This window comes from Botrytis byssoidea (assembly GCF_014898295.1).
Source record: "Botrytis byssoidea strain MUCL 94 chromosome Unknown BBYS_036, whole genome shotgun sequence".
NCBI classification, from domain to species: Eukaryota; Fungi; Ascomycota; class Leotiomycetes; order Helotiales; family Sclerotiniaceae; genus Botrytis; species Botrytis byssoidea.
This window is the reverse complement of record NW_024065877.1, coordinates 121-274,365: the sequence shown is the minus strand read 5'-3', so window position 1 is coordinate 274,365 and position 274,245 is coordinate 121. Positions and strand designations below refer to the sequence as shown.

The 274,245-nt window shown below is 43.1% G+C and overlaps 88 protein-coding genes across 88 annotated transcripts in view; 45 read left to right on the top strand and 43 right to left on the bottom strand.

Annotated features, from left to right (window-relative positions):
- Window positions 1-1,226, top strand: part of EAE97_011400 (uncharacterized protein) — a gene marked incomplete at both ends in the record, with an annotated part of 1,338 nt that extends 112 nt beyond the window's left edge. The window contains 2 exons of the mRNA XM_038881915.1: window positions 1-39; window positions 106-1,226. The exon at window positions 1-39 is cut by the window's left edge and continues 112 nt beyond it. Coding sequence (XP_038727324.1) covers window positions 1-39; window positions 106-1,226 — 1,160 coding nt within the window. The remainder of the gene's footprint in view (window positions 40-105) is intronic.
- A 922-nt stretch (window positions 1,227-2,148) lies between these two features.
- EAE97_011399 (uncharacterized protein) lies at window positions 2,149-3,740 on the bottom strand (the record flags this gene model as incomplete). The annotated part of the gene is made up of 2 exons (XM_038881914.1): window positions 2,149-3,149; window positions 3,203-3,740. The coding sequence occupies 2 exons, from the start codon at window positions 3,738-3,740 to the stop codon at window positions 2,149-2,151; spliced, it is 1,539 nt and encodes a 512-aa protein (XP_038727323.1).
- Window positions 3,741-6,270: 2,530 nt separating this feature from the next.
- EAE97_011398 (uncharacterized protein) lies at window positions 6,271-6,729 on the bottom strand (the record flags this gene model as incomplete). Its single annotated transcript, XM_038881913.1, has 1 exon — window positions 6,271-6,729. The coding sequence occupies one exon, from the start codon at window positions 6,727-6,729 to the stop codon at window positions 6,271-6,273; it is 459 nt and encodes a 152-aa protein (XP_038727322.1).
- A 363-nt stretch (window positions 6,730-7,092) lies between these two features.
- Window positions 7,093-8,682, bottom strand: EAE97_011397 (uncharacterized protein; the record flags this gene model as incomplete). The annotated part of the gene is made up of 6 exons (XM_038881912.1): window positions 7,093-7,271; window positions 7,333-7,417; window positions 7,475-8,112; window positions 8,166-8,250; window positions 8,301-8,471; window positions 8,524-8,682. The coding sequence occupies 6 exons, from the start codon at window positions 8,680-8,682 to the stop codon at window positions 7,093-7,095; spliced, it is 1,317 nt and encodes a 438-aa protein (XP_038727321.1).
- Window positions 8,683-9,688: 1,006 nt separating this feature from the next.
- EAE97_011396 (uncharacterized protein) lies at window positions 9,689-11,486 on the bottom strand (the record flags this gene model as incomplete). The annotated part of the gene is made up of 4 exons (XM_038881911.1): window positions 9,689-9,706; window positions 9,756-9,929; window positions 9,980-11,372; window positions 11,428-11,486. The coding sequence occupies 4 exons, from the start codon at window positions 11,484-11,486 to the stop codon at window positions 9,689-9,691; spliced, it is 1,644 nt and encodes a 547-aa protein (XP_038727320.1).
- A 639-nt stretch (window positions 11,487-12,125) lies between these two features.
- On the top strand, window positions 12,126-13,093 carry EAE97_011395 (uncharacterized protein; the record flags this gene model as incomplete). The annotated part of the gene is made up of 2 exons (XM_038881910.1): window positions 12,126-12,386; window positions 12,464-13,093. The coding sequence occupies 2 exons, from the start codon at window positions 12,126-12,128 to the stop codon at window positions 13,091-13,093; spliced, it is 891 nt and encodes a 296-aa protein (XP_038727319.1).
- Window positions 13,094-14,151: 1,058 nt separating this feature from the next.
- Window positions 14,152-15,797, bottom strand: EAE97_011394 (uncharacterized protein; the record flags this gene model as incomplete). Its single annotated transcript, XM_038881909.1, has 2 exons — window positions 14,152-14,577; window positions 14,634-15,797. 2 exons carry the CDS (start codon window positions 15,795-15,797, stop codon window positions 14,152-14,154), a joined length of 1,590 nt encoding a protein of 529 aa, XP_038727318.1.
- Window positions 15,798-16,573: 776 nt separating this feature from the next.
- On the top strand, window positions 16,574-19,823 carry EAE97_011393 (uncharacterized protein; the record flags this gene model as incomplete). The annotated part of the gene is made up of 2 exons (XM_038881908.1): window positions 16,574-18,127; window positions 18,177-19,823. 2 exons carry the CDS (start codon window positions 16,574-16,576, stop codon window positions 19,821-19,823), a joined length of 3,201 nt encoding a protein of 1,066 aa, XP_038727317.1.
- A 2,615-nt stretch (window positions 19,824-22,438) lies between these two features.
- Window positions 22,439-22,942, top strand: EAE97_011392 (uncharacterized protein; the record flags this gene model as incomplete). Its single annotated transcript, XM_038881907.1, has 1 exon — window positions 22,439-22,942. One exon carries the CDS (start codon window positions 22,439-22,441, stop codon window positions 22,940-22,942), a length of 504 nt encoding a protein of 167 aa, XP_038727316.1.
- Window positions 22,943-24,090: 1,148 nt separating this feature from the next.
- On the bottom strand, window positions 24,091-25,777 carry EAE97_011391 (uncharacterized protein). Its single transcript, XM_038881906.1, is given in 4 exon segments — window positions 24,091-24,133; window positions 24,196-24,573; window positions 24,607-24,684; window positions 24,698-25,777. The coding sequence occupies 3 exon segments, from the start codon at window positions 24,736-24,738 to the stop codon at window positions 24,513-24,515; spliced, it is 180 nt and encodes a 59-aa protein (XP_038727315.1). The 5' UTR covers window positions 24,739-25,777; the 3' UTR covers window positions 24,091-24,133; window positions 24,196-24,512.
- A 1,421-nt stretch (window positions 25,778-27,198) lies between these two features.
- Window positions 27,199-27,600, top strand: EAE97_011390 (uncharacterized protein; the record flags this gene model as incomplete). Its single annotated transcript, XM_038881905.1, has 1 exon — window positions 27,199-27,600. One exon carries the CDS (start codon window positions 27,199-27,201, stop codon window positions 27,598-27,600), a length of 402 nt encoding a protein of 133 aa, XP_038727314.1.
- Window positions 27,601-30,667: 3,067 nt separating this feature from the next.
- On the top strand, window positions 30,668-31,512 carry EAE97_011389 (uncharacterized protein; the record flags this gene model as incomplete). Its single annotated transcript, XM_038881904.1, has 3 exons — window positions 30,668-30,872; window positions 30,934-31,032; window positions 31,094-31,512. The coding sequence occupies 3 exons, from the start codon at window positions 30,668-30,670 to the stop codon at window positions 31,510-31,512; spliced, it is 723 nt and encodes a 240-aa protein (XP_038727313.1).
- Window positions 31,513-36,637: 5,125 nt separating this feature from the next.
- On the bottom strand, window positions 36,638-39,867 carry EAE97_011388 (uncharacterized protein; the record flags this gene model as incomplete). The annotated part of the gene is made up of 5 exons (XM_038881903.1): window positions 36,638-38,844; window positions 38,897-39,170; window positions 39,227-39,615; window positions 39,667-39,776; window positions 39,830-39,867. The coding sequence occupies 5 exons, from the start codon at window positions 39,865-39,867 to the stop codon at window positions 36,638-36,640; spliced, it is 3,018 nt and encodes a 1,005-aa protein (XP_038727312.1).
- A 726-nt stretch (window positions 39,868-40,593) lies between these two features.
- Window positions 40,594-41,966, top strand: EAE97_011387 (uncharacterized protein; the record flags this gene model as incomplete). The annotated part of the gene is made up of 4 exons (XM_038881902.1): window positions 40,594-40,720; window positions 40,777-41,027; window positions 41,083-41,155; window positions 41,206-41,966. 4 exons carry the CDS (start codon window positions 40,594-40,596, stop codon window positions 41,964-41,966), a joined length of 1,212 nt encoding a protein of 403 aa, XP_038727311.1.
- A 1,652-nt stretch (window positions 41,967-43,618) lies between these two features.
- Window positions 43,619-44,617, top strand: EAE97_011386 (uncharacterized protein; the record flags this gene model as incomplete). The annotated part of the gene is made up of 1 exon (XM_038881901.1): window positions 43,619-44,617. The coding sequence occupies one exon, from the start codon at window positions 43,619-43,621 to the stop codon at window positions 44,615-44,617; it is 999 nt and encodes a 332-aa protein (XP_038727310.1).
- Window positions 44,618-45,503: 886 nt separating this feature from the next.
- Window positions 45,504-46,675, bottom strand: EAE97_011385 (uncharacterized protein; the record flags this gene model as incomplete). Its single annotated transcript, XM_038881900.1, has 4 exons — window positions 45,504-45,793; window positions 45,842-46,109; window positions 46,164-46,562; window positions 46,619-46,675. The coding sequence occupies 4 exons, from the start codon at window positions 46,673-46,675 to the stop codon at window positions 45,504-45,506; spliced, it is 1,014 nt and encodes a 337-aa protein (XP_038727309.1).
- A 1,352-nt stretch (window positions 46,676-48,027) lies between these two features.
- On the top strand, window positions 48,028-49,404 carry EAE97_011384 (uncharacterized protein). The gene is made up of 2 exons (XM_038881899.1): window positions 48,028-48,566; window positions 48,657-49,404. The coding sequence occupies exons 1-2, from the start codon at window positions 48,190-48,192 to the stop codon at window positions 49,258-49,260; spliced, it is 981 nt and encodes a 326-aa protein (XP_038727308.1). The 5' UTR covers window positions 48,028-48,189; the 3' UTR covers window positions 49,261-49,404.
- A 1,733-nt stretch (window positions 49,405-51,137) lies between these two features.
- On the bottom strand, window positions 51,138-54,954 carry EAE97_011383 (uncharacterized protein). The gene is made up of 9 exons (XM_038881898.1): window positions 54,181-54,954; window positions 53,995-54,131; window positions 53,869-53,948; window positions 53,706-53,818; window positions 53,469-53,661; window positions 53,074-53,423; window positions 52,882-53,026; window positions 52,105-52,830; window positions 51,138-52,024 (listed from the first exon to the last, which is right to left on the bottom strand). The coding sequence occupies exons 1-9, from the start codon at window positions 54,792-54,794 to the stop codon at window positions 51,971-51,973; spliced, it is 2,412 nt and encodes an 803-aa protein (XP_038727307.1). The 5' UTR covers window positions 54,795-54,954; the 3' UTR covers window positions 51,138-51,970.
- A 4,295-nt stretch (window positions 54,955-59,249) lies between these two features.
- On the bottom strand, window positions 59,250-64,311 carry EAE97_011382 (uncharacterized protein). Its single transcript, XM_038881897.1, has 5 exons — window positions 63,284-64,311; window positions 62,787-63,176; window positions 62,038-62,740; window positions 60,993-61,985; window positions 59,250-60,931 (listed from the first exon to the last, which is right to left on the bottom strand). Exons 1-5 carry the CDS (start codon window positions 63,504-63,506, stop codon window positions 59,695-59,697), a joined length of 3,546 nt encoding a protein of 1,181 aa, XP_038727306.1. The 5' UTR covers window positions 63,507-64,311; the 3' UTR covers window positions 59,250-59,694.
- A 137-nt stretch (window positions 64,312-64,448) lies between these two features.
- EAE97_011381 (uncharacterized protein) lies at window positions 64,449-65,164 on the bottom strand (the record flags this gene model as incomplete). The annotated part of the gene is made up of 3 exons (XM_038881896.1): window positions 64,449-64,736; window positions 64,979-65,113; window positions 65,144-65,164. The coding sequence occupies 3 exons, from the start codon at window positions 65,162-65,164 to the stop codon at window positions 64,449-64,451; spliced, it is 444 nt and encodes a 147-aa protein (XP_038727305.1).
- A 7,600-nt stretch (window positions 65,165-72,764) lies between these two features.
- Window positions 72,765-75,714, top strand: EAE97_011380 (uncharacterized protein; the record flags this gene model as incomplete). Its single annotated transcript, XM_038881895.1, has 7 exons — window positions 72,765-73,152; window positions 73,203-73,517; window positions 73,573-73,746; window positions 73,796-73,885; window positions 74,012-74,408; window positions 74,461-74,816; window positions 74,933-75,714. The coding sequence occupies 7 exons, from the start codon at window positions 72,765-72,767 to the stop codon at window positions 75,712-75,714; spliced, it is 2,502 nt and encodes an 833-aa protein (XP_038727304.1).
- Window positions 75,715-75,782: 68 nt separating this feature from the next.
- EAE97_011379 (uncharacterized protein) lies at window positions 75,783-76,937 on the top strand (the record flags this gene model as incomplete). The annotated part of the gene is made up of 2 exons (XM_038881894.1): window positions 75,783-76,528; window positions 76,604-76,937. The coding sequence occupies 2 exons, from the start codon at window positions 75,783-75,785 to the stop codon at window positions 76,935-76,937; spliced, it is 1,080 nt and encodes a 359-aa protein (XP_038727303.1).
- A 469-nt stretch (window positions 76,938-77,406) lies between these two features.
- On the bottom strand, window positions 77,407-78,427 carry EAE97_011378 (uncharacterized protein; the record flags this gene model as incomplete). The annotated part of the gene is made up of 4 exons (XM_038881893.1): window positions 77,407-77,682; window positions 77,739-77,863; window positions 77,918-78,028; window positions 78,082-78,427. 4 exons carry the CDS (start codon window positions 78,425-78,427, stop codon window positions 77,407-77,409), a joined length of 858 nt encoding a protein of 285 aa, XP_038727302.1.
- Window positions 78,428-79,332: 905 nt separating this feature from the next.
- EAE97_011377 (uncharacterized protein) lies at window positions 79,333-80,353 on the bottom strand (the record flags this gene model as incomplete). The annotated part of the gene is made up of 4 exons (XM_038881892.1): window positions 79,333-79,553; window positions 79,615-79,842; window positions 79,897-80,019; window positions 80,074-80,353. 4 exons carry the CDS (start codon window positions 80,351-80,353, stop codon window positions 79,333-79,335), a joined length of 852 nt encoding a protein of 283 aa, XP_038727301.1.
- A 1,252-nt stretch (window positions 80,354-81,605) lies between these two features.
- EAE97_011376 (uncharacterized protein) lies at window positions 81,606-82,384 on the top strand. The gene is made up of 2 exons (XM_038881891.1): window positions 81,606-81,827; window positions 81,875-82,384. Exons 1-2 carry the CDS (start codon window positions 81,726-81,728, stop codon window positions 82,232-82,234), a joined length of 462 nt encoding a protein of 153 aa, XP_038727300.1. The 5' UTR covers window positions 81,606-81,725; the 3' UTR covers window positions 82,235-82,384.
- A 567-nt stretch (window positions 82,385-82,951) lies between these two features.
- Window positions 82,952-88,447, bottom strand: EAE97_011375 (uncharacterized protein; the record flags this gene model as incomplete). Its single annotated transcript, XM_038881890.1, has 5 exons — window positions 82,952-84,190; window positions 84,247-87,651; window positions 87,706-87,780; window positions 87,842-88,070; window positions 88,128-88,447. The coding sequence occupies 5 exons, from the start codon at window positions 88,445-88,447 to the stop codon at window positions 82,952-82,954; spliced, it is 5,268 nt and encodes a 1,755-aa protein (XP_038727299.1).
- Window positions 88,448-89,050: 603 nt separating this feature from the next.
- EAE97_011374 (uncharacterized protein) lies at window positions 89,051-90,491 on the top strand (the record flags this gene model as incomplete). Its single annotated transcript, XM_038881889.1, has 6 exons — window positions 89,051-89,181; window positions 89,241-89,250; window positions 89,305-89,428; window positions 89,487-89,610; window positions 89,666-90,111; window positions 90,178-90,491. The coding sequence occupies 6 exons, from the start codon at window positions 89,051-89,053 to the stop codon at window positions 90,489-90,491; spliced, it is 1,149 nt and encodes a 382-aa protein (XP_038727298.1).
- A 2,464-nt stretch (window positions 90,492-92,955) lies between these two features.
- On the top strand, window positions 92,956-94,292 carry EAE97_011373 (uncharacterized protein; the record flags this gene model as incomplete). Its single annotated transcript, XM_038881888.1, has 2 exons — window positions 92,956-93,934; window positions 94,015-94,292. The coding sequence occupies 2 exons, from the start codon at window positions 92,956-92,958 to the stop codon at window positions 94,290-94,292; spliced, it is 1,257 nt and encodes a 418-aa protein (XP_038727297.1).
- Window positions 94,293-94,904: 612 nt separating this feature from the next.
- EAE97_011372 (uncharacterized protein) lies at window positions 94,905-96,594 on the top strand (the record flags this gene model as incomplete). Its single annotated transcript, XM_038881887.1, has 3 exons — window positions 94,905-95,063; window positions 95,123-95,944; window positions 96,013-96,594. The coding sequence occupies 3 exons, from the start codon at window positions 94,905-94,907 to the stop codon at window positions 96,592-96,594; spliced, it is 1,563 nt and encodes a 520-aa protein (XP_038727296.1).
- Window positions 96,595-97,466: 872 nt separating this feature from the next.
- Window positions 97,467-99,245, top strand: EAE97_011371 (uncharacterized protein; the record flags this gene model as incomplete). Its single annotated transcript, XM_038881886.1, has 1 exon — window positions 97,467-99,245. The coding sequence occupies one exon, from the start codon at window positions 97,467-97,469 to the stop codon at window positions 99,243-99,245; it is 1,779 nt and encodes a 592-aa protein (XP_038727295.1).
- Window positions 99,246-99,446: 201 nt separating this feature from the next.
- EAE97_011370 (uncharacterized protein) lies at window positions 99,447-100,697 on the bottom strand (the record flags this gene model as incomplete). The annotated part of the gene is made up of 3 exons (XM_038881885.1): window positions 99,447-99,851; window positions 99,948-100,186; window positions 100,335-100,697. The coding sequence occupies 3 exons, from the start codon at window positions 100,695-100,697 to the stop codon at window positions 99,689-99,691; spliced, it is 765 nt and encodes a 254-aa protein (XP_038727294.1). The 3' UTR covers window positions 99,447-99,688.
- Window positions 100,698-101,153: 456 nt separating this feature from the next.
- Window positions 101,154-101,723, top strand: EAE97_011369 (uncharacterized protein; the record flags this gene model as incomplete). Its single annotated transcript, XM_038881884.1, has 2 exons — window positions 101,154-101,414; window positions 101,484-101,723. The coding sequence occupies 2 exons, from the start codon at window positions 101,154-101,156 to the stop codon at window positions 101,721-101,723; spliced, it is 501 nt and encodes a 166-aa protein (XP_038727293.1).
- A 346-nt stretch (window positions 101,724-102,069) lies between these two features.
- Window positions 102,070-103,837, bottom strand: EAE97_011368 (uncharacterized protein; the record flags this gene model as incomplete). Its single annotated transcript, XM_038881883.1, has 5 exons — window positions 102,070-102,381; window positions 102,464-102,575; window positions 102,625-102,977; window positions 103,035-103,547; window positions 103,601-103,837. The coding sequence occupies 5 exons, from the start codon at window positions 103,835-103,837 to the stop codon at window positions 102,328-102,330; spliced, it is 1,269 nt and encodes a 422-aa protein (XP_038727292.1). The 3' UTR covers window positions 102,070-102,327.
- Window positions 103,838-104,310: 473 nt separating this feature from the next.
- EAE97_011367 (uncharacterized protein) lies at window positions 104,311-106,819 on the bottom strand (the record flags this gene model as incomplete). Its single annotated transcript, XM_038881882.1, has 4 exons — window positions 104,311-105,708; window positions 105,771-106,515; window positions 106,569-106,738; window positions 106,799-106,819. 4 exons carry the CDS (start codon window positions 106,817-106,819, stop codon window positions 104,311-104,313), a joined length of 2,334 nt encoding a protein of 777 aa, XP_038727291.1.
- A 2,943-nt stretch (window positions 106,820-109,762) lies between these two features.
- On the bottom strand, window positions 109,763-110,068 carry EAE97_011366 (uncharacterized protein; the record flags this gene model as incomplete). Its single annotated transcript, XM_038881881.1, has 2 exons — window positions 109,763-110,020; window positions 110,048-110,068. The coding sequence occupies 2 exons, from the start codon at window positions 110,066-110,068 to the stop codon at window positions 109,763-109,765; spliced, it is 279 nt and encodes a 92-aa protein (XP_038727290.1).
- A 2,009-nt stretch (window positions 110,069-112,077) lies between these two features.
- On the top strand, window positions 112,078-112,725 carry EAE97_011365 (uncharacterized protein; the record flags this gene model as incomplete). The annotated part of the gene is made up of 1 exon (XM_038881880.1): window positions 112,078-112,725. One exon carries the CDS (start codon window positions 112,078-112,080, stop codon window positions 112,723-112,725), a length of 648 nt encoding a protein of 215 aa, XP_038727289.1.
- A 789-nt stretch (window positions 112,726-113,514) lies between these two features.
- Window positions 113,515-115,266, top strand: EAE97_011364 (uncharacterized protein). Its single transcript, XM_038881879.1, has 2 exons — window positions 113,515-113,731; window positions 113,783-115,266. Exons 1-2 carry the CDS (start codon window positions 113,536-113,538, stop codon window positions 115,051-115,053), a joined length of 1,467 nt encoding a protein of 488 aa, XP_038727288.1. The 5' UTR covers window positions 113,515-113,535; the 3' UTR covers window positions 115,054-115,266.
- An 874-nt stretch (window positions 115,267-116,140) lies between these two features.
- EAE97_011363 (uncharacterized protein) lies at window positions 116,141-120,533 on the bottom strand (the record flags this gene model as incomplete). Its single annotated transcript, XM_038881878.1, has 2 exons — window positions 116,141-120,318; window positions 120,371-120,533. 2 exons carry the CDS (start codon window positions 120,531-120,533, stop codon window positions 116,141-116,143), a joined length of 4,341 nt encoding a protein of 1,446 aa, XP_038727287.1.
- A 782-nt stretch (window positions 120,534-121,315) lies between these two features.
- Window positions 121,316-122,233, bottom strand: EAE97_011362 (uncharacterized protein; the record flags this gene model as incomplete). Its single annotated transcript, XM_038881877.1, has 2 exons — window positions 121,316-121,357; window positions 121,412-122,233. 2 exons carry the CDS (start codon window positions 122,231-122,233, stop codon window positions 121,316-121,318), a joined length of 864 nt encoding a protein of 287 aa, XP_038727286.1.
- Window positions 122,234-125,355: 3,122 nt separating this feature from the next.
- On the top strand, window positions 125,356-126,741 carry EAE97_011361 (uncharacterized protein; the record flags this gene model as incomplete). The annotated part of the gene is made up of 5 exons (XM_038881876.1): window positions 125,356-125,479; window positions 125,530-125,668; window positions 125,804-125,880; window positions 125,937-126,280; window positions 126,337-126,741. 5 exons carry the CDS (start codon window positions 125,356-125,358, stop codon window positions 126,739-126,741), a joined length of 1,089 nt encoding a protein of 362 aa, XP_038727285.1.
- Window positions 126,742-128,889: 2,148 nt separating this feature from the next.
- Window positions 128,890-130,275, top strand: EAE97_011360 (uncharacterized protein; the record flags this gene model as incomplete). Its single annotated transcript, XM_038881875.1, has 2 exons — window positions 128,890-128,904; window positions 128,965-130,275. The coding sequence occupies 2 exons, from the start codon at window positions 128,890-128,892 to the stop codon at window positions 130,273-130,275; spliced, it is 1,326 nt and encodes a 441-aa protein (XP_038727284.1).
- A 1,034-nt stretch (window positions 130,276-131,309) lies between these two features.
- On the bottom strand, window positions 131,310-133,966 carry EAE97_011359 (uncharacterized protein; the record flags this gene model as incomplete). The annotated part of the gene is made up of 3 exons (XM_038881874.1): window positions 131,310-131,576; window positions 131,631-133,594; window positions 133,714-133,966. 3 exons carry the CDS (start codon window positions 133,964-133,966, stop codon window positions 131,310-131,312), a joined length of 2,484 nt encoding a protein of 827 aa, XP_038727283.1.
- A 527-nt stretch (window positions 133,967-134,493) lies between these two features.
- Window positions 134,494-135,522, bottom strand: EAE97_011358 (uncharacterized protein; the record flags this gene model as incomplete). Its single annotated transcript, XM_038881873.1, has 3 exons — window positions 134,494-134,969; window positions 135,045-135,095; window positions 135,165-135,522. The coding sequence occupies 3 exons, from the start codon at window positions 135,520-135,522 to the stop codon at window positions 134,494-134,496; spliced, it is 885 nt and encodes a 294-aa protein (XP_038727282.1).
- Window positions 135,523-136,883: 1,361 nt separating this feature from the next.
- Window positions 136,884-140,200, bottom strand: EAE97_011357 (uncharacterized protein; the record flags this gene model as incomplete). The annotated part of the gene is made up of 2 exons (XM_038881872.1): window positions 136,884-139,878; window positions 139,938-140,200. The coding sequence occupies 2 exons, from the start codon at window positions 140,198-140,200 to the stop codon at window positions 136,884-136,886; spliced, it is 3,258 nt and encodes a 1,085-aa protein (XP_038727281.1).
- A 732-nt stretch (window positions 140,201-140,932) lies between these two features.
- EAE97_011356 (uncharacterized protein) lies at window positions 140,933-141,650 on the bottom strand (the record flags this gene model as incomplete). The annotated part of the gene is made up of 3 exons (XM_038881871.1): window positions 140,933-140,996; window positions 141,077-141,441; window positions 141,558-141,650. The coding sequence occupies 3 exons, from the start codon at window positions 141,648-141,650 to the stop codon at window positions 140,933-140,935; spliced, it is 522 nt and encodes a 173-aa protein (XP_038727280.1).
- Window positions 141,651-145,134: 3,484 nt separating this feature from the next.
- EAE97_011355 (uncharacterized protein) lies at window positions 145,135-146,937 on the top strand (the record flags this gene model as incomplete). Its single annotated transcript, XM_038881870.1, has 3 exons — window positions 145,135-145,145; window positions 145,267-145,322; window positions 145,391-146,937. 3 exons carry the CDS (start codon window positions 145,135-145,137, stop codon window positions 146,935-146,937), a joined length of 1,614 nt encoding a protein of 537 aa, XP_038727279.1.
- A 3,116-nt stretch (window positions 146,938-150,053) lies between these two features.
- Window positions 150,054-150,701, top strand: EAE97_011354 (uncharacterized protein; the record flags this gene model as incomplete). Its single annotated transcript, XM_038881869.1, has 1 exon — window positions 150,054-150,701. One exon carries the CDS (start codon window positions 150,054-150,056, stop codon window positions 150,699-150,701), a length of 648 nt encoding a protein of 215 aa, XP_038727278.1.
- Window positions 150,702-152,662: 1,961 nt separating this feature from the next.
- Window positions 152,663-154,291, top strand: EAE97_011353 (uncharacterized protein; the record flags this gene model as incomplete). The annotated part of the gene is made up of 6 exons (XM_038881868.1): window positions 152,663-152,669; window positions 152,766-152,796; window positions 152,949-152,997; window positions 153,120-153,150; window positions 153,212-154,005; window positions 154,061-154,291. 6 exons carry the CDS (start codon window positions 152,663-152,665, stop codon window positions 154,289-154,291), a joined length of 1,143 nt encoding a protein of 380 aa, XP_038727277.1.
- Window positions 154,292-155,010: 719 nt separating this feature from the next.
- On the bottom strand, window positions 155,011-155,979 carry EAE97_011352 (uncharacterized protein; the record flags this gene model as incomplete). Its single annotated transcript, XM_038881867.1, has 2 exons — window positions 155,011-155,726; window positions 155,793-155,979. 2 exons carry the CDS (start codon window positions 155,977-155,979, stop codon window positions 155,011-155,013), a joined length of 903 nt encoding a protein of 300 aa, XP_038727276.1.
- A 273-nt stretch (window positions 155,980-156,252) lies between these two features.
- Window positions 156,253-159,659, top strand: EAE97_011351 (uncharacterized protein; the record flags this gene model as incomplete). Its single annotated transcript, XM_038881866.1, has 2 exons — window positions 156,253-158,921; window positions 158,975-159,659. 2 exons carry the CDS (start codon window positions 156,253-156,255, stop codon window positions 159,657-159,659), a joined length of 3,354 nt encoding a protein of 1,117 aa, XP_038727275.1.
- Window positions 159,660-161,098: 1,439 nt separating this feature from the next.
- Window positions 161,099-162,524, top strand: EAE97_011350 (uncharacterized protein; the record flags this gene model as incomplete). Its single annotated transcript, XM_038881865.1, has 3 exons — window positions 161,099-161,257; window positions 161,561-161,729; window positions 161,791-162,524. 3 exons carry the CDS (start codon window positions 161,099-161,101, stop codon window positions 162,522-162,524), a joined length of 1,062 nt encoding a protein of 353 aa, XP_038727274.1.
- A 2,798-nt stretch (window positions 162,525-165,322) lies between these two features.
- Window positions 165,323-166,390, top strand: EAE97_011349 (uncharacterized protein; the record flags this gene model as incomplete). Its single annotated transcript, XM_038881864.1, has 1 exon — window positions 165,323-166,390. The coding sequence occupies one exon, from the start codon at window positions 165,323-165,325 to the stop codon at window positions 166,388-166,390; it is 1,068 nt and encodes a 355-aa protein (XP_038727273.1).
- A 4,457-nt stretch (window positions 166,391-170,847) lies between these two features.
- Window positions 170,848-171,273, top strand: EAE97_011348 (uncharacterized protein; the record flags this gene model as incomplete). The annotated part of the gene is made up of 1 exon (XM_038881863.1): window positions 170,848-171,273. The coding sequence occupies one exon, from the start codon at window positions 170,848-170,850 to the stop codon at window positions 171,271-171,273; it is 426 nt and encodes a 141-aa protein (XP_038727272.1).
- Window positions 171,274-174,257: 2,984 nt separating this feature from the next.
- Window positions 174,258-176,052, top strand: EAE97_011347 (uncharacterized protein; the record flags this gene model as incomplete). Its single annotated transcript, XM_038881862.1, has 4 exons — window positions 174,258-175,121; window positions 175,185-175,238; window positions 175,297-175,470; window positions 175,555-176,052. The coding sequence occupies 4 exons, from the start codon at window positions 174,258-174,260 to the stop codon at window positions 176,050-176,052; spliced, it is 1,590 nt and encodes a 529-aa protein (XP_038727271.1).
- Window positions 176,053-179,340: 3,288 nt separating this feature from the next.
- Window positions 179,341-180,025, bottom strand: EAE97_011346 (uncharacterized protein; the record flags this gene model as incomplete). The annotated part of the gene is made up of 3 exons (XM_038881861.1): window positions 179,341-179,458; window positions 179,763-179,927; window positions 179,988-180,025. The coding sequence occupies 3 exons, from the start codon at window positions 180,023-180,025 to the stop codon at window positions 179,341-179,343; spliced, it is 321 nt and encodes a 106-aa protein (XP_038727270.1).
- Window positions 180,026-180,544: 519 nt separating this feature from the next.
- Window positions 180,545-183,199, top strand: EAE97_011345 (uncharacterized protein; the record flags this gene model as incomplete). Its single annotated transcript, XM_038881860.1, has 3 exons — window positions 180,545-180,673; window positions 180,769-182,945; window positions 183,058-183,199. The coding sequence occupies 3 exons, from the start codon at window positions 180,545-180,547 to the stop codon at window positions 183,197-183,199; spliced, it is 2,448 nt and encodes an 815-aa protein (XP_038727269.1).
- Window positions 183,200-183,505: 306 nt separating this feature from the next.
- On the bottom strand, window positions 183,506-184,486 carry EAE97_011344 (uncharacterized protein; the record flags this gene model as incomplete). The annotated part of the gene is made up of 2 exons (XM_038881859.1): window positions 183,506-184,223; window positions 184,356-184,486. 2 exons carry the CDS (start codon window positions 184,484-184,486, stop codon window positions 183,506-183,508), a joined length of 849 nt encoding a protein of 282 aa, XP_038727268.1.
- A 657-nt stretch (window positions 184,487-185,143) lies between these two features.
- On the bottom strand, window positions 185,144-187,213 carry EAE97_011343 (uncharacterized protein; the record flags this gene model as incomplete). Its single annotated transcript, XM_038881858.1, has 5 exons — window positions 185,144-185,935; window positions 185,994-186,619; window positions 186,682-186,791; window positions 186,842-186,973; window positions 187,029-187,213. The coding sequence occupies 5 exons, from the start codon at window positions 187,211-187,213 to the stop codon at window positions 185,144-185,146; spliced, it is 1,845 nt and encodes a 614-aa protein (XP_038727267.1).
- Window positions 187,214-188,452: 1,239 nt separating this feature from the next.
- On the bottom strand, window positions 188,453-189,768 carry EAE97_011342 (uncharacterized protein; the record flags this gene model as incomplete). The annotated part of the gene is made up of 2 exons (XM_038881857.1): window positions 188,453-189,437; window positions 189,506-189,768. The coding sequence occupies 2 exons, from the start codon at window positions 189,766-189,768 to the stop codon at window positions 188,453-188,455; spliced, it is 1,248 nt and encodes a 415-aa protein (XP_038727266.1).
- Window positions 189,769-193,074: 3,306 nt separating this feature from the next.
- EAE97_011341 (uncharacterized protein) lies at window positions 193,075-193,725 on the top strand (the record flags this gene model as incomplete). Its single annotated transcript, XM_038881856.1, has 2 exons — window positions 193,075-193,122; window positions 193,186-193,725. The coding sequence occupies 2 exons, from the start codon at window positions 193,075-193,077 to the stop codon at window positions 193,723-193,725; spliced, it is 588 nt and encodes a 195-aa protein (XP_038727265.1).
- Window positions 193,726-194,706: 981 nt separating this feature from the next.
- EAE97_011340 (uncharacterized protein) lies at window positions 194,707-195,867 on the top strand (the record flags this gene model as incomplete). The annotated part of the gene is made up of 1 exon (XM_038881855.1): window positions 194,707-195,867. The coding sequence occupies one exon, from the start codon at window positions 194,707-194,709 to the stop codon at window positions 195,865-195,867; it is 1,161 nt and encodes a 386-aa protein (XP_038727264.1).
- An 867-nt stretch (window positions 195,868-196,734) lies between these two features.
- On the bottom strand, window positions 196,735-197,669 carry EAE97_011339 (uncharacterized protein; the record flags this gene model as incomplete). Its single annotated transcript, XM_038881854.1, has 2 exons — window positions 196,735-197,231; window positions 197,300-197,669. 2 exons carry the CDS (start codon window positions 197,667-197,669, stop codon window positions 196,735-196,737), a joined length of 867 nt encoding a protein of 288 aa, XP_038727263.1.
- Window positions 197,670-198,553: 884 nt separating this feature from the next.
- EAE97_011338 (uncharacterized protein) lies at window positions 198,554-199,863 on the bottom strand. The gene is made up of 4 exons (XM_038881853.1): window positions 199,742-199,863; window positions 199,187-199,668; window positions 198,992-199,113; window positions 198,554-198,927 (listed from the first exon to the last, which is right to left on the bottom strand). Exons 2-4 carry the CDS (start codon window positions 199,227-199,229, stop codon window positions 198,865-198,867), a joined length of 228 nt encoding a protein of 75 aa, XP_038727262.1. The 5' UTR covers window positions 199,230-199,668; window positions 199,742-199,863; the 3' UTR covers window positions 198,554-198,864.
- A 1,042-nt stretch (window positions 199,864-200,905) lies between these two features.
- On the bottom strand, window positions 200,906-203,076 carry EAE97_011337 (uncharacterized protein; the record flags this gene model as incomplete). The annotated part of the gene is made up of 4 exons (XM_038881852.1): window positions 200,906-201,645; window positions 201,700-202,321; window positions 202,373-202,963; window positions 203,017-203,076. 4 exons carry the CDS (start codon window positions 203,074-203,076, stop codon window positions 200,906-200,908), a joined length of 2,013 nt encoding a protein of 670 aa, XP_038727261.1.
- Window positions 203,077-203,458: 382 nt separating this feature from the next.
- EAE97_011336 (uncharacterized protein) lies at window positions 203,459-204,762 on the bottom strand (the record flags this gene model as incomplete). The annotated part of the gene is made up of 4 exons (XM_038881851.1): window positions 203,459-203,858; window positions 203,924-204,216; window positions 204,268-204,662; window positions 204,720-204,762. The coding sequence occupies 4 exons, from the start codon at window positions 204,760-204,762 to the stop codon at window positions 203,459-203,461; spliced, it is 1,131 nt and encodes a 376-aa protein (XP_038727260.1).
- A 2,013-nt stretch (window positions 204,763-206,775) lies between these two features.
- Window positions 206,776-209,424, top strand: EAE97_011335 (uncharacterized protein; the record flags this gene model as incomplete). Its single annotated transcript, XM_038881850.1, has 1 exon — window positions 206,776-209,424. The coding sequence occupies one exon, from the start codon at window positions 206,776-206,778 to the stop codon at window positions 209,422-209,424; it is 2,649 nt and encodes an 882-aa protein (XP_038727259.1).
- A 966-nt stretch (window positions 209,425-210,390) lies between these two features.
- On the bottom strand, window positions 210,391-210,836 carry EAE97_011334 (uncharacterized protein; the record flags this gene model as incomplete). Its single annotated transcript, XM_038881849.1, has 2 exons — window positions 210,391-210,738; window positions 210,798-210,836. The coding sequence occupies 2 exons, from the start codon at window positions 210,834-210,836 to the stop codon at window positions 210,391-210,393; spliced, it is 387 nt and encodes a 128-aa protein (XP_038727258.1).
- Window positions 210,837-211,425: 589 nt separating this feature from the next.
- EAE97_011333 (uncharacterized protein) lies at window positions 211,426-212,425 on the top strand (the record flags this gene model as incomplete). The annotated part of the gene is made up of 3 exons (XM_038881848.1): window positions 211,426-211,463; window positions 211,528-211,639; window positions 211,775-212,425. 3 exons carry the CDS (start codon window positions 211,426-211,428, stop codon window positions 212,423-212,425), a joined length of 801 nt encoding a protein of 266 aa, XP_038727257.1.
- A 1,102-nt stretch (window positions 212,426-213,527) lies between these two features.
- On the bottom strand, window positions 213,528-214,337 carry EAE97_011332 (uncharacterized protein; the record flags this gene model as incomplete). The annotated part of the gene is made up of 1 exon (XM_038881847.1): window positions 213,528-214,337. One exon carries the CDS (start codon window positions 214,335-214,337, stop codon window positions 213,528-213,530), a length of 810 nt encoding a protein of 269 aa, XP_038727256.1.
- A 4,395-nt stretch (window positions 214,338-218,732) lies between these two features.
- On the top strand, window positions 218,733-219,856 carry EAE97_011331 (uncharacterized protein; the record flags this gene model as incomplete). The annotated part of the gene is made up of 5 exons (XM_038881846.1): window positions 218,733-218,786; window positions 218,820-218,897; window positions 219,153-219,230; window positions 219,295-219,420; window positions 219,680-219,856. 5 exons carry the CDS (start codon window positions 218,733-218,735, stop codon window positions 219,854-219,856), a joined length of 513 nt encoding a protein of 170 aa, XP_038727255.1.
- A 214-nt stretch (window positions 219,857-220,070) lies between these two features.
- Window positions 220,071-221,048, top strand: EAE97_011330 (uncharacterized protein; the record flags this gene model as incomplete). The annotated part of the gene is made up of 2 exons (XM_038881845.1): window positions 220,071-220,420; window positions 220,607-221,048. The coding sequence occupies 2 exons, from the start codon at window positions 220,071-220,073 to the stop codon at window positions 221,046-221,048; spliced, it is 792 nt and encodes a 263-aa protein (XP_038727254.1).
- A 1,515-nt stretch (window positions 221,049-222,563) lies between these two features.
- Window positions 222,564-224,093, bottom strand: EAE97_011329 (uncharacterized protein). The gene is made up of 4 exons (XM_038881844.1): window positions 223,855-224,093; window positions 223,768-223,802; window positions 223,603-223,712; window positions 222,564-223,182 (listed from the first exon to the last, which is right to left on the bottom strand). Exons 1-4 carry the CDS (start codon window positions 223,886-223,888, stop codon window positions 222,714-222,716), a joined length of 648 nt encoding a protein of 215 aa, XP_038727253.1. The 5' UTR covers window positions 223,889-224,093; the 3' UTR covers window positions 222,564-222,713.
- Window positions 224,094-224,526: 433 nt separating this feature from the next.
- Window positions 224,527-225,593, top strand: EAE97_011328 (uncharacterized protein; the record flags this gene model as incomplete). The annotated part of the gene is made up of 3 exons (XM_038881843.1): window positions 224,527-224,730; window positions 224,793-225,194; window positions 225,246-225,593. The coding sequence occupies 3 exons, from the start codon at window positions 224,527-224,529 to the stop codon at window positions 225,591-225,593; spliced, it is 954 nt and encodes a 317-aa protein (XP_038727252.1).
- Window positions 225,594-226,610: 1,017 nt separating this feature from the next.
- On the bottom strand, window positions 226,611-226,997 carry EAE97_011327 (uncharacterized protein; the record flags this gene model as incomplete). The annotated part of the gene is made up of 1 exon (XM_038881842.1): window positions 226,611-226,997. One exon carries the CDS (start codon window positions 226,995-226,997, stop codon window positions 226,611-226,613), a length of 387 nt encoding a protein of 128 aa, XP_038727251.1.
- Window positions 226,998-228,046: 1,049 nt separating this feature from the next.
- On the top strand, window positions 228,047-229,097 carry EAE97_011326 (uncharacterized protein; the record flags this gene model as incomplete). The annotated part of the gene is made up of 5 exons (XM_038881841.1): window positions 228,047-228,109; window positions 228,162-228,312; window positions 228,371-228,451; window positions 228,500-229,012; window positions 229,066-229,097. The coding sequence occupies 5 exons, from the start codon at window positions 228,047-228,049 to the stop codon at window positions 229,095-229,097; spliced, it is 840 nt and encodes a 279-aa protein (XP_038727250.1).
- On the bottom strand, window positions 229,086-229,362 carry EAE97_011325 (uncharacterized protein; the record flags this gene model as incomplete). Its single annotated transcript, XM_038881840.1, has 2 exons — window positions 229,086-229,155; window positions 229,205-229,362. 2 exons carry the CDS (start codon window positions 229,360-229,362, stop codon window positions 229,086-229,088), a joined length of 228 nt encoding a protein of 75 aa, XP_038727249.1.
- A 196-nt stretch (window positions 229,363-229,558) lies between these two features.
- Window positions 229,559-231,133, top strand: EAE97_011324 (uncharacterized protein; the record flags this gene model as incomplete). Its single annotated transcript, XM_038881839.1, has 2 exons — window positions 229,559-229,640; window positions 229,821-231,133. 2 exons carry the CDS (start codon window positions 229,559-229,561, stop codon window positions 231,131-231,133), a joined length of 1,395 nt encoding a protein of 464 aa, XP_038727248.1.
- Window positions 231,134-233,140: 2,007 nt separating this feature from the next.
- EAE97_011323 (uncharacterized protein) lies at window positions 233,141-234,367 on the bottom strand (the record flags this gene model as incomplete). The annotated part of the gene is made up of 4 exons (XM_038881838.1): window positions 233,141-233,524; window positions 233,580-234,059; window positions 234,114-234,253; window positions 234,319-234,367. 4 exons carry the CDS (start codon window positions 234,365-234,367, stop codon window positions 233,141-233,143), a joined length of 1,053 nt encoding a protein of 350 aa, XP_038727247.1.
- Window positions 234,368-235,203: 836 nt separating this feature from the next.
- On the top strand, window positions 235,204-239,677 carry EAE97_011322 (uncharacterized protein; the record flags this gene model as incomplete). Its single annotated transcript, XM_038881837.1, has 5 exons — window positions 235,204-235,588; window positions 235,642-235,947; window positions 236,011-236,076; window positions 236,134-236,416; window positions 236,464-239,677. The coding sequence occupies exons 1-5, from the start codon at window positions 235,267-235,269 to the stop codon at window positions 239,675-239,677; spliced, it is 4,191 nt and encodes a 1,396-aa protein (XP_038727246.1). The 5' UTR covers window positions 235,204-235,266.
- A 364-nt stretch (window positions 239,678-240,041) lies between these two features.
- On the bottom strand, window positions 240,042-242,455 carry EAE97_011321 (uncharacterized protein). Its single transcript, XM_038881836.1, has 2 exons — window positions 241,935-242,455; window positions 240,042-241,881 (listed from the first exon to the last, which is right to left on the bottom strand). The coding sequence occupies exons 1-2, from the start codon at window positions 242,430-242,432 to the stop codon at window positions 240,169-240,171; spliced, it is 2,211 nt and encodes a 736-aa protein (XP_038727245.1). The 5' UTR covers window positions 242,433-242,455; the 3' UTR covers window positions 240,042-240,168.
- Window positions 242,456-242,835: 380 nt separating this feature from the next.
- Window positions 242,836-247,462, top strand: EAE97_011320 (uncharacterized protein; the record flags this gene model as incomplete). The annotated part of the gene is made up of 6 exons (XM_038881835.1): window positions 242,836-243,136; window positions 243,186-243,289; window positions 243,337-244,312; window positions 244,358-245,649; window positions 245,700-247,254; window positions 247,320-247,462. 6 exons carry the CDS (start codon window positions 242,836-242,838, stop codon window positions 247,460-247,462), a joined length of 4,371 nt encoding a protein of 1,456 aa, XP_038727244.1.
- A 2,111-nt stretch (window positions 247,463-249,573) lies between these two features.
- Window positions 249,574-250,266, bottom strand: EAE97_011319 (uncharacterized protein; the record flags this gene model as incomplete). The annotated part of the gene is made up of 1 exon (XM_038881834.1): window positions 249,574-250,266. The coding sequence occupies one exon, from the start codon at window positions 250,264-250,266 to the stop codon at window positions 249,574-249,576; it is 693 nt and encodes a 230-aa protein (XP_038727243.1).
- Window positions 250,267-250,808: 542 nt separating this feature from the next.
- On the bottom strand, window positions 250,809-251,837 carry EAE97_011318 (uncharacterized protein; the record flags this gene model as incomplete). The annotated part of the gene is made up of 2 exons (XM_038881833.1): window positions 250,809-251,724; window positions 251,776-251,837. The coding sequence occupies 2 exons, from the start codon at window positions 251,835-251,837 to the stop codon at window positions 250,809-250,811; spliced, it is 978 nt and encodes a 325-aa protein (XP_038727242.1).
- Window positions 251,838-252,300: 463 nt separating this feature from the next.
- Window positions 252,301-253,316, top strand: EAE97_011317 (uncharacterized protein). The gene is made up of 2 exons (XM_038881832.1): window positions 252,301-252,672; window positions 252,769-253,316. The coding sequence occupies exons 1-2, from the start codon at window positions 252,506-252,508 to the stop codon at window positions 253,028-253,030; spliced, it is 429 nt and encodes a 142-aa protein (XP_038727241.1). The 5' UTR covers window positions 252,301-252,505; the 3' UTR covers window positions 253,031-253,316.
- Window positions 253,317-253,789: 473 nt separating this feature from the next.
- On the top strand, window positions 253,790-255,410 carry EAE97_011316 (uncharacterized protein; the record flags this gene model as incomplete). The annotated part of the gene is made up of 2 exons (XM_038881831.1): window positions 253,790-254,325; window positions 254,432-255,410. The coding sequence occupies 2 exons, from the start codon at window positions 253,790-253,792 to the stop codon at window positions 255,408-255,410; spliced, it is 1,515 nt and encodes a 504-aa protein (XP_038727240.1).
- A 1,731-nt stretch (window positions 255,411-257,141) lies between these two features.
- Window positions 257,142-262,995, bottom strand: EAE97_011315 (uncharacterized protein). Its single transcript, XM_038881830.1, has 5 exons — window positions 262,653-262,995; window positions 262,410-262,544; window positions 258,928-262,312; window positions 258,139-258,878; window positions 257,142-258,088 (listed from the first exon to the last, which is right to left on the bottom strand). The coding sequence occupies exons 1-5, from the start codon at window positions 262,674-262,676 to the stop codon at window positions 257,639-257,641; spliced, it is 4,734 nt and encodes a 1,577-aa protein (XP_038727239.1). The 5' UTR covers window positions 262,677-262,995; the 3' UTR covers window positions 257,142-257,638.
- A 4,685-nt stretch (window positions 262,996-267,680) lies between these two features.
- Window positions 267,681-269,150, top strand: EAE97_011314 (uncharacterized protein; the record flags this gene model as incomplete). The annotated part of the gene is made up of 2 exons (XM_038881829.1): window positions 267,681-267,765; window positions 267,814-269,150. 2 exons carry the CDS (start codon window positions 267,681-267,683, stop codon window positions 269,148-269,150), a joined length of 1,422 nt encoding a protein of 473 aa, XP_038727238.1.
- Window positions 269,151-269,672: 522 nt separating this feature from the next.
- EAE97_011313 (uncharacterized protein) lies at window positions 269,673-272,894 on the top strand (the record flags this gene model as incomplete). Its single annotated transcript, XM_038881828.1, has 4 exons — window positions 269,673-269,681; window positions 269,822-269,932; window positions 270,004-270,944; window positions 270,995-272,894. 4 exons carry the CDS (start codon window positions 269,673-269,675, stop codon window positions 272,892-272,894), a joined length of 2,961 nt encoding a protein of 986 aa, XP_038727237.1.
- Window positions 272,895-274,245: the final 1,351 nt, after the last annotated feature.

Sequence of the window (274,245 nt, the reverse complement as noted above, 5' to 3'; positions counted from 1 at the left end):
AAGGTCCTAACCAAGGGACACTCGTATCATACTGCTCAAGTAAGACTTTACAATCATTCGTCCTCTTGAAAAAACATAAGACAAAATGCTGACAAACCATTACAGATGCTGGCTTTGACATCATCCCCATTGCTTTCTTGATCTCTCTCAACAAGTTGACTGTCAATGTCGGAAACGCAGATCCTGCCCAAGTTGCAAAGGACATCGTTACTTGCCAGGGTATGGGTAAGACAATTCTCCTCTCTATTGGAGGAGCAACTTACACCGAGAATGAGCTCGCAAGTGCTGATGCCGCGACTACTGCCGCCAAGAATGTCTGGGCTGCCTTTGGTCCCAAAACCTCATCCTCCACAACTCGACCGTTTGGTGACGCTGTCGTTGATGGTTTCGATTTTGATATAGAAACCCAAGGTCTTACCAACTTGGACGTCTTTGCTCAAGAACTCCGCACTCTTTCAGATGCTGAGACTAGCAAGAAATACTACTTGACTGCCGCCCCACAATGTCCTTACCCAGATCAAGCCGATAAATCTTTCCTTCAAGGCGCAGTCTCTTTCGATGCTGTCTTCGTCCAATTCTACAACAACAACTGTGGTCTTAACAAGTTTGTCAAGGGAAGCACTACTCAATCCGAATTCAACATGGCAACATGGGATACATGGGCTTCAACCACCTCCAAGAACAAGAACGTCAAGGTTTTCGTCGGTATCCCAGGTAGCACCAGCGCCGCCACCACAGGTTACATTGACCAAGCCACTCTTACTGATGTCATCACTTACTCCAAGACTTTCAAGAGCTTCGGTGGTATCATGTCTTGGGATATGGTCACTATCATTGGAAACAGTGGTTACCTTGCCAACATCAACAAAGCACTTGGAGGCGCCCCTGCTTCAGGATCTGCTGGCTCCGCCAATACCTCTGCTGCAGTAACTACTGCCAAGGCTTCTGTCGCCCCTGCCCCAACCACTCTTACCACTAAAGTCAAGTCTACCGTTATCTCCTCCAACGCTGTTGCTACCACTACCGCTAAGGCCGCTGCTACTACCACCGCCAAGGCTGGCGATGAAAAAACTACCGTTGCATCTGCCGGTGCAAGCGCCACTGCCGCTTCCGGAGCTGTTCCTCAATGGAGCCAATGCGGAGGTGAAGGATACACCGGATCCACCGTGTGTGCAAGTGGCTTCAAGTGTGTTAAGACTGACGACTGGTGGTCTGCTTGCGAGTAAATTCTCTTTTCACATCTGGAGTAGAATCCACTCGAAGAGTATGACGATTGGAAATGTATTGGTACATGCATATGGATATACATTTCCATTCTCCTTATTAATCTTTGACGGAATGACCTGGCAATGATGGTACAATAAAAGGACTGGATATATCTGGACACGTTTGGCATTTTGACGCGCGGGATGTGGTACTTGCATTGTTTGTTTAGCATTTGGGATTTTTTGTTGAGTTTGTGTGGAATCTATTTTTGGGATTTTTTTGCGCGAGGAAAGATGATGAGCGGTTGGTTGTTTGGATTTGTATTATTATTCTACCTATACTATAGCATGATCGCATTTCAGACGATCAGGTGACTGCAATATATATGATGAATTTCACTTTGTTTCGAGTATTACTTTGAGTATATTTGACTGTTGTGATTAATATTATGATTTTTAAAAGCATTGGTTAGCACTGCAGGCTAGTTGTCACTACCACTCCTGCCATATCTCCAGAAAGTGAATTGCGACACAAGAAATCGGAGGCTTAGCAGGTTGATGAGTTATCCCATGATAGTCTAGTGCAATGAAAATCAACATGTTATCTAACCCGCTGGGCATGATTGGTCATCACTTGACCGAGGCTCTAAAGCAGAGTAGCTAATATTCTAGACCAGTAGACTAGATTTAAGCTTCCAACACCCAAGAATTATATAATATCTATAGTGCATAAAATAGTTTAAGCGATTTGAATGTTTTGATTGGACTAAAGGCTCAAAGTTTTTTATTTAAGGACTGAGGTTTGGGCTATTGCAAATCCCAACACGGATGAGAATGAACTTTATCCAAAAAGATTGGCATATGTTGTGATATATAAATACACGCCTGTAGTCTATCTGAAGCTCTGGATCAAATGAAGCATTCTTCAGGACTGATAATCCCTCTATTCACTATCAACGGGAAGGCCAAGCTTAAACCCTCCCACACAAGCTCTCTGAAACAACCCCTCATTATCATATGCTCGGCTGACATCCCTCAAAAAGCTTAAATTCTCCTCTCCGTATCCTTCAAATGGTCTCTGCCACTCCGCACAGTAATTTAGATATTTCCATTTATGATTCATTCCATTCTTCTCCGCAATTTGTTCAATTTCTTCGATTGCACGCCGTGTGGTTTGCTTCACCACTTCGTCATCTTGGCCGTTAGGCCAGTTTACTGTAAAACTCACGATCACGAGAGGTTCATTGATACCATGTAATCCCAATGGGTTTGAATCACCCTTGCGTACCCAATCTGGTAATAATGGTTGCATGACCAGTGTCCAGACTAAACCTTTTACACTTCGCAGTGAAGAAATAGCGTCCTGATATACAGCATGCGTAGCGGCGAGTGTAGTGATATCATTCTTGATAGTTGTCGTAGCGAGCACTTGGCGTTTTCCAGGTGGATTAAGAGTATTCATTTCATCGGTTGCACTTGTTAATGTGCGCAGTTTACAGGTGCTCCAAAAACGCCACATTGATGAAAAGGGTGATCTTCTCCAATATTCTGGCCATTTCTTCTCGGAGGGCTTCGTGTATACCAGATTGACGGAGATAGCTTGGACGCCTAATGGCTGTATATATGTAAAACATGCCAAAGGACCAGCAGTATGGTGATCCCAATCAACTCTGTTCACAACCCCATGGAAGGCGGAAATGACTTTGCTCGTTTGAGAACTAGGCATATAAAGAAAGCCGCTCCAGATTTTGGTGCTGGGAAAACTGCGAGCCGTGAAGCGAGTAACGATGCCGAAATTGTTAGAGCCTCCTTTGAGGGCACGCCAGAGATCAGGATTCTGGGTTGCGGAGGCCGTGGTGAGAGTTCCTGATGCGAGGACGATATCGTAGCTGATTATGTTGGAACATACTAGACCAAATTGAGGACAGAAAAATGAGAGACCGCCTATTTTCAGATATTAAAGAACCGCTCCATGTATCAAATAATCACCAACTCACCTCCTAAAGTCAGCCCGCCAACTCCCACAGCAGAATTTCTGCCACCAACAACAGCCAGCCCCCTCTCATCCAAAACTTTTGAAACATCCATCCACCTACAACCTGCTCCAATAATCACACTCGATTCATTATTCACCTCAGAAGGTACGACCTCGTTGAAACAACTAAGATCAATAAGAACACCCCCTTCAATACTTGCAGCCCCAGCAACACAGGAATGGCCGCCACTGCGGATAGCGAACAATCCGTCGGATCTATGTTCTTCACCAAGTCTTTTCTTTCTCCGTTCATTATACTCGTGTTTGATTATAGTGACAGCTATGCAAAGCTCCTCATCATTGCGAGGTCGAACAATACATGATGGCTTTACTTCACATTCCTGTTTTGCCCAGTAGCCATTCACTGCCTTGTCGAAATTAGTGATACTTTGTGGTAGAATAACACTTTCAGGCAGAGCGGCTGCGAGAGTCTTGCTGATTCTCGTGGTCTCTGGGATGACTGGACTGTCTGCCCGCCCTAAGAACAGAAGGCGACGCATTAGGAAAATAGATATAAGTATCAAAAAAGCGGTCAAAGATACGGTAAATATTTGAGAAACCATGGTTTTAGATCTGATAGAAATGAATCGTCGACTCTATTATCTGACATGTAGGAGGCCAACATTTGTCAGAGGAAAGACGTGAATAGATGCATGTGGCGCAGCACGGCAATTGCCAGCCAATGAGTATTCACCAACATTTACGTATAACTTTCCACTACCAGTCAAGTAAGTGTATGTAAGGGAGGTGAATACACAAGATTAAGTTGTGGCGTGTTCAAATTCTCCGCCCCCTGCGAAACCTCGCAAACATATCCTTGAGTCTGGAGCTTGTGTGGCCGTCCTTAAGTGGACTGTCCTGGGAACTGGAATTGGACCATGCAAGAGACTCATCCTCAGCTTCCCTACTGGCTCTTTTTGTAGAAGAGCCACGTCTAAAGATTTTCCTGATTAAATAGATAGGTATCCACCATTCCGTGGGAATCTTGCTTTCGCTTGTTGGTTTGAAAACTTCGAATCTCTTTCCGATTTCTTGCCACCATTCGCTATTGTCTTTTTGCATGTGGCCCACCAATTTTTGTCGTTGAGGGTTGTAATTGGCGTCAATCTTTTGCGATATGAAGTCCATGTTAAGGACAATTGCATACGTTATTGCACCCACGATGCACGCCGTGATGATAAATGGCACTTTCGTAGAGCTTTCCCGAATGTTTGGAATGACCTAGAGCGCCTAAGATATGTGAGAATGACGGAGAAGATCAATGTGAATGATGCACTTACCGCACAGAAAGCGAGAAACAAATAAAGTATGCTGACATACGTCAAAAGTTTGACGTTTCCTCCCAACCTCGTGGACGCCTGCTCTCCACCAGTGCGCTGGCATTGAATAGCTATTTCAGAGAGTAAAGCATTAGAGACTATTCTGGATCTATAATTAATGAGTTTGGTGGAACAACTATCAACTTACCCCATCTCGCAAAGCCTTTGTTGTTTCCGCGTTTCTACTGAAATCGTTGCGCAGTTCTTTGAGGGTGTTTACATGTGTTTGCGCTTGTTGGATCATTTTCTTGAGCTGCTCGAGCATATAATCACCTCTAAATGTTTTCCGCTCTGTTGATGGATACAGACACGCGGCGTCTAATAGTTGTTTTGTATCTTCGTGATCCGGTAATGGCTGCAGGTGTTCCTTATAGTATAAGCCCCATTGCTTGATATTATCAGATAAGTCATTATCGATTTCGGTCAAACAACCAATGGCCCAGAAATACTTTCGAGAGCGAGTGAATCTCTCGTCGTCAAAAAGCAAGTTGGAATATTGCTCAATGTCTAGAGAATTTTCTTCCAAAAGTTCGCGGAAGGGACCGTTTAGCCCCTTCCATTTCGCTATAATAAAAGAAGCGCCAGTTCAACGCATTCCAGCTCAGCATGAATTGCCGTATCATGTGTGAGGATGTACTTTGATTTTCTTTTAATAAAATATTCATCTGCCCCTAGTATAAGAATCGGGTAGAACGGATCGAAATGCCCATCAACAAAACTAGAGGTGTTTGTATGATTATCAGTGGTGAAAATTGAGACCTGAAAATTCAATCAGCAACGAATGTTGACTTGAGACGAAAGAATATAGAAAGGAATATGGACTGAATACAGTGAGGGTAAAAAGCCTCAGATGACGATGAGAGGATTTTAGGTTATCACCAAAAAAACAGTATGGATTTGTGTGGAACCCTGTAATCATTGAATAGTTCGAAGAAAGTGAGAGTGTATTGAGAGTGATTGCGATATACACCAGGATTAAACTTTGAAAATTGACTCGCAAGGTGTTTATTGAGCAGTCCTTGTGCATAGTAATTCGATAAAAAATTGTCAGCATGCACCTGTGCTGCTCCTACCACGGGATGACCATTAGTTTGTTTGTTGTTATAGTTCCAATGACCTGAATACGCCAATTCATTGAGAAATCTGCATATTACAAGCTGTTGATTCCACCGAACATCACTTTCAAAGCAAGAATTTCAAAGCTGTTACTGACATCAAACGTCGTTAAGAAGCAGGTGTTCTGAAGGACCTGCGTTGCGGCAGTATCAGAGGATTGAATGTTTCTTCGGATCTGGATACGTTAGCAGTAATTGATTAATTGAGCCCAAGACTTACTTACGTAGAGAAAAGCAATTCTTTGTCTAACATCAAAGGTTCTCTTGCTTTATGAAAATAAAAATCTAGCTTACACCATTGTATAGAAAGAGAAGATTCAATAGAGCTGGTATCTTTGTTGGCCTCCGATAAAAATCCTAAGACATCAAAGCTATAGGTCTCCTGCATCCATGGATCATAATCTTCAACAAAAAATCGGACACTTGTCCGTGTCATATCACACGGTGATAGTTTTGTAGCGTCCTGAAGTGATGGAAACAAATTCATTCTGTCCAGTCCGGCTGCTCGAAATGATATTTCTTTCTTTCAAAATGTCCATGTATTCCCTCAATGGTGAAAGGAAGCCCTATGCGGTCATCGGATGGAATGTGTAAAGCTAACCAAGACAGTCTGTCAGAACTTCTGTGCAGAATTTCAAGGCATCAGAATCGTCGAGTGGAGTAGCTGAGTATGGATGACACCAAGATCTCAACCCCTCTGACAATTTATCTAGACACTCGTAAAAATTAAGGTCATTTTTAACAGATTCAATTTTATTATGTTGGGAAGTTTTGCCCCTTATTGGCGAAGCTGGTCTGGACGGTGGTAGTTCGATAGAAACCGCCATTTTTGGCCCAGAGTAGGTGTCTTCATACCATCGCCAGATGTCAGTTCGAACAGCATCAGGTCGAGTAGCACTAGGTTGATTGGGCGTGGAGCCGTTGACAGGTAATTGGATATCAAGATCCCGGGAAAGCTTTTCGTTGATCCCGCGAAGCAATCTGAGTAATTCATTATGCTCGGCGGATTCTGAGCTGAGTGAACTGATTCCTGATGCTGTCTCCCAATCGGACATTCTTAGTCGCCAAAAAGAATTGTACAGGTTAAAGGTTTTGAAAATTGAGATTCAAGAAGTCATTGCTGCAGACCAAGAAGAGTAGCAATTATATAATTCTTATAATAGTTGTTCATGGGATATAACAGAGCCGCGTAATTGACAGGCTGACTAATCAACAAAAATAATCACATAGTTGCCAGCAGTACGCGTATAACCGCCGACTTTTTCAAGGATCTGACACTCTGTCTACACGATACATTCATTTGCTTCCAATTGAATAAATATTCAACAAAGGCCTGAAACTTTCTCCCGAGAACTGTCTGGCAATACTCCAAATGCGGAAAAAGACCCCAATATAACCATACCAAAAGTGCATTGCTTCTAAATTGTCAAAATGGTGAACGATTGGCTTGTAGCGTCACCAGCACAACTAGTCGAGTCTAGCTTTCCATCCTCACTTGCCACAAGGCAGGTTGCATTATTTCCATTTTCAGGGGCAAGTAAGATTTCTGTTGGGCCTTCTATGAATGGGAACAATTGCGAGTTTGTTACCAAACCATCTATGAAAAAGGTCAGCTGGCGTTTCTCTTAGTAATGTAAACCAATTTCGAAAATAAATACCTCCATCAGCTCTTCCACCGCAAGAGAACATGATAACTTTATCGCCATTAGCTCTTCTCGGGTCAAAGTTAAGACATCCTTGAGTCTGTCCAGAATTATTAGCATCATTCGACAACTTCCAATAGAGAAAATAACTACTGACCAAGCTACTGACTACAAGCACCGAGCCGGGTACATTATTATGCTTTCCACTTGTAACAATATCCCAAGCTTGATTTTGACTTCCATCACATGCTTGTAGAGTGATTGGAATCAAATTCTGTCTAAAGTCGCCCGCAGTTGGATCAACGAATAGACATTGACCAGATGCATCTTTCAAAGCGACGGATGAAAAAGCCTTTACGGCGGTATTATCCATTTCATTGGCTTCAGCTGCGGCAGAAGGATCTAGTACACCTCCAGCACGGGAAACGGGAAGAGGGGTCGTTGGATCGCTTGTCGGTACTACAGAAGCAGCTGTAGTCGCAGCCACTGACGATGGTGAAGCAGGGGAAGGCAATGAAGACGTGGCTGCTGAAGATGTAAGAACGGCTGATGATGAAACGTCTGCTACGCCTGAGACCGATGGTGCAACAGAGCTAGCGATTGCTGGATCGGCGGAGACACTTGAGGCATCAAATGTAAATGTTTGGCTAGAATCAGATTCATCGCAGGGAGCCTGATCGAGAACGTTCGCAGTGGTAACAGACAAACAGGTGCCTGGGGCGTTTTCGGGAGAAAGAGTAAGTGGGCCGGAAGTCACATTGAATGGAAAGAGCTGGGATTTTGTGACAAGCCCATCTAATTCAGGTCAATAAGAACCTGGCGAATAAAAGCCAATAAACAATAAATACCTCCGTCGGCCCGACCACCGCAGGAAAACATGATGACAGTATTACCCGCCGCACGGCGAGGATCAAAGTTCAAGCAAGCTTGGGTCTAAACTCATTAGTCCTTGAAAGAGACGGTAAAAGGGTAATTGTGCCCACCAAAGTATTGACAACCAGCATACTACCTGCTACGTTGTTGTGTTTTCCACTGGTGAGAACGTCCCAAAGCTGTCCCGTACTGCCATCACAGGCAGCTATTTGAATTGGTGTCAAGTTCGCTCTGAAGTCACCGGAAAGCTCATCCACGAAGAGACACTGCCCTGATGAAGTCTACATCTTGATTAGCACCTAAGAAACTAAGCCAAGCAGAAGAACACCATACTGTGATTGGAACCGATGTGAAAGCTCTTGTTGCGGTATCGTCCCGTTGTTGTGCTTCCTCAAAGGCAGTCTGGTCAAGAGAAGCGACGACTCTTTTACGAAAGGCAGGGGAAGCAAAACCCTGTGTTGCTAAGAGTAACAATGAATTGGAGAGATACATGATTAAGGGTTGATATGTAATAGGGTAAAAATGATTGATGGCAAGGAGTATAAAATATCTCGTACACTTGTTGAAAAGATTGGAAGACTGCCCAGCAGTTTAAGGAAGGTAAATTCAAAATAGAGAAACGAAAGAAGAAGAAGAAGAAATAGTAATGAGAGAAGGAAAATAGAAATAACTGCAATGGAAATTTGTGATGCTCAATGAAGCAGGAAACTTACGATGGTATATATCAACTTCACATACTTGAGTAACATTGTACCAGCGGTCCTCGAAACACTTCTTGTCAAAGGTCACACAGCATATGAATTTTAAAAGCAAAGATACTTGGTAATTAGGACTTTACCAAAAAGCCTTCTTCGGGCTATCCTCAACACAAAATAAGCAAAATATCAACTTCACTTGAGCAAACATGCAAGTGTTGAAACCACACGCGTCGCAAATCTTGTTCGCGTGTAGCCGTTTTATTTGGCGGTTAAGAGGTCAAGTCTCCGGTCAGGTCTCGGGAGAATCCGTTTGATCTGCACTGATTGATCCTATCATTCGTCAAATGATGAGGGTTCATCTGATCTTTGTTTTGAGTTTAATTTTCAGATGGTTTATGATTTTTGAAAGAAGGAGGATTTGTTCTTGTTAGTTCCCGAAAAAGATTTTGACACACGCCCTCAATTTCAGATGTCCGTCGAAACGAGCTTGGCGGCCCTGGCATCAGCTCCTGCACGTCAAATCAGACGACTAGGATGTCTAATCGCAAGGGCGATTCATTCGTTCTCCAGGCCAGGGATCAAATTGGGATGCAGTTCTAATTCATGTTATAGCGCTCGAAGCTTTGGTTAGCATTGAAATGAATTAGTACTGCAGCATAGGTTTAGACGGCACAGAATTCAAAAGCTTGGAATAGTAAATCAGAGACAAATTAGAAGATTCGTTGGACATCGTAAATTGTCTTTCATAATTCATGACGACTTGGTATTTTACATTCCCACGCGCTTTTAATGCATTATATCTAATCTTCATCCCAGTTCTATCACAATCAGTAAGGATCATCGTCAATGGAAAGGTTATGAACTTACAGGATTTGGTCCTGGAGGCTTTGGTCCACCAGCTTGTCTAGCAACAATAATTTGATCAACAGAGAGCACAGTTCTTGCGGCCTCGGTAGCAAGCTTGATGGCCCAACTCTTTGAGATCATGAGATCTAAAATACCCTCTTGCTTCGCATCGAGAGTTCCGGTATCATCCTCATTCTGTTGGAAAATTAGTACAAGTCTAAAAAAATGGTACCAATAGAGCTTACCTCAATATCAACACCGGTGTTCCAGTTGTCGTGCTTGTGGTGAGCAGTATAAAGTCTGCTTAAAGTCTCTGTAGCATCAAGACCAGCACTTTCCGCAATTGTTCTTGGAATAACTTCGAAAGCCTCACCAAACTTGCGAATGGAGTATTGAGCCAAACCAGGAGTCTTGTCACCAAATGCTTGTATCCTCTCAACCAATTGAATCTCTGTAGCTCCGGCACCCGGTACGAGTCTTGGATCTCTTGTGATTGCCTTAACGACGTTGACACCATCATCAACAGCACGCTCGACATCATCAAGATGATTCATTGTTGCTCCTCGAAGGACTAAAGTGGCAGTTTTTGTGGTTTCGTTCTCTTGTCTGAAAACTGTAACTCTATCTCCACCAATCTCGAGGGTCTCCACAATATCAACACTTCCCATCTCATCAGGCATTGGTGCTCCAAGTCGAGCTAGTGGAGTGGCACCTACGACTCTACATAATCTTCTGAGTTCGAATTTGCTGAGAATGCGGATGACCAAAATACCAAAGCGATTAAGGTAGTGCATGGCAAGTTCACCTACAGTAGAACCAGCAACGACGACTCGTAGACCGGAATCATAAAGCTCCTTGATGGCAGTTTCCAACTGGTTCTCTTCTCCCTTTGTGAAATCTAACATCTCCTTGGCGTTATGTAATAAAACGGTACCCTTGGTTTCTGTTTGACTAATGTCGATTGGGCATGAGAATACACCGACCTTTGCCCTGGAGGCCTTCTTGACTGATCCATCTGGTTCACGGCCGAAAACCATACCCTTGACAACCCTGCTTTGTTCTAAGCTTCCTCCCATAATCTTAACGACTCTGATGTTATCGACGTTGAAGTTGATTGGGTTCTTTGGGAGGACGGCCAAAACAGCTTCGGCGACCATGTTTGCCAAGAAATCCTCGTTGCCGTTTTGTTTGCTTGCAATAACAGTTCGAATAGCTTTGCTGAGTTCGGCCTGCGATCGCATATCCTCTACTTTGTCCACCACCAAGTTCTCTAACTCTTCCAAAGCAAACTTCTGTGCTCGCTCGTAACCTATAACTATATCACTAGTTTTTAATCCCATTCTTAACAGATCTTCAGCTTTCTTTAAAAGCTCTCCTGCAAGAACAATGACTAAGTTTGTAGCATCTCCCATCTCGGCTTCCTGTTGCTGACTGGCCATGACAATAAGCTTTGCTGCGGGGTGGACAACATCGAGTTCTCGAAGGATGGTAGCGGCATCTGATGTGAGGATCATCTTTTGCAGATGGTTAATGACAATCTTGTTTCGTCCATAAGGTCCTAAAGAAGTTTGAACTGTTGAAGCAATAGTCCGGCATGCATCGATGTTACGAATAACTGCTCCATCTTCAGAATCATAGCTTTGGAGGGGGTTAGCTTTTGTATTTTGTATGGAATTTAGGGAGAAACTCCTACTTTTGGTAACCTTGTTTGAAAAGGTTAGAGTTTGGGGCATTTGGGATATTGAGAGACATCTTGAAATGTGTTCAGTAGAAAGATCTCTTGCGTTGATATTATCCTTCCCTTCCTGCTCAGGGAAAAAAGTCGCGTCTATCTGCCTTTTTTGGTGGAGGAAGCGTGGATGTTGGCCGTAATTATGAGGCATCAATAATTTTTGATGCATGCCCAGGAGCTGTCATGCCATAGTTTACCCGACTTGAATAGCTTCATAGACCAAAGAATGAAATGCGATGTGAAGCTTAAATTTGAGACAATCAACGCGAATACCACAAAACCGTACAGACATTCTCATCATACAAAAGTTATCAGAACAATCATTGAATTTGCGCAAAATCCAAAGGTTTAATTTCAGCACATTCAATTTATTAGCTTCAGTAGTACGTACGTTGTATTAATCCATTCATAAGGCTTCACAGCTATTGAAAGGACCCCAAATCCAGGTAGTGGAACGAATCTAGTGCTAATACCAACGTTCAAGATTGCGCTCCGCAACCAACATATCTCCTCCAACCACGTTTTATCAGATCAATCGCCTTTACCCTATCGATTCGAGAACTTCCGGTGTCGCATTATTGTGAAGCTCAGGATAGTGGTTGATCCCCTTCGAAGCATAACTTCGACGTGATCTGTTGGACAACCACCACAAAATCAAAATGGCGTCCAACGGAATATCAAAAAACCCACCAACACTTCCCCCATCGGTTGAAGAATCATACAAACGCAAATGTATTCAACTCAAGACTCGAATGAATGAAGTCGAAGAAGCAAATGATGCCGCGCGCCTCAGATTGTCACGAATGCGTCGAGCAATCAATAAGATGCGTCTAGAGCGAGCCTTCTTGTTGGAACAAATGTCGAAACGAACGAGTACAAATGTGGAAGACTCAGAGGGTTCCCCAAGTCCACCTCCAACAGTAGGTTCATCTATATCTGCTTTTCTGCGTCCCTTTCTATATGATTGCAAACAGACATCTAACATAGGAATCCGTAGCCTCAAGAAAAGCCATTGCGCACAAAGCGTGGTCATCGCAAACCCTCTTTCCTGAATACCCTCGGTGATCCAACCGTTCCACTGCCCAACAGCTTGAATGCCAATCTCGCCATCTCACCTTCCTCCTCCTCCTTCTCTCACACACATCTCGATATGCCGAGTAACCCTAGCCAAGGAACATTTAATAGTTTCAATACCTCCCTTGCCCATCCACAACCAATATCTCCTCGCCGCGCACTCTCCAATTCTACTCCTATGGGTGGGCGAACGCCGCACTCAGCCTCCCATTCTCCATCTATCCCCCCTTCTGGACCACCCAAAACACCTGCTTCAGGCTTTGAATTATACTGTCAGGAACTACGTGGGCCCATGATGGTACAACATAGACGTGGTATCAAAGAAGGAAACCTTGACATCGACCGTCTTTTGGCAACCGGATGGAGAGAAGCAGATGCTGCAACCACAGAACGATACGAGAATCTATTCAAAGCAATGCAAAATTCAAAGAAACTCGAGAACAGCACCCCCCTAGATGACGATGTAGAAATGGGAGACAGTGGACGTGAAGAGACACCCAATGGTAACGGAGCCAATGGAGCTGCCGGCTTTACATCCGTGAACAGAGGCTAGATACAATCTACGGAGTTTACTTGGCAGTTGAGGAATGGAAAGGATCTGGATCAATACGATATGCGAATGGGATAATGGAAGGACGAAAATACTCCAAACTTGGCGTTATGGGGGCGTGAAGATGAACCAAGCTGCTTGCTTGCAATATTAGAATTACTCTTTGATTTTTCTGAGATGGAATCCTTCGTGCAGATATCCATCTGCGTGTGTATTTTGTAGTCCACTTCTTTCGGTGTAATATTAGCTTCATACGATCTTGCTATTTCTTGATCATGCGTAACTGGCCCCTTTGATATATCCGAGAATAGACCGGAAAGTGTTCAGCTCATCAAACATGTGTAAGCTTCAAAGGTGTAAAGACGGTACCTTCATAAACTTTCCTTCTTGAAAAATGCAGTAGACTGCCAATCAACATCTTTAACTTCACATTACCTACACATCACATCACATCACATCACATCACGCCACAACAGACAATCCAAATGTATTCACTCAACCCTTTCCATTCTTACACCTCATTCTATCTACATATACAAGTCTCCCCCAAGCTATCCTTTCTCGCGAAATACAAATTCCACATCTATCCAAATATCAGAACGCCCGTTTCCCTCCACGCCATGCACGCACGCACACAGTCTTTCAAGTACTATGTGATGTAATTATTATGTACAAGCCTGCAAGTTGCACCCCAAAGAAGCAAATAGAAAGGAAAGAAAGATTAACGCCCGCGTTTCCGTATGATCAGATCTTGTGTACAAATATTTCGGATGTCATTCCAATGGTAGAAGAAATTTGGAATGATGGGCGATGATTATGTTAGTGTTCTAGTAGGATGTTTTGTGTGGTGATTGGGTATGCCATGACAATTTTCTCTACTCCCTTTCTAGCTCGAACTGTTGGTTGAATGACAGCTTCATTGCAATTCAACAATGAAGGATTCTGGTAATTCAAATGTTCTGAAACGTAGAGATAACTTTGGACGACTTGAATAATTCAAACACCAAATGAAATCTCTTCCTAGCCAAGTAGTCGAGAAGGCGAGTTCGTAGTTCTGTACGTTATTCGCCGACTGATAAATCGACGACAATATTAAGAACCGCAACTAGAATTTCCACAGCAATTAGAACGATGACAACCCATTCTAGCTTCTCTCCGTGTCTGTGACTGAGTTGATCCTTAAGAACTGCCAACAAGTCCGCGATGACGTCCAATCTCTCATTCAGCAGCTTCACTCTCTGATCCATTTCTAAGTAACTTCTCACAGCTTGGTATATTGGTTCCAATTGCGGTTCTGACCAAAATAACTCAGGGGTATCTAGAATTGAACCATTAAGATGAATATTTATGCGAAGGATGAAGAGCTCGCCGATTTGCATGTTGATTCTTTTTCGTGGGAGGTCAATAGCTCCTGTCAGCGCGATTTGGGTTGGAATATCTTTGTTCTCGTCGATGGTGCTGTCTACTAAAGATTCAAAAAGTGAGGTCTGAATTAGATAGTTAGTACCTTAACGAAGATCGGATTCAAAGATCAAAGAAATACCTTGACACTCTGCGCCAAGCCGTGTGAAATCGCTAGTTTGGTCATATAATTTCTCTTGTCCTTCAAGGTGATAAAATCGTTGTAAATCCTAGCTTGATACTCTACGGTGTAATAGAAGTTGAAAGACTCCATTTCCACATCGTTGGCTGCGAATTTGCCGCTCTCGAACCTCGCTATGTCCTTGAGGAACCGCTGCTCATCCTCTTTAGACATACCCCATATTACCACAACACCATAGCCAAATAGGAACACTTCGGGTGTATGAATTCGAGTGTCAAAGTCGGGGTTGCTTTCTGAAATAAGAGCTTCGGTCTCGTTCTCCATTTGTCGCTCCATGATTTCTGGGAGGATGTGGTTAGCGGGGGAGTGGTCGCCATTACTGATGGCAACATCGCCGCCATTGGTATGCAGGTCTATGAGGTCGTCTCGACGTTGCTTATTGTTGTCTTCCACCTCAATAACACTATCCGAGTGTCTTCGCTCCGTCAACTTTACCGGCGCACTATGTACCTCCATGTCCCGATCCGAAGGGGTCTTTCCATGGTCTTTACCGTATCTAAATGGTGTGTATATACATTCATCAAACAATTTTGGGTTTGCTCCCTTCGTCTTCTTGCCCCGACCGTTTAGAAAGCGCATCACATTTTCCAATTGATATTTGTTAGCAGTACAGTACGCAGTCACTCGAGGCAATCGAGCGCGATCGGCCTTCCCCAGCCTTGCAGCATCTCTACGCGCCGTTGGATCTTTGATTCTTGTAAATTGAGAATAAACGTCTCGTCCGCTCTCTTCGTCGGGTCCATCTGCGCCAACCTCCAAATCCGGTAGATACTTAAGCTTCTGTGTGATCTTACTAGCTCTTTGGGGGCCTATCTTTGATGCTGGGTGCATTGGCACTTGAGGGGATCCATGACTGTTTCGACGTCGAAGTTTGCTATTGAGAGAAGGTGGTGATGGCGCTATTGTTCTAGGCGATTGTGCATATTCGTTGGAATCAGTTGTCCTAAGTGATTGCGAAGGTTCGTTCAAGCCAATTGTCCTAACAGTTGGATTGTCATTGAAGGTAACATTCCTTGGTGCTTTCTTGGAGGTATTCGTAGGACTGAGGGCTTGTTGGTCAAGAAGAGGTGTATGCTCTGAGGGGCTGGCGCTGGTGAAAGCCATAGGAGCGTCAGTCGTGTGTATTAATTCTATCCCTACCGAGAAGAAGTTGAAAAGAATGATTTCAAAGTAGAAAGTTATATGTGCATAGAAGTGATTGATGTATTAATGTATCTAGTAGTAATTCATGAAGTTAAAAATTTACATCTCTGAAATGACGTTTATTTTCTATAAGAGGAAGTAATATTTGGGCAAGCTTTCATCAACAAATCGTGAGATCCGTGCGGGCGCGTTAAACCTCATTCGGAACAGCTAGCATATCCATAATTCAGAACCAACATACCGAATTTTGATATCAACAGTACGGTTTATTACTTTCCGAGCAAATTTTGACAAGCCAGGTAGTATCTGCCGTCGTTGTTCACTTTGTATTCGAAGACCACGAGCTCATTCTGTCATTATGAGATAGATTCCAACCTCGAAGCGACGGTTTCAACAACCCTGTAACACTATGGGCCTCTCTCGAATACTCTCTCTTCAAGAGGTAAGATCTTACAGGTGGCATAGATCAGAGAGGTAATTGCGCATGCCCAAGGTTTATATCGGGATTCGGTTGAGAGTTATGGGAGCAATCATCACAGGTTTATGGGCCCATTATAAGAGTGATAAGGTCATGATTACTTTATCTTATTGGTAGCTTTTATCCCTATGGCTGAGGCTGTGTTTCAACTTGCATATCTCAGCCCCATACAGTATTACCAGCTCGTCGGAGTCTTTGAGATATTTCACAGATTCCTGCCCCTTCAGATTCCAAGTAGATCCATTCTCAAATAATCACTATGTCTGGAGTTGAATTTATCGCTGTCCTTGGAATTGCTTCCAATGTCATAGCAGTTGTGGATGCCTGCACTAAGATACAGAATCGTATACAGTCATATCGCCAAAACACTGCTTTTCGCGACTTATCTCTCCAACTGCCTTTACTTATCTCAGCCATCGAGTCTTTGAGATCTCCTCAATATCGTGGTCTTCTAGATCCTTCGACCGAAAAGGCATTGGTTCGTGTCCTGGAGGGATGTCTTCGTCAATTGCAAACTCTGGAGGGCTTGATTCAAGACTTGACACCTAGTGACACAGCATCTAAACTCCAGAAGACTTGGAAAGGAATCAGAAGTTTTGGCAAAGATACTAAAGTGCGGGAGATAGTCGGTATTCTGGCAGAATATAAGTCGACTATTGCATTGCACCTTTCTACCGTGCATGTTCACATAACTCCAAAATCTGGAGCATCATTGTCTAACAAAAGATCATACTTTGATGTTCCCCAGTCAAGAGTTGCACAGTTTGTTGGCCGAAAAGATGTCTTGAATCGAATTCAAACGGCATTAAAAGCTAGCCACAACGACCCTTCAATTGTCGTTCTTACTGGTGTGGGAGGCCAAGGGAAAACTCAGATTGCTCTAGAATATAGTCACCAGCACAAGAAATTCTATAAAGGTGTGTTTTGGATTGATGCGTCATCGCAGAAGTCTGCGTCTCGTGGATTCGAGAGAATCTTGAAGACAATCGACAGTTCTGCAGTTCTCGTTGGCGGTGAGGAAAGCAAGTCAGCTGTGATAAATATCTTGGGTGATTGGAAGGAATCATGGCTGTTGGTCTTTGATAATTACGACGATCCAAACGCTTTCGGTGATTTGCCATCCTATTTTCCAAACTCCAATTCTAACGAGAACGCCATCATTGTGACAAGCCGTCACATATCAAGCGGTAGACTTGGCAGTCACCTGAAGCTGGATGGACTGACCGAGGAAGAAAGTGTACAGTTATTGACATCCAGATGCACTTCAGTCTCAAATTCTGAGGATGATCTAAATCATGGAAGAGAAATAGTAAAGAAATTAGGATACCTCCCGCTTGCGATTGATCAAGCAGCAAGCTACATTTCAATTCGCCATCTTCCGCTTCATATATTCTCAGACCACTTCCAGCGGCGAAGGGAATTCATACTCAAAGACACCCCGCAGTCTTTGTGGGAATATCAAAAACGTAGCTCGGCCGGTTCACAAGAAACTTCCGAGCATTTATCAGTTCTTACCACTTGGGAGCTGTCTTTCGACCAGATCTCTGGCAATGATGAGGAGAGGAATCGAATTGGCGAATTCTTGACCCAAGCTGCATACTTCAGCCCAATGAGTATCAGTGAATCACTGTTCAAAAATTCCGTTATCTACAATGAAAAGTCTCCAGGATGGAAGTCTCTTTTCTCCCCTCAGGGGTCTTGGGATTCTTTCAAGTTTCAAGATGTTATTGTTGGCCTTGTAAATCTTTCAATTATTCAAAATATGGAAATCACGAGCGATGAGGTTCGATTCTCTTTGCACCCATTAGTAAAGGTATTCTTGTTTTCGAAAATACGTTTAAGAAAGAGCTGATAAATCTCAGGATTGGTTGCAACTTAGAGAATCTATAGAGAGACGCCAGGTGCGTGTGAGTTTTGCGATCGCATTAACAGCATCTGTTATACAGGACACGGACACAGAACTACTTTCCCTGCAAAACCGACAAACGCTGCTATCACATATCGATGCCTGTATCGAGAACGAATCCTCTTTTTTGACTGATCAGCAGAGCATTATAGAATTCGGAGGCGTCATAGAAGGATTTCAAACCACTTTCGCTACATTTTATGGGCAACATGATAGAAAAAATGATGCAGAACGTCTGTTCATGCATTCTCTTGACATGCAAGTTTCACTGTTGGGAACAAACAACGTTGCGACTCTTAGTACTATGAATAACCTCGCGGCTATGTATCTCGATTCAAGGAGGTTGGAAGAAGCTCGGCCTCTGCTTAATCAAGCATTAGAAATCAAGCATACCATGCTTGGACCGCAACATCCACGGACGCTGAACACAGCCAACAACCTTGCAAATCTCCTTGTACTACAATTGCATTTTGATGCTGCGACTGAAATCTACGAAAGAACCTTGATAGGGTATCAAAAACTTAACGGCCCCGTTCATAAGACTGTAATAGAGTCACTGAATAATTTGGGCGAGGTTGCTATGAAGAGAGGGAACTTCTTGGAAGCGGAAGAACTGTTTCAAGAAGGACTCAAAAAACTAGAAATACTGGGCGGTGGAGTAGACCATGGTTTAGCGCTATATCTCAAGGCAAATATAGCTTTAGTCTACAAGCTTCAGCATCGCTACAAAGAAGCGGAATACTGCTATCATACCATAATTCAGAAGCGAAAAGCCCTTCTTGGGCCCAAGCATTCCTCCACATTGCAATCTATGTGCGAGTTGGGGGATGTGTACTTCGCAATGGGTCAACTGAAACTTGCCGGCGAATGGTATATTCACGGTTGTGCTAGCAAAGAGCGCGTTATTGCGGGGACAACTTCTTACCGCAATCCCGAAGAAGAAGTCGAGAACTTACGTTTAGGGTTTGAGCTGTTGAAAACTCTGAACGATCAAGGAATACCAGACACTTCGCTTGATACTGAAGTCGCTTGTATCGATCGTCGAGGACCTAGCATTTTCGATGACTTTATGGAGAGTTTGGAACCGAACATGCCAAATGATCCTGGGATAAATGTGCCGCAAGAAAAAACTTCGTATCACCCCAGACTAAGAATCCCAGAACCTAGGACTCAGTTCCTCGCTCCATTGGATCGTGGCGGGATCCATATCATGCAACAGGCACCTTCGAATAACGCTCCCTCTGCCCTCACTCCATTGGATCGTGGCGGGATCCATATCATGCAACAGGCACCATCGAATAACATCCTCTCTGCATCCGTTAAAGAGATGAAAACTCCTTCAAGTTGCAGTTCACTCGCAACGCCTAATGATGCCGTGAACAAAGAAGCTTTCAATTCTATTACCGCTCCAGAATCGGCTGACCATCTGAGTTCAAAGGTGGATCGTACAGGAAGGGCATTGAGAAACAAGCAGCTTGCTACACAACGTCTAAGCTCGGTTTCCTCGATCTTGGGAGCGCATCCGTCTCCAATAAGAAAAACAATCCCGGATAGAGATCGAAGAGGAAGGCAAAATCAGTACCGTGCTTGGCCTGAAGAATAGTGTCTTTCAAATGTAAGTCAATTCAATGCAGAGAATCACGGTATAGTTCTAAAGGGTCTGCCGTCAATCACTAGCGCGTAGACCGATTTTCAAAGAGACATCATTCTCAATTGAGACGCTAAAGATAGGACTGACGGATGGATCGAGTCTTGGGATCTGTCGGGACTCCTCATATTTTACCGGAGATACCACCAACAGGCGGGACTGGAGTCCGATATCTTTGCCGTCTCAATTATTCGAATTCAGCGACTTTCTTGTTAAAAAGCATCAGCCGCAGGCAACAAATTCAAACAACCTTTTATAGCAGTGAGCATGTGTTCCTGCCCGGCAGCCTGAACCTCCTCTGAAAAAGTATATCATTTTCACAATATATTGGGCGAGATTATTATTAAGCTACATACTGGACCTAGGCTGTTAGTAGAGTCCTGAGCGTATCTCAAAATTGGAATTAGCGGACTAGGCAAAACTTTTATCAATGTAACTATTTTCATATATGCGATTAGTTTAGTCGAGGGCCCTTATTGCCATACCGTAATAATATCATGCGCGTATGTGTGGCAAGAGCAAAAAATATCATCTTATCAACGAGTTTTAATAGTTCTATTCTTTAGTATGAGCCGGAAACATCCCACTCCTTACACCAAGGGGTTTACCAGATATTTTGTTACTATTTCTATTGTAGGGGACTGTTGATATTGAAATGAAGACATGTCTGTGCCACAGTTGGAGGACAACATTCACTCATAAAAGATGTGAAAGAAGTCCTTTTTTCTAAAACCTCACGAGTGCTTCAACAAGCAAAGTTTATTCAAGATCAGAGCTTCTTTGTAATGAGATACAAGATCATACACGTGTTGATAAGATTGCAAGAAGATAGACAAAGGAGGGCTCTTGAATTTTCTCATTCTCTATTATTCGCTCCCGTTCGAGATGAACTTTATTGTACCATACCAGCTATTCCAGATTGATTTTACCCCTTATAGAACTCACTACTCCCGTGTGCTCGTTGTCGCAATTAAGATGTTCCGATTCTAGCAAGCTTCTCAAATCCTCATTTTCCTTTCTCGATCTTTCGATTGCAGTCGTCGTTTGTTGAGTCAAAATCCAACGGTCGTATAGTTTTGACAATCCTATCTCATCTATCAAATAACCTTTTTGGTGCTCGTCATCTCGAGCCATAATGTAGTGAAAGATGAAATGTTTGGACACCGAGTCTTGGGGTAAAGAGACAAACAAAACGTCAGATACCGAGGGGTTTTCCGTGTATGTTTTGAAGTATAGCCGAAAATCATATATGATGTCATTCTGGGAAGCGGGGGTTTTGAGACCTGCGCCTAGCAGCTAAAAGTCAAAAAGAACAGAGGTTGGACGCAAAGAGCCCACCACGATACTGCTATAGTACCAGGATGCTAATACTTGGAGTGAAGCTGCATTCGCTCATAGAAGATGGATAGTTTGACTATTAACGATGATGTCGTTTTCAAAAACTTAGTCCAAGAATGATGGACGGTGATGATCAAAGAGATCCTGGTGGATGTAATTTTTTGGTCGGCCCACAGCTATCGATTCGATCATTCTATGACCAAAGAGAAGCCTTCACACAGATTTAAGAGGTAGATTTTGTAAGCGAGATGGGATTGAATTGAGATTCACCTCGCAGTCAAGGCAACATGCGCTTCTTCAGCTATGGTGTCCTTGTTAGACCCTTGATATTCAGATACCTGCAATGCAGCCAGCCAGCTGTCACCGCGGTATTAGCGTGATAGAACATGCGGAAGTAATCGAGCAAAGATCAAACGAAGGCAGTGCCGTAGAAAAGTATGGGAGTATGAGATAATGGTATTTATAAATGATGAATTCTGTTGAATGTATATTTCAAGAGGTTTTGATAGTTTTGTTACCATTTCTATTCGAGAAGAACCGAGGACGAATGGTTATATTCATAGCTCAATTTAAGACCGTGTTGTTCTGAAACCTCCAGACGAGCTCAGATGAAAGGTCCCACGCACATACACATAGCCAAGTCCTGCTGGCCTGATTTGTCTTAACTTTATATACATTTCTGATCGTCATATTGACATCATTGTCTATCGTGTTGATGAAAACATCTGTTTAGTAATCGTCTCGCATGTTATGTAATCGATCCTTCATGCTTACAATCACCCCCACAAGAGAAAATCATCACGATCTCACACTGACCTTGGGAACTGGATTGGTGAATACTCTGTAGATAGCCTCAATTAGTTCTATGTGAAGTGTCCAGTTAGTATTCCGATCAATAACTAGTAGTGAACCAAAAATGGTGATAGGTTATTGCTATACGAGATTCTACTAAGATCTGGAATCGGATGATGTCAGATGATCCTTCTTGAAAGTATATAACAGTTGGAATATTGATAGTCTTGGCTATAGTTTCCCAGTTATTTAAATCATCTGAGTCGTCGTACTTTCTTGAAGGACTCATATCACTTTCACGGTCTTTCATCTCTTTTGCTATCACTTGAACTGGGTACCTACACATACCACACCCACCACGGACAACATTCAGAACAAGCAAGCAAAGCGCGCATATTAGACAGAAAGAAATCTAGACTTTGTGAAATCACCTATCTATCATGTCTGAGTCCAAAAACAAGGTTCGCGTTGGTGTTGGAGTTTTCATCCTGCACCCCTCTTCTACCCCCTCAAACCCCCTATTCCTAATGGGCAAACGGCTTGTTCCCCACGGTCACGACCAATGGGCGAATCCAGGGGGACACCTCGAGTTCGGCGAAACACTTGAGGAATGTGCTGTCCGGGAAGTGCTTGAGGAAACAGGACTCGTACTTAAGAAGGAGAAGATGAAATTTCTTACCGCGACGAATAGTCTTATGGAAGCGGGGCCCAGGAGGGATGGGAAGGAAGGGCTGGAGGGGAAACACTATGTAGCTGTTTGGATGGTGGGGACTTGGGATGGAAAGGGAGAGGGCCCGAGAAATTTGGAGGGCGAGAAGAATGGTGAGTGGGAGTGGGTGGGGCTGGAGGAGACTAGGAGGTGGGCGGGAGTAGAAGGTATGCTTTTCCAGCCGGTGCTAGATTTGTTAAGAGAGAGAGGTGAGGTGCTCGAAAGTCTTGTATAGGTGGCTCACTTTCCAGGCTGGGTGGTACATTTGGTGTTGGAGTTTGAGTCTTTTGTAGGAGTTGCTGGGAGTTGAGATGATGGATTGATTTAGTATGCGAGATTTGTATAACGTAGACTATACTGTATAGGCATGCAAATACGAGTATATAATGTTTGAACTGTCATTACATTATGAATAGAAGATATACCACCAATTGAACTTATGATCATGGTTATCATCGCGAGAAGGTCAAGCGTTCTTCATAGCATCAAATCCTTCAGAAATTTTGGACAGAGGCCCGAAACAGACTGACGTATTCGACTTAAAACAGTCATAGAACCATACAAGATAAAACTCTATACTTCGCCTAGATCTTACAGCCTTACAAAATTATGTGAGCCAGGTCTAGCTACTCCGAGTAACATGCAGCAAGGGGTTTAAGCCCGCTTGATACAGCGATAGCCAAAAGCATGCTGTTAATGCAAGCATCGCACCAGGTTGCGAATAAATCACTTTGGGCCTTGTTTTTTTCCAAGGCGGAATAAACAGCCATATTTCCCACTACTCAACTGGTGATCAATACTTTAAGGTGAATTGCAAAACAAATTTGTAGTTATATTGAGAAGTGAAGGGGGGGGAGGGATTGTCGACGACCTAGGTATACCTTATCAATAAACCTAGTTATTATTCCCTGAATTAATGGACATGAGAACTAGCCTCCACCATCCAGGAACCTTGACAGCGCTTCGATTGTAACGCTCACTACATTTGTCGGTATTTAATAGTATGGCCAATGAGAAGGTCTGTAATGCGGAGATGGACGTCGTATTCCGAGTCGCTTTTCGATAGTAGAAATTAAAGCGACAAAGATGTCATCCTGATGGTTGCAGCTTTTTTGTTACCAAAGGGAAGAAAATCTATCGGTAATCGGGGCTCAATCCATTGTAGGAGGTCGAGTGAGGGGTCCAAATTCTGTCGGGTCACCGCAGAACGTGTGATTCGTGGAGAGAATGAGAGCGGGTAAAAATACTCATCCTGGAAATACTACGCCATAAAATTTATAGAGAACACCAAGAGAAGAAAGCGAGATACGAGGGCCTTATTTACTTTTTGTAAAGCGATATGCATAGCATATTCACAAAACTAGCCAGTGGATAATAGGTTGAGTAGATACGCAAGCTCTCTAGAACTCTAAAAATGCCACGCTATCTTGCACGATTTGAAACATGACTATTAGCACAAATACAGAGATAAGTTGAAGTATAACTAACTGTACAATCTATTGGAGCAAAAGTGTGTATATGTGATGCAACGCATACTATAGCTGCATGAAGCACGCGGGGATATTCCTTCTTTGGAAAAGACTGCATATCCAGCCGCGACCTGCAGCTCTTGTAAATGAAGCCGATTTCGCACTTTCAGTATTGTTGCCTGCAGTTGCGGAAATATCTAGTGAATCACGAGTCTTCCTTACATCATCATGATTAGAGGGCCAATCAATCAACTATTCAACACACCTTCACGTGTACTTACCCGCTGCTATGATGTTATGGAAGTTCCTGTCTATCTCTGATTGGGCTGCAAGCTACTATTTTTCAGCAGAATGAACTTCTGAGAATCTCCAGCGCTTGATAGTCGCTCGTAACTCGCTAATAAAGGTTAATCAAGATGCCAATATGCACAATGAAGTAGCAATGTCACCTTCTCTATTTGAATTACCTTGCCGCACTTCTGTAAGCCACCGGTTCAACATCCGAAATCTGCTTAACTTACACCGAGTAAAGCTCAAAAAAAGGATCATCTTCTTGAGCCATTTTATTACCGAAGAGAGGCTGGGCCGGTTTGGTACTGCAATCTACTGCAGGACTTGCTGTTAAAGGTCAAGACAAAGAGCGATCTCGGGAAGAAACGACATGAAGTCTGCGTTTACGCTAGACCTTAGCACTCATAAACGCTAGTTGACGGTTTGATAATACCCTTGATGCCGATAGTAATCACTTCCCAACAGCTTGGGACGAGGTAGTCGTACCTATTGCAGCTATCTGGCCGTTGTGAGCTTTCAAGGACATGCTCCGGGTAGAAAAAATATCGAATTGGCGTGTTGGTGGCGTTTATTGAAGTTGGAAAATAGGGTGTAAATTGATTGAAATTGGTTTCTTCTTCAGTCCAATAACTGCATAGATCCAGGAAGCATTGCGGCACAGCTCTGGACAATATTAACTTCACTCACCTCAGAAGTTTCCGAGAACGAGATTCTGGGACTCCACAAGGTGAACCTATTTGGAGATTCTGCAACCAACGATGGGTGTCAAAGGGCGTGAAAACATATAACTCGGGCGAGCGAGAGCTGAGGAAAGTGATTTATCACCTGTAATCCAGTCATCAGGTTGCAAGGTCTGATATAACCACCAAAGTCTTACTGCTGTCAATGAAGTTTGAGCAGGGAAAAGGGTTGTGGCTTCATTTAATCTCCGGGTATCGATGACTCATGCCTATCGAGTCTGTGCCACAGTTATGAAAACATTTACAAATCCGTGCCTTTAATACTATAGCTTCGTATGTGATTGATGAATTCCCAATATTCCATATCTCTGGAACGAAGGAATATAACTTCGTCAATATGCCTGTGCTTGATGATGCTAGCCTCCTTTTTCATGGATTCTCAAGTGCTTTCAGGATCTAGGACCGAAGTTTGGTGTCTGTTCCTTGCAATTGCATCTCAGTCAGATGTCATTCAAATTTGATATCTAATTATATTAAAGCTTTAGGATTCGGTCGTTGTCAGCAATTTTGCGGTAGTTGACTGTCTTTAGACTATTCATAGAAATGTTAATTTCAATCGTCTGAGGAAGGATTTCCGTCGGTCGTTTCATGATCGCTTTCATGATTCTGAACCTTCCATATTCAGTACTTATTTGAAATTTGTTTGACGTCCTATTTGTCTTAGTTATTTTGATCAAATACCAACCAAGTCTCACGCAAATATAACTAAATCCCTTCTGCTTGGAAATCTGACCACGTCATCACGAGAATTTGGATTAGGTGTCACGTTATTCGGAGGAGTGGCTAAATTTAGATAGCGTAAACTTTCGGAGGATTGATACCCCCACAGGTTCTATGCATGTCATGATATTTAGTGAAATTAGTTCCATCCCCGGACACACTAAATCTATCGTGCAAATGTCAAAAAGACGCAATATATCCGATCGGTGCCGTACAGTAAGTTTCAAGACACGCAATTTGGTTCTCAAGTGCGATGTATTCGACTTAAACCATCGAAATAGGAAATAAATACTTGATTTTGCTAATTATCTCGCTAGATCTGTGCTTAGTTTCTCCATTCTGGGTTTAGCATTTGGAAATTCAAGACTGTCAGTTCATGAACTCACCCTGCGTGTTTTTCCCCAACATTATTTCACGCTGATATTGCTACATATTATGCTACTTCAAGCTGCACATAATTCTTGTAAAATAAGATACAGGAGTTGCGAATACGCAGAAACGGGCTGACAGAGGATGTCATTTACTCATTAATGTCTGAAAATCAGACAAATCACACTGGTCTTTAGTGACTACAAATCAATTAGTCTTTTTTTATATCGATATTGAGGATTTGAATAGTAAGAAATGGTTTAGAGACTCATATAAAGGATCCGAATTCCTAGATATGGACATGAAGCACGCTCAGAAGATCTAGAATTCTTTATGCCAACATAGAAAGGATTAATACTTCGAGGTTCAAGATAATTGATGTATTGAAAGATTATGATAAATCGTTGTCATACGACTTGTCATGAAAAGATGTAATTAATCTCCTGAAAAGAACCGCCTCAGGAATCCGGAAATCTGCTTAGAATTTCATGCCTTCATTTTGTCCATAACGGTGAATACTGTCTTGAAAATTTACGTTGCACTCAGTACGAAAGAAATCTGACCATTAAATATGAACCCTAAGATAATTTTGTTTTATACTCTTACACTCCTTTCGGTGCTACGTTGAGTAAAGGAACAAAGTCAATCCTTCGCTGAAGAAAGCCTCAATCCCAAAGCAACGTCAAGAAACGGGTTTGAACACCGGAATACAAGAAACAACAAAAGAAAAAACATATATAAACCCATCACATATCTTCGGAAACACAACATTCTCATCATCACATCACAGTCAACTTTCAAGTACATACTTCTCAAAACACACTCACAGCACACGGCTCCTCGTTGTCTTCACACTTTCATTAAACTCAAATTTTTAAAACAAAACACCTTCGTCAGTCAGAATGAAGTTCACAATCACTGCTATCGCCGCCATCATGGCATTGGCTCCCCTCATCTCCGCTGCTCCAGCTCCAGTATCGGCAAACGAGCCCGAGCTCGTCCGTCGCTCAAACTCAGGTGACTTGACCTACTATGATGTAGGTCTTGGTGCCTGTGGCACCACCAATTCTGACTCCGAATTGGTCGTTGCCATGTCAGCAGGACTTATGGGAACCCAGTCCAACGGCAACCCCAACTGCGGAAAAAAGATCAAGATCAACTATGGCGGAAAGTCAGTCACTGTCAAGGTTGTTGATAAGTGCATGGGCTGCGCTAGATACGACTTAGATTTGAGCCCTGCCGCTTTCAAGGCACTTGCTCCAGAGTCTGCTGGACGCATCAAGGGAACCTGGTCCTTCGTTTAGATTGACAGACATTCAGAAATCGGCAGAGCCGGCCAAACGATTGATTCGCCGTAGAATTCATCCCTATCTCTGCATGGCCAGCAGTGGAATGGTGGTTTCCGTGCGTGGATGGTGAAAATTGTGGTAGATCGTTCTATTTTCGTTGGATTTTTGAGGGGTCTTGCACTCTGGGGTTCGAATATTGGGAGGAGAGATGGTAATCCAATGTTGTATTTATAAAGTTACTGGGGGAAAAACAATATTTCGTAGAAGTAAATTGAATTTGCACTGCGGCATGACATTAAGGGTCTGATTCCACTCATTTCGCAATGGTGACTTTGAATTTTTCCATTGTGGCGTGACTGTCTAGGCTCTAGCGACGCATAAGAAATCCAAACAGGGAACTTCAACGGCACAGCGATGTCTATAACCTAGGAACTTATCACCGACATTGAACGAAGTGACAAGAACATGCAATAACTTTATCGATGCAGGAACAGAAAATCCGTGTTCCAAAATTGAGATATACAGGCTGACGTTTTGGAATCTCGGTTATTAAGCTGATGAAGGGGCTTGATTGGTGAACCAGTATTTCGGGCCCGGAAAGCCTGAATACACTTCCGGGGTTGGACAAAATGCAAGTAAATACAATTTCGGGGCTGGCTGAAAAACTATGGCAAATCCTCGCTATAGATATAAAATCATACATATTTTTCTCTCGACCTCTTCAATTGCATAATTTGGACATACTACCAAAACGATTACACCTAATTGAATTCCCGACTACATCCGAGCCAAATCCTGAGCTTACCGTCCTGATTTCTGCAAAATAAGGATAATTTGAAGAAAAAATTTTGTTTGGAAATTAAATATCTTCAAGATGAGCCTTATAAGCGATCTTTAATGCGGGGTTTTGCTTTATGGAGTGCAACCTATGCACCTATAATATAATCTCACAAGGCCTGGTGGGCCCTTAATTTTGAGACATGTTTTTCTAGCGAGACATAATACAATGATCCCGAAAATTCATTGGCACATAGAACCAAGGATATAAGATCGTGATAAGTATGGAGACACTCGGGGCAACTCTAACCTTGATCGGCAAAACTCAACCTATCTTGGAAATTCCGCTACGTTCTTGGAATTCTGAGCAGATAACCTTCAAGCATTTTCACAGATCTACCGAATGAATTTCCGATTGTGGGTATCCATGCAGTACCACATATCACTATCGCTGCAGCTCTCATGTCGAAATAATCATGGTTAGGGCTCACACCGAGTTCTATTACTTGTAGCCTTTTGCAACTTCAAAGCTGGTGTTGTCATCGGTTTGTTTTCAGATGACGTGATAGATAGACTTCCGAGACCCTGGAATGCGCCTTCCACCAAGTCGTTTGAACTTCTCGAGACAATCTAACCTCTAAAATCTTCCATCGATTTCGGTGTGGTCCCCAGTCCCCAGTCACCATCGCATTCCGATCTTTGACTAGAATCACAATTAGTTCGCACGATCGGGACCCGAGAAGCACTACAACACTTGACTAAAAGCCGCTCGTGCTTACGAACCCATCACTCAGACTTGAAGATTTTAGTGGCCGTCATTAGTTGCATATTCCAACAGGGCTCCCTCTGAATAAACTGATTCGCGAGACACTCCACCACAAATCTGAATCCTAGTTGTGGACTCGGCTGGGTTTCCTCTCAATGCAACGCTATCATATCGATGATCTTCAACATCTGAAAGCTAAACCTTGCAGAGGCCCTTTAATTGATACCCTTATCAAGTATCTATACTAAATAGATCACTCGATTTGGCGACTGGCGTCTGTTGAAATACAATTTCGAGCATTTCTTTCTCCCATAGTGCTCTGGCGACGCTTTTTGCTATCGCTTTACGCTCAAAGATGCGGGCTTCACACTATCGTTTGATGAACAGAGTCATGTCTGAAAGATTTCTTTCAAAGTCGAAGTTTGTGTGAGATTTTCTGCGCGTGTTAGCAAACAAAAGTCGCGTGTTACTTTTGACAGACCTTTTCTCTCCGAAAGATATACTGGTAAAACCTCATTTTCTAGGAATGAAGCAATTAATTCCAAGGGACCGGGACTTGGACTGCATAAGTGAGCTAGCTGAATCATACAGGTTTCTATAGCGGGCAAACTCAAAAAGTAAAACTTACTCTTTCCCACTTCACGCTGCATGTATTCGAGGCGCGAACCGGCCCGCAGTCTAAGGTTACACTGACAACAATGAGTATCCATCAACATCGTTAATAGCATTCCGCCCAGCCTTAACATTAAAACTTCCATAATACTTAATAACGACTATAATCAAAGCGCCAGACTATGAATAGTCTTATGTCTAGAAGCGGTGAGTCTTGATTGATGTATACAGATTTGCCTGGGTTGCCTCGTTCCAACATTGACCTGCGACGAAACCTGCTTCTCTGGACCGAGATTGTCTTTTTACTTAACTATAGATAACAATAAATATTGTCAGATCAGTACAAGACTACAGGCAGGGTTAATCCCGCAGAATTCACAGATTTTTAGCAGGGCTTACGCCCAGGATTCGAGGCTCTTTACCGCATCTGAATGTCACAACGCGTAAATCGATCTGATTCTGCCAAAGACTATGGATATTATGGGAACTATTGGCTTGCTTGGTTTTTATCTCCGAGAACAATTACTTCAAAAATTCTTACCAACCGCATTGCCAAGAAATTGTTATTCGGGACGTTGCAGCAGGTCAAAGGCTTTGAAAATGCTTGATCCGATCAGTCTTGTAACACATGTTATGGGTTTGTCAGTTTCGTGACGTGGCAGCCTGAAGTTTTATTAATTCTCAAGTCGGTTCATTTCTTTACTGGTTTGAGCCTTGCATTGCAGTTCATCCAACTATGGACGCCTGGAGTTATTAGACGAAACGATTGGGATTAGCAAATTGCTATATCCGGCCAGAGACATCGGTAGCTAGCCGATGTCTAACTACTTACTTCATGAGCAGTCCGCCTTAACTTACATATTTCCGGCAATGCTCTGTTTCCCTATACTTTCTTCATCCAAAGCATTGGATTTTCTGCCATAAATTATGGCTCAAAACCGTCCACAGTTTCAATGCGGATACTTTGGTTGCAACAAAACCTTTACGCGTCGTACAGGTGCTCGCCGTCACGAAACGACTGTCCATGGGGATAAAAAGTACTGTTGCAGTGAGCCAGACTGCAATTATCGTGGTGGAAAACGACGCCACGATTTTAAAAAACACATGCAAAACAAGCATCCTGGATATGATGGTATGTAGCCACGAATCGAGGATGGAAATAATGGACATCTTAGCTTATAACTCTTGCAAAGATCGCTTGTTTGTTCCAGAAGACTTCAGCAACCTGCAAGGCAGTCATTCTCTAGTTGCAGATCACTCTCGGAGCCCAGAGGTCGAGCATTCTACCCAAAGTGGGTTACCTCCCACTAGAATTGAACCTTTATAATGACAATCCTAATCAACTGTGTCAAGTTTCTGGAGATTTCTCCTCGATGCCTCTACCGTCAAATACCAAATCGAACTCAAGGTACATTCCTGTCGATGCCCACGAAGTCCCCTCAGCCCCTTCGATAGCCCCATTAGCTTCAGCTGGCGTATCACAGTCTCATGACAATACGATTAGCCCGACTATCATTTCTCTACGACCTCCCGATACGTGTGAGTTTCAGGTTTTTGGCCTGCCACATTCCGAATTCGAGCCAGTACCAACGACAACTACGGCGATTGGAAGCATTTGGAGTCATGTTGATCCATCAACAATGTGTGATCTACACTCGAACCTCCACGATATGACGGGCACAGGTGTCGAGAACGAGTATGCGACTTTTGAAGATGAATATGATCTGAGTCGATATGAACAGCCTGGAAACGACCCTTATCACAGATGGTGACATTCGAATGTCTACTGCTATCACAAATGCTTCAGGTATCTATGGGAGAGCAGGCTGCAATGAATGCGTGGCTATGCTTGGAGACAGTCGCTATTGAAGACGGATGTTCTCTCGCAACTATTTCGTTAGTGCCACTTTAAATGGCATCAATACCATCGCTTCATTCTTCTCGGTATGCATGTTGTAAATCTCACAATCATTGGATTTCAAATAGAAAGAGCTGTGGGATTTGCTCATTGTGCTAGAGAAGCTATAACACTTGAGATTATAATCCAAATCGTCTTCATCTGAACTGGATGATAGAGACTACATTATTCTTTGTCGTTAGTCTCTAGTCTCAATACCCCGCAGCTGCTGCTTTGACCGCTGCGTATTTAGTAGAATCGGCTTTGCATAATGCATAGCACATAAATTATACATCCGCACGGATCACACCGTCGTAGAACATTATACTGCCTACAATGCCCTGATCAATCTCTTCAGGAAAGTTACCAACATGAAGGTATGAGAGAAATCATTTCGTTAGTTGTGGCCCCAATCGGAAAGCATGCACACATCATAGCGCCATGCCATGCGACGTGATAAGAGCTAAAGGAAACTCAAGTTAGTATGCAAACACTTTTCAACGCGTTATCACAGGATTGCATAGAATGATAAAAAGCACGGGGAAAATCTTCAGAAAAACATAATTAGCATTAAAACCAGGCTCTTTCTTCACCGACTGTTATGCAGGGGTAATGAAGCTTACCCAACGAATGATACGCATTGATTCAAACATCCTAGCGAATATATAATCGATAGCATGAAATAATTTGAATATTGAACTCACCGCTATTACTCCTTAGAGTCTATACTAGGGTTGCAAATATCATCTGATGGTTAAGTTATGACTGTCGAATGGACACCTGTGGCCGGAATAGATCAACACTACTATACCATCGCATTAACATTATACAATCAAGGATATACACAATCCAGTCTTCAGAATTCAAGCTTGGTCGTTCATATAATTCGAAATGTTGCAACTGCACTCAGCGCTATATCATGTATTAATGCTGGTATGACAGGCGGACAACCAAAATAGCGCTTGACAGACATGATCTGATAGTACAAATTTATCCGATCGTTATTCCACAACCCTAGTCTACACAGAATCCTTGCTGAATTTCAACAGTAACCGATACCAGAGACTCCATATTCGGTCCGCTCTAGACTCTCGGCCAATTCCATGACCGAATTCGGAACGAGCCCTGTATTCATTCGGCACCCAAAACATAAGCATGAATTCCCATGAGGGTCAAAGTCTGTTCTAAGATCATGTATTTCTTATCTATTACTGTAGGTGTATCGTACCAACACCGAACCGGAATGCCCAGGAGTCCTAGCCATCCCAAACTTCCATGCCGGCAGATTTTCATACTGTCAAATCTGCAGAATCGGATAGACGGTCTCTAACCAGTTGTTTTCATTGAGAAGCTAGTGTTACAGCCAAAAAGCAGGCCAATTCGTCCTATCTTCCGAGGTGCACAAGCTTCGAGGCGCTCCAGCCCCTCCCCCTTTCAGCAGCTCGCTTAGTAGCCCCGTAAATGAGCCGTAACCTGTGCCAAGGTAGGAAAACGCCTCGTATGTACCATTGAGTTGGACCCGATAAGGGCGAGGAGGATTACTAGAAACTAGACTGTTTCCTTGGTATAACGTACTGCGGACTTTTAATGCAGGGTGGATTCCCGGAATAATTCAACAGTAATAGTTGGTTATCTTTAATAACGTGCATGCAGATCCCCAAAGATCTTTCATGCCCGGGAGTCCGACTGCTAACTTCATGGGATTAAAATGAGACATAGTGATGGTCTGAAGCCGAATTCATCTTATGCGCCAGTACCGAGACATTAAGTCAAACTACCTACCTAGCAAATTGGTGACAAATGCACCAACAGTACCATAATCGGCACAATATCATCCGATATTTTGATTCTAGACTTCTATCTTCTCTGATTATAACTCTCTTGATCTAGATAAGCGGAAATTTGACACTGTGGGACGCGCACGGTATGAACACGTGGTTAGCTTGCTGGTAAGGAGAAGTGAGGTCAGAACTCGAGGACCCTCACGAATTGGCCCCCACTATAAAATCATAAGACTGGGGAATTTCCATACCAAGATAATATGCTGTCATAGGTTATCATTGTTCAATTCAAGGAGTGAAGGGGTGTTTCATCGGGTGCAGGAATTTGACTCCTGAGGCAAGACTGAGGTTGGCGATTCTTCAGATTGGTTCATCGAAGATATGGCATTTGACCAGGAGTCTTTAGCACCACTTCGAGAACTTAATTCATCTCAAACTCTCACAATTCCAGTAATCTCCGCATATCAGCATCTGATTCTTACGACATACATATAGCATGAGACCTAAGAATGGTGCGTGCGATACCTCGTATATGCCAGTCCCCACAAGGAGGGACCTTCAGGGAAATATTTAGACTATAAAAAGACTATCAGAGCTTCTTCATAGAAATTATACCAAGCTATTTTGAACGCTAGATCAGTAAACCACCATCATAAGTCCTCATAAACTTACAATCACTTCATCTTCATATTGATAGGAAATCAATAGCTTCACTTGAACAACCCATAATCTAAGAATCAGGATACCAAACAGCCTCCCCTGCGTCTTCAAAGAGAATCTAGGTCCAGCAAAACAACAAAACTCATCAATCAACTTCCCACTTTTCTATACAGTCAGCCATCTAGACCACTCCACCCAGTGACAACAACATAAGCCGGCAGTGGAAACCCAACACCAAAATACAATACTACGATATCACATCAGGACATTCTCCGAACTAAGTATAACTTCTTAAGAGACTCGGCAGATAAAGTGTCTTTAGTAATCAATCCACCTCGGTAAGTATCCGACGCCACCATCAGAACAATGCCCAGGTGGGACTCTACCGCATAAATATATGGGGCCTCAAAGGAGTCTCATATAACAGATCGGCGATTCAGTATAGTTGTGATAATTCCCAGCAAGCATGAACAGGGTATTAAACTCTAATTACAAGAGATACCCACCCGCATGACTTCCCATCCCATCACGCACCCTGTCATATTACCATTTCACCCGACCACCTCGCACCGGAATGGTACCTCGCACCAGACTAGTGCTGCGGAAATTCCCAATCTAGGTCTATAAAATTCGAGCAGAGGCCTGCACATACTTGTTGCCACCAATGATATTAATGATATGGCAGCTTGAGCTGACCATAACCTCAATCATTCAGAAAGTCAATTGCCTAATTTGTTAAGAGATATGGTGCTTATGGTGCTAGTGCAAAGGGAGCAAGCACTAATTAGTATTAGTAGCTCTGATATATGTAGACATCAGAGCTCTTAACCTTTTGGTAAGCTAGTACAATTAATCTCCGAATGCTTTCATATTCAGCCTATGTCTCCCGGTGTATCCTGTGGACAGCCTTTGAAGTATAATTGAGAGATGTAAATTTCGCGCCGAAGCCTGAACATACTTGTCGTTACTAATGAGATCGTTCATATAGCAACTTGAGCTAATCACAACCCCTCAACTATAGAGGGAGGTAATTGTCTGATTCAATCGAGAGTGTTGAAGTCACAATGTTATTCTTTGTCCTATTTGAATTGTTTCTATTGTAACAAATTGCTCCTATGCTCTTGTATTGTATAATAGATCCTAACCACTTTAGTCTAGGTTCTCTGATAGGAGGCCAGGATTCTAGATTCTATGATGAGAAGGAATATTCTATGAACATACGTTGGAATTCATAATGATTGGACAGACTTTAAAATAAATAGACAGATTTTGTGATAGTGGAGAAAATGTTTTAGTCTGAATTTGACTAGAATCTATCTGTGTGAGTATGAGACCTATTACAGAATCTGCGGTAAATTACATATATAGCCTGAAGATCACATTTGCTCTACTTTCATCCTCTTCAACTTCTATATGGATTCGCATCTATATGGAATCTATGATAGAATCTAGCCTATAGTAGTTAAAACCCAGAGAAGAAGAAAAACGACAAAATACTCTTATATCCAAAATAGACTACTCTCATGCTCTTATTATAGACCTTAAATTGAGGGATTCTGGACACCTCCGACTAGATTCTATGATGGACGGGAAGATGGGTCCTCTAAAAGAAGGTAATTTCTATAGTACGAGGATAGATTTTTAGTGAGAGATTAAATTCTATAGATACACCACAACTTTCCTTCCAAACTACCTGCATCCCTCAAAGAAACAAAATTGTATTCTAACTACCAGAGACTCGATTCTACACCTTTGACACATATTCCATCATAGGATTCATGAAACAAGAGAGTAGAACAGGTGTATTCCTCACAGTACACAGGTAATCAAATAACTTTTGGAGAATATGAGAGCAGTTTATCACAGAATTTAACTAAAGATATTATATAGCTAGATGATCTCTTCCATCTCTTCCACCTCTTCCACCTCTTCCACCTCTTCCATCTCTTCCATCTATCCTCCCCTTCACTCCTCTCCTTCACCCCTCCAACCCAATCAAACCACAACAATACAACCCCCACTCTCATAAAAAACCCCTAACATATACACATACACAAAAGCCCTGATAACCAACAACTCACATGCAGAAATCTCCATATAACTTGAAAAGACGCCCAACTCACTCATAATAAACTCATAAACTCATACACTCGTATCACACATCACGCACCCAACACAAATTCATCAAAGATTCATTAAGATCATTTTATTTCCACTGCTTAATTGCCGACTGTCTCGATGCGATTAATCAATCCACTCCCTCCCTTCATTTTATCATCCATTTCACGAACCCTAAAGTGGAGTGCGGGGTATAACATAACTCAAGCTAACCATTTCATAATGTAATCCTTACTTGCGACTTTAAAATGCAGACAAACTAGCCCTATTTAAATTGCCGTTTGTATTATTCATTGATAAAGTTACGATTCGATGTTATTTCTGGGCGAGAAATCACTATGCGCAAATCATATTCATGCCGAGTACGTGTAGAGTCTCAGACTTCTGGTCAAATGTGGTACGACAGATTTAGGTATTAAGCTACGCCACGAAGAGCATCAATTAGGCCCATCTCGAACTCTCCCTTTCTGCCTCTAATCTAGCAATTCTGGCCTCGTCAGTGTCATCTCCGCCGTCCCTATTTGCTACACCGCCTCGCTTGCCCCTCTTCCTTCCTTTCTTCCCACTACTGTCATCAATGTCATCACGACTCCTCTTTCTACCGGTGCCAAAAGCACTTGTGAGACCTGCAATACGTTGTGCTTCTTTCAGTAATCTTTCTCTATTACGTGCTTCTCGCTCTAGGGTATGTGGATCAACATCTTCTTTTTTCTTCTCGGGGCGTTCTTTTTCTTGATCGCGCGAGGAGGTAGTATTTCGCTCAGAATCTCTACGAGAGCTGCGAGATTCAGTGTGATGACTTGAGCGATCCTTCTCGCGTTTACGATCACGATCCCGCTGACCACCTTTCGGTCCGGTAGGGATGTTTAGGGGCATATCGATGTCTTTAGATGATCTGTTGCGAGAGCTTGCGCCTTTAATTTCAATGCCATTGAGTCCATTCGAGATGAGTGACAACTTTCTAGGCGCATGACTTGGTTCAGTAGGAGTTTGAAGGGGAGTGTCGCCTTTTACCCTCTCCTCAACGTCACGAGATGCATGACGACTTTGTCTATGACGATGCTCCCTTTCACGGTCACGTTCGCTACGTTCGCGTTCTCGACTTCTGGAACGTTCATCACGGTGAGAACGATGGCTAGAACGATGCTTATGAGACGAAGACCTATGTTTGTCGTCATCTCTTTCTCTATCACGATATTTGTCGCGATCACGACGGCTGCTTCGATGACTTGATCTCTTTGACTCCTGTGGTGAGGCTGACCTCGATCTATCTTCGTCATCTCTTCTCCTATCATCTTCATTCTTTTTCTCAGGCTTAGCATCTTTTGCACTACGTGAGAGATCTGCTTCAGTCTCGAGTTGACGACGTCTACGCTCCTCTCGCCTCTTTTCTCGTCGTCGCTCACTTTCTTCCTCGTCTTCAGAGCGAGATCGAGAAGCGGATCTATGTCTGCGTCTATGACGTCGTTCTCTACTCCTGTCTCTCTTGTGATCTTTAGACTTGGACCTTGATCTTGATCTTGCTTTCTCCTTCTGTTGTGAGGGAGACCTAGTTCGTCCTCTATCTTGTGTGGCAGATTCTGGTGCTACACTAACACCACTAACACTACCTCGCGCACTAGCGCCAGCTTTACCCGCGATGGAAAAACTGTGAGTTCTAATCTGGGGAAGGGCTGCTTTTGGTCCCTCGCGCATAGCTTTTGGTCCAGTGGGTGCGTTGATAGGTACGTCAACAGGCTTCACAAATGAAGGTTGCATGGCAGAGAAACTCCCACCACGACCACCACGTGATTGTGAAAATCCACCTCTCGGGTGGCCAAAAAAGCGCATGTCTGGATCTACAGGGGACATAGTATTGAAACCATCTCCAATCATGGGCATCGGTGCAAAAGCGGCAGATTCATTTGCCTCCAGTGATTGTATGGGTTGTGGGGTGAAGTCATTATTCCCAAATCCCGAAGAGACATCTTGTGAGGCATCTTCTGGGTCTACTTGATGTGCTTTGTCGTCCTTAATCGCAGAAGATTCGGCATTTTGAGTGTTAATGCTGTCAGCGCCACCTTCTGCTTCGTTCTTAGGGGTTTCTTGGCGTAATTCTCTGCCAAACTCATCGACTTTAGGCGCGCTTCCAGATTCATCATCTTCCTTCGGATTTGCAGAGTTTGGATCATTTTCATTATATGATTCAGAAGATTGCTGACCTTGGCCAAATAGCTGCTGTGAGTTATGGGAGTGATCATTAAAACCATGTCCATAACCACCCCGACTTTGTTGCCAGCCACCTCTGCCTCTACCTCGTCCACGGCCTTGGAATTGTGAATAACTGTTTTGATGGTCATTGTACTGATTTGCGCGTCCATAATTACCTTGGTTAAATCCTGCAGCATTTTGTGGAAAACCAGAATTATTTGCTCCATAATCACCAGGGCCCATGCCAGCAGCATTTGGATGATTGAAATTATCTGGTCCGACATTCCATGATTGTTGGGGATTCCACCCATTATTGAAACCAGAATTTACACCACCATCGAAGTTTCCCATACCCATACCCATGTTCATGCCATTCATGCCCATGCCTGCCCCACCAAAGCCACCATTCATCATCATATTTTGCATCGTCATTGGATCCATATTCATTCCCGGCATTCCTACAATAGTAGTTAGTGTTCCATTCGCTACATAGTTTGTCATCAAACATACCCATCATGGGGAAATTCCCGAAACTTCCTGGAGCCATTCCATTCTGCATTGCCATCATCATCTGCATTGGGTTGAAATCGCCAGAAAAGCCCATGCCGGGAAAGCCACCAGAAGAAGATTGATCAAATCCGAAACCACTTCCAAAAGCCGCATTTTGAGCTGTGCCATCTTGGCCCTCTTTCTCTGCAGTGTCATTTTCGTCACCCTTGTCATCGTCAACTGGTGCGTCTACCTGCTTGGCGCCCTCTTCAGACTCTTGTCCAGGTGCAATCTCCTATTCAATGTTAGTTTCTCTAAGGTCCATTCATAGTTGTAATCCTGTGATCATACCTCAATCGAGGGCTGTGGAACATCGTGCGCTTCAGATTGTGCTTCTTCCGATGCGCCGGCTTCTGCCGATGCGATATTATTCTCCGCAGGTTTAGCAGACTCGGTATCTGTCCATACTTGGTTTGAAGATGCAGTGTCTTCCTGTATATTTGGAGTGCCATCAACAGGTCCGGCTAAACTGTTCGACTCTGTTGGAGTTGGTAGAGCATCTGCAGGTGTAGCTGGTGGCGTTTCTTTACTTTGCTTAGCTGCGGCATCAACGCGCTTCTTCTCCTCTGTTCTCAAAAAGACCTTGATCGTGGTTCGTAATGATTTGTGAGGTTTGCAATCCTCCGAAGCCACCGGTGTGTGTTCGCAGACCGGACAGGAAGAAGGAAGAGTAGAATGACCTTTGACAAGTTAACACCTGACACTGTTCAATGCGCAAGTGGTGAGCTTACAAGTCTCGCAGATAGCCTGATCGCAACAAGGCATACGAAAAGCATTGACTGCTAATTTGCTACATATGGCGCATCGCAACTTGATTGGAATCTCATCTTGAGATAGAGAGCTGGAGCAGTGTGAGCCATTGTCAAATGGTACTGAAACTTTTGGAAAACATACCTGATGAGTTCAGCTTGAGCTGCAGTGGGCGCAGACATATTGAGCTTCCTAACCCGAAATTCAAAGATCGAAAGATATGTATGTACTGATTAAGGCTGGTTTGTCATAAACCTGAGATTGAGGTAGGAAAGAAAGGGTAAAAGAATGGACGGCTCTCTATTTGCATGGGTGCAAAAAAGTCATACAAAGAGGCTCATGATATTAATGAAGACGTTATAAGTTTGACAATGGTCGTGTTTGCATTTGCGACGAGGCAGATGTCAAGTTTTTAGCTTGCTGCCCATACATAAATTGATTGCAAGGTGGTCGGCAATTAAACTTTTTAGTTCCGAGAAGTGATATACCACACACGTGATCTTGCCATATCTGTACTGTAGAGTAATAATAAGATGATATTGTATCTTGTTATAGAAACATTGCCTGCTCAGTTGCGTGAGTAGATTCTGTATGTTTTCTCACCGTTTTTGATAGCAGTACAGCGGCCTTTCAGCAAACTACTGATTCTCTTCAATGCTGATTCGACAATTCACCTCCAGCTGGAATTGAAGGAACCTTCACCTGAGTAGTTGTTGTGGCTAATGATGCTGACTAACATGGAGTGGCTTGAGAAATGAATGAACTTTGCCTCTAGCTGCCCAGCTGTCGTATAGTACCTTATTAGACTTATTAGAAACTTCCCCTTCTACCCTTCTCTCTCATTGTTACTTTCTTTTTTACATTTACATCCTCTCAATAATGTCATATTGATCAATTTACTTTTCATCATGTTTCTAGGTCAAGTTTCGTGGCTAGATATTGTCGTCTTTCTATTCTTCCTTACACCTCAATTGATCATCCATGTCGGCTTCATTCAGACTGCTAGTTGTGGTCTACAAGCATTGCCATTTTTGTGTAGATGATATCCAAGTCCAAGGCACATTATAAATATAATACTAACAGCCACGCAGTAATCAATCTTCCTCTATCATTCGTCAAGGAACGTTTTCTTACACCTTGTGAACAACGATCACCTTTTGTTCAACAGGCCTCATGGTTTGAAGATATAGTCGTCCGTTGTGTTCGTTATGCCTTTGCCTACATCCCAGCAAATATTGGTCGAGTCTTCTTCTCAAAAGGTGTTGCATTGCCATTTTTCAAGTTTCGCATGTTTCGTCATGGGTATACTGAATCTCCAATTCATTGGAATGAGGTCAACCAGGTAATTTTTACATGCTCTCCATCGCTAATAACCTGAAAGTAATTGAAGTTTATAGGACAACGTGAAAGGGATTTGGATCATTGCGGACAAAACGAAGGAACCAGACATTGTGATCTATTATGCTCATGGTAGGTGTACATGTTTTATGATTTAACCTCGAGTCACTAAATTTTTTTAGGTGGCGGATTTGCAATGGGATCAAGCTATTTCTATCTCGAATTTCTTCTTGCGTGGTTGAATCTTCTCAAAGACTCTAGAAAATTTCGAAATCCTGCCATCTTCGCATTAGAGTATAGCTTGGTACCCGATGAATCATATCCAACGCAGCTTCACGAAACCTTTGCCGGTTACAAGTTTGTCTTGTCAATGACCGACGACCCCTCAAAAATTTGTGTCAGTGGCGATTCAGCTGGAGCAACATTGATTCTCAGCCTGCTTCTTCACATAGCTAGGCCAGATATTGCAAACTCGGATCCAAGCATTGAAAGGGTACATACCGAAACTCCTGCAATGGCTGTTTTAATATCTCCATGGACGACCCTGGAATCGCCACAACATAAGAATACTTCAAGCGACTATCTAGATGCAGATAGCTTACATCTTTATGCTCATCAATATGCTGGATCTCGAGCTTCTGTCTTGGATCCATCAATCTCACCAGGAGCATGTAAAGATTTAGACTGGTGGAGAATGGCCAGTCCTACCAGAGGTTTCTTCATCACTTATGGCTCGGAAGAGGTATTTGCGCCAGAGACTCGTGATCTCATCATGCTTCTCAAAAAATCAGGCAAGGTGGAAATTCGAGGACAAGAACAAATAGGTGGTATTCACGCATGGCCTGTTGCCGCTTTATTCTTAAGTAGTACATCAGCGGCGAGGCGAAAGGGGTTACGCATGCTTGTGAGTGAGATAGGCGAACGAATGGGAAAGGCACATTGAGGTTCATGTTTCACAGGGATTTTGTGGCCCCTTCAGAATTGAGGAACAATGTTAATAAAAATTGCTTGGATAGAAAGGGCGCGATACAACCATAACTCTCTACTAGATGTGGATGTGGAAATCATATCGCGAAGAGCGAAAAATTTCCTCGATACTACAAATCCAAACACAAGATAATGGGTTAGCTACAACGACAATCAAAGTGTTTCAGATAAATAATATTACGGCAGGACCGGCGAGATAAGTCACCCCCTTGGAAGCTTCAAATCATTCCCAACTTGGGAGGTCAAATACGGATCTTGAACCAACGTCAATAGAAAGAACCCAAAGATCAACAGAAACTACGCAAATCTCATCGATGGGGATGAATTTACGGAATGCGAAAAAAAAAATCATAGCACTTGTAATAATATTAGGTATCGGATTAGTGGAGTGTGCAAGGAGATACTAGGATTTACTTGTGGAAAAAAAGTATAATTGCGTCTCTGATTCATGAAATTTATAGCTATCTGGCTAGTGCATATAAGAATTTCCAATTGTATATAGTTTGAAGTGTCATCTATCCAAGTACATGTACTAGCAATACTGAACCTCCATTATTAGCAGAGTTTTATTTATTTATAATAAACCTTGCAACGGTCAATCCTCGGTACACTGGATAATCCTGCTTTACTTGAAGAAAATTATACTATCATATACATATATTGAAGCAAAAATTCTATATAGTAAAGAAGAAAACTAGCATGTAAAAAAGGAATCCAAGTGTATGTATGTATACAAATACATATTTAAATTTGAAAATGTTCCCTATCATGTAGTTATTACCTAGTTACTTTGATACGAAAGTGTGCATTCAGCCCTACGGATAAATGATCCTAGGTAGGAAGGATATGGATATCCGAATCTCGATGTCTAGCTAGCACGTGCGTAGTATTCGCAAGCTCGGATTCGGTGTGCTATAGACTAATTCGATATGCCGTAGAGGAAGTAGCGTGAATTTAGGATAACTAATTAAGCGTCGTAGAAGTCCCTCTCCTGATCCTCAGCATCTGATAAAATTTGAACAGTGTTGATTTTCCACGCATGATATCTACTAGGTAGGTAGCGATGGGTATACATTCTCTAGAGATGACGGGATAGTCTACTCTGTATAGCGACAGAAAAGAAAAAGACAAGAAGAAGAACGATCGTCGATCACTCACTCACTCAGAAGCGTACCCACCAATCACACATGCCCCCGAAATCTTACATCATATATCCACGCTTCACGGCCCACGCATGAGTTTCCACCTCCTCGACAATTTTACCCAAAAGGGAAAAACCTCAAACTTTAGTAGCGCATAGGTAAAACTAAGAGGGGGGAGAAAAAAAGATTTTATCTCATCATGCTTGTCGGGAGTTTTGACACGTACCTAGCCTTAGATAGAATTTTGCTTTCGCTTTTGCTCTTGACAGTTTTTATATATCGGATCTCGTTTTCTCTCCCCTCCTCTCCTCTCATCATCTTACCCACGTTTGCGCACACAAACTCTGCTCGGCAGACTCCTGACCGAGAAACTTTTGTATAGAAATATAAACGTATCGTGGAATCCCTGTATTTATGATTCGTATCGTATCATATCACATCACATCACATCATATCACATCACATCATGTCTCCCAGTCAAGATACTCCTCCATCGGAGTACACCTCCAATAATACCTCCACTCCACTCTGGGAAATCAAGCTCATCCCCGGAAAAGGCCAAGGCGTTCTCGCAACACAGCTCATCGCACCAGGAACCCTCCTCTTCGCCGAAAAGCCGCTCCTCACAACCGAAACCCTCACTTCACCCTCTACCGTCGAAAAACAGCTCGCGAAACTCCTCCGGGGCCTCCCAAAAGAATCTCAACGCGCCTATCTCTCTCTCCACAACAATTACCCCGGCCAAGGTTCCCCCCTCACAAACATCATCCGCTCCAACGCGTACCCCCTCGGCCCCAACTCGCCCATCGGCGGCATCTTTAAAGACATCTCCCGCATCAACCACTCCTGTCTCCCCACCACCCAACACTCCTGGAACCCCAAACGTCAGGAATTCCTCGTGCACGCGGTGCGGGAAATCCAACCTGGAGAAGAAATTACTACTTCCTATCACGTGGGCGGTCCCTCTTCAGAACGCAAAGCCGAATTAAAAGAATTCTTCAAATTCGACTGCACATGTTCTCTCTGCACGCTTCCACCCGCTGAACTTAAAAAATCAGACGCCCGACTCATTCGTGCAGCCGCTCTGGACCAAGCAATCGGTCATGCGGAAACAGTTATGAAGAACCCGGAAAAAGTGCTCAAGACGTGTAAATCTCTCGAGACAATTTATCGGGAGGAGGGAATCAAAGATCAGAGAACCGGGAGAGTGTACTGGGATGCGTTCCAGATTTGTAATCGTCATGGGGATCTAGCGCGTGCAAGCGCGTTTGCGAAAAAGTATAGAGAGAGTAAGGTATTGGGAGAGGGAGAGGATAGTGAAGGCGCGGTGGAAGCGTTGGTTTTTATAAAAGACCCGAAGAAGGATGATAGTTATGGGGGGTCGCAGAGGTGGAAGAGTAAGGTGGAGGATATCCCGAAGGGATTGAGTGATGAGGAGTTTGAGAAGTGGTTGTGGAGAGAGTAGATCTTTGGTCCGGATTGTAGTTCTTTGTGGCGGGTTGGGTAGGAGTTGTATTGGTGTTATGGATGCTTATGGGTAACGATAGATCAGAGATCATAGATCTATCATGGTTTGGATTCGCATCAAAGATGTCGCGTTTTCTTATCCGGATGGTATATTCGATATATCGTCCATCATATAGACATCGGAAGTCGCGATATATAGATGAAAATGTTCCATAGTCGCAGCAAGTCCAACAACATCTTTATATTGTATTTAAAGCAAAGAACAAAAATGTCAAAATTCGTATATTATAAAATCCACTGTGGACAAAAAATAAATTACCAGGTATCATCGAAAACAAGCGACAATAGCCTCAGTACCGTGTAGTCATCCATATCCATATTCGTGAAAGAGCGCCTCGAACAATCTCCCCGCCTATTAGTTGCCCGTCAGCTGACCCCACCAATGATAATTCTCTCCAGGAATTACTTGCAGGTAGGTATGTTGTGTACGTACCTGAAAAAATATCTTTTTGCGAGGATTTATTTATTTTTTGTAGAAGGGATGATATTGTCAATCTAAGGAGAATGGAATTATGAGGATTGATATTCTTGAATGCTAAGATTCGGGTGAGGTATTTTAAGTAAGATGTGAGATCTGCTTTGCCGGATTTTGTAGAACGAGATTGGGATTGAGAGATTGTATTGTGATATCTAAATCATCACTCGATCATGGAACAGGACGAGATTTGATTTGCGATCTGCAATAGGATTCGTTGTTATGAGCTCAAGATATCATCATGCCCGTACGCGCAAGGTATATGAATTAAGTCAAGATTCTGGAAGTACCTAGTATATTTACAGTATTTCTGCGATTTATCAGCAGATGTCCAATCATCTTATTCTAACTATTTCGACGATTTTTCCAATAACCAAGACATCCCATTTTTACAATCCTCTATAAATTTCTTCGTGAACTCCGCTTCGGGAAACCAGGACCAAAAACCATGCGGTAGGCCTGGGTATATATCTGTCTTGGTTTCAACTCCATTCTCTTTCAATATATCTTCGTATATAAATCCTTCATCGCGAAGAGGATCCAGACCACAAATTTGGAAATATGTCGGGGGTAAGTCCTTATGAGATTCGAATAATATTGGGGTGAGTAAGTGTGTTGGTTCGCCTGCCGCATAGAGTCCTAATTTGTTAGGAATGGTGGATCGGAGTAAGATGTGGGATGACTTACTGTCAAATGTTGCTGCAACTTCCTTGTTCAATGATGGAGCATCTTTGTTCTGTTCGAGACTCAAGTATGTATTCTTGTACTTTTCTGGTACCACTTTACGGGAAACAACAGGGGGAATCGAGAGATAGACGCCAGTCAATGGTGGAGATAATTTCTCATCTCGATATAAATGTGAGACTATAGATGCAAAGTTGGCACCGGCTGAGATTCCTCCAACCAAAAAGCCCTTTGTTGGGTTGACTCCAAGCTCTTCCAAATTTGAAGCAGTCTGCCGCATTCATTAGTATATGTCCAGAAGCGTCATATGCGACACAACACTTACCAATTTCAAGGCATCATAAGCATCATTCACACCTGTAGGGAATGGGTGTTCAGGTGCAAGTCTATAGTCAACATTTACCACCACTCCTCCCAACTCCGTCCACTGTCTACACAGAACAGTTTCATTATCTAAACCACCTAAACTAAATCCACCACCATGGTAAACCACAAAGACAGGGCTACCTCCACTGGGAGGATTCTTCGGTTTGTGAATTCTGATCCCAATGGAGAAACCATCTCGAGCTGGTATTTGACGATCTTCTTCGATGAATGAAGCTTCATTTAATGATGCTGTGCTGGTTGCAACGAGTTCTTTCTCCGTCGCCAGGAGTCGTTTTCTTAGCTCTGGAAAATCGGTATCGGCGTTAATCCTTCGCTGCACTGGTGAAACCTTCAAGATCTATTTGTTTTAGTATGAAAGCACAAGTAACAAATAGAGTACATGTTACTATGTACCTCTTCTAATTCCGGATTGATATTGGCAAGACCGAGCAGGTAATCTGGAGAATGCATCTTGACGGTGTTGGATATGGTTGTATATAGGATGTGAAAATAGCAACACAAACAAGAGATATAAAGCTTTACGAAACCAAGGACATGAAAATCCCGACTTTGTTTCTTAGCTTCATGCCACTCCTTTGGTATGAAATACTCTCCGAGCACTGACGATCTGACTAGGACTAGTTGGGGCGCATCCCCACAACTTCGTGAGCATTACTACTTTGAGAAAGGTTACTTTGGACGGTACCACAGATATGATGATAATATTTTGATCCATTGGAGCAGAAACGTAGCAATGATGAGAGTTGATTCGTTCATTTGAATGGAGGATGTTCATTTCGATCGAGTGGAGAGATGATGTAAGACATGGAGGGAAAATCTCTTCCGATGACCATCCTTCTTTTGCCATGAGAATATTACCATTGCCACTCCATGTAAGTTGAAGAAACCATATAAAACCAGTAGAATGGATTCCATGGATACACTCCATATCGAGCTTCCCGATTGGGGCCAAAGACCAAAGTCTATCCTTGTAACTCATGCTCGGGACAAGATTTTAGATTTCCGAGGCATCGTCCGACCGTACAATTCCCAAACTATGGAAGTCTCGTTCCCGATTAGTACCATCAACTAAACAGATGCTCCGCAAACGCGTAAGATAATCATTGTGACACTTAATCGGAACCATTCTCGACCCTTAAAAGGGAACAAGGTTACATCAGATGAAAGTTACATCATCTCTTGGCTCGCATATGGTAGCTCGAATCGAAAGGCTGTGAACACAATGATTTCTCATTGGCTACTCGAGTACTCTGAAACAACCCTTCAAAGTATCAATTCCTATCGATCTGCAATCTTCATAACGGTGGATGTGATGACAGCTACATCCCGCAGGCTATTCGGGAAACTCAACGGCGATGCTTGCAAGGGTGGTGAGAATATTTTCTCGGTTTGCAGATCGAAAAAGGGGGTTTAAGGGTTAAAGTCGCGAGTGACTTGCAAGAGATGGACGCGTTTGGTGACCCAGTAGTTGGACAAATGCTCCCTTACCGAGGAAAGAGACGATAGTTATCTCTCATGCTGGGTCCGTTGGGCAGCAAAGCTCTCTGTCGCTACCATAATACACCTCAATCGATATATGATTTTCGTAGTTTTACAAATACGAGGTAAATGGAGATTTTGCGTCGAAATACCTCCCACCTACCTATCCATGGATCTCCAGGGCTCTATATAACCTCAAGCCACATGTGGCTGGTGAGCACGTCTTTTTGGTCCCACTTTGAACAATCAACTCACTGTTGGTCATATTATTGGTATGCATCTACTCGGTCAGTTTGCTCCCATCATCAAAATGGTTAAACCACAGGTACTTATCTATAGATAATCCGATCCGACGTATGCAAAAGGTTATGAGTCCTGACTCATACGGCGAAGTTTGCTGTACATATACATACCTGTATAACCGGTAAGTATAGGTAATAGGCTCCTTCTCTGGTAAAGATACAAACAACTTTACACCCTTCAAAATGACTTCTGCATACTCCTCTGAGCAAATCAACCTGTACGAAGAGTACATTTCTCTCCCCTCCAAATATCGACGGAGAAACAATCCTGCACTTACCCTCGACTATCTAACATCTCTACACATCCGTCACATCTCCACTATTCCTTATGAAAATCTACTGCTACACTACTCACCCGATCACTCGGTATCACTAGACCCCCAAGCACTCTTCATAAAAATCATAACCAATGCTCGAGGAAGAGGTGGATATTGTTTAGAAGGTAGCACATTTTTCAATCACGTGTTAAGAGCACTGGGATTCCAAGTATATACCGCCGGCGTCAGAATAAGACGTAGATCCGCATACGACGGTGTTCCACGGGGAAACTATATCGGCTGGTAAGACGACAACCCCTTACTTACCTACAATACCCCTCGCTTACAACACAAACCCAACCTCAATCCCCCTCAGACTTAACAGCGTCCCAGGTTCCATATCGTAAATATAGTCACACTTCCCAACACCGACAAATACATGATCGACGTAGCATTTGGCGGTGACGGAGCCACCAAACCCCTCCCTCTCATTTCCGGCCACTCGATTCACAATCTCGGAACCCAGGAAATCCGTCTCGTGTACGAACCCATCCCGCAACAAATCGATCAATCGAAACCGCTCTGGATATTTCAATATCGCAACGGACCTGACAAGGAATGGAATTCTTGGTACACGTTCAATGAACATGAATTCCTGCCGGAGGATTTCGAAATCATGAATTATTTTGTGAGCACGAATATGAGCGACAGAAATTTTCAGACGAAGAATGTTTTGATTGTGGCTTTTGTGGTGGGGGAGGATGAGGAGGGGAAGGAAACGATTGTGGGGAAGAGAATGTTGTTTAATGAGATGGTGAAGGAGAATATGGGTGGGAAGACGCGGCTGGTTAAGGTCTGTGAGAGCGAAAGTGAGAGGGTGGAGATGATTAGGGAGTTTTTTGGAATCACTTTGACGGATGAGGAGAAGGACGCTATTAGAGGGAGGATTGTGGAATTGAGAGACTCTCATGCGTCAGTGGATATTTTAGGAGTATGAAAATCGCACTGTATAGGTATGAACTGATATGGCGAGCAGTGAGGGAGAATACGATAACTCTCTAGAATTCTCTTTAGAATCCTCTGCCAGAAATGAAGACATAATTGTTCAGTGGTAAAACACTGACTGCGATCTCATCTTGCATTTATTGACTATTTGGTCCTCACCCTTTATCACTCGTGCTATGGGCTGCTTTTGGAGTGTGATAGCACATTATTGAATCCTTCCAAAAGATCCCATTTTTATAACTTTTAGCATCAGCTTGCAGCAAACCCATCACACATCTCTACAAAATATAGCTGACCCACCCACAGTTTGCACAAGCACTATAGAAGCGCACCCCGAGAAGAAAATCCGCCATGAAGACTCACGCGAGTTTCTCACCCGGGCCCTCCATCTCCAAGTCTCGAATTCCACAAACCTAGTTCTCCCCTGAAAGAAACAGAATATAATGTCACGAATAATCAATTTCTGATTCTCTTCCTCTCCTTTCACTTTTTCGGTATCATCTATGATTGAAGAATACTGGAGCGAGACATACGAATAATACCTGCATGCAAGTTATTTATCGACTACCCGACATGTGACTTACGATCTCTCTATCCTGTTCTCGTGGCGGATCTTATGATTGATCATTTATCGATAGATGGGATTATGATACCTGAGGTAGGAATTCGAGAAAGAATGATGATTGAGTTGAAGAAGTGGAGATTCAGTATTGTGATGGGATGATTATATTGTTGACGAATGTGAGATGGTGTGGATTTTGTGAGAGGGGCTTGTAAAGAACTACCTATGCCGAGGTATGATCCGAAAGAGTGTTGAGTGAATGGTCGGGAGAGTAGATGGTTGATGCTAAAGAATGGGGAAGAGTGGTGCAGTGATGGGATGGAAGATGGAAAGACTACGAGTGAGGTTGAGGATATAGAGTATAATGAAATAGGGTATAACGAAGAGAGCGCGCAAGAGATAGTCAACGGGCTCGGGTGAAGAGATATATCGCGCGAGATTCTCGAATGAAGATATTAAAGTATTCAAACTTAATAAACCCAGTAAGATTGCTCATTGTTAGAAAATGATAATATACCTACCCCCTGAGACGAGAACTCTTCATTTCCCTAAAGAAATCTGAGCGATGAAAAGCTCTCAACATCACGATTTGGAATCATCAGATGAGTACTTGTATTGTAATATCTATCACTATCACTGTATTACGTGTATTACGCTACTCGAGACTCCTTTCGATGTTGCAGATTCATGTTATGATGCTCTGAACTAGACGGGTATATAAGAACAACCAGCCAGCCGGGGATTGAAGACGCTGATTTTGTCTTATACCATCTCTCTTAAAACAATAAGATATTGCGAACTAGAATAACCACCAAAATATAGAATATTTATTATTCCAAACAGCTAGTCGAAAAGTATATAGGACCACTATAGCGGAGATAGAACCTACCTACCTACCTACCCAGATACTTGAGAATATATAATTCACTCATACCCACCGCGATATATCTCATAAATAGATATAGATGTAACAGAAAACCCACCAAACGCTTATGAAATTCCCATTCTCAACTGTGATATCTCAACACTAACTAATCTAAAACATCACATCACATCATATCTCAGCACTCGCAACAACTCCTTCATATATGTAATGAACGGAGTTTTGAATGCACGCTTCTATCGATGATATAACGATACAATGGCACATGCACAACATCCGAATCCTCCTCTCCCAAAACACAAACTCAAATATGTATTCTCCAAAAAAAAAAAACTACCCACAACAAAACAGACAAACAAGCCAATCAACCCCCTTCATTAATTCACTCCATATACCCAAACAACACCCCCATAACCGCAATCCACAATCCACAATCCACAATCCACAATCCACAATCCACAATCCACAATCCATAATCCACAATCCACAATCCACAATCCACAATCCACAATCCACAATCCACAATCCACAATCCACAATCCACAATCCACAATCCACAACCCACAATCCACACTACACAACTTCACTCCCCACAATCATAACCACCCCATAAAACATACATATCTACTCAACATATCTACCCAACATATAACTTCCAACCTCCAACTTCCAACATCCAACTTCCAACCTCCAACATCCAACATCCAACTTCCAATATCCAACTTCCAACATCCAACCACCTACTCAATCCAAACCCCTTGATTCACACCTAATGAATCGATCTCCTCAACAATATCAATCGTAGAATTCGTCCAAGCGAGGAGATCCACAATGCAGATTCTCGTCAATTTATACGGGCGCTACCGCTTCCAATGCTTTGGGTTTTGGAATAAGAACAGGATCCTCGAGTTGAGTGCCTCGATATGATGGCTTCCAAGGGTGAGATAGAATCGTTGGCCGATTTCCCAGCCGTAGAGATCGGTCTGTCTGTCTTGAGAAGGGGTGGTTAGATGAGAATCGATACTTAGGTATCACGCCAAAAATTGAATTACCATTATGAGCAAACACCATACACACAAAAATATCAAAAGCGAGCAAGACAACCAAGTTCGACTAATTCCGTGAAAAAATCTAGGAGACCAGGTTGAAGGAGTAGAAATCTTGTCTAATATTCCGAGATTGTTAGGTATCCATATATGTGTATATAATATTGTACAAGTTTCTTTCCCATTCCACCAAAAAAAAGGCACCCTCCCCCTATCCACTAGGATGCCGTGAATCCAGACCAACTTGTTGATAATTATTATCCCACTAAATCATGTATTCGTCAGTAGATGTCTATTACCAGAGTCCTCATGCCCTAAATCACACAAATCACAAAAAAAACTCACAGGTGCACCATTAAGCAAATCATTCAATAACACATTATCCTGCAATTCATTCCCCATATCTCTATTCGAGCCATTCAAAGACAGTGGATCTACCATATATCGCGTTGCCTCTGGATCAAAAGTCCAATTCGAATTCGAGTCTGTAGATTTTGAATTGCGATACGGATATGTTGTATTAGAAGTCGTAGATTCTGAAGAAGGTGTATTTCCAGTTGGAGGCCAACTGAAGTCAGTATCAATTGTTTCACTTCCTGAATCTCCTTGCTGATTCAGTTGTGGAGGGAAGTTTGTCGTAGAGGGCCAAGCAGGTGCTATTTTAGAGATGGCCTCGTACGGTGTTTGTTGTGTGGCTTCAGGGGGTGTATTGGCGGACATGCTTCTTGTTTGACCTGTATCAATTGAGCTACGAGAAGATTGATCCTTTGGACCTCTTCTTCGGTAGGTATGAGGGAAGACGCAAACATCCGGGTCGTCTACTTCTGGAGAGTTATGCAAATCATAAAGACTGTTTGCTATATCGTTGCGATCGACTCTCTGTGTCTTCATCTCGAGTTCAAGTTGAGCATTAAAGTGTCTCGCGATGAGGTGCTTTTTCCCAACAGCCTTCATAGCTGATATCATAAACTCTAAATTACTCGAACTTTGTGGGTTGGGTCTATCTCTCCTTGTATCTTGGAGGATAACACCAGAAGCAACATAAAGACAAAAGCCTATCCATGAACTCATCTATTTGACATTAAAATCTCTCACACGGAAGTTTTTCCCTCAAGAACATACCTTGCATGCATCTAAATGACTAATCATGCGCATCAAATTCGTTATTTCCTCGGCTGCCATCAAGCTTCTCGCTTCGCTTTGGCTTATAAATGATTGACTGATATTTTCCCGCTCAGCAGTCAAGACTGCCCCTTGATGTAAACAGCTGATTCATTGTCAGAAAGTAACATCGTCATCTAGCATTATACTTACATTGTTGCACAATGTATGTTCATATGGAAAAAGACAATGTTTGGATCCCTCAGTCCAGCAGGCAATCTGAGGTGATCAGGTAAAAACATGAATGTACTAGACAATGTATTGTCCATTTTCCTGTGGTTCTTCCAGAATGCACCATTGGCGAGATCGTTGGCACCATCCTCTCGACCACTCTTAAGCGTGTGCTGTGCATTGCGCCCGAACAGACACGCTGACAGGATAACTCCGGCAAAAGATGATATCGTGGAAGCACCTTCAGGAGTTAATGCCGCAGCCAACGAGCATGTGCTTTCCTTTACACCCAAGTCCCATGCATCATTGTTACATGGTAGATTGGTATCAATCTGCAAGTATTAGTTTTATGCTCTTTCAACGAAAGCCATTCGTACCTTGTCCTCATCAAACATCATTGGCCATCCCGTAGCACAGCTAGACCATCTGTCACCATAGTAGGCTGCCCAGAATGTTCTTCGTCGCTCCTCCTGTTCGATCCAATCCTTCGATGGAGGTAGTAACTTTTTTCCTCCAAAAGGTCCCTCTGCATCAAGCCTTTGCAGTGAAAGCATATGGCATAATCGTGAACTGGATTGTAAGTATGTAATTTTGAGATGCAACGTGAAACTTACCATCTTCCCGTACTCATCCATGCTCGACCAAAATAGGCATTTGTGGCCTCATAATTACTAATGAGTGACCAAGCTTGAACAGCAGGTATACACATTAAACCCTCTCCTTGTCCCTAAATCACATCAATATCAAGGAGGTGGAGTCAATCCTTAAAAGACGAACCTTCATCTCCGTAATCTCAGCGTATCTTCTAGCTCTCTCGTAGAAGATTTCAGCATAACTCTGGTAGTTGTCCGAAAGTGCTAGTCCTGTTAGCTTTCGTGGTAAAAAAGGGTGGTACATTCATACATGCTGCTATCGTCATCATAGCATATCGCAAAGTAACTGGCGGTCTATGGTTTGTGGGCATATTTAGAGCGGCGTAGAACCGGCCCTTGTGTATCATGGGTAAAGTTGGATGAAATCTCTCGAAATATATTCGGAACCTGTTCCATCAGTATGTGTGTATTTCTTGCACTAAGGATCCAAACTTACAATTCATCCATCAGATTATCAGGAGGCAGAGGTTCTTGTAGTCCTAAACTTATGACATCTTGAGAAAAGTAGTCTCCAATTGGTACTGAAGGTTCAGCGCCGACATTTCCACTCAAGATATTATATCCTATATTTTGTATTCCCTCATCTGTAAAATTCATATCCATATCCATGTTCATAGCAGTCCAGTGCGGATCGGCATTTGCATTTGTATCTATATTCCCAGTCAAATCCGCGTTTGTATTTACGTTCATCTCAGTCGCATTGTTCGCATTCTTCGCATTATTCGCAGCGAGTTGTTGCGCCTCTGCCACGAGCTGGGTTTCCACTTGTGCCAATCTGGCTTCCAATTCTTTCATATTTCTCCTCTTTGTGCCTATATTTCTCCTCCTCTCGGGATATTCGCACTCGTGTCTTAGTCTGCCACATGTCCCGCATTTGGGTTTTACTCGATCGCATTTCAATTTCCTACGCCTGCACGATACACATGATATTGTTTTCTCTGCGCCCTTCTCTTTGACCTCTCCTGATGTAGTGGTGGTGGGATTATTTTGCGGTGCAGTCGCATCGTTTGTAGATGAGACTGATGCCTTCTGCTCCGGGGAAGTCGACATGGCAAAGCTTTGCTTATTGGTATGGAGAGAGAAGGAAAGAAAGAAAGGAAGAAAGAAAGAAAGACGGTGTGGGAGACAGATTACATGCAGCTTGGTATCAAAATAAGAAGAAAAGATTCATTAAACATAGGTAACAACAACAGCATTGAGGATCAAAGTCCTTTGCCGTAAACCTTAAAACGAGTCGTTTGGCTAGCCAGATTTGATAAGTTGATAAGTAAGCCCTTTCTCGGCCTTCTCGCATTTTCACGTCAATGACCGAATCAAGGTTTCTCTGATCTGGAATATCCTTGTTCGATTCATGCAATCCTTGTTTGACTACGCATTTCGATTGACGCCTTACTATTATAAATGCTTGAACGACTTGGCTTGGTACTTATTAATACCTTTGATACCTTGTGGCCTTAAGAAATCCATTCGAATCATTGGATCCCTCGTGCATCGTTGTTATTATTATCCCTCGATCCTAGAATATTTTACGTTCATCACGTGATTTTGTTGCATATCTGACTTGAGATGAATAGGCTGTTTGAGGGAAGGTCTGTAGATTTCCCATCTTATCGTCTGTCCGGGCTATAAATGCTGAAATGTGATTGGGAACGTTTACTTGACCTCCACTGATACCCACAGTATACCTCGCAGCTAATGTAGGATTATGATACTTATCCTGTATTGGGTTCGACCGCCAGGACATCTACGATAGGATACGTATGAGATAAAGCCAGTTCAATTTCCACACAATCGCTTTCGCATTCGTGGATATCATGCAAGTTTGCTTGGCTTGGCTTGGCTTATTTGTTTATACTTTGGGCGTTGGTTTTGATTGATTGATCTTAACACGAGGAGGGATATTCGAGTGATAGCAGAGATTACATAGCCCTCTTATATAGGTACCTAGGTAAGTATGTAAATGTATCAACATGTCAATGTGTCAATATGCCAATATATAAATATATAAATATAACGGAAGAAGATATAATTCTACCCAAGGGTAGGTATATTTCTTCTGGTCTTAAGACATTACTTATATCACTGTAGTCAGAGTCTAGAATTACCCCTCCATGTCTAATCTAATCTAATCTAATCTAATCTAATCTAATCTGACAATCAATCACCTTCTATCCACCTCTCTCCCTGTATCGCTCATGATAGAAACCAACACGACATCGGATTCTCAACATTGCGATGTTTATCCAAAGCACAATCTTGGCATCATGATGTCACTAGCTCCAAAGTGTGAACAATTTGAAGCTGCGTATCCAGTCGATCTCTTCATGGTAACAGAGTTGGTTTGGTCATCATCCCAAATAATTCCTCGACCCCATAAAGAGAACATCAGATTATGGATCATTCCAAGTTCACCCACTACATGCTGATTGGTCATCGTCAGAGTCAGGAAGCTCGAACAAGCTGATATGATATACCTTGATCGATACATAATGCAAGTAAGACAATGCAAGTCAGACCAAAAGATAGTGGGAGAGGTTCAAATACACGCTGAAGCCAATGATCTAGAACTCTCGTCTCTAGAATAAATGGGTTTTGTTTATCCCAAGGAAGTGGAAGTCTCTTGGGAAGCATATCAGCTCATTTACAAGAATGAACACGAACAGAATTCTACGAAAGTTCAACCCCTTCTCAATTGCTCCATTTACGTTCAATTGATAAACACATCAAAGCCATGATATTCTAGTACGTGACAATCAAGAAAATGCAATTTTACGAACATCACTCACAAAACCCGTAAACAATGAATATTTCATCAAAAGGAATGTGCATCATCTCACCAAGAGCTCCCTTACAGTTGAAGCTCATCAGAACCAATAAAAAAACGCAGCTTCTCCGGCGAGCTTGGGTATCGACCAAGCATACAACCAACACGTGCGATTTCATGAGGTCATCGAAAAATACAACCAAACAGGAAATACGATGTCTTACATTAATTTGCAAAGAAGAACAGGTAATAAAGCAATCTGCGAGAGGCAAAGATAAAAAGCAATGGAGAGGGTTTCGCATAGTGGTGGGGGAAATTGCGAAGACATACACTCCCTTAAGGTGATTTCAATGCAAATCGTAAGTTCAAGTCAAAAATTGTCGAAAGAGAGCTGTGTATAACCCATTCAAACCATTCAAACAAATCATTCAAAGAGAATTAAAAAGCAAAATGCTTCAAAAACGCCGTGCAAAAACATATCGAACGTATCCAACACCATAGGACATGGCGGAAAGGACATCAATTGAAGAATGATATAAACCAGCAATCCTATTCTGATCTCCGCAAATCTCAACAAAGGGTAGAGAACCCTCTGAAAGGTAATCCAGATAATTCTTATTCAAAATAGGGCGCGAATACATGTCCAAAGGATGTGATATCAGAACTCCTGATGAACTCATTCTTCACATACCCGAGAACAAAGTGCGAGATCATAGAAAGTCGACGAGATCTCGAATAGCAATCTTCGAGATGAAAAATTGATAACACTAAATAGCAGCGAGAAAAATCATTAAAATCAAGCAATCGATCTACCACACTTGGATCTCTCACCTCTCGACTTCCCATTCTCATCCAGCACCACACAAGAGAGAAGATAATTTACAAGTACTTACACCCACACCTTCAACCACAGAAACCTATACGAAAAGCTTACTCGAGGAAAGCAAAAGAAAAAGAAGTATTACTTCCTCTGATTTAAACTTGAAGAGGTTTTTACTAGGGAAGAGTACCACCAGGATTGTCATCTAGATCATATTATCACCCCCCTTACATAATTTATCAACTTGACTCATTACTCTACCATACCGTACCGGCAATTTTCCTTAAAGCTTTATATATTTATGTATTCTACCTTCCCAATTTTCCTAACCATTCAAGCTATTCAAGCCATCCAACTCAATCCCATCCAGTCCAATCCAATCCAATCCAATCCCCTATCACCACATCACCAACCCATCACACCCACATATCTCCCTCATCAAACTTCACATCCACATCCACGTCCACATTCCGCTCCGCTCCGCTCCGCTCATCATCTCATCTCATCGCGACTAGCTAGCCCTCTTCCTTTCCATTCCCCACTCCCCTCCCCCAGTCCTTCCACTCTTCCTCCCAACCCCTATCTCCTACCCCCAATCCCTTATTTATCCATTCATCCCATATCACAAGATCACCTTACCCCTACTCTCACTTACTCTAACCTATTCTAGCCCAAACTCCTCTTCTCAAAATCACCACTTAAAGTTACCCCGCCCCCGCCCCAAACTTCCAAACCCAACCATCTAATTCTAATTTCTAACAATCAAATCCCATCAGCCTACCCTCAGCAATCTATATAGAATTTCCAGTTTCTTTCTATTTCCTAATGTTCAATGTCTACCTACCAAGCTATAGAACATCATTGTACTCACTCTCACCCACTCACCCACTCACTTGCTCACTCACTCCATCCCTCCATCACTCCATCCTTCCATCCCTCCATCCCTCCATCACTCCATCCTTCCATCCCTCCCTCCATCCCTCCATCCCTCCATCCCTCCCTCCCTCCCTCCCTCCCTCCCTCCCTCCCTCCCTCCCTCCCTCCCTCCCTCCCTCCATCCCCCCTTACCCCTCACCAACAATCACCCCAACTAACCCAACAAAACCCCAACCCCTAACCCCTAACCCCTAACCCCTAACCACCTAACCAACCAACCAACCAACCAACCACCCCTCCAAACTAAGCATAAATAAACCTAAATAAACATAAAATACTCCACAAGATTCTCAATCAAGACCCTTGAATCTCACAACATGTATACATATATACATACTCACCTACTCACTCACCTACCCACTCACAAAAAGCCCCACTCATCATTCTACCATCCACCAGTACACCTTCCCACTCACCCACCTACCTACCTACCTAGTTTCAGAAACCAAACCAAACCAAACCGAGCCGAATCGAGCCACTCTCTAGTCTAGACGCAAAAACAGAAACAGAAAATGAAACAGAAACACTCCACAAAATTCAGAAACCCGTGGACATTTCTCACTCACTCACGTAAAGCCACAATTTCTCATCAGATAGAAAAGCCATCACTATAAGCCCCAAATCAAAATCAAAATCAAAATCAAATGAACGAAAAAAACATCTCTCTCCATTGATTCATTATCTACCTGCTACCCCATCCATCCATCCATCTCATCACATCCACACACCACCCACAGCTTCCCTCAAAATCTCTCTTCACTCACTCACTCACTCACTCCCAAACAATCCATCTCATCCACCCGAATCCCCACCCCAAACCCAACAATAAACCAAACCCTCTCCACCACCGATCCACCCATCCATCCATCATCATCACATCATATCAAAAAAGCGAATAATCTGGATCTTAATCTTAATCTCCATCCCAGATCCCAGATCCCGCCCTCCTCCCTCCCTCCCTCCAAAAATCCAAATGTTTTTCCCATCCCATCCCATCCCATTGCATAATATCCAAACACCACCAACTACCTCCCCCAACGACGTGGGAGAGTGGGACCATCAACGACCTCGAGACCAAAGTACACACGTACCGAGCATTCATTCGAGCCGTGAAGAAATGAAATAGTGAGAAGAAAAACAACAACAAAGAAATCCATAGATAACAAAAGGGGGTATGTGTATGATAGTAACCAGAACCAGAACCAGAGACAAATTCTGCCGTGCTCAAAGTGCGCTAAACCTCGCGCTGAAATATATGGTACAGTTAAAATAATGAAATGTCCATCTCCGGAAGAAATGCTCATAAAATGTGAAAAATAAGTTGTTGCCGGAAAAACAACTATGAGGTATCATCTAAACGAAAAGAGAGAGGCAGAGAGAGAGAGAGAAGAAGAGCGCAGATAAACTCCAATGCAAAGCAAGACGCAGTCTCAACTCTCTTCCATAATCCCCACCTCACCCCCTCCTTCCTCTCTCCATTCCCGACTGCGGTCCGTCATTCTCTTAATCCCGCTCACGCGACCCGCCCAAAGACTTTCTACCGTGGTGCGGAAGGTGTAACCACGCTGACTGCTAATCACGCCAATCGCTTGCAGTACGGCTTTTCTACTATCCCGGCCAAAGACAGCAGGATGATTAATCCATTCGAGACTGGCCTCCAACTCCGCATCCAGAGCCGCAACAGTGTTGGGATCGATACCCGAGGCTGTGACAACTGCCGAAAACGCATCGTTTGATCGGTGTCGAGGAATCGCACCGAGGGTATGATTCGAGGTCATTGTCGTCGCAGATGTGGGGGAAGGCGTGCGACGTCCATCGGGAGTACTGTTCGTAGGTGATGAAGAACCCGTGCGGGATGAGAGATTGTGATTGGGGGATTTGGAAGGTGGGGGTGGGATGGGTGGAAGACCACCTTTTCCTAATCCTTTCAGAATCGATCGTGTCTCGCTCAAAAGATGTTGTGCGCGGTCGTGCTGACCGCGAGAAACCAGTGTGAGGGCGCGTGTAAGCATATCCGAGGTGAGAAGTTCCATACGTCGTTGCACGACGCTTGGATGGGGTGGAATGGGTGGTGCGCTATTCCAAGTCATGTGTTTCTTTTGATTGGTTGGTGCAGGAAGCATGGTGATTGCTAAGAGTGAAGGGCGGGGTAAATGAGCAAGTGTTCCATCTCTGAGGATGTCTCCCCAGGTGAGGTCAGCCTGGATCAGAGGAACTTCCTCTATTGATACGACTCGTTGATCTTCTTGATCAAGTGACCCACCAAGAGCCTCCAGACCAGAAACGATAGAGTCCCATGGATCTTGAGCGAGTTGTTCTTGCGAAGCATTATCGGGAGCAATGACTAGCTGCACTAAAATATCCCTCTTATCGCCGAATCTCAAATCTCCCAGAGAAGCCTCGGCGTCTTTACCCGTGGCACGCTTAGTGATCTGTAAGGCCCCGCTAATCTTAACAAATTTGGCTGGCGATCCCTCAGGAAGCCTAAGCTTTAATTTCACATTTTGATGTGACATTGTTTGCAGAGATCCAAGACAACCTGCAAGACATTCTCGCAACATCATCCAATCTTTGACGTATGTGTAAGAAGCTTTGGTTCGCGTGGATAATTCAATCATGGTGTCTGGCTTGTGGGTCATACCAAGTCCGAAAGAGTGGACAGCAATCCTAAGTGAAATTTGTTAGCCATGATTTTCCCCGCAAAATACCAATGTTCAACACTACTTACTTAGCCGCCTCCGCTCTTGATACCACAAAATCCACGCTCTCCGCATCGGATGTAGAGGAGTCACTAATCAAAAGAATCGTAGCAATTGGATTATTCGACCTCCGTTGCATGAGAAGATCCATCGCCACATTTGCACCCTCCACAACATCTGCTCGATGACTCTTTTGTCCAACCGGTCTGATCGAAGCTAAAATTTGCTGCCATCCATTCCATGTTCTACTAGTCATTCCCACAAGTGGTGCTGCACCGCCACTGGACCCAAATGTGACCAAACCCATACGATCACGATCTCCCAGGTTGGAGACCATAAATTTCAATGCATCTCTTACAAGAGTAATCTTGACACCTTGCATCGAAGAAGATATTGGAATCACAACCACAATATCAACAGGGACGTGAATTGCAGCGGGGAGTCGTAGACCACTAGGGGCACTTGCGTATTCTGCCGGTGCGGTCGTCGCGGATCTAGGTCCATAGGCCGAGGAAGTAACCGACACTTGCTGGAGTCCCGTAGAATCGCGACTCCATTCTTCTTCTTCTGGCTCCGAGAGATCATAATCTGGACTTCGTGCTGGAGATCCCTCGATAGCGTTCAAATCCAACAAAGCCTGCTGCCACAACTTGAGCTGATTGCGATTTTCAAACTTGAGATGAAATGAGGGGAGTTCGGCCACTGACAGACTCAAGGTCAATATGTTGTTATCTTCAGTAGGGCGTAAGTTAGCTGCGGTGATTTTTTCGGTTTGTCCAAGAGAATTACCAGATCCTGATTCAGTCACCTCGTTCAAGTGCTTTTTGATTAATATGGAACCTTTGAGTGTGCAGCGAGTACTTTTGCGAACGCCATTCGATTCATCCCATGGTTGTGACGATGAAATCTTCTTTTCCTTTACGCAGATAAGCATTTCTGCGAACAAGAAACATTCCAGTTCCTGCCAAGACTGCCTGTCTTTTCCGACTCGAATAGTTCCATATAATCGTAATTTTCCAAATCTGCCTATCATTAGTATTTTATTTATGTTCTACAATGCATGATGATATATACCTATTAAAATCAAGACCATGCCAATTTTCCACCCGAGTCCGTAAATTTTCAGTGATTTCGTCCAATACCTCTGGAGATTCATAGGGGTAGAAACGTGGTGCGCTCTGGGCTGGAGATGGGGGTCGAGCATAGGTATCTTCAGGTCGAATGTTGGGTAGTGGAGGGGCACCTCGAATATCATCTGGGTCGGGTCGCCATTTATTATCAGGAACCTCGATTGTGATAAGACAGGTTAAAGTTTGTTGCTGTCTGGACCTGTTCAAGGTAGGGAACTCTGAACGAATGCTGACGACTGGAGCTGGAATGGGGTTTCTTGTAACACTTGCTCGAGGGCTTATAAGATTCGATTCCATCGCTTGCACATCGCAGTCATGGCGGCGAGGTGGGCCGCTGGTTGCAGTCTCTGGGTACCCAACGGACGATGGAGCGTTTTCGCTATCGTTTCTCTGGTGCGAGATTCTCGATGGTTGTGCGTATCTATCCATGCGCTCTCGACTATCCCTACTATCTCTGTTGCTGCCATTATCTCTGCTATTGTCTCTAATGTGGGTATCCTGGCTGTTCGCTCTCGCTCTCGTAGTTCGAGCATTGGATTCGCGACTGGGTGGTCGTACGGTCTGGGATTCCCAATTTGAGAGTGTGGGCGTTGATCTCGCGGACTGGTCGCTGGCGGAAACTGAACGCACAATGCTACTTAGCTTCTCTGGAGGGGCAGCGGGAATCAGCTTTAGTTTTCAGGGAAGACGAACCACTACTTTTGAAAGTCTTACCAATGTCAAGAACATTGCCTCCTCGACTCGTATCCAGACCTAAGGGCGCATTGCAAGTTGGGCAATATTGAGCGTCGCTTTCCTTGATGTATTCGTAGAAACATGCCTCGTGGGAGACATGGCCGCAGGAAAACTGTAATATTCGTTCGCCTCGAAGAGTATGTTCCAATGGCTCTTCACACACAGAACATTCGCTGCCAACAAACGTCCTCTCCCTCCTGTTACGAGTTCTATCCGTGTCCAACATTCCTGACATTCCACCACCAGCTCGTTGTTTAAAATCACGATTCGCCTTACTGGCTAGAGGGGAGACCGAAGAGAACAACGTATCTGAAATTCCACGAGTATGTTCAAGAACTTTTCGATTATCTGATGAAGAAGAAGTATACAAGTTAGTCAATATAAAAGTAATTTTCACGCATTAGTATGAGCGGAGGGGTGGAGTAATGGCAATTTGGAGTTTGGCTACTGCGTACCCTTTTTGGGATGGGATCCTGCAACGCGGGCTCCACTAGACAAATCCTTGACCTTGTCTCTCTCTCGTCTCCTGGATCTTTTATCCGAGTCGCTGAGTAGTCCAAGCTCATACAACCTTGAAACCTGGTCTTTTTGCTCCTCCGCTCTGCGGCTAAAGCTAGTGAGATTCCTACCAGTATCGGAAGTGGAAGGGGTGTTAAGTCCCAAGAACCTTTTCGACATGAACCGCTGTTCCAGAGGGTCTTTTTTTCAAAAGCTCTGTCCGTCTCCGTCAATATTAAGTTTGGTCGACCACTTTTTTTCTGAATATAATCCGCTGCTAAGAAACCCAATCGACCCAAGATTTATGAACAGTAACGCAATAAATCTCAGCACATAAAATGTTCGCTTGTGAAAGTTGAGATCCGGCCGAATCCTGAAAGTCCGAACCAAGGAAGATTTGGGGTGGCGATGCTAAGAATTGCGCGCTGTGAGATTTCGATCTCTATCTTTCAGGACTCTAAATTTGGGTATGGGAATGAGGACAGGACTACCGGGAATGGGTACAGGAGCTAATTGTAATCCAAAGGGTGTGACGCTGTGGGGAATTTTTGCAAAAGGCTTTCCACCCTTCAGTGTGCTGATTCACGGCTTAGGTCAGAGTAATTGAATAGGATTTGAGGTAGGAATGACCACTATTCGATGTAATTCGAGATCCCGTGTTTGGTTACTGGGCTGCAGTTATGAAAAGACGAGCTGAAGTGTTAGGCCAATAATGCAAATGCAATTCAATCGAGTGGGCGTCCGAGAGCTTTGCGAATTACTACTAGAAGGGAGGGGCGAGACTTGCGAACTTGCGAATCATGAAATTGTGCGAATCGCGACTACGGGGTAATTGAGTTCATTCGTGGGGAGCCTAGTGAAATATGATGAAAGTTTGAGAGAGAGTATGAAGTGAGTGAAGAGAAGAAGTTGACGAACAGCGAGATGTGGAAAGACAAATGTGAACGCCGCCCACTTACAGTAGGTAGTAAGTGATGGTGCCACCATATCTAGGCAGTAAAGATAGCAAGCAGTTATCTGTAAGAAAAATTGAATAATGTTATGCCGGAACTCCATTACCTATACCCAACAGCTCAGATACATGGATTCAGGCACGTAAACGATGGGCGCTGTCCAGGATACCTACAGGACTGAATGATTTTCAGGACTTCGGAGTCTGGCTTCACAAGGAAGAGCATGACGGGATTGGTTCAAAGGAGGGGTTGGTGAAGATTTGGTAAAAGTGGTGGTGCAGGAAAAATTAATGGCAGTAACGACTTCTGGTAATAATCTTGATAATGATGTCGCAAAATGCTCAGACTGACTGAAGTAGACAGACCTCGGGTATTTAGTAAGCTTCTTCCAGTTTAGCACACCTCCGGAAAACATGGATCTACGTATTGAACCACATGCTATAGTTTGCATAAGAAACTTATAACGCGAAAGTTAGAATAATGAATTTCCCTTCCAAGCTTGGAAATTAATACTCGTCAGTTACTAGTACACGATAATTTGAGCAGCTTTTGCAAGGTAGCTTAGCGATTATCATACGACAAGTCCGATATCAAAATGAAGGGGCTATAAGGTTAAATAAATTACCAATAGGCATTTTCGCACCCTTTGAGATAATTCGAAAGTTCCAGTTTATTAGCAATCATTGTAGACATGTTGACATAATAATGACAGCTTGATAAATTGACGGGACAAGTTTTGTTTCTACTTTGACACAGGCCGAAACAAGGTAGATCAACAGGAACTGTGGCTTTAGGCTGTACAGTAGCTGCATATCTAATATAGGCCATAGGGTCCTAGTATAAGATGAACGTCGGAAATTTTACCAGAAAAGAAACAATCTCCATATCGGTAACTTTCTACTTGCAGCATGCAGTTGATTGAACTTGCATGTTGGTAAAAGTACACTTGGGTTCTACACTGTCTACGACGCAATATTCTTGATCGATCTCATCACCTTCTAAACTCGGTTCCTCGTGGATTTATCTTCAATCTTCAATCCCACTATGATAAAGGAACGATATTGCTATCCCAGCTTTCTGCAGTTCTCGACTGCACATTTTGGCATTCGAACCATCGTGCCAATCAAACGATTGTATCATAGTGCTGTTATCCCTGGTCCGCGCCCGTTACCCGCCTATTCTCTCGGATATCCCTGGTCTGTGAAAAAGGCCACCAAGGTCTATCTCCATCATGCATGCAAAAATAATTACAGGGTACATAAAACAAGGAAGATCTTGCGTGTGAAAGTAGCCAGTCACAGCAAAAATCACGAAGTATTATTATCTTTTAGTTCTGCAGGATAAGTTTCTGTCTATCCGATCATTTCTTCTTATGGTCATTAACGGCTGAAAGAAACATATTTATATGATACTCGCAACATTTCTTCGGGCTATTAGGTTTTCAGGAGAGAAAATATTCCCAAAAAAGAATGAAGTCCCCCATTCTTCCCAGTATTCCCTTCCAATTGCTTGTTAGTAATCCGATTGGGGAAGGAAAGTAGACGGTTCGTTTCTTCGTTCCGTAAACAGTAAAAAGAAATGATTCGAATACGAAGGAAGTCTTTAACGTCTTTGACTATCGACTATCTGAGGACGAATCCGACGATGTCCTAGAAAACTGGAACTAGACTTATTATTGCGCACTATCCCGAACTATTTGATTCTGGCATCTGTCATATTGATTCAGACCCCATTCTTAACACTTCAATCGATCCTGAGGTTAGAACCGGTGGTCCGGTGGGTAAGATTCTTATTAACAGCCCCAATATAGAAATATTTCAAAGCTTTCAACCCCACAACACGAAGCATGAAATAAGTACAAATAATGATCTGCCCTATAAGAATCGGATCGACCTCTGCTACATGCGTAATCAAAAGTGATTAGGGAGAAAAAAGCCGGAATTTTGGGTCCTTCCAAGTTCCAACTCCTATTTTTCGCTGCAGACATCGTGGTTCCCACGCGGTTTATATCAATGTCTCATCCCCATATCCACTTTGGATCGTCGAAACTACGGGAATGCCGCCACTGAAATCAGGAACAGAAATAGTGATATCCGCTGTCATTACCTTTCGATAGACATTATTGTAATATGACAGGAGTCAAGGGACAAGAAATGTAAATGACATCTTGTTAGTCTGCAATAACTACATGTCGTATATGTTGTACGCCAAAGGCCTAGACGACCTGAAGAATATTCAAGCCACAACCACTAGACTTAAATAATTACTCCGAGACTGCTCAGACGTCTTCTAGAAACCTTCGAATCGTGTGGTCAGAGCTTTAATATTTGGATTCATATCAGAATTGTATTTTTCGTCCTGAACGTCCTCTCTGGCATAGGTTCAAGAATAGGTTTTCGTGTAATTCTCTCGAGCCTCTCTAATTATGGAAGGTTACACGATCGATCTAATCTTAAGCTACTTACTCTCAAGGAGGATTCCAGAGGATTGAATTACTTGTGCGGCACCTCCGTTCTGTACTCAATTAGGTGCACCCTCAAATATGTGCTTATTAAAAGCAACTTCGGCAGCTAAAATAACGATCTATCCGTCTGTGTTGTAGAAATTCCTCAGTCGCTACATGCGCATCAGCTGAAACTATTGTATTGTCATTCTTAACAAAGACCAAGAGATATAATAATGCAATATGCTTACAGCATCAAAACTAAACGATGACATGTTTAAACTATCGCCGCATGTATCAAGCTCGAAGCGTACAATTCAACCGGCTTTCATCTCATCTGATTCGTTTAAACTGTACAGATGTTAGACAGCGTGGCTTGATGTTACCCGAACTACTCCCAGAACTTTCATCAGTATCTGATGTCAGCTTCACGTAGCTGCGCCGCGGGTAGTCATTGCAGCTTGTAAAGTGGCGCTCGCATACATATAAAAAGAATCTTCGCAGAAAAATCAAATGCTGTCGGAGCGCAAAAGAGTTGTGACTGGTCGCCTAATTTACCTAATGACAAAGATATCATCATTCAGACTTTCAACCCACTATCGTGCAGAATACATGCTGCGATGTTACCCTCCGAGTACATCACCATCCCGAACAAGAAACATCTGACAACATTACCACCATTTTCGGAAGTTGCTTTACGAGCAGTGTAACAGTCCTACAAGAAATCCTTCGCAAACCTCACCTTTGAAACACATTCAACCAGTAACATAACAAATTCACATCGATCTTTTGTCCAAAGGTAATCCTCTTCAAGCATTTTCTAATGCACCCCAAGCGCTTTTGACAACGATCGATTTTTTGTGGCTTGCATGTTCAGGTCGATGTCCAGAGATCGTCGCGTGCTAAGCATGGACTCTGATTACTGTGGTATCCGCAAGCATCAATATCATAGTTGATAATTCAAGAGGAGAGTTTTGCTAGATTGGCGTTTCTTGTATAGTATGAACTTTTCGAGCTGAACAAAATTCGGTCGTGTTTTGTATGGTATACGTCGCTACGAACGATGTCAATTCAGACTGTGGTCGCCCAACTTTCATAGGTGATCTAAATCTCTAAGAACGCCTCCAAGATCTATCTGCTTCAGATTCTTGTTACATTTCTCGATCAGTTCCATGGAATTATTACGGGTGTCAATGCGAATGCTGCCCGCTATCTCATTATATGAAACGTGTGCTTTCCAGAGGCGGTTCACAATAGGGTTCCAAAGACATCTGGCCCACATAACTGGATTTACCCCCTTGTTAGTTTGTCAAGATCGACCTACTCTGCACTTTATCTTTCTTTACTATTTGAAATGCGATCTCTATCCACTATATGTGCATCGATGCATTCGAGATTTCGAGCCTCGTCGCTTGTTAATTTAGCCTCGCATTCTTAGCCTAGCATTTGGCGTATTTTATAATAGCATTGTCAAAGAACGGAGTTTTCTCTACATCCGCATCGCTGATCAGTTTCTGCCCTATAAGGTTCGTCCTGTCAGTGCTTACTGCTTGGCCAATTCCAGCTTCCGCTTCTATTCAAGCCTGTCAATTCACTAATGAAAATGCCAAAACGGTAAGGTTGGTTTGATACCTTCTAAACAACAATTTGGGCATCTATATTTCCTTCTGTCTTGTTCTTGTTCGACCAAACTATTTCAAAACTTGATGAATTGAGAATCGCCTTGACCAAAATAAAGTGTGAGGACTAAGGACAGTGTGGACAGTTGAACTCGTCAGCGAGCTAATTACCATGATCATGAACGAGTCCACTTTCCTGATTATCTTCCAATATTAATTGCCATGCTCGCGTTGATATCGTCACATGAATCCTATAGCTTCCTAAACTCAATATACACGATACCTCTATCCAAGCTCACCCAACACCTCACCAGTCCACTTCCTCCCGGGTGCGCGCCATTTACCCCGCAGAGCTAAGACTTTTTTAAATGCAGATTGTCAGCACAATATAGACACAATCGACATGAAGATCAATGTTTAAGATAGTTATACTTTTTCAATCCACCTCAACCGGTACGCTTTGATCAATATTACATACTACTGTTAATAAATTTCACCTTGTGCTCACGCTCTTGGCTACAGTCTGGCTTGGCTCATCACTAAGCCGAGTCATCAAGACAGCATGAATGTGGACTGAGGAGTCGTGAAAACTCAAAATATCCTCATTATTCCCGCATGTGCAAGGAGAAAACCCACACTCTTTGCTCAAGCTACAGGAACCCTTCTTTGCTGCAATGAATGCAGCACACTAAGATTTAGACTAGAACTTTCTTGAGTAGTCAAAACGCGAGGCCGCGGTTCAACCGATGAAGATCCAGCTATCTGATAAAAGTGCATGCGGTATCCATCTACATATCATAGGTCGAATAATGCCCCCCCCCCACCAGTCGCCTAGCCACATGCCATCTGAGCGCCACGAAAGCACAATACACATAACTTCCCCGTTGTATATTGCGCCTCACAGTGTCTTTCAGCTTCTCACGATGAGTATACCAATAACATCACATTCCTATCACTTGCTAACACACACATAGTCCGGACACTTACAACACTCTTGTCTAAGCATGCAGGTAAACAGCACTGAGCAATGATTCGCTACGTCGTATGTACACCTGCCACCATCAGCGTTAGCGTCTACCTTGTCCACATACAACAGGCACTTAAATATCCCTATAATATACCCGAGCCCAAGGCAAATCCTGCGAAAGCCAGTACGTACACACGGACAACTTTAATTTGTGGCGGCAAAGAAAAGACGTAATCTTCAGCCCTAGCTACGGGCCTTTTATATACCAAATTCATGCAAACCCTTGAAAATCGCAGTGTACAAAATCACCTGGATTTTAAAGAGGTGGAGGCTCGAGCTCTTTTTGGCGGGGTACATCCACCAACATTCACAACTAAGCCACCGACACAAATTTTGTAGGTTCTACAAGGTGCCTGGATGTGAAGTTGATGGTTTTTCATGCCGTTCGTCGAGTGTAACGAATCATTGATAACCTATCTAGATGCCTGCACTAAATTGAAATCATTGACACACTGGGACGAGGAGCGTAGAGAACGTAGAATTTTTAGTCCGAAAGTTGTAATAGCCTACAAACATTCGAATCGTGGGTTTAGGTTGTTTATCCAAGATTAGATACGTATTGGTGAGATTTGCAAAGCTCAAATAGTAGACTAGTTCTGGGTAGACTACGATCTATCAGATCCAGTCAGGGTCCAGGCACCGTAACCATACTGTTGGTAAATGATGCTACAAACCTCCTTCCCATCGTGGAAAATATCAGTAAACTAGATAAGCTACCCATCTACTTGGTAATGCAGGAAAATGTTACGGAGTGGTGCCGAAATTATATCAAATTAATATCAGACTATTTCATACCTCTGGCCATTCCAGTTCTCGTATTTGCTTTTTAGTTTCTAAATGCCGGCGGTGCACTGATGATAGATACCGTGCGCGGGGGTGGCGTGAAAATAATCATCTTCTTTGCTTTTGGGGACCAGTAGATCAGTGCTTGTGGTAGGTCGTGTTCATTCGATTTCTTGCTTGAGATTGAAATTTGTATGTATGCGTGATGTGATGGCTCACATCACATAATTTGACTCCGACATGATGTCTCAGTGTATGAGACAGCGAGCGCTTTCTCCGCCTCAATCAATGGGAAGAGTGGAACTGCCTGGTAAATCTGACAGGAGATTTCCAAAGGTGGACCAGGAAACCTGAGTACGGTAGAAGTATCTTCAGAACATCAGTTGTTTGCGTTGGAAGTCAGTGAATGTCGATCATTGCCGAGGTGCCTCGCTGAATTCATATCCCCAAAGTCATACTAACAATCTGAAATGGCGCTTATTAGCCCTGAAGATGAGGGGTTGAAGACTCTCAGTCTGGATGAACTGCTAAGAGTTCACCAACAGTTTAAGCCTCGGAAGTCCAGGCGACTCGTCTCCTCAAGAGATGTTTTGATGCTCTGAGTCAAGGGTCAAGCCATCAGAACCATCGATCATTCTGGGCAATCTTTTGGGCAGTAGTCTCGCTCGAGTCTCGCTCATCACTCGGAATTGATTATTCCCGCAATGACTATTCATGCCCCAGCTGAATAGCCTCATTGCCGCCGTTCTCAATTATTATCACGCCACGAATCGCGATAGGATTGTGATAACACAATTATTGTGCTATACGGAGAGCCGAGGTTACCGGACAGTGACGGGCCACACTGTGATACCGAATCCATCTCGGATCCAGATTGACCGATTTTCACAATTCTCCACTTTCAACAGTGGGTAAAGAACCCTTTCCCCCAGCCTATTTTTACACGGCTTTCGGACTGCCCATATCGTTTCACCTCTCTGATTCATCTCATGGATAGTGTCCTTTTGAGAGTTTGCACTAAGCCATCTTGATATCCGTCACTTCCGTCAGGTAAATTAATGGCCTGTTTTTCGCACTCGCAAATTACTGCGGCTAAATTAATGACATCTCTGTCTGAGCTTCGACATGAGTAAACGATATAAAATGATAATATGTGATATGTGGTCCTCAGAATTTCATTTTCGTTAATGCGTCTTGCGTGTCTCATCACAGACAGTCTTAATTTCCTGCACCTTTTGCTCATGACCACCGAACAAATCCACAATCACTCCCGAAAAACGGGGCCACATCTTAAGTTTTTCCAAGTATGGCATTAAGATATGGGGCGAGCTTCTCGGTACCAAACAAAGCCTTTGGAAGCTTCTTCACGCGGATGTGGAGCTGGTACCGGTCTCCGGTATAGCGTTGTTACAAGGACCAGACGGAGCCGTCATGCAGTTTCGTGGTGAAATTGGCGATGTAAGTTTCAGGTCTGCGGTGATGAACTTTGTGTTCCAAGCGAGACTCGAAAATGGGGGTATCCTCCACGTGTGCTCCGAACACATATCCGACTGTAGGCAAAAGCCGGGGGTTAGGTATGGATGGTAGTGAATGAAATCTAGTATCGATATATGCCACATGTTGAGATGATACGTTATGATTTCGAATGCATGCAATGTGGTTGAGGAAACTTTCCACGGGTGGGCCTGTCGTGCAATGATGGTTAGGGGCCAAGAACATCGTAGTAGATCAAAGTGCTCCAATGATTGTCTTATCGTGATAGAAAACCAAGCTGCCAGAATTCTTCTAATAGAGAAAAAGATGCAGCTGTGATTGTGGACCGAAAGTAGCCATTCCACATTTTGCAGCCACTATAGAAGTAAATAGCTTTCATCAGGGCTGGCTGTCATCTTGCGCGACGCAAAACGGTGGTCTGGATAGTCACCAAGTGGTCACTTTTAAATAGAATTTGTCTTCTCTTATTGGAAGGTTCCTTCCGTCGTATCAGCGACGATGAACACCGAAGATGCCATTACCCGTTATGTGTTAATCATGCATTTGTTACACTAGGACGCGTTTCGCGCAAAGTCTTGCTTTCGAGTATGCAGTGTCGACTGAACGACTGGCTTTGTCTCTCACTGGATGTTTAAGATGGGTGTCTTGCCGCATCTGAAAAAATCAAACTGTAACTATAAAAATCGTAAAAATTGTCAGGATATTCACTATAGTGGCTTCGAGGATTGAAATGATTAAGACCTGGATCAAAGGAGAGATTGCGATTCATAAATTCGAGAAGTTTTTGGCGGAAGAGCCCAATAGGTAAGGAAAGGTTCTCATGCAAGAAAATCATATTGGTTCATTCGGTTGCAGCGGTATCACCCGAAAATTGAACTTTCCCAAATTAGAACAAAAGCAATTGAAGGATCATTGGCAATGGCCCAGCACTTGAGGTTGATATACGTTACTTTTCGAAATGCCCAGTGAGGCTGTTGTTACACCTATCATATATGTGCCTCGAGGCTTACATGCACTGAAAGACTCAGGAAGCGATGATATTTTCATTATGTTTGGGAAGATATATTCCCTTCCTATTGTTGCATAACCCAGCATCATCAATTCCACGACTCGTTCGCAATGACAGCTCCTGTAGCAGCATCAGCCAACACTCACAGCCCATGGCTCATTGCCAGGGATCGCTTTGTCGAAGGACTTGATCCTGCAGAGCGGGCACTATCTAATGAGGCTACGCCAGAAAATCTTTACTACAAATCCAGCAACATCCAAAAAGCCGATCAAGAAAATAGCAAAACTCGATCAGTTTTGAGGTCTCTCGGGCCTTTGACGAAATCAATCCAAGATTATGGTGCGGCGATGGATACTTTCAGCAATGTTGCTCCGTTGTACCTTGCTCCAATATGGGGGAGTCTTCGTGTTATACTTGTCCCAGCTTGCAGCCACGGAAAGTTTTATGATAGAATAATAGACACTCTTGCTCGTGTGGGAAACATACTTCCACGATTGCGTAAGTACAATTATCTTAAATGCTTTTTATATTCTAATACTCCATAAAAGGCGACTATCAAGCAATTTTTGGCCAGGAAAATTATCCAGAATTTATCCAAATGTTGTCAGCAACATACCTCGACATAATTACTATATGTTCTAAGTTCAAACTTGTATTGAATGAGCAGAAATCTTCTTTCATGAAGCGTTTGGGGTCTCCCTTGTCCACAACTCTTGGAGCACAACTTGACAATGCTGTGCAAACATTTAGACAGCACCGTGAAGCAGTTGAGGGTCAAGCTCAAGTGTGCCATATGATTGAAACGATGAAGTCCAAAGAAATTCAAGTGAGAGAAAGTGCGCGGAGCAAAGAAGAAGAACGAAGTAGGTCGTTTTGTAGGCTACTATATGGTTGTTTCAATTTCAGACTTCGTAATAGGACATAGACAACGAAGAATCGTCTCCCAGATGGCCACAGTTGATTGCAGCAACAAACATCGTCGACTACAAAAAATAAGGTATCATGGGACCGGGAGCTGGCTAGCTAGTGTGACCGAGTTTAGGGATTGGAAAATCCAGAATAAATCTTCTGTCATGTCATGTTATGGGATTCGTAAGCTGCAGGTACTGCACATGGAATGATAACTACTAAATTCTACCAGCTGGATCCGGCAAATCGGTCTTGGTCTCGAGCCTTATAGACGGCTCCAAAATGTCCTTTCCTGCCGACACTACCATTTCCTATTATTATTGTGACTATGCTGACAAGAGAACACTCTCTCCCAGTAACCTTTTTAGTTTCATCTCTTAGAAATTGTTTCGAAGCATGGTCAAAATTCCTGATACTCTGATGAATATCCTCGAAGCTGAATATCCAGACGAGACATCATCACCCGGTCTAGATCAAATCGTTGCGTTGTTAATAAAGGCAATAGATGAACTATCAGCTGTGGCTATTTTCATTGATGGCCTAGACGAACTGCCTGAGTCCGATCGGAGGCTTACGTTTTCATTGTTGAGAAAGATCCTTGATGAGGTCATATCACCAGTCAAATTATTTGTTTCTAGTCGCGAGGATGTCGCTTATCTTTTTCAAACTTCATCCGATCTCACCACGTTCAAATTGCACCTTCAAACGGAATCTATCTCTCCAGATATTGAGGCATATATCATACATGCCATCAATGAGTTGTTCACGTCTGGCGACTTGGTGCTGGGTAATTTGGCTCTTAAAGAGGATATCTTCAATGCTCTCAGAGATGGTGCAAAAGGAATGTGAGTGTTTTTTTCCAACTCCGCTATGCTAGTATACTGAACTTCCTTCAAGGTTTCTTTGGGTCCAATTCCAGCTCGAGGAACTCTGTCGTATGGAAACGGATGCAACAATTGTAAAAGCTCTACAGAATCTTCCTCGCAACCTTGAAGAGACTTATGATCGACTTCTTGGACGAATCATCGAGATCGAAAGGCGTGAATTCGTGAAAAGGATGTTTGACTGGATTGTTTGCTCATGTAGACCATTGCACATGGATGAGCTCCGGGAAGCCATAGCTTTCACTGTTGGCGATAAATCATGGGATGCTACGAAAATACCCAATGACCTTCGACGATTAATTAGAGCTTGCGGAAATCTTATTGTGATTGATGAAGTCACACTAGAGGTGTATCTTGCGCACTATACAGGTAAGAAGTTCTATACGTCAAATCATGTAAGAAAGTTAGAGATCTCTGTTGATTACTTTTTCGACAGCAGTCTGTGCGAGGAATCAATAGTAGCTGATCGTAAAACATTTTATTAGTTGAACAGTATATCCCCCATTCGCAAAATTCCGAGTTGGCATACTTTCACACCACAAGAGAAGCGTCAAACAGAGCACTGGGTGCAACATGTGTGACTTATTCATCTTTCACTGATCTCGAAGCACAAGTCACAGTATACCACAATACTACCAGTCCCAACATGACGTTGTTACAGGACGCCGTTACCACCCAGCCTTTGATACCGAGGGCTTCACAGTCGTCAAATTTACCGTTCAAAACCGCCAAAGCTGCTTTGATGGTTCAGAAATTCAACAAGGATCATGGAAGTCACATCGATTATTCTCGGCATATTCAAATTCGAAAAAAAGGAATGACCGACCAGCAGTTTCTCGACAAGTATCGGTTGATCGGGTACTTGAAAGAAAATTGGCTTTCATACACCAAAGATCTCACAGTGGATACTCTTGGAGAGATAGGAGAATTATTCAGAAGATTGCTCTTCACCAAACAACTCACCTTTTCATTCAAGCCCTGGGAGAGGCTTTCTTTCAGGGATCGTGACGAGATTGCGCCTTTATGTTGGGCCATAGCCGAAGAGAACTTACCATTACTGAAGGAACTCTTAGTAAATGATAGGAGGATCGTTGATTACATCAGTGAAGCATGTTTGTCGTTCTGGAGCACCATAGGATACCACAAAAAGGAGGGGGGCCGACACGGGATCGACATACCGGACAAAAGTCTCATGGTATTGGAACATCATTCCCTTGAAACATATCTTCGAAACTGCACTGTATTTTGTGGCTCTATGGCGGGTTGATTATCGCCTGTCGCCGAGGAAATAGCCAACTCCTAGATATATGTGCTGAGTTTATTGATCAAAGACAAATGCCCCGCTTTACCGGGGCTCTAGTGCAACCAACATTAAGATCACTTGTGCTTTCGCATCTCTGCCTAGAAGCTACAATTCACGTTCACCTGATTCTCATACAAAATCTCCAAGCAGATACGTGCTTTTCACCAAGTGTATCTTACGAGTACAAAGGAACTTACTTCAACTCCTTGGATCGAGCAATGACTCTTCCGTGTGATGAAATAGTCGATTCACTCTTGAGGAAAGATTGTCCAGTGTCATACAAAGCCAAGCTTACTGCTCTTCAAACCAGAGATCTACAAGCTCTTATCGAATCCGGTGATTTTACAAAATTCAATCATTTTCTTCAATTCCTGTTCAAGAGCGATAGAGTGAGTGGTAGCTCGCCTCCATTCTTTGGAATTGATGACCAGTCATATATGCAAGATGTCAGAAGACATAAGCACAACGCTATCTTCACCGCAGCTTCTTTAGGTTTTTGTTATCATCTCAAAATGATACTTCAACATCAATCCGCGAGTGCTTATGCCGAAGATATTATTGAGAGAAACATAGCTTTTTTGGCAGCTATAAATTCCTCGCAGCCTCATACCGTTTCGTGGTTGGTGTTTTCTGATATACATAGAGATAGTTTTTACTGGCTGGAGCCGATGCCTTCTGAAGTCTACGACCAGGGCTCAAAGAGCATGTCTTTATTGAAGTATGCTATTCATTTGCAAGAGATCTCAGAAGAATTTAGGCAATTCGTCATTGATGCAACGTATAATGCTAGCGTTACAGCTGATTCAATTTCAAGCTGATCTATTTTCGAACGGCTTATTTGGATGTTGACAAGGGCAGTTGCCCAAAATAAGCCAGAACAGGTCACTCTCTTTGGAGGTCGTAAATATTTCAACCAAAGATACGAATGCTTAGCTTCAGACTTACCAGATCTGCCACGGGAAGTCGAGGAGTATATTTGGCCACATAGCCATGACCATGAAAAGCCTAAAGCGACCGTTCCGTTGATATGGGCTGTCATCTACAATCGACCCAAGATTGTGGAAGCCCTGCTTTCGGAGCCACTTCCGAGTTATGATGACGACGTAATTGAAGCTGCTACAACATGTGCTATTATGATGGATTTTGCGAAAATAGTTATGCTGTTCGAGCTGGTCCATACATTATAAATTGTGGCCCGAATACATTGGAAGAAGGGAAGACTTCAAACTTCTTTTTAAACCGCGACCTACTCGACCGTGTCTTTGCACGAGGAAGGTACCACGGAGCGAACCCTCATCTGAAAGTTGCACGCTACATACAATTTTAGGGCCATGATCACCGAAACAATTCGGGCTCTCATTCTCCGAGAATGAGGTTACTCCAAGAGTATCTAGAACAACCCAAAAATGCAGAAGCAACATCGATTGCGGACGACGATTCTTTTGACATGTTTGCATAAGCAATCTACCAGGCTTCTCTTCGCAGGCGAATTACCGTTTGATTAAAGAACGCCTAGCTTCCTGTGCTATTTTGTCTCGTATATATAGAGGAGGCAATTATTGTAATAGTAATAAAGTCCTAGCACAGTTCAAAGCAGAATTATCTATTAAGAAACTCCTGCTACACTAGGGATCATATATAAGTGTATCTCTAAGCTCAAGGCCCAACAATACTCTGGATATCATCCACCCGTCTCTCCTCAATCCACTCAATAGCCTCTTTCCTATTCCTACAAACATGTGCTTGTCCCTCCCCAGTAGCATCAAGAACACTTTCACTTCCCTCCAGCGTCATATCTGCCATACATAATATCTGATTGCGCAAATATTCGAAACAATGCGAGGCATGCATATCATTTCGAGCACCGTCGAATCCAAAAGCTTTTCCAGAAGAGAGAACCAGTTGATGATAAGTATCTACTGTATAGTAGAGCTGTTATGTTGGTCAGTGAAGAGATTCACGGGAGGAGGAGAAAGAAGAGAAAATACGCAATGTAAAGCATGCGTCCATGATGCTTCAAATATAGGACCGGACCGGATGGGGTCATCGACGATAGGTTTACCTAACATGGGATGTTGTTCGTAATCGGGGATTTTGACAGTTCCACTACCCACTATTCAAGGTCAGTGTTTATCTTCAACCTCGATTCTATTCATTTGTCACTCACATGGCATCAACATATCCCAATTATGACGAATTTGCATTCGATCATCATTACTTGTCATATTTGGGAAGAAAGATGATTCCTCTCCTTTGAGGAGTGTCCACTTATGAGATTCTATCCCAGAGAATTAGCATTGACTTCTTCGCAAGAGTGAAATATGGACTTACGAGGAATATAAAGCCCATTAATATCGCCACCAGTTTCTGTATCGGCTGGTACCCAGCCCTCATTATCCGCCTCACTCTTTTTTCCACCCCCCAATAATAAATATGCAATCAAACCCTGCATGACGATAATAACACCCCATCTTGCCCACACCAAAACATTCCTCAATTTCCTACATGACTTTTTGTCTTTGAATATCTTACGGAAACGCGAAGGGGAAGAAGATTTTGAGGTTGTGTATTCTGCATGTAATCCGAGGGTGGTGTCGGAGTCATGTTCAAGATCAATGTCTTCGATGTCCATCTCAGCAATGGGTTGGTAGACACTGGCGGTTTCTTTTGGAGACATTTCTTTTTTTCTTTTTTCTTTTCAGAATATTTGGCTTGTAACTAGCCTGTCTCTGGGGAGATGGGGCTAGGGGAGGGAAGAAAAGAAATTTGAGAACCAGCTCTTTGACAGAATTGAAGGATCAAAAGTTTACACGCGAAGCAGACAAGTTATTCAAGAAAGTTGACTGAGAAAATACAAGAACCAGTTCTCGTTGTGCGTAAGAGAAGTAATGGAAAAGGTGACAATGATAGTGCAGTACAATAGGATGAGCTTCACGAGATCAAACGACCAAAACCACACCATAAAAACTTCCACAAATTTGCCATTATCTCGATTCGTACTCCATTCCCTCTCGACCCATAACCTCGAGTTTTACAAGTTATACCAATCGAAATCCTTCTTTCCAACGTTCCATGTTATTGCATTTTCGACAACGCTTCCATGCTAGCATCAGACAAGACTACGTCTTACAGCATGAAGTAACAACGACATGATACAAAACATCTGCACGACTTGCCTTCACCATCCTTTTCTTTTAAATGACTATAGTTCTTATTCTGGCCGTTGTATTGGAAATAGACTGTTGAATGGTATTTTTAGTCTTGATCTGATGTAAAACATCGATTTCTAAAACTTGACTTGTCGGGGAATCCCTGCTTGGATAACTACCGATCTAGGGGTAAAATAAGCGGGGTAGGAGTTCGATATTCGACAGGGTGGGGGATGCGATATGAGTGTTGTGTTGGTATTGATATCTTCATTGTTCTATTATCGTTGAGAACCTGGTGATTAAAATTTCTATCAAAATTATTCGGAGGATGGGAGGGTCGGGTAATCGGGAGCCAAGTAGGAATCACTTCATGCCTGAAATCAAGTGCTTCAAATGTAGCTGCGCTATTAAATATCTATTTTGTAATTCTTATCTATACAGTCGAATCATGGACATCCGTGTTGTTATCATGCGTTTCCATGATTCCTACCGAATTATCCATGGCCCAATCTACAATGGCATCAAAATTTCTACAAACATGCCAAGAATTGAGTTCAGGCCATGGAAGAGGATCATCTTCTACCATGTAAAGTGTGAAGACTCCAACGTCTGCATTGCATTGTACATTCATGCGTAGGATCTCTAGGCAATGATCTGAAAGTTGATTGTTAGAACTGCTCATGAATGAAGGGGTAAGTAAGCGAGGAGTACTTACCGGTGTGCATTTGAAGGCCCTTTTGTCCTCCCTTGAACTCTCCACTGATATCTTCGTACCAGTCTCTATATGTGACTTGTCGGAGAAGATTTATACAATGTAACTGATGAAAGACTTCTAGCCCGACTCGGTAACCTTCGACTCCAGTCTTTGGATCCTTGACTTCCAGATGTGTGTTTGGCATCCCGATTTTATCGAGTTGATCTGGTAAAATCATTTGATCCCCAACTATATGCATGTTAATCTAGTGAATTGAGATCGAGGGCGAATGAGTAAACCTACCATCGTATGAGATAGCACTCCATGCTTTGTCAACGTCTGGTCCGTAGCCCACGTACGGTGACCCAGTTCCCATGGTATTATTGAATTTAACTTTTTGGTACTCAACTGCTTTTGCAGCGGGAGCTGATCGTTTGAATTAGTCCAAAAATCTTCCGTTCATCATGAAAAACTACTTACACCATGCTGAATACTCCTTCACGTGTTTAAGCGTTGTTAACCTGGTACAATATGCCGATATGAATAACGCAAATGAAAATGAAAGCAGTACAGCATGTACCAACCACATCCACCGGTTATCGTACGTATGTCTAGGCAATGGCATGGATTCTACGTCCTGAGCCTTTTCATCATACTCCGAGTTCAACAACGTTGAATTCAAGCTATCAGTAGATCTTCGACCGAGAAATACATCGATGAACTTCTCATCGTTATCAACTCGATGGTATTCAGCCGACATTTTTTTTTGACCGTATCTTCGTCGACGGAGCTCGGGTTGTATTTGAACAGTCAAGCAACTGGAAGAAACCAGAAGTAATTATATAGATGGTAGCTTAACCAGAAGTAAATTCAAAAACAATAAGGGAAGAAAAGACAACGTCCAGCAATGAGGAGAGGAAGGGAAAGCGAAAACAAATGTACAAACCTTCAAAAACTTCAGATGAAAATAGCAAATATCCATAAGGTCAATAGGTTATCATCGTTATTGCATTGGGCTGATTCCAACCGTTGAATTAATCTGCCACGATATTCAATACAGCAAATGTCTCATCTGAACATGGAAACCTTTCCTCTGATGTTTGAGAATTGTGACACGAGAGAATTGAAAGTAGAGAAATGGCAGCAGTCCTGGGGTCTTTTAGGCTATTCTAGCTGGGTGAAACTACAGGACAGGCCCACGTTTTATGTAAGCGGATGCTCCATCCCAGCAAAAAATCATCAACGACTAAAAACAAAAATCGATGTCGTTGGTACAATATTATCAGCTTGATGCATTTAATAAATCAGTAGCTACTTGGTTGTATGTGGATCATATTCACGGTAGTGTCGTTGATTTATACATCAATATATCAGAAGTTCGGTTGGCTCCACTTAGAAGTCTAAATCAGCCCTGAGAATGCTTGTTGCTTTCACAGTGTCTGGGAATCTATCGTTCTCATTCGAATCTTTACAAGGCTTCTTAGTTGCATCTGACACGTTTAATATCTAAGATTCAAGACAGTGTGCATGTTAGCTAGGCTATACCTTCCTCTCATTTCCTAGATGTTGATTAATGCCGCAACATATTGCAAAAACCGTCTGAACTTTCTGAACTTGGTCAGCGGTTATCAATCCTCCGCATTTACTTCAGATGAGACTATCGTTTGACAATTTATGGGTACTTGGCCTTAAAATAGCTGTTATTGATCTATCTCAAGCAATACAATGGTGCAAGTCCACCTCGTCATTCACCAATCACAGTGAGCTGACTGCAGCGTTGTATACGAAATCGATTGCGACTATCATTCACATTTTGTCTCGAGTACCCTAGAGGCGGGAGCAACTTGTACCAGCATGCTGGATCTGGTCCTAAGTCGGGATACCGTCTGAAGAGATCTATGACAACATACACCCCTATCTTATCTGTTTGGCATTGTTCTTGTATATGTATAAAGTCGCTCTGATTCTCTCAAGCCTTCTCCATTCTCACACCACTTCTCACGCCATCTTCTGAGCTTCATTTCTTACGTCTATTCTCTACACTCATTCATTCACTCACTGCCGGCCAGTACCCCTGTTAGATTTCTAAACTTTATTATTCTTTGTTTCACATACACTTCACTTCAATCATCATGCATACTCCATCCATCAATATTTTGCTCGCCGTGGGCCTTCTATTCTCCACCCCGTTCACATCGGCTCTTACTATCCCTTCTATCGAGAAGAAGTCTATCGTAAGTCAATTCCTTAGATGCATGAGACCGTCACTAACAAATCATAGGCTGGTACGGGCATAGAATCCATCGAGACTCGTGACATTCCTGTTCTCATCAATCGTCATCACACCGAGGCCCAGATCGCAGCCAAGGGGTCAAAGGCAAAAGGAAAGGGACAACGCGATGTTTTGGAGAGAGAAGCACATCACACCGAAGCACAGATTGCTGCCAAGGAAGCCAAGGCTGGGAAAAAGAATGGACGCGACGTTGTAACCAGACATCATACCGAAGCACAAATCGCTGCTAAGAAGGCCAAAGCTTCTAAGAATCAACGCAATGTTACCATCAAGGAGCGCGAGCCTCATCATACCGAAGCACAGATTGCCGCTAAGCAAGCCAAAGCTGGTAAAGCCAAGGGACAGTAAATTTAGCTGGATTAATGTATATCATTGGACTGTGTCCAATGATTGGATAGACGGGAATCTGAGAAATTTTATTGTATCTCATTATAGGTGTACATGAATGGGCATTTCGGAAAGATGGGGTACTAGTGTCGTTATATAATCATAAAAAACAATTCAATGGGATAAATTGTGGAACCAATTTCTATGTGACTATACATCTCTATCTAAATTCGCCTTCTTTTGTACCAGCCGTAAAAGCAAGTCACATCATGGCCATTTTGAGAGGCACTATATTCTTTGAAACAGTGAAAACTACGTATAAATCATGGAGTTTCCTGACGCTTCAAAAAGCTGCCCCAATACTGACAATGAAAGCCATCTTTTCGTTCCTTTCCTATCAAATAGAACTCCCATGACCCATGATTCGTAAAATAGTAGAAGATAACAGGCTAATATTCTCATGTGGGAAGTAGCTATCCTTGTGTTGCTGTGGAAACAAAATTTAAAATAATAAATCGGAATTTTGGGATACTGTATGCTCATGGTGCCGAGCAATCAGTGTCACCTAGTGTCCTTTTGATAGTCAAACAATTCACAGGTATTACCTAGGTAAGAGGGGGAGACGTCAAAAATCATGTTACGTGGGAAAAATAGATTACGTTCAATAAATTTCTAGTATCTACTCTAATCTCTATTTCAATCCAAACGCCCAAGCACCCAAACACCACTTTTCCATATCTACCCAATCAAAGTTTTCAAATCCCCAAAAGTCGATATTTCCAAATAGAAGGCGTCTCGAATTTCAGTCTTGAGCTCTTCACGCAATCTCTGAGATATAACAAGAGACATGAGTGAGTCCAGTCCGAAATCAGCCACGTTTGCATCATCAGTCAGCACTCGGATATCAACGGCCAACTCCTCAGCTATAATTTCTTTAGCACGGAAATAAGAGCCTGACGCTTCTTTTTTCGGAGGTGGTGATTCATGTTTGCTTTCTTTTTCGTGGACGCTCCGCGTTGGTGAAGGGGGAGTCAATAGACCAGTGACGATCCTGGAGTCACCCGCGAATGGTGATTGTTGGGACGATTGCGACTTGGAGTTAGTGGCATCTGAACCCAACGAAGCGAGAGAGAGGGCGACTTGAGAGGCATCTAAGGTATGAAATGCAGCCTTGAGGGGAGGAGGGCGGAAGAAGCGATCTAACATGACACGTGGCCATTGAGTGAAGACAATGGCTTCGACAACACCGACAATCTCGTCTCCTTGAAGAATGTAGACGTCACCAACAAAGTTATTCTTATCCGCAGGGACCATTCGGACATATGCTAGATATTTCCCACCGGGTGCAAGCGGCTTCGCAAACCTCATGGACTTCCATGATGGCGTGATGTAGAAGTATTTGTTGTTATCGAAATGCGTGCCTCCATTCAGAATGAAACCTGATAAGGAAACGCATCCATCAATGAAATGAGGAGGTACCGTCCAATTACCAGCCGTATCGGCAGGAAACTCCACTTCCGCAACAGCTTCATCTTTATTCAGAATTACTGACTTCATTGTCCGATACATGTCCGAGTAGCCGACCAATTTTCCAAAGAGACTATATGCAAGATTGGTTGTCAATTTATCGGCATGACCGTGAGCGGCTAGATCGTTGAGAGCTGCAATGCGACTTGTTACAAGGCCTGATGAGCGAGACCATGTTGATAACCAAGATGATGGATCTTCGTAAGAAATAGTTGCATGACAATACCATAGATTTTTGGCGGGATTGTACCATTTTACATGAGCCTGTCTTTTTTCCAAATCGGCTTCGGCACTCACCACAATTGGCTGAGCTTCTGTTGGATTGTAATGCTTGACCACAGGTTCATGATACTCGAAGTCGGTAACGTTGATACCAATATTAGACGAATTTGGAATACCTTTATCAAGGATACGTTTTGCGACTGTGAAAGCCATATCTGCATGAAGGAACTGCTGATGTTAGAAAAGAAGTTCTATAGTCAATGAATACAGATCAGTAAACTTACAGAAGAAGCAACTCCGTAATTGTTCATAGCATGTCCTTCGATAACGTCCTTGAGCGCTGGATCTGTCATATCCGACTCAGTCACGATCTGGGCTGAGGTTTTAGTGTAGTTCTCCGAGCGAATCTCGTGGATGCTTGTAGTGCGAAAACCCTTGACAGCTTGAGTTATGACCTTTGTGAAGTTGGGATCTGATAGCGCTTGCCCCTTGGTCAAATTCCAGTCTCCACTGTATTGAATCCAATAGTTCTTGTTGTTCCATGCGTATGTTGGGGAGTCGACTAGTCGAAGAGCCTTCTCGAAAGGTAAGTGGTACTCTGTCCAATCGATTGCTACGCCGGTATTATACAGAGAGGTGAGCGCCTTTCCGAGCGTGGTCCAATTGTCTTGATCTCGGTGCATTGTTGGAGATGTCAATCGAGTATCCGATAATGTCTTTGCGATGAAGCTAACACAACAAGGGTGGTGACCGATCTCTAACCAGAGGGTGGATTTGGATAGAACGCCAGATTCCCAAGCAGCATTGAGTCCGCCAACATAGTCGACTGTTTCTCGAGTAGCCTTGGCCAAGTAACTGACATCGATCCCAGATGTAAGAACTTTGGAGTGGAGAGGTGATATGACTGGGATTTTGGGTGCCTTGAACACAACAGCACTCGTCAGTTTGACGAAATCATCCACCAGAACATCCATCTGACTTGTGTGGTAGGCATGGGGCACATTAAGTTTTATGGTCTTATAACCTGCCGTTCCAAGAGCGGCCGCAAGAGCCTCTAGATTTTCCAATGCTCCACCGAGTACTGTTTCCTCGGGGCCATTAATACAAGAAACTTCGAAGGGAATGCCATCGGCTGCGTTCAGAATCTTTTCTTCAGACGCTCGAACTGATAGCATACCGTGTGTAGCAGGCTTACAGTGTGTCTCAAGCAGATTTGCGCGTGTTCCGACAAGGAAGACAGTATCACTATCAGATAAGACTCCTGCTGTATTCAATGCAGCATATTCACCCAAGCTGTGACCTATAACAACACTTGGAGTGATCCCATAAGAAGCCCATAGTCGTGTGAGAGCAATCTCTACGCACACGATAGCCAAATGAAGAGACACTGTGGGTACATCCCTAATATCGCAGGTGTTTTTAATGATAGGCAAAAAGGAGAGAAACCTTTGACGCTGCGCAATACCATCAAGTCGATTTACTTGCTCTCGGAAAGGTCTAGAGTCGCGATAAAGCTGTGCTCCAATGCCGATGTAGAATGTTCCTTGACCAGTGAAAGCGAAGGCTACTGGGGTTTGCTTTGGATTGGTAGGTAGCTGATCTAGAGCGGTATCAATATGAGGACGAAGAAGTTTAACAGCATCCTTAAGTGAAGATGCAAGTACCGAAACCCGGTAATTGTAATGCATCTTTCGTGCAGACAAAGTGTAAGACAAATCTGCGATAGAGATGTGTGGTTGCGTTTCCATAAAATCCACGAGACGTCTGAGGTTCTCTTGGAGTGAATATGGAGTTTTTGCCGAGATTGTGATGGGATGCGTAGGCCGAGTATCTTCGCCAATCCTTGGACGCTCCGTCGCTTCTTCCACTATCATTGCTGTGTTTCCACCGGCTGCTCCAAAGTTATTCACCATTGCCAACCTCTTCTGACTACTGCTCTTTTCCCATGGCGTCGCAGTGTATGGTATGATTATACGCCTTTGATCCAAGTCCTTGGGCAATGCAGGATTGAGCCCAGTCTTGATACCAACATGTGGAGGGATAATACTCTTTTGAAAAACAAGCATAGTTTTGATGAATGCCATGATACCAGCAGCGGCTTCTCCGTGGCCAACATTCGATTTCACAGATCCAATATGAAGGTCTGTGGTTCTCGGCTGCCCGTTCGCAAAGACTTTGGTAACTGAGCTCATCTCGGTTGGATCCCCCGCACCAGTCCCAGTTCCGTGGAACTCAACATATCCTACAGACAATGGATCAATCCCAGAACGCTTGATCATTTGGTTGAAAAGATGAATTTGTGCTAAATCGTGGGGGTGTGTGATAGATACAGCCTCAGCCGAATGATCAGTGCCTGCAGCAAGAACGACCGCGAGGATATTATCATTGTCAGCTTCAGCGTCTTCCAATCGCTTGAGAACCACGCTTCCCACGCCATCAGCACGACAGTACCCATCTGCTCCCTCATCCCATGTTTTGCAAGCTCCAGTAGATGATAAAAAGTGGCCCTTGCTCAAGCCAGCGTAAACATCTGAGTTTGTAATGATATTCATACCGCCAGTAATTGCCATATCAATATCACCGCTCCAGAGAGAGGTACAGGCAGCTTGAATAGCAGCCAGACTTGACGAGCAAGCTGTATCAATGCTATAACTTGGTCCCCAGAACTTCATGAAATAATTTATGCGACCGGGACCAAAAGCTCTACATCCACCAGGAATGAAGTAGGTTCCGATATCCTGACCAGTGTTGACTTCACGGTAATCATCGCTAGCGCATCCGTAAAATGTACCGACACGACGCTGATGAACACCTCTGCCATGAACATAACCAGAGCTTTCCAAGGCTTCATAAGCTGTAACTAGAGCCAATCGATGCATGGGATCGGTTTGCTCTGCTTCACGGGGTGACATGCCGAAGAACAAAGCATCAAATAGTCCCGGGTTGTCAACAAAACAGCCATAGGGTGTTTTAGATGTGTTAGACTTCTCCCCTGTCGGATCTACATGGCTTTCGATATCAAACCGATCAGCCGGTACCGGTTTATGGACATCGCGACCCTGCGCCAACAAGTCCCAAAACTTTTCAGTGTCGTCTGCACCACCAGGGAATCGACATGCCATACCCACGACGGCAATTTTGGCGGACTTTGAATCACGTGGTGGGCTTTGTTCCAGATCTAGACTCATTACGGCTGGCATCATCGTCTGTTGAGATAGAGTCGTGGAAGGAAGCTCCGTCTTCCAGCGTCCAAGGACGCTCTCCATATAATGTGAAGGTTGTAAACTCCAAAGTTGCACAACATCTGGTGAGAGCCTCTTCAAACCTGCGGATACACCATCAATGGTCTGATCCCACTTAATGCTCTCCGTTAATATCTCAGTCATCATCTCTGTGAGCAATGATGTACCATCCGTCGCCTCAAATGGTCGACCTGTAACGGGAGAGAATATGGGAAAGCACAATCGATTATCTGGTGTGATTCCCTCAACGATCTGCTTGACATGCTCTGGACCATAAGCTTTGTTGCTATGCCACATCCCCTGAACCTTCCTCATTGGAATATTTTTCGTTCCCTTGAAGAATTCTGATTCTGAGAAAAGAGATCTAAGAGTTGATGGTGGTCCACCAATGCTCACTGATTGACCATCAGTGTTGAAGACCGACGCCATGCTTGCTTCTGGGTATGCCTAAATTGATTTTTCAGTTAAGAGTCATCGAGTCAATCGAGGTTGTGGGCTTACCTTTTCAGAATTAAACTCTGCTACTGCTTGTTGAGCATCTTGCAGATCAGCTCCATGGGCACAGTATATCCAAGCCTGAGACGCAAAGGTTAATGAATAGTGTCTAACAGAGAAAAGATCCTACGATATGACTTACCCCTTCGGCGTTTATCTCGTTGGATGAAACCTCCAGTGAGCGACAAACTTGATCTACAACAAGACCAAATCGAAATGTGACTTTGGCAATTTCGGCAGCCATGGCTGGAAGTAGCAGTGGACTGGGAGAAAGTGCAATGGCTGCTCCAGAGAGCAAACCTGGACCTCGTCCAATAAGGACGGCATTTTCTGCTCTGAAATCGTATTCTAGAGGATTAGCTTCATGGTAACTTAGAATAACAGGTCAGCATTTTTACTCGAATCCTTCAATTTCTATCTTTACTTACGCAATAAAAATACCCAATTGAAATACTAGAACAAGAACTCGCTCAATAGCTCCACCCAGTGGGGTCTTCCTGAGCTCGACAACACTATCGGTCAAGTCTAATACGCTTTCAAACACGGGAACCAGTTCTCTTTGCGACTTTTCCAATCGTCGGCATTCTTGCTTGAGAGCAATAGTGATCGCATCGACGGTCGACGCAAGGATAGAGTGATTTCTCTCTTTGCTCAAGAGATGCAATTTTCTAAACAAGATACGCTGGTCCCCTTCGGGATCCCCCTGAGGGATTTCTCCAGACAGGTAAATAATCTTCGCACGTCCCATTGTACCTAGGCCTTATCCAGGAACTTTATCATTCGACGTATCGGCAGTGATTCAGTATAAATAAATGTTTACTACGAAGCAGAGGGTGAATAGGTCAGTGGTCAGTGAGCACGTTGAAGTGGTTCAGTGAGCACATTGAAGTGATTAATTGATAGCGAATTGAGGCTCTATTGACTGATTTGACTTACTCAAACATCTATCTATATAAGTGATTGAAGCTGATTTGAAGGGATTCGGAATCCGAGTCTAGGTAATTACTGGTAGTTAATCCATGGCAGCCGAGTCCCGAAGCTTAGATCATATCGGGCCTCCGGCCGATAGTAAGCACCAAACCATTTTCTCAACTGTCCAAGGAATTTTAGGGAGGGATTAGAGGTGTCTAGATTGCCAGTATACTTCTTTAAGAGACATACTTCTTAAAGGACACTAATTATGAATGGGGTAATCCTGCAATTTCTTCGGGGACTTTTTCCGGCCAAGCTAACAGAGGGAGAATATGTAACTCGTATATAATAGCTGATTGTGCAACATCTAACAGCCCTAATCACAGCATTCATCTCAATTGCAAAGTTTAACACGACTCACTTCCCAAAGTTTAACACAATGGCAGATATTTTAGCAGAAATTAAGAAACGTTTGACCTCCGAAGATGAGGCTTCGCGAAAACTCTTCCAACGTGATTTATACGAAGCTATTGCCTCTACTGAGACACCTAAAGAGACTGCAATCCGTTTGTAAGCTTGAATTCCATACATAAAACCATGCATGAAATATTCAGCTGACTGTGATGAAGATCTCTTTACGTAGGCCCAGTCTTTGCAATCAGGATATCCGCTTTTGCTAACTCTGCTCTTTAGCCTTTGCAGGCCGCCGCAGCTCGGATCGGTCATGACTTGAGGATTTTTCAGACATTAGACGCCGAGGGTCCACAGACTTTGAGAGAACTGCAGGCTCGGACCGGTGCTCATCCTCTAACCCTTGGTGCGTTATATCCCCCGTTTATCGTCCCTCTAAGAGCTTGGCTGAATTTAATTGTCAGGCCGTCTGTTGAGATACATGGCCTCGGTCGGATTGATCCATCAAATTGCGGCAGATAAGTTCGAAGCAAACAGTAAATGTCGCCACCTTGCAGCTCCAGAGGCTGTCACAATTGTAACGCATTTGTACGTATAAGCTATGAAGAAATAATTAGGTAACACGTTCTGACAAAATATTTAGCTTCGAGAACTGCGGTCCTCTTTTCCAGGAGATGCCAGCATTTTTACGAAAGAACAATTACCAAGATGTAACAGATGGTAAAGCTACCGTCTTCCAACCTGCATACAATACCGAGCTCGATACCTACACATACTTTTCTCAGCACCCCGAGAATTTGAAGGCTCTCATAAAGTACATGGGTCTAGAGCAGGGTGTGCGAGGTCGTTGGCTGAAGGAATATCCATTCGAAAAGCAGACCCAAGACTGGAATCCAAGCCTCGAGGAAGCGCTCTTTGTTGATATCGGTGGTAATGTGGGACATTACTGTGCGTTGTTTAAAAACAGATTCCCTGACATTCCAGGTCGTATCTTGTTAGAAGATTTGCCTGACACTTTGACTCATGCTCTACCGACGCCGGGAGTCGAGAAGCTGGGACATGACTTTTTTCAGCCACAACCGATCAAAGGTAAGAGTGAATTATGATTTCAAACGAAGATAATTGAAATTAAATACTCATTTGGTTGATTATTAGGTGCCAAATTCTATCATTTAGGCTGGGTCCTCCACAATTGGAGCGACGAGAAAGCAAAGGTCATTTTGCGCCAAATAAGATCGGCCATGACGCCATCATCTGTGTTGCTCATAAATGATATGATACTTCCAGAAACGGGAATTTCGCCATTTGCAACTGCGTTGGACTTGATTATGCTTGGTGCATGTGGAAGCTTAGAACGAACTGGAGAGCAATGGAAAGTACTGCTCGGAGAGGTCGGCCTAGAAATTAAGGCTGCCACTGTATATGATTCTGAATCCTTCCATGGGATGATCTCTGCTACTCTAGCATAGAAACAACATAATAGATATCAATTTCAAGTTTATGAGAATCAAATTGATGACGTTTCTTAGCCTTACAATAAAACCGAGGGGCCTGTTGAGAGATTTTAGATTGTTTCAAGCGACTGTCATCAAGCTGAGAACTGACCCGGTAGGAAGTCAAGCATCGCCACATACCTAGGTAGCCAGGGCAGTGAGTCTGGTGCTCGACTTTGTATAGTGCTCAACATACAGTCGAGAGGCACCCTCTGGACCCTGATGGCTCTTGAGTTAAGTTGATAGAATCCCGGTGCGTCTCCAAGCCAAAGCATCCAAAAGATTAAGTGGTCTGCTGATCCAAACCCTTGGAAGATTCACCATGATTTGACTGATCAAGCACTCTTGGGCCCAAATAAGAACGCTAGTAATGTCTTTCGGAATGGATTAGAGGCATCGTCTTAGTATAAGCAAAAGTGGGCGTCAATCGGTGCCAATTCAGTACAAGCAAATTACAGGGTTAACCGATATCCCTACATCGTGCACACCCCTGTATCGTGCACACTTTTATTTCTTTTAAAAAAGATATTCTAAATTCAATATATAATTAATCAATTATTGAGTTCTATTAATAATTATACATAATATATTATATTACTATTTATTTCTTATAAAGTAATCAAAATATAAAAATAATTATTATATATAATATAATTTCAATATTAAAATTATTAATATAAAAATATTATATATTAATTTATTTATTAATAGAAATAACGAAAATTGATTTTCAATTTCTTTTTTATAAATTTAAATATATTTTAATATAAAGAAATAAAAAAATCAAGTTTTTATATTATAAGTTTGATATTATATTAATATATTATTTAAGTTTTTATAAATAATCTTTTCTTTTAAAAAAAATTGATTATAAATCAAGTATTTTATAATGATTTTTAATTTTTTCAATTATATAATATTATTAATAGATTAATTTTGATTAGAAAACTAAAAATAACTATATTTTATTAAATATATATATATATATTATCAATTATTAAAAAATTATAAAATTAAATATTAGAATTATAATAATTAATAAAAAATATTCTAAAAAAGATTTTTTTTTTAAAAAAAATTTAAAAACAGAATTAATTTGAATATTAAAAAAACAGAATATATATAATATTAAATTAAAATTATATTTAATTTGTAAAATTATTAGAAATATTATAAAATTTGAGGATTTTTTTTAAAAAATAAATTCTTTTAAAAATAGATTTATAATATTTTTTAGTTTTTTTAAAAAAATAATAGATTTATTTATTAAAAAATTAGAATATTTTTTTATTTCTATTTTGTCGTTTTATATATTAATTATAATATAATAAATTATAGTTTTTAATTATTTATAATTTTTTTATAATTTTATTATTATTATATTATATATTTTCTAATATATAAAAATTCTATTTTCTAATTAAAATCCAATAATAATTTCAAATTCTTAAAATCTATAAAAAAACATTTTAAAATATTTTAAAAAGAATTTTTAAATTCTTTTTATTTTTTTGAATATTATACATATTTTTGAAATTATATTTAAAACTTAATTTTTTATATTTTTCAGAATTTCAAGCTTTTTTTCAATAATAATAATATAAATTAATTCAAAAAACTTTATTTTTAATAATATAAATTTATTCTAATATAAATTTTTATTAAATTATTAATATCTTAAAATATTATTTTTTAAAATCAATTAATATTCTATTTGATATTTCAAATTTATCAAAAACTTATTATTATATTTAACTGATCTTCAATCTGTTTTTTATAAATTTTAATATTATTATAAATAGTTTTGGATTTATAATCAATTTTTAATTCAATAAATTAAAGCGTGCAAGATACAGGGTCGTGCACGATGCAGGGATATCGGTTATCCTCAATTTAAGAAATTAGTCAGTAGATGTAAAACGGTCAAAAGAATGGTTTGGGTGCTTCGAGTGTTCCCACGAATCTGAACATCCTAGACGACTGAGTTCTTTATACTGGATTCAAGGAACAAAGCCTTCTCATGTCGGATCGACAGATTATTGAAAATGCCATAATCGGTTAAGGTTAAGGCTGACATCACGTGAACGCTCACAAACGACATCCAGATCACCGAAAAAGTTGCAAAGCTCCTCGAACCGTATTTTTCTGCAACGCCAGCAACATTTAAGTGGTCCCGCTCAATATCTAGCTTCTAAAATTGTCTGGATTTCGGGACATTCGCTAAAGATCTTCCGCCGCACCGCGCGATCCCGTGAGTATTTCCGTATGACAAGTGTCAAGAATTCCTCGGAGCTCGGGGGCCGAATGATGAGAAGTCCATCTTCATGTCTCAATTAGAATATATAATAGATGAGGTAATATGGATCAATGGGAATCTGCCGAATGCACTGTGAAGCTTCTGGTATATACGACCTCTAATTCACATATAATCACTTAAAGAATGTCGTCCCCTCACGTGCTTATCATTGGTGCTGGTATGAGCGGCCTCACGCTCGCGCAACAATTGAAGAAAAATAACATTCCTTTCACCGTTTTTGAGCGAGATGTGAGAAATGACTCTCGTGGTCAAGGTTGGGCGCTCTCCTTGTTTGGAGAAGCCTATGACTTGATGAAGACTTTAATGCCATCGGAATTAGGACCGGTCGAGCAGACAAGCCATCTTTATCCTCTCGATCTCCAACCACAATTCTCTTTTTATGATATTACTCGTCCAGAATTTCGGGTTGGTGTCATGGCGGATGACACTCTCAAGGTTGTACGGGCAAATCGACGAAGAATGCGCGAATGGCTGATGCAGGGTATCGACGTACAATTCAATAAGCGCCTGCTTCGCGTAGAGGAGCACGGGGATAAAGTAACAGCACATTTTGAGGACGGCACTTCGGCAACAGGTGATTTTCTGGTCGGTGCTGAGGGTACACGTAGTGTGGTGCGCAGACAGCACTTCCTTAAAGACCAGGATGTGATGAAACCATTACCGATCGGCTCAATCTTTGGCGAAATCTCACTCAGCGGCGACGATTTCTCGGAGCAGCTCACCAACTCACATTCGAACTACATCGTCATGGACCCTAGACTGAGTGGGGATGAGCAGACAGCTATATTTTGCGCCCTCAACCGAGTAAGCCCTGATGGCAAGACTGGCTATTACTACTATATTCTTCTTTGGGTAGACAAGAATACTCCTAAAGTAGGCGAGAAAAAATGGACCGAGTCAGCATCGCAGGAACAATTGGCAGCATTTGCGCGCGAGAAAACCAATCATTACCCATACAAGCTCCGCTCCCTAGTCGACAAAATTCCCACTGAAGGATACAACACTCCTGGCTTCCAGCTTCAAAGTGTGGAGTTAGAACCTGAACAATTACCACCTGGAAGAGTGCTGTTAATTGGTGATGCAGCGCATTCGATGGCCCCATGTAAGTCTCACAATCTCCGTATTTTCCTTTTAGTTTAGCATTGGATTCGTTGAACCATATACTGACTTTGGGGATTAAAGTCCGTGCTCTAGCCGCAAACACTGCTTTCGTTGATGCATTCAGGCTCAGCGATGTCCTCGCGCGCGCGCGGGACACGCAAGCCTCAGGCGAAGCGCTGAATGATCTTATTTCGGCATTCAACGAAGATATGATTTCACGCGGCAAGTTCGCGTCTAGCGTGTCCAACACAGTGCTTGAGGCCTATGGCGAAGAGGCTAAATTCATTACATTCGGTAGGGAAGCCGGATTGATGCCACCAAAGACTGTAAAATTGGAGGATGTAAAGATTCTAGCTTAGAAGAAGTTCGAACTTGTTAGGCAGTTAATTAGTTCAGCGTATTTTTAGATAAATATAAAGGCGTATCTCCTCTTCAACTTAAATAGCTTTTCTAAAATAGAGGAGCTCATTCAATTACAGGTTGAACAATTCGTTTAGTGGACATTCTGGAATACACGGTTTTATGCCGCTTTAGACATTCGGTCGATTGTAGTGGCTATTCTGAATTAAAGTTGAATAAATTATCAACCTCTAAGAATTGTTGTTCCCACAACCCGCGCGCGTTAGGTCAGCCTTCGGTAAAATGAACTCGAATGACAAAAATTAGACTCTTCGGTCGCGAATTATCCTCTCGCGGAGCTCGGATACTCGGCTTTTTCATACTAATTAATTGGAATTTACAAGTAACCTAGGAACCGTCTTAGTTTTCTGGCAAACTAGATAATATTGACGCGCGCGCACCTCTATCCGAAAAATGGCCTAGAATCCTCTTCAGCGCGCGCTCCCCCTTCCTAGCGGGGTTTGCGGTGGTACATTGGCTCATCTTGTTTCATTGTTCTTATAACTCAATAATCTCAATTAACTTATTTTGTTGAAATTCATTCAGATTTGCTATTTGAACACAAATCAAAAATGGCAACAGTCGACGACGAGACAAGTACGAAGCATGACGGCCTATCAAATCGCGAGCCATCTGGAACACTAACTCCATCTACGGGAACCTCTGATTCTCAAAAGTTGCCAGAGGCTGATTCTGAAAAGGCGATAGTTGAAAATGAAGATGAGCAATTGGTATGTTCACAAGATTAGAGATGTAGATGCAAAAAGCTGATTTATATGCCACCATCAAGATTGTGACCTGGGACGGTGTAGACGACCCCAAAAATCCCAAGAATTGGTCTTTCAAGCGTAAATGGGGCATCACTGTTGTAGTCTCGCTTATTGCATTCATGACGGGAATATCTTCTGCTATCATCGCGCCCGCTAGCAATGTCATCGCCGAAAAATTTGACATCCACACCTCTTTTCGAAAGCAGCTCAACTTCTCTATCATTCAACTTGCTTACGTTATCGGGCCCCTGGTGCTAGCTCCGCTTTCTGAAGTATACGGACGTTCGTTTATTCTTCAAGCCTCCAATGTTTTCTTCTTAATCTTCAATTTCGTGAACGGCTTCGCAAATACTGAAGGCGAGTTCCTGGCCTTCCGTTTTCTTAGTGGTCTTGGCGCTTGTGCTCCTTTGACAATTGGTGGGGGTGTCTTGTCTGATCTGTGGCGTCCAGAGGAGATCGGTATGGCCATTGGACTATACACTCTAGCTCCTTTGCTTGCTCCTGCCCTCGGACCCTTACTCGGAGCTTGGATTGTCGAGAGGTCTACATGGAAATGGTGCTTCTTTTCCATCACTATTTTCGGAGTGATTGTGCAAACCCTTGTTTTCTTTACACTGAAAGAAACCTACGGCCCACGAATTTTGCAAATAAAAGCCGAAAAGTTGCGCAAAGAAACCGGAAATGACCAGCTGCGGACGGCATTTGAGCTCAAAGATTTGCGTCTCATTTCTATCATGCGAACTTCGCTCGTTCGTGTCGTTATATTGCTTACCACTCAACCCGTCGTCATGTTTCTCTCCGTGTATTTTGCGATGGTCTACGGAATCATCTACCTTATGCTGGTGAGTACTCACCCAATGTCTATCTTCGATACTAGGTTAGAAACTGATTTACAAATTTCTTCTTTTAGTCTAGCTTCCCGTCGTTGTGGACAACTTACTATCACGAATCCGTCGGCATCGGTGGCCTCAACTATATTGCTATCATGATCGGCTTGACTATCGGTGCACAAGGAGGTGGTCGTATCGTAGATTATGTATACAAGACCCTGAAAGCCCGATCGCCTGATAATACTGGAAGGCCCGAATTCCGCGTGCCCCTTCTTTTCTTCTCCACTTTCTTGGTGGCAGCGGGACTTTTCATGTATGGGTGGTCCGCTGAAACAAGAACTTTCTGGCTTTCGGCAGACATTGGTGCCGCTATCTTCTCTGTAGGGGCAGCTATGACGTTCGCTTCAATCCAAACATATATTATCGATTCCTATTCGCTATTCGCTGCATCTGCTATAGGTGCGACCGCGGTGCTGAGAAGTTTGACTGGGTTTGGGTTCCCGCTTTTTGCGCCTGCTATGTATAACAAACTTGGTTATGGATGGGGTAATAGCGTGCTCGGATTCGCGGTTCTAGCCGTTGGCTATGCTGGGGCTCTGATCCTCTGGTTTTTCGGGCACAGGTTGAGGGAGGCAAGTCCATATGCGAGAGGAGGTGGGTAAAGGATCCAAAATGAACAGTTTGTACCCAGTCGTACGGAGAAGAAGGAAATATGACATGTGTATATCATTTGAAAGGCGAGATAGGAATCGGTTTACTAATTCTAGTTGAACCTTTCGATGTTATATAAGCCAATCTGAAATTAGATTAGAGGATATTGTAGAAAGATTCCCATGATTGGTGGAGACATTCCTCACCATTAGAGATAATGCATATATAGCCTTCATACAACGTCGACCGATCTTGGGTTTGCTTCAAGCACCAGCTTACGGACGTATATGTGTAATCATGAAATGCATCCGTACGCCACTTGGGCCGAAAGCATTGGGAGGGGGATGATGTCCAAAATAATAGCTTTTAAACCTCACATCAAGGTCATTGACGCGAGTACCATGTAAAACTTCAATTCTGTTTCAAAAACCAAAGTGGATCATGGTGCCATCAGCGCAAATGCAAGTGAGCCAAATGATAAATTTCCTTCAGTCGTGCCAACAGGGGATATATCGAGTGGAAAAACTGGTAATTGCGCATTGATACTCTATAGCATGATATCAGCTGCTGACCAATGGGGTACAGTGTATGGAATGAGTTGCTATAGCCCTATTTCGTCGAATCGGACAGCATTTGTTACCTTCGAACTAGCTAGGATGATATCAATTTATGAATTGTCGATTGATGAATTGCTGTTATTAGATGCCTGAGGCATTATGGTCCGTGGCGCCTAGGTGAAATGGATTACCTAACATAAGCTGACCTTTGGACTACTTCACAACAACATCAATTGTCAATTCTTCTCGCATGTATACGACTAACCTTGGAAGTTCTGCCTTCTCGATCTCATGTACGTCGTTATTATTTTCTGTTTTCGATCAATATGAACAGAAGTTCTAACGGCTGCTGGACTTGTCGACTACGGCGCAAAAAGTGCGATGAGCATCGTCCTATTTGCAATGAGTGCATGACGCTCCACATCTCTACCTGCAATTACGGCGCCAAGCCAGCATGGATGGACGGCGGTATAAAACAAGAAGTAATGACCAAGAAAATCAAAAACGAGGTCAAGCAGCATGCTCCTTATCGCCGCCGTGGTAAACGGGAGTCGACTACCTCTAATCTCAACGTTTCTATTCCAGGACTTGCAGATCAGAAATTAGCTAGTTTCAATATCCCTCTTCCAGAATCTGAAGCTCAAAGTGAAGCCAGTTCGTATACACATGATACTAGCGCGAATTCTCCAGATATACCAACTGTCGCTTCTCCTGTTAACACCCAAACGATCTGTAAGCAAGTACTGCAGATAAGACCTTTCGCACAGTCGGACTCAGTGCTACTCGTGTTTTACCTCGAACGCATCCTTCCGTTTCTGTTTCCTTTCTATCGGCCTGCGCCACTCCATGGTGGCCGAGCATGGATTTTGGATCTGGCTATCAGCAGCCCCGTGGTCCGTCAAGCTATCCTTTGCCAGAGCTCATATTTCTTTGCATTGGCACACGGAACTTCTACCATCAAAGACGATCGTATGTGGGAAGCTTTACTCGAGCAAACGAGAGATGCTTTTAACATGTTACGTAATTCTATTACAATCATCGAGAGCTACAACGAAAATGAGCACATACTTGGTAGTGTCCGCGCTATGGCTGCTGTCATGCAGCTACAACGTTTCGAAATTGCCATCACTTCATTTGACAATTGTCAAGCGCATCTCAATGCCGCTTTGACAATTTTTAGGAAAGTTGTTGATGTTGTTGGAGCTGACAATCTAGCTAGCTCTTCCAACACATTTCAAAGTATTCTCAGTCTTCTGGGTCCCCCTACATGGATCTTGCCAGCCCAACAAGCTGAGATATCTAGCTCTGAGCAAGCTGCTTTTCGCTTTTCAACAGCTTTGTTAATTTTCGATGACATCATCGCGAGCACCGCTTTCCAGGAGCGTCCGAAGCTGTACGACTATCACCAAAGCCTCCTTTGTAAAAGTGATGGGGTCGATGCTGTCCCTCCTATCAACCTTGAAACTACGGTGGGATGTCAGAATTGGGTGCTTAAACAAATCGGCGAGATCGCTGTTTTGGATGCATGGAAAAAGCACTGCAAGGCAGCTGGCAATCTGGATGTTATTGAGCTGGTACAGCGCGCAGCAGCAATCAAGAAAACGCTAGAGGCTCATGTTTCACGTTTTGAAACTGATCTGGTGTCTGTACCTCAGGAGAGCAATTTACTAGACGACATGTTTGCAGCAGAAGACTACACTGGACAAGCTCGGACAATCGCTCGGCAAACCTCATTAGTAACTCGAATTTGGGCGCATAGTACCTTCCTTTATCTGTCTGTTGTCGTATCTGGGTGGCAGCCTGCCAACCCTGATGTAAGGTATCATGTAGCTCAAGTTCTTGAGCTGTTGACGCACCATGTATCACCTCCAGCATTATTGCGGACAATGGCCTGGCCATTTTGCGTCGTAGGATGCTTGACGGAATCTGCGCAAAAAGCCCGGATTCGCGACATGGTAGATTCTCTACGACCGGCCAGCCGCTTCAGCACTGTGCGCCGTGGCTTCGATATTATAGAAAAGGTGTGGAATGATAGGGCCATGGGTAATGCTGGCGAATTCGCTACATATTTTCGAAGTGACACCACTCTTGTGCTACTCGTTTGAAGATGTAAGGATCACATCGATTTTGAACTCTCAATTTCAAGCTTTTCAAAGTGTGTTCAAACAATAATATGGATATTAAGAAGTATTCTTATCAATTCCGAGGCTCTTTTCCGCAAATCTTACCAATCTCTATGATGCAATCGATTTTGGCCCTGTATGTTTCCAATACTTGCTTAGTCAATTCAGCGGTTTCGATATTCATCCATTCTCTACTTTATTACGTCCGTTACTCAGATTCAAATGTCAATGAATTTGGATCTACCTAGCCGATAGGATTCATCTTGTTGCAGAATTTAGTTGACAGAGAACGTCTTCAATGATTTCGACATCGGATGGAAGAAAAGGAGCCAGATCTGCTTTGAGCACTTATATTGAAAGGATAAAATGTTTTTAATTTTTTATTTGGCCATTTCACATGCGCTAGCTAAGAAGCCAATTGATATCTAAAACTTGGTATAACCTTTGTCCTTCACAAATGTAGCATGCCATGGAACGTTCTCGGCGCCACTCGCTGCCAATTGCGAATAGAAATCGGCATGCGCGGGCCCGTTGACCGCCTGGCCTGCGATCTTTCCGTCGACTTGGCGCTGGTCTGCGTAAATGAATCTGGGGAAGGACGTGTCAGTGGACGATATACTGCAAATCTCTCTTTCTCTCTGGGTGGAACATGATTTGGAAAAGAAAGGATGGACAAGAACTCACCGGTAACCCTTGGCTGTATACGCTCCATCAGCAACACCAAGCCAGTAGGCAGTGGCTGCCTTTCCCATACCACCGTTCAACAGCATTGGCACTGGCAATACAGCGACATTACAGATGTTACCTGTGTAGATGAAAACCTTCTTGCTCTCTGCGGGTAAAGTTTCCCAGCCTTTGATAGCTTCTTGTGCGGCAATAAATGGAGTGACAACATTGACGTTCAGATCATTGGTAACACGAGCCTGCGGAACAACAAAGTTAGCGGTTTTATTAATAAGGTTTCTGAGGGGAATTGAGCATATAGCTCTCGCCTCCGAAGCAAATTGGGATATTGAGGCACTTTATGATGCGCAACCAAAGTGGCTGGGAACTGGGTTGATGACGACTTACACTTGGGATAGACAACGCTGATTCTGCATCGGGTGGAGGAGTAATGGAACCGGCGTTGTATATGACTACGCTAGGAGCCGCTAAGAATTCGCTCTTGACTTTGTCGAAGATAGAAGCCAAGATGCTGGGGTCGGTGTTGGCAAAATCGGCTGAGAGAGAAAGATAGCCCTTCTCATTGACGGAGTTTGTACCTTTTCTCGAGACAATGGCGACTTTGTATCCTTCTGCCGCGAACTTTTCAGAGACAGCTTCGCCGATACGTGGACCTGAGCCGAGAATGAGAACGGTTTTGGTAGCCATTTTTATTGAAGATGTCGAAAAGCTTCGTGTATTGAAACGCAATTTTGCACAGAATAATCTCATGAAATCAAGTTGTATGTATAGGGCAGGAGAAGTGCTGTTTGATTTCTCATAGATGCCAAACCCCTCTCTCCTTATATCAGCAATCAAGTTATAAGCCGCGCGGGGGCGAGACGCAAAATCCGATCGCCGCATTCGCAATATTCCTAGAAATCTTATCTTACATTCCTATTTTGAGCCCTTGCTCTTGGTTGGCTACGATGGCGGAGTGGACCCTGCAGCATAAACCCAGTGTGCATCATGCACGGATACCGTGATTTAGGATAAACGGCGCGCGGCTTACTTAAGCCGCGCGGGTGTGGGTCCCGGGCTTAGAAGTCAACCTCATTAATTTAAGTCCATGCTTTTCTGGCGATATCACATCATTTTTGATTTTCCCACTTCTCACCTGGATGCCCCAATAAGAATTCTATCCGCGGGTCAAGAGTAAAGCGCGCGAGACCACCCTGTCGACAAAAAATGCTTGATCTTCTAAGCAGGATCAACATCACAACATTCTGTTTCGGGATACGGCCTCCACCTGCTTTCGGATCAATAGTTGAAGGATCTCGATATGTCTACCTGAAATCATCTGACATGCAAGGTCAATCACAAACAGTTCCCTTGCTTTACGGGCACCGTATCATTGCCAAAGCATCATCTCGCGGCCAAGAATGCTTGTCTAGTGCGCATGCAATCAGACGAGTCAACAATGCCTTGCTCACGACTATAGATTACGAGGTACCTTTTGTGTTCTTGCAGCCGGACTAACTGGTCATGATTGGGGAGTGGGATGAAAACTGCAAACAGATTGAGCTAGGAACGAATGCAGCTCTATATCGACCTGGAAGAATCAGAGGCGGAAACTTGCATTGCCGTAAACTGGCCGTAGAGGTTTTGATGTTCATTTCATTGATTCTGCTTACAGTAACATTGGAAGGCAATGGCGAGATTCTGTCTTTGATGCCATTCTTGCCCTCGGCTTTCGAATTCCGTCTCATAGCCTTGAATTACTCTCGATCAAGCGACCTGCGAGAGGAGGGCATCTAATTACTCACGCGCGGGCTCCATTATACTTGATGTGTCAAAGACCTCACTGATACCTTAGGACGGCTATTCTCCCTGAACTGCGTTTTTGTCCCGTGAGCTCTGCACCTACACATTGATGGCGTTACGTCACCTTGGTTTATGCTGGCTCAGGTAATATTCTATTAGTGAAAAGTCACGTGCAGTACATGATACAACGTAAATGATTTCTGGATTAAAATATTAGACTGAGCGCGAGCTCTTTAATCAAATAGACCAGCTTAAGTTGTGGAGATATCTACCGTCGGGCTATTAGGTTGAGATCAAGACTGTTCCGGCTCTTGAGAATCACTCCATTGATTCACCAACAGGTTGGTTAATGATCCAGGCCAGCAGGTCGGACATAAGTTCGCAATGTGTAAAATCAGTACAATATCCGAAGTGAATCAGGTGTTCCAAGCTACTTGGGTGATTTATTGATTGGAAGCTTCTGGTTATCGTACTACAGTTCGGCCCATCGTAAACTCTAGTCATCACCAGAACCACTATGAATTGTATTTATACACCACAAATACTTCGCTATGTTGAGAGCCTCAACGAAAAAGCTGTCATCAATGTATTTTCTACCTCAATTCTTCCTCAACGAAATCTCAATGATTGAGTCTGTGCTTCCATTGGGCGTCTGCAACATCACGAAGTCAGTACTGTCTATTGTGTATGTCTTCATATCAGATTACGGAATGTACTATTGAAGAAATGCTTACGATAATGCGTGTCAACTCAAGATTAGAATCTGCCTCGGTGATGATCTCACTCCACTCAGATTCGCTTCGTTCTTGTGCATTTAGCATTTGAACCATATTAAGGTCCCTAATTCTAGTGAAACATCAGCAAAGAATGGTTGACTTCGAAGTGAAAAACATACCGCAGGTATCGTTCTGCAATACTAGACATTGGTCTGTTCGATGGCGAAACGACAATTTCGACTAGCAGAATCTTGCTTTCAGGCTTCATGGCCGGTACAATTTGACGAATGATTTTGACACTATTCTCATGCGACCAATCGTGACAGATATGCCGCAAAACATAGACTTCTGCGCCCGTTACCGGTTGAGGATCAAAAAAGTTATGCGGCACAAACTTGACTCGGTTGGTCAATTCGGATGACAACTGTGCAGCTCCTTGCTCAACATTTTTCTTGTAATCTTCTACCACGAAATTTAGCTTCGGGTAATTTCTTGCAAGTTCTACACTCAAGAACCCGGATGAGCCACCAACCTACACGAATCTAAGTTAGCTTTTCAGAACAGGAACAGGGACACAAGTCAAGCCTACATCGACAACAGTAGCCTCTCCAAGCTCTGTCCACGGATATCCCGTTATAACGTGCTTTTGACTCTGGCTAGGATCCTTGTTAACACCCTCCATCGCACCGACGAACCGAGCCATCAACTCTGGGCTTTGCTCGAGGTATTTGAACAAGCCATCTTTCGTGTTAAATGCAAGACCAAATGCTGTATCCTGTGCAGCAGTGCTGTCTTTATATTTCTCCAGCGCTTCGGCTAGTTTCGCACTGGCAGGAAACATTTGCTCAACGAAGAAGCCGTAGTAATTCATCATGTTATGATTTCGCAATAGCAGAGCTGACGATGCGGTATGAACAACATGGTCTGGAACATCCTCTCGCAGCATTCGATTCAACATTGCTTTACGCACAACCGTTTTAACTTTTCTTTCGGACAGACCAACCTTTGCAGATATTTCTGCATAAGTAGCTCCACCATCTAGCGGAATTGCTGGGAGAATGTTAAAGTGATAGATGACTTGTTGAGCTGCATTGTCAAGGGCCTAGAAATATATCTTAGCATGTCAAGCTTCACATCATTCTCGATGGTACTTACAGCACCCCAAACCCGAGCCAGAACCTCCCGTGGACCGAGAAACAAGTCGTGAAGCGCACTCGTGTCATCTATAACCGCCATCCGTGCTGCTTCAATCTCAGATTCACCATCAGTATCGGGGAATTCATCTTCCCCATCTTGATCGAAAGACACTTTAGAATTCTTGCCAACCAGCCATTTCTCAACAATAGCTGAGTTTCTGGCGATTCTTTCACTGAGTTCTTTGATAGACGACATGCTGAATATTCACGTGGGATTTCTTGTGGAATTGGCTATTGCAGCATGAGCTCCCGATGATGCTATATGTATTCTTGGTTACACTGAAGTGTCAACAGGAGTCTGACATTCTAGTTTGAATCGGGGCTCGGCCGTCCACTTTTCGGCTAATTCCCCGCTTCGGCCGGCCGGGCTACACAGCTATTTTCAAAACGGCTCTTTTTGGACGTTTTGGGGTTTCCCTGCACGAGTTTCAGTTCACACAAATATCACTTCTGAACGGAGCAAATCTATCAAAAATTGGAAATTCATGTGCCGAACTCCGATTCTGTCAAGATGCAATGCTAAATTTTTAAAGTTCTTGCCGCAGAATACCTGTGATAGAAAGTAGGGGGCTAGGCTGGTAGTAGTTCTAGGTAGCGAAACTACTCTAGTGATTGAAGCTTCACTTAGTGTTCAGTAGAGAGGTATTTGGATTAATTTATATTATATTACTACACTAAATTGGTCGAAGAAAACGTTTTGCTTTGAGGATTGAAAGTCATATGAATTGTCCCATTCTTCTCTGTTGAAACACTTGGCTCTTCGTGAGTTCGCAAACGCTTCCTAGGGAGTTCAGATGCCAGCTCAGGCCATGTCATAGCTTGTTCCGGGCTACTGTCAGCACCGCTTTGTCTCAGCTGGTTGAGTAGATCTGATATACTAGCATCTGAGGCATCTGCTGAGTTTGCCGAGCCAAAAGGTGTATATGGTCCTAACGATGATGGGACAGATGAGCCAATATCCCAAGAGAAAGGTGTACTTGCAGCAGGTTGTGGTGAGAAAGAAAAAACTGATCCATCTCCTATTGAGCCTGGTGGGGAGATCTTGAAGAAATCTTCAGTTTGGGTATTGAGAGACATTATCATATCAGACATGGATGCTGTTGGAGCCATGGAAACTGGTTGATGCTTCTCAGGATGCTTTATCAGATTGATTGTTATAAGCAGCTGCTCGAATGTCCACGCGACTTTGCGATGATAACTGTTAGATTGCATCCGCTCTGTGCTGTTTACATAGCAGGCAGATACTCTGCGTAATAAATCGAGATCGGAATTAGACACTTGGTCATTATCTGAGGACCGTAGGAGGTCTTTGAGTAGTATGAAGAATGCTGGCAGTGAGAAGGCGTCGAGTATACTGGCAAAAGAGACTGTATTCGCTTCAATGGTGGATGGCTTCTCGTCCCGATTGGGATTAGCGATCTTCTGACAAGCTAGAGTGTTGAAAGTATCGATAATATGAGGATCTTGAACTCCGTTTGCTATCAGTAATAAGAGGCAACTGGCTCTTGCGTCGGAACGTAACTGTTCGGCATGTTTTTGCCCAGATCCGTGCTGTAAAGCAAGTATACGAGTAGCCAGAAACTCCAAAGTCAGCATGGACCGGCGGGGGTTATAAGAAGAGGCCTGGCAATTCAGAATACCATACTTTTGTGTATATTGGTCTAGTTGGCGTTCGATGGATCGCAATAATTTGGAAGCTTGTGATTTTCTGGATTTACTTGTCCGAAATGAGGCTGTATGCGTCAAGCGATACACATCATCTTGGATCATTGCTAGTTGCAGTGTGTCCGAGTAGGGTACATGGCGGTCTATCGCCGCGCTTAGTTGGGGAGCAATATTGCAATCGTGGGTCGGCAGCCAGGAAACAGAACCACGAGTAGTGCACAAGCTTTTGTCCCGGACGTACAGCGACCGTATGACTTTTGCTCGTTCCAAAGTATCATAAGTATTGGTTTCGTCAGGAAAGATTTGTGTTTGGTGGAGTCCCATGGTCCTTGCAAGCCCACAAGCGTTGGTGAAAATAAGCTCGGCCCACCCCGGCGGGTCAAATTGTTGTGCTGCGACGCTCTGTGCAATTGGTTAGCTCGCTAGTGTGATAACCAACAACACGAAATTAAACCTGTACATACTAGAAGTATCAAAGTCTGTACGTTGATAAGTCTGGGCGTGGTCAGTAATCGAGAATTGACCAGCGCAGCTCGACTCGGAAGGAATGAACGTGCAAAGTCGCCAAATAGACCGTTCCCCGATTGGGCAGAAATTTCCATACCCCAAACAAGCACTGTAATGGCTTGAAAACAGATGGCCCATACATCATCCCCAGGCTCACGATTATGCGAGTATATACGCTCGACTTGGGAAAGGAGATTGCTCTTCACAAAAATATCGGTCGCACAGTCAACATGCTGAAAGAAATGACCAATAATAGTGGTGAATTGTTGTTTCGGTAGGAGGTTGATAACGGGCTGGCTTCCAAAGGGCGGGAATGGTTCGACTACACCGGCTCTTTCACACAAATTCTGCAACATATCCTGTAAGGCAGTATTGCATTCAGTATCGTTTGCAGAAACGGCGCCAGATCTGAATTGCTTGCAGAGAACAAACAGCGACAGCGGGCCGTGATAATAATCGATTCTATCAGCCTGGTTGTAAAAGACGTGAAAGTCGGCATAGTCGTCGCTGTATGGGGAGAGACTTGACGGACAATCTTCATCATCCTCCCCATCAAAGCTTCCACCCCTAGATGCCTGTCGGGTCGATGAGTTAGAGCAAGAGTTATCCTGATCTATATTCTGCACGATGTTGTTAGATAGGCGGCCGAGATGCGATTCTATATTGATCAGGCGCTCTTTGACCCCATTTACGCTGTCAAATCTGAGTACCAATTAGACATATTTCGTTTTGTTTAGAGCAGTGAAGTAACTCACAGCGACTTCAGGTGATTCACTCTCTTGGTAGGATTTTGGTAAATGCATGTCACGCTATCGTCTTGCTCGCAATTATTGCATTGTGGGAGCTCACGGCTACAACGAATCTTGCGTTCACGGCAGCGAGTGCATGCCTGGTCTGAAACGGAGTCTTCAGAGTGAATTTGTTTCTATTCGCTCAGTTAGCGGTGATGTGGTATAGCGAAAAACATGGAGGTCTTCATGTGTACCCTTTTCTGATGGCTAGACATTTTGTGTTATTCGAAGACTATTCTGATCTAATTCACTTGGCTTTGGTAGAGTCTCTCCAAATAGATATAAAGATATGATATAGTGGCTTTAACTTTCTTGTAGGCAAAAGGGAAAGATCTAGCGCTATTCCCATGTAAGCTTAAATTACAAATGCCATTGGTCAAGGGTTTTGATTTCACTTCGTGTCAGCACTGCCAGCAGCAGCTAGTTCTCTCTACGCAGATTACTCAGAGATTCTCTCGCTTTGTAGAACAGCAAAATATCGACCTATCACAAGAACTCATGTGTGGATAACGCTTTCCCACCTGCAAGATATTAGAAGTCGAATTAACCTTGAAATCCGCACGTCGCATTCAACTCAGACAGCGATAGTTTAACGGGGCTTTAAACGACACCACCCGTAACACAAGCCGACGCTATAGCTTTCTGCAAACATCGTTGCGTCTTACGTGAAAAGTGACCACAAATATAAGCACACGTCAGCTGCAAATCAAACCACTCTCGAACCACTACTAGTCGTATGGTTGTAAATCAACTCGAGTTATCAGTCTATAACGAGCGATATGACATCTTCATGTTCCAATCGTTCTTCAACGACATACCAAATTGAGTTTCTCCGCGTCTCCTTATCTTGGCTGCACGATTGTCCGTAATCAAGCCTTTTCAAGGGTCGCTGCAGTGATACGGCCAAGAGGATCGGAATCCATGGATTGCGGATTAGCTAGTATAGTTGCCTGAGGCAGTCACTGGCGCTTCTTCAACCGTCGCATCCCACTTCTCGTAAAGTATTAGCCAATTGCGTGACAGACAGGCAGAATAATTTCCCAGGGGTAGAAAGAAATAAGTTCTAGAGTTTATATATTCGTATGGTCCGTTTTCTCACCGGTGAGATTGGTTCTAGTGTCGGTATCAAACTTAGTAAACCCTTGAATGGTCTATTTCTATTCTAATTCTAGACTTCTATCTAATCGACCCCTCATCAACCTCCATCAAACCAACCATAACAGTATATTTCATTCAACAGATTACAACAACCCTTCTTCCAAAACTGCCAACAGCGGTGCTTGTGAAAATAGTACTGCAAAAAAAATGCAGAGGGCACTCAGAGATCTATTCACGAATTGACGTTATCGCTAAAGAGAAGGATTCTCTTAGTATCAACCGAGAAAACCCACTCTTTTGGCTTGGCCGGCCATTGGCTACCAATCGGAAGGAGCGCTTGCGCCAGATCAACAGACAAGAGATTGAACAAAATTAAGCTTCTGTGCTTCCCGCAGCACGCCTCGACATTATTTCTATCAATGGATAAACTTGAATGTCTCAGCATGACTGTCACTTTGTCAAATTATTGCACCCTTGATGTTTAACTCTGCTCTGCAATTTGGGCTATTTTCTTGTAGATCAGTAGGAGCTTCATTTAGTCGCATTGTTACCTTATCTATTTTTACGTGAAATGCTTTCCTTACCATCCCCATGTCCTGCCCAAGTAGTGAAATAAAGTTTATTGCTTTCGCTCCCCCGTCATTCTTACTGTTTCTTCAACTCTCGGGCTACCGGTAGCCCCCACTGCCCCGCTATTTGTTGAAGTGGGGGTAGTAAGTGGAAGTTGCGGAACTTGACTTGGCAATGGCGACTGTTTAAACAAGGGATGATGAGAGGAGGTAGGTGACGGTCAACAATCTGCAGCACCGCATACGGTGGGATACAGGGGCATTGAAATCGAACGGGCCCAGTATGCTGGCCGTGGATCCAACCCAGCCTGGTATTTGGGTAGGATTGAAAGGAGGGATGCGGTGTGGGACCAGCGACATCTGCATAAGCTGCATATGCATGCACAGACGGTATTTACACGTGATCGACCTCCACTTCTTGGAGAGTGACCTCAGCAGAGGGTCATAACACTAGCTTCTGCTCCTTTGTCTCTCTGCACTAGCTAGAAGACCAAAATAGGAATTTATATAAAGAAAGGTACTGATAGAGTACTAATACGGAAAAGGTCTTAATTTTCCAGCTGTGCTAAAGTTAAAAATGCGGCTTAATAAGGTTAAGAACTAGATGGGATACTAGCTCAGTCTGCAAGCCATTGCGCCCTACGGAACGCAGGTTATGATGTTCCTTGTATCCTTAAGGAAAGACTGCCTTGCGGACAGCTTATAACCCATTAACTGCGCACAATTTTGTCTGCAACATGGAGCGAAAGGGGATCCTCCCGTTTATGACCGAAATAGGGACGGAGGATGACTTGAAGAGCGAATGCCGACGAAGAGTAGCAAATAAGAATGTAGGAAATAAGAGAAGAGAATAAGCTAAAGCTTTTATATCCAACCGAAGTTACAGGAGCAGAGTCAAGTCAGATTCCCAGCGGTGGGTGGGCAGAAGCACCGTTGGTGTAAAAAAAAAGTGGATCGACGCGGGCCTACTAGGCTAAAGTATGGCGGACTAAGCCTTAATACACTGGATAATCTTGGGATCGCTGGCCTACTTCTAGTATCGACTGGGAATAGAAAACGTTTGTTGGTATGATTTCCAATCAGAAATTATTGGTAATCATCTAAGCCCTAGTTTGTTGGAACTACTAATGTAATGCGGGGTGCTGAAGAACAATCCTGATATGGTACAATCGAGCATTAGTGGATTCCGTATTCGGTATACAAAGTTTCTTGATTAAGAAAAGCTTCCAGCATAGCGAGTGCGATAAACCTGGTAGTTCCATGATTACCTAGAGATTCTCCGAAGGTATACGTGGATTGTAAACCCATGTTTAATTTTGAAGCAACTGCTAGCGACATCTAGATATTTTGACAATAAACTGTAGGGCCAGAATACACTACTGAATATTTTAGAATTGACTTTGGTACCTCGATTAGCTCCGAAATGACCGGTTTAGTGTAGCGCGTGGAGGCATATCCAGGTTTCCTATTGGGCGGCTCGTACACTTTGGGCTAAAACGATGCTGCAAAAACGTCTTCATCTGACCAATCGGTGTTGCTCGAAATCGCATCATCTTTGGGTCCATCTTTGGGTCCACTTTGGCACCTTTGTAAACAAGTAGCTTCACCACAGATGCAGAATCTTCCATCGCACTTGTCTGTCATTGGCGAATCGATACCTGAAGAATCTCCAGCGTCGATAGCAACTCTTCCTGACAACAAACTGGCCAGATTGCCCTGATTTGTGTCGATGTGATGTGAAGCGTTGTACTGTTAGGCATAGACTAATCGTTAAACTTCGCTCTCGCTGTGAAGCATGCAATGGATTTGCGCTCATATTTAGTACTCGAAGGAAGGGACTCCAGAACACGCATCCATTTTTCTCCCCTCTCCTCGACTGGAGCATGGATCTTTCGACGGCGCAACCTCCATTTAAGTTACTCCGAGGTACTGGATGTGATCAGATGTCAGGATCTAGTTTTCGAGTTTTGTGGGAATCGAGTGTGTTTGACACATGAAACTATCCAAGATAATCAGATAATCAAAACATTCCAAATAGCCTCGATGAACCAAACGAATGGGAATTCGAAAGTATTATCAAACGGCGCAGCAGGTAGACGATCCAAGATATTCTTCAAGTAGTGACGAAAGTGCCGGCCAACTCCTTTTATGAGTCGAATTGTGGATCGTGGGGTTGAGCTCTGGACATCTCGGACAACGTTGTATTATCCGTCCACATATTCTTGACATGCCAAGCAAAGTGCCCGACAGTCGCAGATTTTCGAGATTTCGAATCGTCCTATCCATCCAACTGATAACTCTTCTTTGTAGAGGTCGGAGAAATGAAGAAGTTACTTATAATCCGCCTCGGTGCACCGTATTTGCTCACGAAACCGTCTAATATGCGGGGAGCTTTCTCGGCTGGAGCGACTCATACTAGAACATGCCTTCGGAATGGACCAATAATTGCTCATAGAACGTCGCATGCTCTCCCCAGCTAGCTATATCTAGTTCTCCCTGTGAGCAAAATATGTCGATTGATTATTGTCGAAAGCGTTCCGTCTTATAGGAGTTCCTTAAAAAAAGTGGAAGTTGGGGACCCGAGTGGAGAGAGAGTCGAGGTCTAGGCCCCGAGTTTAACATTGAGAGATCTGCACCGAGTATAATTCCTTTTGTATAATTATAGAATCTCTATTAACACAAACTGACCCATGTAAGTACACTTACTTAAAGTATAGAGAATTAATGGTTGGAAGTCTCTAGGCAAGGCTGTGAGGCTGGAAATTATACTCGGCTGGATTTCTCGGTCTTATCCACATTGTACTTACAATATTAACCATTTATATTGTATCAAAGGGATCCCGACCACACTTAAGTCGACATTGCATTGGAAGCATAAAGAATAAACCGCGGAAGAATCAGTTTGAATATACAAGGAGCTGAGAATAATCCCTGCAACTTTGAAAGAGCTCTAGACTAGACGTTAGAGGGGACGGCCGGACAGTCTGGTTAAGGGCAACCACCACTACGTATTTAGGTTGCATAAAGTGGTACCATCCTCGCAATGATGCCTGTGATCTTTGCCTGCTCCCGAGAGCTGAATGCATGGTATCTTAGCCAGGTAACAGTGTGATGGGAAACGATTTCATTTGATGTTTATTTTAGCCACCTTGTACGATGCGACTCTTTCGTGAGACCCAGCATCAATTCCTACCCCTGGGTAACATAGAAGCACTCGGCTAAAATATCAGGTGCCAAAAGCCATTTCAAAACACTCACATTTGAGTATGTAGCTTTAATGAGAAGTGAAGGGTAAAGGATAGATTGAATAAGAGTAAAGAAAAGGATGAAGGACGTTAAACTTTTCAGTGTGTTTAGAAGGACCATTGATAAGCATTCGCGCTTTTATCCCCAGATCTCTCTTCATAATCAGTGCTAAATTGCAAAGCTAGTCATGGTTAGATATCAATATTTCTGTATAGAAACCATACCTTCTTACTATCAAAACATGAATTTCACAATTGATATAGGAGTATATAAATATCATATTTTGCGGTTGTCTAGATTGATAGGAGATCCGTCGGATAATTAAATATCCGATATATCCGATCTTCGAAATATCCACCCGAGCCACCAAAATAACTGGGTACACCCGGGGCGTACCTATCCGATACCTAGTCGCGAGGGGATCTACGAGCTCAAATGCACATGTACTCCAACTACAACTTGTTTAAAGCTCTTGTATGGAATAACAAGAAGGAAAGTTATACAATCAATGACAATTGATTTCTTTTGAAATTTGAATTTGACACCAAAGCATCGCCACAATGGCAACATCTCCATTGACTGAATTCCAATTCTTCTCCTCTCTTCCCTATGAACTTCGTCTCAAGATCTATGGCATGCTCCTCGATGAAACCCGCACCGTCCAGATAAATTGCGAAAAGGCCACTATCATCTCAACCCGCCGCCGCTACCTAAAGTCTTTCAAATCACCAACTCCCGTCCCTTCACTCCTACACATCTGCCAGGAAACTCGCGCCGAAGCCCTCGCTCACTATAAACCCCTCTTCCGTACGCAGCATTCCCCATCCTATATCTACATAAACTTTACCACCGACATCATAAAGCTTGCGGATGGGATTATTCCTTACTTGGAGGGGGAAGAACGCGACGGAATAAGAAGAATGGAGTTGGTGGTTTCGGATGGGGCATATTTTGGTCATTATAATTTAGAAGCAATATCAAAGATGAGAGGGTTACAGGAATTGGAATTGGAGGCTCAAGGAGAGGATCTGAATTCTTGGCAGCCAGAAGGACATTACTTGAGTACTATCATGAAGGAGTTGAAGGAGATGAGAAGAGAGAGACCGGATTGGTGTTGTCCAAGGGTAAGGCTTGTGCATGGGAGGTTGGGTAAAGAGTTTGGGGTAGTCGAGGGAGGTATCTGGACGGAAGCTGATGAGGAAGATTGAAATAATGAGGGTAATTTCTTTTTTCTTTTTTATTACATCGACGGTAATGGTAGATAGTTCGCTTTGAGATCGTGGTGTGGAGTGGATTTGCAAAATCATGTCTGTATCGATTTCATGTTTGACGTGCATTTGATAAGAAGTTTGCCATTGCAAATCTAATATCACAGTATGTTTGAAACTCATCAGACTTATATTCTTAGCAAATCGATGTTGTCCACGGTCTCAACATTGAGTGTCTAGATCAACATATCCTTTCCATCTCATTCTCCAGAAAAGGGGTTACGAGATGGGATCATTCCGTGGCATATCATTCGACACAATGACTTCATCCGTCCTTCAATAGCATGAGAATAGATGAGACTTCGTAGTGGCTGTACATGTTAAGCTGATGTATGAAATGACAGCCAATATGTGTTCCATACTGGGCGTATGGGCTTAGGATAAATCGAGAGTGTATGCGATTCTACATGGGATTGGCAACTATCATCGAGAATCTAGATCTCCTTTGTTAACTAATTCTTTAATACAAAACTTAACTGCAGACTTCCACTGTGATAGCACAATTAGATTCAAAATAGAGACATCCATCACGGCTCTCATAAGAAGATACTTCTCAACTCTCTACTCACAAGCGGCCTCTTCCATTTCCCCCTTCGTCTATCCACAACTAATTTGACGCGATGCCTAAGCAGGTTAGTCTAAAATACCCCGCGATAATCTAGAATTTTATTGAGGTCATAAATCATTTTCAATCTCCAATCCACAAGCTCCAAATTTTTAAACAACCGAACATCATTCTAGCGTTCGAAAATGGCCAACAACGATTCCGAAGATTCGCAAGCTGGAATAGGCATGTCATCTAGTGATCAGAAAGAAGACTCTAACCGTTACGCTCGACAAATTGGAAATCGAATGCCTCCACCACCAGAGGTTCAACTTTATGCAAATCATCCTGCAGCAATTCCACCACCTGATGTGCCATCTATGCTTCTCTCTCTTCCCAAAGGTGATATTTCTGCATGCTTATTTGTTATGCGTTGATTAATAAATATTGTAGAGATTCGACTAGAGATATATCGATATCTGATTCTTCCCGTGCGATACGTTTTTGTCGGGCGAAGGAGTGACCATTTAAGTTCCGACGATAGTTCATCATCGGATGGCTGGACCGACGAAGACACGATTTCATTCGACGGCGATAATTCAGACATGGAGATAGAGTATGATGGACCGGGGGGTATCGACGGGTTGGGAACTTTATTGTGGTCAATGGCGGAGCAACAAGGTACGATCGAAACGGATGATGATCCAGAGTTCCCGTCGAATCCCGAAGCAGAGTCGATTCTCAATGAAGTTGATCCGGCAATACCTGCACCCGACGATGTTGAAGTTGTGAACTTAGAAGATGGAGGAACGGCCACAAGAACAAAGGACGGAGGGAAGTGGGAAACAGACTCCACAAGCTCCGGTGGAAGCGACTTCGCAGCAAAATACCGCATGTGGCCTGAGATCTTGCGAGTCAACAAACAGATACACGAAGAAGCCTCTGCCATGTTTTTCACTGAAGCCACTGTCGTCATCTGTTGCAACGACCTTTTCTTTTTCAACGACAAGATTTTTAGATTGGGTACCATGTATGGTCAGAATCCTTGGAGGCACAACCCTCTCACAGCTGTCGCTAAGAAACTACCAAATGGCACCATACAGTACGATCAAGAGGAATTGGGTGGATGGGTGGAGCCTCACATATTCGCAAAATTTCAAAAGGTTGTCTTCGATTGTGCATTAGAAGAGGATCATACTGAGAACGTCCCATTATTCTTGGACATTGTGACTGGAAAATTTCATTCTGAAGACGAGACCAGATTTCGCAACTGTATAAAAAGTTTGACCTTCGTCAAAGACTTTTTCAAGATCTTATCTAAATCCCCAGTCGTCAATAAGCTCACCATCAACCTACTTGTCGAAGTCACGGCCGAGACTAACTTAGATGCCGAATCAATCGATTCGGATGATGAAGATGCATTGGATGAAATGGAGGACAAACAAAGCAAAGCGGATCTTGAGGCTAACATGGCCGCCACGGAGGTATTTATGGATTGCGGCATGTTCAAACCTTTGAAACATCTGAGAAATGTGAGGAAGTTAGAGTTTCGAACCGGCTTTGCCGACTTTGTACCTGCGGTCGATTATAAGCCGAAGGAGAAATTCCAAACTATGGCAAACAAGCTTAAGAGTTTAGTGGAGGGTAATTTCAAAGCGCCGGAAGAACCTACCAGGGGCGGCCTTCGAAGTCAGGGAAGTGTCACACAATACGGGGCTATCTAAAGGGTCGGAACTAGTTGATCATAATAAGAAAGCTTAATTTTGTGTATAAATAGGTACCTAGCTCTACATGATTTTCTAGTGTTATAAAATGGGAGGGTCGGAAAGCATTGTATCGTTGCTTTATTGCATGCCGGATTGGATGGCGTTGGCTTTGGCTACGACTAGAATCTAGAATCTGTCTTCGTTGACAAAGATATTTATAAACAAAAATCACAGAATTCATTTCATGAACGTGCTATAATACAAGATCGGACACTCATATAACGTTTGTTGTATTTTTGTTTGTGCTGCTACATTTCTACTTTATGAAATGTAAGTTTAGATTACTTGATTCATGAACAACGGGTATTTCTCACATGGATCAGAGTTCGATTTATCATAACGGATTCGTCGATTTGCTGAACAAGTCCCCCTCCACTCCATATCTGTATATAGATGAAAGTCGTCCGAACCATTGGGAAGCATTTCGAGCCCAGAAATTAAGATCAAAAGCATAGTAAAAGTAAAAGTGATTCATAAACATCATTTGAGGTATCTTATACTCATCTCAACCTATCTATATTATTTCTTTCCTCTTTCCTCTTTCCTCTTTCCTCTTTCCTCTTTCCTCTTTCCTCTTTCCTCTTTCCTCTTTCCTCTTTCCTCTTTCCTCTTTCCTCTTTCCTCTTTCCTCTTTCCTCTTTCCTCTTTCCTCTTTCCTCTTTCCTCTTTCCTCTTTCCTCTTTCCTCTTTCCTCTTTCCTCTTTCCTCTTTCCTCTTTTCCCCTTGCCCCTCAACCATTTATTCATTTAATCTCTCCATCTACATCCCAGCCCCCGCTATGCAATACCTAGCTAGAGGTATTCAAAAAGCCAATCTCCATTGGACACTCATCACTGCGTCCATTCCTTATCTCCATCTGCTGTCCGCTAAAATTCCGATTCCAAATGCACGCTTGACCTTCCTTATACACAGCAAATCGCAAATTTACAAACACGAGTACGATAATACAATTAGACTCCTTTGCTCATTATTTACGTCTTTAATCATCTTGAGCACTTTCAACTTTATCGTCATCTTTTTCTTGATCGTCAGCATCTTTTTCTTCCTAATCTTCCGTATCATCCTCATCCCTCACAACAAGCAAGCAAGGTTCTCTCGAATGCCAGATCCTCCTCTCCTTAGCCCCCAACATAGCATCCATCAGATTCTTCGTATCAGCTCTGGTTCTTCCACCTTCTTTAATTGTGACTTCTTCTTTCGGTGCCTCAACTAATCTCACTTCTTCGACTGAAGCGCTGAGTTCGAACTCGCCTCTACAAAGCGGCGTCATGCCAATGTCAAGTTCGATTTGTTCGTTCCCAGGAACTTGTGGGAGAGTCTGTTGCAGCACACCGTTCCAAACAAATTTCTTGGACAGATCAAGAGTTTGAGTGAGTGAATGATTGCGGATAGATGGTTGAAGACGAAGAAGTGGATGGATGGGGCTAGATGATCGGTTGCTGATGCGAACAGTAATCGAAGAGAATGTATCGGTGTGAACTTCGTGTTTCGGACCTGACTTGTCATTGATCAAGATGTCAATTGAAATATCCTCAATTCTGATAGCGTCGATAACACGTTGGCTGAGACGAAGGCCGCGTAATTCTATATTTCCTTTGCGACGGACGCCAGAGCGTGTCTCCCAGGTCCCTTTCAGAATTTTGAGAATTTCTTCACGATACCAGAATGCTTCCCGGGTAGCTCGTTCTGAATCTGCGGATATTCGGCCTGCGCTTACGACGAACTGTCGTTGTCGCGAGGGATCAAGAGCCGGGATAGAGGCAGTTGGGTTTTCTAAGTAAATCCGAGGAATCGGAAACATGATGCGGGACGTATTACCAGGAACCACTTCCTCTTCAATCTTGCCTCCTTTCTCAATGTCTATCGAGACATGGATACTGCTTGGCCAAGCATTTCGAAGATCAAGAATTAGTAAACAATGATCTTGCGGTGTAAAATCCTCAGCCGCCAGAGTACCATCGATCTTGGACCATAAAGACAGGGGTAAATTTCCGGTAAATGGTATAACATCCATTCGTGCCAGCTCTATACTTGCATTTACAGTTATTGTAAGTGGCAAACTCACTTGACGAGTATGAAACCCATTTTCAACTTCTGACTGAGGAATACCAAGATGAGCATAGTCCACGTGGACAGTAGCACTTGTTAGACCAGATTTCCCCAGTATTTCTAATTCAAAAGTGGCCTTCCCACCAGGTTCGATGTATGGCTTCTGATCAGGATTTGGAATATATCGAAGTGCTTGTTTACGTGCCAAAATCAATTCGTACTCATATAGCTCTGCTGGTGATGCTTCACGATTACTCATTGCAGTTTGTAATGGCGCTTGAGTAGAATCTTTGAAGGAAAATAATAGTAGATCAACGGGTGTCTCCTTTGAAAGATTTTCTAAAGTAATAGAGAACCTTTGGCGTTCCCCTTCTAATACCATCAAAGCAGATTGTGATAGATTAGTGGACTTTATTGCTACTATAGGTTGTTTGTCAATGACATTCAGTCCCACAGTAGTTGGCAGAGGAGGTATGACGCCCCAAGGTACTACACTGGATGATGTAGAGCCAAAACTTGTAGGGCGAGACTTCTGCCCGAATATCTTTGCCACGCCAATAGACTTAATTTTGACATCGCCTTGTGGTGACCATGAATCCGAAAATATAGGGAATCGCCGTTCTCGGCATCCTCTTACTTTTATAATGCATCCAGTAATTTTGAGGGACCCTGGGTCTTTAGGTGTCCCTAATATGGTAAGAATTTGGGTTCTGTAAGGTCCGATAACGGTTTTTTGTACGGCAGATTCGAAGCCCGCCCCATCAGCATCAAGTTTGATACTTTCTATTTCCACATCAAACTCATATGGGTTTTGCAAAGTAACCTTGAAAACAGCTCCCTCACCAGCAACCATGATATGATCAACAATGGATGCATTTAGTGGGCGTAAGAAAGGATTGTATATGAAAGGATTTATCTCTCTCGCTGTAGCGATATTCTCTCCATCAGGGAGTTCTCCGCGTGTATGAGGAATTGGGGTTCTCGATTGAGGTAGAGGCTCAAGCTCAACGCCTCGAACCAGAAATTCATCCCAGTACTCTGCGGAAAGTTCATGAACCCCCAAATTCCTAGCAGCTCCCAGCGTGCGAGTAATGTTAGTCATCAGCCGAATCTGTTCCTCGCGACTCATATTGGGAGATGCATCTTCACTCCGTGGACCTGGCGCTACACCACTACCAGCAGTTCTTAATAAATCTGCAGTGAACTTTAAAACGCCCTGAAAATCCGGCAATGCTTCGGAAAGATTGATGCAAGATCTCAGAACCTCCATTTTCAAGGCTTGGCTTCCGAAAGAGCGGATCGAAGAATCGTCAAGTATTCTAAGAATAGTTGCTTCATCTGAATCATCGAATGCATCTTCGGCAGTGGCTCTAGAGGCTACAACTCCATAAGTTTGGCCTAGTAGCGAGAGAAACGAGTCTACACCGTTCTCCATGTCACCTTCACCGAGTTCAAGGGCTCCAGCCCCGTTGTTATTTCCGTTCGCACTTAGCGCTGCTAATCCTGCAGCTGGATGAACTCCCATTTCAGCTGCTCCTCTGAGACGAGCTTGGACGAGGGCTGGAATTAACACCAAAACTAATTCACGGATTACCATCGCCTTTTTCCTATTATACCCCATTGATCCTAGAACTGAGGCTATGCCGCTCAATATTATTATTCGATCCACAACAACAATATTTTCAGAGGATGAATACACAGGAAATGCTCTTAGTATGGTTTTCAGAACTTCCCCACGGGTGGGCTGTATGTTCAAACGAGGCGTTGCGAGATTGGGGGCTTTTTGAAAAGGGGTTCCGAGAACAACTAGTTGTAAAACTTCGTCATTTAATTGACCACCACCTGTGTGTATAGCTGAAGAAAGTTTCGCATAGCGAATGACAGTCTCGGAAAATGGATGTTGTGGCATAGCCTCCCCAACATTGTTCGCAGCACGAGTATAGAGATTTAAGATTCTATCCAACAGCTCTGGAAGCAAAGTAGCCAGATTCTGTAGGGAGACTAAACGATTGCTAGCAGGACTTCTTGGCTCCAGAGCTGATGTTAAAGACGGAGCTTTTTCTGCAGATACATAACAGATTTGTGGAATTTGAAAGTCCAAGCCAGTCCAGGCGAGCATGAGCATACTCACAAGGATATTGTCAAGTGCCTTTGCATGCCATAAATGATCAAGATTTGCTTTCGCAATAGCGGCACTTTCGACAAGCTCGCGTAATGCATCACTCCACCGCCCTGCGCACATGTACATCGAACCAATGACAATGCCAACACGACTTTTCCCTTTGTTTCTTGACCTTTCACTAGTACTCCCTGATCCGAATCCTATAATTGACACTCTGTCCCTGCTACTGTCTCTGGCCCCTTTGCTGCTCGGAGTGCCGAGTCGAGAAGGTAAATTTTTCGTTATAAGCCCAGTATCCCCAATTATATTATCAAAGGTTGGTGGCGAGTCAGAGCGGACACCGGTTGCAGGACTGCCAGAGCGACCTAGTGGTGAAGATGTGTCAGAGTCCGAGGGTGCCGATCGAATTACTGGCATCGACATTCGATAGTTTGCACGATCGACGGCGCTAGCGGGAGATGAAGATCTGGAGTCTTGTTGAGGGAGTGTAAACTGAGAGTTCCGTCTTGAGGATCCATCGGGTGAGCCTCCGCCCCACGATCCCCCATTGAACGGCCTATTTCCTGATTGGGCTGGAGACTCGATTGTAGGCAAGGCTTGGAGTGACCTTGCGAGTGTCGTCATCTCCGCAAGCAATAAGGCAGATATGTCGCACATAACAGTCTTCATTGTCGTTAAACCGCAGTCAGCAGCTGGTGGTATAGCGACTAGGCCTTCTGGCAAAGCCGTAGCAGACTTCTCATGTATATGGTCGAACAATAATACTTGGTGGACCAGCGCCTTGGGGTATCGATCTCTCAAGTCTTCCAAATCTTGGTACAAGTTCCGCACGTTTTGATCTAACCGCGATACCCCAGTTCCATTGAGACTATTTCTCGAAACCCCTTTATAAGAGGTATGCTCAAGCTCGGCACCATCCGCGAGTGCTATAATAACGAGCGGCTCTCTGTATAATTCAAAGGGAGATAACGCGAGGTGGGTAGAGGGCGGATAATGTGTCGTGAGATCATAAACAATCATCCCCAAAGGAAAGGCTAATGGGGAGAACATATCTGCCAATTGTCAGCGCTGCCAAATGCGCATTAAGGAGAGTTTAATTCTCACTTCTATTGGGACGTCCATCTGGACTGATATCCCCCAAACGCACAACATTCTGAGGTTGCAACCTTTCTACAAAACTCAGAAATCTTGCGCGTTTGATTTGCCCAATTGGTAACAGTACAACTCGTACTCTCGCAGGAGCAACGGGCGACAGCTGATCGAGCATTGTGAGAACATTTGGATGCGATGCGCCTAGCTAGGTAGAGCTCGAATTCGTGATATGATGATGTTACTACCGGCTTGAGCTGAGATTCATGACTGTTAGAAATAATAAATAAATATCCGAGAATTTGTAGGACCAAAGAATAGTAAAATATGACGAATAATAAATTCGTATTAAAGCTATCTCTTTACATTGAGACGACGAGGATACCAGATCCCCTGTTATACGGTGCCTATTTTGCATGATTGGTAAATGATTCAAGGTCCCACAGCAGCGGCACATCCCGAGGCTAGATTCTTAACTTCACTCCAACTCACTCAACCTCATTACTTTGGATATCAACACAGTGATTGTATATATGTACGTCAATATTTCGAAGTCCTGTCAATGTTCAAGATTAGACGAGCTTCTTACTCCCCAAGGCCTAATATCTGCTCTTCATATGACTCTATCACAGGAAACATTCTAAACAGGCAGTGCAATGATATGATGAGTTTGAACGATTCACTTCGAATTTTACTGCTATATGTGCACGCTACTGGACATGTTCCTCCTTTGTGAGTAGCTACTCGTGAAGTACTCGATACGCTGAATATCGTATAAGCCATTTTCTTCGGAGACGAGAACTTTTGCTTAAGATTATGCATGATATGAATTGTCCACCGCTCCTCCCTTCTCCATGATTATCTGATATCAACACAGATTACAAGCAATCTAGCCGCCAAGAAGATCCCTTTTGCCAACGAAACCAATTTGATGTTTGTCACCCATACAAACATATCTTACTACCACTTCTTCCGCTTCTTTGGAGATACTCTAGTAGTAACCTTCAAAGAACATATCAGCTGTCAAATCGCGGTGATTTAACCCGGGGGACTTACTTTGGGATAGACGCAGTATGCATGAATTGCGCTGCAGGTAGAGCAACTAGGCAAACTTCTGTCACACCCATGGTGCCTCTCATAACAATTAATACAAGATCGAGGTGATATTGCAGTTGCTCGCTGCTTTGGAGAAGGTGCTACATGATAGTCACTTCCTCTCGAGGAGTATGATTCATCGTTATCGAGATCTTTCATAGGCACCTCAAATGCATACTGTGTCGAAAGATTTCTGACTCTGCCTCTCGACTTGGCACATTGATAGGAATCGTTCTGCCAGTGACTTAGAAAAGCTGTCTGGTCGTTGACTGTCCCCTCTTTCAGCCGATCCGCAAGCCAATTGATACCATCAACGACTGGCGGAAGCTCTAGTTGTTTTGGGCGACGTCGTATCTTATCCGTAATGCGATTAGGGCGCGATATGTATTTGTTACTTGGTTCCACGTATTTTCGGATGATTCCTTCTTGTTGCGCGCGAACTCCATCCTCTTGAGCCATGCCTTTCGTCATTTGTTTATTTCCAGGAACCCCATCTGCATACTGATTGGCAATCCAGCGCTCTTCCTCTCGAAGTAAGGCTTGTGAAGTCCATTTCGTTCTGAAATTGATACGGTCGCTAGGTTGCGCTCTTCTATGAAATTCGTAGATGCCATTTATGGCTCCGCTGTTGCTGAAGGTGACAAATGGAGCCTCTCTTATGTATCTGACCGCGCGATCTTCCTGACCATTGATATCGATGAAGTTTGTGGAAGGAACTATTCGCGCCTCATTTATACCATTCAAATTCCTGGTATCAATAGGTATTGATTTCGTTCTGCCCATGGTTATAATGTAATGGTAGCAAGTGCAAAGGAGGAGTTTTCGAGGGTTATGAGGTCAGAGGGATCTGAGTGGCTATTTCTCTGGTTGTTGTTTAAACAACCTCCAAGCTTAAAAAATTGATAACCGAAGCAATCACGTCTTGGATCAATGAACTGTCGTTAGTGTCATATGATTCGGCCAGTTACGAATTCACCATTTTCGTCTTTGAAGATACTGTTTGTGCGTTCCATGGTTATTTGCTGTACTGCAAAGCAGTCTCCACAGTGTAACTTTATACATTTTAGATTTTGAATACGATCAGGCAGATTAATGTAGTTCATAAAGCTACACAATGATGAGAATCGCTTCAGATACAAAGCTTCATAGAGCAAGACATTGGAAATGTCAAGTACTTAGATATCTCTCTACCTGTCGTTCACTGGCTATTGTATACTTTAGAAGGTTGCATTACATCTTCATTTTCCCCATTAATCTTTGCTAGGTCGTTTGCGTTGACACATATGTCTATTCTACCAAAGACTTCTATATCTAACAAGGCTACCACTTCCTAGGTACAAATCACTTTTCTTCACTCCCTGGAACTCAGTTGGCTCAACAGCAGTCAGCTCATCCATTGCTGTGGTCTACAGAATAAAGACCAAGTGGCTTGCAGCTTTAGATTTCATTGATTGGGGTTGGAAATCATACGGATCATCTCACAAGAAGAACTTCAGCAAAAGACAAAAAAAAAGGCTATGACTCCTGTGGTCCACCAACAATCTGTAATCCTCTTGTCTTTCATTACATTAGTTCCACAAGATTGGAAACAACTTTGATTGATATCACATCTACCGTCTGAAATAAATTCGATAAATGCGACCACATCCATATTCCAATTAGAAAAATCAGATCACCAAGGTCTATCTAATCATTGCTAGCGCAAAAAGAATCATCAATTGCCAACTTTACAGTGTGTGGAACTATGTCATTCGACATGCGATAAAACGTATCGATTTAGTGATATCGGTACCAAACGCGATGTATGGCTATTTCTCCTTGTCAAGTGGCATGTGATATCTAGAGACACGATAGATTGGTCAGAGATGGGCCCTGGACTCTGATATGTTCAGATTGAATGGCAAGTATCGTCCGTGAAGGATAATGCGCTGGCAAAGCTCATCTTGGGTTTCAGCTATGCAGATCAGATGATAAATCAATGAGATGAAGGATTCGTTGGTGCTGGATCCTTTTGAAGCTGTCTTTTTTCTCAAATTCCGCTTGTGGGGAAGCAATTTTCGATTAGATACCTATGCAGCAGAATGGCTTCACTGTTATATTGTTGGCAGGATTTATCGAAATAGTCGATAAGTAGTAATATTTGAGTATTGCCAAGTCCATTATAATCTCTTATTAAAATTATATTCTATGATTCAAGAAAATTTGGAGGATTTGAAAGTCGATAGTATAATTCTAAATTTCCGATACGAATTTACATGCGAATGACTTGAAAAATTGCCTCAGATACCGTGTATCTACTTACTATGAGGTAGAGCTTTTAAGATATTACATACATATACGTGAATTGTATTCTTTTTCAACTTGAACTGTCGTATGAGTTTCCATGTAATAATGAAAGTACAGATGGAAGAATTTTCGAAACACGTGGGCAACAGTAGAAAGCAGACTATGCGGCGATACGACCTTTTTAGCGACATCTAGGTAGATTCTTGGTATCTATTGGTGATATCTTGTAACTTGTAATTGCTCTGAAGATTGCTGTAACTCTGGAAGAGCGATACTAGCCTGTGTGCCAAGAAAAGTAAGTGTTTTTGGGTATATTCCTTATGAAATCGAGGTCTTAGGAATCTTTACCATTCAATCGATATTGATCCATTTCATGATTACACTGACGGATGAAGCAGGTGGTATTTGCTGTAACAATTGCCAATTCAATCTATTAGCCCCAGCTTAGAGACATATATATATATATATCAGGATGTATTGACTCCACTATTTGGGATTGATTCTAACAGCTCAATGCACACTTCTCATTCAGTAAACTAATCTCAGACTTCGATTGAGAGGAAAGCTGCAATTGCGGGGAGAATTGCTCAAGGATTGCTTTACGAGACGAAGATTCTTACCCCCGCCTCCACTCAGATTGCGTGCATACGAAGTATATTAATTTCTGCGTCGCGCAGTCAGGAAATATACTATAGTACCAATAGGAAGAACGATACTTGCATCCGTACCACAGCACCGGTACCGAAAATTCCTAAAAGGGAAGGTGGAGTTCGGAAATCCATGGTGCAGTTTCAGTGGCCTGACAAATTTCGCTTGGAATTTCACTTCTTTGATGGGTGTAAACACAGATTTGCGTACAAGAAACATCCCCATCTATTCTTTTGGAGCAAAGTCACGGAATGCATCTATCACTGAAGTGTCAACTCGATACTCATCCAGAGACTATTCGCACAACTGACCATGGCGACATGTTCACAAGATACTCACAGCCGATTACCAAACACTTTCTGAACATCTTCCAAGCTAAATATTTTACCTGAAAATGTGTTGTTATAGCCTATCATCCATGCATGTTGCCGAAAGATTCCCGCTAATCCATATGTGTAATCATGGTAGGGTTACTATGGTTACCCACACCTAGCAAGCATACTTCAAGCCTCGAATTTATCCGGATGCAGAAGCATGCATGTGATATCATGGAGTATTGGGGAGTTTCTAACCACAGCAATCTAATCTCACAGTGTCATTTTCTGATGTTAGGCTAGAACCAGCCCATGTGCTAACCGCTCCAATCATATTAGACCTGAACAAGCTCACAGTAAGCACTGCTACTACGTACCGACTAGTCAAGGCATGCTGTAGGTTAAATGTTGGATGTCAACTGCTCAATGCACTCTCCATGTTTCCAAAACGATTAAATGTATTTGCGCTTAACAATGCAATGATCAGAGTTACTTTCGGTACGGAGATGGAGTCCCAAGTCAAACAAATTTTCTCGATAAGACCTACGATGCCTTGAGGTACGCGGACAGATTCTTTGTCTTTCTGCCACATTGACATGAAAGTCCAGAAATTTGCACAATTGACCTTTCTATTTGAACTTCATAACCAAAATCAAAATGCTAGTTGAACCGAGATCAGCCACCGATGCACCAGCACCAGATGGAGGTTTTGTTGCTTGGGTGCAGTGCGCAAGCTCATTTTCTCTATTCTTCCTATCTTGGGGCCTCCTGAGCTCATTTGGTAACTTTCGAGCACTGCAATATTTGAAAAACCTTTACTGAAGCCTTTAGGTTCTTTTCAAGCATACTACGAGACTGACTATCCCTCATGGACTCCGTCTCAGATCTCTTGGATTGGATCCATTCAAGCATTTTTTCTCTTCGGATTCTCTATAGTTGCTGGTCCAGTTTTTGACCATGGATATTTGAGGTCTCTTGTTTGGATAGGATGCTTTTTATGCATGTTAGCAATGATGTTAACCAGTATAAGTTCCGAATATTAGCATTTTATACTGGCACAAGGAGTCATGTTCGGCATAGGCAGTGGTTGTTTATTTATTCCTAGCATTGCTGTGCTTCCAGCTTATTTCGACAAGAAACAAGCATTGGCGTTGGGAGTTGCAGCTTCTGGTAGTGCCATAGGTACGTTAAAGAGATATTGCGGTCCTTAATCCAACGTTGACACATGCGATCCGCAGGAGGCGTTGTCTTTCCGATAATTTTCAACCAGTTGCAACCAAAAATTGGTTTTGGGCGGTCACTCCGCGTCATTGGTTTTATCATTCTCTTGGCCGCTACAGTTCCTATACTCGGAATGCGTGTACGAACTCCCCCGTCTGCAGTCAGGAAGATATTCGATACGAGCGCCTGGAAAGAACCTCCTTTCTTGGTTACTAGTATCTTCTTTTTCCTAGTATTTATGGGTGCTTATATCCCGCCTTTCTATGTTCAATCATATGCTCTCGACACCAATATAGTGGGAGGCGACCTTGTTCCTTATCTTCTCCCTCTACTCAACGTCGGGTATTTCTTTGGGCGAATCGTATGTTTTCCCTCATCCAGATTCTTATCAATTCTTGGTTCCTAATAAAACTATAGATCCCGACCCGCTTCGCCGACATCTATGGCCCATTTAATATCGACATAATTTGCGTTCTCCTAAGTGGAATTTTAGCTTTCACCTGGATAGCTGTTCACAGCACTGCTAGTATGATTCTATTCACTGTATCGTACGGCTTCTTTTCCGGCGGATTGACGTCAATATCTCCAAATCTCGGTGTTGCATTATCTCCAGATACAGGCGTTTTGGGTGTCCGCTTAGGAATGCTCTTGATGCCGATATCCGTAGGAATATTGGTCGGAAATCCAATTGCAGGCGCTCTGGAATTTTATGGGTGGATATCTCTGCAGATACTTACAGCTGCATTGTTGATGGCCTCGCTCTTAGTGGTTATCATTGCTAGAATCTTAATGTATGGTAAGAGCTTGACGATCAGATGCTAAATGATATAATATATCGTGTTATCATCATTTAATAGCCAGATAAACTGCTGCCTTACTAGACACACAATCATGAAGCAATGGTAACATCTGCTTTAAAGCTTTGTGACCAAACATCTAAAAATGGAAAGAGTTACATATTGAGGGAGCAATGACTAGCATTTATACGCCAAGTCACAGGTAAAATGGCACATACTACCCGGTGAAATATTTCTCGGGAAACGTTTCCGAAGCAAAATGCGCCCGAAGAGGATGAGTTTGCTACTTTCGTGTAAGATTATCGTGTACGATGCACAATTCAACCACGAAATTCTTGAGATATTTGAATACCTAATGCGGATAGGGAAAGCACAGTGTAACTGAGTGACTTGGATTGGAGCAAAAGTCATGCCATTCATACATTGCATGATGGTTCAAATTACCAACATCTTCAATTCAAGTAATATATCAATTCCGTGATAACATCACACTCGAACACTTGAACCGGCCTAACCAAGAACCACCTGCATGAAATGATCTCCCGGCCCAGAGTCTCGGGTCAGGCTGAAGATTTCATGCAGGTTGACTTGTGATAGATTAACTAGGTATGACAATTGGCATTTGACTCATGCATGATCATGGCATGAAGAAGGCAAAGCGTGTTTATAGTGACATTCTGGATTGTGGAGAAGTGTTACATTGATTGTAGTATGACCTGCCAATTATATACTTATCCAAATACCCAGCACCTATTTTACGGCTAGAATGTTGAACACTAAGCCGAATAAATGTATGGCTGCAGACGAGCACGGGCATTGTCTTCAAGTTTGCGTGCCGGACGACGCTCATATTCTCAGGATATTGCCCAGGTGATTCTATCCCTCGAGAGCTTTGGAAGTTATCCCAACTTTGAGATGCTGTCGATAAATGCGAGTATATCGACAAGGGTCAGAGTGAATATTTCTAGGGTACTTCTGTACCAGACTTGAACGATCAGAGAGTTGTGTGATGTAGATTTCTCGTAGAACCGCTGTTTTCTCCCCAACTTCTAATGGATGAAGTAACAGTGCAAGTAGGAAGATGGGTCCATGAGTTCAAAATGTCGTTGAATCCAGAGATCAAAAGCCATTGTCACCCTAAGAAATCCATCGAAGGTAAGCTAAACAGCCAATCTATCACCCGTCTATTCTTAGCCTTGCTAATGTAGTATTGTTTCATATATAAAATACGATCTCAAATGATTGATACACGTTCTAGAAACATGATTTTTAGCCCCTGCATTTGCAGATGCACTACGCCACTACGCCACCAACAACTTCACAACTATGATAGCTTGAGTATCGAGTTGAAGATCTATAAGCTCACAGAATACAGCTGGTTGGAGAAGTTCATGATATATATGCGTATGTAGACACAAGCGTCGACTCTGCGAACATACTCGCATATATGAGGTATTGATGCTGAAACCGAATCATGATGTCAAGGCGTTCTTGAATCTTTTAATGATAAAGTTTATGGCTGCCACGATTCTTACAGAACGAGAAAGTCTTTTTGACGTCGAGTTCGCAAGGTGTTGTCAGCTGCATGTTGAATGGATAGAAGGATACAAGAACATCTTGCGCCCAGCTTTTCACCCTTACACCTAGGTGGGTATAGCTCAAGGGTCTGCGTCTGTGTTGATTGCGCTGTATGCAGTTGGTTTTGTTGACGACGAATATTCATTTGAATGATGGAAAATTTGTTGGTGATGGACTATATCCGATGCGATGATTCTCTTCAATGTATCTTTGTGCTTTAAGCGGCGCTAACACCCTGTCACTATCACAACTACTGCCACTAGAGTAGCTATGATATAGTTTCAAGAATACGACCCCAATGTCAGATGTTGGTGACTCGTTGGAGGTAGAGCTCATCAGGCTTCTGAAGCTTTGCTTAGTTGGGATTGGATTGTGAGATTTCACAATAAGATTACCGGACTTAAGTGCGCCAAATGGTCTACATTACCATTAAATTGCTGAAGTTTAGTATAGTCCTCTGATATATAAGTCTCCCGCTGCCTCCAGAAGATCCAAACCATCCACACAACATTCTCACACTCAATCGTATTTCGGACACTAGATTCACCTCCACAAACTCTGTAGCAATCGAAAAGCTTTGGAAACTTACCTCATTATGGACTGTATCTCGGTTCGTCCTAGCTCTGCTTGGTTTGGAAAATTCGACACTAACGTACTTGTGCAATGACAGGGTCAACAATTGAGTAGCTCGGTAACTCATGACATTACGCTTGCCTCTTCCGCACCTTCAGATCAACACTTGTCTCCCGATGCTCTTCTCTGGTGGAATGCCACAAGTGCAACGCTATGGAATTTGCTCGTGTCGGGAAATTACGACTTGCGCCAGCAGACTTCAGCCATGATGTTCTACCACACATACGTCGTTCCCAACCTCGGTCCATTTCCAATGGAGGCAAACCAGCCCCCTCGATGGAAAAGCTACATGACAGATGATTTTAGTCCCATTGAATTTAGCTGGAACTGGAGAAATGCACAGGGAGATGTTGATAGAAGAGTGCGCTTTAGTATTGAAGCTATTAACAAGCAATCTGGCACAATTACGGACCCATGGAATCAGAAAGCTACTATTGATCTTGTTAACCGCCTTGAAGTGGATGTACCGGAGATTGACGTACAATGGTTCTACCGTCTTCTTAAGGATTTTACTCCCTCAAAAGACGTTCTTTCTGAAGATTTTATATCACGTTTCGATCTGCAACAACCCCTTTCAAGTTTATTCGTGGCATTTGAAATGAGAGATAAGATGCCCGTTGTCAAGCTGTACATGATGCCGTTTGCAAGAGCAATGGAAACATCTCAAACTGAATCTGCTGTTATTCTTGAGTCTCTAGCCAACTTCGCTCAGGAATTGGAATGGTCATCCCTCCAAGGCTTGGTTCGAGCTTTAGATCTGAAGAGCAAGTCACTCGGACTTGACCCATTCATGATTGCTTTCGATTGCGTTTCGCCCCAAAAGTCACGCATGAAGATATATGCTAGGTGTCCAGATATAAGACTGGCAAGCGTCATGGAGATTATGAGCATCTTTGAGGATAAGTCTAAAATTGAAAAAGGGTTGAAAGAGCTTCGAATGTTGTGGAACATGGTTTTCAGTTGTGGTGATCAGGGACAAGCTGGGCATCTTCCCTACAAATCGCATATTACTTCAGGAATCCTCTATTATTTTGAAGTTCGTCCTGGTAGTTCCAAAGTAACCACAGAGGTTTATCTCCCGGTGAAACATTACGCAAAGGATGATCTTTCTGTTGCTAAAGGGCTGCAAACATTTTTCAACAAACGCGGAGGTTCGCAAGACCAGAGTGCAAAGGATTTCATGGGTGTGCTGGATCGAATGTGCACTTACCGTCGTCTTGAAGCTGCCACTGGGCTGCAGACGTACATTTCAGGCAAAATTGAGAATGACTCTTTGGAAATTACCTCTTACTTGAGTCCCGAAATATACAATGAAGGGCGTTGGTCGCACGGAAAGCCTACCATATAGGAAGGATTCGGAGGGAGACTTTTGTGCCAGCATTTTGTTCTTTAGTATTTTATTCATCTGTAATTCGCAAGAACGGTGATAGAAAACGGATTGGGAATACTAAATACTCATCACTTTCATTTTGCTTTCCCAAGCTCTACTTCAACCACACAATCCAATACAATCCACTCTACTCCAGCCCCGTAATATCCTCTCCAGAGTCCATACTCAAACATCCAGCAATCACCCAATCCACCTATCTCCAAACCCCAACTTACACACATCCCCACTAAAGACTAGGTAACAAACAGAATTCCTTATATCCCTCCCAAGAATCCTCGTATCGTATCTTCCCAAATCTACTACATATATCATTCCTCACTGTGCTCGCGTATTTCAAACCCCCACCCCCAAACCCCCATCCTCTCATCTGCAAATTCATCCATTCATCCATTAATCCGTTCTCACATGGCAAGTTAGAAAGTTAGAAAGAAAGAAGTCTCATTGTACAGTACATACACATATACATACATATACATACACAAGATTTATGTACAAGCAAATGCAAGCAACATAGTCAAACCCACATTCTCCCAGTCTTCCATTCTCCCCCTCTCCTCTCCTATCTTCCCACTTTCATACCCTCAAAACGACACGTACAAAATATACAACGTACACAATATCAAATCCTCAAAATCCTCAAAATTCTCACAATCCTCAAAAATGTTAATCTTGATTCCAGAATCTAGATTAGATACCTAAATAGTAAACTTTGCCTTCGGTTTTACCACCTACCTACCTACCACATATCTAGGTATGTAAGATGATAAATATCTATACTATACTGTACTATACAATACTAAATGCATACATGCGCACAATACAACACCACAAGTACGTATCTATGTTATATGACACCCTTCTAAATCTCATCATATCAAATCATATCAAATCAAATCATATTCCTTTTAATGTCCCTCTCATTTCGTCCACTTTCAGCACTCTTCTATTTCACAAGATTCTCACCCCCCTACCCATGTATCTCCCACAACCCCTCACAACTCATCCTTAACCTTCGCCCCCTTCTCCGCCTCAAAAGCCCCTCCACTCAAATCCGGCATCCCCATAATCTTAACCACCAAACTCGTCCACCCGGTGAAATGTTGAGTTCTCTGTCCCACTCCCGTTTCAGGATTATATTGTTCCCACGCAAATCCGGTTTCTTGCCAACTATCATAGACCGTCTTGATAAGATTCAACCTGAGTCGGGTGTAGAGATCTTTAGATTTTTCTTGGTGGGGGCCAGGAATTTGTGCGTATTTCTATGAAAGGATTAGCATTTTCGGCTAAGGAATCATCAGGAAGGGGAAACTTACAAGTAATTGAGAAACGGCCAAGAAATTCATATTCATCCAAATAGGACCTCTCCAGTAATTTTCATCTGTTCCATAGAACGAATCTTTCTTGCTCAAAGATCTAATACCATGTTCACTCCACAATTCCTCTTCATCACCCAACAAATTAAGAATGTGGCCCAATTTATCACTATCCTTATCAACGAGACCTGTGAGGAAAGGAAAGAGAGAAACATATCCCTTATGACAAACCAATTGATGTTCTTCGTAATCATCAATCGTAGCATCGCAATAGCATTTTTCCTTTTCGCTCCAGTGTAAATCATCAATGTTGTGATGGATAGCTATTTCGATGGTAGCTAACTCAGCAACATCATCTGCCATGCCGAGGAGACTAGCAATGTTCTTGAGAGATTTAGTCATCATACCCATCCAGGACATCAAATCAACATGTAACTCTCCTGGATGAGGTGGTTGAGGACGAGGATAATCATCGAGACCACTAGTAAGAATATGCTGTGGTGTTCGACCTCTCCATCTATAACCTTCCTTCGAACTAAATGCATCACGGTCATAAGATTTCAAATCTCCGGCTTGAGTTTTGCGGAACCAGTAGTAGTGCTTCTTGAGCTTAGGATAGAGCTCGTTAAGATATTGAAGACCAGCTTCTGGATTCTTCAAATACGCCGAGTAGATTGAAGGTTCTTGGCTGAGCTGCTCCTTTGCTTCTGGCGAAGTACCATTTAGTGCACCAAGCTTGCTAATAAAAGCATCGATGATGAAGAATAGTGTGGGTGGATTGGCATAATGAGGATACTGTGTTTGAAATTCAACGGGAACCTTGCTGCGAGCTTCAGCACCAAGAATTTGTTCTCTACCAATCCATCCATCTTCATCCATAAGATTGAACCAGCTTCTGACAACCTCAAGAGTAAGATCGATATCCCAGTCGGCAATCGGAAGAAGGTGGAATCCTTCATCCCAGAGGAAACCTCTAGGGAAGAATGGTCGAGATGGAACGGTAGTGAAAAGCTCAGATGGACCTTCCAGCTTTTCTTGTCTTCGTCCCCTCGCTGCTGCTGCTTCTTCCCAGAAGCCCTCGTTGCTCTCTTCATACTCCTCAGCATATGAACGATCAACCACCGAATCTCCATGGAAGTATCCAAGACCACCAATCAAGTTTGAGAACATTTTACTCGAAAATCTTTGAAGACTCTCAATATCAAAAGGTGGCTGCAGATCGAATGTAGAAATAAATCTGTTGTAGAAGGAAACACTATTTTCGCCAATCAATCTCGAGATTTCTTGACTAGAAAGTTCCTTCTCCGCCGATGCACTGTTGAAAATGATATCGAATTCAAAATCTCCCTCAAAGACTTTCTGAACCAAATGGAAGTTTCCTTCATCTGGTGCGTGTGAGACGGTATAGATTTGATATGGAGGAGGAGCATTATCTTCTCCGTAAGTTCCAAGATATTCATCGATTTGCTCCTTCAACTTGCCGAACAAATGAGGCTTGGCAGCCCAGAGTAACTTCTCATCAAGTGTAAGAGAGTGAACAAAAGTTCTATCCAACGGCTTCTCCTTATAAGACGGATGATCCGAAGCAGGATGGTAGCCCCGACCAGGAGTAACCGTAATCTTATATTCGCCCAAGCCATCCGAATCACCATTGAAATTGACTTCTCCCTCGAACCCCAAATCATCCTGCTCATTCGCAACCGTCAAACTTCCCAATCCCTCCAGAGAAGCGTAGAAGATCATCGTTGTCTTCAAATCTGCAGGCGACCCATCCCTAACCTTACCCCTCACTCTCGTCGCCCAGTTTCCGCCATGTTTTCCCCCGGGGGACTTGACGAAGAAAGTGCTGATATCAATACCATTGCTCTCATCGTACATAGTTTGTTTCCCGCCATTGCGAGCATCGAATTCCTCCCATCCATACCCTCTCATACCATCACCTTGCTCGCAAGTATGTCTAAAGTCTACAAATGATACAATTAGCCATGATTCCCCTATCTTCCTCCTCATCATTACAACAACAACAACAACAACAACTCCAAAACTCCCACCCTCCAAACCTCCCACAAAACACAAAACTTACTATGTTGCACATCCACGAAATTATCCACCTTCGCCCACATCAAGCCTCCGGTAAAACTTTTGGGAATCCTCGGACGAACCCCAAAATACAGATTCGGTTTGTAAGCACCCCATAGTAAACTACTATTCTGTTCTCGCGCGATTTCCGTCGTCACAATGCCCACATCTTGTTTCTCAGCCGCGTGGACAGAGGTGCCCAACAGCGAAAGGACTGCTACCAGAGCGGTTACGGGCCGCAATGTGACAGGCGTCATATTTTTCCCCAATTGAAGAAAACAAAAAGTCAAGATCCAGAACTGGCAATCTGGATACTTAACTTATGATGAAGAAAAGGAAAAAAGGCTTTTATGAGAGAAATCATAGGACGTGATGTCCAAAGAACACCGTTGCGGATTTGTGGATAGATTGCGTTGCGATCAGCCTGTGGCGCGAGGCTGCAGGGAAGGCTCCATGATTCCATATGGTTATTGGTCCAAATATTCAAAGCACGGATAGAGACACGGGCCGAAACTTACGGATAAATGAATTATGTTTCCGGTGATCGGGAAAGTGTTCCTGAGTATTTATCCTCTCAACTATCTAGGTATGGGGAAACGCTCAAAAGAGTGCCAATGAACAAGGTTGATAACTCCCCGGATATCATGTGGTCATGTATTAATACCAATTTGCCAATCTTCACTCCACAAATCTACAAATTCATACAGCCTGCCCCTCTCTCAATATGTAACCCCTCATCTGGCCTGTTTGCCATGACTTATTCTTACACTCCTTTGCTCCTCATTTAATCCCTACTCGGACTCAGAGGTCTATTAAATCCTCCAACCCGATTCATGTATTGACGATACTGTGTCTTCTTTTCCTTCCTCACAGCACTAACATTATTTCCTGCTACCTGTTTATTTTGTGTCGTTGCGAAGCCCCCAAAACCCATCATGGCCTGCATGGCTGCCATTCCATCATCCTCAACCACAATATCATCGTCCTCTTCTTCCTCTTCCTCCTCAATTTTTTTCTTGTGCCGTGACGTCTTCTTGTTTCCACCATCAACATCCATCCGATCGTGATCTTGAGCTGTAGCTGTATTTGCATGACTGGCCCCAATACTGAAGCTGACTGGTTGTGGAGCGTCGTCCACATATTCGCTATTTCGTGTCTTCTCGCTACCTCTATCTTCTTTATAATCTCGCTCGTCGTCGCGCCGCGGACTCCTAGATCTTGCTCGTTCATTTGATTTCTCTCCTGATGATCGCTCATTGTCTTGAGGCGTGTTAGACAGTGTTCTGATGGCAAGTACAAATGCTCCATCCTGCTCTAGATCAGATGGAAACATACCTTTTCTCCCATTTCTCTCCTCATCAATTCCTCGAGATTGTCGAGTATCATCTTGTTCAACGTTAGATCTACCTCTCAACGCAAACGCCGTCTGCGAAAGCGCATTTGGCATAATCTCACCTCTAGTCCTATCCGGCACATCTCTTCGATGGCCCTCTCTCTTATCCGACCTCTCCTCATTTCTTTCCCGATAATCCCTATTCCGGTCACCACCTCGCCCATCCCGATATTCATCTCTCCTCTCCCCGCGGTCTCGTTCCCTCTCTCGATCTCTGTACGAACTGCGTCTATGATCTCTCGAATCGCGCGGCGATCTGCTTCTATCCCTGCGACTGCGATCATGATTGCGATTTCTCTCATCGCGTCGATCTCCTCGATCATTTGTCTCATCTCGGTCTCGAGCAGACCCACGACTTTCGCTTTCCTCCCACATTTTGGTACTATCAGGACGTTGTCTTCTTCTTGGTAAATCCGACATCGTGAATAAATTGTCAAGTTTTAATTCTTTCTCAAAATGTTCAATCCAATCCAATTCGACGCAAAGAAATTATCGTTGTTTATGAAGCAAAATAAAAAATGTAGAAGCTATAGTTAACAAACACACTTATTAGCTCTTCGCGACAAAACCGTATCGCGCCGTATCACCTCGGATCAAATTTTAATTGGTTCCAAATCACATGATACCGTACCTCCAACTTTACGTTGCACATCTATTAGACCCTTCAACTTTCGCACTTTACGCCCGATTTTTAATTTAGTAGTGATCCGAAAACAGAAATGAATCTCTCAACCTATCCGAACATCCAAATAAAAATCTCAGAACCCTCAGTCATTAAACGATATACTCCCAAGCATCAATCCTCCACAAGCTTTCCCATCTCTCTCATCTACACACGAAAAGTATCCCGCGAAAAAGATGCGCCGAGATACCTAATAGAAATCAAATAAATGGATGCATGTCTAGGGGTCCAGCTAAAGAAAAGCGTGGTTATTGTTATCAAGTATCCCCGAGACCCTCAAGATCCATTCATAGCATATGAGACTGAAGACAAAGAGAAAATCTACTACCACTCCACTACCTCACGAGGTCAGCATGTACGGTATATGATATAGATCCTCATCCCCTCCCATCTCATCCCCTCCCATCTCATCACTCAACACTACAATACTACAACACCAACCCCCCTCCCGAAAAAACCCCTTCCTTTCTTCCTCCCCTTCGCTTCACATCCCCGCCCATACCCATACCCATACCCATCCATACCACACCCTCACCTCTCTGCACATCTCCAAGCTCGAAATGTCTCCTAGTATCACCATCCCTTCCACCGAGATCAATCTCAATCTCAAGCCCTCTGACCTTACTCACCATCCAATCCTCGTTTGACTGTGCAGATACAGCTCAATACCTAAGCAGAGTTTCGAACCCACGCAAAATGATAGCCCGCAGGTTGTAATCATGTAGTCAGCCATATTCATCATTTCATTAGTATTTCCAAACTTAGCACCTCTACTCATATTCGTATACATAGATGCCCAGTACCATCAAGATCTGAGGTGCCTTTACACTACACTCCACAACTACAAATTTCCCACAATACGCATTGATGAGACGATCAATAATCGATAAACAAATATATTATTCTAATTCTGATGGATTTTCCATTTACCCTACACCCAGAAATAATACCATACCATGCCAACGCTATGCTATTCAAAAACACCCATTCATCATATCCATCCACCCATCCCCTCATGAATCTCCTTCTTCCAACTATCTCTACACAACATTGAAGATTTCAATCCCATCCATCCCCTTCCTCCAAAACAACCTCCCCCTCAAGGCCAACCAAAAACATTCAACACACCCGCAACATTCCACCTAGTCCCCACCAACACAACCGTCAAAGTAATTAACTCCACCACCCCAAGCACAGCACCCGCCATCATGAATTTCGGGCTAAAGATGCGATACAACATAAGATGTCTTCTCAACCAACCTGCCCACATGGTAGTAGCCAATGCCATGACTGCATAGTAGAGAATATGCCATGCCAAAGCAGCGGTAACTGTCTTCAAGAGTCCCATCTTCTTTGGTTGTTGTTTCCAGAAGACAATGAGGGGAACTGCGGTTGCGGCAAGGATTTGAGGACCGAATGAATTGAGAGCGACGAGTAATGGAGACCAAGGGTAGCGAATTGTGTGGAGAGGAATAAACGCGGATTCCCATTGGATAGAAGAAAGAGTAGCTTGGTGACCAGTTTTGAAGAAGTGGAAGGAGCCCAGGATGGCGAGCATGATTGGCCCAATAGGAGAATTGGTCAAGGAGTTGAGATCGAGAAACTCTACTAGCGAAAGAATTTGGAGAGACATGAGAGAAAGAGCACCGAATCCCACAGGCTTTTGAATCATGAGTACTGCTAGAAGCACGTTGGTAACAAGAAGGAAGTATCGAGCACCATGAGTATTGCCATAGCCAAGAATCATGACCCGAGTACCTTGTTGTTTAGGGGCTCCAGGAGGTAGAAGATCACCGATCGAAACAGTACCAATAGCGATACAAGGTGGTGCAAGATAGAACGCAACAGACCCAGCACCCACAACCATAGCAAGAACTGTCTGAGCAATCGGTACTCGAATAGCTTTCAAGGCACCTTCATAAAAGTCAGGTAACCAATTTCCGTCATCAGCGGCATCTAAAGTCCAGAAGATAGCAATGAGGAAGAGCCCGAATCTAAAAGCTCCATCAATCCAGAGTGGCGCAAACCCTTCATAGGAAAGACTAGTTGCATAGTAAGCTTTGATGAATGCCGGTAAGGAGATTGCGAAAAAGAATGGAATAAGTAATTGCCAAGGAGCAGAAGTTGACGATGTGGCAGAGGCATAGTATGTAGATCTACAATAAGGCATCTGTTCTTCTCTGCACAGCTTAGAGTACGAAGCAATCCAAGCAAGACCCATAAACACGAGAGAGTGATACACTCCCAAAGTGCGGCTGCGTACTTCCGACTGTCTAAGCGAAGAAACAACACCAGCGACTCCGAAAGTTGTAATGAAAAACAACAAGATGGAGTCTTCCCAGATAGTGTAGGAATTTGAGGCAAAGCCAATCGACTGACTAATTGTGAAGACGGTTGCCATCCAACCCCAGAATGTTTTTGGGAAGGGATTGCCAATATTCATCAATGACAGGAGAGCTCCAATAAGTCCACCGATGACAGCACCATTTAGACTCAATTCAATAACTTGTCCCTCAATAACTTCTTCCAAAATGGTGGCTTTCATAGTCCAAAGAGCCAGTCCCACAGCACCACCAACAGCAGAGGCCAGAGAAATCGAAAAAAGCAAGTTTGGATTGATTTCCTCATCTCCAATATCTCTTTCTCCCTTTGCATAAGCTTCGAGTTCCAATTTGGCTTGAGCTTCGTCAAGATCCGCTGATTCAGGTTCATTGCCATCACTAGCATTACCATTGGCATACAATACCAAGGCTAATACGCTAGCAGCAAGAATGCAAATACCCAAAATCATACTAGGAACATCAAACCGTGCCCAGAGATCTCGACAAATTCGCAAAGTCTCTGTTTGATAGGCAGTAAATGCATGGTAAATTTCAGTAGACTTTTGAGATGATTTAGAACCCTGAAATTTTTCGGCTGACAACCAAAGAGCAGATGGAGAACCATCAATAGTGCTCTCTTCAATACCTCGAGCATCAAAGTATGCACGTTGGTATCTCTTGATACCAGCAGCTGTCATTCTAGCCACATTTGCCAAATTTTCCCATGCATTGCCTTTCTTGCCTGCAAAAGCTTCTTCGATAGGCTTTCCGAGGTTATTGAAAGGAATTGGCAAACCCAAAAGCAGTGCAAGTGTAGGTACCAAGTCGATTTGATTGACCGGACGTGTCTTTGCGTTTTGTGGTGGCGATGCAAAAGCTGGATCTGTGCGACCGAATATTCCTTTCTTAGAATACATCCACAATGCAGCTTCAACTTCATCGTCGCTCTCTCCACCATGATCACCTTTGCCATCCATGCCATGGTCGCCCATGATGACCAATAAAGTATCATCATCAAGCTTCTCCACGAGTCCTCGGATCATAATATCCATTTGCTGTAACTTGCTCGTCATAGCCGGATGATTTGGTCCATATCTGTGGCCCGCATGGTCTACACCCAAGTAGTGGGCAAACATAACGTCCCATTCAGCTTTCTTCTCTTTCGCGAGTAATGGCATGATATGCTCCGTAACCCCATTATCAACCGTGTGCAAATCCCAAACATTGAGAGAATCATATGCACGACTGATATTCGGTTCGAAGTATCCAGGGAACAGCGCAGTCCATGTATCATCACCCAGATGTACAATCTTCTTTCCAGCATCCTTCAATTGACCCAAAAGATTATCCTCTTCAATCGCGGTACCTGCAAAGTTCGAACCCGCATCCACAAATGTAGGGAGTGTTCCGGTCGTAAGCCCCTTTAATCTTTGCAATGTGGTTGTAGGTGGATCCGCGATAAAAGGCAATAAGAAAGCCTTGTTTGGTTCTCTGCGCGCAGTTTCGTACAAGAATGGTAATGCATTGTGAAAGGCCTGTGAATCGTCACCCGCAAACGGTACCGTGAAATCGTAGCGCAACGCATCCACAATCACTACCACAGCCCTGTCGAATGTCTTTGGATGCCAACATCCTCCCTCCGGTGTACCGGCTCCTTTATAATCAACACTTCTCGCAATTGGTGGTTCGGCGCAGGTAGATGATTCTTCCAAAACCAATCGTGTAAGTAGGAAACCCTTTGTGAAGTAATAAATTCCCACGGCGTGCATAACTCTATACATTACATATATTAGCACAATGCCCCTCCACAGCCCGCCTTAAGAGAAACTTACGCCAGCCAAGCCCACCATCCTCCAACTGCCCACCACTCCCTTCTCCATTTATCTCTCTTTGCCTCGTTCAACTCATCTTTCTTATCCTTCTTCCTGGGTACTTTTGGTACTTTAGGTTGTATTATGTTCCCATCCTTATCCAGCTTCTTCCCCTCTCTTAGTGCCTGTTCCTGAGCTTCCTTGCGCGCTTTTGCTCTCGCATATTGTGCTGCGAGCGAATCATGGGCGCCAGGTGCTGGCTTTGGATCTACAGTCTTCACCATTTTTGCTTGAGCTCGCAGCTCTTTGATTCGCCCTTATTAAAATGATAAGATCTTAATTGGGATGGACACTCCCAGAAGATTTTAGGTTCTTCAATTATCAAATATAAAGATATAACTATTCCTAAGTAAAATATTATGAAGCCATCAATTGAACACCTATGTTTGTGTAGAAAAGAAAAAATATTATTGAGGACAAATCATTCAATTGAAAGTAGAGAAATGATGAATGATGTGCATAAAGCTTCAAGATGAGCTATTTTTTTTCGAAGTGTTTCTCGGCTGCCGATTCGTTAGAGCTACTTCTAGCTCGGGAAATCCCCATACTTTCTTAAATCTACCTATGGGAAGCTTGTAAGCCATTATGGCATATCTGTATCTAGGTGTTGACAGAACGGTATTTGTCTTCAATGCGGAGACAGATCTCGTTGATTGGAAAGATCAATCGTATCCATTAAGTGTCTATCATGCGAGAACGTCGAAGCAATGGTCACATATTCTCCAAGAAGTCAGAATGTTATCACCAACACCAGATAGAGATTCAAGATTATATCGCTAACAGATTCCCATGTCCCTTAAAATACAAGTGATGCTCTAAAAGCATTTGATCATTCTTCATCATGGGCCCTTCCTTGTCCGTTCATTCTTCATACCCATATACCATCATGTTCCGCATTTTCTAACCTTACACATCTCATCAATCTATGCCAAAACCTTTGCAGATGATAGATTCTCTTAAAGGGCGAGGTTATAGGAATACTCGTCCTCAATATTTTGCGAGATCCAAAGGACCACCGAACTAAGTGATGTTAGCCTCCAACTCCTTATCGTTCCGCCACGAAGCCCATGCTTCCAACCAGACTAAACTGTAGAACTTACCTCAACATAACCCCAGCATTTGCTCCTACATTTGCAACGCCCATTCCCAAAGTAGGCCATTGTGCACCAGGCACTACATACTTCAAAACCAGCACGGTGATACCTCCAGCCAATCCTCCAGCCAAACTAGCAAACCCTAAGAATAGAACTACTCTTGCTTTCCAAGCGACACCACTTCCACTGTAAGAGAAGGAGTCCGCGGAGAGTCGGGACTTTTCGATTGAGTTGATAATGAGCATTCCGAGAGAAGAGAAGATGAGTGGGAGCCAATCGATAAATGTGATGTGAATTGGGGGATCAGACCCATTGAGGGCCGACTTGGACCAAAGAGCCGCATCGAGAAGGATGAAGAATGAGAGAGAGAACTATTTGTAGGTGTGTCAGTGGAGGCATTTGAAACACAAATCAGTCGCAGATGATCGAGCTCTCTCGTGAAATCGCAATAACAAACACAAAGCATGAGATTGTGAGGCCATCATACCAGAGCTCCCGCAGCATATACACCAGCCCCCTTCGCCGTGGCACTATTCATCCATTCCGGCTTTCTGAATTTCCAAAGGCGTTCTTCCGACATTATTACTTTGCGATTCCGATTATCTGCTCCTTGACCGTTACTTTCTTGCCTTTCGCTCCGCCTTCTCTAGATTTATCCTTTGGCGCTCAATTTGGCAATTACTTCTTGTCGAACAATATGTATCGACCGATGGCGCAACTCGTTTCAAATTTGTAGATGGATATTGTTGTTGGTGTTGCGATATGATTAGCTGGGTAGCTGTTTGAATAACAGTCAAGCTTGCGCAATGATAGCTTCAGCCAAGCCCGCTACCGCCGCGCGCTTACATTAATAAGAGTGTGATAATCACGTGCCGTGTTAGAGGTTTGCCTGGATTGGGGTCGTCGTTCTAGTTTTGTGTATATTGGGTATTTATGCTGAGGCAGTGATTATGAGATAATGTGGCGAATCCAAAGTTCTCTTCAGTCTCAAATTCTGAACATGATTGCTACTCAAGAAAAGTATCTACGGTATGAGTTGAATATACCCAAAAGATAGACGAGTCCGATCCAACTCAATACCCAATGCTGGTTATAAAAAGATAAAAGCTAAATAACCGCATTGCATATCAAGGACATTTCTTCCCTTTTCCACAGCCTTGAAACTTTCGATTGTGAAAACACCTCCTCCGTCCAATCAACCACTTTAGCCGTGAAACAACTGTGACATCGAAAGCCATCACCACATGACATATCCCACCAGCCTCATCAGCCCTCTCCAGCTTCCCCTCCAAACGATTTGCCATGCGCCGTCTGGCGCCTTAATGAGTTTATTTCCCAACGATCAATACAATCCCCAGCCAAAGCCAATCATCCCGTGTAACCCCACGGTCGTTTGGGAGGTCGACTCGCCAAGGTTTTAAGGAGCTAAAGGGATGATTGATCGCGACTAGATTATTGGATGGAATGATATCAAATGTCTGATTGTGCTTGTTCCGTTGCACGGGGAGCGCAAGATGCAGGTTTATAGGAAGCTAATGTATGGTTATAAGATTTGAAACGAAGCCACGCGAGGTTAATTTTGACCTTGGATGAAATTAACTTTAATAGATACATAACGAGATGAATACTTTGTAAGACTTTGTAATGTGTGGTGAGGATAGGGAAGACCAAGGCTTGAAAATATGTGTACGTGTGTTGCTACGCCGCCAACAGTTGGTAGTAATATGTATTTTAGTCGTAAATTCTCAGCCCTGAAGAAGCCTTCGTTCCCTTTTCTTGTTTCACAGGCAATAAATGGTATGACTAGAAGTTGAGGTTAATATTGATTGATCAACGGTTTTGTGATACCTCGAATTCTTGATTTTGATGACGGGTAAATATCTGAATGCTGATATACCATTCGCCAAGCATATATCGGTACTGTACTTTGTACAATATTCATCAGTCTGTGACGAGATTATAAGATTGATATGTTGAGATTACCCCTCTGATAATGGTAATCCTGGTGAACTTACATAGACTTCCCCTTTTCCGGAGATGTCATGCAAGTAGGAAAGAATGAATTAGCGGTGGAGACTCAAAGGGAAACCCCCATAATGATACATACTCAGGGATCTAGGGGGTTCAGGGAGCGACGCAAGCGAAATTTGATGGCAAGATGAAATGGACATCTAGAATCGAATTGGAGACTTTGGGGCAGAGTGAGAGTAAGACTGTTGGACCAATGTGGATTTTGAAGGATTTCATGGTATGATATGTGATTGATTGGTATTTACCACAATATATATCCTCAGCAGCACTCGATTAGTTTGCATGCGTGTGTGTGTGTTAAACTCGTGGCGAAGCGTTGCATATGAATCAAAAGTTCAAGAATAGAATATCGAATAGCAGAGATAGGCTAGCTGACTGTATTTTTGACTTGGAGGTATCATCCATCTGAGTTTAATGTTGGGCTTCTGTCTATTTTGATGGAACGATTCAGACATCAGATACAATGCGATTAAGCCAATCTCATAAGAGTAGTAATCTGCAATTATCATATGGTATCATGACTTGCCATTGATGCATATGGGATATCGCCAACATCGTTATCTTGATCTACTGAGAATCTCGGATAGCATTGTCTATAGACTGAATGCACTCTTTTCTTTTTTGCCATTGTTCCCGTCGTCATCGAACAAAGGATTGTATGTATGTACGGCAGGAAGGTAGATAGAAAGAATCCCCTTTTGACTAACTCCTTTTGAAACGATAACGAATTATCTATTTATTTTACTTCTCCATATATAGTATTTAATACACGTATGGATACCCCAAACATGCATGAAATAAGCCACTATTCAAACGAATGATTCACTACTGTTGAGTGCTTCGGCTTTTGATATATTAGATATCACAATATGCACTATAAATGTTGAATTGAGTGGATGAGAATCATGAGATTGAAAGAAGAAGTACAGTACAAGATTTCTTCTAGCTATTATAGTTTTTCTAGTTCTTCGACTCTTCTTCTAGATCCCCTCGATAGTTCTTCTAGTCCTTCTTTATTGTTTATACCAATCTCGGTACACCTGTCTACATATACACATATAGACACCTATACATACACATATATACACAGATACATATATACACAGATACATATAAATACACACATGTATACATATCACTACCAATACCAATCAACACCTCGTCACCACATCCACCTTCTCTCCTTTTTTTCTCCCTCCCATCTCCAATCTCTTCTGTACTTATCGCGCTCGCTCACTATCGGCATTTTTTCTCAAGGGTCCCACCCAAATTTCGGCTAGTCAGCTCTCTTGACGTTGGGATTGGATGACTGATTGATGGGATTGATTGATAAACTCACTTATTACCACCCAGACCAGGAGACCAGAACAGGAGACCAGGAGGACCAAGGAGGACCAAGGGCGGGTTTCAGGGAAGGAAGTACTAGGTAGTATAAACTTACCATACACCAAATTCAGGGCAAAGACTTTAGGTGCAGATTGTAGTGTACGTACTAGGTAATAAGTGAAATAAGTGTAATAAGTGTAATAAGTGAAATAAGTGTAATAAGTTTACAATAAAAGTAATCAAATCAAACCGCGATTTGATAAATCTTTTTCACGACTTTACCACTTTACTTACTCACCACCACCACCACTTATTTACCTTTTACCACTTACTACTTACTACTTACTACTCACCACTCACCACTCACCACCACCACTCACTCACTCACCCAGTCTTCCAGTCTTTCAATCTTTCAACCTCCCTATCTATCTATCGATTCAATTCAACTCCAATTCCAACGTCATCTGCATCTCCATCTCCTTAATAAACCCATATCTCCAGAACTATCTCTTCTCTCTCCTCTCCACACGGCGCATAACCTCTCAATATCAACAACAACAACAACAAACAAAACAACCCAAATTACCACCTACCTACACACGTCAAATCTCTTCAGGAAATTCCTCAACAACAGCTATCAAAACTGTGAAAGTTTCATCGAGTTATTTAAATAAGTATTTACAACAATACTTGAATAATCGCCAGTCATGGCAGGAAAGTAAGTCATCATTCAAAATTCCCCTTTTTGTCTGAATCCTCTGTTATCAAGGTTATCTCCCACCTCCAATTCGATTGACTTCAAATAATTCTGCGAATGATACTAACTTGGATCCCTTTAGCCCATTGGGCTCTGCCTTTAAATCTTTCTGGCATACTATGACCAGTTATGATCGTCGTATGTTGATACCAAAACTCCCCGAGAAACTTTAATCTCTCTGCTAACCAAAATAATCCAATAACCAGACTCGTCGTATGATTCTCCATATAGAACTGGCGGGCATGTTCCTCTCGCACAAAGTCGACATGAACCTTTAACCTCAGTTGCAACAACAGCTTCAGAATCACGCGCAGATTTGAATTCCCCTTATTTTGAAGATGCAGGTCGACAATCGACATCTGCACTCAATGGCAATGCTTACCCAAGTTCGCCATTTGCTCCTCCTGCAAGTCCAGGTCCACAATCCCCATATTCACCAGGAATGAGATCATCTACACTTCAGCGACAATCTACGCAAGAAAATTTTGAGAATGTTACACCAGGAGAAATTCAATTGCAAGCTTTCCAAGAGGGTCTCCCTCCACCACCACCAGTTGGACACTCTTGGAAGAGAATCGATCGATGGGCCGAGGATAATTATGAAGAATTATTCGATCAACTCTGCGAGGGATGCACAAACAATGACTTGAATGAATTGGAGCATCAATTGGACTGTTCTCTTCCGATGGAAGTTCGAGAATCGATGCAACTTCACGATGGACAAGAACGTGGTGGTCTACCTACGGGAATTATTTTTGGCTCCATGTTGCTTGACTGTGAAGAAATTGTACAAGAGTGGGAAAACTGGAAAAAGGTCAACCAGGAATATCTTACAGAGTCATCTTCTTATAGACCTTCAATTCCACCAAAGGCATTAGGTGGTAGCTCATCTTCGTCAGCGAAGCAACCTGCAAATGCACAAAATCCCTACTGGAGACAAGATTTATTGGCCCGCCAGGATTCTCAACCTCCTAATGCTATTCAAAAGGTTTACGCTCATCCCGCTTGGATTCCTCTCGTTCGAGATTGGGGTGGAAACAATTTGGCAGTTGATTTGGCACCAGGACCAGCTGGTAAATGGGGTCAAGTTATTCTATTTGGTCGCGATTACGATTGCAAATATGTCGTCGCACGATCATGGTCCGCTTTCTTGGCTACTGTCGCAGATGATCTCGGCAGTGGTAAATGGTTTGTGGATGAAGAAACCAACGAGCTAAAATTGAAGGAATTCAAGTCAGGAAAAGTTGAACCTGGTTACTTTGATATTTTAAGATGGAGAATGGATCAGAAGTATGGGCGCAAGAATGTGCGAAGAAGATCGGCGCCACCCGTCAATGGCAATGGAGGATCCCCGTCTGGATCTCCTTACGCAAGCCCAGCTGCCGAAATTGGTGAGCCACGCGGACGTTCTATGCAACGTTTCTCAGGAGCTTCACCAATTCCAAGTCCAAATCGTCCTGGTTATGGAAAATCAAGTCCTTTAGCTCAAGTTGCTGAAGAAGGTTCCGGATCAGGAATGAAGGTTAGCACCATAGATATTCCCGCTACGAAACTTGTCGATGTCCAAACCCCAAGACCAAGTGAGGAAAACAAATCTTCGGACCGACCATTTATAGAATCCGAATCATCTAACGAGAACAAAGAAAATGAAAAGGCTGGTGAAAAAGTTACAGGATTGGGACTAGTCTCAGGAACTTCTGAGAAGGAAACCCATGCTGATGATGAATCTGCGATGAAGACAATTGAAATCTAATGCCAATGCCAACATACTATTGAGTTTGTTAGTTGCATTTTGGGGATTCTTTCGCATTGCATGAGGCGTTTGGGCGTGCGTTGGTAGAGATTCATAATAAGAAATTTGAGATTCTTTTTTTTTTTTTTTTTTTTTTTTTTTCAATCTTGTCTCAATGGCATGATATGTATGGCTGCGTGGAAATGTAATGTTCCGTGAGCTAGTTTCTTCCTTTATGAATATACAGTTTGAGGGATGGTTTGTGGGAGAGAGAGAAAAAGGGTAGTTAGAGCGTATATTTGTGGATGTGTGTATGACGAGCGAAAATTCATATGCGATTGCGATGGGTGCTGGAGGGTAGGTAGAATGTTGGGGGTGTAGGTAGGAATTGGATGTATGTGGATGGGATGTGTGTGGATGGAGTAGGGATGAATAACAACTACTTACTTACTTGCTCGCTTCCATGTTGTTGAATGCTTGAAATGTGTGAAAGGGTTTTGATAGTTTTTGATTGGGAAGGATATGTGTGTGTATATATGGTATGGGTTTGATAGTATAGACCTCTGAGACCTGCTTGAAGGGGTAGTGTGGTGGTGGTTATGATGATGATGATGATAGGAATAAAAGAGAGAGGAGGAATAGAAAGTGGGAAGTAGGAAGTAGGTGGGAAGGAAGAAAAAGGAAGAAAGCAGTGAGGGAAATGGGAAGAGAGGGGGAAGAGATAGTGTGTTTGTGAGGAGGGTAAGGGAGGGGAAGGGAGGGGAAGGGAGGGAAGGGAAGGGAAGGGAAGGGAAGGAAAATAAGAGATAGACAGATAGATGTGTAAATGATTGGATTGGATGGATGATTGGATGGATGATTAAATGATTGATTGGATGAATAGGGGGTGAGTGCAGATATATATATATATATTAGTAGTAGATAGATAGATAGATAGATATATACATATATTGTTTTTGTAATTATTGTAACTTTAAGGGGGGATTATCTTTATCTGATATTTCACTTTGAATGTGATACTTCACTTTGAATGTGATATGATATATATGAGATATACAAGACATACTATCCTTCTCATCTTCATCTTCATCTTCATCTTTGTGTTTTGTTTTGTTTTTGTTTTTTCTATTGCCTCATCGCCTCTTCATTGGGGCTTGGGATTAACAGAGGGGAGTTGGTTTGGGGGTGTGGAAGGGTGAGGTGGATGTTGGATGTTGGATGTTGGATGTTGGATGTTGGATGTTGGATGGTTTGGGGTTGGTGATGGGGGTTGGATGGTGTAGGGTTTATCTTGGTTTGTTTGGCTGAGGTGGTTGCTGAGGTGGTTGATGTAGTTGTGATTGTGGGAGAGAGGAGAAAGAGGGGAGAGAAGGGAGGGTATGGGTAAATGGAGGGGTATGGAGAGTGGGTGGGATGGGTTGTGATGGAGATGGAGATAGAGTTGGAGTGTGGATGTGGGTGTGAAGGAGAGGCGGGAAGAGAGGGGAGAGAGGAGGAATGGGGAAATAGGGTTTAGGAGATAGAAAAGAAGATGATGGAAAGGGGAGAGGAGAGAGGGGGGAGAGAGGGAATGGGGTACAATTACTGACTCGCAGTATTATGAGGTTCGAGTTTGGGTTTGGGAACTAATACTTTGGAAGACCGTCTTAAAGAGAAATGGAATTACTCGAGTAGTTGGTGAGATTTAAAAGGGGGAGGGGGCGTTGTAAAGAGGTGTATGAAGGTGAATAGAGTATGATTGTAGATTTGTTGTGTAGATTTGTTGGTATGCGTTCTTTACAATGAGGTGAGGTGTATAGATATGAAATGAGAATGGGGAAACTGGGAGGGAATCAATAACTAAGGAGTGGTCGTCTCACTACTGGCGATCAGTATATCTTCACTGGTATTTTCCATGTCGATAAACATGAAATTATGAATATGAGCAGAAACATCAGAGAACTATGTAATGAGATCTGAATGTTTCTGGTCTCTTGATGGTCTCGAATTTAAACGTTCGTGGTTACAGTCATCAAGGGATTTACTGTAGACAAAAGCGTTTTTGGCGAACGATGCTAAGCGATTGAAATATAGATTTAAGTATCCATCATAAAAAAAAACTGTGGCTACCTCCAGGGCTATCTAAGAAAAGGGAGGCAAGTTCAAGTTTTTGCTTGCCTTGTTTTGTGAGTGAATGGCAGTCCGAAGCTAGGTACAGAAGTGAGGGCGTCTCGTCGCTTCCTTCATCCAAAAGCCCCATGAATGCGAGTACCCCCAAACCACCAGGAATAATGCGCTTATGAACAATTTATTGATCTTATTCAGTAGTTCGTGGGATTCGCATGACTGATCGCGTACATGTCTTGAGTGGGCTGTTAGGAGAGCTTTCTTAGATTCGTCAACTCCATGAGCTTGACTTGAGGTTGTTTGTGTATGACCAGTGAGCTCTGAGCACTTGTCTGATGGTATCAAATTGTAACTTTACATAATGATGCTGATAGAAACAGTAGAGCGCCCAGAGTCCTCATGGTACCGTACGAGTAAATATTATTGTATGCAAAGGAGACTTCCACATTAGACTCGAGCAGCTCTTCAAGACTGACCCAAGGAAATATGTCGAGATCTTATTGAAATGTGTTTACAGAGCAACTTCAGATTCCCAAATATGGAATAGTACGCAGGAAAGTCAAGAAATCAAACGTGTAGGTAGTAATAGATAATTGATCTATCAACCATACGATACTCAAAAGCTGCGCTGCAATTGTATGGCTGGAATTCAAGATTGTTAAGAAGGTTGTTATTGGTGAAAGAAAATATATGACTAAGCAAGCCATCATTCTCCCACCGCCAAAATTCTGCCTTGTGCCCTGCCAAAAAAAAAGTCTCGATTGGAAGCATCTCGAAGTTAGTAGACATAAATAGACAAATTTAATAGTCATCTCATACAAAAGAGAAGAAAACTTTTTAGATACGATCTTACTCAAAATTACAATCTTCTCTTGATCTCATCTACTCTTTTTCGAGAAATAAATATTTTCTTGTTCAATATACTATAAACCTTTTCGGCGCAAAGCAATTTCACCTGCCGATTCTCGACTTTTCGATCATACGAATTTACAAAACTTTCAGTTCTAGAAAGAATATAGACATCTGCCATCATGGCCATGCCACCAGCAATGAACGAACTCCTCAAATGGAGCGTAGAGAACTCTACTGCCACCGCCGCCGATCCTAACGCACCCCCTCCACAAACCAGAGCCCTCCCAGCGGATGCCATGAATGTGTTATTTGGTGGTCCCAGTGATGCCGACCTCATGAAGGCTTCCATATGGGCTGTTCAATCTACCGATCCCGAAGTCACTATTGAAGACAAAGTTATTGCATTTGACAATTTCGAACAACTTATTGAGAACCTCGATAATGCCAACAACATTGAGGTACTCGAGTTATGGAAACCTTTATTGGAGTTTTTGGAACATGAGGAAAAGGAAATCAGGAAAATGGCTGCTTGGTGCATAGGAACAGCAGTGCAGAATAATGAGAAGAGTCAGAAGTCTATGTTGAAGGAAGGAGGTGTGCCACTTTTGGTCAAGATGTGTGTCAATGAGAAGGAGGAGAAGGATGTTAGGAGAAAGGCTGTTTATGCTTTGAGTAGTGCGATCCGAAATTTCCAGGAGGGAATGGATGCTGCGACTGAAGAGTTGGGCAAATTGGGAAGAAGCAGTGAGAAGATTGATGCGGCAGATATGGATGCCTGTGATGTCTTGATTGGGGGATTGAGGGAGGAGGCTGCAAATGCAGCATGAGGATGAGATATCAATGAGGTTAAAACGATTGAGGGATGGGATACGAGTTATGGCGAGAGTTACTACGTCACATGGATGAACTGGGATGGAGTTTTGGAGTTTGGTAGATTAGACATTTGGGAATGACGCCGGGAGATTGATATTGATATTGATATCCTCCCAACCTTGTTAAGGGGGGAGGGAAGTTTCATCAGGACTTTCGGAATAAGATTGCCTGCCACCTCACTGAGGGCTTATGATAGGAAATGCATGAAAATTACATGTACAATTAAACATTTAAAGCTTTATTTGAAATAAGTGTTAAAAGTTAAACAATACACGTTGAATCCCCAATATAAAACGAATTCATGCATAAATGCAAGTTGGTTGATAGCAGCAGACAAGTAATCATCATCTGAAGCTTTACCCCACCAAGCCCCTCAATTATTGCATGATGCTCACATGTCGCTCACCGTATTGAACAAGTGTTTCCAACCGTCAAATGGCTTTTGTCTTTGACTCTCGGACCAGCAATGTAATTTCTTGGTTCGACACCAATGGGAAGTTGCCTCTCGCCGTTTTTATTTCAGGGGGCGGATGCTGTCTTGCTTCGGACCTTCGTATATCTACGTACGAAGTATACGTAGGAAATTGAGAGCGATTACGAAGGATCGAATTAGGTAGATGGATATTGATCAATAAATAGGTAGATATTTGGTAGATAGATATTGATCATTAAATTGGTAGATATTTGGTAGATATGGAAAGTAGACTTTGCTAGTTCTACAAGTAAATAGAGCACATATACGTATGTCAAGACAACTTTACGGGAGATATCTTGAGATGCCTGCTTGGCAATCGAATATAAGACTCGTTCACTGATGGTATGGTAAGAAGTTTGAGGTGATCAACCAATGATGGAAGAGATATTGCATCTGACTGAAAATCTAACGCGCGTCTGGTGGTGGTGGTACAGGAGACTTGAGTAAAGATGTAGTTGTCATCGCAGACCTAGGTAATCTCATGTGACATTGTAGCCTCATCATTTCCAAGAACGGGAATGAGAAGTTATATGTTCGGAGGGTTGGTACGATATACATCCTCTTCTATCTACCTTGGTAGAGTCGGTGTGACCTTGAATGACCCTGCTTGCATGGGGGTTTGATTCAACGTGGTTGGAAAAGGAAAAAGGGGGAAAGGGGGAAGATTAAGAAGCTACCCAGTCCAGTATTAGATACTTTGGCTGAATGTTAATGCTCCTGAGGAACAACGAATGGATGAATAGAACACGAATAGAGGAACGGGTAACTTGGAAAGCAGAGAAGTTGTCCCTATCCTATCGACACCGACTTCTTCCAATTCACAGCCACCTGGATTTTTCTCGTACCTGTTACCTATCCTACCTATCTTATGGGAATAAATAATTCGGAATAGTTACATGCTGCTTTTAATCCTGAATGTATGAATATATATACTGCCCAGGTGTATGTGAGCATCTGAAGCTATTTATATATGTATATATATATATAATAAATGCCCAGGTAGATCCATCCATTACCAATTTACCATCTCTTTCCTTTCTCTCCTAATCGTAAAATTCACTCCCACCAAGTCTCACACATCACCTCCGATCCCCTCTTTCCCCTTTCTACCTATCAAATCCTTCTTCAGCATTCTATTTTAAAGCGGCGAATACCGAATAAGATCGCTTCGCCTCCTGCAGTTACGGCCCACATTCAAACTTCGTGACATCGTCCTTTCCCATTTACTACGACCACGATCACCAATTCTTTTGACAAAACAACAACACACCTTCTTCTCTTTCAACCATCTTCTTTTTTATCAACCACGAATTAACAACGTCGTGAATCTTACTTTAATACAAAACTCCATCATTCTCGAGATCTTAATTATCACGAGAAGTAACTCACCGCCATATTCCACAACTCTTTTATTTGACTTAACGTCTTAATTTATCAACCATGGAAGGTAAGCTTCAACCCGACATGTATATCGCACGCACATCCTTTGCGCAGCTATCGACATTATCATGAGCATCTACTAATATCATTTCTCAATCAACAGAAGAAGTCGCAGCCCTCGTCATTGACAATGGGTAAGCTCCCATCATCCCACAAAATGGTCGTGAGCCTCGAAAGACAGAGGGGTAGCTTTCGGAAGGAATCAACAACCGACCGAGAAACCCCAAATCTTCTGCAAGGGCGAAGACTTGATAAGTAAGAAGAATGAGACTGATAGGTTCTGTAGTTCTGGAATGTGCAAGGCCGGTTTCGCCGGTGACGATGCTCCAAGAGCTGTTTTCCCTTAAGTAGATCATCCTTGCAGGCAACTGTTACAACCCACCGCTTTGATTTCTATCAGAATATATCATCAACAACTGCCTTGATAATGATGAAACATCTCTAACATGCAATATAGCTTCCATTGTCGGTCGTCCCCGTCATCATGGGTAAGAATTCCATTTTCACGACACCCCGCCATTTCCCCCACAACTCGTGTCACCCGAACAGGAACTGATAAGGGATATTATAGTATTATGATTGGTATGGGTCAAAAGGACTCATATGTTGGAGATGAGGCGCAATCCAAGCGTGGTATTCTCACCCTTAGATACCCAATTGAGCACGGTGTTGTCACCAACTGGGATGATATGGAGAAGATCTGGCATCACACTTTCTACAACGAACTTCGTGTAGCACCAGAGGAGCACCCAGTTTTGCTCACTGAGGCCCCAATCAACCCAAAGTCCAACAGAGAAAAGATGACACAAATTGTCTTTGAGACCTTCAACGCCCCTGCATTCTACGTCTCTATTCAAGCCGTCCTCTCCCTTTACGCTTCCGGTCGTACCACCGGTATCGTTCTCGATTCCGGTGACGGAGTTACTCACGTTGTTCCAATTTACGAGGGTTTCTCTCTTCCTCACGCCATTGCTCGTGTTGATATGGCTGGTCGTGATTTGACTGATTACCTAATGAAGATCTTGGCTGAGCGTGGTTACACTTTCTCCACCACTGCCGAGCGTGAAATCGTCCGTGATATCAAGGAGAAGCTCTGTTATGTTGCTCTTGACTTTGAGCAAGAAATCCAAACCGCCAGTCAATCCTCCAGCTTGGAGAAGTCATACGAACTTCCTGATGGACAAGTTATTACCATCGGTAACGAGCGTTTCCGTGCTCCAGAAGCTTTGTTCCAACCATCTGTCTTGGGTCTTGAGAGCGGTGGTATCCACGTTACTACCTTCAACTCCATCATGAAGTGTGATGTTGACGTTCGTAAGGATTTGTATGGTAACATTGTTATGGTAAGATTTTCCATCTGCGACATTTACAGGACGTTAAGCTAACATTTTCCTACAGTCTGGTGGAACTACTATGTACCCAGGTATCTCCGATCGTATGCAAAAGGAAATTACTGCTCTTGCACCATCATCGATGAAGGTCAAGATCATTGCACCACCCGAGAGAAAATACTCCGTCTGGATCGGTGGTTCTATTTTGGCATCTTTGTCCACTTTCCAACAGATGTGGATCTCAAAGCAAGAGTACGACGAGTCTGGACCTTCCATTGTCCACCGCAAGTGTTTCTAAGGTATGCAATTATCCCTGGTTCCCATGATGATGGGCCTACACTAATCGTCAATATTATAGCGTATCACGGTCGATTTGTGTTTACATCACGAACTTCACGAATTTGATCCAAAAGAAGATTCGAACAAAACAACAAATCCCAGTGTTTTGTTTCGCCGCGAAGCGTTGTTCCGAAAAGTTCTGGTAGCGATTGAGCGACTGGGTGGACTCTTTCGAAGTAACGGATGGGCTTTGATCTAGCTGACTGTTTGCTTGGAGGAGGAATTCGAAATGTCGTATCAATCATACAAAGCTTTTTTCTTACTTTTTAGTGGTGCCAACTTCTTCATGTGTTTTTGAGCTGCACCATTTTTTTTGTTCTTCATTCATAGCGCGAGAAAGTTTCTTCTCTAGAGAATCAAATTAAAAGGTAGTACACTGATTTATAATTGAGTGCACTCAGGCTCTGAGAGAATGTGACTTTATGCGTGTGATGGTATGATGTTGTGTGTCTTGGAATGTTCATGATAGATGTTATAATAAATTATGCCTGTCCTTAAGATAATTTAAAATGGTTAATCCGTCCCTTATCTCAAATGCTTGCCTAGCTCTGCATCGCCCAAGATTCCTCAGCTGCACCTTGCAGAGCGAGTACTACTTCGCTGATGCATTCCTTTTCCCTCGTTCATATCCGAATGGCACGACTTCACTTCAATGATTTGTACAAACATAACTGTCATTCATTCACGGAGCACCTTGTGTGTCCTATAACTTACATTATTCGTAACCATTCTTTCGCTCTCCAATCTCGAAGCCATCTGTTGTCTTCTTGTGATGGCCATGGGGTCTGGTACAAGTTTAGGCTTGGGCAGGAGCTTCGACCATGGCATAGTCGCCTCGCAATCCTCTTCGTATTCTGCTATGATGGTCCTGTCTGCGTATTGGTTAATATTTGCGTAGTATTGGTCAATCGGTGACGATGGTGAGCATGGTAGTTCTAGAGAAGATGATGATTGTGGAGGGGGCGTTGAGCGAGGTCTTGGTCGCGCAGAGCTAAGTTGAAATGTGAGGTAGAGGATTGTGGATGGGGAAGTGAGAGAATACATCCACATATACCCACCGAGAGATGGAATGATAGCGGCTCTAGGAGGCAAGACACGGAAGGATTTTGAGGATCGTCTGGAGTTCAACAATGCTGGATCGATGGAGATTTCGAGGGCGAGAGTGGAAATTTGGGAAAGGAGCCAGCCATAGAAGGGCTCGGTGCGTAAAATATCTTCAGACATTCGGTTGCTGATTGGGAGAAAGAGTGTATCGAGACAACGATGAATATAGAAAGGTTTGTTGCGGAACGTCTGGACAACATATTCGTCGAGGCAGATGAGACGACTTTCTTGAGTCGTGAAAAGAAGGGCTGGAGGCGGTCTGCGCCGGGGATATTGCGCTTCTTGTTCATCTAAAGGGGGAGATTGTTAGTTGATCGTAAGTATGCATATTTGACAAGTAAAATTGGCAAGCACACCATTGGGAAAATCTAAGGAGGGTTCTAAGACGCGGGGTAGGATGGCTAAGTGCCATATCTTGTAGCGCAGTTCTGTGGGAATACTGGGGAATAGATGGAATTGGGTAAGTGTAGGTGAGGATGGGTCATCATGATCTCCTTGGTGAATGTCACTGCTTGAATACAATCGTGGGAGTAAGTTGTGCATTTTTGAGGCTTATTTTACTGTGTTGCTATTCTAAGGAGGCGTGGCGTGATTATTGTCGTCGTATCGTAGAATCTGGAGTATATATCAAATATCACTTGATGTTCACACTCGCTTAATTACTAATGCCACGCGGTGTCTTGAAGCTGCGGCCGAGCTTCAGCGTATTGCGTGTCTCGAAACCCAATTAATCTCCAAGCCCTCTATAATTTATAGCACATCTGCGAATGGTATGAAACAAATCGGAAAAGTAATGCGATCTCAATAATATAGGATATGTCAGGAAGAGGATATGGTGGTCTCGGGGCCGACCCTTACATGAACGGCAATTCTACTGGATATGCGAATGGAAATGGGAATGGGAATGGGTATGGAAATGGCAGCTGGAATGGGAATGCAAATACAAATGCAAGTACCTATCCGGGACAAATAACTGAAGATGGAGACTATGATCCCTATGGCTCCGGCATCGATCGATATGCCACTCCACCCCCTATACCAGAAGGACTTCGAACACCATCACCTTCCATGCCTCGAACACCTCGGTCGAGAGGTCTTTCACGACCGAGGGAACCAGCTGGTAGACCAAAGCTAGAGGAAACCAATGCGGAGAAACAGATTGGGGAAGTGTTAGAACACATTAAGACGGAATGGCCTGCATTGTGTCAGAACGAATGTGTGCCAGTACAATTGGCATTGCAACTTCTAGACACGAGTTCAGTTGGCAAGGCTCATGAATATGCGCAATTTCAACAATCGATGCAATATTTACAAGACTCTTTGAAGAATATCGTACATGAACATCATCAGGGATTCAACAGTTCGATTGGTACCTTTCATAAGATTCAAACGAGTATTCAGACATCGCAGAAGAGGGTACGAACATTGAAAGATTCGCTCGCACAATCGAAAGCTAATCTCTCGACTACCGATCCCGAATTGAGGAAATTAGGCGCGGCTTCGACGACTTATGATGAATTGCTACACACGCTCTCGGAGGTGGAGGAGTTACGGCTGGTTCCGGATCAATTAGAAGCACGGATTTCAGAGAAGAGATTCTTGACTGCGGTAGATGTTTTGCAGGATGCGCTAAGGAGAATTCGATCGCCTGAGCTGGATGATATTGGAGCTCTGAGTGAACTGAGGACTTATCTCGCCAATCAGGAAACGGCCTTGACGGATATATTGATTGAGGAACTTCATGATCATTTGTATCTGAAGTCGCCGTACTGCCAAGAGAGATGGCAGATGCTGGCCAAGACGCAAGGTGGTGCTGCGAAGGAGAAGTTTGAGAGTTCAATTACAGTGAGACCATTCTTTGAGGTTCTTGATACGATGGATTTGGCGGAGCCGATGGTAGAAGATGCGTCGAGAAATCCAGAAGCGGATACTTTCTATTATGTGGAACTATTGACAGAGGCATTGAATAAGCTGGGTCGTTTGGATATTGCCGTGAATACTATCAAACAGAGACTTCCTGTCGAGCTATTTGGTATCGTCAATGAGACTAATAGCGAAGTCGATCAAAAACATCCAAGCTCTTTACGTGGTGGACTCGCATCTACACAAGGAAACCAGACGTTCTCTAGCCGAGAGAATACGATTCGTACCGATGTCATCTATGATCTATTGTGGACGTTATACGCAAAGTTTGAGGCTATTGCCGAGGGTCATCGTGTATTTCATGATGTGGTAAAAGCTATTACTAAAAGAGAAGGTATGAGGAATTCAGTCATACTTCTTGGTGGTTTCAGGGAATTATGGAATCTATACCAGAACGAAATTCGCTCCTTGTTGCATAATTATGTCACCACAGATGCGGATGTCTATCAATTCGATTCTCCCAGACCTGGTGCGTCAAAATCGTCCAAGTTAGAGAAGCTTTTCAGATTTTCGGATGCGGATGCTAAGTCTGTCTCTATGACGACTGAATATGACGACCTAGAGAACATCATTAGAGCAGCTGTACCGGGTCTTATGTCGAGCTCGAGGAAATCAGGTGCCGATGGTAAGAAAGCAAAATCTCTCTTGGAGAATTCCGTCGGCAGAAATGGAACGAAACGTTTGACTGGTTCTGCTTTCGATGCTAAAACGGGTGGTATGGGAACTCACAAGTCTTTGGTAGAGCCAAGTGTGTTCAATATGAGCCTGTTGTTGCCTCCTACTTTGAGCTTCTTACAGAGATTGAAGGCTATTGTTCCACCTGGTTCAGATTTGGTCACAAGTACTTTGACGTCGTTCTTGGATAACTTTCTTGTCAATGTCTTTCTACCTCAACTTGATGAAACTCTAGGCAAGCTTAGTGATTCAGTATTTGAGGAGACAGACGCATTCCAACAAGATGCACAATGGGCAAGAGTTGCCAGGCGACCTGTGTTCAAAGGCACAGCTGCTTTCTTCACATTAATCACAGCTTTCTGCAGGATGTTGGATACGATTCCACACGATCAAGCATTGAGTCAACTTATCATCACACAAATGATGAGATATTATGATAGATGTTACGACTGGTTCAAATCGCTCGTATCTCGAGTTCGAGATTCCGAAGGGTCGACATTGAAGCTGTCTGCACTGCTTGCTAGTGAATCTGGTGACATCCACGATACCATGCAGAAAATATGGACAAGTGAAGAAGTTGATTATCAGTTACTAGAAAAGGAAACTGGTCTTTTGATTCTACAGACAAATGAGAATCCCCTTAAGGCGGATGATGTTATATCGGATCGGGAAACTATCTCATCTCTTTGCGTTTTATATACCAGTATGAAATGGCTAGCTATTAAAATCGGTCAGCTAAGACATATCACGAGGAATGATGCAGATTCATCTCGTACACCATCAATGCAAAAACCACCGCATAGACGTTGGACTTTACTGAATGATCCCACGAGAGCACAAGACGAACAGGTCGTGGTTTATCTTCCTATGACCCAAGAGACTGTTGTGTAAGTTTTTTTCCTCCTTTCATGCTTCGTTTCACGGCTAATTTGATGTGCAGCGCATTCGATTCAATTGTTTCCTCATTCCAAGAACTAGCCGCTACCGTACTCCTAACTCTGCATATGGAAACACGCATTCAAATCCTCCACTCACTATCACGCGTTCTTTCGCCCTCCTTGGGATCGAATACTTACCCATATATTCTTTCTCAACCCGTCTCAGACCCTGACCCAACTATCCTTTCTCTTAACGCAGATTTAGTGGCGTATGATGAAACGATAGTGAAGTTTTTGAGAGAGAAAGAAATCAACTTTGTGAGAAAGGGACTGGGATTGTTGATTGATACATTCATGGTCGATAACGCGCCAAAAATCCAAAGAATCAACAAAGAGGGAGGGAAGAGAATGAGATTAAACGTACTAGTGCTGCAGCAAAACTTGAAGGGTGTAGAAGATGGCGTGGGATTGATTAGGAGCGGAAGATATTGGGGATTATTTGAAGAGGGGCCTGATGGGATTGTGGGCTGGGCGAAGGAGAAGGGTGGTACAAATGCTGGAAATGCGAATGGAGATGGGGTGGGTGAAGATCAGGAGATTAAGTTTACTTATGATGAGTTGAAGGGGTTGGTTGAGTTGTACTTTAGTGAACAGTTGGGAAGTAACGAGAGAGGAATCACGACAGTGGCTAAGAGGGGAATGGGAGAGTGTATGTTGCAGTTGAGTGAGCATATGTGGCAGAGCTAAATGGGGCTGGAAATGTCGGAAGAGAGGAGAGGAAGGAAGGAAGGAAAGACATAAAGGTGGAATAAGTTAAGCTTACATCAAAATCCTTGGGATAGGGTAATGAATAAATGGAGGACGGATGGATGGATTGATATGCATTTGGCGCGGAGTTTTTGGAGTGATGGATGGATTTGACCAGATGAAAGAGGATTGATGGGCAGTTGAGGAAATGTATGGTATGGTCTTAGGACTTTGGTGTCGTTGATCGCTAGGTGATGGTTTATAGGTGGTGGTTTATAGTTGATGGTGGTAATTTGGAACGCTATGGAAATCAAATCTAGATTTCTGGTATGAGTTCATTGAGTGCTCGTCAATCAGGGTGTCGAGGGTTCTATTCTTTTCTCTGAGATAGAAGAGAACCAACCTTGTAGATTTAATATTGAGTGATTGTGATTGTGATTGTGATTGTGATTGTGATTGTGATTGTGATTGTGATTGTGATTGTGATTGTGATTGTGATGGTGATGGTGATGGTGATGGTGATGGTGATGGTGATGGTGATTGTGATTGTAATGGTGATGGTGATGGTGATGGTAATTTTATGTCACTTTTGCGAATGGTATGTTGATTTGTATGTCTTAGTACAAGAGGGACTCCAGATTCACAGGTGAGCTCTTGGTCATTGAAAGAAATGGCTTCTGGTGCACACTACCGATTCTCGGCAAGGTATGGATGGAACATTACTACGAAATATTTTATCAAGATCTTAATTCAAATTATTGATAGGACATACTAGGGTCTATAAGTACTGGGTCGTAGCATCAATCAGATAGTATATAAATATATGTATCAAATATAAAATAACTTCAATTCAGTAGCACAATAACACAACTCCGGGACAATATCGTAAAGTCGATAGGGAATATCACGTGATATTTAATCATTCTTCTTTCAACGACAAGGTGGTCTTGGATGCCGGTGATTATGATGTATACTAGGTAGGTACTCATACTTTTCTAGGTATTTGATTTATTATTATATTTATATTTATATTAAATAATTTGAAAATCTCCTGGAAGAATTATTAAGATCACGATTCATTGAGTACACACAACTAACTAGGATACATAATTACTTGATAAAATTTAAATTTACGGTAAGTTACTAAATAAATAAATTTCAAGATTAATTTACTCTTCCCTTACCCCGCCCCCACCACATCCCAAAGTAAGTCTCACACAAAACTTCTCACACTTTCCCGCCAAACCTCGCATCGCACGCATCGCAGCATCACGAGCTTTTTCCCCTTCATATCTTTCCGCTCCGCCTGGGAATTTTATTTCGTGTTCCACATTGATTATATTTTATTTATCCTATTTATTCTATTTATTCCTACCCTTACCTCCTCTCATATATTTGACTGAAGGATACGCATACAATTGGAGCTCCTGAATACGAGAATGGCGCCCTCACCCCTCCAACAGAGAAGAACGCATAATACGCTACTTTTTCAGAAATTGCTGAATTTGAGAGATGGAGCTAGTCCGCTGACGCTGGTATTGGATACGTTGGAGCAGAGTGGGAGGTTGGTTGTGAGGGAGTTTTGGAGGAGGGCTTTGGTGAGTTGGGGGGGTTGTTTGCTTGTTTTTTTCTTTGGCGGAGGGGTTTGGTTTGGGGGGAGGGGAACTTAGACTTGGCCTTGGAGGGTTGTGTAGGGAGAATGAGGTTGGGATTGGGATGATGAGGAGTGAAACGAGGGGAATAGGATGATGGATGCTGTGTACGAGTAGTTCTCGTATTGTAGGGAAAATTTGTGTTGGATTAATGATCACGTGGATGGACGATTCGTCAAATCTCTCGATAGATTGTTTTTACATTTTGGTTTCTCGTCCGTCTCCAGCTGTACTGACCAAGATATACAGATTTCGAAATCAAAAGTCATCTTCATATCATTCTCCACTCTCCAGAAACGTTTACCATTTACTCCAGATGTTTTTGTCTCGGCTCACAGTAAACCACTTGCTCAACTTCGTCGAGAGATCGTAGCACATTTACCTTCGCCTACAGCTCCTCCTTCAGCCTCTCAACAGAGTATGTTTCTCTTCTCTTCTGGTATGGATAATATGTGAATCAAGTAGCTGATCTCATCCAGAAATCCTCCTCATAATCGATAATCTCCATCCACTCACAGCTCATCCAGAGCACCTCTCCCCTTTCCTCTCTTCCCTAATTATCCACCCCACAATCTCCCTGCTCTGTACTCACCACCTCGATATTCCTGTCCCCTCCTCAACAACAAATCCCTACATCCCCACTCCCCTCACAACTCTCCTCTTCCTTGCCACCGCCATTATCACCCCCCAAAACTTCACCCACGAATTAGCACGTAAACGAGCGCGCGACAAGTCAGCACGCGAACCTGAATTCGGCACCGCAGAAGGAAAAGAAGGTGTTCTTATGGGTTTTGGCAATAACGCTAGTGTCACCAGCGATGCGAAAAATGGGGAAATAGTCCTAATCCTCGAACTGCGACGGAAATCCGGGAGAGGAACTCGTGAAAATTTCATCTACACACCGCCTTCACATCATACCACATCTCCCACGACAAAAGACATAGGAAGCATTCAGCTTCTCGATGAGCATCCCGCATTCGGGGTCCCGGATATTTCGGATGTTGCAATGGGCAAGGATGAAGAGGAGGGAATAGAGGGCGATGTAACATTTTCCCTGGGATTGACCGAGAAACAGAAGAGGGATAGGGAGAATGTTGTACTGCCGTATTTCGACGCGCAGAAAGAGGGAGGGATTGGGAGTGGTGGAAAGATTCTCTATGAGATGGGGGCGGAGGACAGAGAAGATTTTGATGATGAGGAGGATGAGATTTAGGGGGGAGGGAAGCAGGTTTGATTTCCCGCTTATTTGGAGGGGCATTTGGATAATGATGTCATGTCTGGAATAAAAAGATCTTTGAGATTGAGATTTTTTTGATAGGTCGGGAGAATAGAAATTGGTACTCTCGGATTCTAGGGATTCTGTCCAGGTAGCTAGTGTCTGGAGGAGAACTGATATCCCGATGCTTGATTGATCGATGAATAACACTCGATATGGCCAGCAAAATGAAATACCTACAAAAACATAGCTCATGTTCAAAAAAGCTTGTGCAGAATTGTGTAAATAGTTGATTATATATCATGTCATGTTTCAATGTTTCAATGAATGATTGAATGAATGAATAATATAATGTAAATATAATGTAATCCTATCCTTCCCCGTGAGAATCATAGTACCGCGTGTCATAACTTATCAGTCTTTTATCGGGATTTCGAGTTGTAGAGATCGACAGGTGGGTAGGTCGATAGATAGGGAGAGAGGTTGTTGTGTATATATTAAGTTAAGTCTATATGGTGATGGAGGATCTGATCTGATTTAGGGGCTGCTAATTGGAGGATGGAGGCTGGAGAGTGGAGGTTGGAAGGTTGTCTCGTCTCGTCTTATTTCATCTCTTTTGGTTGTGGTTGTGTTTTGTGGTGGCTATGGCTATGGCTATGGCTGTGGGGGTGTGAGGGTATGAGGGTATAAGGGAATGAAGAGATGAGGGTATAAAGAGATGAGAATATAAGAATACAATTTTTATTAAAACATAAAATATCAAGATTTATTTAAACTAGTGATAACATTTGATGGGGTTGTGGGTGAGATTGGATAGGTTTGGGATTTGGGATTCGGGAGTTAGATTTTCTGTGATGGAGGGGGTTTGATTTGATGGAATGGGTTGTAGGAGTATAGTGGATTGAAAAGGTTCTTTTGATGTTGGGATGGTTGTGGAAGGTAGGGGAGGGGAGAGGGGAGAGGGCGGAGGTGGAGAGGTGGGAAATGGGAAATGGGAAATGGGGAGAGGAGGAGTGTGGAGGAGATAGGATGGATAGACGTTGATAGAAGGGCGGCGGCGGGGTCTAGTATGTGAGTATGAGCATGTGTTTGCTTTTATTTTTATTTTTATTTTCATTTTGCTTTTGTTTCTCCTTTTGTTTTTGTTATGATATGTTATGTTATGGTATGATATGTTGTACTATGTTATGTTATAAATTTTTTTATAGATGTGGAATTTATATACCTATCTAGAAAGATGTACTTTCTGTGTGGATTCGTATTCAATATAGATATGGGTTTCATATGAATACAAATTCGATCTATTCTTTTTATTATGGTATCTGTAAGTATGTATGTACGTATATATATATGTATATGTATAATCTATATATACTTATAAAGTTTACAAATATGATTCTTATACAACTTATATATAAGGGTGTATTATACAATTAAATCATAATGGTAATTTCATCACACAAAGATGTTTGAGATGGTCGTGGAGTATTTCATTATAAAAGAATCTATGGGGGGTTAGATTGGATTACGAAGTCTGGAGGAATGTTGTTTGGTGAGGGGGAGGGAATAAGGAAATGGAGAGAGCGGAGGAGGGAGGGAGATTCAAGGGGTGGGAAGTGGGAGGAATGGAATGGGAAGGAATGGGAAGGGAGGGAGAGAGAGAAGGAATGATGTATCAATATCGTATTGAAAAATGAGAACACACAAAACACAAAGAAAGAAGGAAAGAAAAGAAAGAAGAAAAGAATAAAACTCAGCGAGGAATTGAAATCACACACTGAGAACATACAAAAAAACTTCAGCGTATCAAAAACCTCAGAGACCAAGAAAAAAAAGAGAGTAAATAATGAGATCCGCGCCAACTTCCCCTTTCTCCCCAGATACCGACAGGGTACCTTTAACGATTTACCAGATCTGATCATTCCATCAATCCATGCATGTACGTATGTAAATCATTCACGACGACTGACGACCTAGTAGTTCAAACATTTCAAACATTTCAAACATTCCAAATAGTGATATTCATTATCAGATCGCCCTAAAAATTTAATACGTGTGTTACACTCCACCACTTAGACCAAGAATGAAGATTCCCAATTGGAAATTCCAGAAACACGGAATGAGAGGGTGGAGGTGGAGCGGAAAACACGGAGTGTGATGTATACGAGAAAAGTGAAGCTATTCGCTCTCTGACTTACAAACCCTATTGAAATTTTGGGGGGGGGGACTCCGAGACACCAAAAGACCCTTTTGAAGATCGTATCAGAGACCCTTCGATTCAGGGTCCTCCGATCTGTACATCTGTTTCACAATGGTGGTTTTGGTCTGCGAATCGACGCTATCTATTGCTTGACAGCTGCTAGTGTGCGCACTATATCTCATGAATCACCTCCTCCATTTACCGCTAGTTTGAGGACTGCAACAAAGGGACACAAAACAACACCGATACAATAGTACACACCAATAGTCACAATTTCTCCATATTTTCCAGAAGGTCTCTAGTGCCGTGTAATAATAAACGTTGTCCAATAATTTCTTTATATTATCGAGCACCGGTACAACATCCAAACAACAATCCAATAACAGTCCAATAGTTCTCAAACAAAAGCGGACACGTGGCTATAAAACGCCACATATAGGACCCCTTGTCGATCTCTCTTTATTTCCCCATCCACTTAGATTCGCGACAAAGTAAATCAAACATTCTAACGAGTTCCCCAATAAGCTAAACCAATCAAGTTTAGTGTAGCCACTCTAGTCTCAAGTCAAAGTAAGTCATCCCAATTTTCCTAACCATGGACAACATAATGAATCGACCCGAGCGACTCAGTGAAGTCAACCGAGATAAAGGCCTGGGGGAAATTCTGACACCAGCAGAATACCGCGATCGCGGAATCAAAGTGATCCGCGCCATCGAGGACGCCATTCACACCATTCTTCGTCAAGACACTCCATGTCCTGATTGGAACATCCGCTATTTCAACCCCGGTGGAGGACATGGGAAAGACAGTATCGAAAGACTCTGTTTCGGCGCCATGCACAACATTCTCACCGACCCAAAGCATCCTATCGACTTCGAAGGCTACCACTGGTCCGACTTCAACTTCCATTCGAAAGAATACACCAACAGGGGTTTTGATGCAGTCTGGCCACAATTCAATTGTGTCTGCAACGTGTGGGTATCTGCGAAGGTGGGTACAGTCATTGTGCAAATGTCAGATACGAAGACTGATCTTGACATTTCAGGACTAGACACACCACGTCTCTACAATAGTGAGCTCATCTACCAAGCTTGGCGCGATGCGGTCACTGCGAATGTGACAGGCGAAGCTTCCCGAGACAAAGTCGTGTCAAAACTTACAGATTTGAAGTACATCATCCGTGCGCCAATTGGTAACTTAGGAACGCTTGCCACTATGAGAGATGTTCTCCTCTCGCAAGGTGTCTCGAAAGACCAACTTGATAGTGGAGTGATGGTGAAGCGAACTTTTGACAACCCATCGAGTGATGAGTTCAAAATGTTAATGGGGACCGTAAATGGAAGACCCATCGGCAGATTGTGCGCCGATCACGCGGAGAGCTTGAACGGGAAACAGGTACAGAAGATACATGTTTGGAACGAATTCATACCATCCTTTGGCGCCTTGGTCTTCGAACTAGGCGAGGAGAAAGCTTTGACTGAACTCGAGAGAGTACAAGGCACCAGTCATAAAGGTAAGTCAACCACCACACCAGCTCCTTCACAAGCACCTTCACAGAACCCCCAACCCCCCAGTCTTCCCCCGGCAGCCCCAGCCCCGGCCAAAATCACTAGGAAGATTAGCGAGAGAGTAAAGAATTTGATGAAGAAGTTTCAAAAGTGATTCTCGGTAACGAGATAAGAAGGCGCTGGCGCTAAGATCTCTCAAATGTCATCAGTAGGCTTGGAATTTAGTTTGCTAGTCCAATGAAACACAAAACCCTCCAGTCTTTTCCTACTTTGGAGTTGGGATTCTTCTTTATGAAAGTATTCCCATAAAAACCAAAACAAGAATAAAAATAAACATTACATGAAAATATAAAAACCAGAACAGGATTTGAGGAATAGAATAGTCTTGATTACACATGTGATAGAAAGTCTCAGTGTTAAAATTATAACATATCGCCAATGCACTAGCAAAGTAAAAATGAAATGTCAATCACCTGACCAAACGCTATCCGGCCCAGGGCAACAGATAGCTATCTCCCACGGTGCTCACATAACTTATGTCAACGGAGTAGACTGCCTAAATGTAAAAGATCTCTCAACTTTCCATCTCTCCGCCCCCAATCTTCCACTACCTCTTGGTTCCCTCCACCAAAAATATCTTACACTAAGCCAGCAACTCGGCTACCTACCTGTGCTAAGATCATATACAACATGTATGTACCGCAAAAATTGACCGAGTGACATATGTACTGGATAGCTAAGATCTTTCATATCCCTCATAAAAATTTCATTGCGTCACGATCTGTTCCTTTCTCCCCATTTGCACTAGCGTATGAACATTGAAAATCAAGACAAGAACTCAACTCAACACGGAGGCTCCCTCTCCATCCTCGAAATTTCCCATTCAATCTTTCTCAAAAGAAATTATTGAAAAATCCATCTTTTTACATCTAAACACTCTAAAGAGATGAGAATAGCAACAGCAGTACATAGACAAAGCAAAGGATTCAATACCCAAGCGTGGGGAAATCGCGGCTCGAAGATTGCAGTATCAAAAATGGGGTTTGCAGTAGACGTATAAACAAAAGAAAGTTTCTCTGACCTAAATCTTCATGTTGGCGACGAGGCTCGTATGCACATCTACACCTGCATCTAATTATATCCTCAAGTTTTCTCGGATATATCATTAAGAAGTTTGTAAATCACGTGTATGTATATGCAGGAACTAGAGCAGTCCCATGAAGTTGATTGAATCCTGCAAACCCAGTAAATCCCGAGATTTTCAAACCCTGCCTATTTACCGAGGCGACACGGAGATGCCTCCATAAGAAAGATAGAATTCCATCCAAGTGGTATAGATTGCAGATATCCCATACTTATTCTCGATATGCAAAGAACGCCCTGCAGTACAAGCTGCACTGCAGTATCGAGCAACTATTGAATTCCGCCACAAAATATTCACCAAGCTCTCTCAGCTGGCATTGCTAAACGATGCAAGATTCGTAACATCTGACGCCACCAAGAAGAGGTCAAGAAACTAACGTGCATGAAGATGTGTACCTCCTAAGAGGGTAAATGCGATTGGCAGATATCATAACCTAATGGAGAAGCTGTATGCAGTGGAAGTCATGAAAAGTAAAACACCGCTGAACCATAGAACGCTTGGACGTGTAAAACAATAGTATACGAACTTGAAATTCAAGTTTCAAATGAACGTTTCTGTATTCTCACTTCGAAATTGTAAACGGGAACTCTGAGAAACGAGATCTCCCAAGGACCTAATCATACAGTGATCTCTCTAACCTTCTATTCTTTGTTTCTGTTATCAGATGACTTCTCATTCAACATAAACTCCATGACGCTGTCTGATCTATATTGAGATGGCCGTTTTTCCAGTGACACATTTGGTTATACTCGCGAATGTCAATGAGCTAGCATTTTTGTAGTAAGATTGATTAGCTTGACTAAAGACGGATGTAAACATTCAGCAGTAAAGTAACAAGGATGGCGAGATTAGAGGAGTTCACTGCATACAACGTGGTGTGCTAGTCCATTAATTTGTCTTACGGCAGTTGGCCTAGTTGATCTGCGAACCAGATCATGCAGGAGGGAGAGTTAATGCAAGTCCCTGCTCTTGTTTTTTTATTAAAAAAAGTCTAAGAGGTGATTCCCATAGCCGAAAGATATCTTACCATGAAAGAAATGCTATCTTATTAAATGAATGGATACGAATGAGAAGGCTCACGGCTAGAAGGGGTGTTATGATGGGATGTTGTGGAGTGAGGTATGTGCTGAAAAGGAAAAATTGTCAAGGAAGAAGAGAGGGGCAACAGGCTATACCGGCAAACACGAAGTGGGAAATTCCGCCCCACTCACAAAAGCGGAGTGGATTGAAAGGTAGTTATCCAGCAATCCAAAGTATCGCTAAACCTTCATCCGAGCTAAACGATGAAACTCGATAAATGACAGCGGTCGCGCACCGCGCTTTGACAGCCACAATATATTGAAGTTTCGGCTCTTCCCCTTCTCATTTCTGGGGTTCAATCCAAGTCCGAGGGCGAGGGGCATTTCTTGCCTTGTGTATACATGGAAACGTTCATGATATTCGGCCGGTGAACCAATTATACGAATGGTTTTATGTTTTATTTCCTGTTCAAGAAAGATTCAGTGCAACTGATTTGTAGCTAAAGTGGACCCGTCTCACAGTAGAGTTACTAAATCCTCAGATGCTGCATGAAAGTGGTACGATGAAGACTCTTTACCCTGTCTACTCTGCGTGATCAGACTTGAGTACTAACCATCATGGAAGAATAATTGGTTATTACCCATCAAGATTGAATATCTTCTTGAAGTTTAATCACTTCAACGTTGGTAAATGAGAATTGATTGAAACATATTGATATTAACAACAACGGTATATAGATGATATGATGAGATGCTTCATTTTACTTTTATGAAACGGTTTTTTAATGACAGGGAATCAGGTACTGGGCCAATTCCAAATTACCCCCATCTTCAAGTCTCCCCGATGGGATCAAATTCGTGGGGTGGTCTCAAACACTCATATATGAGTCCTGAGTCAAAGCCCTAAGCATGAGCAAGAGTAGTATGGTTGATACGGCCATGGACGTTTTATCTGCCGCGCCCTCAACGGATAGCGCGAGTAGGAAAAAATCAAGGTCTCTGGGAACGCAAACCCTCCGTGGCTCAGAGCATTAATTTTAGCAGATTCATACTTTGCTAATCTTCTTAAGACACTCGAGAATCTAAGCGGTAGCGAATCAAAATAGATGTGATGTTCGCAATACACACGAGATCAGTAATCTTCAATATGACGCAATGGCAGTTGTGATCGATCGTGTTCTAGCCAGGAATCTCTTGTAGAAATTGAAAGACGAACCTAAACGGTTGAAGTTTGCGAGTTAAGCAAAAGAAAAACATCCAAACGTGCATATTTCGAGAATTTTGGAATCTTACTTGAACCAATGCATGCATAAGACTTGTCACTTAAACCGCATGCATCAGTACGCAGTAAGGTCATGAGAATAGAAGCGAAAATAGACTTTCAAGGGTGAATCGGGTCTGGGAGCGGCCTAGCGCTCAGTAACTAATCCCTGTGTAATCTCTCAAATCCATGAAAATCTTGTTGGAGATTGCACTCTCTGATGACCCAAATACAATTGAAATAGGCCCTTAAAGGTTAAGACAAGCCTATGGAGCATCAAATGAAGAAAAGACTAAGCCGAAATTGGGCAAAAGCTGTACTGCCTCGTAAACTCGCGTTTGACCCGCATTGTCTGGTTGCTTTTTATGTGGTCGAAAGTGGCTTGTAGTGCGATCTTCGTACCCATCAATATCCCGTGATAGAGGCTCCGAGTAACATTGCCGTAACGTACAGTGAGGTCAATTGTGAATTGCATTGCCTGCGAATATAATGACTGCAAGATCGTGCATTGCGGGAAGAGCAGCCGGTAACAACAGTATGAGCATGTGAGATATGATTGATTGTGTTGACAGCGGTATTTGCATGGTTCGTAATCAGATGGTTGGGACCCTGTAAGGTTTCAATCTGCCTCCGCACAGACCTTGGTAGGTCGACGAGAGGATTCAATTCGATATGGGAAACGATTATAATGATGGACGTCTGTGCGAAAGCCTCCAAGAGCAGGGGGGCCTTCAGGTTGAGGTGAGACTTACATGGTAGGTCGCAGAGGTAATGTGTGACCAAGATATCTACTGTTTCGATTCGGCACCAAATGGAGAACTCGGGAGTCTGTGCAAAAGGTATAAGTTTATCGGATGAGACCCTTGGGAAGTTCGGGACTAGACTGCCTCTAATTCTAAAAGAAGGGAGGAGATAGTCAACCAAGTGTTTCTTACTAGGGTCCCGCGTAAAGTAGCTGGGTATATCCAAAACTAGGACGGAGAGAGTGTAGAGGGAGGAAGATCGAAAGCGATTTGAACCGATCAGACATCTTACGTAGGTAGGAATAGTTCTATGATGAATTGATCGCTTTTATGAATGCATACTTGGACCACGACTCTTAATATAGATTTATTCTCCATATGGAGTTGAATTGGTGATGTTCTTCATATTTAATGATGATTGTGGTTTGATAAGAGAGAGAGAAAATGATGAAGAAAAAAAATGAATGGATGCGTTGGGGTTTGATTAAATCTCGAGCTGTTAATGCTGTTGTTGTTGTTGTTGCTGTTGCTATTGCCGTCGGTATTGATTGTGATGTTATTGATGTTGGTGATAATGATGGTGATGATGATGATGATGATGATGATGATGATGATGATGATGATGATGATGATGATGATGATGATGATGGTGATGATGATGTTGATGTTGTTGTTGTTGTTGACGTTGATGTTGATGTTGTTGTTAAGAATGAAAATAGAAATGGAAATAGAAATGTTCGCTGGCGCTGGTCATCGATACCTACCTACCTACCTACCTACCTACCTACTTACCAGTCGCACAGACAATTTCTTACTTTAGCTGGGAGTACGGTAGGTAGTATGATCGCACGGTACTTTGACAAGAGATGACTACCTTACGACCTCACAACCTCACTACCTTACTACCTATTGCCTAGCTACCTATCAAAATGACCCAATTCCTGTCAGTCTCTCCTCCGTCTTCTCCTTCTCCTTCTCCTTCTGCCTCTCGTCATACACTCGTCGGCGGGGTAAATGATTCCATCATCCTGCGGGTAGCTACCGCAGTTCTATAATTAATTCAATCGATTTTGGAGACATTTTGGCTTCCTTATACTAAAAGGTGTCTTGTCTGTCTGTCTGTCTCTGCTCTGGTAGGTAGTATCAAATACCTTCCTGCCTTCCTTTCCTCCCGCAATATTGACCTCATCAATCAATTGAAATCATCCAACTAATCATCTTGCTAGATACTCATACCACTATCTCGAATCTCGATCTCTCTACAAACGAATGAAACGATCCTCGTGCAATTACAAAGGGAATATGCAGCCAGCCGTTTGTGAGACTTGACTAGGGAAAATACCCACCGGCACGACAGGGTCATAAACAAGGAAATATATGCGACAACCACATTCGATATACAGGATATACAAGATATACAGTAGAATGCTCGAATGCAGAATTCATCAAGTGAACGAGTCTCGAGCAGGTGATGCCGAAATGCACCTGGGCCCAACATCCACTTGTAGATCCAACCCACTTAATGTATTGCCATGCAATTTGATCTCATTTCTTCATAACCTTACTCAACCGGTTCGCGACTTCACGTTATCTTATCAAAGACGAGAACATATGCGCTCCACTTACGCATCGGCATCCATGGATACTTACGACTTCCCAACATCCATTTTGACGAAAAAGTTTGGAGATGCCGACCCATTATTCTCGCAAGACTGGACTTATTGAGTTGAATCCACGAGGATCTACCACCAACCAAAGTGTCGGGTCTCCAGTAAAGCAAGGGGGTGAAGAGTAAGCATTTCATGGGTCAATTGGATGGGTGACATCGTGAGAACGTCACTTGCAGTAGATTTGTGATGGCATAGATTTCGAGCCCCAGCCGTGGAGAATTCTGGTGAGATCCGTCTAGCATTCCCCACAACTAATCTCATACGAAGTTTGCATGGTTGGCGTCTCACGAATCTATCATCCCCCAAATCTATGATGGAGGTCAATGCACACAGTCACGACTGACTGAGATGTGTGGCACACACATGCAACTAGCTACATGCCACAACATCTCAGATTTTGGGTTTTGAGTTTGGAAGTTTTACAAATTTACGCGTTATGATCCAGATAATCTTTTCTCTCGCCACAAGCTGTGGCAATCAGCAATCCGCATCTCGATGCTCAATCTTCTCCAATTTGCAATGCCCCTAAAATCGAAATGCTGGTCTACCTAAAGTCGCACTTATTTTGTCACTATTTTGGTTCAAAATCAGTGCCATGCGTGGTTGTCAGGGTACAGAGCCAACCATTGGTGAAATTTTCCAAGGCTTCAGCCCTCGACAAGGGTGATCAAATGCAATTATCCGGGACACAAGTCAGTCTGACACGGCCATATCCGTACAGTACCATTTCCACGGGATCAAGCCGTCCGCTCCCCCCGGCTTAGTATTGCGTCTCGTATTGGCTCTTGATTCTCCTCCCATGGCACATCACGACTCTTTACTCTAACCCAGCGAAAATAGTTTACCGTCCAGGTGGGCGCATGTTGTGTGCAGTTTGTTCAACCACATAGGGCTGTTCAGACTTGAATATAATGCCCCTCTTCTTCTCAGTAATTTCCTGAAACCAGCAATTGACTCGAAGCCTCGAACGTTTGCTGATGTTTGCTCCACTAGGCCCAAATAACTCATCACATATGCATGGATCTAAAAGTACTCCGCGGCGAGCTTTCCGAGCCCCGCCAATTTATCACAACTTTCTATCACAATTTGATACATATACAAACATTCCTTTCATTGTTAAGGCCGCGTAGTGCGCTGGAAAAGATTTTACCTGACCGGGGAACATGTTATTCTATGCATACCGATCCGATAATATCAGCCGATCGGGCTCTAGGCTGATGCTAAGAATTAACTTATAACTAGTTATTATAATAATGGCGTTCGACATAATCCATACCTCAAAATGTCGCCGACAGATTTCGCTTCAAGCCACTTCAAGCAAGGTCAAATTCACCACTCCCCCATGAGATCTCTAGACCTTATCCTTCCCGCCTCCACTATGGGTTTAATCCCAGCGCTTATATCTCCTTTTATCATGGCTCATGGTAGATCTTGCTTGGTGCCTCGCAAGATCCATGACCCATGAGGACTTTGACCTCTTTCGAAAGATGGTAGCATATCCCTTTCATCAAAAGCCTCAGCGCCACACACTGTAGGTTCACAAGGTAGCCAATGCTGCCTCGAATTCTGACGTGCTGGCATGATGTTAGCGTCCTTCTGGATCACGACCATGTTAGTTTCCGATTGGCCATCACTCTAGCTACAATGTCTTCGAAATTGCAGCCTTGGTCAGGTTATCTCATAGATCCCTGCCAGTAGCAAATCTATCAATCACCCTTTTAGGATATCGTTTGTATGGGAATGATTTCAGCAGTAAAGCATACTAGTGAATTGCCAGCCTTGTCTGTTTTTGTTTCACTATCTCTGCCTCCCCGGTCAAGGCACTTGATTGGAATAGTTGGAATCGCTCTGTACAACCTTGCCTACCGGCACTTTCACCAGTAGTGGGGAACAAGTCTATATGAATCAATCTCCTTCCATTGCTTTAAAGGCCGCAAAAGACTTGTCCAGATCTCTCAAAACGCATTCATTTCCAAGGTGTGACGCATATACAAATACTGAACATATTTCCTTCTTCAATACATACACTTTCTCAATAACTTCAACCTCTTTGATCATCTTCAATTCATACCTGTTCTATAATCACGTCTATCACTAAGATTTGTGTCAACTTGAGATCAATCTTTACACTATCAGCAACATTAAGTCTTGCATCCAGCAAGACAACTCGAAAAACTGGCGATTATGTCACACACATCAGGCAACGCCTGGCGCTGGAGTGAGGATTCTCACATCCCATTTTGCTATATGGATACCGCCGGCATGGTCCAGTCTATGAATCCCCAAGCAACAACTTCAGCAGGTTTAGGGAGAGCAACCGTTGCTGCTCCCATCATGCCAATAAGCTCTTACGGTGGCAGCACTTTCAACATGCCCAATAGCCATCAGCAGATTCCACAGAACTCGTATGGCTTCACATCTTACAACGATGGTAGCTTGACCACTATCATCCCAACTTACGGAGCCAATTATATTCAGCCACGACCTCTTCCCGGCATGATGCAATCTTATGCTCCTACTCCAAAACAGGCACCTTTCAACGGAAGCAGCCGACAAGGATTTGTGGGAAGTACGCACCAAAATCAAAGTCCTCAAATCAAGCCTGAACCTTCATGGGCAACACCTGCAGGTCAAAAATCACCACCGAAAACTCAATCAACCCCACCACCTAGCAAAGACATAAATCCTCTTCCTTTGACTGGCTCTGATGAGGCACACATTGGGAGCACAGCAATTGACCGACTTATGAAGGTCATTCAAACCAAAACACAAACATTGCAAACGCAATTACCACCTATCCCTCAGATTACACCTGTGGTAGGTGCACCCCACACCCTCCCTCGACAGGATTCAATGTATCGAAGATTTTATGGATATGAGAAAGAAGAAAAGCAAATGCTTACATCTGGTAAGGGTCCGAGCGAACCAGGACACTCTAAGAGAAAAGAGAAGAAGTATCGATGCACTTTCGAGAATTGTCCATCAAGTTTCCCACAGAAGACACACTTGCAAATCCATCTTCGAAAGCATACCGGTGCAAAGCCATATGTAAGTAGTCAAAATCTATGAATGCCATTTAATATGTCCACGAAACTAATAGTATGTGCTTAGACATGTAGCTGGAAATCTTGCGGCCGACAATTTTCTCAACAAGGAAACCTCAAGGTAAGAGTTCTCTTGCCTGACATCTGTCAAATCTCATGCTGATCAAGAATGTCCTCAGACGCATATGAATCGTCACAGTGGCGAACGACGCTTTCCTTGCGAGATATGTGGCAAGCGTTTCGGACAACCAAGCAATCTGAGTGCTCATAGAATTGTTCACACGGGCGAAAAACCATTTACATGCAAGCTCGACGGATGCGAGAAACGTTTTACACAACTGGGCAACCTCAAAGTACGCTAACTCCTTAACTTTTTTTCTTTACTCTTCCTTTCATAATTTCACTCATGGAATAAGCTCTAACATTTCCTTGCTCAGTCTCACCACAACAACTTTCACCAGCAAACAATTGAAAATCTCATGTTGAAACTTGAAAGCGGCGAAATCGACTTGGAGGCTAACAAGGAATTCTGGTCTTACTTCTTCACTCTTTACAAAAACAGTAATAAGGGCATCAAAGGACGAGGCAAAGATAGAAACATCAGTCCCCGAAGTCGATTATCCAAGAGCGGCCATGCAAGTACTGGTACAAATGCTAGTCGTTATATTTCGTCTAACATGCGAAGTTGTCATGGACTCATGGGCGTGGACGCAACCTCACCATTCAGTAGTGATGTAACGATGTACGATTCCGATGCGAGTCTGAGGAGTCATACGAGTGGAAGCATGAGTGTACACAGTAGTTATGGTTCTGTCTCCAGCGAGGGAACAGCATCTACCTGCTCAAGTTTCTCAGATGAAATTTCTGGAGATTATAAGGATCATCGTGGTGGCAGCTCAAGAGGCGGATTGGCTTTTGGAGAGAGGCTGTACTAAACTTCTGCCACCAGTTCAAGGCAAGGAAGCTGGTGATTGGTGAGAGAAGGGAGAGCACATATAACAAACGTACAAAGTTACGAAAAATGCAAGTTACGAACGAGCAGACAAACGAAAAGACGACAAATGGACGAATGGTAGAAAACTATCTTCATCAACACGACTATCATTCTCATCATTATCAAACGACCACGCACACGACCATCTACAAAAAAGCGTTGTATTTTTACGGCACCAGACCGAGTACCTACCCATCACTTCTGTATCAGAAGTAGTTTAACAGGACATTTTCCATAATTTTTATATCTTTCATTATCACAATCATTTCACTTTTTTTTCATTCTTCACTTTTCATTTTTTCCGGGTGGTACAGTCAATACAAAAATCTTACAAACTGCGGATATCATGTATTTCTTAGGAAGGGCAGGGATCTTTGTATTTTGGGCGGGCAATAGTGGAATGGGGAGATATTAGTAGATGTATGAGGACGGAATGGGAATAAGGATGGGGTAAAGGGTTGGAGTATATTTTGTATGGATAGGTTGAGGAATCGATGAGAGGGGAACAAGTGGAGAGAAAGTGGGAAAGGAGAAGTAAAATATCGAGTATGAATGTCAAAACAGTTGATAGTCAGATAGTCGAAGGAATTAGATTTATTAACGAATAATATGACCATATTCTTATCAATTCAGCTTGATCATTTCAAGTTGTTCAATATTTCCATGATACTGTGGTGATAACAATGCGCTATTCTAAATACTGCTGTGGAGTAGTCTTAAGTTCTACACTTATTGAGGGATTAGAACTCAAGTTATGGTTAGCAAAACTAAAGGCACGAGTATATCGCTATTGAATCTTCTCCAGACCCCCCCCCGCCCCCCCCCCCCCCCCCAAAATTACACGTAGTGACCACTGATCGAATGCCATGAGGCTGCAAGAATTGACATCTCATTCATCCCTTACCTTAAACGGCCAGCCTCCCAGCTTCGCCTCGAATCATCTCGTTTGAAAGCACTACCGATTATTGAAACCCGACGCGAGGGAGAAGAACTTGGTAAGGAACTGCCTGCTTCCGATTTTTTCCTCCTAAACTAACATCTCGATGTGAACTAACACACCGTAAAACTGCAGAGAGAAATCTCTAAAATGAACGTATGTATGTGTACAGATTACAGCGCAAACAGCACGTGAAAGAATGGATGAATTGTTCTACACGGTATGTAGGTACAGTGTCTTCAACCACGGTATTCGCCTCGCTTTCGCATTGATCTTCACACCGAGTACCTATCTGCAAGCAAGCAAGCAAGCTCAGCAAGCTCTACTCTGCACTGACAAAATCTCTGATGTTGCACTGCTTCTACATACATACACACATACACACACACATACATACATATCTACACACATACACACATACATACATGGTACATAGTACATAGTCCATAGCACGTACCCGGGGGAACAGGTAGGGTATGTACGATTGATGCGGTTCTGCATGCATACTCGAGCATTCACCGCTTCACTCCAGGTTACATTCTGTTGCATACACCACATACCGATGCTGGGAATCGCGATATGGAATCGTCACTTTGACAAACGAATCGTGGTCAATCTGGCATGCATTAAACAAGTATCGTACGACTGACTCAAGCCAATTTCTTCATATCCCCACGCGCGATTCAAACGCAGAATTAATATTCTTCCATGTCTTTCTTCGTTTGAAGTAACGTTCCGTATATGCCGTATACTAGGTACCGTATGTAAATTGAACAAGCGTCGCATCACACTAAACCCTTTTCAAATAAGCTTATCTCCTATTTCCTATCACCGGACTGGGCTGAATGGGGAAATGATTAATAAATCCATTGCTGAGCCTTCGAGTGTTTGATCCACTCGAGCCACTTTGACAATCCTTCAAATCACTCAACGATACCTGCAGAAACCTCCACGCTCCTTTAGGGAAAGTGTGGAGACCAGGTTGTTGAGCTTGTTACGGGTCTGCATTCCCTCTTTCATCTCCATCCGCATCTCGCACAGATCTTATGATCTCATCTCGTTGCAAACGAAAACGCGGGAAACAATCCCAGCATGTCTAACAAATTTAGCAAACCCGGCAACTAGTAGTAGTCAGTAAACTGGCAGCTAGCAGCGGGATGGAATCTAGATCTCCCGCGTTCCCCCCTTTTGCACCTGTCTTTGACTTTGCTTTCGATTCTTCCGAGATCTGAATTGGAACTAGTGTGCAGGTCTGGATTTGTTTGGCATGCAAATGGCAACGATTGGTATGCGCAAGGGAGAAATTCTGAACCAGGCCTTTTTCCCTAGACTCGTCTAATTTAGGAAATAATCGGTCGTTTTGGGCATAAGTGCTGATGTTTTATGGCCATTCAGACCCGGTGTGGGGTTTTGTCGATTTCTGGCTCGATTTCCCGTTTCCTGTCTGCGTCTGTGTACAACAGGACATGGGCTTTCTCGATTCGCAATGCGATTCATCGTCTATGTCATGGATTTTACGATCTTGACGGCTTGGCTTATGGCGCGGCACGGATGGGACGGTACATGTGTGGCACAGACTGGAGGATGCTCGAGAAACTAGTTTTTGGGTACACACTGCACACTATGTATGGTCCCATCTCTACGGACGGACGGGAAGAGCCTGTGAACAGCCGGTTTTTAGTTTAGGGATAATAAATAGGTAATTTTAACATCATGTCAAGTCCTGTCTCTACTACAAACGCATCCTATACATGTTATAGCAGATTCAAATATATTTATATCTCTGGGCTGAATATTGAAAACTTCATGTTGGAGTTGGGATCGTCAAGAGAAAGGGGCTGGGTGTGTGAGGCTTGTTTGTCAATTGCGCGATAACCTTAACCCATGACGCAGATCAGAACACGGGTACATCACGTGCAAGGGAATGGAAGGTAACATTTGGATTAGAATCATTTTGGAATGTATTTGGAATGTACAATGTGTAATCGTATGACGGCCCGATGATCAAACTTTGCTGAGCCGAGACAAGGCGAAATCTCTTGCCATCGGATTCTCGGATCATCAGCTGGCTGATATATGATACATCGGTCGCTCCTCATAATCATATCCTATCATATAACCAGGATAAAGAAAATTCCTGACTCGAGTATCTTGCCTTAGTGAAATAAGGGGGACCTTTCCGTATCCAATAAATCTCGCAGACCATTTAAAAAAAATGATATATTGTATGTAGCTTGTAAATAAAATCAGCTGCAACTTCACCGCGACCCCACAACCCGGTATCCATCAGATTCAGCCCCCGTGGAGCGTCGACACGAATAATATGTTATCATTGGATTGCAATGCGTAGGAAGCTTCACCCTCTAATTCCCAGTCTGCGTCGTTTATGAGGACTAGGATACCGGGACGTCTAGGGACACGAAATGTGTGGTTAGTATGGTATTTTAGTATGTTCTGGTGCATACGGGGAAGAGGCTTGGTGCCGGGGATAGTTTTGAAACGGTGAAAGCTCAAAAGAAAGCGAACAGAAGGTGCATATAATGGAAATTCAGATGAACATTAGGGGCATAGCATAACATAGTATCGACACCCAAGCCCAAGGGAATCCAAAAATACTTTCATCGAAACCAACCCATGGCAACACGCTAGCGTCCCTCCCTTTCCATGTCTTTCAAGACATTGAGGAAATTTGAAATAATAGATTCGCGACTCACACGTGATCGTCCAGAACAAACATGTCCTTTCTACTATCTTGCATGATTTCGTCGCACAGATAATTTACCAACCAACCGACTGTAACGGGATCGCCCTTGGAATCTGTTTTGGGGATTGAGAGTTTGTGGGATCGTTGGTCGGAAAATAACATTTCGAGACCGCCACTGTTGGAGGGTTAGTTGGGTTTGTTTTAGGGATTTTTGCGGCTGAGCAGTGAAACGTACGTAAATTCTACCACGATAGAGAGGGTGTCCGTCGCCATTCTGAAGTTATGTTGTTGCCTTCTGAATTCTCGGAGGGTTTGATATTGAAGGGGTAGTTTACGTCGGGGAAATTTTGGCAGCGGCAGAAATGCGACGCTTCACAGCCTCGCTTATTTCGGACTTGTATCTTCAGACAACAACGTTTATTCTTGGTGGAAAACCGAGTTGATGATGAAAAGAATTATAGAAAGATTGAATATTCTGTTTTACGGGATTCGCAAAACTCATCCTAAATCTCACACTTCTTTTGATATCAATATCTAAGAGTTTTAATGAAAATTAAATTTCTAACCAATTTCTAAAATTCATTGTGGTGATGTGACTCCAACCAAAAATTCCTGTAAAAATGGGTGAAACAATTTTCACGACATCAACAAAAGATCTCCCAGACAGCAATATTGAACCCACCACGAATTCACGACTTTATATGATATTGGCGTTGAACCTGGATATGATCCAAACGATTTTGCGATAAAACTTATTTTCTTTCGTGAATGCTTTGATGAAACAATATGAATATGATGGATAAAATTACTCCAGAATATCTTGCGGCAGGTGCCAACAGACATCCTTCTGCTGCCGATTGGGACGAGTCTGGACTTTTGGCCTATGGAACAGATAGGAATATCGCATTATGGTATCCCGGAGTAAGTTTTGACAGGTCTTTGATAAAGACTCGGATCATGGAGATTTATGACTGGTCCTATAATGCCTATCGAGAGAAAGTACTGATGATGTCCAGAATGAAACTTCCAGAGGCGTTTTCGAACTCCTGAGTGGCCATACGGATACTGTTAATGTGGTGAAATTTATCCCGAAATCACATGGTCTAATACTCAGTGGATCTGTGGATAAGACGGTCCGCATCTGGAAACAGGATGAAGTCTCAAAGACTTATACTTGTGTTCAAACTATTACCGATCATCAGAGCACAATCAATTGTATAGCTGTGACGGAAGGACCTAAAATCTTTGCTACCGGATCAGCAGATGCTATTGTCAATGTATGGAAACTGGATGACAGCAATGTTGCAAGTTTGCAGCAGTCTATCACGATTACTCCCCGATTGTTCCCTTTGGCATTGGCTTTGAGTCCTTTGACTGGAGCTTCAGATTCTTTGGTTCTTGCAGTTGCGGGTACTAAGGATATTATTCAACTTCATGTGCTTGATGCGCAGGCAGGATCGGAATTCAAATACAAAGCTACATTATCTGGACATGAAGGATGGATCAGGTCGTTGGAATTCACCAAAGAGATCGATAGTCCAACGAGCGATTTACTCCTCTCATCAGCTAGTCAGGATAAATATATTCGACTTTGGAGAATTCATCAAGGCAAAGAATTGCCAGCCGCAGCCACAGCAGCCGATCCAACATTCGGTGCATTCATGCCTGGAAAATCTCTATCCAACAAGGCTCATCGTTTCCAAGCTCAAGAACTAGATTTCTCAGCTACATTCGAAGCTTTACTGCTCGGACACGAAGATTGGATCTACAGTACACGCTGGCTTTCTCCATCATTGACCTCCAACCAGAAGCCCCAACTCCTCTCCGCATCAGCAGATAATTCTCTCGCTATCTGGGAACCCGACACCCACACCGGCGTCTGGGTAACCATCGCACGACTTGGCGAGATCAGTGCGGAAAAGGGTTCTACCACCGCCACCGGTAGCACCGGCGGTTTCTGGACCGGTCTCTGGTCTCCCACCGGCAGCACCGTCGTTTCGCTCGGCCGAACGGGAAGTTGGCGTCTTTGGAACCACCATACATCTTCCGATCACTGGGCCCAAAATACTGCCATCACAGGCCATGTGAAACCCGTCATGGGAATCGCATGGTCGAAAGATGGAAGCTATCTGCTCTCGACTAGCACGGATCAAATTACTCGCTTACACGCCCAGTGGAAGAGAGATGCGATTACCAGTTGGCATGAGATGGCGAGACCACAGATTCACGGCTATGATTTGAATTGTATCGATTCTCTCGGCGCCTCTCAATTTGTCTCCGGCGCCGACGAGAAACTGCTCCGTGTATTCAACGAACCCCGAGCCGTCGCCACGCTCCTCCACAAACTCTGCGGCATTGACAACGAAAACCCAACCGACATGCCCGACGCAGCCAACATGCCCGTCCTCGGCCTCTCCAACAAAGCCATCGAAGCCACCCCCGATGATGCCCAACCCATCTCACAACCCGACGACCGCGACGCCATAGACCCCGCATCCATCGTGCACAAATCGACACTCGACCTCTCCTCCCCACCCCTCGAAGACCATCTCTCCCGCCACACGCTCTGGCCCGAAACGGAAAAACTCTACGGCCACGGCTACGAAATCTCCGCGCTGGCCGCCTCTCACGATGGCACGATCATCGCGACCGCCTGCAAAGCCAGCTCCATTGACCACGCCGTCATCCGCCTCTTTGAAACAAAAGAATGGCACGAACTCAAGCCTTCTCTCACCGCGCACTCCCTCACCGTTGCCCGTCTGCGCTTCTCAACAGACGACAAGTATCTCCTCTCCGTCGGACGCGATCGTCAGTGGGCGATTTTCAAACGCGATGACGCGGATCCAAATACCTATACTTTAGCCGAAAGTAACCCAAAGGGCCACACGAGGATGATTCTTGATGCGGCGTGGGCGCCTACTTCGTCATCTTCTTCTAGTACCGCATCCCCCGTCTTCGCAACTGCAGGACGCGATAAAAGCGTCAAGATCTGGGGCCGCGACGCAGAAGGCAAATTCGCATGTAAAGCGACCATTGCATCCGAAGCGCCCGTTACCGCAATCGATTTCCGCGATGAGGTGGTAGGGGAAAGTACCGTGTATTTGGCTGTTGGTACTGAAGTTGGGAGATTCAAGATTTATCGGGTGGAGATTGGAGATGAGATTACTGTTCATGAATTGGAGTTGCAGATTAGGTATGTGTTATTTTTCTTCCCTAATAATTCTAATTTTCATCTTGATCTTCCCTCAAAGTTTCACTTTATTTCTCCATTCCTCTTATTTAGATATACTAACTCGATATCATAGCAATAACTACTACCCCTCTAAAGCCATCACCCAATTAGCATGGAAACCATCCTCAAAAGAAACATCAGAGAACAACACTACAAGCATGGAACTTGCAATTGCAAGTGAAGATAGTTCTTTGAGGATTTATTCTCTATGTTGAATAATTCTAAGGGGTATCGTATGTTAAAGTACGCCTCCTGTGATGCTTTTGTTGAACGCCAAACCTATCTGCCCATACATAAATACATACAAAGTTAAAGGCGTTAAGGCACTCTAAATAAAATAGATAAAATGGAAATTAAAAGTATGAAAAATGAAACACCCCTTCGACCTGCTCTCTAGTTGAAGTTGAGTGCTGCGCCGTGTTGTCCCATGTGTATATACGCGTTAAAGCGCTTTACCACATTATTCTCCCTGAAATCCATCTAACCTTTTCCCTATCCTTGCTCCCCATCAATCCCCTCAGCTAAACCTTCTTCTCACTTCCATACCCACCGACACCTGCCTCCAAATAACTAGTTCCCGAACTGCCAGCGTTCTTCCTGGGTCCTCTCTCCTTCAAATCCTCTCCCAACCACTTAAGAACCAATTCTCCCAATCTCGAATTTCCACTACTATCTCCACTCATTTCCTTCTCAAACCTCTCTATATTGCCCCACTCCTTCACTCGTCCAAGACTCATATGCACCAAATCCGTCGGCCATCCCGCCAAATTATCCAAAATATGCGTCGCATACACGATCGTACATTTTCTCTTCTCCGTCTCCTCTCTCAGGAAATCCAAAAATCTCTTTCGGCTCAAGAGATCCAAATCCACCGTAATCTCATCTAGTAGCAAGATTCTCCACGGTCTAATAAGTCCCATAGCAAGTTGTACTCTTCTTCTTTCTCCATCAGATACTTGATGCATGCGCCATTCCAAATCAATATCTAGAACCTGCACAAGCTCGTCTCTTCGCTCGGGATAATGGTTTCCGCCCACGGAAGTGAGGAGCTCACGCACACCAATGTCGGTTCGTACGATGGGATTGAGAACCCATTCGAGACCAAGATAGGTTACACCGACAAGGGAGTCTTTGAAAGGATCGAGACCGGAGATGGAAATTGTAGAGGTGGGAGCGAGTCGTTTGCCGGAGAGGAGACGGAGGAGTGTGGTTTTGCCGGCACCGTTTGCGCCGATGAGTCTGAGAGGGAGGAGATTAGCTGTGATTCACAAAGATGGAGGGTAAATTGTGAGAATTGTGCGGAGAGATTGAGAGTGAAGGAACCTCCATCTGTCAAAAGGCAGAGCAGAGCAGGAAAAGAAACCAACATACAAAGTCCTCGAACTAGGCGGCAAACTCAGCGTAATATCCGTAAGACCCAGAGTCGAATCCGGGAATTTATATGTCAGGTTCTTGACTTCAATTGACGGGGCAGCCGTTTGATCATCTACTGAATTAACCATCTTTGCTTGCTTTTTTCTTTTACGGCGGAATTCGAGTTTAACGATCGAGATTATGAAAGAGGAGAGAAAGAGACTGTCCGAAAATATAGAAGAAAAAGTACAATGGGAAAGTTTATATATGAATTTATTTGTAATTGTTTTAATGAGTTAGAGGGATAGTGGGGTGATGTCCGACATATATCTTTTGGTGGATAGGAATCGATGACGCTATCTTATCTATAATTCGCAATGACAGGGATTATTTGTAACGTGATTAGATAAGCAATTCTGGAATAGCTTCATATTTTCGTATTCGTTTGAGGAGGAGGTTGACTTGGGCTTTGGTATTGATTTTACTATTCTCGTTCGGTCTCAAACTTTCTTTGTGGTAGATCAATAATCTAGCTTCAATTGTGTCCTCATAGTAGATACTAGAAGTTTGGATCGTTCGTTCATGAGATATATGAAGAGCTTCATCTTTAGACATTGTAATCATTTCTTTTAATTTTCGTCTTGGTAAATACGCATATATATACTATCAGCTCTTAAGTGAGTCCATCAAGGTGATAGTAGAAGGAACATGTTTGCATTTATGCACATGAATAAGACTCGAGTGTTCGTTTCGAACATTTTTGCATCCATTTTCAAACCGATATTCTTATTTTCATCGTCTCTGCTCTATTCTGGTACTTCACTTCCGATATTCGCCCAGAAATCACATCTTGCTCCCCTTCCCCCTTCCCAATCGTAAGCATTCACGATTGCTAAATCAGCTTCCAATCCCGACCCTATATTTTCTGCTACATTCAAACTCAATCCATCTGCCGTTGTCCATGCAACCTCTTTCGGTTGTCCTCCAGTCATATTCAATTTCAACATCTGATATGCACCGTAGCCATCAGTTTGCCATTGTGGCCATAAACCAGCCCCTGCTGCGGAGATATTATCTCCGATCTGTGTGCCATTCCCAAGAGTTGTGATAGAGGTAATGACATCGCTAGGTAGTGTTGGATCGTTATAAATGATAAATCTCCCCCATATCTTTTCCACAGCGATACGGAAGCCAGGAGATAGTGTTCCGAAGCCGATGTATTCACGGTTTACAGCATAATATGCATTCAAATCTCCTCCGTGCTGCGATGGGGGGACACTGAACTCGTATTTCCAGGCTTGGGGATATGCGGAAGCTAACCAGTAAGAGGGACAGACAAAGGTAGTTTCCGCATAGAGATTGTTGGCTCTTTGCTGTTGACCGATCGCGTAGACGGATTGGTTGAGAGCCGTGGGACCATGATCACCTGCTGATGCGAAGAGAGGACCTGGGATCGTTGGTGGGATGGAGTAGGTTTTGAGGAGGCGATCGTAAGTTGAGTTAGATATTAGAGGAAAGAGGGATTGTGTGTAAGTGTTGAAAGCAGCGGTTGTGTTGATGTGTTGTGGGACGAATACAGGGCCTTCATTAGCATTGTTCTGGGGAAGTTTAGCTGCGCGTCCTATTTTCGAAGGTAAAGTTGAAAGGGGTACTCACGCCGGATAACATTCTCACACCATTAACCTCGCCAGCTAATAATTGCTGCGATGGCCTCTTGACTATGAATTCGCCATCTGTTACTGGTAAGAAAGCCCATTGTCCGTAATTCACGCTTGCAGAGATATATGCACTTGCATTCTGCAACGCAATCGTATCCGCACTGATTAAACAATCAAAAGCACTCCCATTACCCTTTCCACAGCCCACAGCCTCCACGAACTTTCCATAACTCTCCTCTGGTAACAATCCGTCATAATCATACTGCATTGGCAAATACGGACTTGCAACAATTCCATTATTGAACAAACTCGTCCCTAAACTTCCACCAAAAGCCATGCTTTGTAACATTACCGCCCCGCCCCCTGCTGATTCTCCAGCAACAGTAACACGGGTTGGATCTCCTCCGAATTTGGAAATGTAAGTTTGAACCCATTGAAGTGAGAAATTCATATCATAAAGAGCGGCGTTTGGGATACCGCCTGAGCTGACAAGCTCTGACGATGAAAGAAATCCAAAGGCTCCAAGCCTGTACTGGATCGCTACTAGAATAAAGCCGTTGGAGTTGGTGTTGGCTAATTCCGAAAAATCATTGTTACCGGAGCCGGTGCCGTAGCCTCCGCCATCTGGAGAGAATCAGCTTGCATTGTTGGAAGTGGAAGTGATGGGCATCGAATCAGAGACTTACGAATCCAAACCATCACCGGAAGATTTGTCGCATTTGGCGAGGACCACACGCTTAGAAATAGACAATCTTCATTCCCAAGACCTGATCTGGTAAAATTGTAACTTGCGGCCCTTGGAATGTTAGTATTTTGAGATATCAGGAACACTTGACTGATGCTTACAAAGGACCGTTGGGACTCTGGGGACAGTGAGGAGGGTAGGCAGTTGCCTTTATGGTCGAAGTTCTGTTTACTGCTGGAGATTGTGGTTTTTGCCAACGCAGTACTCCTGTTGGAGGTGCTGCATATCGAATTCTGAATTCTGTGAGTTTCTTACTTCTAGGAAGAAGTGAATTGGTGCGATACATACCCTTTGAAAATATTGAGTTGTGATGTTGCGTTGTAATATCCCTGATATACATTGTATCCGAGGTCAACTATTGGAGATGAGGTATTGCTACTTTGGCGTTCACCGAACTGCGATTTGTTGATTTCTACCGGCGAACATGATGTTATTGTTGCCGAAAACAACAGAAGGAAATGAGAAAGCAGCATGATCACAAATTAACGTTCAATCAAGAGTATTTTGATTGACCAGAGTAAAGATATCAGGGCTATATTTACACGACCAGCAGGAGACGGTCAAGGTATCTGATACCTACTTATTTTGTAGTAGGATTGTAATCCCCCATATACTTGTCTCCCATCGCCATTCTTATATGAATACCAAAATGACAGCTATGTATTATTCCAATTATTACGGATCAGAAACTTTCTCTCGCATGTAAGCTTCCGGAAAATATCTTTTGCTAAATCGAATTTCGGGCTGGTATGTACCGATATATATCAAGAGCGGCAGAACTACTGCAGGTCTCATAACAATGCGGGGTAACCTGTTGGGGTGTTGGAGTGCGATGGATGATCTACACTTGCATCTGTAACTGGTGATGACTTCATAGACACCATGAGAATCAAGTAAACCATTTACTCAATCTGACAACAGGGAGAAGTGATGCTTAAACTCAATATGAACATCTCTATTATTGGAATGCCGCTTGTGTCTACTTCTGAAATCTGCCTTTTCCGACCACTTCCTTCATGACTCGCTGAGATTCTACCTCTACCTCGGGTTGATGTGAGAAAAGTGTAAGATTCTTTGAAATAGAGCAGTCCAATAATCGGCCATCTAAGACAATGACAAAGAGTCCAAGAGACTGATTGAAGATTATGGTTGAAGTTATTGTTCTCGAGGAACAAGATCCTTAGCACAATAGAGAAATACTGTGGAGAGATCGCCACACACGCTTAACCTTAGCTTATTAGACTCGTGACCATCCTCTCGCATACAACTCAATTTCTATTCCTACACGCGCATACAACAGAAAACAGAACAAAAAAAGTCGCAGATCAAGTAAAACTTATAGTACTCTTTGGTTTTTCTATTTAAATCTATCACTTGAATCTTGAATCAAATCTTCATCATTCAATTCAGGATCGACGTTATAATGCTTAGGAATCTTGGCTGGCTTAAGCTTAACCTCGTTCCGTCCTTGCGGAGACGCGTCATCGTCCTCTACGTCTTGCAGAATGTCTTGCATTTGGCTCCAAAAATGGATCAAATTTCTTAAGGCAACAACAAAACATGCTTGTTGTTAAAAGCATACTTTTCCACGCTCGTATCGGCATATCTCGAGGTGGGATATCCAGCGACCCAAAACATAGGCCCTGAAGACCTCAAGTCCAGTCAAGGAAGGCACTTTGCAAGATTGTTTTGTGCTCAAATCTGCAAGAAATCTACCATGCAACTCTATTTTGGCCAAATCTAGTGACTAGGAGATAGAACAGCGAAGATGGAAACACATCAACATTTAGCATTCCAACTCCATTTTCCACCAAAATTCCCCAGATATATTCCCTGAAAATCACTGGCAGAGCTGGAGTGTCCCAGTACCTAGCTTTGAGGCCCTTTGCGTTTGCCATAGCCACTTGAGTCTTAATTTGGTTCAGTTGCGACGAGCTGAATTTCCAAAGCCATATTTTCCCCAAAGTACTCATGGAAACGCTTGCATAATACGAATTCGATTGATTATATTTAGGATTTGCGATATCTTTGAGGGGGGCATCATAAAATACATCGCGATAGGTAGTGTTCGAGATCAATAGATCAAATGGGGCATTTCCTGTAGCGACGACAATTATTGGGCGCCAGTTAATTTTATCAGTCGAGTTACTCCAATTGGTGAGCCAACCGTTGGAACGAAGAGCTTCAAGTTCCTGGTTCACTAAAGGCCATAGTTCGGGCCCATCGGACTTGAAATCCAAAACTAAAGTCAAGGTGGCATTGGGATTCGACTGGAATACGCCGTTGAGATTGCTGAAACTTTCGTCTGACTCCGTGGAATTGATGTTTTGATTCTCAAGGATTTTAAGGAGGGGCTTGACGTATAAATTCTGGAGCGTGCGGTCATCTCTGAGCGATTTCAAAGAATGGCCAACTAACAAGCCATCGCTGCCAGATTTCTTGTTTAGCCATATGTCTGCTTCTACTCCTGTACAGCCTGCAGCGACAGCTTCGAAAAGAGGAACGGATCTCCAGTAGTCATTGTGCGAATGACATGACAGCGGTACAATATTCTTTGTGAAATCTGGTCTCCAAGGTGCAAGGAGAGAAGATGAATTGCTGGGATCTTTCCACTGCTCAACCACATAATTTATTCCGCTCGATGGTGTATGAGGCAGATGGTAACGGGGGAGGGTCATAAATAGTATAAGCCATAGCCTAAGGTTCTGGTTAGTTCGAAGAATTACAGTAGTTACAGACACAAACAAGATCATGACAGTACTGACAACGCTGCGATACCACCAAGAGCTGATAGATAAAGTAATACCCAATATCTACGCTTCCAAGGCCATACTTCTTTCATTGGAATTGAAAGATCATTAACCGATCGATAGTAGATAGGTAGGCAACACCGTTTTTTATCGATGCTGTCGCCCATGTCGCTGACACTATGCACAGAATGAGCGTAACTTCCGCTGGTTGCTCTATTTAATAGTCGAACTGTCGAATTTGTTATTTGGGGCTGTGTATTACTGGTGAGAATACCCATTCTGAGGAGTTGCTGTGCTGCGGCGCTACCTTGCGAAATACAATGAGAAAGCAATCTTCATAAACCGCTACGAGGTATAGGGAGACGCGTTAAATATTGGAGAAAAACATGCCAACATTCACATTCACCGGAGCATTGATGTCAAGATACATAGCCCTTCGCAGCGGTTAATGACATCTTCGTCATACCGCATCCGTAGTACGTATAGCTTGCTCTCATGCCTCATTTTTCTTCGCCTGCATGGTGCTCGTTGATGTGGGTAGGCACAATAAATTCATAAGCTTGTCCGAAACAAGTTATCCAGTCTTGTGAGGAGGGGATGATAGCTCTCAGAGTTTGACACCACACAGAAAACTCACCAAGTTTCATTTTCAAATATCTTTACAGTGCCGCTCAACAAATGCAAAGTTACACGTCAGGATTCAAGGCTCAAAGTGGGAATAATCTTCTACTCTAATCACTCAATTATGTCTATCGTTACACAAGTGATTGGGGTCGCGGAGAATCTACATTGAATTCACTCGGGCTGCGCCATTGTGTGATGAGAAACATGTTACAACAGCGATATTATCGAATTTACACTTGCTTACTAAAGTAATCAGTATGCTATTTCTATTGGAAAAACGCCTACCGGAAGACGCTACGCTATCTATTTTCAGGAGGGAGCCATCGAGCGGTGGCATTTGCGGCGTGAGATGGCGCTAGCAACTACCGAACACAAGAGACAAAGCCGAGGCGGCACGGCAAGCCAGAAATCTTGAGCCAACACAACTATGTGGTGGCTTATATTTATCAAAAGAGCACGTCAGCCTTCTAGCGAGTGGTGGGCCGCAAATTAGGCTTCGAATTTACTGTGCCGTTTTCATCGATGCATTTGCGTTCAATGAGATGCAGACTCGCCAAAAAATCTTGTGTGTAGAGCCAATCAAAGTTATTCCCTGCTTACTTTTGTCGTTTCAAAATGATGGGATTGTATGGACTGCGCCGTGCGATATAACTCGCATCAAATTGGCAAGGCACAAGGCCTATGTTTCATTTTCTAAATCCTCCTCTTTGCTTTGCAGTCATGGGCTTAACCAAATTTTATATCCATCTTACCGAGATTAATCATGAAACTTGGTCAAATAATGCTTTTTGCTATAGTTGCGTCGGTTTCCAGTTGTATAACGATGGCGGAAGTTACCAATTGATATATGCCTCAAAGTTCAAGTTATTCTTGTGTGGAATCCTCTATGCGATTCTGTAACGGAATATCTCGAAACAGAATGTCAAATCCTATCTCTGTATTCCCGTCTCAAAGAGATAACGAATCAACATTCGCTGATACCACGACTCTCCGACGCCGTTGGGATTTATTTGGGCTGGTCTCTAGAATTAACATCTCATGACCTCAGAAGACTTCTCATTCGTCACCATGCCAATGGAGTACCCTGGCGATTAGGCCGAGGATTGTGAATGGGCGGTAGCTGCTTAGTACTTTGCAAATGTATGATGCTTGTGTAGTATCAGTGAACCACCTTCCTAGTCGATTTCAGAAAATAAAATCATCTGGAGGATTTTACGTCAATTCAATGTAGTGAGGCATTTTCGAGGTGTTAACGTCATATGTTCAGACCGAATGCTTTATTCATACTCCTGCAAATTGACAAATCCAAATGGTTGCTCGTACGATTTTGTTTCTGCAATGCTACAACTCGTATACAGCCTGCCGACACGTCTCCCCTACTGTATAACTTTTGATTAGTGTCAGAATCACCCCGTTTTTTTCTTTTCAAATTTGTAGTTACCTAAATTCCAGGAACCAAGGGCCCAACTTCGGTAGCCGGCTCGTATTTGGTTTCTCTAGCACTATTTGAAAGTGGAGTAGGGATGCTTACACCCCGCTTTGCATCATGTTCGGATCATCCCGAGAAGGGGAAAGTACGCCCGCCTCGTTATGAGTATAACGAGCAGTTCCGTTTCTTGTATCTCGTTGCCTAGAAAAAGCATCAGAGCCGCTCTTTTTTCTATTAAGAGAATAAAACGAAATGACTGAGGCTGTCCATGACGAATAATTGCAATGCGCTGCGTATACAGACTCAGCATTAGTTGATGATACCTCGGATATCTCGAAACTCTGGGTACTATCACCACGAGCCTTTGGATATCATGGCTGCCTCTCCCCGATTCTCGATTATTAATCACTCAACTTATATATAACCAGAGGCGCTGGGTCAGAAGTCTTGGGATTCGTTAAATCCAAACTGTTAGATATATTTGAACTAATCATCGATATAGGTTACAGAACCGTAACACACGGACTCTGCTTCACTATCTGCGTCAATCAAGGTAGCGATCTATTCACTATCGACTCCGGAAAGGAGCTCTTACTAGTCTAGGCCTACCAAATCGAACGAAGCTAACATCGCTCTTGGGAACGTATTACACTCAAGAACAGGGTACCATGCCATATCGAATGTGTGAAATCACCATATTTCTATCTCATAAAGACTGAAGGTTTAGCATGCTTCGTGGTCAAGGTTCATGATGAAGAGTCAGATGCACTCACACCCCTGATATCAATCTCTACGAAGAATCCTGATGAGATCAACGGATCCTGATGGCTAACGAAGAAATTCGCTACGGTTCTTCCAAGGTTGATACGGAACGCAGAACCTGGAAGTGATAAGACTGATTATCGTGTACTTCCAGTCAAAAATTGATTAAGTGAAATATGATTGGTGATGCAAATGAACTGGAGGTAACAGACTACATGCAGGGCATGAGACTAAAATCGTGTTGGAGGGAGCTTTTTCTTCTTCTAGTTGGTATGCCGTGTGGTTATGCTGTGGTTTGCTTTTCACTTATTTGATTAATATACCTGAGAAAATATAAAAGTATCAAAAATCATGTGGCTGTCGATGCTAATGATTCTTGACGTTAAACCATCACACATCGGACCTTATCCTCCTAGATTTAAGCGAAGATCAAGTGCCTCCTTCATTGATTAGCAGACTAATGAATCCAAAAAAGATGATATAATCATTGCTTTATGTGGAAGATGTGATTGGTACTGGTTTCTTATGAAATCTGAGATACCTTGTTCGTTTCATGCAACTCACTTCCTTATTTACCCCACCAACAATGATTTGATTATATAAGGTGACGTGACAAAATTAGGCGATACACTTCATGGCATCAGCCATTTTAATCTATCAATGCGATAAATAAACCAAGCTCAGCACTGCACTTCCCAATATTGAATCAGACCAAAATCTAACACAGATTCCCCAAATTTCAAGAATATCCTCATTAAACTGCATCAAGATGACTGAAAATATCCTCACCTTCTGCACAGCTGAAATCCCACCCGAAGTATGACCTCTTCCCTTCTTTCAAACCATCGCATTCGCTACCTACCTACTCACATTTTTCTAGCTAATTTCTCAATTTATCAAACACTCCCAACGCACCCAAGAGAGTTCCAAAATCTGGTCTATCGTCCGCACACCCACCTCGCACCCCCTCGGCAAACGCACGCGCACTACCATCTCTCCTTTCCGAAGCGGATTCCTAGACGCCTCCCTCTCCACACTCTCTGAATTCGTGACTTCGGCTCCGCAAACCGATGGGCACCATTTCAGCCGCAACACCTTCGCGGTACTGGATGCGCGGAGTATAGAAGATGAGACGGTGGTGCTGTGGAGTCGGCTGGACAGTATGCCGATGGAGGCCGTGGAGAGAGGGGGATGGGATGAGGGGAAGAAAACGACGGAGTGGAAGGATTATCGCGTGGAGTTTAGCAAGGCGTGTTGGGTGGTGGGGGTGTTGCAAACGGCACCGGGGTTGTTTGGGGAAATTGTGGAGAAGGGTCAGGGCACTAGTGTGGATGGGGACGGGGTGCTCAAAGTGGATACCCCGATGAAGGAATGCGATTTGGAGGTAGATGATGTTTCTACGGATGAGGAAAGTTTGTGAGCGTATTGTACGGGTGTTGGATGCGTTGTCAGTTTCGTCCTGCCTTGTTTTGATGGAGGTTGCAATGCAACGTCAACTTAGCCACTGTTGATCAAGCCACATCACGTGATTATTATGGTGATGGATTCTTAGGTTTCTTTCTTCCGTTATTACCTGGTATGCAATTTATAGGGAAAGAGTTGCCGATGTTACTTACTTAGTGGAGGAAGTATCGTCTTACTTATGGCGCATCAAACGCGCGTCATTATCGTTTGCGCGCCAACAAAGCTTGAACTGTGGAACTGTGACTCTTAAAGGCGTATCTGATGAAACCTGGGCACAACAGGAGATCACTAAGATTGGGGAATGACTGACATCTCTTCTTACCGTCTCATTTTCGTTGGTACATGAAGTGAAAATGAAAAATCAAAGTAATAATTTGAGCTACTATTGGTCATTTTCACTTCCCATCAAATTAGTTTCAACTACTGTCAAATCAAGATTTGAAGGCTCCTCCAAATATCCTACTATCTCTTCTTAATTTCGTTAGTACAGGAAGTGAAGTTTGAAAATCAAATTGATTGGAGCTACTGTCGGCTCTTTTCGCTATTTATCAACTTGGTTTAAACTACTGCAAAATTAAGTTTAAACTACTGTCAAACTTCGTAGAATTACTATCAAATTTTTTGAAGCCACATCGAACCAACGAAAATTATATTGAACTACCTACCGGTACTTGTGAATCACAAATCTGTGGATCCGACTCTACTAGTTTATCCAAATGATCGTTCCTTCTATAAATGCACCTCATTACTCCCATTTCTCTACAATACAACTTGACTTCCTCTACATCAAATTTCTTAGATAACCAAGAATACATTCATTACAGTTTATCTCTTCACACTGTTCTCCCATATTTGTTAGACCTGGTAGACAACCAAAAATACATTCTAAGTCTATAATAAATCCATTAGAGTTTACCTCAGACAATAGTCTCCCACCATGGCAGCAAAACTCATATTCAATCCCTCCGACGATGCGTTTCTAACGCAAAGAAATCTTATCAAACCAGCTACACGCCGAAGAAGATTAATTTCATCATCTATTTTACAATCTGAATCACTCTCCTCATCCGATTCCGGTTCCGGTTCCGGTTCATCAGAGGGAATCGACATGAAAGACTTCACCATTATACCCGAGTTTCTCGAGAGCGAGGAGACCATAGAATGGCTTGGATGGAATCCCACAAAAGCTGCTGAGATATGGAACAGGTGGAAGGAAATACAAGAGACAGAGCAGGATCAGGGAACAATCTTCGAGGTTGAATTTCTCCAATGTGCTCTAGGGCATATTCCTGGCCGGAGTTTCGAGGATGGTTCCAGCGACTGGGAGGAACACATGAGAAGCTGGGGAATCAGCGACGAGCTTAGCGATGCTATAATGGATGCCGATTTCACCGACATAAGATGCACAGAATCGGCTCAGCACTGGGTAACCGATACTATCGAGATAAGATATCTAAGTTTGGAAAGAATCAAGAGGGAAAGTGATCAGAGGACGATCAACAACCATACCATGAATCCTAGTGTAGCAAGTAGTGCGGTACCACGATACTCAAGGGTACCGGGTCTTCAAACCTTGTTCAAAGCCATCTCGACAGAGAGGTTGAGATACAGCGATAGCAAGATTAACATTGACTCTCTAGTGAGTGAAGGAGCGACTGATTTTCGAGGCTACGGAGGTGCACTATATTTCACACCTGACTACAAGGTTGCGGATAATTACCGACGATACATCAGAAGACGAGTTGGTTCAACACGTGCGCTAATGATTCAACTGACCCTGCCAAATGCATGGATAGAGGGACTCCCCCCCCGTGTGTTGGAATTCGGGGATCTTTGGAAAAAGTTGGTACATACCAGTCGTCAAGGCAACAGATTGACCGGAGACATGAAATACATTCGCAATTTGCCCCTCATCATTGCACCAATTGCGCACTCGCCCAACAAGGCTATTACCAGACTTGAAACATGGACGGAGGTGGGCATTCAGCACGTCTTGAAAATGCCAGGGCAGGAAACTTTACCAGTGCAATACGCGTTTCAAGTAGAAGACAACTTTGAAGAGATCGAGCAAATTGGCGAGCTAAAAGTGGTGGCATAATGTGTAGCTTGGATCCCGTTCAATAAACCGAGCTTCGATGGGTTTTTTCAATAAGCAGATTGGCTGAATATCGGCTCACAAGCGTTTGGAATTCAAGAATCTGGCTTTGCTTTATTTGTAACTAGCTTTCGTGGACTTCGATGGATTGGGTTTCGATGAGTAAATTTAATAATTAGATAGTTAATAATCTAAAAATAAACTTTGCGAATTTCATTCTCTACAATGTACTCTTATATCTCTAAGAATTAATCTTGAAATCTTTGTCTTGTGAGAACTTGTCTAGATTTCATACAATATTTGTTAACCCTAATCCTAGATGAAGATGAAGGTGAAGTGATAGTCCTTGTAGTGAGATCGGAGGAAGACACAGAGCTGAGAACAGTGGTATCTGATGGAAATGTAGTAGCTGAAGAAATATTAGAAAGAGTTGAATCTGATTGATATCTGTTTGATGAGGTAGAGCCTGGCTCGGATGTTTGTGGAGTAGATATACTAGAAAACCTTGAAGGGAATGCGGTGAATGTATGCAGAGTACTTTCTGAGTTAGATGAGGTTATTGAAAAATTGATGGATGATATTACACCGCTAGTAAAGGTCCTACTGGAAGCAGAGGTAGTTATGGAAGAAAATTCAAAAAGGCGCGTGTCTGAGGAGTATACAGTTATGGAAGAACTTTTGGGTCTATAAGATGATGATGTCGGAACGGAAATCAATGTCGTGACTGGATGTACTGATAATGCGGAGCTGATAGTACTGGCATGACTACACGCAATGAAGCCCGCAAACAAAAGATTTGGCACGGAATAATGCATCTCATATACAGTTCGAAGTAAATTCGACCTTGATTCTCCGCATGATGAGAAGAAATTATGCAATGCGATCTACTCTTATACTACCCATGGCCAAAGATCTGTAAGTAATGCCAAGCACCCAAACTTCCCCTTGCTTCCGTCTCGCGCTACCGTTGAAACATCCAGATCGCAGCACACCAGTTCTTGTCTTAAAATCGCCATTCCCAATGAATTCCAATTCCTGGTCCCGCGTGTTTCTTAAGCCAATCCAACTATACGCACTCACATCAGCTTTCTTTGTCCATATGGTCTGGTACATGTAAAGGATCAAGCTTACAAACTTTTCAGCTGCACTTCTATGCCGTTTCTTGGGTGGAGTAGGTGGACAAGGATCGGGAATTATGGGGTAATTTGGGTTAGTTGGAGGGGTATCTGGATTTGTCGGAGGGGAATCTGGAGTAGGCATATCTGGATCGTAACCGTCGGCACTATTGGCTAATTGTATTGCTTGAATGATTGTGTCGTCAAGTGAAAGGTAGTCTGTATTGTTGAATACAGACTCCCAGTAGGCCACTTTGCATAGCCAACGTTAGCTTATTCGTTAAAAATAGGAAGCCAAAGAACTAATTCATGAAACCCACTAGCAGCTAGAAGAGCAGCGTCATCATCTTCGTCATTTCTCGCTACCAGAGTTGGGCATGCACTCGAAGAGCTGGCTGAAGAGCTACCGCTCGTCGCAGATGTCGCAGCAGTGATTTCTATCACTGAAGTTGCGGAAGTAGTTGGCGGATGGTTTGATATACTGGAAAGCGAGCTCAACCCCGAGGAAATAGGTGAGAACCAGCTGTGAGCTGAGATGCTAGTAGTAGATGAGACAATTATAGAGCTACTCTGAGTTAGGGAAGGAGTAGCCAAGTAGATTGGAGTCGTAACCGCGGATGAAGATCCAGAGGAAAGACTAAGACATTGTACGAGTGGGAGAATTCCCACGAGAATAATTTGGGGGTACATCAAAATTTAAATCACTTTAAAGACTTGCGATAGGATTAAAATAAGCTGAGAAGAGAACTATGGATACTTGGATGCAACCTTTTAACAAAGCTAATTACCTTTTATATTGAAAAACGTCGTAGTGGTGCTGTTGCCAAAAATGTAGAGTCTATTTTATTATCAGCCTCCATATCTGGAAAAATCTGGCTCCAGCCATGTCTTAGACTACCTTCATGTTTTTCCAAAGTCTGAATTTGAGGAAGGGGTCGCAAATTGTGATCCCCAAAAGGTAATAATTAGGTAGGTATATAAAGTAACAAATATCGTGGACGAGGAAAAGAATTTACCGAAGGAGTACCAACACCTGAGAATTCTGGTGCTGTTCGACTTTAGTAGGATTTCTCTTCTCCTAACTTCACCTTGCGATCGCCTGCATAAGGGTGTAACTTAAAACATATCATTTCACCGGTGGGTGTACGGACTGACGGGACACTACAAAAAAGTACTTGTGGATATCTCTTGATATGTCTACTCGTATGTATATTTTAGAAATTGGTGCAATTATTTTGTCGAGATGAAACAATCAAACCATAAATTCTGATATCAAATAATCCAAGAATGAATTTGTTATAAGATTTGATACTTGGGAAGTCTCTCGTCAATCCATGTACCCGCTGGTGTTCCTAATTCTAGAGAACATCCACTATTATCATCTAGCACTTTGGCTTACTAAAGGTCGAAATAACTCCCATCATTGCATACCTTGGAATGTGCATGTTGAATCAGTTAAGGTTTTCTATTAATACCACATAACTGCACAGTTTGAACATCTTGAAGACAAAAAGTAAGTAGTAAAGAGCTCAAATTCATTTCTCGTGGTTGAGTTTTGGAATGAGCCCGTCCGCCGAAGAACTTCCAATCTTCGAGAGCTATAATAAGTTTTGACTAAGGCCAATTAACATGAACGATGCGAGCAAAATCTGATACTTTAGATCGTTCAGGATTCTAGAACCCCAAAGCATCATAAGCCGTAAGTGATTGATATTGATAGAACAGGTAAAGACAGAGGAATTTTGAGCAAGCCAAACGAATGTCAAATGTGCCAAAGATAAGCAGAATTCCTCTTCAGACCCCCTTGGACTGCATCAAAAATCGCCGTCCAATAATTCCTTGTCCAAAGAAATGTAAAATGTAACTTTCCCAATGTTTTATCAAATCACAAATGACGTCCATCCAACCATTCTTGAAGTCCGTCAAAAATAGGCGCGAACACTTTGAGCTATCATTAAAGTAAAACTCATTAGTCTCATATATCATTACTGCTCCATATCAGGTAAACTCACAATAGCGACTAAATTCTTGAAATCTTGACACTCAGTAAGACCGTCTTCAATAGCTTTATCTATTACTGGCTTTGCCTTCTCTATCTCATCATATATACGAATAAGCTTTCTTAGTTTCTCGACTGTTGTATATAATGATTGATTAACGTTGTTCAGTAATTTTGCTAGAAAAAGAAGGCTATAAGCTGAACTCACTTTGGTCTGGTGTTAGCTTGGGAGGGTCAGCACGTTTCCCCATGCGGTGACTACCATAGCTTGGTATATCTGTAGGAACAGTAGTGGGTTCTGTCCAGGTGAATGTTGGAGATACGCAGGTGCTTGATGATGAAGATGTGGTAGTTGTGGGGTATACATAAGTAGTGGGTTCTGTTGTAGTTGGCGCTTCGCTAGTGGTTAGTATAGAAGTCGTTTGTTCTGTGAAAGTCGACTTGCTCGCTGGATAAGAGGCATATGTGTGATAAGTAGGAGTTGTGGAGTAATCAGTGGTTGTTATCTTGGTGCTAGTTGGATAAGTAGTAGAGGCCAAGGTGGTGGGAGAGTAATAGGTTATGGGAGTGAAAGTAGAGGTAACCACACTGCTAATACCCTCGTAGTAGAAGATATCACAAAGGGTGATACGGAAAAGCACCGCGAGAATAGCAGCGAAGGAGTGGGAATGTATTTTTTCCCCAAGTGATCTACAGAATGAATGGGTATTTGAGAGAGATGATATAAATAGCTAGTGATAGAAATGTCAAAATTGATGCTTACTAGATATCTAAAAGTCAGGTTGTTTATATAGACTGACTCTCCTGTTCATGACTACCGTCACGGCTTCACCGCTCCCAAAGATTTTAATCCATGCTGCAGCAGATGAGCCAGCTGAAAATAGGCGTACACAATCCATCATTTAGTGAGTTGATCACAACTCAGTACTTTCATCCAACTGGACTCTTGCCTTAAAAGCATGAATTCCAATCCAACGATCCCGAAATAATCGTTTTTCAAGAATTTTCTATGCAAAGTATCAAAGTCGTAACTCGAAGGCCGATAATACCAAGAGAGAAACTACGAGCGGGAACTTTCTACCGCTTCCGCCAACTCAGAACTTCCCTCATGCCACAAGACGACGACTACATCCCTTACTTTCATAAAGCCACCCCGCAGTCGACATCGCTCGCACTCGCTTAGTGGCCTTGAAGGATGTCTAAGACAGCTAACCAAGAGAATAGAGAAGATCCGAAAGAAACAGACTAAGTCACTTCGAGCTCACACTAAGAACAGCAAAATCTCAATGCCAATTCAAGCAAATCCCGATATAATTATTCATAAATTCATCACAAATCTTTGAGTGAAAAAATTCGAGCGCCTAGAACAAAACTTCTGCCTCTCGAAGAAAGCAACATCTCGAAAACAACGAAGTGCAGGCGAGAACAATCATGCAGATGTGTTAGACACCTGCCGTCGATATTTGGTATACCTCTGCTGGCATACCAATCAACATCACTTGCGCAAATCCAGCACGAATGACACCAAAAGTATGGCGCATCAGGTACCGACAGTAAAATTCGAGTAGCGGCAATCACCAGCGGATGCCGAATCAACTTCCCCGAAGCAAGACATTACATTCCAAGCATTCCAACACCGCGTGTGCTTTACTTGGCCAGAACTACTCATACGGCATTAACCCATATATCCTTTATACCGGGAAAAGTAGGGCTGACAATGTGAATCTATGGTATTCAAGCTTTTCACAGAATGTAGATAACTCTACGGCGGGTCATGTTTACGAGGCTGAGATTGATAATTCCCAGTTAGGAAAGGTACTCCTGAATTGTTCTTTCCGCCAATGTCCTGTCCTGGTATGTTTGAAGTAACCAATAATATCTACCGTATATTCATCATACACATAAACCGACTCTTTGTACTACGTCATCACTTTCTTTTCGTTGCTCCATCTTTCTTAGAACTTCCTGTAGCTTTACCAATAACTGCATCTGCCTTATTTTCGGCTACCTTGGCACCTTCAAGCCCCTCCTTGACGCTCGCATCAGCGCCTGGGATACTCTTCAAAGGTTGATTGGCAATCTTCTCCTCAACCTCTTCATCGTCACCTCCTTGTCCAAACTCATTGACTCTGGTGTAGTCAACCTTATACTTCCAACTTTGATAAAGGTAAACAAAAAAGATGACATCATCTCTGAGTGTTGCCAAACGATGTAGTGTTGGCATCTTAATAGTGAATGCAAAAAGATCGTCGATGAATGTATTCAAGAACTTGTACATCATAGCTCTACCTGGCATATGTGCAACACTCTTGAGTCGGTAGTTGATGTACAATGAAGGGACCATCATCAAGAATCCGTATGCGTAGACGGATCCGACAAGAGTTGCGATTACGAAAGAGTACCAAGATTTGTGACTTTCGTATTTCAAGGAGTATGCACCATAGGCGATGAGAAGTGGAACAGCAATCATGTACATATACTTGAAAGCAACTGCATCATACTCCTTGGTCTTTTCTTCCGTCTCGGAGAGAACATGCTTATCTTCAAAAGCGATGCGGTATGGTATGATCGAATTTGGTGCATCGCGAATACGAACATTGACCACCGTGGTGATCTTCCAGAACTCGAGTACGATCCCCATTCCTTGAGTGAACAAAATCATCCAACCTGAATAATTGTGAGTACTTATATCTATGAACATAGGCTAAGATATAAACTTACTAGTATTCTCATTGTTGTCCATCAAGTACAAGAAAATAACACCTTGCATGAAGACGTTTCCGAGAATTGAACGAACTGAGATTCCAACATTGTTTTTCTTGTTTCGGTAATGGCTAATATCGGATTTGAAGGCCATCATCTCAAAGATCATATGAAAAATACTAACAATAACCGTGGTGGCCAAAAGATAGATATTGGTATCTAATAAAACTTCCTTGATCATCTCAAACTCACTACCGTCTCCGCCACCGGGTGGTGCTTGTCCTTGAGCAGCATTTCTAGCGGTTTGTTTCGCGCCTTCGTCCATACTTGCCATCAAGGTAAATTTCCAATTGGCAAAGTTCTGGAGGTCAATATGAATGGGAAGTCTGGTGACTGTTGAATTGAGAACTGTCATGTGAGTCTTCAGTTGCCAAAAAGTGTTGACGAAGAGTAGTGGATAGTACCATCCATTGAGTCCGGTGCCGTCTCTAGCTCCACTTGCCTCCAAATGAACATATTGACGAACAGCAGGATGTAAAGATGGAAAGTCCATGACGCCAGAATCTGGAATGAAGGACATTGTAAAGTTAGGATGATAGTGAGATTTGATTACAGGTCCAGTAGGAATTTCCTCTTCAGGCTAATCAATCGTTAGTGGAGTAGTTTGAAATTGAATACTTAACAAACTCACCTCATCGGTCTCTTCAGCAGCTGCCAAAAGATTCTTGGTCTTTCTTATTTTCTTTTGCGCAATGTATTGGGTGAGAGGATGCACAAAGTGAAATGCCTTTGTGGGATCATAGCCGGGAGTAGCAGGATCTAATTTACTTCCAGAAATTCCAATATAGAAATGACCCCAAAGTGTGCCATTATTCTGCACCTCAGACGGAACATCGAAGCTTGCATCAATTGATCGGTGTTGGTTGTAATCTCCAAATGCGAATCCAGTCTCATCCAGTACGATTCTCTCCTTTGGTACTTTTGCAATAGGTTCCGCGACAAAAGTGGGGGATACAACAATAGTGATATCAAGAGGACTATCCGTAGGCCACATCGGTGCAATTCTCTGAGGAATGGGACTCCATACTGCTCCTTCATCTAATTTGTCTGGTCGCGCATAGTATGGGGGGATTTCACCATTATTTGCTGGAACTTTCATAACTACTCCAGAGGCATCGGTTGTAGTAGCAGTCGCAGGCCCCTTATTTCCAGTTATTTGCTTCATCAAGAATTGCATACCAACGAAAATGGCGATGCCTTGCACGGCGGATTTGATCATAGGCTGTTCATGACATTGTCAGTAAGTTTTATCGGGCAGCTCTAGGAGGGACTCACACTCATACCGCCTTCCTGGGCTTGCGCACCCGCAGCTGGAGGAGCTGTTCCGGATGGCATATTGAAGATGATATGACTTCTTCAAATATTTGTTGAGGTATAAAAGTCAACTGGTACGTTGTCTAGATGTGAATAATTATGGATAGCTTACGGCACAATAATAAGCTAACGCGACGGAACAATTTTGGTGCCGATCACCGAGAAGCGATCCCGAATTATACGTTTAGGAACGTGACATGAAAATATCTATTTCAATATGCTCAGATTTGGGCCTTGGGATTTCGCAAAAGATAATAAGATTTGGATTACACATACTCGGAAGCGTTTTGAATATTTATGACATTTGAGCATCCACATATGTAATTCTCAAGCACTGAGGAGGTAGGTATCAAGCCGGTGGCTCAATAGATTTTAAGTTACACAGGAAAATGGGATAGTCTCTTTAAGGCACGCAATCGTCCTTTGGAAAGACAAATTTGGGTAAACTCCAAGCAAAGAAACCCCAAACCCATAGATACCCTACCCAATAATGCCATCTCGAGTCTTTGCTCCATCCATAGCGTCTTAGAATTTCCTTCCCCAATTTCTGAACAAGATCTTCAGCAATAATTGCACAAGGACATAGGGAATACCATTGAAATATGTGGCTTACTCCACAGTTCGGAAGTTTCATTTTTGCTGGAATATATATCATGGCATGCATACATGCAGAGACGAAGAACACCAAATACAGCATGGCGATTTTGTTGAACCTAGAATTCTGGGGAATACGAAATATCTTTAAGGATATCAATGATGCCCAAGCGATAAAATCTCGACGCAAGAATTGATGCCAAAAAACGCTGGGAATGAAAATAAATATTAGCATGGACTGCATTCCTTATGGTCATATAAAAATATCACGTACCCCCAATATCTTCGGATGGTATATGCTTCCGTCAATAATCCATAAACAGGATAGTTCCAGCCAGGTATAGCTTTGGCACCACCAATGAATACCGCCACTGCAGATATAAAATAATGGTGTGCAGAAATACTAAGGATCTCAGGCAGAATCCACAAAACAGGTAATGATATTCTTATACCTATCTCTCGTATGGTAACATGGCTTATTCTCCGGAAGAACTGCTCTTTCTCCGGGCCATAATCACCAACCTGGAGACGAGCTTGGTAATTTCTTTGAAGGATGTTGACTATTCCCTAGAGGAGATAGTGAAATAATGCCATGAGTGATCTGCTAATGACAAATACATTTGGATCCGTCAGGTGAGCGAATTTTGTCATTGGGAATAGCGACAGGTTTCTCGGCTGGGAATTCGTTCCAATCTGTCTTGAGTTGAGATATGCATCCGCGGCCCATTTAAGTCTCTGCTTGAATGTTGCGGCAGAAAAATTCGGCGACTCTAGTCTGAATAATCCATAGTTAATGGTGCCCATTATGTGGCCTGCAAGCACATAACTTGTGAAACGTGAATAGGAACCGACATTTGATTTTCCATAGTATAAAGCGACGCAACCATAGATGAAGAAAAGTAAAAATGGCCATGCTCGCCACGAAAATCGTGGAGGAGTATAGATCATTATTAGGCTACCAAGAGTATAAGACAATGCTAGTGACAAAATTGGGCAGTTAAAAATTGGATTACCTAATTTGGATTAGCTATGTTACAATCTGAACGATCAATATGCACATCTAAACAAACCTCCAAGGTAAGTGTGTAAGTTTTGAAGAATCGAGAGATCCATGATTGCTGTCTCTGTCTGGAACCGCGAAATCTCCCTTGGAGAAAAGGTGTTTATTTTAACGATTCAGGAGGTCTCGAGGAATATACAATAGAATTGAAGGCGTGTACGGGTAGAGAGAAGACGGAGGCAGACATATAATTCTGGTATTTGATCGAGAGATGTTGCTTCAGACGACACACTATTCGAGGCGATTGAATCATCTTCATCAATTAAGATAGTAAAAATGACCGGGCAGGAAGTGTTGTGATTGTGATTGCCTACCTACCATGCAGTGAATCATGATCATAAAAAATAGATCGACCGCTCACGCGCTTCCCACTAGCGTCACTAGAGCACCAAAAAAGCTGTAACAGTCAAAACTCAGTCCAGCAGAGCGTGACGCTGGGCTGGGTATCAAAATAAAAATAAGATTTCAATCAATAGTAGTAACGTACAGACCGGCAAAACCTTGCCGCCCCATAAGAGGGGCGGGAGGAGAAACCCCCGCGGGGTTTTTTTCCGAACCAGGCGATGTTACCACTCCACCACAAGAGCGCATTTGACCTGACCAAACAAGCCTGTTTGACGCCTTTGCACTCTCGATGGGAATGTTTCCTTAAGACGCCTTATATAGTACCTAAGCGCATTTTGCCTCCGTAGGAAAATTCACTGATTATTTTTAATAGTCGAATTCCAGCCACCCATCAATAGCAATCCAAGCTATTGCGATATTTGGAATTGAAGTGAACCGCGAATTAAATATAAAACAAATAGAGTCAATTAGATCGGGGTCCTATTTATCGGGGCTTTCTTGCGTACAGAGACTCGTCCAAATATTGCATGAACAGCTGAACTCGGGTAATCAATGTTTTGACGATCGCTCTGAATCGCCACGCCAATAACGAACCAGTCTTTTGAACGATATTTATATTCGGATCTAGGTGAACTCAAGGATCATCTTTGACAGACAAAGTGGTGGTGGCGATCTTCGGTCAGTCTCAACACAGCCCCACACTTGTGATGGCGTTGAGCTCGAATTGATGATGAAGACTTATACTATCAATGGAGGACCCTAGAATATAGGATTTTTCAGATCAGACATGACTAGCGTACACGATTGCACCGGCCTCTGAGTACTGATATGGCAGGATAGATGTCTGATTCAAGTTCGTTTGAGCACGAGAACTCACCGAGTGCTTCGGATTCAGGAGCTCATGGGGCACTCTCGATAAAATTGAAACCGACGAGATCAAAAGAATCGTGATCGTCTCATGTGACCTCTTCTTCTTTCCATCAACGATAAACCAGCTGGTCTGGACATGGAAATGAACAAGAACGGAGGTACAACTTTTGCGCTGGATCGACCTACCCGGACAGGGTGCTGACGACAAGTAGAGTATATCAAAGTATATATGTTATCACCGAGTAAATCTGAGAAGGTCATTGGAGTTGAAAAGCAAAACAATACCCGAGTAAGACTTCGGATGTTAGTAGTGCTTATCCGTATTTATGAGGAACTATTAGCTAATTCATGCAGTGATGCGACTCGTGAAAGCAAACTAAACCCAACTCATGCAGTGAGATAACCGTTACACAAACACTATACATACTAGGTAAGCTTACATAGCTTATTACTTGAATCGACGAGGCAGAATCGCCCATTGACATTTGACAGATGAATTTTCTCACGATTCTTACAAAAATGGTTTCTATCATTTTATATCTTGACGTCGGTACATGCACACGTGGTTTATCACTAATCGCCGCTAATCAGCCCTAAGCACAGTTAGTTAGCATTTATATCTGGCCCCTGATACCCCACTATTCCATATCATGTAAGCTAAACCTTATTTAATTGATTTCTGCCACCGCCTGGGGAAAATTACACCGCCAGATCTTTGTCCTCCTTGAACACAATATCAAAAAAGCAACTTTTTTTTCCTTCCTCTCTTTTGGAAAATCTCTACCTGGGAATCACAAGGGAAGTACGGAGGAAACCCTCTCAAATTACAAGGCAGGTGCAGACAAGTTACGATGTTGATTCAGAAACCCTTAATACTCTTTATTGATGCATATGATTCATTCTCGAATAATATCATTTCTCTCCTTGAAACTTCACTCACCGCCTCAGTGCGAACGGTCAAAATCAATGATCCTATCCTATTAGCATCTGATGAAGCATTACACGAAGAATTAAGACATTATGTAGCGGTAGTATGCGGGCCGGGCCCTGGAAATCCGGAGACGGACAGTGATATCGGGATTATAAAGAAAATCTGGAGACTTGCCGATGAGGAGATGTTGCCAGTATTGGGTATTTGTTTAGGATTTCAAAGACTATGTTTGGAATTCGGTGGACAAATAAGGAGATTAAATGGTCCACAACATGGAATGATCAGAAAGGTTCTACATGCAGGAGAAGTCCAAGCAGTCTCCGCCGTTGGAAATGATTCAATATTCTGTGGGGTTGGTGAGATTACCGCTACCTTGTATCAAAGTTTATGTATCGATATAGGCCAGGACGACATTCTAGATGAAGAATGGAACACATCACGATGGGAGGCAACAGAAAAATCTCCCGATTTGATACCATTGGCTTGGGTTGAAAGTGCCGATCTAGAGGCTGAACATGCGAGAAGTTGCGGTGTGAAGGACAGCAGAGTTTTGGTCGGTGTACGACATGCAACGAAACCCTTTTGGGCAATACAATATCATCCTGAGTCGGTCTGCACAAATGATACAAGCAAAGAAATCTTTATAAACTGGTTCAAGTCGGCACAAGATTGGAACAAAACTTTCAGGAAGACGGAGATAAATTACGACGGTACAATGCACGGCCAATCTGCTACACGAGTGAGCCTTCTCCAACAATTCGAAGCTTTACAAACAATGCCTGTATCTCCGAATTGCGACACCTCGACCGACAATATGAAACCCAAAAACATGTGCATTTCTCGAACAATTAATTTGCCAGAAAATCTATCTGTGCCTGACATTGTGGAAGCCATCCAGGACATGGGACGAGATCATATTCTACTGGAATCCACCAATGCAGACGAAACCTCCGCAGGATCTGCCGATGTGAAAGGACGATATAGTATCATAGGCCTGGACATTGATGATTGTTTGAGATTCGAATATCGTGTCGGGGACGGATATCTAACCAAGATACCCTCTTCATCCGGAAAATATCTCGATACTAAAGAGGAGATTGATTTAAAGTCTTGTGGTGGAGTTTGGTCTCTGTTAGCACATCGACTGGAGGTTGCGCGTGTTACTGCAGGCAATGACGAATCGCCTTTCTGGGGAGGTTTTATGGGATATACGACATACGAGCTGGGTCTGGAAACTATTGATGTGAAAGTCGATAGACCAGATGCTCATAGCAACCGACCAGATCTCTGCTTTGCATGGGTCACTCGAAGCATAGTCGTTGACCACGTGAAGAAGGTTCTCTACCTCCAACAATTGGCCAGCCTTGGTGATAGCCAAAGCGACACTGCTTGGATGGAAGCGGTTGGCCCTAAACTTGAGAAAGCGTCCCAACCGAAATCCCCAAAAAGCACTCGCCAAACTCCCCTCCGACCAGGTGATCTCGTCTTATCTTGCGATCGCATAAAGGTTTCTCGTCGAGAAAAACGAGCTTGGTCACCAGTTCGTACCCCCGCTTCGAAGTTTTCCATGGCTATCACTCAACCTACAGCCGATTCATATGAAGCAAAGGTCCGCCGATGCCAAGATAAGATTGCCAGCGGTGACTCCTATGAGTTATGCCTCACTGATCAAACCACCATCACCCGCCTTCGCAGCGACCCCCCTCACACATCAGTCCACAATACCACTGAGTCAATCCTACTGTACAACAAAACTCCAAGACCAGCTCCAGTCAAGGGCGCCTGGTCTTTGTACAAAAATCTTCGTACACGTCAACCCGCCCCCTTCGCTTCTTTCCTTCGCCTTGGTTCTGCGACTTTAGTTTCTAGTTCCCCAGAACAATTCCTTAAGTGGGACAACCGTGTCGGAAAATGTTCTCTTCGACCTATGAAAGGCACCGTTCGTAAGACTGATGAAGTAACAATTTCAGACGCCACCGCACTCCTTGACGATCCAAAAGAAAAGGCTGAGAACCTCATGATTGTTGATCTCGTTCGTCATGATTTACATGGTGTCTGTGGGTCTGGCAACGTTTCTGTTCCACGATTGATGGTGGTTGAGGAATATGCATCAGTTTTCCAGATGATTTCTGTTGTCGAAGGTTCTTATACCAAATCCGGATCCGATGATATGTCGACACAGATGTCATCACTTACCATCAAGGATGACAAGAAAACAGCATACACTGGACTCGACATTTTAGCAGCCTCTCTCCCACCAGGATCTATGACTGGCGCGCCAAAGAAACGCAGTTGTGAACTTTTGCAAGATATCGAACACCACAAACCTCGTTCTCTATACTCTGGTGTTGTAGGATACATGGATGTTGGTGGCCGCGGTGATTTCAGCGTTACTATCCGATCAATGTACCGTTGGGACGATGAAGATGGCGTCATAGAAGCCGAAGAAAAGGATACAGAGAAATGGCACATTGGTGCGGGCGGAGCTGTTACGGCTCTTAGTACCCCCATTGGCGAGAGAGATGAGATGTTAACAAAGCTTAATGGAACGCTTGGAGTGTTTCGTTGAATGAGATAAAGATTTTCTTCATACGACGCGAGTCGATTGGTTTATGCATAATGAAGGAAGATTTTCCGGAGTTATTCATGAGGCTATTCAATTTTCTTGGTTTCTTGGGATATTTTCAGATACAAATTTACGGTAAAGTCCCCAGTTCGAGATACTTCAACGTATCGTATCTATCATAAAGAGAGCGGGGCATTGACGACTTATGACCTTGGGATGGCGCTTTCGTGTATTGGATATGGATTGGATAGGAACAGAGACTTGAACATGGAGTGCAGAAAATCTCAACGAAGACATATATCTTTTTATAGAGAGAGAAAAGAAAAGGTCCGCAAGGATTTACATATGCAGTTACATACCTAGATAGATATATTTCAATAGACTGGTAATACCACTTCACATTCTCAACACATTTTTGGTACACGATTTTGCATGCATTGTTCTACAATTGCGACAACTTATGGGTGTTGAAATGAATTTCTTACCTATCTTATGTCAACATCCCGCGTATAAACTGATAACAATTACTACACTGTACATTTGAGCTCCTTCTGAATTGTTTGCTCGTCATCATATCATGTCTTTCACCGCTTTAGATGCCATGCGCATGCCGTTATCTCATTCCATTAATCATTCGCATGTGTTAATCTTTACTTTGAATCCAAAATCGAAGTCCAAGTACTCGAGAACATCCCTTGGGGTGAACTCTTTACCATGAATTGAAGGGACAAGTCGTCCCTGACATAGACCCTATCCCTTCATCATGACCATGGCTAAATTGTACTCCGCATCTTTTTTACATAGCGGTCGCAACCTTCCCTTATCATCATCATTATCTCTTTCTTCCACGAAAAGTCCAATCTCTGCATCCGCTTAAAACCCTATATATCCTTACACTTTCAATTGCTCCTTTCTCACCCCTAATACATCTGCTCCTGCAACACTTCCTCCTCGCCTGCCTACATTCTCCTAAAACTCAGCCTCCTCCTGGAAAAACATTCCAAAACTAATCACCGTGCCGTAAATCAGCACACCGCCAATAACGCTCATGATCATGGCTGGCACAGTAATGATATGACTATGCGCCAACACCGCTGGAAGAGCTACACCCATCATACACAAGAAACCCGTTGCGAAACGACCGAGATCGAGAACTCCAGAAGAGGAAGAATCGGAGAAGTCATCAGGAGAAGAACAGCGAGATGCAAGGAAGTTGGGGAGAGGAGCGAGAATGAATGTGAGGACGACAAGGAGGGGAAGGTATTGGTGGAAGAGCGCGCAAGAGAGGATTACGAGGAGGAATCCGAGAGCGAGAACCTAGGGGGGGTTGTTAGAGGCTGGGAGGCTAGGGCAAACAATGAGGGAGGGGAACGTACGAAGGAGAGGGAAATTATTGTTTTTAGGCCTGCGGTCATATTGAATAAGCTGGGAATGGCACTTTGGATGAGTTGCGATTGAGGTTGATAGTTATCGGTCGCTTGCCTGCGTTAACGGTGTAGCTCTATAAGTATCGTATCACACACAATTGTACTATGCGATTGTCTTGTGTGTGTTTGTTGTTCTCGATAGACGGCTTGAATGAATGGGTAGATGTGAGAATTGTTGGTGGAAAATAGAATTGCTCAAGCTTGTTGTTAGTAGGAGATTCGAAGTATCAATCACCAACCGCCTTGGAGCTGACGTTTCGGAAGCACGCGCTTAAATGATAGCTTCATAGCCATGTTGATCCACTCACTAAAGCGGCACTAGTTATCATCCTTTCTACGCAACAATAACCCTCAAGGTCTTGCCATTTAAACTTCTAGCTACCTAATTCTAAATCATATCTAACAACAGTTCGAGCTTGCCTCATCATCGTGTCTGCCTCATACAAAAGCGTCCAGTTCCTCCATTCTGCAATTTTATACTTCCCAACCACTACATCCAAAGTTTTTGACGCATATTTGAAGATACCCGTGTTTTGATCTCTGCGTCCGAGTGGTTTCAACTAGCTTTTTATTCAAGATGTTTAGAAACAATTATGATAACGATTCTGTTACCTTGTAAGTCGACTACTACTTGGTGGCATGGAAATGGAAATTGAAACTGATGAGATGACAATTACAGCTCCCCACAAGGTCGAATCTTTCAAGTCGAATATGCTTCAGAGGCTGTGAAGCAGGGTAGTGTTGTTGTGGGAATAGTTAGCAAGACTCATGCTGTTCTTGTGGCTTTAAAGGTTAGTAGTTATGGACTATTTACTTTCTGCTACGACTACAAACAGCGGAGTATATGACACAGCACAATATACTATCTTTTGCTTCGCCCCCAATCTATGAACTGAATCAAAACTAACACATGCTTTCCCAAACAGAGAAACGCAGAAGAACTCTCCTCCTACCAAAAAAAAGTAATCGCAATCGATGAGCACGTCGGACTGGCCCTCGCCGGTCTTGCCTCCGATGCCCGCGTCCTCTCCAACTTCATGAAAAACCAGACTCTCGCCTCGCGTTTAACATACGACCGAGCCATCCCCATCGAACGACTCGTCGCTTCAATCGGTGACCGCGCTCAAACCAATACTCAACATTACGGAAAGCGTCCATATGGTGTTGGTCTTCTCGTAGCTGGTGTTGATGAAACCGGACCTCATCTATTCGAGTTCCAACCATCGGGCATGACGCAGGAAATGAATGCTTGTGCGATTGGTGCGAGGAGTCAAATGGCCAGAACATACTTGGAGAGACATTTGGAGGAGTTTCCAGACTGTGGAAGAGAGGAATTGGTTAAGCATGGTTTAAGAGCACTTAAGGAATCTCTAGCTCAAGACAAGGAGTTGACGGTCGAGAATACAAGTGTGGGAGTTGTAGGAATTAAAGCAGAAGGAGCTAAGAGCATTGAAGGTTTCAAGCTATTTGATGGCCAGGATGTAAAGCAATGGGTAGACTTGGCAGCGGATAGTGCAGAGGGCGCAGAAGGTACCGAAGCTGCAGAGGGTGGTGAGTCGATGGAGGTAGATGCATGAATGAAGGTTGAACAATTTGGATGGCACTATGGATCACGACTTTAGCTAATAGAAATGAGCTCTGAACGCAATATTCTTATTGTCTGAAAGTGATTCAAATTTTAAACTCAAATGGTACAATTAAAGGTAGGTACAGTCAGAGGATTTGAGAATGCTAACCCTGCGGCTATCCCAATCTGAACTTGTGTACGCATTTTGGAAAATAAAAAATGTCTATGATTTTTGGGACGTAGAGACGATAACTTCAGATATTGGTTATAAATGCGTGGAATAGTTTCCATGCATGTAATCTTGCATGGAATTCAAAGTGAAGAATGAGAATGAGATCGGGATGTCAGTGATTCCCTTGATTGTTCAGAGTGTACGTAGTGCTCGCAAGGTACAGGTTGGAAGAGTTCTTTGGGGGGAGGAAGGAGATGGGAAATAAAGGAGGGATGGATTACCTGTTTACACTTGGAAATACTTTCTATCTTTGGGGTAAAGTTGGGTGTTAGGTTTATTTTTGGGGTGTGGAGGGAGGGAGAAGGAGATATGAGGATGGTATTTGTTCAGGTAGATGATTATCTAGGTATTTGAAGAGGGGCGAAGGAGTATGAGCTGGGGATCAGGAGAGAAGCTTTCTGTTGCGAATTAGATATCTTCTAATCCTTGATACTCGACATGAGACTTCGCACACACAAGAATTCAATTCGTAAATTTCCACACCATTATGTACTTTTCTTACAGTCTCATGATTTCAAATAGCTCAATATATCACATGCAACCATTAATTAGGAACAGAGAACTGATACTTTGATATTCTATATGCTTTAATCCATGCTAATCATGCATTGCCAAAATCTAAAATGCTACGGGGTATGTTATCTTCCGTCTCCTGTGTCGGGCTTGTACTTCTTGTTTTCAACAAATTCAGCGCTTCGTGTGCTTTCTGCGGAAGGAAGTTGAGATTACGTCCGTGGTGACAGAGATGTAAATCCATTTTGACTTTCCCGCTCTAAACACTCGCCTGTCCAAAATGTAAAGACAAGACTAACGCATCTGCAAATGCAACATTTCCCTACTGTATCAGGCATCTCTATCCTTCGAAAAATAGGATACCTGTCTACTCGTTGCCCCACTCCAATTTGAATCTTCCTTCCGTCAACTTGTAGTCCCTCAATGCCTGGATCGTCTCTTCTGCCGTCTTGCAATCCACCACAATATTCTTATTCGCCTCTCCCACAAATCCAGCCTCTACAGAATTTTTGACCCATGCCATTAATCCATCCCAATACCCATCAACATTGAGTACCACAATACCTCTCGTGTGAATGCCCAACTGATTCCAGGTGACCACTTCCATCAATTCCTCCAGGGTGCCATACCCACCTGGTAACGCAACAAAGCCCGAACCTGGACCCCCGGCAATAACTTCTTTAGCCATCATTGATTTCCGCGCATGCATATCTTTCACCACAGTAGTTCTACCATAAATCTCATATTCAGGAAGTCCGTCTCCGTTTTCAGGTGTTCCAGTTCCGTTTTCCTTGCTGTGAATACTGGCCGCGTCGCTGTTGGGCCCGCGCTCATATTTCACCAATGGAGCGGGTATGATGCCGTGCACGGAAGTGGGACCAGAGAGTGCAACGAGTGTTCGAGCTACTTCACCCATGAGTCCGACGGTGCCGCCACCGTAGACGAGTGATATGTTCTGCGCAGCCATGTGCTGGGCGAGAGAACGCGCCATGGCCATGTGAGAGGGAGAGATGCCCGGGGAAGAACCGCAGAAAACGCATATCTTTGTGGGGGGTGGAGAGGTAGAGGAAGAGTTGGTTGTTTGGGCTAAGGGAGAGGAAATGGATGGGTTGGTTGATTCGCGAAGGGAGGGGACGGGGGAGGCGGCTGAGAGAGGAGAGGCGCCACCGGATGCCATTTTGTTTTATTGGTATGAATGTGGAAAGTGTGGGTGATAGTGATATTGGTTGTAAATTTTGAATTAAAAGAATATCTTGTGTATTGAAAGTCTTCTTTGTTGTTGTATGTTGTATACTGTCTGTTGGATTCGAGGTCTGATCAAGTAAGTTACGTACTTTAAGTACCCAAGAGAATTAGTGGTAAGAGTGGATGTATCTGCAGGTACGAGTTGTCTGGTGACGATCACAATAGAGAAGGAAAACCTGTAAGAAAAGGAAACGTGGTTTTGAATTAGAGAAAGGACTGTGTTGATTTCTTGGTACGGAATTGACTGAACCACAATGAATTATCTCTGATCACATATGTGATTGGGAAGGAAGGGAAGAGAGGTAAGAGAGGTACGAAATAGTAATGTTAAGATAATTGTTGGGTATGATACACTCCACCCCGCAGTCTGTGGGGTCGTTAGCGCTGTATGATTGGTGTGTGGATGATCACAAGGGGTCGAAGCTGAAGGGCCGTTATGTCATTGTGCTTATGTAATAGTAACCTCTCACTGCATTCAAATTTCCCTACACAATCGCTTCCCCGGTGAGCTGCTAGTTATTGATCATTTGATGGACTCGGGTATGGAATTATTCAGAAGATGTTCAGACGACATCAACATTGTTGAAGGATTAAGAATCTGGTCATTGAAATTCCTAGGTTCACAGCATGGTCTTCAATGTGGATTCGAACTTGTTGATCTCACAAGTGTGCTACCCGGTAATCACTCGTTGAAGCACCACATCTCAATCTCCAGCGAGGACCAAGTTTATGGACTATCTGCTACACAATCGTTTCCAGCGTGTTGCAATCAGATATTTTGTTCATGTGATAATTAGATTTGGAGTTGTCGTTGTTTTCTCTAGTTAAGATGGGATGATATAGCATTTGCTTTCCCCATAAATGATTGGGAGTTACACAGGATGAAAGCCAGTGATTAGACTTTGAGATTTCTTTGGCAATTCAGTCTGATAGAGACACCATCGCGGTTTAATATCTGGTAGAAACTGTGAATGTGTCAAAGCTCAAAACCGATCTAAGACTTATTAGCTCAAGTTCTCCAACGTTTCTCACCTACTCAAGTGAGCTTCCTGCTTGCACTTTGAGTATCAAACGGCACGTAAAGCAGTATGCTACAGGACCCAGCACATTCAACGTCTCACGACCCGATTATCTTGATCCGCCAGTAGCCCGTTACCCCAGACTCATTCTGAGATCACACACATAGCCTTGATCACACGACAAATGACGCTGACCGGTCATGTATCTCTGTCTGGTGGGTTTATGTCTCCATCAAGTCCATCACAATTTATGTGTCTGATAGTGAGTGTATTCGCTGCTATGTTTTACCTCGTATCAATCCTCCTATTCTTAATCAATGACAACAGCTCGAAAAGTTCACCCATGCCGTCGCCTCTTCTGACTATAAACATGCTCAAATCAGTATCTTCATCCCTCCAATACATACATCACACTTGCTTCCCATTATCCCTTTCACAAATCAATATGTGGAAATTTTGGACTCAGCCCTCTTCATTGCTTAGTCTAGGTGCTAGAACTTGGCTAGTAATGGGGGTAGCCCGGATTTGGGGGTCATGTTGGTACTTATCTGGGCTGTCCGATTTCCTGACTTGGCTGAGTCTGAGAAGGGGGGAGAGACGAGGAATTCGCACTAGAGGTGGGAAAGGGCTTGGGGAGGACGGAGAAGGATTTGTTGCATTATAGATTGGCTTCAACCAAGAATCAAGCGAGGTTTCTCATTATTAGGTGAAAGAGTTGAAGTGGGTGGGTCTGTGTTTCTGGGGCAGTGTTGTAATTAGTATACGGTAGTATTACTGTGACTGATATAGAGAGTACAATACGCACGCTAGTACGTATAATAGCCAATAATATTCACGTCCGTACGTATCATACAAAAGGAGCTATACTGAAGATCTACTGAAATATGAGAATACACATAATTTCATCCGAATATTGTATATTTTCATTCGAATATTGCATATTTTATTCGAATATTATATATTTTGATTGACTTTAAGCCCAATAAGGAAAGAGATTATTCAAAATATGTAAATTTCCGTATTTCAGCATATTGCTAGTGATATTCGATATTATTGAAATATAGAATACTTTCAGTGATATGTAATTCAATAATAATTACTAAAATATTTTCATAAATATCAATATGTACCACTAAAGTGGGGCGTAATTGAAATACGGAAAATACTAATTACAACACTGTTCTGGGGTTCGCATAAGTGATTCTACTAGACTTGGCATTGGTCTGCGGGATAGTAAATAATAAAAGTAGTCCATCTAGCATTTGGTTCTAAGAATGCACATTGGGATTAAGAAGAGTCAAAAATATATCCTCATCACAAATTTTCAAACTAGAATTACAGAATCTGAACCTTTAGTTGGCCAACTAGTATTCTTGTCTAGTCTGTTCATCAAGTCTGGAATTTACACAACACAGTACAGGGCCCGCAAAGGATGAGAGGAAGTATAAGATCATATCTCGATGGTATTCTATTTCCCCATAAGACCTTCCCTCATGTTCTTGTCCTCTGCTCTCTCATTCTCAATATCTGAGATTTAGTGTTTTGGATGACAAGCTTCAACGAGGTCCTCTGGCCTTAGCTTTTAGTAGAGGAGCGAGGAGAAGGAAAAGGTAGATTTAGTTAGTGAAGAAACATGGAAGGAAAGTCTATAGGGACTGAATTTTATTTTATATCATACCAATTTAAGGTAGTTTGTTGGAAAAATAATTACTCAATATGATAGCTATCGAGAACAAGAATTGAGAAGATTGACTGTACTTATCTCTTACAAACGATGTGCTTGAGAACTCCTCTTTAGCATAATATCAGTTTGAATCCGTTTTTTGTACTGTCAGTTTTCTAGGAGATTTTTCTGTCCTGTTTCCTTTCATAGATATTAATAAGTCTCTCTCGTCTTGTCACATAAAGAGAAGTGTTCTCGGGGAAGAAGCAGAGTGCAGCTTTCAGTTGGCAACAAAACATGCATCAGAAGAGACCTATAGACTCTAGTTTCAATTACATTCTCCAATTTCAGAATCAAGCTTCAAATAGTCAAAAACTTCAAGTAATAGGTATCTAATAGCAGATTTAGAGAAGGATGGTTACTCCTACAACCTCCCAATATCACATGGGACTACTTCGATTAATTGCCAATCTCAACTGGATGAACCCTCTCTGCTCCTATCTCATAAATGAGATACTGCATTCCTACTTCCTATATTAAGCGCTACTGAGTCTCCCGTCGTAGTCCCGTGGAGAAGAGGGGAGGAGATGATTGGAATACTGTATCTTAGTAATTTGAAAAAGTGTATTGGATGTTTTCTCTTCCAAACCAATATTCCAAAACCAAGTCTCACAGAACAGCCAAACAAAACCCTTAGAATAGAAAAAACTATCTCCCCAAACACCTCCAATGCAGGGGCATGAAACCACAAAAAATGCCATCTACCTCGTTCTGAGTATCTTGTCTATCCATTAAGCCAGAAAGACGCGCAGAACGAAATCGGCGAAAGATGAGAAGAAGTTCTAGATTATATCTCGGATTAACCTTTGTGCTCGTGGGTTGTTCAAGTGGGTTTTCCTGAGTTGTAGCGATAAAATCTGTGAAAGCTCTCTTGGATAGTACTAGATTATTATCCGCTGTATTGTTAGATCAGGAAACAAAGCCATAGATTTGTAGTAGTTGTTTAATCTTAGTAGGTGCCCTTCGTGGGGTGCTTCCTATGAGAAAGTAAAGAAATAAACAGGTTTTCTGTGGTGGAGAGGTAACAAAAGACCTGATGATCAACCAGATCTGATTTGGGAAGTGTTGTTACAAACTAAGCTGGTGATCAATAGCAAAGGTTTCTTCGTAATACCATTATGTCAACCTTCGCTGCAAAACCAAGGTCTAGCCCACGCTTTCCTGAAAAAAGCTCACATCTCTTTAGACTAAATGAGAGTGATATCATGAAGGGGCAGGTTACATAGCCATAACATTTAACTACAATAAGTGACAGGACAGTCTACTCTTGTGAATGACTGGCCAATTCTCTTTCTATTGCACCAAAAGCTTTCCACCTGAGCAATTCACACATTGCTGCCTCGAGGCACCCATCATGTCGCCGACTAAGCAGAACCTCAGAACTGACTGGATACAGTAATTAGGGCAACTTTTACCCTTGGACCTGATTCCCTTTCTCCCACAATTTCTTCAATTCCCTTTAAAGCACCAACCATTTCAAACAATCCAGAACTTCCACTCCATCAACATCAACACCACCAACAACAATAACAACTTCAACCCTATACAAACATCTACAATTGCTTCGTTGCCTTCGCGTTCCACAATGTCTCAAATTATTACCGACATGCTGAATATTGGCGTGGTTTTAGTCCTACGTGTAAGTTTTCCAACACTTTTTCTTTACCTCCAGAAATCGGCAAGACGCAGTCTTCTTACTTTTATGGAGGCCGCCACTGTTCATTCAGTATTTGGTGATTTTCAATTAAGGGTATGTACTAACGAATGGGAAAGATCACCGTAGGTTTGATCATATGCCCTCACCTGGTAGTCCTATTCTTTACGGAAGTAGTGAGAGGAACAATGAGAGTTCGTTTGCAATTTTAGGGGAGAGGCAACTGTTGAGAATTTGTAAGTTTTATCCATGAATCTCCCTTGTACTTTCTGAGAAGTTTGCGAGACTCAATAACACTTATTGCTCTCCAATAAATCAAAATCTTTCTTGTGCCTAACGATGAGATTTTAGATCGCCGTTCGCACCACCAGGAAGCGCATCGAAAGCCAAGACAAGAGACTGCATCTACTGCGCCTTGCAGTTGGATGGGTAAGCAAGTGACCTTTCTTCAAACTAAAACCGAGACGCAGCAACATACTAACACATTTCGTAGCGCAGAGAGATAAATAATCAACGCCACAACAAAACCTCTTTGCATCGGCTGCAGCAGAGGACCCAACCTTTGTCACTCGAAATGCAAATACCAACGAGGCCCATCGATGTCGAAAGATGCGCTGTTGTGTGATCAATCGGATGGTCACGAACAATCGTGGCTCCTCCCTGGAATATCTTTCGTGGTATGAAATTATTCTTAGTCATTCCTAATTGCAAGCTAACATCACTGCAGTTATACCGAAAAATCGAGCAGAGATTTATTGAGCTTGAAGACATATTCCAAGTTATCATTCATCCAAAACCTATCACCCCTCTTTAGGAGTCCATTCAGGACTCTCTTTTAAATTCTCCTTTCAATTTTTATTTCAAATACAAATTCAAAGATCGATAATCAATTGCAAGATGATTTGAAAGAAACAATTCATCCAGAACTACGCCAACCCATCCAACAGGCGGCTGGCAGACCGAAAACTACTAAATCAAGCGCAAGATTCAATCCCTTCAGTGGTTCTCGTTCCATCGAGTTTAGATCACCGAATCATGTTCTTCTTGAGCATTAGGCAGTTCGCCGACGCCGATTGGGCAACGCAGCATTATAGCTTGTATTCCTAGAATTCATGACTTGGTTACGAGATGGTCTTTTTAGAACGTGGATGTCGAGTGCCACAATAAGCTGCGGCATGGATTGCCAACCAGTCCATCGTATAGCCCTACCTCGCTACCTTACACGCCAACCTCTCCAAATTATAGTCCATCTAGTCCAAACTATGCTGGATGGACTATAACTTGGCGGTCTCAAGTAAGACACTCTGGCTACGGAAATCTCGCAAGAGATCCAATTGGAGCCAGCACTTCGAAGGGAAGATCGAGCACTTCACTCTTCCACTCCAACTCCCATCTCGGCAAGCATCAAAGCCTCCAAGAGTACCCGCGCCAACTCCTTCTTTACCCAAAGGTTTTCTAGCCTTCCAAGCCACTAAATGGCAATTGACCATTGAATACTGCGGAGAATACCAAGTTCAGGGCTCCGATTTTCAATTAGGCATGGCACAGCTTCACCACCATGATAGAAGAATTTATAGGAGCAGGCATGGAAATGAATCAACAAGCTTTAAACCGACGAGGTTTGCAAACCTTTTTTTTGCCCCGGCACGTCAGCCCGTTGAATATCAACAATATCCACAGCCGACGCTGCATACATACAAATTTGCAGATCCTGAGAGGCCCCGCAATTCACAGGCCATGCCGAACTCCATCCGAATACTCTGATATTGCCTCCGCCGCCCAATCCCCTAATCTGGGTCACCAAGATGTCTTCGAAGCGGTAAGCCAACAGCACCCGCCGGTGCAACACCATCAAGACTCAAGACTCTGGAAAGTAATGTCTATCTGCCCATCCTCTCCGACACACTCCGAATAATCTGCAATACCAAGGTATTGTGCCTTTGTGGGAGGGAAGTTCCAAGCACTCGCACAAACGCAGGAAGAATGAGAGAAGCTCCTGAAGCAGGCTCAAGCAAAAGGGGCTTCAATACATTCTCATTCTGCGGGTGCTTGGAACTTCCTGAACCGGTACGTAATGCCGACAAGAATGTGGTTCTCAAGATGAGTCCGGTAAGACCTACCAAGAGCTCGTTCGACAGTCACAACATGATTTTCAATGCGAGTCCTATCGCACCTACAAGCTACTCAGCTGGTGACCATCATGGTCCAGGAACTCCTATTCACTTCTCTCTCTATCTTTTGGAATAGCAAATGTTGTCAACGCAATGATGAGAATACTTGGAATGCACCAATTGAATCATTGCGTAATAATTTGGTCGCTTCAAATTCATCAAGAACATGCATTTATACACCCATAAGAACAACATGATGTGGATTTTCTTCCTGATGAGCTTTCGCCGTTCTTCCCCGTGGCTTGGTATTTGTCTTTCCGAACCACCACTTGATGATTTCGAACTTGAAAGCAATTTGTGTGAAATTTTGGACAGAGACGGGGTCAATGCAAATGATAGGGGAGAACCAGATGACTTCCATCAAGATTCTCAACCCTTTCAACAGACAAACGGCGGGAGACCAAACCATGTACACTGCTGCACGTAATAATCAAACTGCATTCTTGCAGATAGATCAATTTGGTCGATCTTTCCAGCAAGTGGGCCATTCGTCTTTCCATTTGTTGGTACCCTGATACCAATTTCAACAGGATAAGCCCAAGCTGCAGAATTTCACTCCTGTTCAGAAATTGTTATTTCCCTGGCTTTCAGCTGGTATTCTAGTGACGCTTCTCGGCAATGCAAACAAATACTTCCCGAAGACGAGCGAAACCTGTCAGTATATCCTCAGCCTGGTTCACACTCGTACACAGGTGAAGAGGGTCCTCAATATCGCTCTTGTAGCAAGAAAAGATGCTGAAAAGCCATATCTGAATCCGCTTAGACAAACGGCAGGTTGTAATTCTAGTGCTCTTATTGCAGAACTTAAATAAAACATCTGAGCAAATTCACAGTCGACGTGGCAGTCTCTTCCAATTCCCATGCAAATTTCGTCGCGAATCCTCATATGTTTGAAGCAGAGAGAGTCGTTTGTGTCGAAAAGCCCAAGCTTATGAAACCAGGACAACAGGGACACCACGGAACTAGACACTGTGATTACTTCGAATACTCGCTTTTTTGGTACGAGATTACAGACGTGAGTTTCGCTTATGGTCATCGGTGCTTTACATAGCTCTTCTCCGTTGCGGCGATAACCTTCTTGCTGATAATGTCAATGCCTACCACCATGAACTGAAATCGTCAGCAGCGAGAATTCAACAAGCCCCACCTTTGTTTAAGAAATCGTGGATGCTTTTGATACGAAGTTGCTATGCACTTGCTTTACTCCGACTGCACTAGCAGCCCCTTGATGGCAAGATTTTAATTCATCGTTGGCAGACCCCGGGTTTTCGCTACCACTCGTTTTGCGGGTCGTCACATTATCTTTCGTCAGTTGGTCCTCCTCCTCTTATCCTTTTAGTACTCGCAACGAAAAGAGAAAGACGGGCGATCTAGAACCAAGGGACCCTATGTCACGTCTTGAGTGGAGGTAATGCAGATGAAAATACAGGTCATCGAGCTTTTGGGCCTTCTTGTGATTCATCTTTCTTACCTGGGATGATGACGGATTGTTTTCATACTTTAGAATTCCAAGCCGAATTGCGATGTAAGTGGAAGTTTGAGGCAAAAAAATGATGTGAAACCATCTGACCATAGTAGGTCTCTTTTTTCTTTCAAGTAAGACAAATTGCGATTTATTGGGAATCATTATACATGGAAGCAAAAGCTGCCGCCGCTGGTTTCGAGAACTCCTTTCATGTACATCACTAACGCCTCTCCAAACCCCATTTTTACGCGACTTTATCCATAAGCACTCAAAGGATCAGAAGAATCTCCACCAGATGAAGATGATCATGAAGAGTCCCAATCCACCAATTGGTCCATATTGTTTCAACATTAGTTCCCAGTTGATTCTTACGGCAGCTTTGCGGTATTTCTTGCTGTCTTCTCTCAATCTGCTACTGACCTCCCCCATACGCTCCAGGTTATCTCCTCTGTAAAGCAAGTCTTCAATGTTCTTGGTCATAACCTTGGTAACATCTCGGAGTTCATCGTTAAGCTTGTCAAGATTCTGTGTTGCTCGTGTATCGGAATATGTGGATTTTGTCCGCGAAATGAACGTGTCGAAATCCATGAAGGCATATGGGCGTAAGGTCGGAGAGTGTACTTGAGTGGCGGGGTAGGTGGTGTTGAATTCGGTGCAAAGATCAGAGAGGTATGTGAATGCAAGCTTGCGTGGGTATGAGCGTTCGCAAATGCAGAGAAAAACGATGTCGTTGGCAATCATATAGCTGAGATACTGTTAGCAAGGTATGCATAATATGTCCACCGTAAATCCCAGCTGCTGATATGTCACAGGCAATAGAAAGGCAGATAGCAACTCTGTCTCTCCAAAATATAGCATCGAAAACTACCATTTCAAATTCAGACTGCCAATATGCTCCCTCATTGCGCAGTGCCAATATCAGGGGATGATTTCAAGAGTTTCGTGGTGGGAACAATTGTTCATATGCCACATGCGCATTTTATTTAGGAGGAAATTGAGATGTGCGCTTGCTAATTCTCGCTTTGCCATTCCATTTTGTGAGACCGTATGTGCTTCCTGAAATCATGGCTCTAGGCCTTGCTACATCTCACAGTAAGGGCTACAGAACCAACCAGAGACAAGATATACCCAAATCGACCAAAGGATATTGTGCTATTGTACGTACTGCAAAGTATATGGACCACTATCGAGAGTTGCTTGATCGGCGGAATTTCGATTCATTTTTCGGAGAACCATCTTGACTTGTGACTTGATCTCTGCCAGGGAAGCCTCAGTCTGGAAAGTACCCAAGTCAGCTTCGTAATCCCCAACTTAGGAAGAGCATGCGCACCTGCTCGTCGTCAACTGAGGCGCATAACATAAGCCCTGCAGTACAAGGTTAGCCAGATTCTGAAAATATAATCGAGAATCGCCATACCATCCAGCCTGGCAATTTGCGTGGATTTGATCATCTTGTCTGGTTGTAGCTGGAGCTCCTTGAGGTACGTTTATCAAACTTATTAGGTGTTATTGTATGATTATGATATTAATATATGTGTCGCAGACCTTATGTAGATCTTAATTTGATAGCAGAATTATCAGAGAAAGGAAACCTCTGAAAAGTACAGATCAAGAAACTTATTATTCAAAGAGGTGGAAGTGTTCAAAAGGAACTGGTTACTTCAATGGATTCAAAAGCTGTTTCAATTTCCATCATCCATGTCCAGAACCCTGAGTCGGATTAACTCTCTCCGAACACCGACATGACACCTTTCCCCTTATAGCACGAGGCTACCAATGACGCAGTGAGTGAGGAGGAGGCTACAACAGATATTTATTATATTCTCAAAGAATATTTTGGTGAGTTCTTGTTTGTTCTCTTCAACTTTCAACTTCACAACAATCTTCTCCAGATCGGAAAAACTTTCATTCAAAAAAGTCAATCGTTTCAGAAAGGAAACCCTCTGTACTCTAACTTTATTTCTCTCTTTTCTAAGAAGAGAAGATTATACTGCATTATCTGCTCGGCCAATTCTGCCTCATTGCGCTTCCTTCCAGTTTTCTCGACCTTTACTTCTACCTTCAAATCATTTTTGTTACCAATATTCTGATGGCTCTACCTAGTGCGCCTCCTGTTCCGGAGACGACAGCTCCACCGAGCTCGCCTGTTCTGGGCCTCGCGGATTCTGGAATTAATCCCCAGACCGCGGTGGTAGCGACATCAATTCCGGTGTCAGAAGCTTCGTCCTTGACTTATAACGAGGCGATTGGGTTGCTCGACCCAATCGCCCCGTATCAAACAGCAGCAAGATCGGTAAGTACACCCATTTAATCACGTGTTCAAGGTCTAGATTTCGATCTAATATTTAATTTTAGGAGAGGAACCTGGCTTCTACCAGGGAGATGAACCAATTGCCTGCAGAAAGACCGCTCAGTGATCATTTCATGATCTCATCCTGCTCGGATAGAGCCTACGTCCCGACGCCATTCAACACCCCTCGGACCGCATCCGGAAGAGAATCTCACCCTCATCTGGCGCAAGATTCCTCCCCTAGAGGAGAAGAAAACCCATCTATCAGAAGAGCAGCACCTCGTATCTTTAGTGGTGATCTAGGCGAAAAGGAGAGAGTCCACCTTCGCGGAGGAGGCCCAAAGAAGAGGCGTGGTGCTGCTGCTGGTAATGCTCGTAAGAAGCCAAAGCCTGACAAGTACGCGGATGTTGACCACTTGTTGTCGGACTTCAAATCACCCATCTTCCAAGAAGATGCGAATATTAAGGTAACGAATGATTTTAGATTATTTTCACCACATCTTACTAATTTTTACCAGGCGGTTCTTACTCATCCATTGACAAGACACACGATGGCCGAGCAAGGTGAACCATACCCTTTCGACGAGATGACTGGAGATGAGATTGCAACCACTGCCGCAGACTTCAAGTCAGATGGTAGTTACGGAAGATTTGACCCGGACTGGATAGATCAAGCTATTAAAGCATCTCAAACCCGCGCATCTGGTGGATATGATGCCTATCTAGACAGTCAATTCGCAGAAAATTGGGCTGAAGACGAAGAGCAAATCTCAGATGAAGAAACTAAAGACCTCAATGATAATGGCGACCATGGCGGCAGCGGCAGCGGCGAGACAAAGCCTGACAAGAAAGATGAAAAGAATTAGCCGATAATTATCACCTGCTCCCGAAATGTGGTAGTCTTTCGATCCTACCACATATTATAAAGGCTCGAAGGAACACAACAATGCCGACGACCAAATATTGTCAAATGTATCACTGTCTCCGTCAGAACACTCCCTTACATCTAATTCTGAACCTCTCCAAAGCAACAAGCGCCTCCATATCACAACCTTTTACAGCAATCATCCGAAGCCCTTGCTTCTCTACTGCATTCGATTTTTTCACAGTCAAGCTTTACGCAAATTTGAGGCCTCCTCATTCCAGTTCAACCTTTCTTATTTTCAGATCAACAAATTTCATTGCGCACCCGGCGTTCGGTATGTCAGATTAGATACCCACTCGCATTTCTTGATTTTTTCGGACAGCTACTCAAAAAGATACCTTCGGAGTTTGATTTAGGGTTTGTTTTGGGGCTAGTTCGGCTATGTTTATCAAAAGCTTTAATTCTGATTTTATGCATGTGGTGTTTGGGATTTACAGGAGATTTTTCTTTGCAATTGTCATGATGAGCTTCAATTATGGATCAATGCGATGCCATTTTCAAATATCTAATAGGAAGTCAGATAATTATGACCAAGGGAAGGAATACCTGAGGGTTCACGCGAGCCTCGTCTTTAGTTGAGAATCTTCATTAATTGATTCGACTTTTCCTTGAATACGAATAGAATCTGGAAAAAAGCAAGAATAAAAAGTTCTTAAAATTAGGCTCTTTCTAGTCCCATTGTGAAATTGCAAAGTGATGCATTTTCGTTTTGGTTTACCTTCTCTCTGGTATGGTGAACGTTCACTAATCTTATATGCATCGCGTTCGATTGTTCCTGCTCAGTTCTTGGAAGATAAATCAGAAAAATAGCAAAGGTCAAAGGCAAATTCTAACTGATTGATTCTTCGAAACAATTCTCCTTTCGCCATGTCCAAGGCCAGGGTGGCTTTCCTATCAGATAGGCCCATACCCAATAAACGACCAAGTTCTCAACCTACTCAATCTTATTGATAAAGCACTATGTACCGGTTGTCATACCAAAGAACCCCCAAAGAGAGATAACCCCAGCACTAAGCGTTCTAAAGGCAACACTCCCCGGAGCCCCATGTTTCCAACAAACATATCCATCCACAAAGGCCAAGTATCCCAAAGACGCAATCACAACATCCATCGCTTCAAAATGATCGCCCAAATACAAACTCCATAGTGCTAAACCAACGGCAGTAACTCGGGCTGAGCCGGATATCATCACAGGATGAGCGGGTTTAGAAACAGCTATTTTCTCATTGAAGCCAAATGTTCGAATGGCGTTTTCGGCGTTCCAGAGAGGCATGGTACCGCCTATGGTTATTGTTGTGGCGAGGAGGAGAGGAGGAATGTGGCGGAGGATGAAGTGCTCAAACATCTTGATTTGGACGTTTGGTGAGTTTGTCGACTTTGCGTGATGAGATGCTTGGTAGCTGACTTGGGGAAGCAGTTGCGCAATTTGTTGGAGATCTCTTCTAAAGAAACTGAGATTTCGATGATCTTGGGTATTCGGAGTTGCGCTCAGTACTTCATACTAAAAAGAAATTCACGTAAAAAGATGTAAGATTGCTGTATTTTCAGATGCAAGAGAGTGGCGTAAGCGCTTTTGTAAATCATCACTTGATAGACATGCGCAGCTCACATTTCGCGGGGAGCCGCTACCCCGCCGAGCCCGCATTCATTTGAACGTCTAATGGTGAAAATTTGACTGAACCACCAAAATTATACACAAATGTTTGGAAATTTGACAGTGTATTCAATAAGATAGTGAACCTAAATACATGCTATGATAGTTTCATGGTTCGGGTGAATCTTCGCGACAGGCATGTCAATATTAAGATTGTCCTTATTACATCGTCTTCAGGCCCTTGATCGTCAAAAGTGGGCCTTGACGCGCTTGGCTATAGCGTAAATTTTGCTGCATACCCGTTTTGTTTCAAGCGGATCCCACATGGAGAAAGCTTTAGGGTCTAGAGTACAAAAATGGTCCATCTAATGAAGGGACTGCAAGAATAGGCGAAACTCAAATTTCCCCAGGTTACCGGTATGGTGGGAACTAACAATCTGTAAAATCTTCTTCACTCAAGATATTCAAAGGTTTTGTCATTAGAGGACTTATTTCTCTTCTTCCAGACCGGCGCTTAATATCATAATAATGCTCGTTTGAGCCACCCACAATAAACTAGGCAAAGCTCGGTTGAGCGAGATACCTCGGAACGGGGAACTTTCCCCGCGTTCTGGACAGGGGTTCGGCAGATCAGCGCATATAGCTAGACTACCTGCCTCCTCTTCAAAAGCTTAGCACATTCTGAATCGCTGTGGAATTTCTATGAACTTTAGCACTTCTGTTTTTTTCTAATACTTTGCAAACAATCTACTACTTGGAATCTCACAGAACCCGGCCAATCAAGGAGCCTAGCCATCATCATGTCTAAGAATAACTACAAAGACATCATTGTCACCATCCAAAACAAGATAGGAATTATCAAGGTAAGATATCAATATTGGTATGCAATATAAGAATCCGCTGATGCATAATTAGTTCAATCGTCCTCGAGCCCTCAATTCCTTAGGAGGAAGTCTAGTACCAGAAACTATTGCTGCTCTGCGAGAACTAAATGAACACCCCGATACTGTATTTACAGTTTTAACAGGAGAGGGGAGATTTTTCTGTGCTGGTGCAGATGTCAGACGTGGGTTTCCGGAGAAAGCCTAATTAATGTTTACAAAGCGCTAACACGTGAAATGTAGAAGATGGTGCATTATCTGGCAAGAAGGAATATGCCAATGCCGCAGAAAAGAAAATTACATATCTCTCTAAATTTGCTTCATGTAAGCGCCTTTTCACTCCCGAATCTGATTAGAGACCTAATAATCTAGCTCTCGAACTCATGCGCTCGATAATCGACCACACTAAAGTTTTCATTCTCGCTCTAAATGGGCCAGCAGTAGGTGCTGGAGCAGCATGGTTTCCTGGAGTGGCTGATATCGTCCTCGCATCTTCATCAACCTACCTTTCCATCCCATTCTCGGCACTTGGTTTAGTTCCAGAATGTGGCTCTGCTATTTCTTTAACTCAGTCCATGGGTGTTCATCGTGCCAATGAGTTCCTGATGTTTGGAGGAAAACTCACTACAGATGATATCCTATCATTCGGTATCGCTAATCGGATTTTTGAAACAGAAGGATTTGGAGAGAAAGTTATTGAGTATCTGGAGGAAGTTTTGAAAACTAATGATGGAAAAAGTATGATGGAGGCGAAGAGGCTGCAGAACTTGCCATTGAGAGATTCAAGGATATTGGCGGTGTATAATTCGATTGATGCATTGGCTGAAAGATTCGTCGATGGAGCGCCATTTGAAAGATTTGAAGCTAAGAGAAATGAAATGGAGGGTAAGTTCTCGAGTAAACCTTTGATAGTGACATATGGCTAATCGGATTTGCAGCAAAATCCAGAAGTCGAACATCAAAAATCTAGATTGAGGAGTACGAATGATGTATCATTACCAGCGAGGGACATAAGGAATAGAGAGGGTCTGAAGTATTGCATATTACAGTAAAGTAACGATTACTCTTGGCACTTACTCACTGTATATCAATTCTCTTCGTCGAACTGATTCTGCTTTCCTGTACCGTATGAAAGTCGTGAAATAAGCAACCAACATCACAAATGTAAATATCCGTGGACCACCAGTGGACATTTCATTAAGAACAGACAACTGAAAAAGGAAGCCTGTGGTCATTTTTAAGTTTCTGTACCTGTGCACTATATTATACCATGCTCGCCATGGTGGACATATTCACCATGAGCAGATGCAGAAATACGGCTAGCTGTAAATCAGGTGTCTTTCTCCGACCCACGGACCCCACTCAAGATTAATCTCAAAACTGGCGGAGATTCTGTCTTCCATCTCTACTTCACCATTTTGTCAACACATCATGGCCAACGAGTGTGCTGTATGCCATAAGCAGGGCGAAAGAGTCCTCCGTTGTAGTCGGTGTCGTTCTCGAGAGTATTGTGGTATGTTCCGAATTGCGAGAAGATTCTTTTGAGGCTTGTATTGAATTGAGTCTTATCATGTGGAAGACCCAATTGATGTGGGAAATCTACACTACATGAAAGATTCAAAGTCAATCGTAACGTACATGGGTTAAGCCAAATGCATCCCAAGATCTTCATATGCTGAATGTTTGTTCACAGGTGCAGATTGTCAAACCAAGGACTGGCCGAATCACAAGGCAGCGTGCAGACGCCAAAACTACATTTTGAAGGTCGATCTCTTCCCTCGTCATTTCACAAACCCTCGCATCAGCCGAACTCTCTCGTGTCCTACCACAGCGTCTTTTGCTGACCTACATAATGCCCTACAAGTCGCATTTGATTGGAAAAACTGCCATCTTTACGATTTTGAAGTTCTCGATCATAACGAAACCATGGGCTCCGAACATAGGCTTGTTATGAAGCCGATGCTGTGCAAGATTACTGATCTTGACACGTTGGATTCTGACAGCGACCCAGCCAAGGACAGCAAACGCACTAAGCTTTATCAGATTCTGGATGGAGAACGCACCACTGGTAAGACCATCCATTATATGTATGATTTTGGAGACGGATGGGAACATGTTATTACCTGTAGCGGGCGAGCGGATCCAACCACCAACTTCGTCGTATTAGGTGGTGAAGGACATGGATGTGCGGAAGATGTGGGAGGGTATAGTGGATGGGTTGACCTACTCGCAGCTTATGAGTCTGATGAGCCGACGGAGCACCAGAGACACTTAATGTCTTGGTTCGAAAACGAGGCTCATAACAAGGATCCGAGAGGTCTGCGGGGAGCAGCAAGGTACGCGTGGGACAAAGACAGGATCAATGCAATCTTGAACGAACTTGATACTTCCAAGCTTCCTGGCCACCCTACTTCAATCCTTCTGGTATCCTTGGCTAAGGAGTCATGGTTTGACCAAATGTACGCTTCTGTGCTTACCGAACTTCGCTCTAAAACCATGATTAAAGAGGTGACAGATGGTGCATCGGCAATGAAATGTATTGAAGAAACACAAAAATTTGGCACCATCATCGTTACGGATGCGGCAATAATGGAACCCGAGTTTGTTGCTATTAGTCGAAAGTTGGTTGAATATGCAAAGGCCAGAGGAATTTTGATATTCGGATTTTTATTATCAAGCTTGACCGAGCCACCAAAATTTGAGGAGTTGATGAAAAGCTATGGCTTAGGTTGGAAGTTTGGTGATTATACTCGGGAGACCTACGACATCAATAAAATGGCCGATCTCAACAAAAAGTACAATTTAATGCCTTACAGCATGAAAGCTGTCAGTTTGAAGAACACTAGGCCTGAAGACAGAGTCTATTCTGGCCCTGGCCGCGATAAAAATCAGAGTCCCGCAGTTTTCGCAAAGTATGGAAGTAGCGGGGGTCGGATTGGTTGGATTGGCGATGTCAATGGAGAGGAAGAAACGACAACACTGCTTTTAGCAATGTGTGGACTTTGAGATCTCTCGATGTTCTGCTACTTCAAAAATATCAAAACATCCATTCAAATTAAATTACATACACCTCTCTTGTTTTGCTCTAATAGCTAAGTTCCAAGTCTCATGACTTCCAAAATGAACGCATAACTCCCCCCAAACATCACGCAAATTTCTTTGTATGTCTTGCGGTGCCCATTTTGATTGCTTACGGTGACTGACAACTGAAATCGTCCTTCGAATTGTAAAATCCAGGCAGCTTTGTCGAACCCATCAGAAATCATTTATATACTACACGGCTTTAGGGTAATCAAATCATCGTTCAAGTCACAAACCCCCAGATCCGCTCCGATGTTATCTTTGTTGGGAGGCATAACATTTTATCAAATAGATTCTCGACATTAAGATTACCTAGGTACCTTCAAGTTTTGCATTTCTAATCAATTTTCCAGAAAATCAAGGCATTGTTTCACCCATACCCATCTAGCTATTTCTCGCAATAATTATGAGGATCCTTGGTGATTGACACGAATACTACAAGCCGCAGTCTGTCGTATAAAACATGTTCAGAAACTCAAACTTACTGATGCTGCTGAGGATTCATCCTCCTTCCGTTATCCACAGGAACAATTGACGGTACTTCAGCTGAAGGAGTAGGTGTCCGTTCGGGTGCCCTTACATAGACGTTTGGCTGCAATTATTTCGACGTAGGATCCTCGCGGAATATAAGCGGCGGCTTTGGATTTGCATAGCTTCTCGGATTTTCTGCCACTGAATAATAGCTTGCATGAATATACGAGCGTGGATCGCGAGGATGACCGGACTTATCAAATGTGCGCATACTGGTGCTGGATACGTAGACATACGGGGATTGTCCGGACGACGTATCCGGGGATGAATGAGAATCAATCGGCAAGACTCGACGATTGGGGTGTAGAGGTGGTATCTGTTCTTCCGGGCTTTTCAACAGAGCGATTCTAAATGGATCTCGATATAATGATGTATCAATAGTAGCAGGAACAGAAACAGTGTCATCAGCGCGACCGAACTTGAAAAATAGAGCTGTAAGTATACAGAACTCTACAGAATATTGCTGGGGACTTGCTCCCTTTGTTCTCAGATCCACATAAATCATGCTTTCAACACAAACGATAGTTTGGTGGGATAAAAAATTCGATAAGAGATGTAAGAGCAAGAGAACAGACGATAATATGCTTCAGTTTTCCAAGGTTTACGTAGCGATGATCACTTATCAAATACTACGCCTTGCCAGAGCTCGATCAAAAAGAAACAAAGATATATGATTAGGTCAAAAGGCCTACGTCATGACCGCTGTTCATAGAGACGTATCCTTTTTGAAAAAAAAAATCTTATGGGAAAGAAAGAGAGTACAGACGCTAAGGGTGAGGTCTGTACATGGTGAAACATGAAAAATAAAGTGTAGGAAAGTAGCGGAGAGATAGGATTGATGATCAGAACATAGACGAGATACGGTATATGAGTCGAAGAAAAGAGATGAGAGATACAGAAGGAAGAGGCTAAAAGAAAGGACCAGGATGCGGGGAATAATGTTTCAACCTTGCGAACTTACCAAGATCGAGGTGTGCATAAAGCACGCTCTCCGTCTGATCTGAGACGTGCAGAATACTGAACGTCCAAGGTCAAGGATGAATGGAGTTCAGACCCTTCGAATCTTGTCTACCGAGGAAGAGCTGAATGAATCTAATAAAAACTGTATGCTTTATTTTTGTATTTGTTATTATACACAGGGGTATTAATCGCAAGGTATGCCAAGGTATCGCAGATTTCGTACCCTTCCCCATAACTCCATGTAGACATGAACATCTTTGATCCCATGGCATTTAAAAATGCCGCGTCGCATCTCCTTTTCTGTAGTCGCTGCTCATCATGCGATCCTGCAAGAAGCGTATCTTGCATCATAAAATCTAAAAATGAGGTATTCGTAACGTTTCGGTTGTCTTTAACAGTCCGTGAACGAAAAACATGGAATTAAAAACGCACATTTCGTAATCATCTATAGCTGCGATTCCTATCATTTCCTCGCCCGGCATTCCAATTATTGCCATTACGGTTATTGCTGTTGCCAGCACGACCTCCTACAAGGTTGTCGCTGTAAAGTCCTTGGCTTCTAGCGTTGGTACGACTGCCCCCATCCCGGTCATCGGTATCCATGCGATCGTCAAATCCGTAGGAGCCATCGATAATATCATCCCGAGAACTTCGCGAGCTATCATATCTTGAATCATAGCTATCAGAACCTGTACTGCGCTCAACACGGCTAGCTCTTGGACCTGTAGGAACGCCTAATCGAGGAGCAGAACGTTGGCTAGCAGGTTGAAGCGTTGGCGCAGGAGCTCCCGACTTGTTGTAAACGTTCAATAAATTACCATCCGCCTATGATGGGCTCGTTAGTAATGCTTCAAGAGTGTTCTACCTTCAGTGAAAATACCTCTTGGTTGTTGAATGTATCAATGACATTGTCAGCTCCATCTTTCGTATCAAAAATGATCTCAGCGATAATTCTGGGGTAATCAGAGATAAGGCGGCAGCTTAGTGGAGGTCCACCAACTGGTGTCATCGCCGTCTCGATGTCTTGTGCTGAAGTGCCTCGCGCGAAGTTTTCTGCCATTACAATGTATGGTCCTGCGAGTCCCTTGATGGACATACTCTTAGTCGCCTTCGACTTTCCAACGATATTATACTGAGCGTTCAAGTTCGGTGTTGATGCTGAGCCGTTGAAAGCTTTCGCAAGTCGATCATTGCGCGCACGCGTATTGATATTCTTAGGGCCACGAGGAGGGTTTTGAGATGTTCTGGAACTGCCTGGGTTATTAAGAGAGTGCAGATCATGAGTCCATTCCGCATCAACATTTCCGACAGTAGGTGTGGAATTCTGCCTTGGTGCAGGTTTGGGTGTAGCCAGGCCGCGCTATTCGATTGTTAGATTCTTAGATCTGTAGACACCTGCCAGTAGCCTTCATACCTTTCCAACACCCATTCTGCTTGCGAGTGAGGGACCAGCGCCTGGCTTGCGATTGTTGTTTGTCGCTCCTGGCGCACTTGCTCGACGATTCTTGCCCAGGAATTTGTTTGCTAGAAGCTCATCCTTGCGACGCTCACGTCCTAATCTTATGTCAGTCACTGACGGCACAGCAAACATACTGTATATTCCGATCAAGATTACCTACCTTTGTTAATGAATCCATTGAAATCGGGTAAGTCAGTTTTGGGTGCCATAGTGTTAAGTTGCAGCTACCGCTACCTGTTATTAGTGTTATGAAAGTGATAAATTTGCAGATTTCCTAAAGTCCTGATTCAACTATACTCAAAAAGGTGGATGAATATCTTCAAGATCGAATGATAATATTTGAGGTTAAAGACAGGATTTAAGGTGAATGAGGGATAGGATGGCCGAGGGTAAATAGAATCCTAAAGTTCAGGTCGCGAAAGTTTAAGGTCGCATTTGGAGAGTACGCGAGTGACTGTGAAGCGGAAAATGCGGCCGCGTGATCAAGTGTACGGCTTGGGTTGAGTTAGAACGAACATCCTCTTATCTTTGTGCACTCGAACGTATAAGACATGATGAATTTCGAGTAGCTCCGTGTATAATGTATATTGAAATTGATCCAAGTTTTCGAGATTTGGATCGTTTTGTAAATTGATGTACCACCAGGGCTGGACTTTAAGAATAGAAATCTTGCAACCTCGTTACCCCCTTTCCTATTCTAAGGGGAACAAGACTCATATTGATTGATTATGACATTACAACTCAGGTAGGTACGAATGACATCCACGTAGGTTGATTCCTTTACTCTTGCCATTTCTCAAGGGTCTAGTATGGGATATTGTCCATTCAAGTTTCCTTTTCCTTCTGATTCTCTTCAATCAACAACCCGATCTTTATCTGTTGATTTCTTTTGGACTTTTGGTTAACGGACTACAAACAAGTAAGAAGAGACTTTCTCTCTATCCTCCGTATACTGGTCTAATCTAGCCATTTCGCTATCCATCCCATGCTTCTCATGATCTATATCTTCCCATCCTTGGATTTGCACCCCCTAACTGATGAAGTGTAGGTAAATCCTGAAAGCGAGTTAGACAACACGGCTTCCATATCATTTCAAGCCCCTAAAAAGATGAACGATGAAAATGTACCTCTACCTCGAACTCCACATACGCCCAACTCACACAAGCTCCCCGATTTGGGACGGACATCTTCCCAAAAAAAAGCTCGACAAATTTTTGATAGTTTAAGAGGTTTGAAGTCACGCGGGAGACCCAACATTAATTTGGAAGATGAGGGAGGTCATTCTGCTGGTACTTCTAGCCCTATCCGTCGCAAAAACTCAACATGGGACTTCTTGGGAACCGTTCGCAAAAAGAGATCTGGTGAATTCGGTACTCCCGAGAATGAAAGACCTCTCACCACGACTCCTCTCAAAGCCGAGCCGCAAATCAGTAAGTAACAATGATGTTAAATTATCCTCGTTAATCTAATATCATGTTTGTAGACGAGGCATCGAAACTGCTTCCAAGAAGACGGAAGAGTCTCGTTAATATACTTGGAACAATCTCCAACAAGGTATCCCCTAGACGTGGTACAATCCTTCCTGAAAACACTCTCGAGGAGAAGATATTACCAAATCATTGTGAAGAGGACGTTTTTGCCGAGAAGTTGGCGAAAGAGTTGATAAATTTGAAAGCAAATGATTCGAGTCTTTTGCAGACATCAGCATCTGATGGCCAATCAAGATTTCCTCAGGAAAGATTAGGAGGGAATAATTTCTTGGAAGAGAATCTCAACACCATAAGCCAAAGTGAGTTCATCAATACGTTGCAATGATCTTGCATGGAAGGAACATGTCTAAATAATACTCAAGATCTTCAAAAACTGCGACAGTCTGAAGATCCACCGAATGGTCGAGCAGGATACGACGCAGACAGTTGTGAGTTTTCCTACTTCTAATACTCTAGAGGTATATGTTTTGACACTTTGACTGCAGGGACGAGTCAAGCGCAAACACTACAAAGTGTGTGGTCCAACGAGCACTTGACAAGCCAATCTCCAACAACAGAAGTAGATGTAGATGAATCAAAAACGCCAGACTCATATCTTTGCTCGATGATTAAGTCTTTTGACGAATACAACAATCAACCATATGCCGCCAACGGAAAATATTTGATTATCTCCCCATCGCCCTCCCCTGACAAGTTACACCCAACCAAACCCGTTGATTTTCTGAAGGATTCGAGCCCAGATGTGATTCCTGAGAGATCAGGTCCAAGGTGATTGCTTCTTTCAAGTTGCAAACCATAACTAACATTTATTCTAGCAATCAATTTATGCATACAATTTCGTCAATAGGTTGCCAAACCAACACACTGGCAATACCAGAGCGAAAGTGCCACCAAGGGACACGACCAACGATTACGATTAGGGAAGTGACATCTGATGCTAAATCTGACTCGGTGTTCGAGGATCAGATAGCTCCATCACCACCAACTTGGCAAGCCACAGCGAGATTTAGAAACGCAATGCTAGAAAGGAGAGCCAGAGTTCCTTATCAATTTAATGGAAATGATGTTCAAAGGGTCGATTCCCCTTCTGTTAACTCGGTTGAAGAACGAAAGAGTCACTGTAAGAACTTACAGCCACCCCCTTCCAAGTTCAATGAATCAGATCAACAGAGAATTGCCCGTAATATTAAGCATACTGTAAATAGAATGACAAAGAATCTCCATCTTTCATGTTCCTCGGAAGAGATAATAGAAGATTGGGACGAGGGGTTCTCAAAGGAGGAGGCATCTGACGGAGACCAAGACACCATTCCAGAGACAGTCGAAGATGTTCGTACAAAAACAATTGAGGAAGTCTCGGGCGTTAAGATGATACGCAAAAACATAAGTTCGTTCACTAGCAGGCAGTTTTTGGACGGCGCAATGTATGTCAGATATCCTCAAACAGAGGCCAAATGGCACCACATGCGATACTTCCCAACAGGAAGTCTTGCCATTTCAGACATTCGCAAACGAAACGAAGGGGAATACTCGGACACGGTATCATATTGCCCAGAAGAAACTTGCATTTACGTTCATCTATGGGGGAAGGTTCCAAAGCCAGAGCTTGAGCTTAGTGTTCGCGTTAAATACCCGGAAACAAAAACTCGATGGGCTCGAACCAAACTCTATGACAACGGCGATCTTGCCATGGCTGGTATTGACCAAGAGAATCGATGTGAATTCTCAGACATTAGATACGATGCATCCGAACGCTGTTTTCATGTTTACGCGTGGGGTGATATTGTTGAAGTACCGAAACGTGAGGTTCGCGTTGACTATTCAGAAATGAAAGCTGGATTGACAAGAACACAAACCTACGGAAAGAATGATTTAGCACTGGTTGATCTGTGTGAACAAAGCCGTGGAAGTTTGTCAGAAGTCAGATACAATACCTCGGACCGCAGGTCCCAATCTTTCACATTGGATGAAGCTATGGATGAACTCCACAGTTGTCCCTTCCCAGGTTTCCATAAATCAGAGACGGACCGCAAAGTTTGTCTTGGCTCTCCAGAATCGACTCAAACCCAAATTTTCGACCCTAAGCCGGATATCTCACGAGTTGAAATCGACAAGAATTCCACTTTTGCTTGCAGTGCTCCAGAACAAAGCTCGCGTGTAGGAGCACAAACGGCAGGTATTGAGCCGATTTACAGAACCCGCGAGCCTGCATGGAGACCAACACTATCGCCTCTCGGTGATAGGGATGAAAGTGACCAAGACTTACCTGATTTCTCCGATTTGGAGAATGAGTTCCAACTTGTTACCGTTAAATCTCCTGAAAGTTCTTCCCTCAGTATAGAATCGCAAGAAGAATCAGAAGAAGCAGCTGGTGAGGATATTTCACTTAGCAATGATATGAGCCTCTGCGTAGAAGCTGGAACTCCTCGAAAGTCAGATCATGAATTTATCACTGAATTATTCACGGGAAACGATTCTGATAAACCGGCACCTCTTCTTAGAGGCTCTAAGCAGATTCTTCAATATTTGGATAGCTTTGATGGTGTAAATCGCAGCGGCAATTCGATGCACGCAGAAAATGTTCTTCAGTCAAATCGCAAGACCGCAACAAAGATATGGGCTGAATCCGGAGATGCTGAAGAAATATACCATTCTATTGAACCAACTCCTGAAAGCGTTCAAGCTATGATAGACGAACTTTTCGCTCAAGCCACTCACCACGCAAAGCTTGACGACTCTTCGGATGACGGAAATGCGTCTTTCAAAATCGAAGTTGTCGAGGAAGAAACTAGAAAGTGTTCAAATTCATCTTTTGAAAAAGTCCACAAGCACTCAAAGTTTCTTGATAATCAATATTGCGGAGCTTCAGGGTTCAACGAAATTCCCGAGAACCAAGAAGAGACAGCTTCTGAAACGGGGGGTGCAAAAGAGCACGCTATTTTCAACTTTGGCAAGGATACGATACATCGCAGGGAGCGTTCAAATGCCATTTCTGGAGAAGGTCCTTCAGTGGCTGTGCGGTCGAACACATTGGATGAGAATATATACATTCTTCCTATCAATAATATTGATTTATACGAGGAAAACGCAGGTTGTGGAAATCCAAATTCACCCTGCCCTACAGGAATCGATGAGAATATAGCAGCGTTTTCTACTGACGCGGACTTGACAGTCTTGGTTCCAGAACCCATTGATTCTGCGACTGTAACTAACCACAAAGTGAATGATAATCTTTCCAGTCTTGATCTAGCCAAAGCAGAGTTCGAGAAGGAAGAAGAGACAGCCAATATCAGGCCAGGTCTCTGGGCCGGCACCTGTACAAAAGAGCAGAATAAGTGGGATGCGTCCGCATGCACTACATCTTCTATATTCAGTAAACTAGGTCTTCAAGCCGCGCTTGTGCCAGCAGCATCCAAAATCGAGGAATTCGCAACATCTGATAACAAAAAAGATGAGCTAACAGATATTCCGAAAGGCAAGGAAAACCTTAATCAAAGCCCCAGTCTTCGTGTAGAAACAGTATCGCAAGCATTTATAGACAACGAGGTTCTTCCACAACTCAACACAAAAATTGAATCGAAGCGAGTCCCTACTTTAATAAACATCTTTCACTCACGAGGAATGACGTCCCCATCTTCAGCTCGGCCATTTTTAGACAAATGTTCTTCTCCTCTCCAGCCAATCTCAACTCCCAAACGAGTGGAGACATACACTCCAATTCAAGTTCCGAGAATAGTTACGCCGTCAGGGAAGATTTACAGTCCTGCGCAACTGGAGGAGGATAAGAAAGTTTCGAATCCAATTCAGAGGGTTCAGACGCCGGGAAGTGGGCTGGAGAAGCAGTGTAAAGTTAGAGATTATTTTAGTGTGAACATGAGTGTGGATGATACGGATGATGTAGATTTGAGTGGCGACGAGACGGAGATTAGTGAGGGATTTGGCGAGAAGTTGGAGAGAATGAGGGTGAGTAAGTATTGTTTGATAAACGAAGAGGGGAATAGTACGAATGAGAATGAAGTAGAGGTATGAACGGGTCATGGTTTGATAAAGGGGGTCGGATGAGTGTATTGATTATGACAGGTATTGTTATTGAGTGGAGTATGACTTAAAGATTAATGATGCCGTGGAAGGTTATTGGTATTGATGGAGTGCGAGAAGAGAGGCATGTCATCGCTAAAGTTGAAACACATGGTAATATTTTTATGTTGATAGTATTCAGTTCCGGGGAGGATAACACCAGACATTGAGTAATCAGATAATGCTCAGAATTTGTCATTGTAAGACTTAATCCATAATAAAAGACAAATTCAACTCAAGACCGTGTCGTCTTTTCTGCATTTTGCTTGTGAGGTAGATGGAGTTTATTGAATATCAATTGTTATGGATGATTTGCGGATATAATGCATAGGTTGGGTATTTTTATTATATGTAAGCTGATAGTGTACAGTATATAACATATGGGGTCATCTCAGCGATCATCGTGTGCATCAGGCAATGCTGTACGCCCCAGAAAACTACAATCAAAAACTAGCAGACGTCTCAGTAGTTGGCTTCCTGTTTGCAAACGATGCCGGAGCCCCAACATTCGACTTCCTATTCGCAAACGGTTGAACACGCGCCACATATCCCTGAGTAGCAGCAAATGGAGCCAAGCCCCCCTTGACTGCTTTCTTGAATTGCATTTTCGAGAATTCATGAGTGCGGCGATCGATAGGCTTTTGAAATTCAGGAGTTTGTTGATCGGTAGGGATTTGGGGTTCCTCATCATCTTCTTTGGGCTCGAGCTTGTACTTGAAGCGGCCTGGGTACTTTTTAGATCCGTCCTGCTGTTGTTTGGCACGTTCTTCATACGCCATGAGTTTATTGCGACGTGCGTATATCTCAGTGTATGTGTCGCGGGACACGAGACCTTTATCCATGAGCGTGTCGTATGCGCCTATTATGCGACGGATAAGAAATAGTACTTGGTCTTTAAACTCTTGGTTTTGGAAGTGATCATCGGTGACGGTGGGGTTTCCATAAGTGGCGAGAGCACGGAGGTTAAGATATGAGGGACCTACGCGTTCGAGAGCACGAGAGATTTGCTTGCCTTGTTCGTATTTGGTAGGTCGGTTGCCGGAAGCTTTGCGGATGAGAGAGGAAGAGACAGCGACGTCCATGTAGGTTACTAGGGCTTTGATGTCTGGAACTGGGAGGTGCATCTGCATTATATCGAGAATTTTACCGGCGGTGGTGAAGACATTGGGGTTAATTTTGTCCCGAGCGCAAGTACTCATGGCGAGTTGAAAAGTTTCAGGTTTTAAGGCTTCTTTGGGCATTGTTTGTAAAAGTTCCAGGACCTCTCGACTCGATCGGGAGACTCGGAGGATTCTCAGATATCTGTGGTAATTATCCGCATCAGGTACAACACCCAGTTCCTTTGTGAAAATTTGCCAATATTTCGTTGCAGCGTCCTTTTTAGACAATTTTAGTAATGCCTTCATTATCATAGATAATGTGTTTGGTCCTGGAGTAGCGTATACATGCGACTTGGGCAATGAAACCACTGCAGTTCCGTAGCTAGAGAATATGTTTTCAAGATCTTTAGGAGGATCGATATTACCGCCTTCTATCTCGGCTGATCCTTTATTATCATTGGGTCTGGACGGCCCTTGTAGTCCCGGTTCGATCTTCTTTCGAGATTTTGTACCTCGCCGAGGCACTTGGCGTCGAATGTTCATTGTCTGCTGAACAAGGGACAAAACATCGTCGATATCTTCTTCTGAACCGAGTAGTAATGTCCGGCCCATAGCACAGACAAGCTCTTCATCGACCATTATATCCCCTTTGCGCCAACGAGTATAAATATCCCCCCACATTCGATGCGCACTAGCTATCATTTTCTCTTTCATTTTTGAAAAGTCCTTTTCAGGCATGTCCCGCTGGCTGATAACCTTCATGCGAAATGCGTTAAGGATGGTCGTGAAAGTAAGGTTATCTGGTGCGCGATTTCCCTCAGCAGGCATTTGAGAAGCAATGCCTAACAAAGCCTCCTCTTCACCTGCCCTCGAACAAAGCCTCAGTACTGCATTCATATGAATAGTATTCGGTCGTAAACGAGAACCAGCAGAAAGCATCGAGGTGTAAATTGCCAACCCCTTCTCGAAGGCTGGTTTGGTATGAGGACTCTCGCTGCAGCCTTTGAATATAATAGTATAGGTTTGCGCATCTGGAAATTGCGCTCTTTTTTTCATCTGTAATTATATGGTCAACCAAAACCTCATCGTATATTGCAGAAATAACAAACCTCATTGAATGTTTTAAGTGCAGGGTTCAATAGACCCTTACTAAATTGCCATTCAATCAAATGATTCCAACTAACAACACATTCGACATTCTTGCTTGCAGATCGAACATAAAGTAATGCCTTCTCGAAATCATCCTCCGAGAGAAGTTTCCGTACGTAGTCGGCGAGCTGCAGTGGATCTTGGAGTTGTTTAAGCTTCCAAATGAATTTATTGTCAATTCGTGGATCAATAGCTGCAGGCTTTTTATCTGCAGGCCTCTGTCCCCTCGAATCTAGCCATTCCTGTCTTTTGGCCGTCCTGGTCTTCGTTGGCTCGGAAGACTCTTCATCTTGTGAAATAGGCTGGTAGGTGTAACTATCAGAATCCGTCGCATTTGTGGCAAATGACCTATAAAGTTGTCTTTGAGGAATTATGAGTTGTGAGTTTGCGCTATGAACCGTTGAATCTCCAATGAGTGCTTGTAGGCATCTCCTGGTACATGCTCGACATGTAAACATCTTTCAAGTCTAGATGTATAAGGTCAACTTCCCTCCATTCTTTCATCATTATGATACTTTTTTTGTGGTCGGTTCAACAATAATCCGTACGACTTAGTCATCAAAATCCAAATTAACTTTCGTGCTGATAATTTACAAGGATTCGCGACTTCACAACGCGAAAAGTGGTAGGAGCGCGTCAGAATTCCCCTTCTCCAATTTCGCGTATCAAGCATCCACTCTACGGTTCCAAAATATTGTACCAAGATACATACACACATACCTACCTACATGTATGAGGAGGTTCCAATCCAATTTTATAACTTTCTTCCAGAACATATTTGTACATTTCTCTTCTTTTAGCTTTTTAAACAGTCAAAATTATACCTCGCAACGTCTATTCAAATCACCCCTCTAATTCATAATGTCGAAAGCCGCTTCTGCGCGAGCAAAGTTCGCAGAACTCCGTGCTCTTCGAGAGTCTGGAAAGAAACGTCTCGATACTTACGAAGTACATCAGGGAGAGGATTTGTATGAAGAGGTTGACGAAGAAGGGTACAAGAAGGTCGTGAGAAATCGTTTAGATCAAGATGATTTCGTCATCGACGACAACGGCGAAGGTTACGCAGATGATGGCCGTGAGGATTGGGACCGAGATAATAGACGAGGTTACGGAACCGAAAGTGAAGAGGAGCTTCCTACGAGGAGCAAAAATGGAAAAGCTGGTAGGTTTTGGACGCCCTTAGAATGATTGCACTTTTGACAGTCTCATAGCAAAGAGGAAAAGAGAGGAAGAAAAGGCTAAGAAGGAAAATATGGACAAAGGCATTAGCAATTATTTCACAAAAGGACCGGCAGCTGCCCAACAAAAGCCAAAGGTAGTTGCGACTAGTCTGATCCGTTTACACATTGCTAATTGTGGCAGCCTGTCAAAACGAAAGAAGATGATGATTTCTTAGAGGGACTTTTAGGGCAGGTAGATACCAATGTTCCTCGACCAAAAGCCCAGCCTTCGAGAGCTAGTAGGACACAGGAAAAGAGGAGGACGAGAGCTCTATCCCCATCGCTAAACGAATCTCGACATACGTCAAAAAGAACTAAGGTAGCGGATAGTCGATCCGCCAATACTACGGCTGCGCCATCTAGCCCTCCTGTGTATATGGGCGACGACGATGATTTTATGGCAGGAATTGACGACGACGATATGCCTATAGATGAACCGCAGCCTTCATCTCCCGTGGCGAAAGCTGTTGAGAGAAGACTTCATATCAGTGTTAAGGAAGAGGAAGAGGATGAAGACATGATGGAGGTCGCTCAAGCAGATGGTATCACAGCTAGCAGCGTCAATATTTCCGGAACCAGGCCTCCGCCCAAGCTTAAGAAGGAGCTATATCCAACACCTACAACTTCATCTCCACCTCGCGGCCCAATTGACGAAGTGGATGCATCGTCTTGGAACGATGTTACGCAACGATTGAATGTTATGAACAGTAGCCTACCTACGGAAACAACGTCATTTGGGAAACTCGACTATAATGACGCAATTGAAGAAGATGGAAGCCTTCACATGTTTTGGACTGATTATACTGAGATGCATGGCAATCTGTGTCTTTTCGGAAAGGTCAAGAACAAGAAGACGGGCACCTTTGTTAGTTGTTTTGTAAAAGTCGACAATATTTTGAGGAAGCTCTTCTTCCTTCCACGACAATACCTTCAGCGTGATGGCCGGGACACAACTGACGAGGTGGAGATGAAGGATGTCTACGAAGAGGTTGACAGCATGATGACCAAAATGAAAGTTGGAATGCACAAAATCAAACCTTGCACTAGGAAATACGCCTTCGAACTGCCCGAAATACCGAAAGAAGGCGAATATTTGAAGCTACTCTATCCCTACTCAAGTAAGTGTAAAATCTATTATCTAGCTACTCGACTGACCACTATAGATCATGCATTAAATGCAGACCAGCTAACCGGCTCGACTTTCTCTCATGTTTTTGGAGCAAATACTCCACTCTTTGAACAATTCGTTCTCTGGAAGAACATTATGGGTCCATGTTGGTTGAAAATTGAAGATGCAGACTTTGGGGCTCTTAAAAACGCTTCTCACTGCAAATTAGAAGTCCAGGTTACAAAGCCGAATCTAATTACTCCCATTAGCGAGTCTGATAATCTCGAAGCGCCACCATTGACTCTGATGAGCATTGCTATGCGCACTGTTTTCAATGTCAAAGAAAACAAACAAGAAGTTCTCGCAATCAGTGCACGCATTTATCAAAATATCTCGCTAAGCGATACCACTCCACCTGAAAAATTGCCTTGCCAAACTTTTACTGTCATGCGGCCAAATCGATCGCATTTCCCCATCGGATTCGAGGGCGTGGTTAAACAGCGCTCGATGGGGCTTGTTAAGCTAGTTAAGCAGGAGAATGAAATTCTGAGCTACTTCCTCGCTCGTTTGGATTCAGTCGATCCAGATGTTCTCGTTGGCCATCAATTAGAAGGCGTTGATTTTAGCATTCTGCTAAGCCGATTTCAAGCTAGAAAGACTCCACAATGGTCACGAATCGGTCGAATGAGACGTACCCAATGGCCAAGCTCTATGGGGAAGATGGGTGGAAACTTCTTTGCAGAGCGTACGCTAATGTCAGGTCGTCTAATGTGTGACTTGGCCAATGACATGGGAAAATCGACTATGACGAAATGTACATCTTGGACCCTTACAGAGATGTGTAGCCTTTACTTGTCAGGTACAAATCGTCGAGAAATCGACAACGAGGCTGCATTGAAGACATGGGCTACCAATAAGGATGGCCTCATGGACTATATCAGTCATTGCGAAGCGGATACGTACTTCATCGCAGCTCTTGCCTTGAAGGTTCAGATGCTTCCTTTAACCAAAGTTCTCACTAACTTGGCTGGAAATTCTTGGGCAAGAACGCTTACCGGTACTCGAGCTGAACGCAACGAATATATTTTGTTACACGAATTTCATCGCAATAAGTATATTTGTCCCGACAAAGCTGTTTTCAAGGGTAAACAGCAAGTCGAGGAAGAGAATGCCGACGAAGAAAGTGGGGATGTGAAGAAGAAGGACAAGTACAAGGGAGGTCTAGTCTTTGAGCCTGAGAAAGGTCTGTACGACAAATTCGTGCTTGTCATGGATTTCAATTCGCTATATCCGAGTATTATCCAGGAATATAACATTTGCTTTACTACTGTTGATAGGTTAAATCTGGTACGTTCATACTCTCGCCATAAAAAGTCATATTTTACTAATACGTATAGTCCAATGACGAGGATCGGGTTCCAGAGGTGCCAAAAGATCAGGATCAAGGTATCTTGCCTAAACTTATTGCCACACTTGTCAGTCGACGTCGTCAAGTCAAGAGTCTTATGAAAGACAAACATGCAACCTCAGAGCAATTGGCGACTTGGGATATTAAACAGTTGGCACTGAAGCTTACTGCTAACTCTATGTACGGTTGTTTGGGTTACACCAAATCTAGATTTTATGCTCGACCACTTGCAGTGCTCACGACATATAAGGGTCGTGAGATTCTTCGAAGTACCAAGGATCTGGCTGAGAGCAAATCTTTACAAGTTATTTATGGTGACACAGATTCCGTCATGATCAATGCCAATGTGGATAATATCCAAGATGCTCTTGCAGTTGGAAACGACTTCAAAAAGTCTGTCAACGATTTGTACAGGCTACTAGAAATCGATATCGATAATGTGTTTAGACGTATTTTACTTCAAGCAAAGAAGAAATACGCTGCCATTAACCTTGTACAGGTCGATGGAAAGTTCATTGACAAGATGGAAGTCAAGGGTTTGGATATGAAGCGTCGTGAGTACTGCAACTTGTCGAAGGAAGTTTCATCTCAACTTTTGAATGAAATTCTGTCTGGTGACGATTCTGAGGCTGTTATTACCCGAATCCACGATTACTTGCGAGAAATTGCAACAAAAATGAGGGAAGGAAATGTTCCTGTTCAAAAGTATACAATCTACACGAAACTTGGAAAAGCGCCAAAAGATTATCCTAATGCCGATAATATGCCTCAAGTCCAAGTTGCTTTACGGGAATTGGCCAAGGGAAAACAGGTCCGAAAAGATGATGTTATCGCCTACATCGTGACAGGAGAAGGGAAAACATCTGAGAATGCCGCTAAACGTTCATTTACCCCTCAAGATGTATTGAAGCGTGATTCAGGTCTCAAGCCAGACGTTGAATGGTATCTTTACAAACAAATTTTCCCACCCGTCGAGAGATTGTGCGCGAACATCTCAGGTACTGATACAGTACGCCTGGCTGATTGTCTCGGACTTGATGCACGTAAATATAGCATCAATAACAACAACTCGGCTGGCAGCAATGAAGCAGAAATCCATCCCCTCGAGAGTCAAATTGATGATTCTGTGCGCTTCAAGGATTCAACTCGCCTCACTCTCCGCTGTCGATCATGCAAAGCTATGTTCGGATTCGAAGGTATACTCAATAGTACGGAGAATTGCTCTCCGTCCGGTATTATCTGTCGCTGTGGCACCACTCTCTCAACCCTTTCCATCATGACACAACTCGAACATCAAATTCGTCAAGAAACATGTAAATATTATGAAGGCTGGCTCGTGTGCGATGATCAAGCGTGTGGTAATCGTACCAGACAAATGAGTGTTTATGGTCATAGATGCTTGGGACCAAAGGGATTGGCTCGTGGATGTTTGGGCAAAATGCGATATGAATACACCGAGAAAATGATGTATAATCAATTGCTTTACTTTTCCAGTTTATTTGATGTGGATAAGGCAAAGAGTAATGCTAGGGGTACGGAGAAAGGTAAGGCTTCTTTTACTTTCCTATCTTGAAAGGAATTAGTGAGACAGAAACTAATATGAAAATAGAACTCGTTTCAGCATTAGCAGAGCATAACCGTGTCAGATTCGGTACGCTAAAAAGTGTAGTGGAGAAATATCTAGATAAATGTGGTAGGCAGTGGGTTGCAATGGATAGTCTATTTGGAAAATTAGGTTTCTCGGCCATGTGAGTTGGATAGATGGATGGAGGGTTCAGGACTAGGTTTGTTGGTATATGTAATGAATTGATGGGTGCATGAATGCATGGGAGTTGGGTATAATCATGTGTTTTGACACTCGAGGGGGCGTTTGTAGTGTAGGGATTTCATGATTGAATATCAGCATCTTTTTGACTTCTGAAGCGAGTCTTCCCCAAGGACGTCTCTAGCAATCTGCGAATTGTATGATTTATGGATAGACAAGTACCATCAAAAATGACCCTTACAACCCGAGTCTAATTTCAAGAATCTAGCAAATGAAAGTAGAAGAAATGAAGATGATATATAACAAGCGTCTAACTCCTTCTCACTCTAGACAGTGGTGATGTAATAATTCGAATCACCTTTCTTGCCCAAAATATATTCACTCCTAACGTTAGAGGGGCAGGGAGCATTGCGTGAAATCGAGGTAAGTTTTCACAACATAAAGATCTCAAAGCTAGCCTTCGGAAATGTAGGAGTAGATTACAGTCAATGGAATGGGCAAAGTTGGCATCCGATTGGTCATTAATATTGAGAAATGCATTAAGATGGGAGGACTTGGGAAGCAAGAGATGAGTTGCTCGAATAGTCACTGGTGCACTACTATACTAATGCTCATGCTAGATAGATCATCCGTGATAAAGATGTCAAATATGTAAAAAAGCAGGTTTAAATCCATCTTCAATTTACAACTTTGCAAGTATAATATTGAAATACGAATCCATGATATCGGCAGGATGATATAAAGCCCATATCATCAACATAAGATCTAGATCCTGATCACACGCAGGAAGGAAAGATATTTCTCCGACCCACTGTCCAGAAAATCTCATAGATGTGTACCTAGTATGTAGGGCAGATCCCGTAAGCAACTACATGGTCAAAAAGAGAATATAGTCTATAAGTACGATGACAAGAAACGACTGACGGCGAAGACCTGAAAACAACTCCAATAGGAACAGTAATTCATACAACAATAGCAATTCCGCATCAACCTCCACAAATCAAACAAAAAATTCGAACTTGAGAGATGTCGGCTATGCTAACAACCGCAAGAACAATCTTATTTTACACATAGGTAGAAGCATCAACACACTTCTCATCCCCCATAATTTTCCGTTTCCGCCAGGGACGTGTGGTATTTGAGAGGAAATGTATGGTCGGGTGAAGTTGTTATATACCTGGTACTTACATTGAAGTTTTTCCGGTTGTATTTTCGAGTCTTGGGGGGAGGGAAAGGTTAGGAAGGGAGGGTATTCACTTCTGTGCTCTTTTTATGGGTATGTGTTTATTGTCTTGCAGAGGTTGGACACTTGCGCGTGGGTATATAAAGCGTGGTGCTGATTGTTAGGTTTGAGAATATGAAACGACAAGCCTTTAGAATCGGGAGTGGTTAGGGATGGAGAACAAGAGTGTGCTATGACGTACCTTTTTGAGCTCCGCTCTCGAATGGCTGTTGGAGTTGGAGCAAGAATAGATAGACCATGCGAGTTGGAGTGATGGTTCTAATATATATCTCGTCGTTTTACGCCTCTCACTGTGAATCATGGATGTGTATGTGGGATGTTCGATTGAATAGAAATGGCAGTGATGAGAATTGAGTAATGATAGTAGATTGACAACGATGGTATGTTTGTTAAATATTCCAGAAACTTGAGAGATCAGGTGCACAGAGTGAGCACTTGCAGCGCTTTCCAAGTTTTGGAATAGGGTCACTCCTTAGTTCACTGGGGGACTACCTATGCTTAGAGATTTGAAGAGAAAAGGATCGATGAGTGGTTCATGGGTACTTGCAGTGAAGCCATCTGAGGCGGAAGGGTAGACAATGGAGGTGTAAGAACAGGTGCATGATATGAACATGTAGGATCAGAGGTACTATTTTATGATTTCAAAATACCATTGCTCCACTGCTCCAACCCCCTATCATGCTATATTAAAGTACTAACTCCATACACCACCACTCGATAAAATATGACCAATCCTTAACACCATACCATCTAAGACTCCACGCCATGCATCAAAATGCCACGATCACGACCAGCGTCAGATATTCACAGTCAGCCTTCAAAATACATATCTCCCCCTTCCCCTTTCCCTTCCAATCATCGCCCCGACCTAGGTCCACTAGGTAAACCCGGTCTCCTTCCCGCCCCAGGTCCTCCACTGGGTAATCCCATCCCCCTCCTCGGCGCCGGTGGTTCATAACCCCCGCCCCCAAACTCCGCCTCATTCGAAGCCCACGGGCTCGTCGCCGCCATAAACGGTTTGTCTCCTCCCGAATCATAGCTCGCATCACCACCCGACGCACCCGCATTAGTATTCATCGCGCTACCCTTCGATCTCCCCATCTTCAACCTATCTCGCGCAGATAAACTACCCGTTGCTCCTGCACCCTGTTGACTCGCGAACGGACTCTGAGTGCGAGCCGGACCCGCTGTTCCTCTTGCGGCGCGCAAACTTCCTGGTGGTGGCGAAGGCGCATTTGTTCTTCCTGTCGCGCCACCGAAGAGACTGTTTAATCCTTGCGAGCCGCCTGGTATAGAAGGCGCTTGACCGTATGTCGAACCGACGGGTTGGGTATACATTGGTTGGACGACAGGAGCAGGTGCTGGACCGCGTGGATCGGGGGGGAGCCACGCTGGCAGATTTTGTTTCTTCTCTTGGAGATAATAGGTGCGCATCACGCGGCAGAGATAGGTGTCATCTTCTGTATCACCGTCGGCTTCGCCTTGGAATATGTTTTGTCGGATCGAGCTTACTTTGGAGGTAAGAGAGTTAAGATAGGAGGAGTACATTGTGTTGATTTAAGGACCGTTGTTGGACCTGTGATGGCTAAGGTTGTGTGTCGCAATTGAAGTTGGTTGGTATGCGGTGATTCACCGACAATAAATTCAAAGAATTTGTTGTTCTTGTTTCGAAAGTATGGCTGGTCTTAAATTTATCGTGTTTCGTGGAAAGGCGTCGCAAATTAGTTATGAAGTTATGAATTTATGGAGAGTAAGTATTAAGTTGAAACTTTCAAGGTTTCGCTGCAAGATAGGATCTGACCCCACCACGCCAAAGGATGAGACTAAAAGGAGGCCGATGAAAGAGCCACTGATGGTACCGGTATTAAAATTGATATGGAATTAATCACAATAAATTAGTCAGGCAATAATTCATTTGGTTCTTTCTTCCAGAGATTGTTCTTGAATTTCGCTTGCTTTGATATACATAGCCAAGTAAGAAAGCTGTCTACAGTACTATAAATTAACAGCTATTTTTGAGGGACCAAGAGCACCAACACCTATAAAGAACGCCCAACCCCAGGTATAATGAAAGTCCATGCATTCCCAGACTAGAAAGCCAATTCTCGTTGTGGTCCTTCGAGCTCCTGTTCGTATTCGACTTCCATCTTCGAGATTCTCTTCTTTGGCTTGGTTTTGGAAACTGGTGCTCTCTTTCTCTTTGCGCCGGTAGCATTCTTCTTGGCCTTATCATCCTCGCTGCTGTCACTCTCACTATCTTCGCTATCTTCTTCACCAGTAGCTTCCTCCTCGTCACTTCCAAGCCAATCCTCGATATCTTCCAAATCCTCTTCATCCTCTCCCAAGTCACTAACGTACTCAACGTCGCCGACGCCCTCTTCATCTTCATATTCTCCTTCTTCCTCAAACTCATCCTCTTCGATCCCTTCATCCATATCCTCATCTCTAGTTCCTTCTCCTTGTCTCTCCAAACCTTTCAAAACCTTCTTCCAGATAGATTCGCTGACGTTCAATGGTTGATCGCCATAAGCACCACTCCTCAATCTTTCGATCAATTCTCTTTCAATCGCCCTCTCGACCTTAGCAGCTGCCATTGCCTTTCTCTCTCTGGTTTCTTCTCTTCTTCTAACCTTAGGCGCCATTTTTGGAACAAGTTTTTCGCCCAATCTATCTTCCTCTTTGGCCAATCTTCTCATGCGAACACCAACTTGCGTCAATCTTGTGAGTCTCTGCTTGCACTTATGAATGAGGAAGTTCGGCCAGTACTTCAATTTATCGTCGATTTGTACCAATGCGTTGGCATAGTTGGAAGAGAGCTTTACACGCTCCCATAATTTCGATGGCATGTGTGCTCTTTCAATTGTTTTCATGTAAAGGTAAAGTGTACCGGTTTGAGGATTTGCGCGAATAGTGGCATACCGGGAGTTTGCGAGAGGACATGATTGTCGATTACAGAGACCAGTAACATTGTATTCGTTGCGACAAAAAGTTTGATCCTTCGTAGTCCTGATATGATTAGTTGATGAAAAGAGTTATGTATATGATCAATCAACTTACTTGAGCTTGAAAGAGCAAAATTGTTGGTTAATAACCTGCCAAACGATTTCGTCTGACGACATGGTGATTGAGGATTTTAAGAAGTTGAAGTTATTTTGTGTTCTTGAAGAATAAAGTCTCTTTTTCTTTTCCTCACAGCACGAATATTTTCCATCAACTTTTTTTCGGGGCAAGACGAATTCTGCCGGAAAGGGCGGTGAGATAATCACGTGCAGCTGGAATTAGATTCATCATAGCTTTTGACCCTGCTCTGATTGGTTGGTCTATGCATCGGCATCAGATACTTCGTACTTCGTAGATCGATTGACATTAACTACATGAACTACATGGATGGGACTTTACCAAAGATTATCATTAAACTTACAAAGCTCACCGGGAGCGTCTCTATGATGTGTTTTGAATGTATGCTTTTATATGGAATAATGTCTAAACTTCGATTCGTTTTCATGATTATTCCTTTGTCCTATCAAAGTGTTGATCATGGAAACATTTGATACAGAGCAAGACTTGAAAGGATCTTCTATTATACCGAAGTTTTCCCTGCTCGTTTACTTCTTCCAGGTACTCATCACATCACTTCCACTCACTCTCGCATCACACAACACAGGGTCATCTGTCTCTTCTACCGAACAGCAAGAGACTCTCATAAGCATCGCTATATATCTATATTTTCACATAGAGGTCCATCTCGATAGGAATCAATAATCCATCACGTGCAACAAACGTAGAAATGGCTTCAACATATCCAACTTATATTTACAAAATCATTCCTGCTGATGCAAAACCTTCTTCGCCACTTCCAGAAGTCCTTCCAGTCTCTGATCTAGATAAGAGAGATGGATTTGTTCACTGCTCTACCTCGAAGCAATTACTGAGAACTTTGAATGCATTTTTCTCGTATGTTCTTGCACCGTCTTCCTTCGATCTCTACATTCTTTCCAGCATTTCTTGGCATCCCCTCCGTGTCATTGCTTATAATTAACGCTCAATTAGAAACGAGTCCCACGTCTACATTCTCCGCATCAAGTATGAGCAAGTAGCTCCATACATCAAATGGGAGGATGCAGTGGGAAAGCATCCCGAAGAAATAGGCGGATGTTGGGATACAGAGGGAAAAGCGGGATTCTTTCCTCACATCTATAATGGGTTGAAGGTTGGAAAAGAGGAAGTCGATGATGTAGGAGAGTGGAGAAAAGGAAACGAAGGTTGGTCCGGTGAGGACTGGTGTTGGGGAGAGGTGGATCGTCCCATCTAATTATGAGATTAAAGACTACGCGGCTGCAAGATAAGCTTGGAGATAAACAATTTCTTACAAAAGGTGACTTTCCCGACTTAAATTGCGTTTGTGATAGTGTGCTTTGGGTAAGAAGCGTCGCGGGTTTCGTGGTTCAGACAGATCCAATAATTTAAGTATTGGTACATCTAATGTCTTGGGGAACAGTGGAATGAAAAGTAGGTTAGATCTCGCACTCTGACGATATCACCGTATGCTTTGATGCTCGGATTCAATCACAGATCTACTTCAAAACATGATTCGTTATCTACTTTCACTTATTTTCTTCAAAAAGTGGTCCGTCGCGACCAAATACAATTTCTTTTTCAAAACGGTCAAACTAGAGAAAACACAATTGTCAATTCGAGACAAGCAATACCCAGGTGGGTTTCTTAATGTTTGAATCTCTCATTCTGGCAAATGCTAGATGAATCTCGTCGTTTCCTATTTCAATTCTGTAAGGAAAACGCGGCAGGCGCAATGGTTACGAAGCCATATTCATCCAGAAACTTTCAGCTAAGTCATCCTGCAACAAAACATCAAGCATCTCAAGTTATTTCAGTTGAACTTGACTGCGTCTGTTTCTTGGAAAGACTAATAGCATATTGTATTGGCTCACTAATCATTCCTAATCCGAAATATAACGTTCATTAGAGAGCGAATGATCGTAACTGTTTGTTGCAAGTCAATAGCTCATCGGAGGGCATCAATATTTGCACTATCACCGAAAAGGATCTCATCATGGCTGATGGAACTGCAGATGAGCAAGCAGCGCTTGAAGAACTACACAATGATGTTTTCTCGGAAGTACCTCCGTCGAATGATGACGAGATGCCGGATACCCCAAATTCGCCTTCCACACAAAATCCGCCAAATAAAGATTATAACTATGTCGATACCGAGCAAGTGAAACGTTATACTTGTCCGTATTGCACAAAGTCTTATATAAACACTCGCGAATCGATGTCACATATTGCCCCTATTGATATGGAACAAGCGGAGGTTCTTAAATGCCCTCATTGTGAAGTCCCTTCCATCAGAGAGAAACTAGAATTCACGGAGGAAATAATAGAAGCAAGACTCAAAAAGAGCTACATACCAATTTCTACGGGAGCGAAACGTTATTTATGTCCGTATTGCAAGAGGGATTTCAATACTACTTTCGAAACGATGTGGACCATCGTCCCTGAGTTGACCGAGCAAGGAGAACTTCTTACATGTTTGTATTGTCAAAAGTCTTCGCTGAGAACTACTTTGGAATCTCATTCCGATACGATGTATGTTTTCCATATTCATTCCTCGCTTCAGCAACTTCCGAAATTCTTGACCCATGAGCCTAGCCTGATACTCATCATGATTAGCTAATTATCATTATTTCTATAGGTTCCGCGAATTTCCTCACATTGCCATCCCAGCCGATGAAACTAGTTCTTCGAATAGTAACATTCATATTTCGCACCAAACATCCTCCCCAGATCAGGATTTAACTGGCACACCATCATCACAATTCTTGGAAGGGATCGTTCACATGCCAGCTTCTCAAAATTCGCCTAAACAAGAACCAGCTTTCCAAACTATTCTCGACCGACAACTAGCTATCCAAAATACCACTAATCAATACCCAGCATTGGAATTACCCCCTAATCAACAATTAGCTTTCCAACCTGACTCAAATGAACAACTACTTTCTAACTCGAACTCCTATCAACAACCAACTTATCAATCCGAGCTCTATCAACAACCAGCTTTCCAAATTACTCTCGATCAACGATCAGGTATCCAAGATATCACTAATCAATACCCGGCTTTTCAAACTGCCTTTGATCAACAGCCAACTTCTCAACCCAGTCTGAACCGACAATCAATTTCTCAATTGAGTTTCAATCAACAATCAACTTTCTTACCCACCCATCGTCAAAAACCAGTTTTCCAATTTAATCCCTCTCAGCAACCTATGGCATGCCCTACTCTCGATCAACAACCACTAGCTGTTCGCCCTAATTTCAATCAACAGTCAACTTCTGACCCTAACACAGATCAGCAACTGGCTTCCAACCCTTCTTCCCAAACCGATCCACTTGAGTCACTTAAATGCCAAATTTGTGGCATGGGATTCTTTAACTCTCACAGGAGTCTGCAATCACATAAAGGCCAAGGCTGCAAATTTCATGTGCGCTATTTCTGTCCGGAACGAAATTGCGATTTTAACCGAGAAAAACGTCTTGACTGGTTTACGGAGAAATCAAAATGGCGTAGACATCTGATAAACCAACATAATTTTTCATTTATTGCTGGTGTTTTTTATACTTATAATGGTGAAGTAAGAGATTTGCGTGAACCTACTGGATGGCGTGCGTGTTGATTGGTAGACTTCTTGAGGATGTGAATTCATGGATTTGGTGTGGAGGCAGATCTGCTATCGTCCATTCGGCGGGAAAATCACTCTTGGATTGTCCGGGGAGTATAGCTTCGCTTTCTTCCTAAAATATATGGGAATGGGAGCTTGAGTATCCTTCTGTATTCTTTGTAGAACATCCAAATCTAAACATTCTTTCAATGTGCTTGTTTGGTAAAGTGCCTCGCGGTTGAATGACTGATTGAATATGTATGCCAATGTACGGATTATATCCGAGATGTTCAAGTTCAAGATGAAAACGTTTGATAAACTGCGTGATACTAATAACCCTTGAAAATCTGGCTGTTCAATTCCTCACTCTGTTCCCTCTTTCCTCTTCCTTCTCCCCTCCACTCTTCCCTCCTCTCTTGAAAAAATCCTCTACATCAAAATTCATTATACAAATAGATCTCTAGATTTCATAAATAATTTATTTTCTAGATTACTTATTTAGTTTTAGTAAAATATAATAAAATAAAATAAAATAAAATAAAATAAAATAAAATAAAATAAAATAAAATAAAATAAAATAAAATAAAATAAAATAAAATAAAATAAAATAAAATAACTAAATAATATTTATATCTATTTATTATATAAAGAAAGTTTATATATTTAATATTAAAATATTAAAATAAATATTTCTTTTTTTCTTTTTTTTTCTTTTCTCCTTTTTTCTTATTCATATTGATATCTACAACCTCTACTTCAATCTCTATTTCAATCTCATCCATCCCCTTATATATTCAAAATAAATCCACACTTACTTCACCTCTGAAATCCCTTTCTTTTTCTTCTTCTTTTTCTTCTTTCCTTTTCATATCACATTGCATATACATATACATTTAATTTCCAACTCCGCTTTTACACTTATTTCTCATTTCCTTTTTCTCTCCCCTCCCCTCCTCTCCTCTCCTATATCAAAATCAAGATCAAGTAAAATCAAGATCAATCAAACCTATATACAAGATACCAACATCAAATATAGAAATGAATATGAAAATGAATATGAAAATGAATATGAAAATGAATATGGAAATGGATATGGAAATGAATATAAAAACCGATACTCCAGAGTTCTGTTGCTGTGGGAACTTGGAGTTGGGAATTTGGAATTTGGAATCTGGAAGGGAGAGGGAAAATATTTTGTTTTTATTGTGTTATGTTGTGGATTGATGTGTATATGTACCTATATCTAAATGAGTACCTGCTTACCTACCTACGTCGAGTATACATGATTACTTTATCAACATCCATCTCCTATTCTCTCCACATCCACATCAAACAACAATGAAGTCCTACCTACTTACCTACCTTCCTACTCACACATCACATCAATTACATCATCACATCATCACATCATCACAAAAGAAAAATTATAAAATGTAAATTGAATATTCTTTTTCATTTTCTCATTTCCATTTCCCATTCCTCACCCACACACTACCCTCTCACTACACCATCTCTTGCAACCCTCCTATCAAGCTCATGAAACTTCTCTTTCCCTCACTTCATACGTATACGTGTATTTCATCTCCTCATCACATCCATCACGAATCATTACTGAAATCGAATCCACCTTCTTGTCACCAAGATCCACTGACAATCTTCCTTCTCTCACACTATCTCATCTGATCTCCTCCCCACGCGTGTTCACCCCCCCCCCCCCCTCTCAAATCCATTCTCCTCCACAATCCCCTTAAACCCCCATTCCAATCCAATTCCCAAAGAAAGGAAACCCAAACTAGAAACCAACCAGTCAAAAGAAAACGTAAAAAACGGTAGAAAAACAAAGATAACCTAACCCTTGAAATAAAACAATAAGTTTGTTGCCTTCGCATGCCAAAAGAAAAAAACTAGCTAAGACTACTCAAACCAGAAATCTTACAAACGCAGTTGTGAAAACGCAAATGAGACAAAAAAGTCAAGAATTATGCTCCCACTTCCCCCACCCCAGCCATGAACCCGCTCGCTTCCATATCAAGAGATGACGTATAAAACAAAAATGGTGCACGTGTCTGTCAATAAAATTGACGAAACTTTTATCTACTTCTAGCCGATTTTGCACGAGAAGAAACAATATTTTGCCGAAATAGAATGAAGGCCGCCCGGGCAGAAAGTAATACAAGAAAAGGAAAATCCCTTTCAGTTGTTGTAAAGGCGACGTAAACCGATGTTGTAAGCGCTAAGAGAGATCAAAAGATGGTACTCTTAACTCTCGAATGTGATCGGCCCTTGCCCGAAGCTCCGGAAGCTTTCCTCATTATATGTTCTTCCCGTTTGAGAACCATCTCACACCAACCACCTTTACCGCCTGCACGTTCTTTTCCTACACAAGGGTCGAGAACAGACATCCATGCTTCTTTGTCGGCTGGCGAGTCTGCATAGAAATCAATGACTTCACCATTGTTGAATCGAATACGGAAACCTTCTTCAACAAACATGTAACCTTCCTCGTCTTCAGCAAAACCAGACTTGCGACGTTTACCAGATTTGGCAGTGGTTTCCTTTTGTGTTAGTGCTCTTCGATCATCAATCAGTCTATTGGCGTTTGCAAGATTGATAGTGACACGAGGCTGCCTAGTTGACTCGTGGTAAGCTGTGAGTTTGCTGCCTGATAATCTGAAGAAGCGACGACGCCAGAACTTGAAGTGTGTTAGTAATGATCAGATGATGGGGGCATGTGAAAACTTACAGGACAGTCACCACCTTGTTGACTCAGGTGACCCTCAAATTGCCTAGCAACCTCGAGTTCGGCTTCTTTCATCTCACGAATGCAAGCATTCATACTCTTGGGCATGTCATCATCGCCTGCACCCTTTGGTTTTGGCACGAAAAGGAGCTGCAATTGTAACTTTCCAATGGTATAAGGAGCGCGCTTTCGAACTGGAGGAGGAACGCTACGTTTGCTCATGACACTCGACGATTGACTGACTTCTTCGGTAGCCCATTCATTGAAAGCAGCAACGTCGACATTGTAAGGTCTTCCGAAGCAGCGAGTCTCATGATCCTTTAGACAAACGTAAGATCTACCAAAGCTACCATCTGCGGCAGCAAGCGGTGAGAGAAGATCCCACGCAGTTGGCTGCGATGATTTCTTCAATGCTTGAGCGTCTTGTTGTTTTTGTTGTGCAATGCGTTGTTCTTCTTCCTTTTGCCTCATCTCAAGTTCCTTTCTCTTCTTGGGTGAAGCAAATACTCGGCTGAAAGTCGAAGGCTTTGAAGGTTTTGATGCTTTGATTGGAGAAGTTTGGGCGCGCTTTGGTGGTGGTGGCTTCTCAAGTTTTGCATTCAATGTTAATTGAAACTCAAGCTCATTTGGCACAACAAGTTCGAATTCTTGTCCAATAGGAGCATTTCGTCCCAACTCTAACCATGCTGTAGTAACACAGTGCACACCATTATCTAGAGTCAGGCTGAACCATGATCGTTCATCTATCCTCATGTTAGTGTAGCCAAAGGTAATGATTGAGTGAAGACCTACTTTTGGGTAAGGGGAGGTCCAAGTCCTTCACTCCAATGACTTTCACGAACAACCTCCCTCGCTCAGTAGCTTCATCAGATGCAGGCTCTGCGACTTGACCTTCTGTTACAATACCTAAGCCAGTGGCATTACTTTCATGACCCGGCATCGGTGGGACTGGACCAGTTGGAGGCTTCTTGCGTGGACTGGAAGGTCGAGCGCTGCTTCTACGAGAACCGTTCCATGGTTCAACGACCCAAGACTGTGGTCGATTATCTGGTTTAGTAGGTGAGTTTTCGACTGATTTGGTATTCCGTGGTTCTCTTTCATCGCTGCTAGCAACAACGACTTTGGTGTTTTGTCGCATCAAGTATCCTCGCTGTCGTGGACTCCTGTTAGCATGGTCATTCTTTTCGGTTAGGTTATACAATTCGGACGCTTGTCCAGGTCCACCAGTAAGGAAATTCGGGTGAGTAGAAGTTAAATTATATGCTACCTTTGAAGATTCAATGACCCGGTCGAAATCTGACTCCAAGTTAAGTCCAAGATCACCACCGATGTCTAGTGTGAGACTTCGCTTTTTGAAGCTGGGAGCTCGCTGTATGGTACCCCTCTCCGCATCATTCTCATCATCGTTATCATTATCCTCATCCTCGGGGTCTTGCTCCCCATTTAATGAAGGGCGATTGCGGTGTCGCTGCGGGATTGGGGGAACGACAGGACCAGCGCCACTGACTTGACGTCGAGCTTCACGCATGGCTGCCAGGTCAGAAGGTGTTACGGATGGCCGTGTCTTGAGTTTGGATCCGCTTCGGGCTTTGATAGTAGCTACTGTTTCGGGAATACCAGGAGAGTCTGAGGGCGGTGGTGGTGTAGGAGAAATCTTAGGAGGGTTAATGAATGGGTGTTGGAATGGCTGATCAATCGATGATCTAAATGGTTGATCCAAAGATGCTCTGAATGGATGATCAATTGGCTCATCAACTGGATGATGAATCACGGAATCAGACTCTGACATTTCCTCCTCCTCCTCATCATCTTCTTGTGGTCCCCATTCAGATCCATCATATTCTGGACGTGAAACCATTTTCTTGAGTGGCGACATGGGAGCAGGTTCCTCTTGAGGCTCGGGAACAATCTGCTGTGGCTCTGGAGTATCATCCTCGGTCTCTGCCTCGGTCTCTCCCTCGGTCTCTGTTTCCGTCTCTGGTTCAGTTTCCGTCACACTTTGTTTACGCTCATTGATTGGTGCCTGGTGCACAACTTCATCGTCCGCCTCTGGTGTTTTGGATCCTTGCAAGTGTTCATGTGCCTCTGACATTTGAGAGACCTTTCTCTCCTGTTCGTTTTGAGGTTCAGGGGATGGCGTCATGTAAGATCTCAGACTCAGACTCAAGTCTGTATTATCGGCGAGAAGTCCTGAAAACTCTGGCAGGGAAATTCTTCTGTTTTCCTTTGCCGGATCCGATGAGATACTAGAGGGACTGATGTTTCTTGGAGTTGGTGGACCGTCCTCCTCTGGAACGCTATTCGATTGGAATTGTGGGCTTTCATGAAGTGGCATTTCGGATGATGTTCCATCGGAATAATGGCTCTCCAATTCAGAATCATCCACCGTCCCAGCTTCACTCTCAGTCTGATGACTCTCCATTCCAGATTCGGTACGCTGATACATGTCAGGAAGATTGTACATGTCAACTCCTTCCTCGTCTCCAGCCTCAGATTTGATTAAGATGCTATTTTCGTCATCCTCATCTTCCTCATCATCCTCGTCTGCCGATTCGACCAAAGAATCCTCGGTAGATGGAATAGGAGTGTCGGGGTCAATATGTGCCATATCAGCGGTGCTTGGACGTTCGGGACTTGAGCTAGGTAGAGGCGAATCCAGATTGTAATCTGATTCCCTGGTAAATGGTTCCTGGCCATTGACCTTTCTTAAAATCGATTCTCGTGAGATGCGAGGTGGTAATTGATACGAACCCAATCCTGGAAGATCATCCAATGCATCTTCATCCTCACGATCTTCTCGGTCTTCTTTGTCTTCATGAATTTTGATGGGCTGGGCCTCTCGTTCAGGTGTTTGACTCTTACGTGCTCCTGCACGACGCATTCGACGTTCTCGTTGCTCATCTCTCTCGGCAGATTTTGGTCTACCTTCAGAAGACTTTGGCCTATCATCGTCCTGAATCATCATCAAATGCAATCTTTCCTCCAAAGTCAGCTTGTTTCCATTCATTCCTTGAAGATCTGCTTTGCTGATAGAGGTTGGAGGAGGTGGCGTCGGCAAATTTCTCGGTGAACTTGTTGCTCCACGTTCAATACCCGAGGACGCTGAACCTCTTCGGTCATTGGCAGCCATACCGGGAAGAGGTGGCAGTGGTCGATGTTCGCCATTTGAGTTTAACGAATCATTGCGTGTTCCACTAGGTCGCCCAGCCGAGGATGAAGGACGAGCATCAGGCCTTGGACTACCATCTGGACCGTCAAATGGATCATCGAAGTAACCAGAACCTTGACCATAGCTGTTTCTCGGGCTGGGATGTCTCCAGTCATCCGGTCCAACAACCGGTGTCTTTTCGATATCCTCAAGAGAAGCATCGAAGCTATCATCTTGTTCAAGCCCGTTGTCATGGTAGTAAAGATCCTCTTCGTCATCCTCCTCGGAATCATAACTGTTCTCTCGAGAACCTGTTCCAATGGATGATATATCAGGTGTAGCTAATTCGTACTCGTTGATCTGTGGAGGAGCTACATCAAAAGTAACACTCTTCGCATGTCTGTGTAAACTTCGTCCAGGTGGAAGCTCTCGTTCTCTCTCATCACCCGAATCTTCATCGCCAAAAGTATTGTGCTCTGGATCGTAAAGTGCTTTGCCAGTAAATCGACTAGTTGCCATGGAGGATTTCGTGGGAGAAATTTGATCTCTGCTGGGTGATCGTAGACCGTTTGTTGCTGCTGCTGCTACCTTCAAGGGCTCTCTGTTTGGGCTCAGAGGGGGCGGACTGGCCAGTGAAATACTGCTTTTACTATCTGTCTTCATGTGGTTATATGGTCGATTTTGCTCCGATCTAAACCCTTCCAGACCTTTTCCTCCATAAGCATTGCCTTGTATGTTCTTCGCCAGTGGTCTCTCAACCACCGGTATTGACATTGGGTCGTATTCGAGTTTCTGCTCCCTGGCGTACATGGTGCTGTTCTTCACACGCGACGCGCGCTGTAAACGTTCGATGGATGATTTTCTTGTTGGTGATATCGAAGAATCTTTGAACGCATTTTCCGTGCCGACTCGATTTGGTGTGCCTGGATCACGGTTTTGCCAGAAGAGATGTGGAGAGGAGCCTTCGGCGGAAGTGAACGGGGAGGACTGGAATGGAGACGAATCTCCATTGAGATTGAGACTCATCTTCTACGTCAGAATTAGCTTTTAAATCTCCGAGAGACGGAGAGAGAGAGAGAGAGAGAGAGAGAGAGAAATGCTGAAAATAGACACATTGAATTCTTACCTTTGTGGCTTGCTTATAACTTGGAGAATTCCGCCTCTGAGCAGTTGGGGCTAGCTCTGAAAGTGGTCGCGGTGTAGAAGTTTTGACTGGTGATCCAGATGAGATGGAACCTTTTTGAATCCTCAGTGGAGGAACCTGCATTGTAAATATTAGATTTCATGTTTATCTTGCAATAACAACCACCACGGCATGGCTCTCCACGCGCTCTATCATCTAAATTTATCTATCGATGTGTGCGCTTACCGGTTGCGAAGACGAAGAAGACATCTCATCAAGTTACCAACTGCCAGCCCAAAAACCCCGAATTTGTCGTTGTGGAGAAGGATAATCACCTTGCAGTAGCCAGATGTATATTTGTGGAATGTGGGATTTTGGACAAATGACAATGTTGATAAAAAAGCAAGCAAGCAGGCCTTTTTCGTTATCAGACGCGAGGAATGCGCGTAGCTGGTAGATGATGGATTTATAGTGGTTAAGAACGAATGAATGTATGGGTGAGTTGATTTGTTGAATGGGGTTACGAAGGAGAGATTCACTCCCGCTTTGAATACTGTACTGTACTGTACTGTACTGTACTGTACTGCACTGCTATTTGATTTAATGGGAGATTAAAAAAAGGAGCTTCAATATTAAAAGGGAGAAAAGCGGTGGTCGTTATTGGCTCGAAAAAAGAATTATCGTGAGGAAGATAGTTTGCAGGTACAGGTACAGCAAAGAAGAATAAATTAGATGGTTAGAAGAAAGAGAGTAAAGTAATTGGGTGTTGTTGTTTGGGGCGAGCGAGGGAGTTGAAGGGGGTGTATCAACAAAAGATTGTCGTACCGGGACCGATTATGTTATCACCGACTGAACGGGTTGACTGGTAGGGGAGAGAGAGAGAGAGAGAGAGAGAGAGAGAGAGAGAGAGAGAATGAGAGAGGAGAGGAGAGGAGAGGAGAAGAGAAGAGAAGAGAGGAGAGAAGAGAGATGAGCGTATAAAATTGTATGGGGCTGACTTTTTGTGGTTTTAATGGGATGGATGAATTGAGATGAGATGGGATAGGAAATGGATGATGGATGATGTACTCTATTACCCGTAATAGAATAATAATGGAATAATGACATATCGGACAATCGAAGAATAATCGGATAATCGTAATAATAATAATAATAATAATAATAATAAGAGTAACGTTAAACAAGAATTTATTTATTTACTATTATTATTATTCTTGTTCGTCTTCTTGTTATTATTACTGTTATTACTCGTACTGTTATTATTATTATTATTATTATTATTATTATTATTATTATCATTATTACCATTAATTATGCTTGAATGTACTGACTTGGGTAACTTTTTTTTTTCTTTGGGTATATGTGGTAGGGGTAGATATTTAGACGCGTCGCTCTAGCAACTGTGCTCCCTTTTTTTTTCCTTTCCTTTCCTTTCTTGCTTCCGTACCTACCTCAGCCTTTCGACCTAGTCTGTAGTCGTAGTCGGTAGTCGGTAGTCTGTAGTCTGTAGTCTGTGGTCTTCTAGTATTCTCCTAGTATGACTGATTACCTAGTCCCATGAGTATCAGAGTGAAGTAAGATAATGATAGTATGATATGATACGGACTACCTACCTACCTAGTACCTACTACTTCCTGCCTCCTACCTAGTCTGATGAGTGAGGTGTGAGGTGTGAAGTGTGAGGTGTGAGAATGAGAAACCTTGAATAACCCCTAATCCTAGTGAAGTCTTCCACGCCCCGCACTAGAATTCAAATGAAATTACAGATATCATCCGATGATTGGTGAATTGAAACTTAATTGTCGCCCCAATTGATAGCTAAAGTTCCAATTCAGTCCCCATTGGATTCAATCCATGGATGCATTTGAGACCTTTCGACTCTTTGGAGCAAGGTAGAATATTCGAGTTCATACACAATCCATCGACAATTATGAAAGAGAAGATCACACAATGCGATTTGTTCCTGGGAGTGTCTGTGTTCCTGCAGAAGGACCAACCGACAGAGGTCAAGAGCGAGTAATATCGCTCGCACATATACACACGACCGTGGCAGGTAATATATGTTGCTTCATGAACCATCCACCCCGTCGTCTCAAATATCACAAGACGGTATTCACGAGATGGACATGATTGGGTGTGAGCTTCATCGTGAAGAATCAATGTAAATAAAGAAGAAAGGGATCTCCACTATCAACAGCTTATCATTCATGTAGGCATAAGTACGTACTAGCCTAGACTGGGGACGATGTAGGAAGAATGATGCAACCAAGTCCTTCGTACATACATACATACATACATACATACTTACATATACATACATATCATCATTTCATGCATACGACTCTCCTATAGGTTGTTGTCTTTGCTATCGTATATCTTACTTACATATCGCCGGTGCTTGCATCAACGTGATGATAATTATTATTACGCAGTAGGTAATATATCCATGTATCTATTGATATATCAATAATATCTCTCCCGTGTCTGTTACCAGATCCAGATCCAGATCCAGATCCATACATATATACATGCGAATATATACAAACATAATCACATCCAAATACATACGAATATATATCTAAACACAATCACATCCAAATACAACTACAAACAAACAAAAGAATCATCCAAAACTTGGAAACGACAGAATCCCATCTCACAAATACCTACTTTTTCGTACAAACCTAAAATCTCTCTTAATTTTCCGAAGCTATATCCATGAATAAATGTGAAAATAGCTCCGTTTCCAGCCTCAATTCTACCCCTCATCCCAACTCAGCTGATGATGACAGCCGTCCAGCGACTAGGAATTTCCCTGCCTTGCATGGCAACATTCAACTGGTTACCGAGATCGATGTTTCGATAGCAACAACAACAGCAACCACAACCAAAACAACAACCGATTTTCACTCTCAACCTACCATTTGTCCACTCTGCCCAGCTTCAAAACTTCTTCCTTGCTCTCGAGAACGATTGCTCGTGTCGATACAGAAACCCAAGATATCTTCATAATGGCTGATTTGCAAAGGGGTATGCTAATATTTCTACACTCGTGACCATTCTTACACCCGGATATGCGCAAACGCTCCGAAAGCAATGGTCATGTCTCCGGATAATATATCATTCAAGGTGGAGCTCGCAGGTCGATGGTTCTGTCTCTTGCATACGAGAACCACATATCCTAAAACAGCTCCCAGGCTATGGGGCATAACTTTCATTGTCGGGGAAATTGGTAGATCCGGTAATGTCGATTGAATCGGGTTTGAATACGTACATGCAGTCCTCGTTCCTGTTCCGTCTTTTATTTTCCTCTGCGACCCTTTTCGAAAATCTAGGAAGAGACATCGTGCAAACGATCATGCAATTCACCGCATACACCATCTGCAAGCTTGACCGATATTTCAGACACAGCATTAGTAGTACCTTTTTTTAGGGGTGATTCTAGATTTTGGTGACCAAATACAGAGTCGCCGACCCCTCCCTAATCTCTTCTCGTCTATAATCCATGGGACAGGATCATCAGTACCGTCGTACCTGAGTATTCATTTATCGGGAACCGCGACCGCTGCTGGATTCAAAATCACACTCCTATTGATGTAGACCCAAGACGCTCATAAAAGTCTCATAAAAAATTATGTATCTCGCCATGACACTTTGGAAACCAAGCTATGCACCGTGGGACCTCGACAAGTCTAATCAGGAGAATTGACACCAGAAAATTATGGATGAAACTTGCCCATCACACCTCAAATACATCTGCAATGAACCAAAGGCGACCCGAGCATTCCGTGATATTAACAGTCTCCATGATTTAGCCTCGGGTGACGACGGTGATCCGATCCTCCAACTGAAAATAGCTTTTCGCTCATACCCACCCAGCTTCGGTCTCGGTTCGTTTCATTAATTTCAATAAACTCATTTCAGTTGAGTTCAACGTGTCTCTCTCTCTACTCATAAGTCATGCGTATAAATCACATTGGGTGCCACGGATGACCTTACCGTTAAGGTTTGGAAAGAAATGATGAATGACGAAGCAAGAGCAGAGATGGCAATTTCTGTACATATGTTTTCATGCATGGGAAGTATGAAGTTGGAACGAATTTCTTCGAGATACGATATAGTTATCAGGGGTAGGTAGCATCAGAGTTTTATGGTAAAGCACGGGAAGTCACCGAGGATCGCAAGGGAAGAAGTGATGGGTGAGCTGTACCAAGATTCGTCTCCGCATTTCTTGGGCGTCTAAAGGTAAGAGCTAGCTGGTTTCGGATTAAGTACTTGGGTAGATCACTCTATTTTCGTGCGGTCACATCTGTAAAACAGGCATAGGATTCCGACGACTTCAATTTTTTTATTATATGTTCTGATCACACCAAAACTCCATCGCTTCATCTTTTTATCACGACACTACTAGACGCGTATACCCCACTCTACTTGGACAAGTCTTGCCATCTCCTGAAGCAAATCTGCCTGGGCTGTCAAAGGCCGAGAATTTCTCAACCCATGAACTTGACAACGAATGGTTTGAGACTTTGAGAACCTGTATTGCTGTACTCCCCTAGTTGAGTGTGCTATAATTTGATCTTTGCGATATTCCTCAAAGGCTCTCGGGAGAACACTCATCATTACATAAGAAAGTCATCAATGTGTTCCCAGGAAAGAGTCCTGCAAGATCAGTCATCTTGCAAGTGGAAGTGTCGATGTATTTTTTGATTATGATCTTCAGAGTTTCAAACATTTGACTTTATAACTCCTAGAAGAAATATATACTTTGCAGCCTTCCTTTTGTTCTCGATTCGTTTTCAATGTCAGAAACGCTGGAAATGTGGAAAACTTTATGGACATGTGCTCAAGCTCAAAATCAAATATTCGAAGATTTTACAATCGGTACATTTCAAGAACGAAGCTCTGATGGGAGTGCCAAGTATCCCTTGTGTCAAAGTTGACACAGGGATTGAGAAATCAGCCTTTCTCGATCTCCATTTTGGTAAGAGATTCCCCAAGTCTATATTCTCCAGTCATTTCAATGTTCCTCCAAGGCTGAGGCGCTACGCGCCAGTTATTCGGATTCGTAAATTTCTTGACGAGGTTTGTAGGCGCCAACAATCCAAATTGCGGGGCGATCCGACGTTCTTGCTCTCAAAATGAAGTTGGTGACCTAGAACTCAGCCCTGTCTCTGCTCTCTTAAATAGCATAAATCTGCTCCATATTTTAGCCATGCTCGAGACCTTTTTTACCTTTCATCCTTCGGGCCTGGAATTCTATTCGGTCTCATCATGAAAATGTCAATTCGAACCACTCTGTTGATAATATCACTATGGACGATACAAACATATGGCCTTAGACACCTCCCAAAGAGAAGTAGGTCGTTCATTGACTACTTCTTTGTTCAAAACTGACATCAAGCAGCGGCCTCTATCTCATATAATGAAACATCAACGGGTTCCGGAACAGCTACCACTACTCCTGAAGCAAGTCTCGAATGCTGCTATCTCTCTTCATTTCAAGTCGGCCAAGTTCTATGGTATTCTGAAAGCATCGATATTACTGTAGCTACTGTCTCTACTATCGTTTACCAGTACGACGACACAGCCATCACGAGTATCCAGACCATTCCTACAAACTTTACAGCCCCATCGAAACCCATAACGCGATCGTCAATTAGTGGTCTTCCTACAACCATAATTGGGACTGATTTGGGGGTTTACGGAGCCGAGACAACCTTCATTCACGGTACCGCTTTCACCGATCCTTATGGAAAAGTCTATGAATCGCCAACACCTGTTTGGGTATATACAGATGTCATATATGCAACTGCATCACCGACATTCAAGCATGGTTCATACGCATGCCCTCGTCCGAGTGACATCAGAAGCTCATCCGGTGATGAAATATCTCCTTATCCATCTGGGTTCTTTCTTGCCGATGAAGATACAGATTACGGCTGGAACTCGCCAGGAGCTTTTTCAACAACATTGCCAATGCAATTGCGTGATTGGATGGTCAAGTATGCCGCATCAGATAAATCAGACTCCCTAACAAACATTGAAAATTGTAAATTGGGTGCTGGACGAGGTGTTCCCACCGCCTTTGTCCCCTATAATGAAATCACAGCTACTATCACCTCCACATCAATTATGAATGCGAACTATGGTGCCGATATTGTTGCAACTTCAACCAGCGAGACAACTGAATCATCAACATCCGCATCATCTAGAATATCGTCCACCACTTCGAGTCACACTACTACCTCATATTTCACTCGCTCAACCACTACAACCTCCACTACTACAAGTACCAAAACAGCAATATTATCCAGCATCCAAACAAAAATTTCGGCAGTGAACGCAGCCGTCATAAACACAATTACCTCAACGCCAGTCGAAACACCCTCTTCCGTTTCCAAGGCATCAAGTACTACATCTACCACCTCGCTCTATAATATAGCGGGCGATGAAACAATGGCGCAAAACGAGACGGTGGCAGGAAGTGCAACTACATCTGCGATTAGTGGAGGAGGATTAGGGAAAATTGTGGTGGTTATGGATTGGGCTAGCACGAGTACTTCAGAGGGGGTCTTGGGGGCGCAGACTGGAACATCAACGATACCAGCGTTAGCTGATAGTACAGCTGCGGGGGTAGTGCAGAGTTCGAAGACTTCTGAGGGCATCCCAGGGAGGAAGACTGATATTGTGTGGTTGGGTAGTGCGATTTTGGTGGTTTTGGTTGGGGCTCTGGGTTTGTAAGTGGGTTTGTAAATCAGACGGATTGGACTTGGTTAGACATTGTATAGTAGAGGAACTTATGAAGGACATTCTGTATATATGTTATTTGTACTTGGATATGTATTTAGAAACTTGAAGTTACATACGATGTATCGTACGATACATTTTGCATAAGATCCAGTTTGGGCATTATGTGTTATGATATCCTTGGCAGATGAGGTGGGTCACAGAATTATGATCTGCATCGTCATCATAAGGGTACTGACTGCCAGATTGAAAAAGGGGAAAAGAAATATGCAGATATACTTGAAATCGCATTGCTCCTCATTCATTCATAAGCCCCTCCACGCTCACCATACTTTGTATATTTAACTGTCACTTGACTCACTCCCGATAACGATATCAAACTTTGCTGACTAAGAAATAAACTCCCGCATCTAAGTTGCAGGCGCGTTTCATCAGATCGCGTCGGCTACTATCTCTCGGACTTTTTTATGCGATAACTTTTGTTACGGTGATATGAATGATGCCTCCTCCAAAGTCATGGATTTTGTAAGTTTGCGGCGTTTCTTTTGGGTGTGAGAGTGTTTGTTGTGTATTTGATATGACATCGTATCTTGATTCTGTGCAAAGAGATAGATAGATCTCTAGATGAGGAAGTGCAGTTACTGATATTTGTTTTCGATCATTAGTGGCAACGCTTGATAGCGGGCACATCGCTCGCGCCAGCCGGCAGCAAGGTCACGTTGAACAATCCGGAAAAACGATTGGCGAGGTTCAAGAGGGAATATAATCGTCTTTTGGTAAGAGAAGAGTGCTCTTGTGCGAATGTGGGGGACGGTGAGAAGGGAGAGCTAATCGGCATATCTTGTAGCAATTATGGCGCAATGCGACGGATCTCTCTCGAGATTACGACGCCGCGGATCAAATACGCATATGTCTGTCTGAAATCACTCGAGTGCTCGGTGATGAGTCTCGTCGTCCTTTACCACATCCTTGCATAGCTTTTGCGGCGGAAAAACAAATCTACATCTCGATTGGGAAGATAGCTACGACGTCGTATAATGAGGGGATTATTAGGGAGGCGGTATCTCTCTTTGCTGCATTGCTTGATAGCGAGGAGGAGAATTTCGTCGAGAATGATGTTTTCGCTAAAAGTCTCATGAATCTGCTGGTTCGGATTACCGGGTCGAATAATATTAATCTGGGCTCGGAATTGGCGGTCGAGGTGGTGGAGCTGTCATTCAATATCACGACCAAGATTCGACTTGACCCGGAAATTTTGCCGGTTTGGTTTACTTCGCAACGAAGGGATGAGGATGTCGCAAAGGGATATACTGCGGATCCGCATGAGAAGTTTGCGGGAAAGACACACAAGGAGGATTTTCAACTGTTCTATCTGTTGATTGATTACATACATGAGGAAGGGAGATGTGGAGATTTTGCGAGGACAGGTCTTCTCTATATTATTGAAGCAGCTTCGAATGATGTGGCACTGGAGCAATGGATAGTCGAGAGTGATTTGGCTACTCTCATGGCTACAGGACTCGGTGCACTATACAGTCAGCTCAGTCGAAAACTTGTTATTGATCATCCTCCGGATGCATTACCTCCTGTGCTCGCTCTTTCGGATTATCGACACCCTCTTACCACACATGAGATCGTGAGCTCCGTCGATGAGGACTATCAATCGCATATGGAAACTTTTCTTTCACATTTGGTCTTCTGGCAGGATGTGCTGAATCATTGCAAATCCATGGAGGTTAAACAGACACTCTTGGAGCACTTTCAGGTCATTTTTCTACAACAGCTACTGTATGGGTTCTTTGTCATTCCTTGGCTGCTAAAACTAATGTCTGTAATAGATATCCATCTTTACTCGAATCTTCAGATGTTGATGGAGGCTCATCGGTTGCAGTATTGACATATTTACGACGAATTCTAGAGTCTTTAGATCATCCTGATATGATTCATCTTATCCTTCATTACCTTCTCGCTTTACCTGATACTACACCAGCTCCTTCAGGCTCGAAAGCTTCTGTGAGCGCCGCGAGGAAACGAAAGTCTTTAGATCTTGCAACTCTAGTTGCTCTACAGGTAGAAGGAGGTGCCCCTGCATTATACAATCTGGTGGATCTTATTCTAGGCAGTTTACGATCAGAAAGTTCACAGACTGTAACTGTTACGTTGCAGCTTTTATCTGTTATTTTGAAACGACATCATCGATACGCTGTGACCACACTACTTCGAACAGGTCATGTATTGGGTAACGGCCCGCAACGTTCTATTGCAGCTCATGAAAGAGAAATTGAGTGCTTACTCACGATGGCCGAAGATCTTGGCGGTGAAGATAACTTCGATGACGTTTATGGAAGTCACATCAAAGATAGTATGAATATTTTGGAAAGTCACTCTTGTTCCATCGCACTTGTTGCGCCTAAATCAGCCAGTGGAACTTCTAAATTTCCAGGTTCTCAAGCGACAATTCCTGGTGCGCCAAGAGATATTCGTCCACACACTTTGAGACCTGAAGATCCGGTTCTTATGACTTTACTCGATATCTTGTCGACATTTTTCATGAATTCCGTCGAAACAAATCTTTCTTTGACAGCCGCAATTATTGATTTGGCGACATGTGGCTACATGAGTATTGATGGGTGGCTTTTACCTGACCCTTCGAAATATGTATATGAAGAATCTGAAGAAGGCAGAACTGATGAAATTGTGGACGATCTTCTTCTCGCTAATATAGGAGATCCGGACGAAATTTTGGAGAAAGCACAAATTCGTGCTTTAAAACTAACACAACGTCGTCTCAAATGGTCAGAAACACCAAAACCAGAATTACTTACCAGACTTGATATGTTGGTCGATCAGGTTAATAGTTATCGAGCCGAAATTCCTCGATTTGAAGATATACTTCAGCAACGTCGTGATGCGTTCCAACAAGCAGCATCTATGACCACTCCAGTTCGTCATCGACCTAGAAGTTACCGTGAATCATCCGCCCATGCAGAATCACCGCCTCGTCAATCCGCCCTCGATAAAGTAGCTCAACGTATTTTCTCCGGTGACTTTAATACCCCTCCTAGATCAGGATCTCCACAAACTCGCGGTCGTCCAGCAAATCCAAGTCGTGAACAGAGAAGTACGAGTGGCAGTCATGGGTTCTCTACTCCTACAAATCGGACGTTGAATCCGCCACCTCAGTTCTTATCGAGTGCGGAGTCGCCCAGTAGGGGGAGTTCGCAATCGAGAAGTCAGGAGGAGGAAAGGAGGGAGAGAGTTGTTGTGCCTAGTCAGGCAGCGGCATTTGCGGCTATTGATCAGGGGATCTTGAATAGGAGGGTAGGGATTCCGGAGAAGGTTAAGAGAGATGAAGTTATAGCGATACCGTTTCCGGATCTTAAAGTTGCTAAAAAGAGAACAGGGGAGAGCGGGGATAGGGGTGAGAGTGAAGTGGAAGCCAAAGTGGAAGCGGAAGCTTCGGAAACCACGGATGGAGCGGTGGAAAGTAAAACTCTTGTGGAGAATTTTGAGATGGATGGTAGTGGGGCGGAGGGGAGTGGTGGTTCAAAGGGGAAGGAGGAAAAGAAGGAGGGAGAGGCTGAGGCAGTGATGAATGCAGAGGGAGAGAAAGAAGATAAAAAGGTAAGCGTAAGTCACATTTTGACAAATGTTATCGTGTTGCAGGAGTTTTTGTTGGAGTTGGCGGCGTTGGTGCAGGTTAGAGCGGGACTTTTTGGGGAGGTTAAGTTTGTTTAGATTTTTTTTGTGGTTGCTTGGTTGCTTGGTTGGATGGTTGGTTGGGGGAGGTGGGGAGAGATGGAGAGAGAAGAGGTGAGATTAGATGAGGGGGTTGGATGGATGAGGAATGTGATCATGGGGATGATGGGGATGGGGAAGGGGAAGGGATTTGTAGAATGAGATTGAAGAAGGTAGATGAGTAAGGAAGAGAAGAGGATAGAAAGGAACAAGAAAGGAGGTGAGAAATTTAGTTAGTTAGTCCATGTGTATATGATACCTTTTCTCATTCATTCATTGTAAAGCATTGATTAACTCGTCTCGCTTGTTTGTTTGCTTGTTTGCTTGCTTTACTCTCTTAGGGTTAGTATTGCGAGGTGAGGTGAGTTTGGTGTATGTTTGTATGTTTGTGTGTTTATAGAGATAGTTGGATAGTTGGATATATATACATATATGTTTATTTGCCTTTCTATTTATCTATTCATTTAAATATATACATATATAGTTAGTTATCCATATATAAACATACTTCCTTATCTATCTTTCTTACCTTTCTAATTCTTTTTACTATACTTCTTTCCTTATATACTTCCTTATATACTTCTTTATATACTACCTTATATACTACCTTACCTTCCTTACCTTCCTAATTATGAGATTGGAATTCAAAAAATGGAAATTTTCATTGTATATCTAGATAGTTGGAGTTGGAGTTGTCGTTGTAGTTAGTATGTTGTGATATTGATTTGTTTGATTCATTTGATTTGGTTGTCTGTTTGCTTTGCCTGGGTATTAGATGGGATTGTGAGATTTACTGGAGGGGTTTTTTTTTTTGGGTAGTAGAATTGTGCGGGGGCTTGGAGGGGGTCGAGGGATTGTTTAGATGTGGATGGGGATGGGGAGTTGTGCAGGGGGATTCTTGGATGGTGTGGTTAGGGGGGGGTTGTGAGATGATTGGTTTGGATTTGTGGGTGGGAGGCAAATCGGTTGAAGGGAGGCAATCGAAGGAAGTGGGGAGTTGGTAGGTACGTGGAGTTGGAAGAATGGAGAATATGGTATTCATAGAGTTGGGATGAGGGAGTTGGGGAGTTGTGGAGTATTTGTAGTATTGGGGGGGAGAGTTGGATTTTATTGTGATATGTGGTTTTTGTGAATGGTTTGGGAGAGATTTTGGGATGGGGATTGGGATGGGGATTGGGACTGGGAGATCAGGAGATGATTTTAGAAATTTGTAATAGAGATAACAGTAAAGATTCGTAATAAAGCTATGCAGCAAAAATATCTGAGAGGAGGTAGGATGTGATGTAATTGAGGTGATTACTTTGGTAGACGGTTTTGGGTAGGAGTTAGTGAGATGAATAAAAGGGAAGGG

Excerpts from the sequence above, each read along its gene's own strand:
- EAE97_011391 (XM_038881906.1), bottom strand. The coding sequence starts at position 24,738 with ATGGCTCAAGAAGATGATCCTTTTTTTGAGCTTTACTCGGT. Across the intron at positions 24,574-24,606 it reads GGTGACATTGCTACTTCATT|CGAGTTACGAGCGACTATCA; the intron begins GTGCATATTGGC and ends AACCTTTATTAG.
- EAE97_011317 (XM_038881832.1), top strand. The coding sequence starts at position 252,506 with ATGGCTTCAACATATCCAACTTATATTTACAAAATCATTCCTGCTGAT. Across the intron at positions 252,673-252,768 it reads ACTTTGAATGCATTTTTCTC|AAACGAGTCCCACGTCTACA; the intron begins GTATGTTCTTGC and ends ACGCTCAATTAG.
- EAE97_011321 (XM_038881836.1), bottom strand. The coding sequence starts at position 242,432 with ATGTTTACATGTCGAGCATGTACCAGGAGATGCCTACAAGCACTCATT. Across the intron at positions 241,882-241,934 it reads CACTTAAAACATTCAATGAG|ATGAAAAAAAGAGCGCAATT; the intron begins GTTTGTTATTTC and ends ATATAATTACAG.
- EAE97_011364 (XM_038881879.1), top strand. The coding sequence starts at position 113,536 with ATGGCCAACAACGATTCCGAAGATTCGCAAGCTGGAATAGGCATGTCA. Across the intron at positions 113,732-113,782 it reads GCTTCTCTCTCTTCCCAAAG|AGATTCGACTAGAGATATAT; the intron begins GTGATATTTCTG and ends TAAATATTGTAG.
- EAE97_011382 (XM_038881897.1), bottom strand. The coding sequence starts at position 63,506 with ATGTCGAAAAGGTTCTTGGGACTTAACACCCCTTCCACTTCCGATACT. Across the intron at positions 63,177-63,283 it reads AGGATCCCATCCCAAAAAGG|ATAATCGAAAAGTTCTTGAA; the intron begins GTACGCAGTAGC and ends CTTCTTCATCAG. Across the intron at positions 60,932-60,992 it reads TCAAGAGCGGAGGCGGCTAA|GATTGCTGTCCACTCTTTCG; the intron begins GTAAGTAGTGTT and ends AATTTCACTTAG.
- EAE97_011338 (XM_038881853.1), bottom strand. The coding sequence starts at position 199,229 with ATGGGGAAACGTGCTGACCCTCCCAAGCTAACACCAGACCAAA. Across the intron at positions 199,114-199,186 it reads CAAGCTAACACCAGACCAAA|TCGAGAAACTAAGAAAGCTT; the intron begins GTGAGTTCAGCT and ends TATATACAACAG. Across the intron at positions 198,928-198,991 it reads TCAAGAATTTAGTCGCTATT|CTCAAAGTGTTCGCGCCTAT; the intron begins GTGAGTTTACCT and ends CTTTAATGATAG.
- EAE97_011384 (XM_038881899.1), top strand. The coding sequence starts at position 48,190 with ATGACTTCTGCATACTCCTCTGAGCAAATCAACCTGTACGAAGAGTAC. Across the intron at positions 48,567-48,656 it reads CGGGGAAACTATATCGGCTG|GTTCCATATCGTAAATATAG; the intron begins GTAAGACGACAA and ends ACAGCGTCCCAG.
- EAE97_011315 (XM_038881830.1), bottom strand. The coding sequence starts at position 262,676 with ATGTCTTCTTCGTCTTCGCAACCG. Across the intron at positions 262,313-262,409 it reads GTTATAAGCAAGCCACAAAG|AAGATGAGTCTCAATCTCAA; the intron begins GTAAGAATTCAA and ends ATTCTGACGTAG. Across the intron at positions 258,879-258,927 it reads GGACCTCCCCTTACCCAAAA|ATGAACGATCATGGTTCAGC; the intron begins GTAGGTCTTCAC and ends ACATGAGGATAG.
- EAE97_011383 (XM_038881898.1), bottom strand. The coding sequence starts at position 54,794 with ATGTCGACTTCCCCGGAGCAGAAGGCATCAGTCTCATCTACAAACGAT. Across the intron at positions 53,662-53,705 it reads TGGATGAGTACGGGAAGATG|TTCACGATTATGCCATATGC; the intron begins GTAAGTTTCACG and ends CTTACAATCCAG. Across the intron at positions 52,025-52,104 it reads ATTTGCTTAATGGTGCACCT|TGGGATAATAATTATCAACA; the intron begins GTGAGTTTTTTT and ends TACATGATTTAG.
- EAE97_011329 (XM_038881844.1), bottom strand. The coding sequence starts at position 223,888 with ATGATCAAATCCACGCAAATTGCCAGGCTGGATG. Across the intron at positions 223,713-223,767 it reads CCTCAGTTGACGACGAGCAG|ACTGAGGCTTCCCTGGCAGA; the intron begins GTGCGCATGCTC and ends GGTACTTTCCAG. Across the intron at positions 223,183-223,602 it reads AGTGGTCCATATACTTTGCA|CTATATGATTGCCAACGACA; the intron begins GTACGTACAATA and ends ACAGTATCTCAG.
- EAE97_011376 (XM_038881891.1), top strand. The coding sequence starts at position 81,726 with ATGCATACTCCATCCATCAATATTTTGCTCGCCGTGGGCCTTCTATTC. Across the intron at positions 81,828-81,874 it reads CTATCGAGAAGAAGTCTATC|GCTGGTACGGGCATAGAATC; the intron begins GTAAGTCAATTC and ends AACAAATCATAG.